The sequence below is a fragment of the Xenopus laevis genome, chromosome 3L (genome assembly GCF_017654675.1).
Source record: "Xenopus laevis strain J_2021 chromosome 3L, Xenopus_laevis_v10.1, whole genome shotgun sequence".
In the NCBI taxonomy this organism is placed as follows: domain Eukaryota; kingdom Metazoa; phylum Chordata; class Amphibia; order Anura; family Pipidae; genus Xenopus; species Xenopus laevis.
In genome coordinates, this window is record NC_054375.1 from 87,362,212 (window position 1) to 87,622,344 (window position 260,133).

The following is a 260,133-nucleotide window of genomic DNA, read 5'->3' on the forward strand; positions in this document are numbered from 1 at the left end:
ATGACCAGCTTTAGAGGGGGTAGTATTTCATAATTAAAAACTCTTATCTGTTTTGCATGACTACAGACAAGCATGTTTCTAAAGTGTAACGAGTTGTGTCAAACCTACATTACCACTTATCCAACATTAAGTTGGGCCTCTGCTACCATAAATAGGATGATCAATTATGTTTTAGATACAGTATGTACAGATGTAGTATTAGATAATGAACAGGCTTATTAACAATTAACAACAACCAGTAACTCTCTATCCCTCCTACTTGTGTCCCACAAACCCTGCATTCAACCCACCCACAATTAGATCTAGCGCAGTGAGCACTGGTATCAGGTGAGCAGGGCTAACTGCTTTGGGTAGAGGGGGGTCTCAGGAATAACAAGTTACACCACTGTTTATTAAACATATCTTCTTACAGCAACCATAATTCATACATACAAGGTCAATTAGCAAAGTGCAAAATTCTGATGCAAATCACTATGCTTTCTTATCCACAATGCAGTGCTTTCCACAGAATTCTGATGTCATTGTGGGCACTCACTCCAGGGGTGTAACTACAGAGGAAGCAGAACCTGCGGCTTTGGGGGGCCCAAGAGGTTTAGGGGCCCCATGAGTCCTTAACTCGTATACTATTTCAATAAATATTAGTAAAACAGGACATTTTGGGGGCCTAAAAATAATTTGCTGTGGGGCCCAGTAATATCTAGTTACGCCACTGACTCATTCCATAGTAGGGTTGCCACCTGTCCGGATTTCACCCGGACAGCACGGTTTTTGGAAGGGCTGTCCGGATTTCCAAATTAGGAAATACGGACAGAACATTGAACTTAATGACATGGCAATCAGCCAATCGCCTCAGCTCCATCCCAACATCATTCACCCCGCCCCTGGCATTACGGGCTTATCCCCCAATGTCACTGGCCAGCTCCCAACAACATGCACCCCGCCCCCCACCCTGTTTTCCCCCAATTGAAAAGGTGACAACCCTACTCCATAGTCTTGAAACTTGCACAACTCATTTATCTCAGGTGCACAAGTTGCTCACTTGTTTTTCTTACTGAATGTGTGTGTGAAAGGCATTACTTCCACCTTGCAGCATCAATAAAGAAACTAGCATACAATTCACGGATACAAGTGTATAGACACAAACAGCTAAAGCAAACTCTAATATTTCTGACACCTCAAGGCTGTTCTTAATTCCTGGGGTTGCTTAATTCCATTGGGCCACTACTTTTCACTTGTCTAAAAATTATCATAACCTGCCTAATGGGCTTATTGGCACTAAGGTACTCAAGTACCTCTGTGAATCAAACCTTGCACGATTTTTGGTACATTAAGGCATTTTGCAATTACAGTTGTGTTCAGAAATTAGCCCATTGGTTCCTAATTATCACACTATGGGGTCGCAGCATTACAAGTTACACACTGAATAGATGATCTGTAGATCACGGTCAGTGTCGGACTGGCCCAATGGGATACCAGGGCCCTCTTTCTTCTAACCATTTGGAATATTTCATGGTCATTACTGCCTTCTGTATGGGAACAGAGAGGCTAAATAGATATGGAAAGAGAGTGAGGTGAGGAAGAGGAGAAATAGTTTGGAGCACAGGCCCATGTGTTCTCTGGTGGGCCCCTGGCATCCCAGCCCAACACTGGTCACGGTAGTATAGTTATATAATGCCAAATTGTTGACACTGTCTGCACTCACCCTCACTGGGCTTTTAACCAAGACCATATTTGCACCCAGGACCCCATAAACATTTAGAGTGGGCTTCTATTCTCCCCATAGTGCATTGTACTATTGCACAAACATTGTCATGAAGCAGTAGAGAAGTTGATGGGTACCAGGATACAATACTGTGTGAGTGCTTCTTGCTTATAATCCAACCTGCAACTCTCTAGCATAGAGTAACAAAGCATCCCACTCCCAGAAAGTTGTGCTTGAACAAGAGCTGCAGTTAGGTCCTCGGATATTAATGAGATCACTAAGGGTTGCGACTAGGAGTCCAGGTATTTAAAGCAATGGAGAATATTTTATTTGCACTTTGAAATCAACTGTTCCTTGGTTGCCCCCTGTTACTCAGGGCCGCCATCAGGGGGGGACAGGGGGGCAAGTGTCCTGGGCCCAGGCATGAAGGGGGGCCCAGCAGTGCTGCAGTTTTGAAAAGAGCCGACCCCCCTTGAGAACGCCGAAGCCATCCGTGCGGCCATCCCGAACAGCCGAAATGTGGAAGTGCCAAGAACAGCCGAAGGACCCCGAAGCCACGAAAACAGCTGAATCCGAACTCCTGAAGCGTGAAAAGACCCAAAGTCACGAGAATAGCTGAAGCCAAAGTCCCAAAGTGGCGAAAAGACCCTAAGTCACGAAAACAGCCGAAATTGAAGCCCTGAAGCGGCGAAAAGACCCAAAGTCATGAAAGGAGGCGAAGTTGAAGTCCTGAAGCCACGAGTTCAATTCTACTGAACACCAATGTGGGTTTTTTTTAATCCCCTGGCCACCAATGTATTATTTTAATATTCTATAGGCCCCTGCCACCAACGTTTTTAAAAAAAAAATTCTCTGACCATCAATAGATTTTTATAACTTGTTTGTGGGGGAGGTTACTTTTTTAGCGCTGATGTCTGTGTGGTCTTTGGGTGGGATGGAGTGGGGCTTGGATGGAGTGGGTGGGATCTGGGGGTGGGTCTTGGGCACCGGTGTGGGTGGGGTCCAGGGGGCCCGAATATTTTGTTGTACCTGCAGTTACCCACCCTATAAAGCCAAATCTTAAAAAGACATTGTGTGTGTGGGGGGGAGAATAAAGGCTCCATGTACAGGCACCAAACATATATATATAATATGGCGCTGCACGTCAGCAGTCAGTAACAGTGAGTGCTTCATCCCCAGTGCGGGACTATGAGCGCACCTTCCGCCCCACTCCCGTGAGAGCGCATCTCGGTTGCTGGGATACCTGCCCTGTGTCACATTACGTAAGGCGGGGATGGTCTGTCAGTGGCTGTGCTGCTGGGAATGTAGAGCAGTCTGTGGGAAGCGGGGAGTGCGAAGCGAGTCGGAGAGAGGTTGTTCATTGGGAACGACTGGTTTAGCAGGTGGCTCCGTGCGCTTTGGCTTCTTGGTTTGTTACAAGCTCGGGATGACTGAATAGGGATCAAACGTTCTACGCTGAAAGGATAGGATTATTTATTTGCAACAGACCAAAATGGAAGGACTTCTGTCTCCAATGAGAGCCAAGGTAGGTTTTACGCGCTTACAAAACTGACTTCGTTTCCTCAGCTTACAATGTGCTTCTTTCTGTGCCCCAATAACAGGAGCGGGTCAGTGAGGTCATGTGACTAGGGCTAAGTTGCTGGGGTGCTGCTGAGATAGTGCCGGGGTAGCAGCTGCAATATCTCTATAGTATTCTCTATATGGGAGCATTTCCTTGTTATCAGTACTGCTCAATTGCTTCTTAGGGTTAGTGCAATATTTATATTAGTGTTCCGCTCTTTGATATTTGGCAAAATGAGCAGCAATCGGTTTAGTTAGGATTTGTACATCTCTGAAGGTACCTGAACTGTGAAGCTGCCATAACCCTTATCACCTAATGTGTCTTTCACTGATACAAGGGAATATAGTGTCACTCACTATTACTAACAGCAACATGACAATCATTGCCATACCTCATGCTTTTGCTTTTCTATCATACAAATGACATATGCCAGAAGGGGTTAGCCATTACTCTTTATGTCTAATTAGGTTAATATATGGCCTTAGGCAAAAGGTGCTTGTGTTTATGATATTGCTTTTATTACCACTATTATGTGGTTAATTGGGTTCTTGGTTATCAATATCAAATGTTTCTACTGTGCTGACAATTAACTATTATAGATCAGGGGAATCTGATTTCATCACCTAGACAACACATAAAAGCTATATGCAGCATCGCAAGAAACAGTTAAATCCCCCAGGGTGAAGGAGCACTGAAGGTTAATGGTGAAAAGCTTTAGGTTGCAGTTTTCAATGAGAGCCATTAACACGTTCTCTTCTGGATATCTCATTATATTCTCTGGAAAATAAATGCTTATTGTCAGTGTGTGGAGAGAAGTGGGTGTGCTGGGTATTTCAGAGCAGCATGTTCGGCTTTGGAAGGGACATGAAGTGCTTGGGTGGCAGATTTGAAGTGTCCATTGGTACCTTACGTGCTGGTCAATTGTGCCACACTGATGCTGTGATGGAGATGCTGCTCAGGTGCCCCAGATGTGCTTCTGGTTTATAAGTTGGAGGGTATCAAACATCAATAATTCCGCTACTCAGCGAAGTAAAATATGTGGATTTTGATTTACATTCACCACTGCAGACCTTTTGTGTTTGAGAGAGGTTTTTGTATAGGGAATTGCAAGTGGCCAGATCTTAGGAGCTTAGTTTAACACCATTGGACACCTATTATCAATTACCCCTTTAAGTTATTGCATTTTCTTGTCATCTTGCAGAACAGTTTAATATGTGTCTCTGCAGATTGGTAAGGCTATCTCCACATAACCATGGTCATAATCTAGTTAATTACAATACACATACAGTATATAGACAGAATGTCAGGAACTGGTGTTCTCTATATCCATGAGGGACCTACACTTGACAGCATATTTTGTGATTCTACATGCTATATGTGCTTATAGGTAGTCTGTACACATATGTAGTACAGGTATAGGACCAGAATGCTTAGGACCTTGGGTTGTTTCTGTAATTTGGATCTTTATACCTAAATTCTTCTAGAAAATCATGTAAATAACCCCAAAAGACTCTGCTTCCAATAAAAATGAATGTCTTAGTTTAAATTAAGTGCAAGGTACTGTTTTATGACTGAAGAGAAAAAGCAAATCATATTTAAAAATTTGCATTATTTGGCTAAAATGGAATCTATTGGGAGCCATTAAGTTATTCTGAGCTTTCTGGATAACGGGTTTCCATATAATGGATCCCATACCTGTACAGGCAAAAGTAGCACCAAGCTTATAAAATGTATTATTACAAAGCACAACATAACATTTGTTTTGTATTGGCAATTCCCATTATACTCATCCCCTCTTATACCAAAGATGTTGTGCGTATGCTCCAAGGATAGTCCTGGGGTAATAAATATACTGCCATTCCCTGACAGTCTACAAATGAATGGTAGCAGATGAAGGAATTTAGAGATGGTATGCATTTCTGTAGTAGGAAGTTATAATTTGTTCATGAAATGTTCTTACCCTTCGCACCTGTTTGGATCTGTACCTGAAAAACTGCCTTTCCATTTAGTGGCTGTGGGGGGTAGACACATGAAGGAATGCAGCCGTAATTTAAGGAACAGTTTTCTTTACATTTATAATCTAGCAACAAACACAAAATGGAATTTACATGTATTCCATGTGGGCTCCTATATAATAGGAACAATTTATAATCTCTGTTTTGTGGAGAACATATATTGTCTGCCAACAATAGAGTTTTGCATTCTTTGAAATGATGTCAGTGTCAGCAGTATGTAGTTACCTAGCAGTGGATGCACCTGTTATGAAAAATGAACCTGCCTATTCATGGGTGCAGATACTCTTATCCTTCTGATATTAATATGTGTTTTTTATTGTGTTAATAGTACAGCTGCAGGCTCCACACATTGTAATAAACCCACATTGACTGTTATTTCAACTTTTAAAGGGGTCCTCAAACCAAAAACAGTTTTTTCAATGGTTTTCATTGGTTTTAAAGTTACACGTAAATGTATTTGCAGCCAAAAGCAGTATTTGTTTATACCTTTCTGTTCTTTGGGTATGACTCTTGAAACAGTGTAACGATATTCATGTTAGCTTTGTGTGTTAATTTTCTTTGATCATTTTGCTTGCAAAATTGTTTCTGGAGTCAGGCATACCTCCCAACATTTGAAAAATTAAGGTTTTGGCGACACCCATTTTATGGCCACACACCCCTAATAACCATGTCCATTTTACAAAATTTGGCAGGTTATGAAAGTTTATACACATTTCTGGGAGTTTTAGTGCAATGTTTTAGGTGTTAACAGTTTTGCTTATGAAAGTGAATTGTCCTTTAAAGGAAAACTATACCCCCAAAATGAATATTTAAGCAACAGATCATTTAAATCAAATTAAGTGGCATACCAAAAAATCTTACGAAACTGGAATATATATTTAAGTAAATATTACACTTTTACATCTCTTGCCTTGAACCATCATTTTGTGATGATCTCTGTGCTGCCTCAGAGATCACCTGACCAAAAATTCTACAGCTCTAACTGTAACAGGAAGAAGTGTGGAAGCTTTAGGTATATTCTAAAGGCATAATTTCACATGCTTCCATTGCCCAACATACTAAACACTAAAATGAAATGCATGTATTTCTGTAAGTAGGGCCTCTAGTAACAATCACATATGTATATTTGCACATGTTTTAGAAACTTAGAACTGAATATTTCTCATAGCTGAAACTGATCATGGGTAGGTCTTAAACAAGGAGCTCAAACAGCTAGCAGGGAAATAGCCAGGCTTGTTTGTCATTGTACACATTGTTATTCTCAGGCTGTTTAGGAAACATTTTGAATGTGTTTGACTAGTGTTGTTTGTAGTGGTTCTGAAAATTGTATTTGGGGAAATGATCTAATGAATCAAATATGGGATACATGCAAATTAGTTTGCAGCAACCCTATCTGTTTTACACTGATAACTAGCACACAACTCAAATTATGGCAGTATGGGTTCGCAGCCAATTTACTGGAACATAATATAGCACATTATATGTGAAGATGGGTAATGAAATATAAAAAAATAAAATATTTGTAAGTTCTCTCTGGTAGCATGATTATGCAATAAAGGTTAGCATCTCATGGTAGAGCATCTCTACATGCATTAATATTAACCTTCTATCCTATGGGACATGTTACAGAACCAAATATTAACTCGTGGATGCAACTGGTTGGACCATGTAATTGCCACACATTTGTGTCAAAAAGAACAAGGTGCTTGGAACCCAATCATATGCTATCATAAATATTTATTGGTTTTCACCTATATTACCTAAGAGGATAGTGGTCATTAGTGAGGCTTTTTATGCTGGCCCTCATCTGAAGCTACGTCGTTTTACTAGTATTTAGTATTAGTAGTATTTTTTTTTAAGGTTGTATCTTTCATGTTGTAAAATTTTACAAATCTTCAAATAATCAGTATGCTTTAACATCAAGACATTCTATAATAAGCATCACACATCTAATTTCATGTTGATGTGTTATATATATCAAATAAGTGGTTGGTGTTTACCCTTTTCGAGTAGCCATTATGATGCATTATATACAGTATGTGGAGTGTCTTAGAGACATGAGAGTTTTTTTTATGAATTGGTGGAGTTCAGAGAAACTAAAGGGAGTGGAACCTTTTTCTGTACCTCAATATGTGTAGACACCCCCTGGGTACATATTTTAGCTCAATTAAAAGAACCTCTTGTAAATCAGGTGGATCTACTGTTTTGAATTTGAGACTAATTCCTCATTCATTTTATAGTATGGTTTTGTTCAGTGGAGTTAAACTGTCCACTAGTTCCAATAAGCCCAACTCAGGGGACATTTCCTGGAGCAGGAGAATTGTAGGTGATCATTTTGGACCAATATGCTTGCGCCATAGATCAGTCCCAGATCATGTCTAGGTTTGGCATTCAGGGCAGTTGGCATACAGAGCACATCAAATCGCTTTCAGTTTCAAGGTTATTTAGTAGGTCAGGTGTATAATTCTAAATTGGACCATTTTTTCCTTTGTGTATTTAAGAAACCTATAGAGGTCATACTTGGCATGGCCCCATTTATCTGCATTTAGTTGAAGAATTATAGCATTCTATTGGTGTCTTGTCTTTGTGCAATTTAGGAGCTCATTGATCCTTTATACATACATGAGATTTGTTTCTTGGGTACAGGGTCCCAAAGGTATGCCTCATGCAGTAGGATTATAGTTTCTATAGTTAGGGACCCAGATTAGGCACTTGTTTTTAATCACAGCAGCAGTCACAGCAGTTTTCACATTCATTAATAGCTCTTTATATTTCTTTGGGTCTCTTTACACTAGTGACTTTATTTAAGGCAGTCTAATAAAGTTGTACTGTAAAGTACTTTGCTACAATACTATGCAACTGCATGAACAATACAGAATAGTGAGGTGCCACATGTTACATGGAATCATTTATTATAAGTAAGTTGTGTCAGAATTGGAAATTATTCTGGTTTGATTTTGGCACATATAGCTAAACTTGCAGGCAGGTAGAATGACCAGCTGCTGCTAAATCTAACATTGCCAATGGGAATTACAGTATCCTGCTACAAATCATAAGTCTGTAGTTTGTTCAAGCATATTAGTCACATGCATGGCGACACTACTGCAACAGTAGTAAAAAGACACAGATCTGGATGGAGACAGCAGGCCTACTATGATGGTGCTTGACAGAAAACATGAAATAACTGTGTTGCTAGTGTCTGATATTATCTGTAGTTCCTGTAATGCAGTAAGGAGAAAGGGAGTTATCTTTTGAAATCCTCGTCTTTTATTTTCAGTTCTTGAAAGCACTTTCATTTCAGTTTTGCCAACCCCTTGTTCTGTAAAAGAGTAAGGGAAAACATTACAAATAAGTGTTTAGATATCAGCTTACTGTCCTAAAACGAATGCATGTCAATAGCACAAAAAATGATTATTACCTAATTTCATTTCATATACCTAACGCTACTAAATTGCAGCGCTAACTACCTTTCTATTATGGTATTTACATAACTGTCACATAAATATGCACAATGTCTTTACATTGTTATTGATAAAATGATCTACCTAACATGTTATATTATATTAAGCCAATTACTGAGGTAACGCTAAAAATTTCACAGAATACAGTTTCATAGTACTGGTTATTGAGTAAAATGAGCGAATTGATTACCAGTTTGAATACTGTTGTAAGGCAGTCTCTCCATTTGTAAGGAAATATCTGTTTATTTTATTTAAATTGCCTTGCTTTTGATCACCCTGCTATTATATTATTTTTATATTACTGTGTACAATGCTATTACTTCTTTTATAAATTCCAGGCAGGACATTGTCTGCATTTAGGTTTCTGCTGTGGGCTATTAACCTCTTGTCGCCGCAGCTAGTAAAAGGCAATGGAGTGAAACAGGTTGTCTGAAGAAGTCTGGTTATGTAGCCCCTTTCGGCAGTTTCCAATAACTCTACATCTTTCATGTCCAGTGTGTTTTGTTTTGGCAGAATGAAAGCACATTCATAACAAAGGCAGGTGCTGTAATGATTTGGTTACTTTCTTTTTTTTTAATTACCTCCTTAACTCCTATTTGTACTTCACCATGTTTTCTTATATTGCTGTAATCCCTGTAACAATTCCAGCACAACTCTGAGATGCAAGAGGAATTGCAGTGATTTAAACTCTCACTAACCTAATATTCTCACAGTGTAGATGACACTGCATTTTATTATCCACAGGTATTTTGGCTTGAGGGAGTGCAATTTTATTCTTTCTTTGGCAAAACAGGTGCAGTAAACTTTAATAATATATGGGATAATATGATCTTTTCTGTAAATGCTAAAGATATTTGAAGTCACCAAGGACTACTGTAAACATAATAAGGTACGAGGCTGCAGGCAAAATACTTATTAATACAGAAGTACTGGTTTGTGTTTCAAGTTTGGCAACCAGTTGGCCTTTAGCCTCATATTCCCATGCTGATCACAGGATTCCAAGGTGACTTCTAATATCAGGTGTGTTGAGCCTGCTCCTCCCTAGTTGTAGCTGTACTACAATCTTTAACACCCTATGATAAGGCATATTGTAGTTCAGTAGAAGCTGAGGTCTACATGTCATAAGCTTATAAATTTTAGGGGTACATTATATTTTTCCCTGGTTTACAGATAGTAAACCAGAAAGTAGACAGTAGAATTAATGAAAAAATATAAAGTCACATTATAAATTAGTTCTGTTTGCTGCTTTTATGATTTCAGTATTGAAGAACTACATTCTGCTTATCTACTTACAGCTAATTGCCATGTTGACAATAAATGGAAACCATTTTTATTACTGAATTTAAAACTAGAGAACAGCTGTTAACTAGTGCATAAAATGATATTCCTTTTATGAAAAAAGCAATTAAATCTTTCTGGCTGCTGCAACAGAAGATTGTGATTTTATTCCCATGTATTTTTAAGGTCAATGAGCCAGTCTAAATAGTATTTTCACAAAGGAAAGTCAATGATCTTTGTGAACATTATGCTTCTTCTGATGATTATGATGAGATATTGTACCAGACAAAGGGCAGAGAGGCAGTCCGGCAGATTATAGAACATCTCTTTTTTTCATAGAAAGAATTTTAGATCCATAGTAGCCTTTGCCAGTTTAGAAAATGACTGTAGTACTCCTTCAATATTAAGGATAGTGCTATTTTTTTTATTTGAACAAACTGCACTCTTATTCAGACAACTCACCAAATCAACTGACTGTTAATTGTAGGGTTTGTCAACATGCATCCAAATACATGTGTTAAAATAATTTTATTTCATTGCGATATTGATACCGATTAACAGTTAACTTCTTTAAGTTGTAGAGCATAGTTTTTGTAAATCAGCATATACCACTGGTAGAACTACAGCTGTAGAAAGTTGCAAGATCACTGATGTTCCTCTTGTCCGTAAAAGAAAAGAAATTAATATAGTGGAACCTTTACCAATCACCCATTACCAGTAGTGCTTCCCAGACTTTTATTGCTTTGCATGGCTGCATTATGCACATTAATGTCTCCTCTTGCAAAAATACTCACTGCTAATCTACACTACTTTGAGCATTCATATATTACTGAAATGCTGTTTACCGGTATATATTTTGAGAACTGGGATATTGTTGAAGAAGTTCTCTTTCAGGGGCTAAAGTTCTGGTGCTTTAGCACATAATGTATTTCTGTTAAACTGTAATAATCTGAAGGGTGTTCCAAAAGAACTGGTAATATCACATTTGTGTGTGCCTCTTTTCCCTTTTGGGCCTTCATTTGCTTCTAAGCATTTCAGTCTCCAGACCAACCTGCCAGGGGACATTTGCCTCGGCTCATTAATTAAAATGGTATAGATTTGCTCCAGAGTAGCAGACCTTAGCAACCAATCAGCAATTTATTAGGTCTTGTGCATTTAAAATAGGAAAAACAAGTGTCCAGCTTGTTTAGATATCTCTAGATATTTAACTGATAACAAAAACGATCTTCCTGGTATGATTATAAGCATTTAAATAAATGATCTGTAGATTCCATATACTGTATACTTTGTGCTTCTGTTTGAACTAAAAATACCTATAATTGTGTGTATATGTGACAAATAAAATAGCCTTAGCACCCTGTGTGCAAATGAAAAAGTAAAAGGACACATGGCAAATGTTAATAAAATGCAGAGCTGGCAACTGCTACCCCCAAATTCTAAAAGAAGGTTTCCCTTTTCAGAAAAAGGTGCCATCCATTGAAAGTTAAAAAAGAAATAGTGGTATTAAGTTGTGGGATTGTAAATGGAACTAAAGAACTTGCTAGACAAGTTTTTATCAACAAAGGTTGTTCACAATGTAAGACCTATTTAATATAATTATATGATAACTGATCCAGTGTCCAGTGAGAAATGGTATTGCCTAATTACTATGATTGTATTTTCTTCCCTCAAAATGGAATTGGCATACTTGCGTAAGGGTGAAGTTGGAAAATTTAAAAGGGAACTAAACCACAACCTTTCTGATTTCAATGTTTTTAGTTCCCATTTAGGTACATATATTAATTTTTTTTGCTGCAGTGTAACACATCTTGTATGTATGCGTGTATGTATAGCAATTTTAAAGTGCTGTTAAGGCGCCACATTGCTGTACAATGCATAAAAGCACATACATACAATATATACAAAAGTATACATGGGGAAGACAAATACATTTACACAGAATTCTTATCAGGACAAAGAGCTAAAGTTCTATGTGATAAGAGACACAGTGGGAAGGAGACCCCTACCCCATAGAGCTTACAGTCTAATTGGATTGGAGGCTAACATACAGGCACAAACTGGAGATGAAAAAGTGCACAAGGCACATCATATGAAATATATCAGGTATCAAGCAGGCTATAGAAGAGGGATGTAGAAAATGGAAATTTGTACAAGAGAAAAGGGAAGGAAATTTCAGAAAATGGCAATACAAAGGAATCTGAAAAAAGTGTTTAATTTCTGTATGAACAGTGGGATAATGTATAGTGTTATGTTTTGGGTAGCTGAGGATGAGTAGAGTATAACAGTGCTTTATTAGCAGAGTTATGCAGGCATTACACAACAGTAAGTTTTCACTTTTAAGCTGACAGGAAGTATGCACAGTAACTCATGTAGACAGTGACACCTGCAGGCCATTTGTATAAACATGTTTGGCATCTCACTTCAAGTGATGTAGTAAATTTAGATTGACCTTGTTTCAGTATTCCTGGTTTCTTAATTCTGACTAAAGATCCAGGCTGAAAGTGTTTTCTGTCAGTATAAGCCTTGCATTTGGCTTGTTGATGTTTCACAATGTCAGCAGTAGATGATTTTGTAGGCACAGTATTTTGTGGAAGTTTGATGTAAGCCACATGTAACTTAGTTGGCATCTGTCTGCCATGTAATAATTCAGGTGGAGATGATTGGGTTGTTGCATGGCGCGTTGCTCTGTAGTTATATAGGAACTCTGTTGTAAATATTTTCCAAGATTTCCCAGTAAGATTTGCTGTCTGTAGTGCTTCTTTCAGACTTCTGTTGAATCGCTGGATTTCTCCATTTGCTTGTGGGTAAACACTGAAGATTTCCTATGCACAATATTCCTCTCTCTCAGAAAGGATACAAACTCATATGAGACAAACTGTGGTCCATTGTCTGATATTAACCCCTTTGGATTACCTTCTCTGCTGAAGACTGTAGACAGAAATGTTATCACTGAAGCTGATGTTATATGAGAAACAAATGCAACTTCTGTCCATTTACTGTAATAGTCCATCAAGGTTATAGCAAATCTGTAGTATAGGAGCATCTGTAAAAGGACAGACAATATCAATAGCAAGTTTTTCCCATGCTGAATCAGGGAATGGTACTGGTTTTACAGCTGGTCTCAACTTAACTTTGTGTACAAAGTTCTTTGCACAACCCAATGAAGTGTTGCTTTGTGGTGAAATTTTAGACACTGGCTGTGTGGCAGGTACTGGTGATGTAGTAATGAGACCATCAACCAATTGTAGGTTTAATGCAGCAAAGAGATCCCTTCCAAGTATAGCATTACCCTTCTTCACAATGTAAAAGTCACATTTTGCAGTATTTGATTCAAATTGTACAGTCACTGGCAAGCAACCAAGCACAGGGATTGGAACCTTTAAGTAACTGACCAGTTTCAGGGCAGGAGCAACAAGCAGATCTTTTGTAAAGTATTTCAAGAAAATATCCTTTGGTAGTATAGAAACAGAAACTGTGCATTATTAGGCCACAATGCTGAATTCACAATCTGTACATTCCCAGCAGCTCCCTTACTGAGAGTATTAGCCTCTGCCACTGCTGTTTCAATTTGGCTAGCAACTATAATAGCCTTTGCAAGGGTTAAATCCTGCTCTAGGAGCAGTCTCTCTCTAATGCGAGGTGAGTTTGTTTTTTCCACTATTTGGTCACAAAGCATTTCATCTGTTAGGTTCCAAAACTCACAGGTAACAACCAGCTCTCTCAATCCTGCTACAAATTGTTCTGTGGATTCGCCATTACGTTGTCCACGTTGGCGGAATTTATCTTTCAGCAACCACATTTACTCTTGGCACGAAAAAGTTCTTTATAGCAGTAAGAGCAGTTTCATAAGTATCATCAGGTAATGGTAATGTATAGAATTCTGCTCCCAGGCAGTGAATAAGTAAAGCACTCTTTCTAGCAGCAGAAATCTCCCCTTGGTAAGCAGCAATAATGTAATTTTCAAACATACAAATCCAAGCAGTAAAAGGAATGCTAGGCTCACCAGGATTTGGGAGAAAAGGTGCAGGCTGCTGCAGAGGTAGAAGAGCCATCCTCGTCGCATTTGTTATGTTTTGGGTAGCAGAGGATAAGTAGAGTATAACAGTGCTTTATTAGCAGAGTCATGCAGGCATTACACAACAGTAAGCTTTCACTTTCACTTTTAAGCTGACAGGAAGTATGCACAGTAACTCATGTAGACAGTGACACCTGAAGGCCATTTGTATCAACACCACATATAGTATGTAAGAAAATGAGTAAAAAAAGTAATACAAAATAGTCATAAGTGAATTGATTCAGACTGATTTCATTTGGTCTGAATAATGGTGATTATTTCACTGGTGGCATATTATTCTGATGATGAGAAAGTAGAATATTGAATCAGGGGATAGAGAGATTTTTTAAAAATATATTATTTGTCAATATATTTTTTATATGCAGAATTTGCATTCACCAATTTTTCTGCCCATTTTGAATAATCTTGCACAGGGAAGTTGCTCTTTATTGGTAGATTTGGATCAGCCATCCATCCATGGGCGTAACTATAGAGGAAGCAGACCCTGCGGCTGCAGGGGGGCCCAGGAGGTATAGGGGCCCCATGGGCCCTAATTCATATAAAATTTCAATAAATATTGGAGAAACAAGTCAACCCCAAAACATTTTGGGGGCCTGAAAAATAATTTGCTGTGGGGCCCAGTAATATCTAGTTACGCCACTGCATCCATCATAGGTGTCAGAACCAAGACAGGGCAGGGGGTATGTGCCTACCACACAATTATTTATTCAGGGAGGTTTTCTGTGGTGCCTCAAATCCATAACTGCTCAGTTAAATGTGGACTGAGGTGAGGCTAGAGTTTGCTACTCATTATTACATTTACCTGTAAAAGCTGAAATTCAACTCTAAACAACTTTTCAAACATTATCCGTAGTAAATAAACAACACTGAGGCAGCTTTTTGCAATTGTGTGTGCCTGTGTGGTACATGGGAGTGAGAAGAGAACAAAAGGGAGTGGTGGATTTTGAGTGTGGTTGTGATTGTGCATTTGTCATTCATGAGGTTTCTAATGTAACAGTGGTAACCAATGATTATAATATGACATGCGGTGGGAGGAGACATTACATTGTTTCTGTCCAACTGGGAAATAAAAAGTAAAGGATAACAAAACTAATAGTAAGGTTGCAGGAAAGAGGTACAGGCAGAGGCCAGTTAGAAGTTGAACATTGCATGAAACACGTAGGGGCACATTTACTAAGGGTCGAAGTGAATTTTAGAATTTCAAAAACTTCGAATTTCAAAGTAATTTTTGGATTCTTCGACCATTGAATAGGCCAAATTCGACTTCGATTCAAAGTGAAAAACTTTGACTTGGAAAATCAAAGTACTGTCTCTTTAAAAAAGTTAGACTTCGACACTTCGCCATCTTAAACCTGCCGAATTGTTGTTTAGCCTATGGGGGACCTCCTATAACCTATCTTGAGTGTTTGGGCAAGTTGTGAGAAATCGAAGGATTTTTGGTAAAATCGTACGATTAAAATGCTCAAATCATTCGTTTCAAAGGATTTCATCTTACGATCATACGATTTTAAAAATACTTCGACTTCGAATGTCGAACTACCCTATTCGATGGTCGAAATTCGACCCTTGATAAATATGCCCTGTACTGTATTGTCAATAAGCCAAACCTTAGGATGGACAGTCTATAATGATATATCTTGCCTAATGCTAATTTCTGTACATGGTATGGTGGTTTCTTCAAGAGAGTTATTCACAAGCTAATAATGCTGGGACTTTCTGGCTACTTCTTGTATCAAGATAAGTCTTTGGAATTCTTTTTCATTTAACTTGCATTTCTGGCAATGTAACTTGTATGAATGAAGCATTAAGAATGTAATTCAAGCACATGTATCATTTTTAAATGACTTTGCTTATTTCCTTTTAGCAATTGCATCTATTCATAAATAAGAGAGGTTCCTCCTCTAATTTATTATTAATTCATTAATAGAAGTGTAGAAGTGCAGAACAGAAGTGAAATGTGCTGATTCATTTCCCATTCATGAATTATAAATTAGCCTAGCATGGCCAAGTGCATGAAATATTAGAATCTTAATCACATGGACACTTTATTTTAATGTATTGTATGTCATGCAGTTTTTCAGCAAAGATCCAAGTTCAGCATGTTTATTCTCCTATGCACCAGGACATCCTCTAAAATATGTGCAGTTAAATTAATTCTATTTCACCAGCAATTATATCTTTTTTATATCAGATGTTGGTTGTAAAGCAAGGTTTTATTCAATATACTGTTATATTGGAAATAATACGTTAGATTAAATACACAGTTTTCATGGTCATGTAGTAACAGTTGAAGGGCAGCAATACTGAGAAAATACGCACAAATATGCATTCTGTAATTTGTAAACAGTTTTTACTAAACTTTCCCACTATATATATACCAAGAATATTGTTATTATATGTAGGAAATTAAAAGTTGATTTCTAAGTAATACTTACATGGGGCATGTATAAAAAACATAGTGGTTCCATAATAATAATAATGTGTGTTCATTTTTAATAATATGTAATTTGGTGTTTTTCAGCACCAAGATTTTCTAGAAAGTAAGATTGTTACATATATTGCTCCATGAGAATAAGGGTAAACTGCATTATTGTTCTATTAGCCAGCTGTTACAATACACCTTTTATTTGAAAAAAATATTTAGTTACAATTATTCTTTATAAAATGTATACAGTCATATGAAAAAGTTTGGGAAACCCTCTTAATTCTTTGGAGTTTTGTTTATCATTGGCTGAGTGGGCTTTCAAAGTAGCAACTTCCTTTTAATATATAACATGTCTTATGAAAACAGTAGTATTTCATCAGTTTATGGGAATAACAGAAAATATGCAATATGCATCATAACAAAATTAAACAGGTCCATAAATTTGAGCACCCCCAACAGAGATATTACATTAATACTTAGTTGAGCCTCCTTTGAGCCACGTTGAGCAAATGTAACAGCCTCTAGATGCCTTTTATAGCCTTTGGTGAGTGTCTGGATTCTGGGTGGAGGTATTTTTTACCATTCGTCCATACAAAATCTCTCCAGTTCAGTTCAATTTGATAGCTGCCTAGCATGGATAGACTGCTTCAAATCATCCCATAGATTTTCGATGATATTCAAGTTGGGGGACTGTGACGGCCATTCCAGAATATTGTACTTCTCCCTCTGCATAAATGCATTTGTAGATTTTGAAGTGTGTTTAGGGTCATTGTCTTGTTGGAATATCTAACCACTGCGTAACTTCAACTTTGTGACTGAGGCTTGAACATCATCCTGAAGAATATTGGGTTGAATTCATCCGACCCTCGGCTTTAACATGGACCCCAGTCCCTAAACTAGCCACACAGCCCCTCAGCATGATGGAACCTCCACCAAATTTGACAGTAGGTAGCAGGTGTTTTTCTTGGAATGCAGTGTTCTTCTTCTGCCATGCAAAGTGCTTTTTGTTATGACCAAATGACTCAATTTATGTCTTATCAGTCCAAAGCACTTTGTTCCAAAATGACTGTGACTTGTCTAAATAAGCTTTTGCATACAACAAGAGACTCTGTTTGTGGTGTGAGTGCAGAAAGGGCTTCTTTCTCATCACCCTGCCATAAAAATGTTCTTTGTCAAATTGCGCTGAATTGTAGAACGATGTACAGATACTCCATCTGCAGCAAGATGTTCTTGCAGGTCTTTGGAGGTGATCTTTGGGTTGTCTGTAACCATTCTCACAATCCTCCGCATATGCTGCTTTTGTATTTTTCTTGGCCTGCCAGACCTGGGTTTTACAGCAACTGTGCCTGTGGCCTTCCATTTCCTGATTACATTCCTTAAAGTTGAAACTGACAGTTTAAATCTCTGCGATAGTAGTAGTATTGTAAAATGTTCTTCTCTGCCTCTGTCAGGTATCTCACAGCAATTAAATGAAAAAGCTGGCCATACATGTAAAGATCTGCTTGTCTGAGGTCACTTAACGTACAGCTCTTTTACCAATGTACCTCCGTGAGGGGGGCCCAAGTGCCAAAGGATCAGATTACAATGCAGGACAAGCAGGCCATCAGGGCATGGACCAGATATAGGTCATAGACCCCCTTGGAAGGCCCCATGCACAGGCCAATACGCTTCTGACACACTTTCCCATTCCTATATGGGTTCTTCAAGGTCCTTTCTAATGTTTATTAATCATTTTTACCTGTTTTGGTGCATCTCAGATATGTTAATCACATATCCATATATTCAAAGGATAGTCTCATATTTTCCCCTGCTGTATGTATGTCTTACAGTAGTTTGGTATTGACACAAAACCTTGATAAAGAGTTGAAAGCCCCCTGAGCACATTCTTAAAAGCTGGGCTGGCACGAAAATTGTTCCTGAGGCATTTACTTATCTAACTGTATCTGTCAATTCATCATCATCTTGAATCGGGCTTACTTTGCACAAATGACAACTCTATGCACAACCAAATTCCATTCAAATAGTAAATTACCACAAACTCACCTGTCAATGAAAACCTCTTTAATAACATGAAATGGTTATTACTCTGGGATTTTGAGTTTCCCAGTACAGTTCATTGTAAAGAGGCCAGTCCAATCAATAAATTTGCTTATACTGTCTGTAAAGCCTATGGCAAATGTTCTGATCATTAGTTGCTTCCTAACCAGGCATATTTTTCATATAAACCTTTCATTTACTTTGCCCTTATAACACCCAAAATGCTAACTCTAAAGTTTATTAGGCTTTCTAAAAAATACCAAAAACTTGCCATCAAGATAATGTATATAGCTTTATGCATAAAATCCCTGGCCTGGATTGGCCGTTATTACAGTGAAGAGAGTACATAATTCAATAATATTCTATATTCAAACTACCCTAGAGAAATTGTGCAAAGGGTGTAGTGCTTACTAACCCAGGCAGATCATTAAATAAAGAGTGAGTGACGTACATATACATTCAGGAAGGCCAGTGCATGGGACTTTTTGATTTACAACAGATATTTCTACAAAACTTTTCTGTATTACCCCATGCACAGAACATTTATATTGTGCAAACAACTTATACATTTTACATCAAAGATTACTTTTATGTAGCACCAAGGAGTTTGCACATATTTGTACACAGACAGGCCATATTATAACCAGGCAAGATACGCAAAAATGCTAATCACAACATGTTGATCAGCTAAGCTTTCACAAATAAATGGAATAATAATAGGATATAATGGAAACTTGATAAGCTTGCATTTGCCTACTAAAATAAATTAATCTCTGACCTCGCGGTTTGTCTGATAAGGGGAAACACAGGGAGAACATACAAACTTTTGCAGCGTACATGTCTATGCAGGCACTGCATGCGCTTAGGTGGATGCAGAGCCATTCTATGAGCAACAATGTCTGCCCATTGCAACTTAGTGGAAGTAGTGAATGGTATAGTACCAGTAGTGTGTTTATGTGGATTAATGTTATTTTAGCCTGCACAGTTATGGTAGGCTGTTTTACATTCCTGCACAAATATGTATGGAATTGCAAGGCTGCCATTTGTCTCCAGGTTATTTACATCATATTAGTGCAACAGATGGTACGCAGAAATAAAATGGCTTTCTATTTTTTATTGTGGGCAGTTTTTCTGAAATTGAAGAATAAACTTTAATGTTCCTCTCTTCGGTGTTTCAGTCTGGCAGCTCGATAATCCAGAGGTGGGCTCTGAACTGTTACAATTTGCTACATTAGTTGATACTTTTTTTTTAGCAGCACTGAATGTAGAATGACAATAACTATTGTATCAATTATAACAGCTGCATTTAATAAAATGTATCAACTAATGTATCAGTGACCCCCCTCCAGAGCATCTCCAGGGGGACATGAGAAGGTGAAAAATATTACTTTAATCTTCAATATTTGAAAAACTCTCAAAAATAAAAAAACAATTGAAGAGCAAGTCTGTATTTCTGGTCTACGATCTGAAAACTACTGAACTGGAGTGTTTGAAAGGTCAACAACATGGTTATATCACATATTATATACTGTATACATGTGTTATTTTTAAAGTTCATTTTTAAAGGTATCAGGAGATTTCCTGAGTAAGGGTCTGGCCACACAGGGCGTTTTGGGGCGAGCAATCTCCCCAAATGCCTTCCCTGACTCTGCGCTGGCTAAAATGAAAAAACGCTGCCGCGAATCACACGCGGCGGTTGTTTTCCGAAGTCTCCTGAAGTTGCCTCACGAGGAAACTTCGGGGCGACTTTGGAAAACGAATCGCCGCGTGTGATTAGCGCCTGCGTTTTTTTCATTTTAGCCACAAAAACGAAGCCATTAGTCGCCAGTCGACCAAATCTCCCCAAAACGCCCAGTGTGGACTTACCCTAAGTGCTGGTGTTTACACATACAGCAGAGAGCATATCAAGTTTGGCAGCCCTATATAGTTCTTTTTGATATTCCCTGTATTAGCTAATGCATTAAACAGGACCCGTTATATTATGCCTCTAGCATGCTAGGAATTATAGTAGCATGATCAAACATCCACATAGTTACAGATTTTAAATATTGTACACAAATAAAAAAATTCCAAGAACTGTTGTACTTTATTGCTGTAAAGGGTGGTATTAATTCAATAAAATATAAATATACCAAAACCCAGACTTGTAGCAGAATAAACCCCCTTAGCATTAAAATATGTAATATGTTTTTAATGGTTTAATTTGCTGTACTTGTTTGTTCATTAGAAGTTACAGCTGGGAATTCTTTTTTTACCAATGCACATTAAACATTAGCTGACATTCAAAACCTGCATGTCATTGATCGAGCTCTGTCTATTAAGGCTCAAATGATAGACAGATAAGTTATTGATTTCCTAGAAACTGCTGGTGTGATTATGGTATGGATTTCTTTGTGCACCAGAGGCAAATGGTTTCTTGTCATACAGAAACATTCATTGAAAACACTGATAGCAGAGCAATAGAAGAAGCTGCAATCCTTATAATGAATTATCCACAGAAATTGTTTTCTTTTAATCTCTTTAGGAGGAGCTGATGGTCAACATTTATATCACCCCCTATGACATTAAAGAAAAGACCCTGTTGTAAACGGGATTACATTCTTCATTGCCTTGTTTCCTCAGATATTTTGTTGTGGACAAATGAACCTACTAGGAAACAGACTAATAAGTCATTTAACTCTTGCTGCATTACTAATGCATCTAGAACAAACAGACCATTTTGATACTAAAGTGTAGCTGCACATTCAGGGGCAGATTTATTAAGCGCTGTAAAGAAACGGCAACAAAATTCAGCACAGAACACAAAAATCTGGAGTTCGCAGGGTATAAAATAAAACACACCTTGATAAATTCGCCATTTATTTCACACAATTTTACATAACATCATAAATAGGTTCCTTAGTAGAATTAACCCCCAATTTACAAAAGGGGGATGCACACTGGTCATATTCCCTAACCACTCACATAATGTTCAAAAATGTCTCTTACTCCCCCATACCCTAGCCCAAAAGGCCCCTGATTTATTGGCTACCATGTCTGGTCACTTCACAACTGCATGAGTGCACTCAAATTTTTATGGCATTTTCTCTATGCCATTCAGGAACACCGAGTTGCAGAGATCTTGCTGGTCACCACTGTTCATACATGTCAAATTACTTGTTCACCCCATTCATCCCAACCCCCTTACACCATTTAAATAATAGTTGAAGTGCACAACATTAATTAATTTTCTTTACTCTACTTGAAATAAATGCCCTGTTGGGGATAATGCCAAGCCCGAGGCCTGTATTACAAATTTACCGGCAATGTAGCTGCCGGTAAATTTGTAATACCCTTCAAAAAGAGCCCTCGGACTGCCCCCAATCCCCTGTAACTTATCTTTTCTCCTCAGTCTTCTCTTCTCCACACTGTGGCCCACCCCTTTTGACATCACAGCCCACCCCTTTTGACGTCACGGCCCGCCCCTTTTATTCCCGCCCCCACCAGCCGGTAAAAAATATAAGAAAAGGTGGCATCCCTAGCTACAAAGCAAACACATGTTGTTCACCAGAAAGGTAGAATATTCTATAACTGTAAAAAAAAAATCTGAATATACTGTAAAAAGTGGCTGTAAATGTATACTAACGGCAAAACGATACTCATGTTTTTATTTATTTAAATGGTTTTAGTAGCCTTAAGGAAACCGCCAGGTCCCTAGCATTCCAAATAACAGATCCCAGCCCTGTTATATACTCTAAACACCTACAGTGTCCCACCATAAGGGCACATGCAATATCAATGACTAATTTCAAAGTTTAATGTCTAACTAATCTTTGCAGCATAATACTGAGGTGCTGTTTGCTCCCTCCACAGTTAATGCATTTGTTTGATTGACTAGTAGTCTTAAGTTTGTCAATTTAAAGTGGCCACTTTTTATTACAAATGTCCAAGAGGTAAGGTTCAGTAAAATCCACACTTTTGTGAATTTGTGGAGCAACGACCATTTGCCAGAGCGAAAAGTCACCTGGTGATAGAGTGCGAACAAATGCTAGTGACGGTCTCTTATGCTAGCGAAATTGTCATCTGTCCCTGTTAGTGAATTGGCAATATCCCTGCGGATTGGATTTCTGACGAATATTCACTAGTGATGGCCACTTCGCCCTTTAGTGCATCTGCTCCTTTGTTTTTGTACATAAAACTTTTCAAGCAAAGTGTTTTCATAATAAAAAAATGTCACCATGGAGGAAAGCACCCTAGACAGTGTTTTCCTGGTTCTACAGTATTTCCAGGCCAAGTAGGCAACCTGGCCAACTAAGTCGCCTGCCACACCATTCACGCAGAGGAAGCGTGAGTGCGCATGTGCAGAAGAGCTGAAGAAGTGAGTGCGCATGCGCCGAAGAAACGGAAGCGAGTGCGAGTGTGCTTGCACAGAAGAGCGCACACTCTGCGTTCAGAAAGAACTGCAGCCACAGCTTAAGGACACAAGGGTCTGAACTAGGGGAAGGCATCAGAAGAGATGTGTGCCTAGCGCCTAAGCATGTGCCTCTTCTGCCTACTCCTAGTTCTGGCCCTGTATAAAGGTAATGCCTGTAAATATGTTATATTAGTACACCTGCAGTTGCTCTTTTATCTTGTCTGAAACTAGTTATTGGAAGGAAGAAACATCTGTTTGACATTACCAGTAATTGCTAAATGCTGTTATCACAATCGCATACAGCAAAAGTGCAGCAACAAGCTATCAATCAGTATAAGGAATATTCTTTTGACTGAGATCAGAGAAACTGCTTCTGACTGTCATGGCAACAGCCTCAGCAGTGACACACTTTGATGCTTGATTGCTTTACAATTCATTCTGGAAAGTAGTTTCGTCACCCCATTAATTTAATTCATTTTTTTTCTTAACAACCTCATTTAAATTTTAGGCTTGTGTATGATCTAGGATTAAAATTCTATCTTTGAATTAAAAGCTTTATTAAAAATGAAACAAAGAGATAATTATATACCATTTTGGCAGATCTTCCAGTTCATAAAACCCTCTGCAATGACAGAAAACATAAAATGTAATGTAATTATATGTTTTCACTTAACCATGTCCTATTTCTTTTGTTACATATAAACTCTCACCAGCTGACCAGCTGTTATGCACATTTGACTTTGTATATTGAATGCTGTGACCTCCTAAAATATATGCAGCAAGACCTATACAACAGAAATAAAAATGAATGTTTGTCAAGATTATGTCAGGACAAAACCGTAAAACTGACAGCATATTATTGGGAAAAATCAGCAGATTATTGGGACAAGCACTTGAATTGTATGAGCAGCCAGGTTGATGAGCATTACTGATTTGTGACCTTCACAAGGTTATTTGCAGTAAATCTTCCTTTAATTTGCAACAAAATGATTATAAAGCTGATAAAAGGCAAAGAGGAGCACACATGGACTGTGTGCTTTTCTATCCAGGAGGTAACAGGCTACAGTGCATCCCAGGAGAGATTAAAGGCTTGTCTTTTGCCGTTTAATTCCCATGATGAGTACTCATGATTTTAACTGCTTTAACATGGGTTTAACTAGACTAGACACAGAGGTAAGAATGCCTTTTATGGGGGGGACAAAGGAAATTATATGGTAAGCACATTTTAACCAAAGTGCTCACACCTTGTTAAGCATAAGTATTCACCTGATGTTTGGCTAATCATTCAATGACATAATCTGTTTATAGTTAGAGCATAACATTATAAGTCATGTAGACCTCTACCTATAGAACAGACAGGTTGCGGACTAAACCAAGAATAATGAAGGAATATTTTCTGATCAATCAACTACCATGGTCTCTGTCAAACACATCTATCTCTGTTTCGGAGTCATTAATCAGACTGAAATATAAAGGAGGTCTAGAGAGTGCCATTGTTATAAGCCAGCTAGTATAAAATGGTCTATTACAGAGCAGAAGGTGTGGTTCATTGGAATTATAAATGACATATGGGATAGTACATATTTCTGCAGATTCAGAAAAGGAAACAAGAGCACACGCAGATATTGCAGTGTTTATGCTGACTTCCTGTGGTTTTTTTTTTTCATTTAAAGAACCATTTCTTAAGGCTTTTAAAACAACTAAACATAAAAAACAATAGAATATTTTGCCCCCATCTTGGATTCATTCTAACTTTATTATTACAGACAAAAAGGAAAACAAAAGAATTCTTATCAAAAGATAAGAGTTATAATATAAATTGACCACTCTCTTCACAAATCTTTTGCCTCAAGCCCCCTTTAAAGGAAAACTATACCCCCCAAACAATGTAGGTCTCTATAAAAAGATATTGCATAAAACAGCTCATATGTAAAACCCAGCTTCATGTAAATAAACCATTTTCATAATAATACACTTTTCTAGTAGTATGTGCCATTGGGTAATCAAAAATAGAAAATTGCCATTTTAAAAAATAAGGGCCGCCCCCTGGGATCGTAGGATTCACTGTACTCACAAACAAACCATACATGTTAGGTCACATGAGCCAATTAACAGACAGAGTTGTGTCTTTTGCTTCAACACTTCTTCCTGTTACAGTTAGAGTTGAAGTATTTCTGGTCAGGTGATCTCTGAGACAGCACAGAGACCATCACGAAATGGTGGCTCAAGGCAAGAGATGTAAAAGGGCATGATTTACTTAAATATATATTCCAGTTTGGTGAGATTCTTTAATATGCCACTTAATATGATATGAACTATCTGTTGCTTAAGTGTTCATTTTGGGGGTATAGTTTTCCTTTAAGGCACTCCTCCAGAAATCTGGAGGCCCTTAATAGTTCAATTAGAAAAATATATGGTGGGGTTTTTAGTGTCAATTTATTAGAATAATATTAAGTAATTCATAAAAAATAATCCCCTGTGGTTGGCCAGTCTACAATTAAAATTAAATAAAAAAATATAGCCAATACCCTGACTTGCATAACATTTATAAACTAATATGACCTTACTAAAATACATTATCCATTAAAAACAAAAACAATCAAAATTAGTAGCAAGCAAAAATAATCAAATAATAATACCCAAAATAGAAAAGATTAAAAACAGTAGATCATCACAGTATGAAAATGTAATATTCCAAAACTTTCTGTGGCTGGATAGTTTTCATTCACCTAAGGGAGAGTCTTTGCGAATAACAAAAATGTTAGTTTTTGAGGTTATAACTTTGGGGGCTATAAAAAGCAGATAATGCACTGGTTCCCTCAATACCTGAGTTAATATTTCACTTAGCATATGCACCATTACCTCTGATACTGACTCACGATTCTAAGTAGACAAACAATCACTTCCTGTTAAGAATTGCGTTCCACCAATGATACATTCATTATACTGCTTCGATTTCTCCATTTACCACCAGTTACACTGCTGTCTCTCCGTACACGAACTCCATCTAGCTCAATTGAAAGTCTGTAACTTTATTACTTATTTAGTACTTTTCGTATAGAAAAGCTTCATCGGGCACAAAGGAGCAGAATTATCAAAATGTGAGATTAGAGCGTGCCATAGAAAAAAAATCACCACTTTCTATGCATTAATTTGGGATTTTTTTAAGTGTATTTATTAATGGGTGAAAGTTTACCATATAAATAAGTGAAAGTTAACCATTTGATAAATACACTTCTAAAATTACCATAAGAATGAATAGAAATTCTATTCTAAACTCACATTTTGATAAATCTGTTCTTTAATATTCAAAAAATAAGAAATGTTTGTTAAAGGGGATGTAAACTCACAAATAAACAGGAGGTTTTTACATGACTGAAAAACATTGCTATTTTGAACTTGCAATTAAACTGTTCCTTAGAATTGTTTACACCACTGAAACTCTGAAAAAATAATATATATATATATATATATATATATATATATATATATATATATATATATATATAAAATATTCTCTTTCTTTAGTATCCTCTCCTAAAAGTGGTAATTCAGGGTGAGGATACCAAAGATTCAAGTGAACCCCGTCTAAAGCAGTAATGGTGTCTCCCCTCTGCATATCATGGAATAGTAGTAGCAATGCAAATAGTACATGGCACCATTGTCAGCTTATTATTACCTGTGTTGATTATAATAGATAACAAGGTTAATTTACCAATATTAATAGGGGGTCCAGGTGCTCAAGCCCCAGACCTTCAGCTTGTGTAGACAATTGACATACTTATACTTAGTAGTGGGATGGCACAAACCGGACTTCACTCCAATACTTAATGCAGTTTAAAAGTAATTTAGTCCTATGTGTTTCGTGCCTTGTGGGCATCAAGTATTGGAGTGAAGTACGGTTTGTGCCAGCACACTACTAAATATAAGAATTATTATTCCCTGTGGAAAATTGTAAAGCTTTATCAGTTTTGCAGTAAACCGTAAAAGCTGGAATGACTGCAGGTAAAGTAAAGAATTCTGCATCTTGAAGAAGTATCTCAAATTATCACTGAAAATACAAATGGCTTTCTTTCCCCAAAGATGCTAAAGATCACATTTTTAATTAGCTTGACAATCCATTATGATAGTTCCATGGTGTGATAATGGTCACTGGGGCTTGTTCTTTTTAACTATTGACATTTAAAATCTATTGTCTTCCAGGCAAAGTAGATTCTTTGAAAAGCAAACAATTTGACAGCAAAATACAGGAAGACATTTCTCATACTTTTACAATGGTATCATTAAAGGTCCAGTGGCTGTTTTATATTGCAAGCTTTTTGATGCAGGGACTTGACTACTTCTGATCTTAGTTTATGTTTGTAGGAGACATATACACTAGTATTACTGCTAAATATGACCAGGTTTAATCATTTTCTAATTAATAAAACATTAGACATATTTGGCATACACTTGACTGCCCATTGTGTTCCATGAGCTACAGTAATATACAGACTGTGTATCAAGTAGAACGCATGAAAACAAAGGCTCTGTTATGTTTTCCTGTCCCAGGTTTCTTTCAATGAAAGATTGCTATGCTCACTCTATTATATCCAAATCCAAAGAATTTGTAAGCGCTGTCCCCTGTAGCCCTTGAGACACAAGCATTTGCTTGGAAAACCCAGAGGAATCCCACTAGCTAAGAGAACTTTGATGAATGTGTCATTTGTAATGGATGAACCTTGGTGTGATGAAAGCTATCTTTCTTTGTGGAAAATAACTTTTGGCTTTTTAACCCTTCTGGTGACTTTAATAAAAGAATCAATGAAGCATACTGCTGCCTTGAGTTTGAGGGAAATGACATGGGGGGGGGGATGTTTTAGATGTTCTAGTCAGTGACTGCTTCTCCTTTTCACTACACTATTAAATCAAGTCATATAAGTGTACAGGAAGATTTGTGAGTCTCACATGGTTTATTAATTCTTCAGAATGTACAAGTTTGTGTATGTGAAGCTACACAACATTTCAAGCAGAGTTTGTAAGTGACCAAAGGCCAGTTTCTTAAATGTAGATGGAGTAGATTGGTGTTTTTTGAGTTTAATAAAAATATAATAATAGGTCCCATAACTCAGGGGTGTCCAAACTTTTTTCACCTAGTGGGGAACTTCCAACCAAAACATTTTTATTCTGCAATTGTTGGATCGAAAAATGTCTTAACACCACCCAATTTGGTATTACAGTAATTATTATTCAATATCATCCTATTTACACCAACTGAGACAAAGGTTGTACTGAAATGGGGCATGTTATTGGTTAGTATGTACATAGTGGCCAAGAAGGGCCAGAACTATAGTAGTAGCCTTAAGAGAGGCAGTGGGAATTTCTGTAAAGTGCAGCCTGTTTGGTCCCCTGTTTGTTTATGACCCACATAATGAATTTTGCTTTGTGCCATTCCTTAAATGTACTTAATTTACTAAGCATATCTAATGGGAGTAAATGTCTGAATGTAGAGATATGATTCCATCTCTAATTAGTTTTTAATGCAAGTGTGATCCCTTGTTGGTAGATGAAAGATGTTTTGTCCCTGCTTGGCTTCTGATACTACATCTATCACTAGACTGTTTTTTTAAAGTGCAACTTCTAACTATATTCCCTCTATGTTTTCCCTTAAGAGATATAATAAGCCGAATTTTGCTTTTTGATATGATGTCACCAAGAGCACACCAGAGAGAATCAGACATAGCTGCAGCAGGAATAAGCCCTTAAGTTTATTCATAGCCTGTACATATAAACTATATGAGCATTGTTATTCCCATTTAGTAAGCACAATTCTAAACTGTACATATGACTGTCCTCCTTCGCCACTAATAGTACATTTATTTTCCAATAAATAATGTCTTTTGATTAAGCTGACAGGCAAACTCCATCATTCTTTTTCTATAAATGATTCTTGTAATAGTTAGTGCAGTTTTCAGCACATAACTCCAAATAAGGAGAAATCATTCATCCACCAAGAGGACAGCTGGTAATTCACTAGATACAGCAAAATGCCTCTAGCCTGTTATTTGTGTATCAGCTTCACACTGTGGAATTAACTGTGCAGAAGGTTATATGCAAATGTGCTTGGACCTTTTGTATAGACATCCAGTAATATTGTATAATTAAAAAATAAATACAGTTGAAGGGGTTCACCTTCCAAACTTTTTTTCAATTTGGTTGTTTTCAAATTGTTCACCAGAAATATTTTTTTATTTTTGAATGGTTTTCTAAAATTGAAGTTCATTCTTCCTGTCTCTGGTGTTTCAGTCTGGCAGCTCAGCAGTCCAGGTGCAGGTTGTAAACTGTTACAAATTGCTACATTAGTTGATACATTTCTCAGCAGCCTCTGTGGAGTATCAGCAACAAGTTTTAATTACAGCAGCTGCTTTTAATGATACCCAGGGATTTTGCTCAGCAGGGCTAATGATAATTAATGTATCAACTAGGTGCAGATTTATCAAAGGTCGAGGTGAATTTTCAAATGAAAAAAATTTGAATTTCAAGCTATGGGACCTCGATTAGGGAATAGTACAAATTCGATTTGAATTTGAAAAAAATTCGAAAATTCGAATACTGAAATTTGTACTGTCTCTTCAAAAATTTGACTTCAACCATTCGCCATCTAAAACCTGCCTGTTTTAGTCTATGGGGGACCTGCTAGAACCTATTTGGAGTCAATTGGTGAACTTTGAAAAATCAAAGTTTTTTTTGGGAAAAACTTCGAATTGAATTCGATCAAATGTGATATTCCTTCGATATGCACAATTTGAATTCAGTCGAATATAGACCTATTTGATCGAAAATGCACCTATTCGACCAAAATAAACTTTATTTACTAATTTTTGTTGGTCTTTTTGAATTTGAATTTCAAAGTTTTTTCAATTCGAATTTCGACCCTTGATAAATATGCCCCTTAATGTATCATTTAGAATCATTTACATAGTCAGTGACCCACCCCCAAGCTGCTTTAGATTGATATAAGAAGATGGAAAATGTAATCTTCAATATTAGAAAAACATCCACAAATTAAAATTCGAGAGTAACTGAAAACGGTCTTTATTTCTGGTGAACTATCTGAAACCAACTGAACTGAAAAAAGTTTTGGAAAGTAAACAACCCTTTTAAAGTTAAAATGTAAAGTTTTATTTTGTATCTTTGTAAGATGCTTGCTATTAAACTGGTAAAAAGTAAAAGCCACCTTCTGATTATTATTCTAGGTATTTAGACATGTAGCAAACTTTGCACCTTTTATTACATAACTCCTGTGATCTTTTCAAGAAGTACTGCACAAAACTTGTATGTATGGTGCAAATAAGTTTAGAATAAAAATATAATAAATAAAAGTTTAGTAAAAATTAAATAAAAATATTCTATATAAACAACATAATTGTTCTTTGTATGTAAGTGTATTTTATTTATAAAGCTCTACTTGAGCATGCAGCACTGTGTACATTGGTGCATCCAATATACTTTCCTGCTTTTCAAGAGATTTAGTAGCAAACATAACCCAAGTCAGTTATTTATAGGTGGCTACCAATGATCTAGAACACTGAGTGAATCATAAAAAGACACTTGTGAATAAAGCTGCCAGCTCAGTCTTTTATAGCAAAATGAAAGTTCCCATTAGAAGATCTGAATGTAGAGCAACATTTTCTAATCCCTTGGTTTGTATTTACTTTTCTTAAAACAATAGGCTGCATGGTATATAAGGGCTTGTGATTTCAGTCCAGTCAGGTGTTGTCTTTTAAAATACTCTTCTGCGTAGGCAACGGCTTCCTACCCCAGTAGCCAGGCTGATGGCTTAAATGCAGGCTGGAATTTACTCAAGCCTATGTGTGACGGTGTTATTGCCAAGTAAATTTCTGAGTAGCAGTATTGTAATAATGGATTTAACAGCACAATGTTGTTTATACTACTCTGGGGTCTATTTATTTTTATAAAGGTCTGTGTTGGTGCTTCATCAGCTTCTGATCTGCATAAATAAATTGCATAGTACACCCCATTAGCTGGTAGTTGGTTTGTGGTTTCATAGCAACTCCCTTTTAAACCCCTTTTATTTAAATGCATTGTTGCGGAGTGTCTAATTTAAACTGGTAATAAAAACTGAGGGTGTACTTTTTAAGTCATTTGGCAATGCCCTTGTACTTTACATTATGTAATTAGGCATACTTAAACAGTGCAAATATTTGATATCCTGTCTGTGATTCACTTCATTGTTATAATTATACACAGAGAGTGAGCAAGCATCCACTGAACATGGTTGGTTGTCCTTGCCATATAAAATGTAACCTTGATCATTAATTGCCTATATAATCTGACAGCATTAAACATTGCAGTAAATGTACACCTGAAATGTGGGTTATCAAAAATTGTAGTAATCTGTCTCAGAATCTGCTGGGAAATGACTTATGAGAATCCAAGATAAGCATGACGTCCATGCACAGAATGAATTAAACTGGCCCTGGAATCTTTAAAGATACAACATTAAAAGCCAGTGCATTAAATTTAATGATTTTGTGAAATTCATTCAACCTGTAGCCCACAAAAATTTTCTTGTACATGGACCAGATAGAAGTCTCAAAGCCCAGAGATAAGACACTCGCCATATGATGCCTAATCTGACTGATTTAGTAATTGGAATGACTTCTTGTGCTTTCAGTCTGTGATACAGCAATATCTGGTGAGCTAACAGTGATGTTATCTGACTGTCTGCATGTGATTTATACTGCATATGGCACAAAACATGCAACCTGTATTGAATCCCCTTCCCCTTTTCACAATGGTAGAATGTTCATTCCAAGGGCAATACATGAGTAGGAATGATATCCAATACAAGCTTTAATTACTGAAATCAAGATCAATTTAGCCAAATATTTTTTTTTTTGGGGGGGGGGTCATGGGTTTATTTAGAATTGGCTGTCCTGTACTCAGAAATAGAAAGTGGAGTTTACTGTGTATGAGTTAATGATGAATCTGCTTTGACCCTCTCTCCAATCCACACAGTAGTTTAAATGCAAACCTGAAGAAGCTTTTAACAAAAGTAAATAATTAAAACACCAATGCATGCCAACAACAATTTGATTTAGAATGCTTTAGTATACAACATATTATAGTTCATCACACTGATTTCCCCTTTTAATTAGCTCCAGCCCTCAGGCTAACCCAGCAGTGCATGTTTTCAGTGCCCATATAACCTCACAGCAGCAGTAAAGCTGGATCCGACGGATAAGGAGATTATTGTGTTTCAGTCCGCTCCTTCCATACCCAGTTTATTACTTATCTTCTGCAGGTGGAAAACTGGACAGCTATTATTGGCATTTTTATAATTGCTTAATTTAAGGAAATTTAATCATGACAAATCTATCCCAAATACTGAATTATTTTCTTCTACTTATGCAAATATTATGTATACAGTGCTCCACTTTAGGATTAAAAAAGCAACCGCAATCCCAAAGATTATCTTTCCCATCTGTATATGAATAGTAGTATTTTTATTGCTGTATCTAACTTTTAGCCAAAATATTATGTGCCAGTTATGGCTGGCACAGTCTCTGTGGGATAGAACTATAAAATGCCTTGGATAGGATTTGAACTTGTTGTCACAGCTGTGAAGAGATGGTTGTTCTATTATTGTTACTGAATCTCGCATAAAGCTTTATACGCCATGCAGTTCTGAATTTACTAACTAAAGGCTAGCATAGTTGTGATTGGTGCTATTATTAGCTTTTCAGCTTATATTAGCAATTTATTTTCGAATAATATATTTTTGTGTCTTTCTGCCTTAATTAGAATCAGTGGATTCTAACTAATGGAGATGTGACGTAATTTACTGACATCACATCTCAGTTAATTCATGAAAAAAATGTTGCCACCGGGGAGTGCTGGTAATATAATCACTGTATGTTGATGCATAAAACCCAATATTGTGTACTTGCTCATTGTACCTTGCAGATATCACTGTATGTCATTATTTTTTTTCTGCTTGTCTTTATATCAATAAAAGCAGTATTGAATTTAAAAAAAAAAAAATGTTGCCGCTTTATTAAGTCATGCCCAACAGATGTGATGTAGCACTAATTGGATAATCCACAATTAGGAAATAAGAAATAGGAAAGAACATATTTAAATATTTCACAGCCATCTTGTATTACCTACTGCCGTGAGAACTTTCTTCTGTCAAAAAATGATATGTGCTTTTTAGTTAGGATTAAAAGCTAGAACAGAACTGTTTTAATTCAGACCATTACAATCAGTTGTTTGCATTAGTTCTGTGATTAGGGCACCATCTTGTTATTGTGCCAGTGGAATGGATGAGAGCAAGTGTAATCTCAGTAATCATAAAAAAAGTGTGTGCTCCACGTGGTAATTAAATTTCAACATCTGTAACTGAGCTTTCTGAATAATTTACAGTAATAATAATGCAACAGTAATCAAACAAAATCCATGAAGATTTTGTGAGCCATCTTAACCCATATCCATAAATGGGCTGCATTTAAGTTTAAAACTGGGTATGTCAGGACCCAGAGTCAGTGACCCCTGTTTGAATGCTGAAGAGAGGCAGAAGAGGAAAAACAATATAAACTATAAAAAATAAAGACCAATTGAAAAGTTGATAAGAAAAGCACATTCATTAACATACTAAAAATTAATGTAAAGGTAAAACTATCCCTTAAATGTTACCGTTCCTTCCTAGTGTGTGATTTATATTAAAGATTAATGGTTTAATGTAATAAAAAGGTCTTAATGGGGCAGTATAACACTTTGTTAAACATGCATTCAATGAATAGGGCTTATCTTGAACATAGATAAGTTGGGTGACCTTCAAACACCACACCTGATTCTTCCAGGGAGGCTTACTCTTTCTTTTTTGTTTGAGAGCCACTTCGCCCAATAAGGTGCTTCTGCTTATCTTGAACATACCTTTTGCATATTGATTAATTCATGGACCATCTGTGGGGTATATTTATCAAAGAGTGAAGTTAGAGAGTGCCACAGTCCTCTAGAGGTAAATTCCGCCACACTCTATTCATTTCTATGGGATTTGGAAAGGCGTATTTATCAAAGGATGAACTTTCACTTTCACCCATTCATAAATACTCTTTTAAAAATCCCATAGAAATGAATGGAGAGTGGCAAATTTTCACTCTAGAGGACTGTGGCGAAATAAACCCCTATGTCTTTTGTTATTTCTTGAGCTAAACAGGGCAACAGGGAAATTGAAGCTACTCCATGTTTGATCCTTGCAAGGTAGATAGTTACAGTATATGTCCAGTATAGAACGCCTGCCTTCTCCCTTTGTTGTGACTCTTTTGGTAGCCCCCATGCAAAATGGACTCCTATTTTTGTGCTGGTAATCTAATTTCATACCTTACAAGGACCAAGCATGGAGTAATTTAAGATTTCCTGTTTGCCCAGTTTAGCCACACATTTTTTTATGACAATAAAAAACAAAATGCAAAAGTTTGTTCAGCACAAGACTTATTCACTAAAATAATTTTGAACAAGGGTATACTGCCCTTTAGGTTTGCCCACAACTAGTAAATTATAGCAACAATTAGATGTTTGTTTAGACTATTTTCCCATGCCAGAGTGTATAGTGAATAAAGAACAGCTTGGCTAGCAACTGTATCATTTTCAATAAAAACACTGGTCTATATTTTTGTGTAATCATTTCATTTTGATACAAAAAGTACAACTTGCTTACTAAGGTCTGATGTACTCATTAAATGTCTCCCTTTATTATTCAGAGAAGCCTGTTTTGTAATACAGGGATTGGGATGGGGGGTCACATTTTGGCTTGCTTGGTAAAGATTGAGTTATTCTGCAATTAAATCTCATGAGATTGCGTGTTCAAAAAATGTTAACTCGGCTGTCATTCAGTTTCAATCAAGAAGATTTTATAATGACACACTCCTATCTGAGTGTCTGCTTTGTTTCTTTCCCCGGATTGATTCCATTATGTTATGACATGCTTCAGCAAAATCATGTGTAAATGGATGGAGCTTTTTTTAAAAGTACATAGTGGACAGAAATGTAAAAAAAGTTGAATGCATTGGGGATTTTTTTACGACTTTAACAAACATATCTAAAATGGGTGTTAGATGTTCAGTGTAAAAAAATATAAAATTGATGATTTATTATTATTTTGCCTCTTACTAGCTGACAGTTGATTATCTGTTAAGAGACACTTTCTCTAGTTGATCCAAATTGCCATTGATCCTGAATTATGCATGAATCACCACTCAAACATTAGCATTCATTGATTTGTTCATCACTGTTCAAAATCCTTTAGGGAATTTAATCCCATCATGTCTATCTGAATCCTGGGATTGGTAGTTCATGGGTTTGATATCCCTGTTGTATGATTAAACTTTTATACACAAGCTCATCTCCATAAAAAAAAGGGAAATTACTTTATCTATCATAAGGAATATTGCCCTAAACATGTATGTAGACCAGACTGCAAAATTGTTGCACTTCTCCTGAATTACAGCTCATTTTGGATTTCCTGACTCATTTTTGCTCACAGTAATGGAATCAACAATGTTTGGTTTTTACCCTGTAAAAATACAGTGCATATTAGATGACTACAGCAGTATCTTGCAAGTATATCTGAGAAAGTTCTCTCAGATTAAATTGCTTTTGTAGCTATCATTAAAAAAATCATAACAAGCCAATAACATTAAAGTAACTCAAACTTAACTAAATAAGTAGTGAAAAAATGTTTTACATAATGTTTTAGGCTTTGCGTCTCCAAAGATGCCCCTATAGCTCCCCGTCTTCTTTTTTGCAGATTCATTACACATGCTCTGTGCTGCTCTCAGTTACTGAAGATAGGGATCGGCGCACAGTATATACTGTATTATTATATATAATATAAATGTTACAATATAAGGCTGTGGCTTATTAGCAAATAATGATTGGTACATGCCAGCTCAGAAACAAGCACACTTGGTATCAGAATGTAATAATCAGCCCTGTAGCATAAGCATATGTGGCAAATCTAATTTTCTGCTTGATGATTTGCGACGACCCTAAACTTAGCTTCTCCACGGCTGCTCAGAGCATGCCGAGCATGTGCAAGTCACAGACACTCCTAACAAAATCCAAGATGGGAAACTGCTTTGACAACTCTGAATCCTGGAGCATTACTTCTATAGTGATACTGAACCTTTAGGCTGGTTCAATAAATGTAGTATATAAAATATGGTATTTCCAGCCATATTTAATTTCAGAGTTTAGTTCTCCTTTAATTGATATAGCTACACTTAGGACACAATTACTTCCCATTATAATGCTAGACCTTAAAATTTATATAAGAACACTAATGCTAGGCCAAACTACTAAAATGGCTGCTATATGATCCCCATTATTCACAGACTTGCTCCTATACATCTGGAACCTATTTAGGAAATTGACTGGTTGTTGTTGTGTAGGTCCACTGCCTTGTACCTCAGCCAACATGTGTTACTTATCATGGCCTGGCAAGTTATTACTCCATACAACTTTCAGTAGAGCATACTTCACACAAAACTCTCTTTGAGGTGGACCCATTCTGTAGGATCCAAGAAAAAAGGTTCAATTCACAGGTCTTTCAATTATTTTGGTGCCACTGATTCTTAACAGTTAGCTACAGTGGCGGAACTACCAGGGGAGCAGGGGGTGCGAGCGGGCCAGGGCCGGCACCCCCTCAGGGCCCCCCAGCAGCTCACGTGCCACTGACAAATGCAGCCAAATGCGGCCGTACGGAGGTGGGCGGGGCCCGGCTGTGCGTCACGGACCAGGGCCCGCCCCCCTCTAGTGACGCTACTGGTTAGCTACTCCAATAGGTTTTATTTTTAAACATGGCAAAAATGGAAAGTGTTTGGTCCATGGCCGAGATATAACTGAAATGCAAAAGCTTTGGGTTAGGCTAGGCTATACTGTATCATGATATTAAACTATTCCTTGTGTACTTTATGGAATAGCTAGAGAAGGGTAGTGGCTACAGGATCATTATAGTCTGTTTTCCATCTCAAATCTATAGATTTATCTTAACATGTGTAAGCACAAACTCAATCTGATATCTCATTTTTACTCTTTCTTTTTTTTACTATTGAATGGTTTTCTGCAAACCTGCAGACAGATCACTTCTAAACAGTGCAATGTGGTTACACCTGACTGAACATAATCTCATTTATTGTGGAACATTCTGATTTCGATTGAATTATAGACAACATTTCCATTTATATTTCTGTACCTCCAATTACCGTTTGTCATGTGAGAGTCAGCCAGAAGGGACCCCAATTATCCCTTGAAAGAGTAATTATTTATGGTTCATGTACTTCTACATGTAATTCACTTAGTAGAAAAAATGTCCCCAGTCAAGATGATATTTTATTACTGCTGTGCATCAAAATAAGAGGAATTAACCCCTATGGATCATATAAAATGAAGTCTAATGAACATTGTATATACTACATGTATATTAAATTGCTTTGACTTTTACCATTTGAATGATAAATACAGTTCTCTGGGTGGCAGGCATTTCAGATCCAAAATGGTGGTAGTGATGTCCTTATTGCATTTTTATTAAAATAAAAAGATGCCAAAGACCAGGTTCAGTGCTCAATAGTAGGTCTCGGTTTTCTAACTTACTGGGTGCAGTATTATGTTTGACTACCAATTTGCTTCTGATTGACCCCTTCAATACTGTACCGAATAAACAAACTTTTCTAGTTACACAATCCTAATAAGGTACAAAGGGATATGTGATGAATTGTCTACATAAGTAGCAATATTTCTAACAATCTTCCATTTCTCTAAACAAGAACATAATTCATTTACATATAATAGTAGTATTTCCTGCATGCATTGTGGCTACAGCCCAATATATTTTATCAGTAACGATTTGACTCTAGCTTAGGATGCATTGTGGTGAGGTAAGGTACATTCAGTCTTTGGCATATGTTTCTTTGTAGATAAGAGTTAGGCCTTTACACTTAAATACAAGTAGCAATCACAGAGGCATGACTGTGTGTCTGCATACTGAAAATGCCAAACAACAAGCATTCTGAAAATGTAAAAGATGAAATTCCCATGAAAATGTGGTTGCTCTTTTTTTTCATAGAAACCTTGTTATTATCTGAATATCAGTCTGTTGATCACAAAAATGGTGAGATTAATATTATAATCGATGTTTATCAATGAATGGAAATATAACTACCAGAAGAAGAGCGTCAAAGAATGTGTGTGGGAGATTTGAGAATGAGAGAGGATCCTTGATAAAGTGAACATAGGAGTGGTTGCTCAATAAAAGTTTGCCTTGGCTGATTGCATCAAGTGTGTCATGCATACTTCCAACAGTAAAGGCCTGCAAGGTGCCTGTGCTCTGAGTGTACCAACCATGAGTGCCCATGTTACACGCATACAGCCAAAAAGAAGTTAAGTTCAAGTTGGGCTGGAGTATAACATAACTGCTGCTTGTCGATAACAAGCATAGCAACAGACAAGCGTTTTCTCATGATGGTTCTCTTTAAGGTATGCTTTATTCTTTCTGTGTCCAGCAGGAAATTTTTTCTTGCTGTGCCAGTTTACCATTAACATCTTTGATTAAGGAAAATTCCTAAATTGGGTTTGGAGAGGGCCCAATTCCATTTCAATTTATAATGAAGCTAAAAATAGACTTTATATCGGAAATATTTTTATAATATATTTAATGTAAGGACTTTAAATGTTAAAACATTAACTTATGATGTTTATTGGAAGGAATAATTAATTTGATTATGCCTCATATGATTTAATTGCAAATCTGGAAGCAACATGTCATCGTCTTTCATAATTAATTCATAGTGTGAAACTGTGTCAGGTTTTTTTGGTAACATTTTTCTTATTTAATAATTCCCCCAGGAGATCATTTACCTGCACTAACAATGACTTTCTAGAATTTCAATGTCCACTAATCACGGCTGACCTATTTTCATTCAGCATTTCTCATCTGCTTGTCAAAATAATGTACATCTTTGGTTTTGTCAGCATTACTTTGTTCTCTCTCCTTTAACCTCAAGCCGCTTTTGAGGGGGGAAAAAAACCACACAATACCATTTTTACATGTAGTAAACACATCACTTGTCTTTGCCTCTCTCTTAATTAAAACAAGAGTGATATACAGTTTTCCTCTACTGCCTCTTTGCCTCATTCTTTGACTAATATTTTTATATAATATCATGATTCTTACATACAAATTAGACTACAAAATGAAGCTAATGATTTTATACATGTTCTGTAGTCAGACATTTGTATTTTTTTTTCCTTAGAAAAATCCTCTAGTCTTTTCTCTTTTGCACACAGAAAGGTACAATATAAGCTTTGTTTGCAATAGGAGTATATACAACTCTTTTCCTCAAGGCATTAAAATACCTTGTTAGATAAGTCCAATCAATCCACTTAGTTTTGACCTCTCTATTCCAGTTAAAAAGTTTTTTGGGGAAATGACTGTACTTAGAGCTGCTTTACTTTGTATAGCACATTGATGTAAGAGAGTCAGCTTTGATTGAAAACCACCACATGATTGTCTTACAATTCAATTTTGCTGGTATCAATCACATGGAGTTAAGGGACCAAGATCAACTGTCATGTAAGGTTATACTTCCAATATAAATTAATTTGATTTATACAGGCTTCCTCTCACTCGGTTCACAGTGTCACTGAATATTCTCTTTGTTTTTGCTTAATCCACTTTTGCCCTTGTTATCATGACTGCCTGTATTGATCCTAACAGAGGATGTACCCTAGCAGATCCCTTGGTGCCTTAATATTTTGCCCAAGAGCAGAATTAACAATCTATGAGCGAAAGCTCAGATATAATTGCATGACCGAGGCTTGACTATTTTACTGGTTTAGTTTAAAAACACTGAAGTATATTCCATTCCAGAGAATACTGATGTACACAGGGCTGTATTTATATATAGGCACAGATGGCCTGTGCCTAGGGCAGCAGTTTTTGGGGGGGAGGGGTACGGGGTCCAGCACCGGAAGTGACATATCGCCATTCCACGCGTGGGGGGGGCGCTCTACAGTCCGGTGGCTAGGGTGCATTGGACCTAAATACATCCCTGGATATACACATGAGAAGAATTTTCTCCTTCTGGGTGCTATTCTCATACCTATCACTAGGTGGAAAATACAGAATTTTCACCAGTGGAGATTAATTCTTATATAACTTAGGCCTTGAACCTAAATTTACAATGGTGAAACCTGCTCAAGTCTTCAGGTAACCTGCTTTGTGAAAGGTTATTGTTGCAGGTAATGCAACCCAATACACTTTTTTTAGGAGATACCTAACTATGTTTCAAATATGCATAAAGGTATACATTTGGCCATTGATGTACTGCTGAGAAAACATGATGGCGATAGCAGATGATCATGGAAACATTTAATACTCCTTATAGGGACACTTGCAAAGAAGGCCTTTGATGGCAGAAATCTTTTCTTGCTCACTGTGCTTGCTATGTTGCAGTGTGGTTCCCATTCATTAGACTGTTCTCCAGTAGAGGGACACAATGATCAAAAACCTTATGTGCCATTGCCTGTAACAATATGTTTTTCAAATCTTGCTGTTTTCACAGATTTATATCAAATAAGGTTATAACAAACGAACAGAGATTTGGAGTGTGATAGTAATAGGAGATTCATTTACTCCTTTGTAAAGACAAATTAATACAACTGGAATCATCATTGTTAATTATTTGTGATTGATATAGAAACAGATAGGCGGCACTCCGGATAAAACGAATAAAGAGTATTTATTCCAACAGTAGATGGATCCATATGACCTTACGCGTTTCTGGAAAAATTAAAATAGGTTTCTATGATTAAGGAAATTTTTCCCGAAATGCGTAAGGCCATGTGGATCCATCTACTGTTGGAATAAATACTCTTTATTAATTTTATGCGGAGTGCCACCTATCTGTTTCTATATCAATAAGGCACAGCTAGGGCGCTGGTGGCTGAGCACCTGGTATTGGAGTGGAACTGAGTGGAGGAAGAAAACCCGCGAGGGGTGAGTCTGGAGCAGCTATCATTTTTGACTGTATTTATTTGTGTATGTCATATGTTTTATGAAAATGAATACAAATGAAATTGTCTTATAAAAATCAAAAGTAGCTCTGGCATCCAAAAGCCAGCGGAAAGGCAGGATAAAAATCCAGATGCTGACAGGTAAATCTACCTGACCTCTTTTTGTTAGTTTCCCTTTAGAGTAAAGCATGCAGATCATGAATATCTCCATAGCAACTTTCTCTGTAAAGCTTTGGTAAATGCACAATGAAATTCAAAACTTGTGACAATGCAGTACATTATGCCATTAGTAAAGTGAAAGACTAGATGAAAATAATTTAACATCTACTAAACCACGCAACTTTAAGTTAAAAATGTTCTTGGGAATGTTTTATATTAATAGGATGTACAGGTACTAGAACAAACAACAGCTCTCTATATTGAGATTTACCAAAATTCCTTCTCCTATACTTTATATAGGTTTATTATTCTAGCATTTACCAAACAGACATTCATATTCCAAATTAGCTGGCCCCTTACTCCCGGTGGTACATTTACCAGCAGCACACCTACCACCTACCCAGTACTACACAGTATAAATAATGTATTAGTAATTAAAACATGCAAACTACTTTTTATCCTGTTGGCCCACAAAAAACTGTTTTAGTCTCAACCCACTAAGAAATGTTATCAGTTTTTAATCCACAAATTAAAATTGGGTATCAACTCTCCAAATATTTGTAAGCCCCTGAGCAACAGCCACTGGGACTGCTGTCTCTTGAAATAATCAAGATAATGGCCAAAAAGCCCTTCAATGGTTTCCTCCTCTTGCAAAGTTTAAGTATAAATGCTGGACTGCAGGACATAATAGAATATTTTTTCAAAAAGATTTTATGGGAAATCAGTAAATGATATTTACAAGAGGGAACAAAATAATTTCATGTGTTATGCAGGCCATGCTTAAACTAGTCTTCTGGGTACTTCTATAGATTTGTTGGTAAGCAGCTTAGCTCAATGCATTTTATTGATGTTTGGTTTTTAAGCTTTGGAGGCTGATTCACCTTGGTGCAATATACACCCTGCTGAAACGATTAACTAAATGAAGAGCTGATAAAATGTTATAGGTTCTTTAAGAACTGCTTAACTTTATTTTTAAAGAACTGTTAATACAGTGAATCCACTTTCTAAAAGACAGCATTTAAGAAAGCAATAATAATTCTTAAAGCCATGTCATTTTTATACCCATATAAGTATTAACATTTTCTTAAATACTACACAAAAAAATGCAATATCCTTATCACACACTTTTCCTATTATAACAGCTATTTATCTATTTTCCAGTTTGCCATATGCTGTCTCAATTTTTTATCTAATTAAAAATGTTGACTCTTTAATTTAGGGATATTCTTTGCCAATAATATTGCAGATAAAATGTATTTAAAATGTATTTATATAGGGTGCCTTGATTTATTTTGCAAACCTGTACTGCTTGTATGTGTTAACTCCCTGGGGCATTTTGTTGGGCACTGACTTAAGGTGATAGGCAACAAAATTAAAAAAAAAAAACTGGAGCTAGCCAACAGCCAAATAGGCCTTTCCATTATCCTGTGGGAACTGAAGCAAATATGTACCATGGAGGAAATTAACCCTACTGTTGCCATCCCAAATAATATAAATACTTTTTGAGCCAACCAAATCTATCTATCTATCTATCTTTCCAGGTTTTACACACTACTGATTTCTTATTTCAGAGCAGAAAAGTGAAAAGAAAGAAGCAAATCTTGCCCACATGGTCAGTAGTGCAGACCACAACTTTCTATATCATATAGCACTGTGTCATCTTTAATAAACCCATGTCTGAATCTTTTCAGTGTCAGCTGACTGGACATTGATTGCATTTTATACGTGAGCTCCCTTGCGCCTAACTCTCGCCTTTCTGTAGTGATGTGGGTTGATGCTGTGATCCGTGAAAGAGCCTTTGGTTTTGGTTGTGTAGTAGTAATAGACATGGGCTGACCTTTAACATCACAATTCCCAGGACAGCCCAGAGACATGGCGCCCTTTCTTTCCTTAACCTTTTCATGGTATTGCTTCTATGTTCTGCTGCACAAAATTCTGTAATCAAGGAAAACATTTCCATTATCCCTAGCCTGTTTCAATAGTTCTGTTTTTCCACATAATATTCCCATACTTATTTGTCAGATACTGTTCCATTCATTTGTTTCTAATTTAATTCTTATTTGGCTGATAATTCACTTTGCTCAGATTGAACATTTGTGACCTGAATTGGAGAGCTCAGATTTGAAATGCAAACCTATGTAATTAAAATGTCACCAATACTAACAGTGTCTGCTGTAACCAAATTATGACACTAATGGCATTTTCTCATTCATTTTTCAGTAGTTTGATGGATGTTACATAATCAAGAAGACATAATTAAGTTCTTTGTTTTTGGAGGGGAATTCCCATTAATGCAATCTGCAGGGTATTATAATCCTGGGAAATGTGCATTAGTGCTGTGTTTTAAAGGATTATTTAGTGAGTACAAATGTGCAAGTCTAAAACTTGCTGTGGCCATTTCTGTAGCTCACTACAAAATGGTGGCAATATATATTTAAATATATCTGAATATTAACATGCCCAGTGTGTTAAAAGAGGTATGCAAAATAAAGACAATAAAGTATCCCTGTCTCCTTGGACACATTACAACATTATATTTCCTTTCAACTTTAATATATTGCTGCATACATTTTGAAGGTCATTCACTAAAGAGGTTGAACCACATGATCTTCAACATTTGGAAATTGTGCTAGCCCCCCGCCTTAATTTGTACAGCCTTAAGCTTGGCCTTTGAGGCCTTGCAACAAATCTGGGCCTGTTGTCCACAAAGTGCATAATTTGACAACACTGCATGAGAATATGTCTTCATACCTCTGAAACTTTCTATTTTTGACTTGGTAGTAAGAATGTTCGGAATGGCAGAAAAAAAGTTCTAGTTTGCAAATTCTACTCTGTGGTAGACCATGAACTGAATCTTATGCAAATAGAATTGAATCCAGTGACATGCATTTATACATGACTATCTATGCATATTCTTTATTACCTTAACAGATGTGAACTGGGTCGTAACAACCATTTACTGCGATTATATAGTGAATAAAGTACCTCCTATAAATAAAATATAAGGATATTATAAGAACGAGGCCAAATGCTTTCATACAGGTCATGGAACTCTGAGGTGACTTCTAATATCCTCAAATTTTGCAACAGGGGGTACTTTATTTATTATAATACACAAGTTTCAGTGAGTCATGTGACAGAAATTTCTCACAAAGCTCCAATTATAACTGATGACATCATTAAGCACCTTTTATAAGGATATAATTACAACCGGCTGCCCGCCCATCCTCTCTCTCAGCCGCCTGCCCTCACACCCAATCTTCCTCTGTCCATCCTGCCTCCCTCTTGCGTCCACAGCTTTCTGCTGTGAATGGGGATTTCTATAATGCTATAGGGAAAGCAGACATCTCTGGGGTCTGCTTCCTCTATAGTTACATCACTTAGTAGCCCCATGGGCCCTGGTTCAGATTTTGCACCCTGGCCCTTCCCAACTTTGCCTTCCCCTGCAATATTTTGTTCACCAGCAGGGTCGGACTGTGGGGCCCGGGGCCCACCGGGGCGGCTGTCTAGGGCCCCCCTCTGGCCTCCCCGTCCGGCCCCTACTTTGAAGTGCACCGGCGCGCGCGCATTCAGGTGCGCTCGGCGCGCACGCACGATGCCGTACTCACCGCATCGCGCATGCGCAGGCTGCGCGGCACCGTTTTTTCTTTCTGATTTGTGAATGGAGAGAGGGGGTCTGGCCCGGCGGGGGCCCATGTGATATGTTTTGCATGGGTCATGGTAGTTGCATTACTAATTCAGTACAGAAAACTGCAGTTTAAGTATTGTCTGAATCCTCCAGCCAACATATAGTTTTGCTTTCATTCAAAGCTCTCCCTTTCCATAAATAGTGTGAGACCACAATGAGATTGAGCCATGCAGTGCAGGTGGTTCATCTCCCATTGCCCTTTTCAGCCTTAGGCAAGATTTCCTGGAAGTTCTTCTGTGGGTCTCTGTGTGAATTCCCATCATGCCCATTTTTTTTTCTTTTTAAATGAAGCCCTTATCAGCTGTAAGAACAAACTCTGTGCACAAGGCACATACACCTGAACATTATGTTCCCAGCACTCTAAAATGTATATCACTATAACACAGAATAATAAGTGTGGATTTCTGTCTCTCCCTACATATGAATTAAGCATCTGGGAAACTGCACTTTATGCACGAAAGATTGTTTATTCTTCAAACATTTACTGTGTAATACGAACCTTTGAAAATTGTTTGCTGTTTTAGGAAATACAAATCATAAATAGAAGCTTCAATTAACATTCCTGACACTAGTCTGTGCTGTTTACAAAGCAGACATTTCTTTTTGTTAAGTACATGTATCTGTAGAAATGTACATTGTTGTTAACAATTTCCTAACACAAAAAGGGTAGGGGGTTACCAATGATTATTCAAATCCTGCACAGTGACATAAATTGGGCAGGGTGGTGATGTTAGTTTATTAAAAAAAAATTACATTTTTCAAACATTTGCAGGTACAAAGAGCAAATAGTTAATAAAACCAATAAATATGTAGCTAACTTCTGGGTCTGCTGCCACCTTATGTTTCAGATCTGATGCTCAATGCTTACTTCAATCACTCAAACATGGTTTAGGGGGATCAATAGTATAGATACAAGTGGATGTATGCGGCCCAATATATATTGCCTAATTAGTCTTGAATTTTGCCTTTAGAACTGTGCTATCAGTCAGGATTACTTTAAGTCTGCCTGCAGCCTAAGGTGACAGAGCCAGGCTACACATTGCCTCCCCCCCCCAATAAAGTAGCAGTATATCCCTATTATGTTACTGTAATTGGTTTGTGCCCCCCATTACTTTGCTGAAATGATAATTTTCTTTTTAGTGATTGACCAGCAGTAAATTGCAATTCAGTCTATTTTGATTAACCACAACACTATGGGGCTCATTTATAAACAGTGGGCAGTGGGGTTTCCCTGACCCGCCCCCGACCCTAACCCGCCCTGCTAATGCCCGCGCCCGCCCACACCCGCTTCCTGGGGTCCTTTTATAGACCCGCACAGCAGATGCGACACTATAAAACCGGAAGTCGGATGCCGGCATTTGAGGGTGGTGGGGAGAGCAGGAGAAGAGCTCAACCCACACCCGCCCGCCACCCGTGAGGAGCACAGCGAGGTCGACCTGAACCCGCCCGACCCGCGGCTAAACCAGCTGCAAGAGCAGAAAAAAGAGCCCCCTTTAACCATAACTGGGGGTTGCAGGGAGAGGTGGCTCACCAGTCCTGTAAAAGTCTGTATCCTCTGTCCAAAGGGAGTACAAATAACGTCCCAACAGCCAGGATTGCTTACAACTTCTTTCTATAACCATAATGTGAAAAGCATGGATTGTGAAAAATGCATAGTCAAGTAAACATTAATTTGGTATGCCATAAACTGCTCATTTCCCTTGGGCAATAAATGCAACCATTTATCCACAATTTAAAAAAAATTCATAGCTACAATTTTCCCCAAGAAAAACTATAAACTTATCTGTTGGTCTTTGCCCATAGTTTATGTGTTATTATCCTTTGCTATTTACAGATAAAGAGCCTTCAGCTGCTCATACTCATAGATGCCCAGCAGATATATTGCCTGCTGACCTCCACAGATTTTAAATATATCAGGTTCATTGTGAACTTCATTTCAGAATTGATTTATGTGAGAATTGACTGTTTTTATATAGCTTAAGAAATAAATACATTTTGCATTTATTTTTCTTATATACAATACAGTTCTGTTGTCTTCTGTAAATCTTTAGTGATGCAAAATTTCACCAGAAATGTATTTTCTTATTTGAGGCAACAAAGTCACTTGTTCCTGCCTGTAAATCATAATCTGTGAATATTAAAACTGACAGGTCAATCAGTAAATTTATTTTTCATTTATGAAGTGGATTTTTCACTTTGGGAATCCTCATCAATGCATGAAAAATGTAATAGATTTCTGCTGTGTGGTGTGGGAAATCTTGTACTGATGCAGGTTTGTCCATAGTTCATTCACAACGACAATATACTGTATTCCAGGGCTATCCAAATGGCGGCCCTCGGGCCGCCCCCCCTTCTGTGGCCCCCACCTACCTGCAGTGTTTGTTTACTATGTGTAAACTTTAAATGGTATAACTACAGAGATTAACTGGCCCCTGCATTGTTTAAATCTCAAATTCAAACCAATCCCCTGTATTATTCACACCTGTGATCCCCCTGCATTGTTCTCACTTGTGACACCTCTATTGTTCACACCCCTAAAGATTTGTACTGTTCACACCTGAGACCCAGACTGAAACTGCCCATTTTGTTCACCTGTTCACACTTTATACAAAATGCTAATGGGGCACCAGCACTGTGTCACTGTATGTAGTACATTTTAGAGTGGTCCTGATGGGTTTCCCTGTTGCTTGCTCTGTTCTGCCTTCCATATGCTGCCTGTGTGTGCCCTGCCAGGGTCGGACTGGGGGGCCGAGGGCCCACCGGGACTGCTGTCCAGGCCCCCCGCCCCCCTTCTCCGACGCGCCTCTCGGCATGCATGCATGAGGGCACTCATGCGTGAACGGCACTGCATGCATGCACTGACTGTGTCGCTCGTCGCGACTGCGCTGACGGCGCAGAAACTTTTTTTTCTACAGAGGGGTCTTCAGGAGAAGGGGTCTGGCCCGGCGGGGGCCCATGAGGGTCAGGGCCCACCGGGTTTTTTCCCGGTGTCCCACCAGGCCAGTCCGACGATGTGCCCTGCTCTGCCTGTGTGTGCTCTGCTCTGCTCTGCCTGTGTGTGACATACTCTGCCTGTTTGTGCCCTGCTCTGCCTGTGTGTGCACTGCCTGTGTATGCCCTACTCTGCCTGTGTGTGCCCTGCTCTGCCTGTGTGTGCCCTGCTCTGCCTGTGTGTGACATACTCTGCCTGTTTGTGCCCTGCTCTGCCTGTGCGTGCCCTGCTCTGCTTGTGTGTTCTCTGCCTGTGTGTGCCCTGCTCTGCCTGTGTGTGCCCTGCTCTGCCTGTGGAACATAAGCCTGGTATTTGTTTTGGGGGTTTGTTAGTATTTGAAAATAAATTATTGTTAGGGGCCCCTAAGGTGTTTAATCATGTGCTGGGGGTGCTGTGTTATCCAAGGGGAAGAGGAGGCAAATGGATTTAAGGGTATGTCTTAACAACTTTTTTCACATATGAGTGATAAGTGATATCCCTGCAGTGAGCACCATTTGGTTTTTTGGTGTGCTTCCATAATTAATGTGCATATGGTCTTGTGGTAACATGGGTGTGGTTTAAAGTGGGAGTGGTTTAAAAACAGGGAGTGGACAACACTCGGAAAAATTTCGGCCCTCGGTACCACAGAAGTTGGACAGCACTGTATTCTAATAGCATTGGCAGGAAAATATGAAAATAGGTAATGGTCTGTTTTGCAACTATGGTTATTTTAGAAGTGTCAAGACAAGGACAATACTACCATTTTTTATTTCAATTTGCTATTTTTTTTGCTACCCCCTGCCTTCTCCTAAAACCCTTTTTAGGAGAAAATAATTTGCTTAACACCTGCATGTGAGCCATAGAAAGACAAGATCTCCATCTTGGTCACATCCAGAAATGTGACAACCAAGATAACAAATCTGCAGATGTTTGCAGATGTCAGGAGGGGGCTGTGGAGGCAATATAATGACACACAGAATTTTAAAGAAAACACACACACAATAGATGCAGTTTGTGAGGTCGCTGGGACATAACACAATGGGCATGCAACAATGAACATGCACTATCCTATAGAGTGCAAGCTCCACAACCTGGTGTTGATCAGTAAAATGCAGAGGTGCTGAAGCAACAGAAGCAAACTGAGTTTATCTGTTTAATATTTTCCTAATTTAACAAGTACCTATGGTAGATTTCAGGGTCAAAGATCACTTTATTTGTATATATTTTTGTTAGAGAAAAAGAAAATGCACCTGTCGTTTCAAGTTACTAGCATCACTAGTGTGAAGTAAAAGAATTCATAAACATTGAGAGAAAAACAAACATTTCACAGATACCTTTTTAAACACTGACTGACACTGCAATATATGTTTTCTGTGTCACAGCAGTTGCCAGTTTAGGTACGGTTAGGTTTCCAAAACGGACAGGTGATTACCATTCAAGTGAATTGCAATTTACACAGACAGTCACGTGTGTTTATCTGCTCGTACAAATATGCATGGGGAGGATTTGTTCAATGCTACACTACCCTAAGAAGGATCAAAAGAGACAGATATTTTATATATTTTTAGGAAATGATGACTGAATGGCATGGGTCTATCCTCAGTAAGAACAAACTGTTAAATGTGAACATCCTGTTGGGTCAATGTTGTACCAGCTTCAGCCTTCATGATGTATGAGCTATTATTTAATAGTTATTTAAATGTATACACAGTAGAACCCCCATTTTACATTCTTCAGGGGACCAGGAAAAAATGGTGTAAAATGTAAAATCATAGAAATGTATTATGCATAATATATAGGTGGGACCACAAAACAACAATGTAAAACAAGGGAAAATGTAAAATCAGGGGATGTAAAATTGAGGTTCCACTGTATATATAAGATACACAAGACACATGAGTACCTGTAATCATATATACATTACTTTAAAAGTGTGCTTAATTATGTTATGAGTTGTAATCTGTGCTCAGTTATATCATTTCTGTCACATGTACATGATGGTACTATACTGTACGAGGGGCCATACACATGTAATGCCACCTTTGTATTTTCCATTTGCTTGCACCACCAGAATGATCCAGAAAACAAAAAGCAAACTCTTCACTGTCTTTGGCCCACAACTGAACCTCAATCCCCCAGGATCACAGGATATCTGGAAAGAGACCCCCCCCCCCAACTCATTCCAAATCTGGAAATGTATGGTCATCTTAAGATTTACAGTTCCATGCTATTTCAGGTGTAGCTCTTCAAGATGAGAAAAATAAATTGACCTTGTCACTACCTCAGGCAAAGAGTAAACATACACAGTTCCCATATGAACAAAAACATTGACAGACCATGGGCGACACATTCCCTTTAAAGAGGTTGCTTACCTTCACTTTTTTCAGTTCAGTTGGTTTCTGATAGGTTCACCAGAAATAAATACTTTTTCATATTACTTTCTATTTTCTATTTATGAAAAGTTTCATTTTTCACCTTCTTATGTCTTTCTAAAGCAGATTTGGGAGGGGACGGGGCGCAGTCTCTATTAACTGTTCTAAATAATACATTTATTGATACATTTCTTATCTTTGGCCCTGCTGAGCAGAATCCATGAGTTAGATTAGAGTTCCAAAGATACTACTGAGAAATGTATCAACTATTGTTTCAAATTGTAACAGTTCAGATTCTGAACCTGAATTACTGAACTGCCAGACTGAATCATTAAACTTTACACTTAAATTGTGGAAAAACAGCTAAAAAATAAAACATGAAAAGCAATTGAAAAAATTCTTTATTTCTGGTGAACAATCTGAAAACAACTGTACTGAAAAAAAGTGTTTGGAAGGTTAACAACCCCTTTAAAGAGCTGTTTACAAATCTACCAGGTTAAGGAAAAAAAACTTTATATAAGGAATAGTGTAAATTATAAGGAGGAGGAGTTTCACGACCATATAATAGCATGAGGCCAAAGGCCAATACAGGTCGTGAAACTATGGACGGACGTCTAAAATCATTATATTCTACAACTGGGTACATTATTTGTTATAATAAACATTTCAGTGAGTCATTGTAGAATATAAGAATATTGTAAGTTATAAGGTTTTCCATGATACTGTAAAGACACAAGTGTGAAGGCCTAATGCTTTTATACAGGCCGTGGAGCGCTTAGGCAACATTTAATAACCACAATATTTTTCAGTAGGGGATACTTTACTATAATATCCAAGTTTCAGTGTGTCATGTGACATCACTAACCAACAATAGTTATGGGTGACATCACTAAACACCATTTATAAGAATATAATTTACAATTTGGTGCATAGAAAAATGCAGTTAGGTTGTAAGTGAGCATTAGATCAGTAATAAAAAAAAGTTAACTTTATATATATGTATTCTTTTTCCTGTTTGAAATATATCTGTGCTTTATAAACATTTAAGGATACCACTGTTAGTAGACTGATGAATAAGTAAAGTCTAGTGTAGAAAATACCCTGGAGACAATGCCATTAACACATTTGGAAATGAATAAGCATTTGGGAGGGTTACAGGACAATACACTGAGGAAAACATTAGGATGTTGAAATGTTAACGAGCAGATATATAATCCAATGCATACTTTATAACAAACTCAATTAATGTCACTTGTGATAAATGACAAACTAGAGCAGTAATTACACACAAATGGCCGCAATGGCTATTGTAGTTTCCTGTTTGTTATACTTTGAAAAGTAATTTGTTATAGGATAAACCTTCAAAGAATACATCATTTTATGTATATTGTATATCTATATTTTCTTAAAAGATAAAATGCTAACAAAACACCTCAAATGGATTCACATGGAGGAAACAGAAACGTATCCCTTATAGTGAGACGAGAGCTTTGAATATTTCAGGGAATAATAAAACATACACAGTCTGTGAATTTGTCAAATTTGTAGGGATGCATCAAATCCATATTTTTAGATTCATCTAATGCAGGGTTGTCCAACTGGTGGCCCGCGACCCCGCTTCTGTGGCCCCCACATGCTGCGTCTGTTTACCATATGTAATCTTTAAAAGGTATCACTAAAGAGATTAACTGGCCCCTGCATTGTTTAAACCTCAAATTCAGACTAATCCCCTGTATTCAGGGCCGGAACTAGGGGTAGGCAGAAGAGGCACGTGCCTAGGGCGCAAAGGCACATACCTCTACTTATGCCTTCCCCTAGCTCGGACCACTATGCTCAGAGCCGTGACAGCAATTCTAGGTAGTTTGCCGTCTTCTGCACATGCGCACACGCACGTCTTCCGCTCTTCATTCTCGCTTCCCTGCTGCTTGCACAATTCTGCGCATGCGCGAGCGGCGGGGGGCGATGTAGTTGGCCGGGTTGCCTAGGGTTTCCGGCTGACTAGGGTCGGCACTGCCTGTATTGTTCACACCTGTGATCCCCCTGTATTGTTCACTCTTGTAACACCTCTATTGTTCAAACTCCTACAGCCCTGTGCTGTTTGAGCATGCTTGAGAAAGGGGCGTGACCCCGAAACGTTGCACTTCGCAATAAACACGCAAGGCAGCTGGGTTGCAATTATTTTGTGTGCCTTGGGATTCTTTCTGCTGGACTGTTTGTGAGGCGGCCGATCCTCTACCTTCGTGCACCAGGTGTCGTTACTTTAATTTACTAAGGGTGTGCGAGAGCCATAGTTGAACATCCATTGTAAATAAAACATTGCCATAGTTGAACATCCATTGTAAATAAAACATTAGAAACATTTCCCCAGAGCTTCAAGTCACATGAATTTAACGGAAAAGGAAAATTTTAATCACTGTGGATGTCAAATGTTAGGCATCCCTCAGCGACTATCATCATCATTTATTTATATAGCGCTGTCTAGATACGCAGTGCTTTACTATAATCACTGATACCTGGGCTGTTGCTCCTGTTGGATGCACCAAATCCAGGATTCTGTTTGGGATTTGGAATCCTTAAATCCACATGACATTACATCACGAAAGATTCAGGATTCAGCTGAATCCCAAAATAGCAGTTTCAAAGCATACCTACTGCACTGGTCCAAGCTACTTCTGTTGTAGCACCACATCACAATCTTCTTCCACTTTTTTGATCTCTTTTCTTCGGCCGGCTGGGTGCGTATGTGCAAATAGTGTGAAAAGATGGATTTTTGCAGGACGGTTTGGTCCTCTGTACTTGGAATTCCAGGCCCTATTTGGATCTCAGTCGAGACCTGGGTAATCGACCTTTGCAACCTTGCCCTCTTCCCCCATAAGTTCACTTTTCACTCCACTGTGCAGGAGCACCTGGACCGGAATGTAGAAGAAGATCCAGAAAAAGAGGAAAATGGCAGCATGGAACTCCTGCAGCAGTTCCCCCAGACTTGCACCCTTTTTGCCAAAACAGGAGCACGGGTCCAGAGTATCAGGTAAGCTATTATAATCACGGGGGGTCCCTATCATTTTAGCACCCCCCTAAGATTATCCATTTGCTTCTTTTTTAAGGGTTCAGATTCAGTGTGGCTCATCACTTATGACCTGTTTCAATCTAAATCCTTATAAAAGTGTTCTGCTTTAGCTGAATCCCAAACTGAATCCTGGATTCAGTGTTTTACAATTTAGACATTAACTATTTTCAACTAAATGATTAAAAACTTACCAAAAGAGACATACAGAATAAAAGCAGCTCATTAATATCTGGTAATTTTATTGATGTGTTTTATATTGACATTGAATGTCTCCAGTATAATTGTTAGGCCAGCATTATCATATTGCATTTAATAGCCAAATATGAAAGCATTTTTTTAGTCCAGTGAAATGAGTAAGGCAGTGGTTTTTCTAAGAAAGTATTTATTCCATTGTGTAGTGTTGTGTCCCTGACACTGTTTCACCACTTGTAGACTAGATAATACAGATGAAATTGACTGCATTGAACAGAGAAGGCAGAAAGGAACATTTGTTCTCTTATGTAAATCATAGTTCATTACAAGCTAGCAGAGTCTGTTTTGTGATGGCACCCTTACATGAATTATAGTATGCAAATAATAGGAGGTGCAATAAAATCCACCTGTTATGAAGTCTATGATTGGGCTTCAGTTCAGTTCAGTCCTTTTTTTGGGGTAGTACAAAATGTATCTTTTATGCATCCTACATGAATTGATTTCAGATCTAGAGAAATAAAGCATTCTTTACTCAGTTAGGGCTGAATAGTAAGTTGTGATTATGATTTTACACAGTGGCAGCAGTTGTGTTGTTTGTATTCCTTTTATACTGTCGCTGCCTATCTGTATTGTCAATCTTCAAAAAATGCATGTTTGGCTAGAGCACTAGCAAAAAAAATTAAGTTACTGTATATAAATGAATTTAGGCAGCATTGATGAACAAATGTTTCAACTATATTAAAGGAAAATATTGATGTGAGCAGAATGCAGAATTGCAGTGAATCAAGTTAATACTATTGCTGCATAACTAATATGTTGGGGAAAAAGCCAGTGCAAATTTGTTTCTGTAACCAATAGCAGGGGGTTGCAATAGTTTTAAGTGCTGTCATTTTTTTATTTCTTACTTTGCTTCTCCACACTTCTGCATGCATACAGATAAAGGAGGTGGAGGCATCAGAGAAGGTTATAGGAGAGAAGAATAAATTAGTGGAAACAAAAAGAGAAAATGAAGGTAGAGGACAGTAGCATATTGAGCAATGGTGAGAGAATGATATATTTGAAATAATGTGGGTTAATATAGAACAGTGATTCCCAACCAGTGGCTTGCGAGCAACAATTTGCTTACCAACCCCATGGCTGTTGCTCTCTGTGGCCTCAAAGCAGGTGCATATTTTTTAATTTCAGGCTTGGAGGCAAGTTTTGGTTGCATAAACAGAGTGTTTTGCCATATAGAACCCTGCTGTAGGCTGCCAGTAAACACATGGGCTACGGAATAGCAAATCACGGCACTTATTTGGTCTCCCCAAGACTTTTTTTCATGGTTCTGTTGCTCTCCAACTCTTTTTACATTTGAATGTGGCTCATGGGTAAAAAAGGTTGGGGACCCCTGATATAGAATATGCTGGGGTTGTGCAGTGTTATGACACACAATACACAGGCAAATTGCTGTGTTTTCACAGACTGAATTGGCAGCCAAGGAAAGTCATATGCACAATTTTATTTCTGAAGTCCCTCCAGGCCACATGCTTAGGTAAATCTATGCATTCTGGATATCAAACTGGTACTTGGAAAGAAATACCCAAATAGAAATAGCAAAATGGCTTTGCTTTAAAGAAGCTGAAACCAGAAAGTGTGGATGAGGTTTATTATCACAGTAGGTGTTGATTATAATATGAGTGTGGCTCATTTTTAGCATGCCACACTACACGCGGAGCACATATGCTTTTTTTCACACTAATTCAAGCACTTCGTAAAGGCTTCTCTGGGATTTTAGGAACTTAGGTCCCTTATTTTTATTTAGTCTATCTAGTATGAACCAATCACAAACTATATATTTCTTGTTATTTATATAGTTAGCAACTCTAATCATTGATTGACTGTTATGGGTTATTGTCCTAGTCTACATTTGCCCAGTGATAACAAATTAGCCCAACTGTTTATTAAGAAATTGAATGACATCCATGTTTTTAATAATGGAGAGTTTAATTAAATTAGGGAACAAAATCCATATAATATAGGGGATGTACACAGCATCTATTATTTTTATAAAATCTATTTTCTGCAGTAACACTTCTGCTAGGAGGCAATACTTTACCACAGACTGCAAAAAGCCATTCTTTGACTAATTATAAGAGCTGAATTTGGTGCACTCTCTGAGTTACTATAATTAAACAGAATTTTATTGAGGAGATGTGCACAGTTACTGTATTGTGCTGGTAAAACACATTCTTTATAAAAGTGTACTGTGTTTCTTCCCAAACATTCCTAGGGCATAAGACCACAGCATGCTCCTTCACACATGAACTTGGACTTACATTAACATGGAATTCACTGGCTGACTGAATCCATTCACTGCAAAGTCATAAGAGCGCTGTAGGGCAATTTATAATGGATTGCTCTTCTTATTACTCATCTGAGAACTCATTTAATTTCCTTACTTTGTCACTAGGGCTGACTTAAAGCCATACAGCCTCTAAATTAAATACTATCTGTTTATTTTCTAAAGTAACAGGTGTAAATTTACCCAATTGTCGTCTGAAGTTTCCTCGTGAGGCAACTTCGGGCGTCTTCGGAAATCGAAGCATTGCATTGGCGCTGGCGTTTTGTCATTATAGCAGGTGGCAGGCAGGGTGAAGGCAATTTGGGGAGATTGTCGCCCCACAGAAGAAGCGATAAGTCGCCAGGCGACTAAATCTCCCCAAATCTGCCCGTGTGCTTAAACCCTTACCTCATGGCAGGAGCAGCCCTGCAGACAGACTGCAGAGAATAGCAGAGAAACAATGTGTAGGCTTTGTATCCCTGTACAGTTTATTGCCCAGATTATTTGGTTGCTTTGGGTAATGAATTCATTATTGCTCTTCCATTTAAACTGTGCAAATTCTTCCTAGGAAAAGCACCCTGCCAGCACTATAAAATGAACAGCCTCTCCTGCTTATCTATGGAAATAAGTTTGGCTTCTGCCTTTTCCTTGAGCCAATTACAGTTCTACATTAAAGTGATACTGACACTAAAAATGTTCTTTTCAAAATATTAATCTACATATAGGGGCCGATTCACTAACTTCGAGTGAAGGATTCGAAGTAAAAAAACGTCGAATTTTTGTGCTCCTTGACTATCGAATTGGCGTAAATTCGCCTGAGTAGAATGATTCGAATAGATCGAGCGCAAAAACGCTGCGACTATTCGCCATTCGATAGTCGAAGTACTGGATGGAGCGCAAAAACGCTGCAACTATTCGCCCATTTCGATAGTCGAAGTACTGTCTCTTTTAAAAATACTTCGACTGCCTACTTCGCCACCTAAAACCTACCGAATTGCTTTAAAAGCCTATGGGAAAGTCCCATAGGCTTGTTTTCCAAGTTTTTGATCGAATAAAAAGGCATTCGATCGAATGAAAATCCTTCGAGCGAATATTCGATCGAGCGCCTATTCGCCAATTCGACTATTCGCCAGCGCGTAAATTCGCCCAAATTGCCTATTCGATTGGATTCGTTTCTATTCCCCAGTCGAATTTCGAGGGATTTAACTCCTCGAAATTCGACTCTTGATGAATTTGCCCCTAAAAGTTGCCTATGGAAACCTTTAAAAAAAAAAAGAAAAAAGTTGCCTATGGGTCATGTTGATCGTTTTTCTCTGATTGTGTAAGTAATTGTCACTTGAAGTTCCTAAACCTGACTGTTTTGCCAACCTGACTCAGTTGGAGTTTCTAATGCTAATGGACTATTGCTGCACAAATATGACAGCCGCCTCCTAGAGGAACACGGGGGTAAGAAATGTAATGTAAAAGCATCACACAAATACTTTTATGGCAAAATTATAAAGAGCATTCAAAAGCAATGTTATGACAAATACAAAAAAGGGTATTTTCTGATGTCAGTATCTCTTGACCTCTCTCATTTCTTTCTTACTATTGGAAATTCTTAAATGAAGACACAGGTAGAACTTAGAAAAGTAGAACATAGTTAATACTCTGAGCTGTCAGGACAGTTTGAGTGCATCTAACCATTGAACAAACATTATCAGTTTTTTTCATTATAAACCAATACTTGTAACCTCCCCATTGTTATATTGTTATAGATATAGAATCAAATATCCATACATCTAGCAAATACTGTGGTAAAGTATTGTAGCCCGTTTATATAGTCTCCTTGTATAAGCCTAATAAGAGGATAGAATTAAGAGATATGGTAGAGTAGGCTATGGAGCATAGCAGACTTTTATACATTTAATAGGGTGAAATCCTATTTTAATAATCTAATAATAACCATAGGAAAAAATGATTATGAAGTTCACTTGTTCACAACACTACAATCATCTCTGTCAGTGAATATAGAAGGAAGTTTCATCCTTTTCACAAAGGATCATTCATGCTGTCGCCATGTGAATTGGCCTACCATTGATCACAGCCAACTTCTGCCCTGTTCTACAATACTTTTCAGTGTGTGTAGATTCTAATGAAAGGTCAGGACCAAACAGAAAGGGGACAAAGTCAAAACACAAGAATCCTATAAATATCAGTGGAAGAGAAGTCTATTTCATTCTTTCCCCACAGCTGCACGACTTCCCAGCTAAATTGAATCATTGGGAACTGAACGTGCAAGTACATTATGATCTCCTCATGGAAAAATAGCTTGGAGATGCAACCATTCAGTTATTTGAAACAGTTTACTGGAGTTTTAGTGTCCATTTCTGTGTGGTTCTTATATCTATATTAGATTCTAAATTTAAAACAGATTTTTGTGGGGTTTTTTTGCATCCAATTAAACGTCACGTTCAGAGATTCCTTTGCATCACTGCCTGGATCCAGTATTTTTTATTTCATTTTTATTTTATGCTCAAAAATATGACTTTGGCAGCTAAACTAGAAGATATTGAAGTCACTCTGGAGCACCTGCTGATGGATATGTTTGTAAGTGATCTTTTTATATCATATTGAAATAAAACAGAATGTTAGATTACTCATTTGGTTAACAGATGGTTTTAATTAGTGGAACTTTTCTATGGGAGGTAAGGAAAGGGCCTGTGATGGGAAGCACTCATCAGGAGTTGTTTTTGCGTAAAAAAAAAATATATATATATATATATATATATATATATATATAATCAATGTTTTGAAAGGTGACAGACAGTTAAGCTGTATGGAATGGAATGCTTTAAATATTCTTTGGATTGGTTTACTTTACATTTTGGAAAGTTGAATAATTTGAGTATAAAATAAAGAAAAACCCGAAAGAGAAATGTCATGTGAAATTTCAGTTTTAGTACTTTTATATTAATGATTGCTAAATAAAGTGAGAATCACATTTAGTAGAGTATAAAAAAAAAAAGAAAAATTCAGCATGGAATAATGACACTAGGACTGGCATATACTGACATATGGATGTGCATACAAAATTTGGTGTGTGTATTGTATTTGTATCCTAACTTGTGTGTCTGTGTGCGTAATGTGTAATTTAGAGGGAACATTAGTTGCCGCTTTTGGAAAAAATACTGGATTTCCTATCTCAGTTATCAGTCATCCCTTGTTCGGACTGATTATATTTATATTTTACATTAATATATTTTCCTCTGGAGGACTATTAGGTGAAAAAGAGTGTTAAAAGAATTAGTTTTCTTTAGTATCATAAAGAACACATGGAATCAGTTACAGCTTCACATCACAGATGTTAACATCACACATAGAAAAATAAAAATGTCTTAAGCTTGCCATACATATGCAGATTCAAGCTTCTGTTTGGCCTCTTCAGAAAAAGTTTGTATCTTAACTGCCTATGTATGGGACATCCGCACTGCCTCTCAAACATATATTTGGTCAAAAAACAACCAGATATCTATTGGGCAGGTTTGAAAACCCCAGTGCATTATTTCGGTCCTCTACTGAAGGACCCCGTTGAATGATCCATTTACCAAATAAATGGATGTGGCTGTGTATGACCAGCTCTATACTGCCTGGCATGATATCTTATATGACGGTGATGTTCATTGGTTCCTAGGACAGCATATTTCCTTATGGTCTCTAGCCGTGCATCCTTCATATCCAGATTGTCATGCTCTCAACATCACCTTTCTCTACATCTCTTGACATTGATATCATGTAGTAGCTGTTAAAAAAATGTAAGAATCTAACATTCCTATCCAAAGCTTTCCCAGCAACACCATTTTTACCGACTGGACCATTAAAACAGCATCCAGAAGGTAACCTTAATATATTTTACCCACTCCAAAGAAGCCTTGGTAGAACATTTTCTTTCATGTTCAACCAATCAGTGATTCTTGCAATTAAAAGTAGTACTTTTGTGTACTTGAAAATACTGCAAAAAAAATATTTATATTTCCTAAAAACAATTACTGTAGCACTTAAATCTGTGTTTATATTGTATTAATCAATGCCATTAAAATGTTCAAGAAATTTCTGTTTCCCTGGCTCACTTTCCCAGAGTGACCTGGGACCTTTGGCATTTTCTTAGCTTGGAAATAAGAGTTCCCTTATGGCTCCCATTTCTATAAGAGCTTAATAGATTCAATTTGCTTCCCACATCCCAGAATCCAGTGATTTCAATAGTATCTGTTCATTAAAGAGATACTGACACCAGAAATTAAACCTTTTTTTACATCTACTATAAAATTGACTTTGCATGCTACTTATAGTTTTGCCATAAAGCATTTGCCCAATGCTGTTTCATTACCTATCTGACTCCCTGTGTTTTCGTCTATGAGGGGATTGCCATATTTGTACAGCCGGAGTCCATTAGCATTAGAAACTTTAACTGACAGGCTGAGATGGGACAGTCAGGTTGGCAAAACAGTCAGGTTTAGGAACTAACAATTACTTACAAAAACAAACCTCTCAGCAAAAAACATGACCTATAGGTAACTTTTAATGAACATTCATATTTTAAAAAGTAGTTTTTTATTGTCAGTATCACTTTAAGATGCTTGCCTGTAAGTGGCACAGTATATAGGAAATACATGCAACAGTTTATTTAATATAGGACTCTTACACGCACTAGTGCGTTTAAGATGCAGGTTGGAGTGCACCTAAACTGTCATTAGCACAGCTGTTATGCATTTAGTGAGTGTTCATAATACAATAAAATCAACAGCTACAGGTTGAACTCACAAAAACAAATTTAGGGGCTGATTTACTAAAACTCGAATTACTCTCCGTCGACCAAACTCCCTACCATGAAGCAAACTCATTTATCAATATTTTTTCTCGAAAAAATCTGTGCGACATAATGTTGCAACAAAACCTAGCATCAATTCGTATTGTACGATTAATGCTACAAAAACTTAATTTTAATGAATTGTCGCTACAAAATCTTGACTTTTTCTGATTATCGGATGAAAACCCTGACTTTATCAGATTATCCAGCGCAGATCACAATGTCAAGAAACAACTTCAGGGACATCTGCCAATGACTGCTACATGACCTCGATAGGTTTGAAATGGCATATTTTCGTAATTTTAGCAGCTTTGAGGTATGATAAATCTCAAAATAATTGGACTTTTTTTCACAAAAAAATTGAGTTTTCCTTTTTAAGACATTGACCAGAAAAAAACCTAAGGTTTAATAAATGGTCCCCTAAGTTGTGCTTAAACAAAAATAAACAAACAAAAAAACAGCACCAAGGGTCTTGATATGAAAATAGTGATATATTGTTACATGGTATGTGATGGTTTTACATACCATGTAACAATAAATCACTTTTTTCATTAATTTTTTCATGTCCTATTTTGTATACATTGGATCCCCGTGCACATGGGCAACTATAAGGTAGCTGAATGGAAGGCGGTGCTGTCAAATAACTCTTTCTATCTATATATATATATATATATATATAGACAAACGCTCGCACTCTGATCCAGTCTTGGAGTTACTGTGGGTGCTGGGTCAAAGCTTTAGCATACAGTAATTAGATAGGGACCTGCACTCCAATGTTGCGTGAAAAAAAGCTTTTTATTTCAACTTGTGCATCCAACGTTTCGGCCCATGCCTGGGCCTTTACCTTGATAAAGGCCCAGGCATGGGCCGAAATGTTGGATGCACAAGTTGAAAAAAAACCCTTTTTTTCACGCAACATTGGAGTGCGGGTCCCTATCTAATTAATATATATATATATATAGATATATATATATATATATATATATATATATATATATATATATATATATATATATGTATATGTAGATATATATTGCTCTCTGAAATGTGTGTTTATAGGTTTTTCCAAAAAAACATACATTTTCTATATTTAGACATATATAATATATATTTTTACATTTATATAACAATTAACAATGCAAAATACAATGTAAGTTTCCAACAGCTACTAGAGCTGAACATGAACATCTAGATCTAAAAACAAGCTGTTCAAATGTCTCCCAGGAACTTTTTCATAATAAAGTGTTGCAATTCTGTATCTTGGAAATTCAATGTTCCATTCCAAATGCCTTTTATGTTGAATTACCTTGTTACATTTAGATACCTTTAATAAATACACAGCACTCTATTACCTTTCATGTATTTGCTTACAGTATTCATAGTGATAGTGGTTATTGTTTCATGTTTGATTGCTTCTCTAAAACTGTGGCACAATAGAGCACCTGCTGCCATATTGATCACTGCTTCCTCATTTTGAAAGAACAATTCTGAGGATTGCCGACTGCCTTAGCTTCTCATTGGGGATTTATAAGAAATAAAAGAGTTTGGATTTCTAATTAGCTGTCATATCCTATCTTTAGAAGTGTTAATAAAAGTATTCACTGGATGTTACATGAAGGTACAAACCAAATTCAGACACATAGTTCAAACACATATTTTGTTTATATGAACAGTACTTAATTGAAAATTAGAGTTATCTTTTTCTTCTTACCAACTAGAGACCATCCTCATTACCCAACCACCATCCTCATTACCTTATCAGGAATGTGAAGGGTAGAAATAAGGGGTGACATTCTAATTATACATGATGTGAATAAAGTGCATATATTCAACATTAGCATAAACCCGGTTTAAGATTTTTTGGTTAGATGGAATTATTTTTCCAACCCATAAATGGTTTGAACCAATCCTGCAATTTATTGAATTACATTTTTTTTCTACTGAAGGAAACATTTTAACAGTAATAGGGTCCAACCTAAAATGCATGTGGATCCATCAAATTAGGTTAAGAATCCCTGATTTATTGTGTGTGGATCTGCTTAACCACAATTACTGAGAGAAGCTCAGTTTAATTTGCATGCATCTGTGGTAAGTAGTTTTTTATTTACTGTATTTGTGGATAGCACAAACTATACAGTATAAGATAGAGAAACTAAAGAAAGTGTCCCTTTGTTACCCCAATACAAGTCAAATGTCAACTGCCTCTTTGGGAATGTCTTTCTTATTGTTTTCAAAGGTATAACGTTTTATAAAGGCTACCTTTTGAACTGAAGCTGGTGCAAATGTTTATATTGCCAGGTGGGCAATTTAAGTATAAATCTTTCTAAAATGGACTAAGCATAACTTTGCCTGTTACAGTTTTTGCAGCTCAACCAACTTTACATTTTGTATTAATTTTATAATAGGCACAATTCTCTTCAGTAAAGCAAAAGTGAGACTAACCACCCTTTTTCATTTATACCATGGGATGTTAGATTTCTATTAGTGTTGGCATCAGAAATTTATGACTCATAAATAAATATTTTATCACATGTATAAAATGTGAAACAGATGTGCTTTGTGTTTATTACTTTTATAACACTATTACAAGTAACATAATCAGCTCAGAGGAACCCGGACATTCATTAGAAGATAAAATGAATATCCAGTGAGCAGTTGTGGCTTCCTAATAAGCCATGTTACTTGTAACGTGTAGTGCTGCTGGATTATAATCAGAATCCAAATAGGATTTATTTGTATTTTTTTAAGTGGGAATTCGTATAATAAAATGAAAGCAAGGTTTCCAACATTATATTGAAATTGCTGGTCTGCCATCCCTCAGGAACCAATTGCTTTCAGACCTGCAGTCTTGAAAAGTGCTAGGCCTGTGCCATTATGGAGAACTGTTAGGAGAGAAAGTTAGGAGTATAGTAGCACTTATGCATCTACCTAACCATGAGTAAGGATAGGATTTTCTGGCTGCTGTAGCCTCCAAAATGGTCAGACAGGACAAGTATAAAAACACGACCCATCCATAGGATATTTGATTATTTCTGTCCAAAGTGCATTAGCATTGTACATATAGGGAACTCTGGAATTTTGGCTGCCAGAGTGTTTTGTGATAGGACAAAACAGAAACGTGGTCTGAGAGATAACCATGACTGGAGCATTTAAGGGTCAATGGACTTTGCTTCTGCATAGCAATGTAGCTGATTTGCCTCTGATCCAATCAATCTAAACAATCCATCCACAGATTGCCAAATTCATGAGTTACAGTTTAGAGATTCTGAAAATCTTACCACCTCAACCCCATCCCCCCAGTATTAAATGCTAGCTGCAGCTTTTACATGTTTTTCTGATTATTTGCACAGAATCAATAGCAAGAGCACTGCATGTCATTGACATAGAGCATGTGATCCCCCTACTGTAAGACACCAAAATTACAACTAAATATAAATTTGGTAGTTTTCTTCCCAAGGCAACCTAACTCTTGCATATTTTTATTGCACATATATATATTCTACTTCAACTAATCCTCAATAGAAGTGCTCTATAATACAGTATTTAAAATATTTACTATATTGTTATTATTATATAATAATAAGACCTTTTAAAAAAACAGAATTAAGAGTTCATTTTTATTTCTTGGCAACATTTTCTACTTTTCCTTTAGACAATTCAAAGCAAGCCAGGCACCAGGCATACAAAGGTCATTATTACATATGGGAACACTTTCCCTTTTGCTGTAACATGCAAGATTGGTACGTTTACTCGATTCTCCCACTATACTTGTCTCTGTACAATGATTATGTTTGTGAGAAGACTGATTTGCAGCTTTGCCCTGTGTATAATAGTGTGTGAAGGTAATTTTGTCCAGCTAAAACAGTAAGCTGCCAGAATCTGGGTGTTTTGAGTTTGGAATTTCTTCCGTCTTCTATTAAAAGGGGACGGAGGGAGGCAGTTGGTAATGTATATAGAGAACTCACTCAGTAATGAGAAGCAGGTGACAGTGCTAAAATAAATAATCCACACATGCTTGCTGCTGAGTTACCATTTTTAGATTTTTGTCTTGGAAGTCTGAATATCTTGTGAGGGTAAAGAATAATTATAGGGAATATGAGATGTTGAGAGTAAAATAGATGTTTTTGAGGTTTCAACCCACAATCTTAAAATTTCCAGCATCTAAAAATCTAAATCTAAAATTTCCAGCATCATCGCCAGCCCAGGACCTGTAGTTCCCGCTAACTAGAGACCTAGTCTGACACTGTTGTATTTAGTATTTTATTTTATTAAAGTAGACAGTATGTTTATCATTTATTATGTTTATTTGCACTCTAATATACATATATAATACACAAAAGCCATGAATATCTTGTAAATTATATCCTTATAAACAGGGACTAGTGATGTCATCAGTTATAAATGGTGAGTAGTGATGTCATTTTTGGTCACATGTCCTCTCACTAAAATTTGTGTATTATAATAAATAAAGTGCCCCTTGCTGTAAAATATGAGGATATTAGAAGTAACCTCTGAGTTCCATGACCTGTATAAAAGCACTCGGCCTTCGGCCTTGTGCTTTTATATGGTCATGGAACTCCTCTGTTACTTATAATATCCTTATATTTTACAATAGGGGGTACTTTATTCACTATATAATATATATAAAAATAATTATGGTGCGGACATAATTAAAGTAACTCTAAGCTGCTCTCCAATGCTCATACATTAAACTTTTAAGTGATTTTAAAGTTATTTGTAAACATAACTGCAACTGAAAACTGCTTCTGTCTGTGCCTTTCTGTTCCCTTTAGTCAATTATATTATATCATTATATCATCATTCAGTAAGCAAATTCTAGAGGTGATAACATATGCCATTCAATCCATTTGTAAAAGTTGTTATTTTCTCATATGCTAATTTCACTTCTGACTAATGGTGTAATTACATATGGGAAATTGCACAGGTGATTAAATTGCTGTTGACACCAATAGGGATTAAAATTACATTTTAAAGGGATTTTCCCCAAATAATTTATGCAAAGTGAATATTATGTTAATATTATGTTAGTCTCAGTTTTGTTCTTTGCCAATATAAAATCTTGCAGAACTCTGGGGGAATACTTAGCTTTAGAATATGTGCAGTTTTAGGCACAAACATTTTTTTTTCTATTATAGTAGTAAAAAGCAGATGGCATTGCTTGCTTAAAATGCCATAGTATAAATCAATTGGTATCAATATCTCTCTCTCTCTCTCTCTCTCTCTATAAATATATAGCTGTACATAAAAATAAAATGGATACATATATATATATATATATATATATATATATATATATATATATATATATATATATATATAGAGAGAGAGAGAGAGAGAGAGAGAGAGAGATACAGGGCAGCTGTAATATATACAAATTGTTATGTTGAGAGCTGCAAGATTTCTGCCAGTTTATATTCCAATGTACTATCAGTTTACTGCAAGCTTTGGATTCAATGAGTTTGTGTTCCAACTTTGCCAGATCTGCTATTTCCCCTGTGAAGACAGTAATGGCATGCCATGTAGATTTATGAGCCGTAGTATAATTTCATTTAAGTTTCTGTGTGCTTGAAATTGGTTCAAGGAGCCTTTTTGGTATTGTTTTTACAAGGCAACTAGTGAGGAGGTGTTGCATACAAATAAAAATCAGGGTTCATATTTTGATCATCTTAGTCCTCCTTTCCAGGAAGAAGTTCTGTTCATGTGAGACTTCATATTTTCTTAAAGGGTTGTCGCTATGTGATCAGACAAGGTAGATATAATAACCATTGACATAAAATCTAATTGCCTGAAATGTAGGGGTTGAATTGCCTTTATGACATGAATTGGTAAGGAAGTTAAGCATTCATATTTAGGCATTTCTAACACTTTGGAACACAGCAAAGCATTTTATTTTGTTAAAGTTTTTTTTCTCAGTAAAGGGCCCTCTTAAGTTACTGACCCTTTGTGCCTATATGACCCTGCTTAGGGATATATCACTGCTATATAAATTAAGCATAGTAATGTATAGGCTGGTAGCTGGAGTAGTAGCCTGTAGAAAGCCACAGAGGCCGATTTAATTGGTGTGAGATAGATGAGGAGACAGACGAACAGGTTTATACATAAATATAAATACAAATGCTGATGTATGTGGAAGAGGGAGGGGGATACACAGAGTGTTGTATTCTGAAGGCAGAGAGAGAGAGAGAGAGAGATGTGTAGACTTATTTTTGGATGTAGGACAAAAATGGCAAAGGCTTATGAAGGGGAGAGGCACTAGAACAATGATGCAATTGGAGTGGGGGGGGTTGTGGGAGGTTAATGAACATGGAGAGAGATGCAGAGATTAATGTAATGCTACACAAGAGAAGGCAAAGTCTGATAACTGAGGCAGAGAGGTCCATAAACTCATGTAGCAGGCAGATGGTAGAAGAGAATAAATGGGGAACAGTAAAATAGTTTAGTTGTGTTCATGGGAGAAGCACTGATCTTGAGGCAGGTGCACTTCAATAAATGCTCCTGCAGCAGCAGCAGCAAAAGAAAAATGCTATTTACAGGATGGCCTGTGTAAACCATGGTAACAGATTTTTAAGTAATCAGTTAATACAGTAGCCATTTTTTGAGTGTATTTTGTAGTGTTGTTTCAAGTGGAGATCTGGGGTGACTGCAATGTGCATGTGAGGTCAAGAACAGGCCCGAGTTTGTGGAAAGGCCACAAAGGTCCGGGCCTAGGGCAGCGGAATTTTAGGGGGGCAGCATACCGCCCAACCAGACCCACATTGGTTCGGAAGCACTGGGGATTAGGAGAATACAATCGTTTTTAAAGTTTCCTGTGTACCAATCCCCAGTACTCCGAGTCCGAACCCGATTATGAAAATTTTCGCATGTGCACGAAGGAAGAGGAGGGGACAGGGGAGATGAACAGCAGCGGGCCTAGGGGCGCCTGCTATGTAAATCTGGCCCTGGTCAAGAATTATATCTGTAGATAGGCTGGTTACAGAGAGACAATATGGTTTTTATTGAAGAAACAGTAAGATCAGGATGATGGTTTTAAAGCAATTAAAATATAATGCACTATTGCCCTGGACTGGAAAAACGGGTGGTGTTTTGCTTCAGAAAGTCTACTATAGTTTAATTAAGCTGCTGTGTAGCCATGTGGGCAGCCATTCAAATTGAAATAGGGCTAAATAGCACATGTTACACAGCAGATAAGAGATAAGCTCTGTACAATGGGTTTAGTTCATAAAAAGAGTTTAAATTAGTGTCACATGGGGCTAGGTCTTGGCTCCAGTGTCCATATAAGTTATGGTCCCTTTACAAGGACATATTTCTCAAACACTCACCAGAAGGAATTAAGGATCCCAGGGAAAATTTAAACCCAAACCAAAAATGGTTGATCCCATTGTTATTAATAGGGAAAAAAAGATAACTATATAGGAAGGCCGGTATTTTTTTCCAGAAAAGGTGGCAACCCTAGTAATACTCTTATAGCCCTAGAATTATCTAAAAAGGATTAAGAATACGCCACCTAACGCGGCCTTCAGGCCGGGTCCCCTTTCACTTCCTTGAACTTCCCCCAAGGGCAAGGCAGCCCCAGACAGTAGAATGGTCTTCACTTTAAGGACTGTGTGAGGCTTATCCTTAGAGGGAAGAAACCTGTACTGAAGCCAAGTGCCCTAGCTGCCAAGCTGTATCCCTGTGGTTTTCTCCTTCCTAAACTACTTCCACCTTAGTGTTGAAATTCTCATTTTGTGTGAGGGTTTTGCTATCCTTTAAACAAACCATAACACCTTTCATATATATTAAATATTTTCCTCTCTGGCAATGTAAACAATCTTAGATCATTTTCAGATAATGACACAAGGTCAGATCTTTATAAAGAAGCATTGTGAGCTATATTTTTAAAATACTTACATTTTTTCCTGTCTTTCTTTTTTGGGGAACTACACACATATGGAAGCGATTACAAACAAAGAATGATTGTTTTATTCAAAGAGTTCCTCACATCAAACTAATGTGTTCCATAACCTTTTAACCGCCAAAGGCAGCACCAGGGTTATCTGCTGAATATAGGGACTCGGATTTTACACAATTACAGCAAAGTCTATTTACTATAAGTGTTCAGTGCTGGAGGGTCATGTGCTTTGCTTTCTGACAACTAAAGGGCTTCAATGCTAAATTTACAGACACATAACTGGAATGGAACTGGTGGGACCCAGGAGACAACTGTTTCCTATGTAAAACATTCTTGTGGGTACAGGATACGATTTATGGTGCCAGAAAACATATATAAAAAACAAGAGCTCTGTCTGTACTAAGTGCTGACATATTCAGTATTTTATGTGAGAATAGCCATAGCATCCAAACATTACCACTAGCCTGATATTAGTCTGGGTTCTCTGGCTATTTTTACACTAAAGAAAGCCTAGCCCAGTCTTAGCACATATGTTCCCTAATTGCTTTTACTGTTACAGGTGATGACCCATCGGGCCTGCAGCCTTAGGGCTCCCCATACCATATCCTGGGCCCCCGGCCTCAGTGCCCCCTCTCCCCCATCACAGCCACAACCCGCACCCTATCCTCTCGTGTTGCGAGCCTGGGGTCAGGGAGGGTGGTAAGTAACCGTTTTTTATGCTCCGGGTCCGGCCCAGTCCGACCCGAATCCAGTTGCTGCTAAAGTCAAACGTCTGGCGGGTTCTACTGCCTAACACTTCCTGACAGCAGTGCTCACTCAGTCCTGGAAATGAGTTTCGCCCACTCAGCCTTCCCCATGAGCATGGGCCCTCCCTGTATAGTATCCCCCATAGTCACTGGCAGCAATAGACAGCCCACCGCCTGCTCCTCCCCCATTGGCGGTGGCCTCCCCCAACACTAGCAGCCAAAGAAAACTCCCCATCCTGGGAATGGTCTCCTCCCCAGGCACTGGTACATTACTAGCAGCCAGAGACTGCCCCCCGGCCCCCACCAGATAGTCCCCTACCCGGACAAACTGCAAGGTACACATTTAATTATTTTATTATGCCCTTCAAAATTAACTAAACTAAGGGCCCGGAGCCCCGGCAGCCCCGTCCGACCCTGCATATCACTATTACTGCTTTGGCTGTGTGATAATGTGTGCAACAATATTTATGGTTATCTTCCTACCAGCATAAATTTTAATCGCCAGTGGGAAAACATATGAATTACATAACATAGTAACATAGTAACATAGTAAGTAAGGTTGAAAAAAGACACATGTCCATCGAGTTCAACCTTTTTTTTTATATATTAACTACCTATCTGCCAGTTGATCCAGAGGAAGGCAAAAACCCCATCTGAAGCCTCTCCAATTTGCCTTAGAGGGGGAAAAATACCTTCCTGACTCCAAAATGGCAATCAGAGTAGTCCCTGGATCAACTTGGACTATGAGCTATTACCCATAACCCTGTATTCCCTTACTTGCTAAAAAGCTATCCAACCCCTTCTTAAAGCTATCTAATGTATCAGCCTGTACAACTGATTCAGGGAGAGAATTCCACATCTTTACGGCTCTCACTGTAAAAAACCCCTTCCGAATATTTAGGCGGAACCTCTTTTCTTCTAATCGGAATGGGTGACCTTGTGTCAGCTGGAAAGACCTACTGGTAAATAAAGCATTAGAGAGATTATTATATGATCCCCTGATATATTTATACATAGTCATCATATCACCCCTTAAGCGCCTCTTTGCCAGCATGAACATCCCCAATTTGGCCAGTCTTTCCTTATAGCTAAGATTTTCAATACCTTTTACCAGCTTAGTTGCCCTTCTCTGTACCCTCTCTAATACAATAATGTCCTATTTGAGTGATGGAGGCCAAAACTGTACGGCATATTCTAGATGGGGCCTTACCAGTGCTCTATACAGTGGAAGAATGACCCCCTCCTCCCTTGACTCTATGCCCCTCTTAATACAGCTCAAGACCTTATTTGCGCTTGATGCTGCCGACTGGCATTGCTTGCTACAGCCAAGTTTATCATCTACAAGGACTCCAAGGTCCTTTTCCATAATGGATTTGCCTAGTGCAGTCCCATTAAGGGTATAAGTGGCTTGGATATTTTTACATTAATTTGTATTAAAGCTTTTTGAATCATATCCTGAGTCAGCCACTGACTAGATTGAGCTGAACCATTCGTGCAGTTATTAAGTGAGCCTGTGAACCCAGACTCCTCTATTGTATACACTGAAGAAAAGAACTGATTTAACACATTTGCCTTTTCTGTATCTGTTACAACCATACTGGTACCATTATTTAATGGAGCAACACTCTCAACCTGCATCTTTTTACTATTAATATATTTAAAAAACTTTTTAGGGTTAGTTTTCACCTCCACCGCAATTAACTCTTCATTTCTTTTCTTAGCCTTCCGGATTGCTGATTTACAACATTTATTACAGTGTTTATATTCATTAAATGCAGCTTCTGTCCCTACAGATTTGTAGTTTTTAAATGCCTATATCTTCTTTCCCATTAACTTCTTTACTTCTGTATTAAGCCACACTGGATAATTCTTAGAGCTTCTACGTTTAGTCCTTAAGGGAATAAATTGAGAACAGTAATGATTTAATATCATTTTAAAGGACAACCATTTCTGTTCTGTGTTTTTAGCCAAAAACCTAATGCCCCAATCAATGTTCTGCAGGGCAGCCCTCAAGGCACTAAAATTAGCTTTTCCAAAATTCAAGGTTTTTGTTGCCCCAGTATATTTTTGTTTTTTGCACCAGACATTAAAAGATATAACATTATGGTCTCTATTACCCAGGGGTTCAATGACTTGCACATTTGCTATAAGTTCTGTGTCATTTGAGATCACTAAATCAAGAATAGCATTTTTTCTGGTAGGCTCCTCAACAACCTGTGCTAAAAAATTGTCGTGCAATCAGGCCCGGATTTGCGGCAAGGCCGCATAGGCCCGGGCCTAGGGCGGCAAAAAATAGGGGCGGCATGCCGCCCAGACGCATTATGGGGACGTTCGTGTCAACTACACCAGCTGCGCCGGCGTTTTTTCGCCGGCGCGCTGGGAAGGCGGGCGCCAGGACCGCGCGGCCGCCTGGTCGGACCGCGCGGCCGGAGAAGAAATCCGGCGCTGCGTGCAATAAGTTTATAAACTTGTTCCCATTAACTGATCTAGCAGTACTGTTGCTCCAGTCATTATCTGGGTAATTAAAATCCCCCATTATCATTGCTTTACCCAAACTAGCAGCCTTTTCTATTTGCATTAGGAGCTTTGTTTCTTCCTCCTCACTTACATTAGGGCGTCAATAGCATACTCCTACAATTAATTTGCTGGATTCTTTACAATTGGTGAAGAACTCCACTCCACCCATATGACTTCTGCACCCTCATTTTAAATCCTGCCTAACATACAGACATACCCCTACTCCTTTTCTATTGCCTCTATCCCTCTGAAACAAAGTATAGCCACTGATATTTACTGCCCAGTCATGTGACCAGGGTCGGACTGGGGGGCCCGGGGCCCACCGGGACTCCAGTCCGGGGCCCCCCTACAAGCCCCCGTCCCCCTGCTGCAACGCGCCGTGCGGCGCCCTTCAGTGTGCATGCGCACACGATGGCCCCCTCTGTGTGCGCACCGCGCTCCGTCTGCACGGCGCTGCGTCTGCACGCATGCGCGCACGGCGCTGCGTCTGCACGCATGCGCGCACGGCGCTGCGTCTGCACGCATGCGCACACTGCGCATCCACGAAGATCCTTTTTTTTTTTCAAAAAACAAGCATCGGGGGAGGGGGCCTGGCCCGGCGGGGGCCCACGAGGGTCGGGGCCCACCGGGTTTTTTCCCGGTGTCCCGCCGGGCCAGTCCGACACTGCATGCGACTCATTCAGCCATATGTCCTTAGTTGCCTCACAAGTGCAAGTGTGGACTTTTTTGTCATGTTTTTACCCAGAAAGCAGGTTCCCCCCCCCCACACACACACACACACAATTTCAGAACAATTGTGGACACAAGGAGGGAGTTACAATTGTACATGTAAGATTGCAGTTGTTTTTTTTGTCTTGGACACAATTGTCTGAGTTGTAGTGGTGTAATTTCCAGTGCTCATCATTAACATGGAATTTGTGTGTGATCCTTTAGGCACAAGTCTGTTGCCCCTATTGACGTGGCCCACAATGGGAACCCTGCAATTAGTCAGTTTAAAGGTGGCACCAGAGTTCCTCTGCATCATTGGGTGCAGGAGGCAATATGGATGCACCAGTACCAACTATAGGGAGTGTATTTGGACTAAAGTGTCTGTAACCAACTGCTCTCTTAATGACCCTTATTATCTTCACCTGTCATGGATTCTGATAGCAATTTGATTATACTTGTAGAACAAAGGTGCACTCATATCTGAGCAATCTCCATACAATAGTTATTGTCTGCCAGCCCTTCCATCTACTGTTTTATTATATAGGAACTAGAAGCAAAAGTATCTGCTTCAATGGGTATCATTTTTCCCTCGGCAGAACAATTGGTTTGGGAGCTCCAGCACAAAGTAATGCTCACATATAACTATAGGATGGATGTATGGGGAAGCATTCACATAAACCATTGAAAACAATAATAATTGATCAGCTTTTGTTTGTCCGTGTAGTGCATTCACTCCCCAGTTAAATCTGGACATAGGATTTACTATTAATCACAGCACCAGATGGTGATATGCCAGATAGTCTTTTGAGGCAGTCACGTGACCCACTGTACTCGGCAAACCAATCAGGGAAAGGGGCTGCGATCACATGACAGATGTACAGTAAGTCAGATAGAGCTTTTGATTAGACAAGTGACCTGGTTACCATCTGTAGCTGGAAGTGAGAGTGACGTTTTTGGAAGAGGGAGAGAGAAAGCGCTGCTACTCCGCTCAGGGCGCGGGGGGAAAGTGCATCAGGGCAGAGCTTTACTACTTCAATTACTCACATGGGCAATGAGTGTCTCCCCCTCCCACCCTGCTGCACACAAACCACAGCTTGATCCTGAAAAGGTCTGTAAAGTAAATCCAGCCTCATCGTCATCTGATACATGAGAAAGCTGGAGGAGCCTGCTGCCGCCGCTGCTGCTGCTGCTGGAGATTGCGGAGGAAACCCCGCTGTGCTCCCCGTGCCCTCAGAGCCACACACTGACATGGTGCTGCACACAGCTGTGACTCCGAGCAGGGCCCGCAGACTTTTCTTTAGGATACCTTATGGATCTCTCAGGCGGAGAAGCGGGGAGAGGGTAAGCTCACTTTCTGGGAGAGGGAATTAACTGTGGTGCAGCCTGAGCTCTTGTTCTGTAGTGGATATGGGGATTTGGGCTAGGGGAAAGCTGCTACTGCCTGACTGCCTCATGGCCCTTTAACACAAAACTGACAAAAATGCCATTTAGACATTGATATTGCAGAGTAGCACAGAACTTTATATCAGCTTGTCCCAAATGTTCCCACACTGGGGGAGCAGCCTCCGAAGCAGTATATAGGCTCTATCTGGCAACCTTAGCTAAATGCTTCTCTTCTCTTCTAAAACGTTCTGCAAGTGTCTATGTTTGTATAGTGTGTATGTTTAAAGGGGTTGTTCACCTTCCAAACACTTTTTCAATTGAGTTCAAGCACCAGAAATAAAGACTTTTTTCAATTGCTTTCATTTTTTATTTTTTTTACATTTTTTTCGTGTCACTGGTGTTTGAGTCTGGCAGCTCAATAATTCAGGTGCAGACTCTAAACAGTTACAATTTTGCAACATTGAGTTGACACATTTCTCAGCAGCATCTTTAGAGTATTAGCAACTATTGTTTTTATTGTTGTTCTAACAGCTGCCTGTAATGAAATTCAGGGATTCTGCTCAGAAGGGACAAAGATAAGAAATATATAAACTAAATGTATCAATTTAGAACAGTTTAGTCGGCAACTGCACCCCCCAAGCAGCTTTAGAAAGGTGAAAAATTAGACTTACACTTAAGCAGTGTCGGACCTGGAAAAAACCCAGTGGGCCCCCACCAGACCAGACTCGGTCCTAGATTGGTCCCCGAACAAAAAGAAAAATATGTACACCAAAGTGTGCTCGCCATTAACGCAGGTGTGTGGTGGGCCTGTCGTTCATGCATGCAAGTGGTGGGCCTGCCATTCGTGCATGCGTGCGGTGTGTCTGCCATTCACACATTCACACGGCGCACCAGCATTTGCACATGCGCACGGGGGCCTCCGAGGTTAAGACTGTGCCAGTCCAACCCTGCACTTAAGTATTAGAAAAACAGTCACACATAGAAAATAGAAAGTAATTGGAAAAAATCTTAATTTCTGGTGAACTATCTGAAACCAAATGAACTGAAAAAAGTGTTGTTTTGTTATCCTGAAATCGACTACTACGGTTTATACTGAGCACTGTGCTTTAAGCCAAAAACTATTGGAGGATGCTGGTATATGCACTTTTCTATTGATTCTACTGTAAAACCAAGGACTAAACCCAGGGAAATTTCAAGTATTGGAATGAGAAATCTTATAAATCTAAAGTTTTTTGAGGTATGTTGGGAATTGTAATGTGCCTATCATATACTGAACTCACAGAAACTCCACATCTTATACAGAGAGTTTTGTTTCTACATGTATAATGTTGATGTAGTGTGCAGAAATGCAGACAGGGTTTTTATTGCTTATATAGTTGTGTAGCATTGCTAATCATAAACAGAGTTTCACTGAGGTAGTCTGGCACAGTATGGAAATTTCTATTTCTAGTACTTACAAACACAATGGCTTAGACAAAAGCACAACACCATGGATTTAACTATGCCCTTTTCTTCTGAGTTGTATGTGAACTTCACTTCATCATGTCTGCCCATCCTGCCCACTTATCACAGTTGACAGACACCAGAAAATTAATCACATCAAAGGTGTTGTAAATGGTCACAGATTTCTGTCAGTATTTCTCTTGTTGAGTAATAGATTTGGTTTCTTCTACTGCAGACATACAAGTTCCAACTTCATTTGGCAGAGAGAGGGATATTGAATGTTGTACGTGTATGGGATCCATTATGCAGAAACCCATTATCCAGAAAGCTACGAATTACCAAAATGCCATCTCCCATTGACTCCATTGTATCCAAATAATACAAAAAATCTTTTAAAAAAATACTTTTTCTCTATAATAATTGTAAAACAGTACCTTGTACTTGATCCCAACTAAAATATAACTAATCCTTACTGGAAGCAAAACCAGTCTATTGGGTTTATTTAATGTTTCTAGTTGACTTAAGTCAGGAAGGTCCAAATTACAGAAATCTGTTATCTGAAAAAACCCCAGGTCCCGAGCATTCTGGTTTACAGGTCCCGAGCATTCTGGTTTACAGGTCCCATACCTGTACTCTTTTCTCTGTTCAAGACAGAACTTTATCAAAGCTTTGCAGGGGACTTTCATTCACAAACTTTTACCTTTGCTGGTTAAACCCTATCTATGTGTATCATGTACATCGTGAGTTGATTTTTCTAATGTTACCATTATCCAGGTGTGTTCAGTTTAAAGGAAATTCAATTCTACCCATCTGTCACATCCATCTGTGATGGTCTAATGCAACCAAACCTGGAAGAAAGGCTGTTTCAGCCCCATTTCAACATAAATTAAATGTATAGGGCCTATTTTTAAAATTATATTTTTTCTAATTTTTATTTCTTTTATGAAACAAGCAATTGAAACCACTTTCACTTTTCACCTTCCTGATTCTGACGCGTCACTGTTTGAAAGAGTTTCAGGTAGTAAAACAATATATATATATATATATACAGAAGTAGTATACAGACCCGCACACCAATATTTCTTTCCAAAATATTTATTTAGTGCATTAATCCGACGTTTCGGCCCACATTAGGGCCTTGAAAAAGGCCCTAATGTGGGCCGAAACGTCGGATTAATGCACTAAATAAATATTTTGGAAAGAAATATTGGTGTGCGGGTCTGTATACTACTTCTGCATATGAAAACAATTGACCCTGCACCCGCAAACAATAACAAGAAGTCCGGTGTACAGAGTGCGGTTGCTTAGCACAGCATATATATATATATATATATATATATATATATATATATATATAGAGAAATACTTGCCGTCACTGCACTCACCACTCATTTGCGTCAAGGCTGGGTGCTAACCAAAAAATTATAAAGTCCAGTAGATGAAAGCCTGATGACGGCCCTGTGGGGGTTGAAACGCGTTGATCTGATGTGGGTTCAATAAAGAAACCTTTTAAACTTTAACTTTACAATGGAGCTGTGAGTGCTTTCATCTACTGGACTATATATATATATATATATATATATATATATATATATATATATATATATATATTATATATATATATATATATATATATATATATATGTATGGGTGTGTGTATATATCTATATCTATATATGTATATATATGTATATATATATATATATATATATATATATATATATATGTATATATGTGTATATGTGTATATATATATATATATGTTTGTATATATCTATATATATATATGTGTGTGTGTTTGTGTGTGTATATATATGTATATATAGATCAATATACATGTATATAGATATCTCAAAGCCTAACCATGGCTACATCTTAGGATAGGGAGGGTTTATTTATACAGAGTTAAGTATGTCAATTTGAACAAATTACCTTGATTATAGGGGGGGAGGGTAAGTTCAGGGAAAACACAAAAGTTTTCTGCCTTTCAGTACAAAAAAAAAAGGTAAATATGGAATTTCCAATGAAAAGAATAGACATAATACATTTTCAACATAAGTCCTAATTATTGTACTGTTGTGCAAAGGTGTAAATAAGTGTAAACTGCAAGGGCTATACGGGTAAATGAGATCTCCCAGGACTCTTTAGAGCATTTGTTTGCAGAGGATAAGTAAAGAAAATACACTGACCGCCTTAACTTAGACATTTCCATGAAAAAGGCTGCAGCTGTGACAAACTTTTACAGTAAATCTAAAACACTGTATTTCTGGAGATTACAATGAGCTGTCATTGAAATCGCCTCAGGCACAGATTTATGTTGTTACTAACATTCCCAGCATTTGTCTGGTGGCAGATGTGTCAACTGTAGTTCAGATTAGGCCACACAGATAAGTAATATCATTCATGAAATACACAGGACCTGAACAGCACTGACAAGAAACCCAATTTGTGTATGCTCCTGTTTTATTATTTACCTCTGGAAATGAGAGAGATCTAAATCAGCTAATGGCTCACGGAGGTCTGCTCCTACCATCAAAATTCTAACTGTAAACCAGAAATAAGGCTCTTCTATAGCAGAGAGTACAATGTTGCTCTTTACCCCCACAATCATTCCCCCTCTCTTATAACTGAGCACAGAAAAACGTCAGCATGGGCGATGAGGGGCTAGTGGATTTGTGAAGTCTGCCTTAGGGCACACACGGTTGTTATGCACGAGGGAGGCTAAGCAGTATTTTTCTATTGTATGTTGAGCATAAATGATTTACCTGTGGTCATTGCCATTAGGAGTGTCATGGAAGAGAATTTGTCTGTACACTGGTTGCTGTTAGGGTGACATCACAGGTGTGGATTGCTCTGTATCTTTTCAGCGTATGTTTAGGGCTCTTCCAGACGAGCGTTTGTGGCTGTATTCACACAGACACATGTAAGCGCTGAACACAGGTAAAATGCATCATGCTGCGTCCCAACCTGCGTCCTGCAGCCGAATGCATGACACCGGAATGCAGGGGAGCGCAGGTAAAAACGCTTGTCTGTTAGAGCCCTAAATGTTAAATTATGTTTTCCAGGCACAACATGACTGACTAACAAGTTTTACAGCTGCTATAGGTACCAATTAGGGATGATGCATTTTACCTGCATTCACAGCTTACATGTGTCTGTGTGAATACAGCCACACTGAAAAGAATTCAGTGCGTCTACTCCTGCGCTCCCCTGCGGCTCAACGCATGAAACCGGAACGCAGGGGAGCACAGGTAAACCGCTCATCTATAAGAGCCCAAAGATAGGCACTTAGAATTAAAGTAGATTGAACTTTCAATAAATGAGTAAGGAACAGTGTATGGAAGTGTTTTCACTGTAAGGAAGTTGTTTTATAAGTACAGGTATAGGAAGCAAACCAGGCTGTTAGGATTATTTCATGTTTAAATGATTATCTTATTCCGAAGATCCAAATAACGGAAAGATCCGTTATCTGGAAGACCCCAGATATCGCGAGCATTCTGGATAACAGGTCCCATACCTATATATATATATATATATATATATATATATATATATATATATATATATATATATATATATATATATATATATATATATACATGCCAGACATTAACTGGCCTGAACGCCTGTTAGGCAGCTTCAGTATTGCTGTATTTGTGCTGTTTTAACGTTGCATTTTTGGATACCTAAAAACATGGCTTTTAAAGCACCTGTGTTAAACACAGTTAAAATGCATTTTATTGAACCTTACCACTGGACTGTCAGCAATCAGTGTGTTACTGGATGCAGAATGTGTTTGTACTTAAACTGGGGACAGTGCGGGAGCACAACATGCAGAACAAAGCCTAAGGCACCATTCATCCATTTAGCCATGTCAGCTGTCCTATATTTCATATCAGGAGAGATTGAGATTTTACACTTCATATCTCTTTCAAATGACTATAAGGTTACTGTATCTAATTCCAAAGTTGTAGAAAAATCCATTTGATACCTCATAAAAAATGGTATTGTCTCTTTGTTAGGAGGAAGTGCATTGTTTTTAATAACACAAACTAAGTTTGGGCTCTTTACATTATGTACTGGAAGCTGCCTCTGGCCTTAAAACACCAGGCTACCTTAAAGGGATAATGTCATGGGAAAACATGTTTTCTTCAAAACGCATTATTTAATAGTGCTGCTCCAGCAGAATTCTGCAGTGAAATCCATTTCTCAAAAGAGCAAACAGATTTTTTTACATTCAATTTTGAAATCTGACATGGGGCTAGACATTTTGTCAATTTCCCAGCTGCCCCTGGTCATGTGACTTGTGCCTGCACTTTAGGAGAGAAATGCTTTCTGGCAGGCTGCTGTTTTTCCTTTTCAATGTAACTGAATGTGTCTCAGTGAGACATTGGTTTTTACTATTGAGTGTTGTTCTTAGATCTACCAGGGAGTTGTTATCTGGTTACCTTCCCATTGTTCTTTTGTTTGGCTGCTAGGGGGGGAAAAGGGAGGGGGGTGATATCACTCCAACTTGCAGTTCAGCAGTAAAGAGTGATTGAAGTTTATCAGAGCACAAGTCACATGACTTGGGGCAGCTGGGAAATTGACAATATGTCTAGCCCCATGTCAGATTTCAAAATTAAATATAAAAAAATCTGTTGGAGCAGCACTATTAACTGATTCATTTTGAAAAAAAATGTTTTTCCCATGACAGTATCCCTTTAAAGGGGAACTGTTATGACAAATCCCCTGATATGTTTAATGAATCAAATTAAATGATGAAAAAATAAATCCTATGCATACAAAACCATTATTAAGCATCCACGCCAGTTTGAGTACATGCTTTTATCAATAACAACTTCCCTTCAACTGCCTGCTGTAGATTGTGGAATCTTCAGGGTTAAAATATAGCACAAGGTAATTGATAAAGCTACCAGTATAAAAGTATAAAAGAAAACTGTTCCCACACAAATGGATGAAAATGGCACAGTCATTAATCTATAAATGAGAAAATGTATAGAGCACTATATTCATATATTTTGTGTCATGCAAATGCATAAAAAGGAAAAATTCTTGTAGGTGGAAGCAATTAAAACATTATTGCAAATGGTACCTAAAAAAGAAGCCAGCGCCACAGGCACCGGGCAAAACAAACAAATATAGGGCAATAACGTTTTGCAAATGACCCCCTTATTTCTGTGCACAGGTTTTATTGTAGCTTCACCGTGCTATGTGTAACCCCTTCTTATCCACCACCACAATTATATATAGCCTTTTAGGGAAGCCTCTGACGAAGTGATAGACGAAACGCGTAAGGCACGGAGCACGGAATAGCACGCCATAGGAGAGCGACCCGCCGATATACTGCAAGGGACCCTAAAGCCACGAGCGCTCTGGCAGCAGGATTTCCGATTGTGGATAGGCGTGGAGACAAAGCCTCCCTAGGACGATATGCTATACATGCTATTATTGCGGAATGCCATGTGAGTGCAATTTTAATGTTACTTTTTTAATTATTAAAGGCAATATTACACTATTTCGCTGCCGCATCTACTTCACATTTTTAAAGGATACGCGCTGGGACAACAAAGATTTTTTACGCCTATTTGAACCATATGTTTGTGAGTATCCACCTATAAGGCCCACGAGGCAAGAAGCAACCCCTCTTCCCTAAAAGGCTATATATAATTGTGGTGGTGGATAAGAAGGGGTTACACATAGCACGGTGAAGCTACAATAAAACCTGTGCACAGAAATAAGGGGGTCATTTGCAAAACGTTATTGCCCTATATTTGTTTGTTTTGCTCGGTGCCTATGGCGCTGGCTTCTTTTTTAGGTATTATTTTGTGGACTTGAGGGATACAAGTGAGAGCCGGCAGGGGATTGTGAACACAACCAAACCTAGGACTATAATTTGGACTGATTATTGCAAATGGTGTTTGGGAGAAAAAAAAGTGTTTTTGTTTTGGTTGCTAAGGTCAGTGAGTAGCCAAGCTCCATAACAACGAATAGCCTGGCCACTGATAACAAGGAACAGTCCTGCACAAGTACAGCTGCAATTTAAAAACCTGGAATGATTTCTTTGAACACCCCAGCTGGATCACAGGATATGCCATCAAACGCACTGAAGATATGAATCATGTGAAGCAGAAACATATTAAAGAATGAAACAAATCAATCTTCACAGAAATTTGGCCTTGCTTTCCTGCTTTACATTTGCTAGGCAGACTTCAATAAGCAGGCACCCATGTTGTGAATACTATATGGATTGCTAATTAACTCTAAAGCTACAAGCAAAGATATTACAATTATAATTGATTTGGGTCAAGAATTCCACAGCTTCACCCATCTTAGGGCAGTGGCTGACGGGGAGATTTGACTCCCGAGATTATTTATAAGCAACCGCGGGCAACAAATTCATAAAAATGCGTTTCCATTTTAAATAATTGAAATCGCTGGTGGTAAAACCAACTTATCGCAAAGTCGCTCCAAGTTTCCTCCAGAGGCAACTTTGGGCGACTTTGCAATACGTTGGTTTTACCGCCAGCGAATTCAATTATATCCAATGGAGATGCATTTTTTTCTCTCTCAGTCATGCATAAATAATCCTCCCCATCGACCACTGCCCTTACTGGTGTCAGATTGGAAATCCGTCGTTTGATCACATAAAACTTGGATAATAACGTGTGTTTGCTATTGACCCCCAAAATGAATACTTGAGCCTTTTTGCTACAAAAGACTGCAAAGAGGGAATATGAACCCTGAAACTCTGGTTTCTCTGGATACCTAGTAACTCTTAGTCAATAGGTTCCATGGACCCTTATGTTTCCATCTATGTGAAGCCCAGCAAACATAAGAAATGTATGTTTTATTTCATTGGTCCATTAACTGAGGTTGGCTAGTGATGCACAAAGAACTAATGAATTCATCACAGTCTTTTCTTCTTTGCACAGGAGCATTATATAATGGCATACTTTAGGCAAGTTGCGAATTGTGCTGTTGTGTTCTCTTAATACATCTAAGCATGTTAAGTTCATTCTCCATGCTAACAATAACATGCTTTTACTCTGATCTATTATTGGAGCTGGAACAAAAGCAGCAGCAAAGCATTCAGTTTTGAAAGTCACATTAGCTATATAAGAAAAATGGTTTGCGTGCCTGCCTAAAGGCATTTGGTGAGCACTCCTGCAGATAAGACATAGTGTTCTGCTATCCAGGCTACATGGTGTGGTAGGGGAGAGTACAAAACTAACATGCTGAAAATTCTATTCTACATACAGTATATGTAGTCGTCTATACCTGCCATTATGTTAAAGGGATGTTTGTCCTTTGGCCCTCCAGACATTGTTGAACTACAAACATCTTGAGCGAACTGACATTTCTGGATAACAGGTCCCATTTGTTTTGTATCCATGATCTTTGCTGTGGAATAGACTGATGTATATATATATATATATATATATATATATATATATATATATATATATATATATATATATATATATATATGATGTGGGTCAATTAATCTTCTAACATTCTAACACTCTAATCCTGGCTTTCTCACTTCATCCCAGTGTGACTTTGTGTATGTCTGTGAATCTCCTGGGTTCCTTTGGTATTACCGGATAAGAGCATTACTCTCTCTCCTCCTCACTGTTCCACATTCAACAGCTGCCACAAGGAAAATGCTTTATTATTTGCTTTCTCTTACAAACCCAAATGTCCCTTTAACAGCAGTGCAAACTACTTGCTTTTCGTGATATACTTGTTTTTAAATATTAAATAAAAGTGCAAGTATTATAAGCCACATATACAATAAAAGAGATATATCATACTAATGCTCTAAGTTGCCATAGACAGTCATTATTTAATGGGCTGGTGGGAGGCTGTTTGGGCCTCTGTGTGGGCTGTTTAGGCCTCTGCATACCTGAGATGTCAGGGCCTATTTTGATTCTCAGTCCAGTCCTGACTGAGAGAGGCAAGTTGCAGTGTAAATTGCTAATGTGACAATAAAGTACTCGGTTTAATACAACATAGATTCCATTCTGTATTTGGTTATTCCAAATTTTTGTCAGTAACCAAGAAACCTGCTTGCAGATAGTGCTAGGGTAGAATGAACCTTGGACCAGCAACTCTTGGTTAAAAACAGGAATACAAGAAAGAGCATTCATATTTATTGTGTGGTAAGTTTAAAAGAATGCAAACTTGTACTGTGTCTACCAGTAGTTAGTGCACTCTTTGCACAATCTCATGAACCAGACTAGTATGTTGAGACTATGTACAAAGGTCTCTCATTTTTGGCAAACTATTATGTTAGAGTTTTTCAGCCAACAAAGAAAATCAGCTATTTATAATACAGGGAAAGACAACCTTTGGTGCTTCAGCTGTTGCAAAATTACATCTCTCATTATCCCAATCACGCTGTTTGGATTAGTAGTACACTAGAAGGCAGCTGGCTCTGCTTTAAAGTATTGCGAGATTGTTAAATGAAAATAGTTGCAATTCATCTAATTTTGAAAAACTGACAAAGCCTTTTCCCCATAACAGACCTGCTATTAATAAGAAGGAAACAGATCTGAAAGAAGTTCCAATCACTGTGCTACCCCAAGCATTAAGCAGTGCAAGAGCTCCCAAGCAGTTAATTGAATTTACTGTAAACAGTACCGTGTCGTAATATAATAAATCGCTTTCTTTTTTATAGAAAGATCAGTGAGACACAGGGTATCCAGGGAACTTGATTCTGGAACTGTGAAATTGCCCATAACTTCTAGCCACTTGTGAAGTGGCTTAAGCCGACGGTGAGGTGGTTTAAGAATACTTTCACCCTTGGTTTATAGAGTTATGGAAATTATGACTTTTATATGTCACTGATGTCACTTTATAATTATGATATTTAATCTTGTATAGCTCTGCTTGTTGTATAAAGCACCCAACAAAGCACTTTAATGAGAGTGTCTTTGCCATAGAATGCACAATCTGTTAATGAAACTGGCCCTATAGATGATTATTTGGATAAAACAGGTTATAACAATGCCATATGATGCATAGTGAGGAAACTTAAGTGTGCTTGCTCATCTATTACTATGCTGTGCTCCAATCCTATGCTCTAGTTTTAAACTTGGTTTTTGTGTTGACTTTCACTTTCACCCATACCTGTAAATGTCTGCTTTTATTCTTCTCCTTGCACTGACTATTGCTGCCCAAGGGCCCATGGTTGTCTATATATAATTATGACCCTACTTGCAATAGCAGCTATAATTACAAATAACTTTAAAACCTCTGAAAATGTTTACTCAATGCCTAAAGAAAAGTTGTTCTCTTTCTTTCATTATTTAAAAAATAGATTTTATGTGTAAGACCCCTTTAGAAAGCTATGATCAAAGATCTTTGTATACCCCTGTCTTGGTCTTGCATGCACATTTTTTCCCTTTGGACACATAAATATTAAACATTGTTTTCTGGCAGAGTTATGGACACCTCTGGAAATCTGCCTTCTGCTTCTGGTCTATATGTTAAACAGATGCAACTTTGATTTAGTTAACCTCCCGGTCTGTTTAGATTCAAATTCCTAATCTTTGGATTTGCACATTTACTATTGGATAGAGTCCAATTTATTCCTATATCCACAAGAAGCTTAGAGTTACTTATTATATATGATCCAAAACCTTACATTGCACTAGAGAGCTTTCAATTTGTCAGTTATCGCTTACTAAGGAAACTTCCTTGACCCTTTTTGTGAATTCTTGGTTTCTATTCCAGTAATGGGAGTCTAACTGACTCTTATATGTCAGTGGATAATGGGGACTGTAGTTTAACAATAGTTGTTCAATACTTGTTTTGGAAAGCAATATCTGTCAGTTTATAGTCTTCTATTTTTGCCATTTTAGACTCCTAAAACAATGTAACAGAAGGCAACAGACCTGGAGGGGAACTGACTTCTGCTACATTGTTTCTTGAGTTGTTTCTTGGGAAGTTGCTCAGAAGTACACATATTTTATTACGGGCAGGGCAGTTTTTGGGTGGAAAATTAGTTTAATGGTGTCGAAATAAGTAATTTAAAAAAAGCTGAGTTCAGTGTTTGTGGCAAAGGGTCCGTATCACAGTCACCCACTATTATGATTCTTTTTGACCATTAAATTTGTTGTTCTGCTTGTGTGTGTGTGTGTGTGTGTGTATATATATATATATATATATATATATATATATATATATATACTGAACTAAACAAATTAACCCAGCACTATCATTATACAACTTTAAGGAACAATTGGATTAAAGAGAACTTATCTGAATTTGGCAAAAAGAGACACTTTTGGTTACATGGTTTGTACAAAGTATGCATAAGCTGATGCGCCCCGCCAAGGCAGTGTCCATGCATCAGTCCTACCTAAGTGAAAAAGGGTATTTTCTTTGGGAGGAGAAAGACCATACCTGCTTCTCTCTTTATTTGGCATGACCTCTTCCAAAGAAAGAGGTCATGCCAAATAAATATATATATATACACACTTTATATTCAAACTTCCTGGGAATTAGAACACATTTTACATGTTACAGAACAATCTATCCATGTGTGCTGCACATTTATTGGGTCTTCAGATCACCAGAAAGTCATGAATTTGTTATGATTTTGGAATGCTAGTTTATCATGAGTCCCAGCTGGATGGCAGGTCTTGGATTACTATATTTTATAGTATGTTTCTAACTGTGTTGCAGCTGCAGCCTATTTAATTACAACCAGGAAGCAAACCCCAAACAGTTAAACACTTGAGAAAATGTGCTTATTAAACAGACGATGAGATCCCTAATGACAGGAAGCAGGGCAGCGATAGGAATGGATATACAGTTTCTTTGTGTATAAAGATAAGAGCCATTGAATAGTGTGTCTCATAGGGTAGGAGACAGCAGCCATAGCAGAGCATGACTCATAGCTTTCTAAATCAAGTCCTTCCAGCCTCCATGTTGGCTGTTAATATAGGGTATCTGAATAGCTCAGTGTGCTTCAGCTAGACACTGTTGTAGAGTGATTCACCAACTGCTTCTTTGGGCTTTTGTCTTTCCTGTTTCTCTTGGAAATAAAACAGCGACAAACCCAACCAATAATTTTATCGTGTCTCACACAGCCCATATGCCAAGATTAAGTTGTCTTTGCTTTTGTGCTCCTTCTTAAAATAAAGCAGTTTGCAAGGCAGCAGGGATGAGTGGAATATAGAATGAGCCTTCGGTAGATTCTATTCCCATCTGCTCTTCATTTCAAAGGCCGATTTCCCATTTTTAAGATATGTGATCTGGATAACAGACATCAAAGGCGTCATTCAGAATTTTTCAAGATCAGATTTATTTGAAGTCACCAAGTTCCTTGTGTTTATAGCAGCAATAATTCCAGAGATTCATGTCCATCCAAGACAAGCCAGCCCATAAACCAAAGGGGCCTTCAAGTAAAACTGCAATAATTATAAGCTGATGGTAAAGAAACTTAATTGTAGTGTTACCTTAACTGTCTTTGCAAATGGAGCTTCATACAGTAGAACCAAATATAGGTATGGTATTTATTTGATGATTTGAGATGCACTTCAGGTAGTGAGCATGTTTTAAAAGTGTTTTGCACAGCTAAGACAGTGTCAGTTCTTTTCTGTGTATACACAGATGTTCATTCTAAGGCCTGCAGCTATAGAAGTAAAATGGACATTGGCATCTTCCTTTGCTCCATGGCACTTTTTAATAAGGGCAGGTTTCTTTTTCATTTACTGATTTTCAGTCTACCATGCATGACTGCAAGGAATCTGGGCCTCATTCCTTTCTTTATTATGCCCAGTGTGGGGGCATGAGCCTGGACCTAGGCAGAGTACTTGTAGTCTCTCTAGGTGGGTTAGCGTGAGCTTTGTTAAAGGAACAGTAACATCAAAAAATGAAAGTGTTTTAAAGTAACACAAATATAATGCAGTGTTGCCCTGCAAGGGTTAAAATTGTTTGTTTGCTTCAGAAACACTACTATTGTTTATATAAATAAGCTGCTGTGTAGCATTGGAGTCAGCCATTCAAAGCAGAAAAGGCTCAGGTTACACATAAGATAGCAGATAAGCTCTGCAGAACATAATAGTGTTATCTGTTATCCACTATTTAGCCTTTTTTCAATTTCCATCCAGGTGTGCATCCTGTGACCTTCAGCACTGGGAGAGCTTCACCAAAGATGTATAAGCACTAGGCGTTTAGCAACCTTCTGGCATGTTTTAAAGAAAAAATAAATTTAATGTAGGAAAACCTGAAAGGACAATAGTTTTGTGTTTAAATGTGCTTAGTCATGCCTGTTAGGGTGAAAGGCTTGTTTTTAGTATAGTTCCACAATAAATGGACATTTATCTAATTAACTAGAGTAGGGTTTATGATTGCATACTCCTTTTAAAAAAAATACTACATGGTTATTGCCTAATTGGATCCAGCATTCGATCTGCCTGTATATGGCCAGCGAAATGGAAAGAACCACTATCCGCATGTAAGTACAGCTGCTGAGGGTTAAAATGGAAAGGTGGACACTTAGTGGCCTGAACTTATTTCTATTTTGTGTATATTATGAAGTTAATACGAATACTCGTAATCCAATTTTCAACATGATGTTATTTACAGTTGATAGGTTGAGGGTCTATTGACTTTTTGCTTCACTTTTAAATAACTTCACAGTAGAGTAGAGTTCTGCAGTGATTCACGGAATGCTGCTATTGGCCACATTTGGGAAGTTAAGTTTGAATGTGGGAGTAAGTTGGAGTCTGTTCACAGGTCACTGCCTTCCCATGCCCTTGGATGACACCACATTTGGTTTAATATTGAGCTTTGGGTAGTCTGATTATTCATGGGTAAAGCTGTTGTGGGTTGGTTTGGGAAGGGCATTCAGATTGGTAAAAATGCAAGTTGTAGACCTGTGACCACCCAATGAATCCCATCCAGGTCTTTAATTCAGATTTTGAAAATGTGGTTACATTACTCCATACTGCCTTTTTGGTTTGGCTCTGCAACATGATGGTCTCTGCCCAACGGCTGTCAGAATGGAGACAGGGAATTTATTGTATAGGTCAGTAAATGCTGTCAGTGTTATTTAATCACAGTAAATTAACAAAATTAATTTAGTGTAAGTATGTTTTGTAAAAACAGCCCTGATATTTGATCAGTGTAGACCATATTACCCCTATTGAGCTACATATGCTAAATATAAGTTATATATGTGTATATATATATATATATATATATATGTATATATATATATATATATATATATATATATATACACACACTCAAAGAATAGCTGGAATTGTCTAGTTGGAACTATAACTGCTGCTGGAGAGCTGCAAGTTGGGCAGTGCTGTTATATGACAGTACACATTATGTTTGGGAAGGTATTGGAAATATGGAACCTGTTATGCAGAATGCTGGGGACCTGGGGGTTTCAGATTTTTCTGTAATTTGGATCTTCATACCTTACCATAGGCTATTAAATAATTTTTAAAAATTTGGTTTACTTGGGTAAAATGGAGCTTATGGGAGGCAGCTTTTCCATAATTCGGAGATTTCTAGATAACAGTTTTCCAGATAACGGATCCCATACCTGTATCTTGAAAACATGGAGTTTTTTTGCCATTGACAACTTAGAAGTATTATGAGCTTTCTGTTAGCCGGAACAGTGTCGGAGTGGGGATAAAGTATAGCTGTAGCATCTATAAACAGCGCAAACTTAAGGCCATAGGGTCACCATCATAATGACTTTCAAGATCTTGAGGAATGTTTCTAAAAATGGTTCCATTGCCTTCTACTGGAGAGATTAATCTAGAGGTCACTTGCAGACTTGCTCTTTCCCAGGCTTGGAAAGGCACGTTGCTACCCAAGCTAAGGAACCATTCCAAAACTCTGTGTCATTGTAGATATAAAGGGAAGGATTTTGCCTTTTTCCCTGGGTCACTGGGTTGATGGAAATTCAGTTAATTCTCATATTTTATTAAAAATGGTTCCCAGCTCACCAGGACATGCAGCTGTGCAATTTAGATGTTTGTGACCTAAAACTTTGCCATAAGCAAAATGCAATTGTGCTTTTCCCAGCAGTACAAACATTGCAGAGTACCTGTTTGCAATTAGTGTCTCTGTGCATTAGAATTGTGCTAACTCTTCCCAGAGCAAGGGAAAAACCCTGTATTCCCATAGGGGCTTCCTTACAGACATGGACTAACTCTGTGACTACACTAGAAATAGCCTTCATTTCTTCATACTAAAAAAAGAACATTCATTTTTCATCCCAATCATGTTTTTCAGGCAGCTATACTTTGATTTATGCAGATATACCATAGATTATGGTAAACAGTTCTTATTAGGTATTCATTCTTTTGTATAATTGAAAGGGAAGTATTGAAACCTTCTTCTCTATGGTACAGATTCTGGAACCTGAGCCTCTCCACTTATGTTGATATTTGTACATCAACTACATTAGTATGATGTTGATATGAAGATAAGCCAGCAACCAAGGTTGTATGTAATACATATTATGATTATTATATTATATTATTATTTATATCATTTATATTATACTGTAAATATTATGCTAGGGATTCAGCAACCTCAGGCTTTCTTTCTTTCTTTCTTTCTTTCTTTCTTTCTTTCTTTCTTTCTTTCTTTCTTTCTTTCAACTCTGGAAGTAAAGCCACATGCTGATGATTTTTATGTCAGTGTCTGGGTGTTGGATTGAACCAATGAAAATCAGATTTTTTGGTTTTGGTACCAACAGTTTGGGACTGGATGCAGGGAACATATGGGGAGAGGTGAATTATTATGAATAAGATTTATTACACTTTGAATACATTTCCACAACATTTATTGCCAGAGTACTTACTTGAGTAATTATATTTGTTTAACCCAGTGATTAGTAATGTGCAAGAAAGGGCCATACTTTATATTTTATGCTGGTGATAGCACAATACCCAGCTTCCTGGTGGGTCACATAGTATGGGACCTGTAGCTGAATACATTCCTGCCACTCATGTTTCATATTGTAACTGTATATATCTATTGGCAGACCTGAAATTCATGCTGTTAACTCTTCTATATCAATAAAAAGTGACTTGTGAAAATCTCTCTCTCTCTCTCTCTCTCTCTCTCTCTCTCTCTCTCTCTCTCTCTCCTATATGCTTCCTATATGCCCAATTTATATATATATATATATATATATTGCAACCTTATTTGCAGCCTGTTTGTCAGTTATTTTATATTAAACACAAGCAGTGCCACATATTTGGCAGAACATCACTGTCATGTCACTGTGAAACATTTTCTGTCCAAGTGAGCAAAAACCAAAGAATGTTGTTTAGACCCCTAGGCTTTTAGTTGAGTAACACAGCATAGATACACTTAGGTATGTACTATGCATAAATGTGTGAGCTCTCCTGAATCACATGGGAGTCACATGGTTTTGATACTGCTTTCCCAGTCTTGCAAAATCAGCTTCATCTTTTGCATCATGTAGTTTTCACCCAAGTTAAATTTAATCTTAGATTGAAATTTTCGCCTTTTGGATTGTAAACTCTCTTAACCTTTTGTATTTTTTATCGGTTGCTTTGTATGTTAATCTGTATGTTCGTTGAATACACTCGTTTATTGTAGAGAACTGAAGAGTATCTTTGCTTAGGTAAGTCTTGGAAGCAACTGCTATAGCTTGGCTATGTAACACATGGAACATCAAGAGCAAAGGCTAAAATAAAGTAGAGGTGTAAGAGAGACCAGTATTACTCATGATACAAGGGAAGTGTCTGTTAACAGTTCTGTGTGAAGAGATTATTGGCCACACGTGTTGAGAGAAGACTTTCCTTTGCACAGTAATTAAATCCACTCTTATACAAGTAATCACTCTTGCAATAGCGGCCCTGTGATCTATTATTCTTCATTTACTAAGTAAACCATGGCACTCTCTTCTTTCTGCCGAGCTCCCCCAGGGCTCCATACTGATTTGCTTACCTTGCACAGATGTTGAGCAGCATGCTGGGCATCACTTGATCCTGGTTTCATGTCCCTTACTGAGACTCATCAAAGTTAGTTATATGTATAATATATGGATTTATTTTCTTCTGAATCTAGGGGAACACATAACACAAGGATTAAGACTTGTTATATTGGTAGGTATGCCATATCTAACTGAGAAAATGGTAAAACCCATAGTTCAGGAAAATAGTTCAAAGCATAACTGGATCCTGCTGTGTAAAATAGTCAGCTGGTTTTGACCTGTGAGAAGCTCTCTGAAATTCACCCAGGGTGTCAGATCATAGAAGGAGGTCACACCCCACTCTAAAAATATTTGTGAAGAGCTAAATAAAAATAATATCATATCTAAGCCTGCTCCCCTGTTGTGAAGCCACTGCCTGGAGAAGTTCAGCAACTCTATGCGGGGGTTGCTTAGAAAAAGTAGTCATCCTTTTGTTTAGTTGTAGGTTGTAGAACCAGAAAATATGTGTAAAAAGTGGTGTGAAATTAAAGCTGTTATTAATAAATCTGTGTACTTCATTTATAACATCTTCCATCTCAACCTCAGAAATGAGCCATTCAAAAGACCTAGTGATTACAGCAGTAGGTATTTCTGTTTACGCACCTAATTTCCATAATTTATTCAGATATTTTATACCATCTCAGATATGGCATAACCCATTCAAGTTAATGGTGAAAATCCCAGCAACAAGGAAATAAAGGAGCAAGAAGTTGTATAAAAAACAAACTGCTGCTTTTCATGCTGGAATTTTCAACAAAGCTTGATACATTCTCTGGATATTATGTGGTGATCCTGGTGTTCAAATTGTGAAGTGTGTTTTATTTGATCACTGTTATAGGTGGAGGATGATTTTTCTGTGTGAGGAGGCTAATAAATGATATTTGCTACAACAATTCTTTCCTAGTAGACCAGGGATAATTTTATATTTAAGACACTGAAAACATGGCAGGATAATGCAAGACAGGAACTTTTTTATCTATTAAATCGGTTATCTACTGTATTTTTTGTGTGAATGTTGAGTGTATATACCCATTTATTGTACAGCACTTGAGAATGTGCACGTGGCACGATAAATACATTGCTAGTTTCATATATATAGTAAATACAGGATTAAAGGGGTGGTTCACGTTAAATTTAACTTTTATTATGTTATAGTATGACCATTTCAAACCAACTTTTCATTTGGTCTTCATCATTTCTTTTTTATAGTTTTTAATTATTTGCATTCTTCTTCAGACTCTTCCTAGCTTTTAAATGGGGTTCACTAGTGGCGGAACTACCGGGGGAGCAGGGGTGCAATTGTACCAGGGCACCCCCTGCGGGCCTACTGGTAGTTCATGCGCGCTTTAAAAACCTTCTTCCAGAGCGTGCATGCTTTAAAAAACTGCTTTCGGAAGGGGTTGGTGGACCCAGCTGCATGGTCTGTACCTGGGCCCGTCCCTCCGTCGTTACGTTACTGGGGGTCACTGAGCCCATCTAAAACAAAAGCTTTGTTAGGCTACACATGTATTGTCATTGCTACTTACCTACAAGGCTACGTAGCAGGATAAATAAAGTACCTGTTGTATGTATACTGTCTCTTACCTTTGTGTTTTAACACAACCATTTGTGTTTATTTGGGGACATGCAGCCTCCCCTAGTGTTCCTTAAAATCCATTTGAGATTGCTGTGTTTTATGTGTTTTCAGCTTGAAAATAGTCCTCTTAACATACTCCCAACACTAACTTTCATCTTCTCTTAATAAAATAAACTTTGTGGATATGGTAGAATAACCTTCAACTCATTCAGTTTTTTTTTACTGTGTAAGCTGTTAACCACAGCAATCATACCACAACATTTATGAGTATACATGACTCATAGGGATTTGATTTCTGTAGATCAACTTCTGTGGTACGGAGACCAGAATTTTTCAGGCCTATGTGGTGGAGGGTCAATAATGAAAGACAGTGTTGACCACTCCCTGTTTTAAACCACACCCACTTTAAACCACACCCATGTTACTAAAAGAACCATGTGCACATTAATGGTGGTAGCACACCAAGACACCAAATGGTTGGTGCTCACTGCAGAATATCACTAATCACTGATGTGAACATTTTAAGTCATATTAAAACATACACTTATATCCATATGCCTCCTCCTCCTCTGTGGATAACACACCACCACCCAGCACATGATTAAACACCTGAGGGGCTCCTACAAATAATTTTCAAATGCTTATAAACCCCCAGAATAAACCCTACCAGGCCCACGCCCCAAAAGGAGCATTCAGAAATTCAGAGCATGCCACACACAAAAACCCAGGCCTAGGGCGGCTAAATCCGAGGGGCGCTGCCCAGCCGCTTTCTGTGGAGCACTTTGATCGTGCAGCTCCCCAGTGCTCCTGCGCTTGCTCACGTGCGCTCGAGAGGAGGGGGCAGTGCAGGTACTAGGACTAGGACTAGGATGGGTACTTGGTGTGTCTGCAAAATATAAAAGTTATAAGTGGTGTGTTCTGACATCAGAGTGTGCCATTTTATAAAAAATATACCTTTGGCCCATAGGGAATTAGCCAAACTGTACATTATATAAAATAAAAAAATCCTCACTGTTGTAAAATATGACTCCTCAGTGACTTATAATATGCTCATATTTGACAAAAGGGGGTATATTATTTCTTATATATAATGCAATTTGAATCTTTGCCATGTTATGTCACAAGACAGTTTCAAGTTATGATTTCTTTGGTTCAGGAAAAGCAGATGAGCAAAATGTTAGTTTATCACCACCCCAAGCACACCATTAGGTTCCACACACTACCACAGGACTACAATTTAGAACCTTGACTCATATAACTTTTATAAATATAGCTCATTGTAGTTTAACAAAGACTTTGTGACATATTTATCAAAGAGTGAGTTTGGAGCTTTCGTTAGTCAAATTAAATTCCACCATTCTATATTTGCTTATTTTTGATTTTTAGGGTAAATACTGCAGCAATCCACATACTTTGTATCACATACTATCTGTGTGCGATGTGTATTCAGTTCCAAGAATGTAGACATGGGTGCAATATATAGAGAAGAGAAATCTACAACTAGGGGCTACATCTCAGTTTTTGCAGAGTGCAATCGCTTCCTGCCTATTACCTTAGGCCAGCTCTGCATGCTGTTGCAGTAGTGTGTAGATTGCAAGCCCATTGTCAAGCTCTTGTTTTCTTTGTAAGATGACAAACATTGATTTTGTGGCCTAGAAAATAATTTGTCTTATTAAAATGTGAGTGTATTGTAAAACCAGCCATTTGTGAACCCTAGCCAGGAATGTAGAGAATTAAAAGGATAGCAGTTATGGATTCGGAGCTGTGCTTGCTTCATTTTAAATTGAATATTGACTTTCATAATAACAAAAGTACATGGTCAATATTAGTGCAGTCTAAATGGTGTAGTGCATTTCAGTTTCTGAAAGCAGCAAAGTTATTAATAGACTTTCGGGTTATAAATTAATCTGTTTTATTATTTGAGAAACTTGTTCTCTTGCCTGCTGTTGATTTGAATGTAAATTAACAGGCACATAAATCGTCAGCTGGTTTGAGCTACACTCCCAACCTCTTGCATTTCCTTTTGGCATTAAGAAAGCTGGGAAATGTAGTCTGCAGTAGTTGAATGGCCAACAAAAATTGACATCCAAATTTTAGTCTTTGTCCTAATCCTTAGAGTGACACTATATTTGGATTTCCTGGTTCCCTTGCAATTACAGGTACAGTAAATCATTATGATTTATCACCAAAAACAACACAGAGGTCCATACAGTATGTGCTATATGCACTATGTGTAATACTTTTGTGATCTGAGCCTGGCATTGCAAATACCATCATACATCATACATATGATATCTGAAGTTTCAACATGTGCTTTCTGGGCATGAGGACACTAATGAGAAGTTAGTCTGCTTTAAAAAAAAAACATGGGCTATTTCCAGAGACAAGATGTCCTCACAGGGCCAGTCTATGAAAATTAGGGACCATTGGTAGCTTTTGAGCCTTTCTGTAAATGGTAGAGCAGCAGGAGTGGGAATAGTTAAATCAATTGTTTGGTTTTGGTTTCTACATTTAATTAGCCGTTTACTGTACATGTGCATATTTTGGGGAGTTTGTTTGAGCTATTTTATTTGTTTCAAACAGTTAAGTAGAAATGTGGACCGTCCCAGGAATGTTGGCAGTGAAACAACATTTCCTTTCCCTGGACTGAATCCCGGCACTTTGAGTATGAAGTGATGACTTTGGATGCAAGTGTATTTTTAAGTTCCATTGCAAGTGAGGAGTCACATAATTGAAGCAGAGCTCTCCATGAGAAATAGCCATCAGATCACAGAGGGATGTCATGTTCATTGTCTAGGGAACAGTGGCTATGGAATGGTTTATTTTTGTTTTAAAACACAAAGAAATCTGTTGGGACACATTTTTTTGAAAGAGCAGAAAGAGGACCAAAAATATTTGGCAGCAGTGTTTTCCTGAATATAGCATTTTACGTGGCACTTTGAAGTTGAGGAATCAAAGGAATCTGCATCAGCCACCTGCCTTGCACCGACCCCTCATTTTTATGTACTGAGGATGGCTGCCGTCCTTCTAAGCTTTGAAGATTTAATGTATACCTGGGACAGCGTGGTATGGAACCTGACTACACGGGCACTCCGTACATGTCGCTTTGGTAACCTACGAGTATTGCAGCTCCTATTTAAGCCTTGGTGCATTTCAAGAGCAGTATACCAGGTGGGAACTGAGAAGAAATGTAACGTATGTAGTTTTATGGCACATTCCTGTGTGAACGGGTATTCAAATAACTCTCTTTCCCTGGCAATGCAGTACGATTGGAGCCCTGCCTTCATGTTGGAGATGAAATTACATAAATCATAAATGTCCGAACTCTAGCCCTCCAGCTCTCTTTGTACTTGGTCTCTCAAATGTACAACGGCTGGGGCTACAGATTGGATATCTCTGATTATTGAATGTAACGCATCCTTTCTAGATTTATATTCACCCGAGCCCAGGGGTCCCCTTTAATTTTGGGTACCCACTGCAAAGGCACTATCTGCCACACACTAAAACTGCCTCCTCTTGGCATCACAAGTTATTGCTATTCTCTTAGCTATATAAACAAAATAACACTGTAGAACAAATTAAAGAACCAGGTTGCTAAAATAAATATCTTATAATAAAGTGAAGAATTATTTTTAAATTGCATTCCAACATATTTATCTACATTCAGTATTCAGGCACGTACTATAAAATGTGTATAACCTTTGGAAACAGCACTCAGCATTCATTCTGAATGAGCCATTTAATTAGATTTTTGTGTGTTTGCATAGAATTTTGCTGTGGAAATTTGCATACTGACAACTCATCTGAAGCCTTTGCATAGTAGAATAGATACCATATGGTTTATCTTTCTATGAAGTGGCTTTAGATGATCGGGTGCTTAGCTCTATCATAGAGTTGCTTGTTTTGTTATGTGATGCAGTCAGTTATTTATTTTAAGTTTTTTTTACTCGTACAAGAAATCGCCACGTGAAAATACATTTTTATTTCTTATATGAGATGTTAATATCCTATATTATACAGTAACCAGGCTAGGTTCTTTGCTTCAATATTATATGCACAAAGGGGGTACGGTATATCATATCGTATTGTATGGTATCAGGGTAAAATGTAAACCCTCCATCTGTCTCGTTGGTTCAGTTCATGTGTAATGCACCAAAGCTAAACAGAGTAATTAGACACTCACATTGTAGAGTGAGACAGGATGGACAGAACATGTAACAATGTAAACATCCTTCGGAGAGGACATTTTTCTTTTTCCATGACTCTTGCCATAGGGCTTTGGAAGTGAATAACCTTCAGTTCACATGACCTTATGTGAGCCTTTACTGATTCTTCCCACTAAAGCAAACAAGCTACTTACTCAGTTCTGCCTAAAACATAACTGTATTGGGTATACTGTCCTACATATATCATTTGCAAATGTATATGTGTGTTTGAATTACCAGCCTGTCTGATGCTTGCCAGGCTTTGCGTTAGACCATTTTGAATCACAGCAAATAAAAATAAAAGAATGAACACAATACTTACTGCAGATATATAGATAGGCTTTTATCTTTTGAAATCATCCCGAAGTGCCAGAGGATTCCATGCAGTTGTAGATTAGAGGTTACTGCACTCTAATATACTTTAGGCTCAAACTGTCACTACTTTCTCAACCACAAAGACTGGGAGATGATCTGACTGATCCTCAGCTAGCCACATTAATGCTCTGTAGCATTTAACGGAGAAAGTTGTGTAAATAATCTAAATAAATGGATTGACATAGTGACACAATGCTCACTGTCTGATCCAAATGTCTTTCTAAAGTTGCTACATATGTATTTGAAGTTCAGTAATTAACTAAATATTGTTATATTTGATTTATGGGATTGCATTAAGCAATTCTATCCAGTTAGGGTCAGTTTTCCAAGTGGAGACCCACTGGCTAATGTGGTCCCCTAAGGCATTTTAGGGGCCTATTTATCATGCTGTTTAAAACAGTGGAGACAAACATCACAGGTGATATTGCCCATAGCGACAAATCAAATCTTTGCTTTTATTTTCTGTTGCCCAGAGCAACCAATCAGCAATTCGATTTCAACAGTTACAAAACAAAAGCAAAGATCTGATTTGTTGCTGTGAGCAACATCACAGGTCATTTTTCAATCCACTTTTTACACAGCATGATAAATAGACCCATGAGTGTCATAGTTCAAGTGACTCCTCTATGTGTCATCATAGTTTTAATATTCTCTTAGACCTGTGTATAAATAAAGTGAATTTTATCTAAGTAAAGACTATTTCACTTTATTAATTTAGTTTCATCTGGGGTTTTTTCATGTTGTCTGTACGTTAGTGTGAAATATAGCTTGTACGTGTAGTATGTCACATGCATTTTCATGTTAAAGTAAAGAGTAGAAGGAAAAGTAGGATTAGGGTTCCACTGAAAGTATTAATAAAAGACTACTGGTATTTGTAATGTATTTGTTTACAGGATGTGGAGTGCTTTTATATTAAGGTCCCATTTTAAAGTAAATTTTGCTTTTCTTTTCTTAAACTGCTTTGTGGAATGTTCCGGTGACTTTCTAAAAGAGAAATGCCATCCAAAATGTAAGTTCCCGTGGATGAAAAATAAGGAAAAATAATTATCATTCTATTCCTATCCTAAAGCATTAGTAGACACTTAAGTTTTTCCTTTATGGCAGGATTTTACCTAGTTTAATTTTGGGGTTCTGTAATTAAGCTGTGAATACCAAGTAAACCTTTATACGTTTGATCTCTAAAAGAATTCTGGGAAACGCCCTATCTGCAGCAGCTCTTCATATAAGAAAATAACAGATTAGCAGATTTCAATTAACAGCAGTATATTAAAGCAAACATTAACATTTAAGCAAAAATGTGTCTATAAATGTTCTAAGAAGCAACTTTTCCCATCCAGTACATATTATAAATGGTCTACCTGTAAATATTCAATGTCACAGTCCTTTCAGGGACCAATAAAAAACTGTTGTTGCTTGTTATGGATTACAAAACCAGACACTTTCTCTTTACTACATAACCCCCTAAAGCAAACATTTTAAGAAACAGGAGTTTAACTTGAATTGGTGAAGGGCCAACCAGATAGGCAGTGGGGTCAGTTTTATTTGTTGTTCCATTAAGTGTTTTGCCTATTAGCACAAGGAGCTAATGTGGGAATAAAACTAAATACAATAGGGGGCACATTTACAATTTACATTTACTATTGGTCGAATATCGAGGGTTAATTAACCCTCAATATTCGACCCTTGAAGTAAAATCCTTTGACTTCGAATATCGAAGTCGAAGGATTTACCTCAAATGCTTCGATCAAACTATCGAAGGAATAATCGTTCGATCGAACGATTAAATCCTTCGAATCGTATGATTTGAAGGATTTTAATCCATCGATCAAAGGATTTTCCTTCGATCAAAAAAAAAATTAGAAAGCCTATGGGGAAGGTCCCCATAGGCTTATATTGGTGCTCGGTAGGTTTTAGGTGGCGAAGTAGGTAGTCAACGTTTTTTTTAAAGAGACAGTACTTCGACTTTCGAATGGTCGAATAGTCGAACGATTTTTAGTTCGAATCCTTAGATTCAAAGTCAAAGTCATAGTCGAAGTAGCCAATTCGGTGGTCGAATTAGCCAAAAAAAAAACGTCGAAATTCAAAGTATTTTTCATTCTAATCCTTCACTCGAGCTAAGTAAATGTGCCCCTAGGAGTCCTTGCCTCAAAAAAAATGTTTCATAAGAAAATAAGAAAATGTGATTTGTTAATTTGTTAAACATTTTAAATAGTTTAAAGTTATTTGCAAACAAATTGCAAATGGAAGTGGTATTTGTTTGGCTACTTACATTCACTGCACTATTGGCTCTGTCTCCTGAAACAATGTAGCTAAATAGTAGAGGAAAATTACATCTTGCTATACGGGTGCTACTGTAACAAAAGCGGGTAAAAACATACAGTAGAACTCCAATTTTACATTCTCCTGTATTATTTGCCAATTATTCGCAGTCTGGCACTCATGATGCGTTTGCTTCTTCTTCACGTTTTCCCTGGTTTTATGGTTTCCCATATATTTAGTTTGTTTTTATCGGTCCCTCTGTCCCTTGGAAAATGTAAAATCAGGGTTCTACTGTACTGCTTTCAATACAAATAACAATTACAAATAACTATTTGAGTGGAAGAGCCCTTTAATAACCACTACTGCATTTGGTACGGTTTTATTTTATTTGCTGTACAATTGTGGAGCTAAAGTAGTTGCAACTGACCTGGAAGAAACTCTGCATGAGATGCAGGCATCTCTGTCAAAACAAATATTTATTGCCAAATGAATACAACTTGAGACATTATGGGTAGAAGAAACTTAATTTAATGTTACACTTGAAGACACTATGTGAATCTTTTGCTGTTATAAAGACATCTGTAGAATGAATTATAGAGATGAATAATACAGTATTTGTACAGTAAATCGTATTAAAATATGTTTATAGTTTCTGCTAGAATGTAATCAGTTTAATTTATACTTTGGCCTCTTATTTTTGTTTAATTTACTTTCTGTCAGATCTTTTGGTGTAATTAGGCATTGTCAGTAATGGCAAGATGTTAAATAAAGATAAGATGCTTTGCTGAGCTTATCAAAGAGATGTTGGAATACAGAGATTCTCTTTGTTTTATATTCAAATATGAATATGGATGTTTTGCCACTGTGTTTAAGAAGACAGGGGTGCTTGGCTGCCAAGGACCAAATTCCTTCCACCCCCCATTCAATAACACACACAGTTGCTTTTGGGGAAATAAAGCCATAGCTTTATCAATAAATAACCAACTAAACATAACCACACGCCTTACTCCAACTGCTGCTGCAATCAGGAATTGACACCCTAAAATCCAATCCCCACCACTATACTTCACCTATATAATACTTGGCTTGTGCTCCAAAAAACCATCAAAAAAAGCTGCAACAAAGAACAAAGGAAAATTCAGTTTAGATTGAATGTCTGACCAACTTACCTCCTCTAATAGGGAGCCATTTCCTTCTTCATTTAAAAACCAACAAATCTACATGGGCCCTTCATTGGTCTGTTGCCCATAGCCCATACCAGCCAATGGGAGTTGGTTGCTAGACAGAATTATCTGCCTAGGGACTAGTGTCTACTCTAGAAGAAAGGTTCTTTGCTAAGGTAGTATATGAAATTATATCCATATTAATTAGTACATACTTTTAGTATAGAAAGTTGGTCTGGCATTGAAAGGATCCGCATGGCCTACTCTTATCTAGTAAAGAATGTGTGTTTACATGAAATATTATAATAACATAATGAAAGTCCTGTCCTTAACAGGGAAACTTCATGTTTCATAAATGGCGTATGGCTGAGCACATTTATTTGGAAAATGTCATTCTTGGAATGTAGAGCCATAAATGGCCTGTAAGAATATTAACGAGCTGTCTTTCATTTCAATAAAGAATAATGGTCTGCAGTACTTGGAGAAGAGGATCTGGAATTAGATGATAACCATCATGTGTCCATATTTGTCAAAAGCCAGAGGCAGAGACAGTCTATGGCTGTTATTGGTATGCTGACCAAAGTTTAGAGTGCAGTTTCTGAAACCATTCTTTTCCTAGTTACTGCTGTGATCTGTGCTGTATTGTGGTTACAGTTACGTTAGCTGTCCAATATAACGGACTCTTCCAAAATATATTTGTTTTGCATTTGTGGATGCAAAACAGCATTTTGTTAAGCAGAAAAACAGCCCTCATGCAACATATAGCCCAGATTCAAGTAGCAGTATACTGCTGTACATCAAATCTAGAGTAGTTTTTCACTATTTCATGCATTGTTAGATACAAAAACAACTGCAAAGGATTTTCTATGCTTTTGTTTGCATTGGCCCTTTTGTGGAAATGCCATTTCCTGCACTCCTTTTGTAGATTTAGGCCATTGTTTTTCTTTAAGCAGCTAAGAATTAAAGGTTTTCCAGCAGATTAAAATAAGTAGTCTGTGTTCGAATAAGGTTATCAGTATTGTCTATAGGCCATGGGTACATGCAGCAGATCTTCCATTTTCCTTTGCCTGCGTACAAAACACAAGCCCTTGGCCTAATATTTTGAATTTTCAGGACAGTATTATTACAGTAACTTTGCCACTTGCTATACAAGTGTTCATCCTGTAGGCACATCCTTTCCTTAGGAAGATAATGCCACAGATGTACTTTTTGTAAATAGTGATGTCTGAAATGCTGAAATTGCAGAAAGAGCTGTACACCATAATTTTTTTCTAATAAAAATGTGTAGTCTACCTATTTATGGTGGTTCGATATATCAATACATACAGTATGTTGTCCAATAACTACTTGACAATGCCTTTTATTGGCTGCTTGCATATTAAAATGGAGATGATTGCAACTGCCTCTGGGTAAGAGTAAAGGTTGCATAACAATCATTAATTTTACATAAGTTTTGTCCTCAGCTCTGTAAACTTACTTGTGATTGATTAGCTCGCTGTTTTATCCACAGTTATTACTTGGGTATATAAGAGTGTTGCATGAAGCTATAATACAACAAAGCATGTCTCTTCGGTTTTCAATTCAAATAGGATATTACATCCGCTATATTAGCACAATAGCATGACTGACGTCAGGTCTCTTCCCCATCTCGTGTTTTTCATTTTCATGGAGATTGTACTCCTTCCATCTAGCAGGGATATCACCCCCTTATCAAAATCATGTATAAAATACATCTCCATTTGCATGCTCTTCTATATCTGTAATGGTATCTGGACAGCTTGTGGTAAAAGTACACAACTCAGTTACGTGTTTACAGTGAGCATTAACTAATATGTTATTCCTTTTAATGATACTCAAGGTTGCATATCATGTTTACGTTTTTCTATAAATTACTAATAAGACTGGTCTTTAATGCTAATACTATCACTGTGAGCTTGGCAGGAAATTCTCACATTTAGTGATGTGACATCAGTCTGATTTCTGAACCACTGGTCAAATAGGGAAAACTCTTTTGAGCAATTAGCTGGACAGTGACTGAGTACTTTATGTCACAGAGTGTGTGGTGGGAAATACATTGTGAACTATCAGCACTTTTTTCTCTGGCAAGAAAAACATGGAGTATACCATTCTAAATAAAACGAAGGAATCTGTCATTTATGTGCAATGCTTTATTTGCTGTCATTTATGTGCAATGCTTTATTTGAACGAACTACATTTCATACAGGGGCATAAGGGGCAGATTCAGTTGTGTTTTCCATGAAAATTCGAGTTTTTTAGTTTAATTTTTTGCTCAAAATTATCATTTTTGGGTTAAAAAAAATGTAATTTTTCGAGATTTATTAGACCCCCAACCCTGGAGATAGCTTGAATCCAAAATAAAAAACCTGTCAAGGTCATGTAGGAGTCAATGGCAGAGGTCCCTTGAACCATTTGAAGATGTTTATAGCCTTCATGATGTTAGAATTTTTTCAGAGGGTTTGTACTGAAACCTCGAATAATTCGAGCAATCGAGTTTTCTCCTGCCAAAAATTTGATTAACTTGAGTTTTCAGGTTGTTAACCCCGATTCGCGTTTTTTTCCATTCAAGTTGTTTTGTTTTTTTTACATAAGAAACCATTCGAGTATTTTTTTTAAATAAGCAGTCATTCGAGTGTGTTTAAAAATTTGACCTTTGATAAAAAACCTCCTAATTGTTTGTTAACTTATTTCATAGATTGTGGCTCTGCCCTGATGCTGTCTGTGGAAAGCATTTGCATACCTCTTCTAAAAAAGTTTACAATAGTTTAATATTTGACCATTTCTTTTACATTCTGGAGCAATGTCCGAATCCTTTCTCCCACATGACATTTGCATTGGAGGGGGGAGGGGTGTAAGGATTCTGACCTGTTTTGGAAAAATGTAAAGATAGTGTATAAAAATGTGTTTTCTTTATCGTTTTTCTTTTAAGTAGCTGAACCATTTAATTTCTTGGCATTGGAGCATCTGCTCAGTAATTGCCACTTGGTTTCTATGTGCTTTCTTATAATTTAGAGAATGCGAACTGAGGCAGCTTTCGGTTTACAACCAGTCTATTTGCATTGTTATGTGGCACCCAGCTTTGTGCTGCCTATTGTTCTGTGTTGGGAGTGGCCAATAAGGGACTATAGAACTCTCCATTACAAAGGCCTGTTGGTTTATATTCCCTACAGTCACTGAAATTGAAGGATTTGCCTTTCACATGGCTGCACAAAAAGAAAAGCTGCCACGTTTATTCATGAAGACATTTATTGGAGGGAAAACTTACAATCCTAACCTTTCAGGCTCCGACAGCATCTGCTTTCTAATTTGATCTGGAGATGCATGGCCCTTTCTTTCTATCAACAATCCCCATGATTGTAAAATTGCTGGGGTTTCAGAGAAATTGAATAGTGTGATTCTAAAAAGTTTTACTTTTAAAAAAATAATCATTGTTTTTAATATTTGGGAGTCTTGTTAATATGGTGTTTTGTTTGTATAGCTGGAATCTTGTCCATTTGATATAATGTAGCCAGAAATTAGCTAAACATATGTATTACATAAAATGAGAATCTAACATTTACTAGTGGGGAATTGTCAAATTGTGCTGTCTAGAAGCAAATTGTTTTTTTAGTTACCTACCATTAACACAAAAAGGCTATCTATATGGCATTATACCTTCCAGCTATGGGTTATAAAAATAATATAGGTTTTATCTGAAATGGGCAAACACATTACAACAAACAAAACCAATACTGTGTATATCCTAGATATAGCATAGTCTGTAAATCACACAGATATTGGAAGTTGTCAAGGAGTTCTGTGACTATATGAAGGTAGGAGGATGAGGGTTGAGTCTCTTTATTAGGAGACAGAAATAGCTACTGGAGGGGATTCAGCTTCATGTTTTCTGTAGTGTAACAGTATTTCTTATAAAACAAAAGTTATAGTATTTGACAAAAATAACCATACTTATATTAGTATTATATATCTGTGTTAGGTGTTTTCTTGACCTGTGCCTCAGGCTTTTTGCAGGTCACTGGATTCTATTATGATTCCTAAAATCAGGAATGTTTACCCTGCAGCTCTATCACAAATCCAACTACAGCTGGCAGCATTTGACTTTTGTAGTTCCACAGCAGCTGAGGACTTCAGGTTGTCCATGTACTGTATATACAGTATATTCACTATGTGTTCTCCATATAAAATTTGGATTTTGTTAAATAAGACCCCCCCACGTAAAGTGCTGGATAAAGGATAACATAATATTCTACTTTATATCTTGCCCAGTCATTATGCAGCTGTGTAATGGACACAGTGCTGTGTTTGAGCTTATCTTTAGACTTTGGTTTGATGGATATTTGATAATCAAGCTAAGAAATTAATTTTGACTAAGGTGTATTGGGTCTCTATTTAACCTTTTCAAATCCTCCCCTGTAACATATATTATACTGCTCTCTAACCTTTTGTTTTCAAAGCTGCTGATTTATAATTACTAACCCAACCCTCAAGTGACAAGGTCATTGGTTTTAATTTGTTAGCCCTCCTGTTGGAAAAATAATTGTAAATCTGCGTGGCAGAAAATGTACTTTTGTAAAGTATATGTATACCTTAGCAGATCCACTAAAAATGTGTTCTGCTTACATTCTTTACACAGTTATTTTACTTTAATAGAAGAAGCAAGCAGGGAGCGATGAAATCTCCCAACACAGTATTACCATACATATTAATCCTGCTCCAGTCCTATATTTTCTCAAGCATGGTATATATCCAAATCCTTTGACCTGCTGACTACTGGGGTTTAATTAAAGCAGGAGGGCACAGCTTGAGTTAAAATGACAGTATTTATGAAGATTTTCATCCATCCAGGTCATGATATATAGTATTTAGTAGAATTAAGTCTAAACTTAGGAAAGTCCAGTTGATTTAGACGTTATTCTACAAGATACTGGACAGTATTTATTCAATAAAATTCTTGGTTTTTGCTAATTTTCCTTTTCTCAGCTGTACTTAAACTATACCATATACTTAATTATATTAGCTCCCTACATTAAGAGGTAGATTTATCAAAGGTCGAGGTGAATTTTCGAATGAAAAAAAATTTAATTTCAAGCTATTTTTTGTGTATTTCGACTAGGGAATAGTCCAAATTCGATTTGAATTTGAAAATAATTTGAAAATTCGAATATCGAAATTTATCATGTATTGTCTCTTTAAAAATTCGACTTTGACCATTCACCATCTAAAACCTGCCGAATTACTGTTTTACCTCCTAGAACCTATTTGGAGTCAATTGGTCGACTTTTTTGGAAAATCAAAGTTCTTTTTGGGAAAAACTTCAAATTGAATACGGACCTATTCGATCGAAAGCAGACCTATTCAACCAAAAAAAAACCTTCGACTTAATTTCGGTTGGTCTTTTTGAATTCAAATTTCAAAGTTTTTTCAGTTCGAAATCCGACCCTTGATAAATATACCCCTAAGGTTTATGGCAAAAAATTGGTTGGATTTTTATAATGTTTGAATGTTTTAGTAACTTTAAGGTCAACTTTATGGAATTATCTGAGTATCCCAAGTAATCAATTCCAAACCTGTACACAGAAGCGATCCTAGAAGGGGCGGGCCCTGGTGCGTGACGCGCAGCCGGGCCCCGCCCCCTCCGTACGGCCGCATTTGGCTGCATTTTCAGGGGTGAACGGACTGCCGGGGGGCCCTGAGGGGGTGCGGGCCCTGGCCCGCTCGAACCCCCTGCTCCCCCGGTAGCTCCGCCACTGCCTGTACAGCAACTGTATGCAGCGTCAGCAAACATTGGGGGGCAGATTTATCAAGGGTCGAATTTAGAATTCATGGGAGCTTGTAAAAACTTCCATAAACTCCATAAACTCGAAATTTCTATAAAAAATTACCAATCGAAATTTTTTCAAAAAATTCTAAATTTTCACACTCAGGTGAATGGGATCAAACTGCAAACTCAAACTGAATTAAAATAGAATTCGAATCTAATTTGATTTGAGTTTTTTCTTGAAAAAAGGAGGCGAATAGTCTAACTCAAATTCTTAAAGGGCCAGTACATGATAAATTTCTTTAAAAACTCAAATCGAATTTTAACTATTCTATAGTCGAATTTCACAAAAAAAACTCTAAAATCGGAATTCGAAAATTCCAATTTTCACTTCGACCCTTGACAAATCTGCCCCTGGATGTAGTAAACCCATTCTGCCCTCTTAAGGATATGAGAAAGATGATGCTTTGTATATTGTACACATTTGATCTAAGTTTGAACCCCAGTGGGGAATATTTGCTATTAATTTAGCAGAGTAGTCGTCAGTAGGTAGATTGTGATCTATCGTCAGACTTTCAGCTGGTTACCTTTAGACCAGTGGTTCCCAATTAGTGGCTTGTATATAGGGGCCACCAAAAAGTCAATAACATCCCTCATTTGGCACACACAGGAACTTTTTCCATGCTTGTGTTGCTCCCCAACTCTATTAATATTTGATTGTGACTCATGGGTAAAAAGGTTGGGGAACCCTGCTGTAGATAATAAGAAGAGAGTTTTGTCCAGAAACCACTCCATTACATTTTCTTTTTAATAATGACTCATGTTTATTTAACAGTGCAATTTCTCATAGTTAAATGTTACATTTTCCATGATGACACTGTTTCAGAACTCTGGGAAAGACTTTGCAGCAGTAGATCTTGATAGCGTTTCTTAAGAGGACACATCCAAGTTTAGTAAGAAAAATGCCAAATTATATTTATTTATCCACACAACACTGACTTAAAGGTTGGTGCTCCTGTTTTTGTTTTAAGTTTCTAAGATATTGGGATGATTCCATGACAAGTGATTTAAGTGTTTCAGGTTGATACATTAGATAGCTTTAAGAAGGGGTTGGATGGCTTTTTAGAAAGTGAGGGAATACAGGGTTATGGGTAATAGCTCATAGTACAAGTTGATCCAGGGACTAATCCTATTGCCATTTTGGGGTCAGGAAGGAATTTTTCCCCCTCTGAGGCAAAATTGAGAGGCTTCATATGGGGGTTTTGCCTTCCTCTGGATCAACTGGCAGATAGGCAGGTTAAAAAAAGTAAAAAGGTTGAACTTGATGGACGTGTGTCTTTTTTCAACCTAACTTACTATGTTTCTATGCAATGTCTTAAATAATCAAAACCACCCCAATGGCAAACACCCCAATGGGCCAATAAATAGCTTAGTGCATGCTCAGTGGTCAATCAGAGGTCCCTTAACACAAATATGCTGCATTTTGTAGACATTAGCACATTATGCATTTGGCAGCTGGCAGTTACAAATGTCCTCGTTGAAATGTTTCATGGAGCATTTCAATAGGTTGCCAGTTTCAGCAACCACCGAAACTTCTAAAAAAAGTGCTGTTCATTAATTCTTCCTTTGTTTGTTTGAAGGTTAACCGTCCATTGTAATGTGTGTGCACATATGAGGATATGATAGTTTATGATTATATTTAGAATTGCAATAATTAATGTCATTATAGGAATTACTCAAAACCCAATATTGATTAATTCCCCAACCAGGTATTCTTACATTAGGAATCCTAACCTCATGGTATTTATGTATTCCAGCACAGAGTCTAACTTTTTTTTATTTTTGCTTGCCTATTTATAACTTTGAAAACTACAATCATCAGGTTAAACCAGATTACTGCCAAGAATAAAAACTTTCTGTGGTCATACAAAATTCTGGTTAGAAATCACAACAGCAATTGTATTTGCTTATAAATGTACAAACCTGTGTGTCTGTGAATATCACTGTGGCAAACTGTGCATCACTCTCCCTTCTGTCATCTGATGCTGCTTACTTTTCTGTTTTTTCAACCCCTAACCCTAAATGCCTTACCCTCAACTATTTTAATCCCTAACCTCTTGGAGAATGGTGCAATGAGACAGATATATATATATATATATATATATATATATATATATATATATATATATATATATATATATATATATATATATATATATTTACATGTCAACGTTTGCAATTAGTGTACCCGGGAGGGACACTTTGTTACTGGGCTGTACCACACCTACCCTAGATGCCATGCTATTAGATTAATACTATTGTTTTCTTATCACTATTTTTAAACTCTCCGAGTAAGAGTCACAATTTGGGGCAGCCATTGAAAATCACTTACAGTTATTTAAAGTTTTGTTCACCTTCCAAATACTTTTTTTTTCAGTTTAACTGTTTTCAGGTAGTACACCAAAAACAAAAGATTTGCTTTCTATTAATTGTTTTGGGCAGTTTTTTTTTAAGTTTAATGTTTTAAGTTTAATGTTTAATCTGTCTCTAATCCAGGTGCAGACTGTTACAGTTTGCTACATTAGTTGATACATTTCTCAGCAGCAACTGTAGAATGTTAGGAACTATTGTATCGTTTAAAATAGCTGCCTTTTATAAAATGCTGGGACTTTGCTCAGCAGGGCCAAAGATATTAAATTTATCAACTAATGTATCAAATTAGTTTTCAGAGTTGTTTAACCTCTCCCCCACTCCCAGAGGGGCTCAGAGGGGCTCTAGGGAGACATGAAAAGTCAGTATAAAAAAGTTTAAAAATAAAAAAGTATTTTTCTCTTATCTATATGAATGAAACTGAACTGAGAAAGTGTATGGAAGGTAAGCAAGCTCTTTAACCATCTACATAATGTGTAACACTGAATACTTGTTTTTTTTTTTGTCATAATTAAGGCAAACTTTATTGAGTTAGCGACAATTATGAAGCACTAACCCCAATAAGCACAATCAAATGTCAATAACATACAAATACTGAGATATTTTGTTATGTTTAACATTGTGTTATATTACACTCATCGGCAATAGTAGCAAAAATTATTAAATCAATCTTTCCTTGAAAGCTTTCATTATAGATCTAAGTCACACCGGGGGAACGTATTTTATAGAATTTCATTTGGGTGCCTCTAGCTTCATGGCAGCTCAGTAGTGATGTGCGGACCTCGCACCCCCATTACACTGTCATCTTGTTTTATAGCCGCGTGCCTGCTATAAAAGGAACCAGGGAGCCGGGCTTGGGTGGGCGTGGGTGGAGGGAGGGCAGATTCGGGTTGGGTCTTACCCAACCTGCAAATGACTACAGCTCAGTAATCAGGGTGCAGATGTTGAACTGTTACAATTTGCTACATTAGTTGATTCATTTTTCAGCAGCACCTGTGGAATATTAGTAACTATTCTATCAATGATATCTGCGATCTAGAATAGTTTATAAAGTCGGTGACCTCCCCCTCCCAGAGCTGCTTCAGAAAGAAAAAATTAGAGATACCGACACGTTTCTATAAAAATTATAGTTCCCCTCAAAGCCGCCCCCAGCCCCGCGAACCTGCGTTAACCCGACCCTCCAACACTGCGAAATGATCTTCTGTGTTGTTTCAGTGACGCTGGACTGGGCTGGAGGTGGCACGATTCTTCCATAGGCTAATTACAAATGAAAACAGGACTTCAGCCCATGGAAGGAGCTCTCCCCCCCAGCCCAGCGTCACAGAAGCAACGCAGAAGATCCATTAGTAGAGTGAGAGGGTCAGCTGCAGAAAGGTTCGCGGAGCTGGGATTGGCTTTGAGGGGGGCTTTCAGGGAAAATACTCCAGGTGCAGCACCTACTTGATATTGACACGTTCCTATGATTTTTATCGAAACATGTCGGTATTGCTTTAAACTATTTAACTTATGAATCTATTTATGGCAGTATCAATTAGTTTGGGAGTCAAATTTGGACTCATCTGCAAGCCTTATGGTTTTACCCAAAATACTATAATACAAGGCATAGCTTTTATTTAGATCTGTGCAACATATGGCTTCTCACTAAAGATGTAGGAAAATGTTTATTTAAGTAAAAATATGATTATTTAAAAAAATGGTATCTTCCAAGGATTTGTATAAATTGGCAGAAGCAAAGAATGGAAACAGTCTAACATTTATTAGTCCATGCAACGGTTGGCTGTTAAGCGCAATGTGCCAGGAATGTCTGGATAGTTTAGCAGGACATAGGAGAAGCGTAATCCATGGGCCCGTAGCTGGTTCCTGCGTGTCTCATTTGTAGTTTAAGCAAGGAGTTCATGACCCCTGTTTTTAGTGAGCCTTGTCTTTCTGTGTCCCTGAAGGAATGAAAGCCATATGTGTGCCCCCAGTCTGAACACAGCAGAATTTTACTACTAAGATACTTGATCTCAGAGACATAGGTATGTGTATTTTAGTGATATTGCTGGCTGGCCATTCCGTTCTTCTGAGAAGTGGGGGGGGGGAAGAAAGACACTGAACTTTGTGTTAAATGTTTAAAATTGTGTGGTGGATTTCAGCATGTCCCCTCTCATAGCTTGGCCCAGGTCATTAATATTGCTGACAAGTTCCCTGACACAGCCTTCCAGAGTTGAAGTTTCAGAATGTTTTATTCCACTCAAACAACAGTAAGAAAAGGGGGAGATAGGAGCTGATGGATCCTCTTTGGGAAGAAGTAACAATAATATAATTTTCCTGTGTTCAAAATAGGAGCATTTTAAAGGTTGTCGGTTTAGTGTAACCCATTGTAGAAGGAAAAATACAAAGACAAATATACAAAAAACTCTATTAGCCCCTTATTTTATTAAAATGAAAAGCTCCTTTATCCATCCAGTTTCTCCCTATGGTTCATGCTATGCTTACTATAAAACGTTTAGTCCTGCTCAAGGTATCTTACTATCCAGCACTCATCCCTTCTCTGTATATTGTTGTCTGTACTAACACAACATGAGATGTCTATAGAGGATGTGACACAGAATGTCACCCCCATAAATATGTAGGCTTTATAGTAGAGGCAGCAGCTTCAAAGCCCCACATGTCTGCTGCCCTGTCAGAACTCTTGTCCTTTGCTGTGACCCATTATACATATGTCATTTCACATATCTGGACCTTGTAACTACATGGGGAATACCCTTATAATGGTGTTAAATGTCTCCCCATGACCACATGGGAGACAAATATTAGAGGTGAGAAGCTTTTCTTTTTCACACAATTGTCACATTTCAGTGTGCTCTGATGAAAAGTACAGGGCCCATTAACACAAGGGAACAATCACCTTGAGGAAATGTTTCCTCCAGATTCCCTTAGTGTGTTGCACCCTCACACACACCTGACTTCTGTTCAGTGAATGGCACATGAATATCTTTATTGACACCAAGCAGAAGTGACACCTTTTGCAGACCAAAAGAAATTTGTGCACAAATTACAAAAGTAAACACGAATTTACGGTTGTAGTGGTAAATTAAGCACAGTTTAGCATCTAAAATGATACTGAAATTCTGAAAAAATGCTGCATTGTGAGATCACAACACAACAATTTGCATGCATTTTTGCCCTTTATGTTTGAATTTGTAAATGAGCCTCTTCTACATTGGTCCAGATGTTATGATAAAGCTAAACCTGCCCCTTGTGGCATGATTTCTGTAACTTATAAATCCTCTAGAAATAATTTGCATAATGGACCAGATAATGTGTGTGGGATTCCTTTATATGTAATGGCCTTAGAAACTGAGATTTAAATTAAAAAATGAATGTATGCTCCAGCTGTAGATCTGAGAAGGCGCCACCTCTGCAATTTCTTCTCGAAAGGCACAGTTAATATGTTAAATATGTTAAATAGGTTGTTCACATTTAATCTTTAGTATGTTATAGAATGGCCAATTCTTAACAACTTCATTATTTTTTTTATAGTTCTTTAGTAATTATTTGCCCTCTTCTTCTGACTCTTTCCAGCTTTCAAATGGGGGGTCACTGACCCCATCTAAAACAACATATTCTCTGTAAGGCTACAAGTTCATTGTTATTGGTACTTTTTATTACTGATTTTTCTATTCAGTCCCTCTCCTGTTATTATTATTATTATTAATAACATGTATTTATATAGCGCCAACATATATTGCAGTGCTGTTAAGTAAATGTGTTTATACAACTTAATCACATGAATTACATACATGGAACATATGGAGTTACACACATCACACCCAATACCCAAACGCCCTGTGCAAAAGAGCTTACAATCTAAAGGGAAGGGAATAAGACACATGCTGTGTGTAACGATAAGTTACCCTGGTGGTCTAGTGGCTTACCCTCCCTGCCGCGTATTCTCCCTTCAGTGCCGGTGTCTCCCATGGCGCGGGTTTTACGTGTCGGTGTGATGACGCTGCTTGGCGCGAAATTCAAAAAGGTAGTTAAAGGATTTTTGTATGTAGCATAGTGCCCGTTGTTAGGTCTACTTAGTTAGTTCCTGGGTGCATATTCTTTGTGAATCCTGCTGTTAGACTGGTTTTGACCCTTGCCTGTTTGCCTGACTATTCTAAACTCTGTATCCTGACCATTGCTGGTTTGCCGATTATTCTGAACTCTCTAATGACTATTCTACTTTCTCCAATCCTGAACCCGTCTGTCTGACCATTCCTTGTATTCTGCCTGCACCGGCCCGGCCTGTCTGACTATTCTTGTACTCTGCGTGTGCTGGCCTGGCCTGCCTGCTTCCACGCTGTGTTGTCTTCCATTCCAGTATACCTGGTGAAATGATCATGCCACTTTGCTTGTCCAGGACCTTTTGCTTTGCTCCTCTCTTAGTAAGACATGGCTGCGTCCAATTAGCTGAGGGCTCCTCCCGAGGTGAAAGGCGGCTGTTAAAGGCAAAAGCAAGTACCGAGACCAGGGAGCCTAGCACTGGTTCTGGATTTCGGGGGCCGAACGTGACAGTGTGGGAGTGGGCAAGATCAGAATTAAGTGGGTGAGAGATGTAGTACTGTATGTGGTATTGCATTTGGTAGTTAAGCAGAGTGAGGGTAGGCTTCTCTAAATAAGTGCATTTTAAGAGATCTTTTGAAAGCAGAAAGGTTGGGAGAAAGTCGGACAGACATGGGAGAGCATTCCAGAGGGGTGCAGCCTTTGCAAAGTCTTGAATGCGAGCATGTGAGGAGGTAATGAGAGAAGAGTTGAGTAGCAGGTCAGTAGAGGAGCATAGTAAGCGGTTGGGTAAGTATATAGAAATGAGTTCAGAGATGTAGGGTGGGGCAGATTTATGAAGTGCTTTGAATGTCAGGGTCATTAATTTATTTAATTTATTCTGAAAGGTAGCGGAAGCCAGTGCAGGGATTGGCACAGTGGCATAGCAGAGGAGGAGCGGTTGCTGGGGTGTATGAGCCTTGCGGCAGTGTTCATTATGGACTGGAGAGGGGACAGTCTCTGCCAGGGAAGACCAATTAAAAGTACAGTAGTTTAGACTTGATATGACAAAAGAATGAATATGATTTTTGGCAGCATCTTGGGTGATAAATGATCGTATTTTGCATATGTTCCTTAGGTGGAAGTGACATGATTTAATAAGTGACTGCAAACTGTCTCAGAATATCACTCTCGTCACCATACTAATAGTAAATCAAATATTGAACAACCCCTTTAATGTGCAGTAGTGATGTTTCGGTCTGGTTTTTCCGACCTGCACCCACATTTTATTATCCATGACAGGGATGAATAGGAATCACTGGTTGCATCTGCCCAATAAACCTGCTTGTGTAAATAAGGCTAGGCTGTGGTACTCTTTATAATGTGCAAAACTGGGCCACATCGCTTTAAAACAAAGGGGTGATTTACTAAAGCTTGTTTTTTTTTACCGGAAACAAACTTGACCTAACTCCCATCCCCAAATGGGCTAATTTACTAATAAATAAACTGGAAAAGATTGGATTAAAAAAAATTATTATGAGTACCTCTAATTTTCAAGTTTATAAGCTTCTCGAAAATCGTTAAAGGGACCTCTGCCATTGTTTTATTTACAAGAATTCGACAGGTTTTAGCTGGAGTAGTTTTGAATTCGGATTTTTTGCGGCTTTGCGGCATAATAAATCTCTGAAAATTCAAGTTTTGTTTCTCTAAAAATTCAAGGTTTTTATGTGAAAAAAACCTGTAATTTTTAGAGAAAACAAAACTCGGACTTTAATAAATAGACCCCTAATTGTGATTCAAGGAAAAATGGTTGTGTGTGTGTCTTCCGGCACCTCCTCTTGCCGTCTCTCTGCAGGTAACCCAAGTGCTCTGCTTTTCCTACCCTGATGTTGCTATGCAGCGCCTATGCAGAGCCACTGCCTGCCTGCTGTGCACGAGGGGTGCTTGGATAGATTCTGCTGCTGTTGCTGCTTTTATTCCAGCTTTCCCTTCCCCCATGGCAAGCCAGCCTCTTTTCATTTAAAGTGTGTTTTTGTCTGCACGTGAGTCATTAAAAAAAGAATGCTCCAGCAGAAAAAGACAAGGGAAAGGCCACTGGGCTGAAGCAGCATTCTCACCCCCCCCCCCCTTTTGCAGTGGCATGTTCTGACTGTGTGTGAAATCTCCCTGTAGTGTGGTGGAGCCCTGTGCTATTTTTTTTGTAACGATGAACATTTGTATGGTGCACCCTGGATTGCAGCCAGTGCCTGTGTGAGAGAGCGTAAGCACAAGGAGATGGGATGTGGTAGTACAGTGGAGAGATAGAGAAACACAGACAAGCTCATCTAGCAAGGAGCCAGTGCAGGGGCTGTGTCTGTATCAGAGCAAAGCCACAGAGGAGGCACCGGCAGTAAAAATGGATGATGCTCGTTAGGCCCCGAGCCTGTTTAACCTGGATTTAATGGGATGCTTTTTGTGGGAAAAGCTGACATCTGAACAACGTCTGGTCCTGCCAAGGTGAAAAAAGGTACCCATGTCTAATGTGTGTCTAGCAATGTGTGCACTGAGGGCCTGAAGTTCCTTCATTTGATCTCCATATGCTCTACAGATACAGTACATGTACACTTACTCATGCATATAAATATATATATATATATATATATATATATATATATATATATATATATATATATACATGTACATATTGTGCATTCATATACACACTGAACATGCACCATGACATGAGCAAAATACACAACTATATGTAGTACAACTCTGTGGGTAGTTGGTACCTGCAAATGTATTAATATATGCACAATTCATTAGTCATTAGTGCACTGTATTGAAATGAATAAAGTCCATCAATATAAGGATATAAGATGCTGGATTTGTTGGCTGTCAGTTGTTACTCGATGGAGCTACACATATTTCATGGCTGCACTGAGTGAAGGGGATAAAATATCAGGCAATTCAGGCGGATGCTGCAAAGCCACATTATGGGTTTGGTAGAAGCATTTAGTTCACTGTCAATTGCAGGTGCTTGGATTTGGCATAGTTACAGTAAAATGCATTTGCCTTTCCTTTTCTTTGACTGAGAGGCTTGGCTGTTCCATAAACAATATTGGCAGATATAGTAATATACACAGCTCTTACGTGATGCAGGCAGGCATACCCAGACACATCATGCTGTTGGGTAACATGAGACATGCCCGTTATCATGCAGCCTGTGACAGGGAAAGGATAAGAAAAATGATTTTTCTTTTTTTGAAGAAAGAGGGGGAAGGGTAGACAAAATTATTGGTGGTAGACTCTTAATAAATCTTTAGTGGAAGCTCAGTCTGTTTAGGGATTTAGAGTATTCTACTGAGATTCATTACTGTGCAAAGCAAATGCCTGGGCAGCTTTTTGCTGATGGATGAACATACACACCTCTAGTGCTCTGATCTTGTTGAATAAGCTTTCTAATATAAAAAAAAAAACGTACAGTCCAAAGTGTTGAATTGCTATGCCGGGATATCCTAGCTAAAGGTAATGATGCAAAAGACATTTTACACAGATCTGGAATTTTACAATGGTATCATCTAGATGAAATTTTTACCTAGTTGTGATACTAAAGCCTATATACCATTTAGGGGTGTTGTTAACACTCTTTGTGCATATAATTGTACTGTTATCAGGTTAGAATTGTTTTTGGGGATGATGTGAAAAAAACAAATCACTGCACTATGTATTGTTACAGTGGTAAAAAATACATGTTTTATTTATTATTAAGGGAGCCTTTTAATAGTCACAGTGCATAGATTTGTTCAGTTACAGTAGTATACTCCACCTAATGCAGTATTTTAGTGGGGAGGAGGAAATAGTGAAGTGTACGTAGATTTGTTCTGTGACAGTGGTATAGTCCAGCTAATAGTATTCAGAGGAAACATGAAAGGCCTCTCTGTACATAGGCTTGTACTGTTACATTGCTATATCCAGCCAATAATTGTAGAGGTGACGTGAAGACTTCACTATACATAGGCTTGTGCTGTTACTATGGTGGAATCCTACTAAAGCATTTGCCTGTAGGTTCTGTGGAGGGGTACTGAGTCTTGCCATTTGTATTTTTTTTTTTTTATTAAACCAGTAACTTTTTTTTTTAAATGCAAAATATTGCCCCCCTACACATAGCTATTGAGCATGACTAGACTTTGGCTTATCTGTCCGTATATCTATGCTCACACTTGCTAGATTTATTTATGCTAGAGATAATCTTATTATGTTTTAAACACCAAACGTCATACTGGTTGCCATGGGTTACTGGGCAAATTTAGTGGCTTTTATTCCACATGGAGATTAGTCTTGGAGTAGGGCTATGCAACTTCTTCTACTGTGTTGCTGAACTACAGTTGTCAGTGTTCACCAATGCTCAGTTTATAGACAGATGCTTGGAGCTTTATTTGAGCAGCAGCTGGAGTGACCGAATGCCAGAGGTTACACTTTTGTCTTAAGAATGTTCACATTTTAGCCCATTTTACATGGTCTCAAATAGATTCAAGATTCCATCCAAGCCCTGACTTTCTTTATCTATATTATTTTATTAACATATGAAATGAGTTTTTTCCAGTGGCAAGTTGATTAGCTATTATAAAATTAGATTTCAATCAGTACCATGAGTCAGTAGATCAGTAACATAGTGAAGTACTATTTATGGGTGACTAATCACCTCCTTTTGGCATGTGCATTGGGTCAACCAGTTGGGTTTCCTGGTGTGATCCCATGGTCTGAGAGTCATCTACTTTGCTCACTGAAACTAATGATTGGTAGTGATTCAACTAAGCATCTCCTGTATTTTATATACAGTGCATTTGTTCATATAGTGCTTCATAGATTAAATAATCTCAGCAATATAGAGTGCGCACTGTATAAGAACAATATATATGGTGTTATGGATGCATTTAAAGTTCATGTTTCTGCACAGATTTGTATTCACTGAAACACATGCTGTTTGCATCACTCTTAAGAGCTATACATTTTGTGCTTATTATGAGAAAAGGAAGGATGCATCAAATGACATTCAGTTCTTAGGTCACCTAGCCTTCTTTGAGCAAATGCTTAAAGGGGTGGTTCACCTTAAATTTAACTTTACGTCTGTTCTAGAATGGCCAATACTAAGCAACATTTCAATTACTCTTAATTTTTTTTGTTATTGTTTTTTAATTATATGCTTTTTTTCTGACTCTTTCCAGCTTTCAAATGGGGGGTCACCGACCCGATCTAAAACACATTGTCTGTAAAGCTGCACATTTATTGTTATTGCTACTTGTTATACCTCATCTTTCTATTCAGGTCCTTTCCTATTCATATTCCAGTCTCTTGTTCAAATAGATGCATGGTTGCTAGGTTAATATAAACCATAGCAACCAGATTGCTGAACTTGCAAATTGGAGAGGCGCTGAATAAAAAGCTAAATAACTAAAAAACCACAAATATTAAAAAATGAAAAACAATTGCAAATATCACGCTGTACATCATATTAAAAGTTAACTCAAAGGTGAACAACCCCTTTATTCCTTGCTTATTCCTACCACTCTTAACCTTGGTACTGATGCTGCATTGTATGTGGGATTAAAGATTTAATTTGGTTTCCATGTGTTAGAAAACAGAGCCTTTCACAAGAACAGATATAATTAGGAGCATAACATATTCATTCTGCATGCATAATGGACGACAGCCCTTATTAGTTTCCCATCGGCTGAAAGTGAAATATTTGGCACAGTAACCAGACAAGCGAAAATGTTCATACAATAGGTTATTTCCTTTGAGGTGTTTCATTAAGACCTTTATAAATCTTGCAAGAAGGGGAAAACACATTCGAACCCTGTTAGTGATGTGCATTATAGCAAAGCAGCACTAAAATGTATTTTCTCCCCCTGTAGCCACACAAACTTTTATACAAATACAAATGGAGACCATGGTATCTCTCCATGGGCATTTTTTACTTTGCCTTTGCATTCTAAACATGCAGTTCTATAGTAGTATAGCAGTGTGCCTTCACCCTTCAGCTGTATTACTGCAGAATGGCAACTTAAGTGTAAAAGACATTCAGAAATATATTATATAAAGGACTGATTTATAGTGTAATGGAATTTTTGTTTTTTTTGGGTGCAACCATGTTTCTAAGATGTGTAGTTTTCCACACCCATCCATTTATGATGTGACCATGAAAACTATAGTCCTTGAGTGAAAATGATCTGTACATGCAAAATATCATCATTCTTGGTCTCCTGAATCTCCTGATATTTATCAAGGTCATAAGCTAACTTTTGGTGATCTTTCTAGAAAACTTTGAAAATATATTTTTGCTTTCGGTTTATCAAGAGTTGGCTTTCCCATTACCTATCATCTGAGTGTTTGCTATGTATAAGTCAAATGAATGATTCTGAGAACAAAAGAAACAACGCATGACAAGAGGACAGAAGCCAGTTCATGAGAGAATACAACATGGGGGACATACTAAAGGAATGTCTAACTTTATTTTATACATTCTGCCATCAAGCTGATGAGATGTTGCCCAAAAGACTGCATTACTTAGGACTGTAATTCTTCCTCTAAATATTTCCTGGTTAGATGCACTTGTTGGTTTGCCATCACTTCATACTATTGCTCACAAAGCTAACACTATTATTAATGTTACAAAACAATAACATTTTTCATGGTTGGTTTCTGTTTTTTAAATCCTTGGAGTAGTTAGATTGTTATAGTGCCTATGTTTTATAGGAGTTAGAGAAGGTGTTTGTGTAAGCAGAAATACCTGTTCCAAATTGTAAGGAACCTAGAGGGAACTAGCAGCGTCATGGTTTTCTGGCTTCTGGGACTAATCCATCGCAAGTTTATGGATATCCATTCTTATGCACGAATGGTTCAAGCAGCAGATCCGTCTTTTTGAGTGACAGTTCTGCCCAGAAGCATTATAATGCTTGAAAGCAGGACAGTAAGGGGTCTTTGGGGACCAGAGTTATATACTCCTGACACACAGAATAAACCTATCCGTGACAAATAATGCAATTTTATGGTTGGTTTTACAACAATTTGTGAGACAAACACTGCTTCAGTTGAAGGAATCCTATAGGGCATACAGCTCTGCAAATACAATATATAATTTAGTATGGCAAAGTTTCTACATTGCTTATCACAGATCACAGATAAATGCTTTCACCTTATGATACTGGGGCAGTGGGTGAAAATGCTGAAAAATAAGCGCCTTTCTGGGTCTGTTGTGGCATGATTCAATAACTGAGCAAATAGCTCTTTACTCTCGTGAAAGAGAACATTGCTTTATGTCTACTCTGAACAATATTTACCTAAGAAATATAGGTGACAGACTAAAATCTAGATGTTAAGTATATTTTTTATGGCTGCTTTATGGCTGATTTTACTTAACAAATATGCTGTGTCTTTTATTATTGATGTTTTCGTCCCCCTCAAGGATGATTCGGCTCCTTGCTGTATGAATGGAAAATTAGTTTGACCTTGCACTGGGGCATTTTTTATTATGATGCAATGGAGTGCTTCACTGTTATATATTATACGTATATATGTGCATATTTGTGTAGCTAGATAAATTAGAGCATAGTTTTAAACATAGGGGCTACATTTCACAAGTGCAGTTGCTATTAGCAACCTGTCAAGTCTTTGATTTCATTTTCTGTAGAATGTTCAAAACTATGTTCTGGTTTCTATTGGTAACTGCACTTGTGACCTACTTTCCTTCCCCATCTCAGCCTTTTCTTTTCTTACTCCATGTCCTATTCTTTTACCTCTCTTTGATATTCTCACTCTTGTTTTTTTCCAATATTTCCCACTTTAGTGGTTTCATTTCCTTCATTTACATTTTTCTTCTCTTATCTGCTTCCAGGATTATAGAGCTAATTTACTAAAGATATGCCGAGTGCAAAAAAATGCATAGTTTGCAATATTTTCTAACAACACTGAAATATTATTTCTCATAATTTGTGTATAATTGTGTTGACTACAATTAGGTGTGTATGTAAAGTTCCCTGTAAACAGTGTGCGCTCATGCACATGCACACAAATTTTGACGCCAGAGCACAAAGCATATTGTGTGAAAACACAAAATTTTGCATTTATTTTGATATGTGCGTGAAGTTCAAAATGTGCTCAATTACTATGCCCTGCTTCTGCCTCTAGTCTTTCCTTTTTACAGACTCGCACCTGCGTCCCCCGTCCCTTCCATGATATCAGAGTATTCAGTTTCTCATGTATGCAGCAATATCTGTACGTATAATGTCCTGATCTACTGGCATTGATAAATGCCAGTATGTTTGAATAACCTAATCATGAAACGACCATTTAATTGAATTGAGATGTCTAGCTGTAGTATGACCAAAGATTGTGTGTGTAGCATTACGTCATAAAATAGATGGCTCTTTTATAGTAGCTTAGTAAAGGAAAATAGCCTGACCTTGCTAATGGGACTAAAATCTAACAGATCAAAATCCATAGAACAGCACTTTTAATTTATCTCTCTAAATCCAGGCCTAACATGTACTCTGACTATGTGCTATACAGGCTGACTGCTTGCTTAGCAAAGAGCTTCATATAATTCTTTTCATCTTATTCACATGATTAGGTCTGGTCTACAGTATGATGATTAGGTCTGATATGTAATAAGTTCAATTGTTAATTCTGTGTAGTGTATATATACCTGAGAGAGTTGTGACTCATCTATAGTGAACTATACTGGTCTCTACATATGCTTCTTCTGAGCAGGTAGAATTCAGTTGACCAATAGCTGTTTTTCAAGCAAATAGAAAATGGGCTAAAGTTGCAAAATGTGTGTTCTCTTCACAGGGCCGGAACTAGGGGTAGGCAGAGTAGGCGCCCGCCTAGGGCGGAATCATGTGGGGGGGCACTTTTAAGGGGATTTTTTTTCCTTTTTTTTTTAAAACCATGGTTTGCTTGGTCCTTAATAGTTTTTCAATTTTATAAACCCTATATTCCAACCCACTCTAGCCCGTGATTCATACTGCAGGCAGAAGCATTCTCCACCTCCCTCTTGGCTGCTGCTGGCACAGGTACATATTTGTGGGCAATATCTGGGCTGCTGGTTGCACATGTAAACAGATGATTAAGGGCAATATGATGGATTTTTGCCTACTGCTGGCACAAGTACATATTTGGGGCCAATCTTTTTTGGCTGCTGCTGGCACAGGTACAGATTTAGGGCAATATGAGGAATCGGCTGCTGCTGGCTCAGGTATATGAGGCAATATGGTGTCTGCTGGCAGAGGTACACAGATGTTTGGGGCAATATGATGGATGTTTTGTCTTATGCCGGTACAGTTACAGATTGGGGGCAATCTGAGGGATTGACTGCCGTTGGCACAGGTACAAGTGGGGGCAACATGATGGCTGCTGGCACAGGTACAGGGGGCAATATGAATGGTAAGGTCAAATTATAATGCAGGACTGTGTGGGGGGGCATTAATTGAAGCCCTTGCCTAGGGTGCCAAAATACCTTGGCCCGGCCTTGTCTCTTCAAAAAAAAAAAATATTTGTTTATGCTGGTTAATATAAGGATAGTAGAAGTCAATGTTTTTATTCTGTAAACCAGAACTTTTGTCACCTTTCTATGGTAAATCAGGGAATATAGGGGCAGCAAAATACATTGCAAATGTTAACGCCTTTGCCTTCTGCATAAGATATATAAATTTACTTCCCCTTTAATTACATGGTATAACTAATCTGCCTTGTTCCATAAAATACTCTTATAATTGTGGTTTATCATGAGCAAGACTGTGATTATACAAACTAAAACACAATCGACTGGCAAAGTGCTATGATTTGTAGGGTAATTGTGAATTGCATTAAAGAGAAAGTCTGATTGATTATAATAATAGGATTTCATCTATTTAAGGAATTCCTTCATTATTGTTATCTTATTATTATCTTATAAATACTCTTAAAGAGGTTGTTCACTAAACTTTTTCAGTTTAGTTGGTTTCAGATAGTTTATCAGAAATAAAGACTTTTTCCAATTACTTTCTATTTTCTATATGTGATTGTTTTTCTATTATTGAAGTGTAAAGTTTGATTTTTAACCTTCTAAAGCATTTCTGGGAGGGGGGGTCGCCGACTCTTATACTGTTCTAAATTGATACATTTAGTTTATACAGTTGTTATCTTTAGCCCTGCTGAGCAGAATCTCTGAATTTAATTAAATCAGTTGTTAGAATTGCTACAATAGTTGCTAATATTCCACAGATACTACTGAGAAATGTAGCAAATTGTAACAGTTCAGATGTTTCTGGATCACTTAGCTGCCAGACTGAAACACGAGAGACAGGAACGCTATACTTTAAACTTTGAACTAAAAAAGTGTTTAAACTTTGAACTAAAACCCCTTTAAGCAGCAGGGAAGGCTCTTTTTTTGTGCTGCTGTTGAACTGTATCTCTCCTAGCAATTCAGGAATCCTGGGAGTTCAGAAATAGCTGAATGGGCCACAGGTTAACTTTCTTTGCTTTAGGGTCTGGGAACTGCAAATGTTTAAACAACCCATGGAGCTTGAAGGAAAGTCCTGCAAATCACCAAGGGACTACTGGGAATGAGACCTTCCAACATTAACTTTAATCCACATCCATCTTCTTGCCTGCCTGGGTTTCTCAAATAAAAACATTTTGTCTGTAGTGGGCATTAATACAGAGTATTCTGTCTCTGATATTCTCTAGTTTAAAAAATACAGGCCAGATATCAGTTGGGCAGGCTTGTCTGCGGACTCCTGGAAGGACCTTGTGTAGAAGGACCAAGTCGGCAGCTTTTTTAAATTTCTCCCTCATTCACATCCTGGAAGATTTCATGGCTCCCACAGAAATCTACTTACAAATATTAAAATCTGTCTGTAAGCTCAGCAAAAAAAAGACAGACCCTTGAAATGCACCGGAAAGAAGCACAGGAATATACTAAGGGTCAGATTTATGAAAATGTGAGATTAGAGGTCACCACAGAAAACCTCATCTATTTTTTGTTCATTCCTATGGTATTTTTAGAAGCGTATTTATCAATGGTTGAAGAAAACATTTTCATAAATCTGCCCCCAAGTGTGGCAAAATATTCTTGTATGTTGTTTCATTTCCTGGTGACCCAGTTGTGATCTGTGGAGTATAGCTTGCAACATTTAGGGGCAGAAAAACTCACCCACTTTTTATTCATTCCTGTGGGATTTTTAGAAGTCTACTTATCAATGGTGAGAGTTAGAGTTCACCTCATGATCAATACGTTTTTAAAAAGCCCATAAGGATGAATCGAAAGTGAGTGTATCTCAGTGGTGAGCTCTAATTTCACATTTTGATAAATCTGCAACTTAAGGTGGCCATAGATGTAACAATTATGATTTTTCCTGGAAAATATCTTTCTAGGAAATATCGCTCATTTCTATACACACGTGTAGAGCTGACTTGTCAGATATACAGGTAGTAAAAATAGAATTCTACCTGTATCTAATGATTCAGCACTCAACAGTGTCCAATGTTGATGCCTGGGCTCATCTGATATCCAAGTCTTCTGCCGATATAGGTCGGCTCGTCTCCTACCATACACGCATCAAAAATCGCACGCAAATACGTTTTGTATGATATTAGTGCGTGTATGGCCACCTTTAGAGTACTTAATTTCTATCAGACCTACATGCTGCTTTGGAATAGTACTTAATCTCCACTTTTACTTATGAATAGGATTAACCTGATGGACATGTGTTGGTTATTCAACCTCAGCTACCACTACGTAAAGGGGTTGTTCACTGTCCATCACTTCTTTTGGTTCAGTTTTCAGATTCACCAGAAGACTTTTTTTTTTCCAATTATGGAAATAGTAAAAAAATTAATACTTATTTCAAATTGTATCTGAATAACACTCAATCATAGTAAAATTTAATTTTAAGGTGAACAACCCCTTTAAATATATGCACTGAATGCTATTGTATAACTATTGGGGTGGCCCTATTTTTTAATATAAGTGAAAGAACAACATATATAAAATCAGAAATCAGGCTACTTGAATTGTGATTGTGGCTACAGTAATACATGAGGCCTGTGTGTGGCTGCAGCTGACTGGTGCTCTCCTGGTGTCTGTACTATATATAGCTGATTGGAAAGCTGCTCATACAGATACAGTTACACACAGCATTAAACCATTTGGGTTTTGCTGAATGAGCTAAATTTAACTGAGATAATGGAATGCAGAAGGAATTCATTACAGATTTACTTTCGGAATGTCAGGATCTAAGTATTAGAGCAAAGACTTTGTTTGCTACCGAAGCAAATTTTCTAAAGTAACCTTCTTCTTTACTATCAAATAATTGGATCCACGCAGTAAATATGATTTCTTTGTTTTATTAACTGGTCCTGGTTTATACATTTTGCGGAAAGCCAGGATTTGCTGTAGCTGTAAGGTTCACGCCATGTCTCATTACATAAGAATACAATTTTGTCACTTGACCCTCCTCTGTGCTTTTCCTTTAAGAGGTTTCAGGGAGCAGAGACTCTGTGCCGCACTCTAGAGCATTACTGAGCCATTAATCATGATTCTGTTCCATCTATAATACCTTAGGGAAATGACTTTATTTATTTCTATTTTAGGAATAAAAATTGAATTGTAACCCGTATAAGAAAGTTAATTGCGGTTTCTGAATAATTGAGTGTACAGCACCTTGTAAGAGTAGTACCATTTTGATAGGTTTTAGCTGGAGTATTTGGAATTGAAAGTCAGGATTGCCACAGTTTTGTTACATAATAAATCTCAGAAAAGTTTCACTTTTTTGCAACTTTTTGATGACTAAAAGCCTGACCTGCTTAGAAATGTGGCTTAGTAAATCAACCCCTTAGTATTAGCTGGTTTGAATAAAATCATAGCAATTTGCAATTGCCATTATAAATACAATGGCAACATATTACTAATGTGCAAATGAGATGCCTAGGATTTGGCAGGCCCCTGTGGTATTTCTTATCATTTGCCACTCTGATTTGGGTGCACAACTGTTGGTGCTCTCTTTAAGAAGCAAATTCCTGTGTACAAATTCTAAACAAATGTACTCATTGAATAGCATGTCATTTGATATATTATGGGATGCATGGTGGCTCCGGGTTCAATTCAGGCCAGGGCACAATCTGCAAATTAGTTTGTATGTACTCTATGTATCTGGATGGATTTCCTCCATGTACTCCTCCCTGTTCCCTCTTCCTACTCTAAATGGATATGGAATCTGTCATCAAAAAGCTCCAAATTATGGGTCAGTCATCTCTCATAGACTCCATTTTAAACAAATCATTTAAATGTTTTTTAAAATGATTTAAAAATATATAATGAATCATTATTGGAGACTAAATAAACCCGATAGGATTGTTTTATTTTTAAATGATTTTAAAGAGAAAAAAAGTATGGTGAATTGCAAAATTACAGAAAACTCAAGGTCCCAAGCATTCTGGATAACAGTTCCCATACCTGTACATACACATATACCTGTGTGTGTGTGTGTGTGTGTATATAAAAATATATATATATATATATATATATATATATATATATATATATATATATATATATATATATATATATATATATAAATACACAGTGATAATAATAGCATTTTGATTATATAGGTGGAGAATATATTTCTAGGCCAATGTTAAATGCTTTGATATGGCAGGATTCGTTCAGCGGCACAGTCTTTTGAGCACAAAGATAGTTGCTAGAATTCAGTTAATAACTAGCTGTTTCTCTGCTTTCAGATGACGGAGGGGCGGCGATGTCAAGTTCACCTCCTAGATGACAGGAAGCTGGAACTTCTTGTGCAGGTAAACATTATTTTATAGTTTCCTTTTCCATAAACGTCAACACAGTTCCTTTGTGTCTGTAATGGGTAATTTGTTTGCTTTAGTGAGAAATGTCTTTTCAACAACTGTGCTCTGGTCATTCTTTGCTATATATTTTGTGAGCACACAATGTTTATATTGTCGACTAACACAGCTCTCCAAAATCTGGCATGAACAAAGCATGCTTTTGTAAGTTTGTGGGAATGTCAAAAGGAAGAGTAAAAGGAAGAGTAAACCTTAGATTTTGTATTTTTATATTAATCAACATCTACTTTGAGCTTTGCAGGCTTAAATGAGAAGACAAGCTAAAACCCCAGGGAGTTGCCAGTGTTTCTAGTAACGTATTACCTTCTCAGAGCTAGCACTCCTCTTCCACAAAATTGCTCCATACCAAGATTTTTCCCTGGTCTTAAAGGCATCCCTACTCTGCCTGGGCAAGCGCATGTGCAATGCAGATTGTTTTCTGAGGTTTCATGTGCCCTACTAGAATTGGTGCAAGAGACACCTGGGAGGCTAGAAAACATGGCAGCAGGGTGCTCAGCGACAATACAATGAATTGTTTGAAGGAGAAACATAGGTACTCTTGGCAATTCAGCTGGCCATCTTGCAAGTTCACAGAATCACTGGAAGGTGCATAACAGCATGACACCCCTCTAGTGATTTTATCTTTCCTTTTTTAACTTACATGAGCAGCTGCTCCTGGTTCAGATTAGGTTATGTATTAAAAGGTGCAACGTTTTCTACTGGTCTAGCAGCCAATCAGCAGGTAGCATTCACTGGTCACCGTGAGCGCATGTGCAGTGAAGGGCGCCACACGGTGTGTTGCAGAAGGGGGACGGGGGCCTGTAGGGCCCCCCCCAGTCCGACCCTGGGTAAGCAACCTTTAGATGTAAAAATAGCTGAGGGACAACGCAAGCATAAAAAATGTACCTGGGTGGTGCCAAATAAGTGCTGTTAGCCATTCGGTAGCCACTATGTGAACTGAAAGCCAACAGGAGGCAGTACAGTTTTTATGCAACCAAACCTTGCCTCCAAAACAGGAATTCAAAAATAAGCACTGGCTTTGAGGACACTGGGACCAACATCCAAGGGAAAGGTGTGCAACATGTTGCTCACAAGCCACTGGTTGGGAATCACTGAATGAGACCGTGAACAGGCTCACCTACCTGATGCGATCTTTCAAGCAGCTGCAAAATGATCACTCTAGTGCAGTGATCCCCAACCAGTAGCTCGTGAGCAACATGTTGCTCTCCAACCCCTTGGATGTTGCTCCCAGTGGCCTCAAAGCAGGAGCTTATTTTTGAATTCCAGACTTGGAGGCAAGATTTAGTTGCATAAACACCAGGTGCACTGCAAAACAGAGACTCAGTGTAGGTTGACAATCCACATAGGGGCTACCAAATGGCCACTCACAGCACTTATTTGGCACCCCAAGAACATTTTTCATGCTAGTGTTGCTGCCCAACTCCTTTTACTTCTGAATGTTGCTCATGGGTTCAAAAGGTTGGGGATCCCTGACTAGTGCATGGTGCTACACCTAACAACCATACGCATTATTTATATAGTGCCAATGTATAATGTAGTACTTTACAGATGTTGTTTATCATTCCCTAACCCTGCTAGTTACTTCAAGAGTCATGCCAACACAGGAGAACTTACAGACTCCATGCAGATAGAACACCCATGTGGAATGTCATTCACAGAATAGCTAATTCACTTTAACTAATAACAGAAAAACAAAACCCAGTCAGTAGACATTTGGATTTAGGTTTTTTTGTGGGTATCTCCCTATTATAGAATTTGTTAAAAAATGTGGAGGGCCATGTTCTGTACTTGCAGTGATGCCCATTACCTATAGTGAGTAGTGCTCCACTACAGTTTCATGTACATAATGGGGCAGATTCATTAAGGGTCAAATTTCGAAGTTAAAAATACTTCGAAATTCGACCCTCGAATTGAAATCCTTCGACTTCGAATATCGAAGTCGAAGGATTTAGCGCTAAACGTTCGTTCGATCGATCGAAGGATTTTTCGTTCGATCGAACGATTAAATCCTTCGAATCGAACGATTCGAAGGATTTTAATCCAACGATCGAAGGAAAATCCTTCGATCAAAAAAAGGTTAGCAAACCTATGGGGACCTTCCCCATAGGCTAACATTGACTTCGGTAGGTTTTATCTGCCGAAGTAGGGGGTCGAAGTTTTTTTAAAGGGAAAGTACTTCGACTATCGAATGGTCGAATAGTCGAACGATTTTTCGTTCGAAACGTTCGAATCGAAGTCGAAGGTCGTAGTCGAAGGTCGAAGTAGCCCATTCGATGGTCGAAGTACCCAAAAAATACTTCGAAATTCGAAGTATTTTTCATTCGAATCCTTCACTCGAGCTTAGTGAATGGGCCCCTTAAAGTGAGAGACAAAGCATGCCAACCTGCCTATTATAAGAAAGCAACAGCACAATGTGGGAGTGTGTAAGGTCAGCATTTTCTTTGACATTTCATATTGATCACACATATCTGCAGATTTTTGGGAGAAAGACTCAAGGGCCCATATATAAATGCAAAGCTATAATAGTGTAATAGTACATACAAACTTGTGCATGCTTGAATGCAATTCACAAAGGTATTTGCTCCCTGGCACAATCCTTAAAATGTGCACATAGCACTAACACTGAATGGTTATGTAGTACCCATTCAACCAGTGGTCTAACTAGATGTTACTGGGCCCCACAGGAAATGTAATTTAGGGGCCCAAAATATTAAAAAGTCGACCTATTTTGCTAAGGTGTATTGAAATTGATTGTTAATTAGGGCCTTACTAGGCCCCACTGCTAGGCCCCCCTGCAATTGGGGTCTGCTTCCTCTGTAGTTATGCCCATGCATTCAGCCTTCTCTAATAGATTTTGTGCAAGTGCAAAGCAATGGTCACAGAAAGAAAATTCAATTTAAAAACAACTCCTGCTTTTAGAAAGCACCTGCAGTGATGGTGGAATTTTGTAAAAAATACTCTACGTAAAAAAAATAGTGGTGGTTTATATTAATTGTTTTCCACTTTGCATGGAGTATTGTTTTGGCAGTAAGCCCTGTGGTTTTCACTGGATTTATATACACGTGTTTTGCTGCCACAACATTCTAGGAAAAGGTTAAATCTTTATACTATAAGAAAAGAACAGCAAATACTTAGTCCACGTTGATGTTCGATGGTTCTTCAAGGAATCTTAAGAACTGCGTAGACATAAGCAGAGAATTGGTGATTCCTAAATAGTCATCTCTCTCCAGGAGAGGAAGTCACAGGGACATTCCTTAACCAGGCGTGAAATGGGTGGACAGGAAGAGATTCCTTACTATAGGAAGACTGTGCTAAAAGATGAATGGAGACTTTTGTAAGATATTTGAATACCTGGAAATGTTTGCTAATAAGGTCTAAATATTTTGGTGTCAGTTTAAATACTGACATGTGAAAGCAATGCTATTTTTGATTTAGTGGTAGTGGCCAGGGATGGCAGTGTCAGCAGATTTTTGTGAATGTTTTCTGTTTAAAATAAAACTTAAAATGAATGAATTTGTAGTGCATACATTTCAGAGGGCCTTATTTATTAACTGCAGATTGGCTCCATAGCAGTACCTTTATAACAGCATAGCAAATAATAGACACTTAATTATCATAGTTATAAAGGCAAATGTATGGTTGCAGGAGTTTACTGTACTGGGGCAAAAAATAAATGTGTTTTTGCCAATAAAACTACTTGTCTAATGCACATGTTCATGATGTGTCTGGGCAGAATTTATAATCACACACTACTAAGGGTTCAACAGGTTTACCACAAATGTCCCAAACTAACTGAAGCAAATGTTTATTGCACAATTTGTTTATGGGGTTTGCTAATCAAAAGGGTGTAATATTAAACTGAATGCAACTACATGTTGCAATTGGTAGAGTGTTACAGCTCATTTAATCATTGTGATCAGTTGTGACAAGTTTCACAGTATGGTTTTTGACATTGTTCAAGAAAAGTTTTATAGGGAATTTAAACAATATGATGTATATTCTAATCCAGCCTAGGAGATTATGTGAAACTATTATTGTTTCTTTCTTTTATGTTATAAAATCCAATTAGGAAACTCTGAACCTAGTATTAAAGTTACTGCTCTGTGATGTAAACTAGTCCAAAACAGACAGCATAAGTACATGTCTATCTTTGGAAAGCATCTTTTAATTGAAATATTCACAACATGTATTTAGAAGTAGGCAGGTGTACACTTGACTAAATTAGGTTCCGAATCTGTACCCCCCACTTTTACAATTCATGTGTGGACCTCAGCATAAGAATCATATATGGTAAAATCTTGGATTTTTACTTTTTTTGTTGTTGTATAAATTCTTTGATTTCTTAGCACGTGGATTTTGATATAGTCCTGACACATGCAATAAAAATGCTGCCGCTCTTATTCTTTAATCTTACATTTCCTATAGTAAGCAGATGTCATTTTCCTTCTCTTGCAACTTAATAAGATAAAATCTTCCACTACTCCCTGTCCCTGCAGGAAGTGCATGGGAAGCAGCTGTTGTGGATGAGAAATGGGAAGAATAATTTAGTAAACACTTAGGGGCCGATTCATCAAGAGTCGAATATCGAGGGTTAATTAACCCTCGATATTCGACTAGGAACTAAAATCGTTCGACTTCGAATATCTAAGTCAAACGATTTAGCGCAAATCCTACGATCGGACGATCAAAGGATTATTCGTTCGATCGAATGATTAAATCCTTCGAATCGAACGATTCGAAGGATTTTAATCCAACGATCGAAGGAATATCCTTCGATCAAAAAAACTCAGGCAAGCCTATGGGGACCTTCCCCATAGGCTAACATTGAGTTCGGTAGCTTCTAGCTGCCGAACTAGGGGGTCGAAGTTTTTCTTAAAGAGACAGTACTTCGACTATCGAATGGTCGAATAGTCGAACGATTTTTAGTTCGAATCGTTCAATTCGTAGTCGAAGTCGTAGTCGAAGGTCGAAGTAGCCCATTCGATGGTCGAAGTAGCCCAAAAAACACTTCGAAATTCGAAGTTTTTTTAATTCGAATCCTTCACTCGAGCTTTGTAAATGTGCCCCTAAGTACAGACAGAAACCTCAAATCCAGTTTATTCTCATTTATATTTTTCATTTGCAAAGCAAGGCAGTCACTTTAGAACAGGCTCTTCATTCCAGGAGCACTAGAAGTAATATCAGGCATATAACTGAACGGTTACTGTTGTTTGTTGCCTTTGCTTCTTTCTAGTTGACCTGCCTGTTAGAAATAAGAAGTTTACAGGTTATGGGAAAAAAGTAAGTGACAAATGGGCAAATCGTAAGAAAATGGCAAAATGTGCAACAGTGTGCCTCCCCTAATAGAGTCTATCAAGTATACATGCAAAGCTTGCCCCTGATACAAGGCAATATGGAAAAAAATAATAGATTTTTTAAATATGATAATAATAATAATACCACTGGGTGATCTAATAAATTAACAACTCCTTTCTTAAAGGGATGACAAAACATATTTTGTAGCACTTAAGTAGGCCATAGGTGTCACGTGCTCCTTAAAGGTACTAACCACATGTTTTTATTTTGGATTAATATTTGAGCAGTACATTTACTAGACAGATGTTTGTTATACTACATACCGAGCTTCTGTCTTTATGTGTTGTTATGCTTCATAAGGACTTGTGTTGACATGCTTGCAAATGTAAAACAAATTTCCATCACGTGATGACTCCTGCTAACTCTCTATTATTCTTATATAAATAAGAACTCTACAAAAAAGAATCCAACAAACAATCAGGATACCACACCAAAACAATGCTAGATATAGGTTTATGGCTTTACTCTTTTACATAGTATATGATATACTGTGAGGAGTGCACAATAAAAAAGTTAGGTTTTACTAGGAGATCTCCTATACAGTAATATTGTTATAAAAGAAGAGGGAAGAGGGTTTCTTCAATTCACAGCTGTCAGTTTGGGTTTCATCATTGTGAGGTGGCCCATACCCACCTCCAAGTCACAGGCCTTCCCCCACATGGCACAAAAACGCCCCACTTGTCATGACCCAGCACTAATACATCACTGGTCCTCTCCTGTGTCCAGTTTTTACTGCTCTTCAAAATTGGCAGCAATCATCCTATAGCTATGAGTTGCCTTAGAGTGATTTATTGCAATAAAGATGAGCCTGAACTTGTGACTTTCCCCTTAATTGCCTGGCCACACCCATGAGCTGCCTTCAGCCTGGTTCCCTTTACATTACCACTGGAAAAGAGAGCAGAGAAAAGGAAGGGCAGATGTGTCAGGAAGAGAGAAAAGCCAATCAGAGATTGAAAGGGAAATGATGCAAGCACATGAGAAGGAAGCATGTTAGGTTGTCAGAGGGGAAAATTCAGATGAGGGAGTGGAAAAAGCAGGATAAAAGGCTATTTAAAAGTAAATGCTTAAATTTAGGAGAAAGACAAAAGAATAGTGTAAAAGAAAAATAAAGAGTTTGGAATAAGACAGTAAAGTAGGTGAGCTTGGACTTGAAGGTCCTATGATATTGATACTATATATGTTTGTAGGTCTGTATTCCAGCTGTCTTGACAACCAAGCAACAAAATCTATTGGAGATTTACTATAGCAATACAAGAAAGGCACAAAAACAAGTTTTAGGTTCATTTTTAAACACTGGACAAATTTGCAATTATTCACATTTTTTAACCAGCTGATAAAAGAATAAATACAAAAGTTTGGTTGGTTGTCAGTTTACTGCCAGGTGGGCATGGTATAAAATGTGTCTGTTTTGCAACTGGGAATGTTGGAAGCGCTGAATTTCCACCAATACTTAGTCTTAACATAATTAACACTTTCTTTCAGTTGTTGGATAATTATAAAGTGCAGAACTGGGTCATTATTACCCAATGACATTGGAATTAAATCAGTCCTTCCACTGTGTTATTATTGGAAAATGTTGCTATAAATTGTGATAAACACCGTGTATCTATGAGTGAGGCCCTCTGCTTAATCTCTAGGAAATCACTGGACCAGCAAACCCCTGCATCCAGAAATAATTACACTTTTGATATACTTTAAGTATTGCCAAAATGAACATTCCTCGCTCAGTCTCACATCTGAAAGCTGTTTTGGATCAGTAAAGTAATAGCTATAACCACTGTGCTTGAATGCATACTGCAGTCTGTGTATATTACCATGAATTGTGTCTGTATAAGGTAAATATAGTCTAAAAATAGCCTCTGTCAAGTTGTACACTTTGTGTATTATTTTGTACTTCTTATCAGACTCAGTAAATTGCATTTGCCCATGGGTCCGCTGTTCTTATCTTATTTTTAGGCAGTGTCCCAATTAAATAAATGTTTTTAAATTCAATAAAAACTGAGTTAGTAGATACTTAAAGCCCTGCACATTTGATCTGTGATCCATGCTAAAATAAAGCAATGATGGCTGATATGGTTAAATATTGTGCACTTGGGGCTCAACATGCATCCATGGTGAGCGCTGCACAGGCTTTAATTACTGCAGCCCAGGGAGGAAATTAATTAAGGTTATGAAACAGTAGAAGGGGTAGAAGGATCTGAGATGTTGTAATACTTCCCCTTAAACCAGTGTTTTTGCAGATGTTTTGAATTTGTGTCTCTATTTGTGGTCAATAATTTGACCAGGGTCCCTCTAAACTCACAAGGTTACATACAGTATATGTAAATGTTTTGTTAAACTGTTCATCCTACTATGGCTCCAGTAATACAGTATCTATGTGTTAGGCAAACTTTATAGGCGCTGTATTTCACTGAAATATTTTTGTATACTGGCTCTACTTATATGTCGCTGCTTTTCGTCATTACTTTGCTGGGCTGTCCTGGGGTGTGCAGATGTTTGCTGACTGAGGTATCAATATTATAGAGTGCCAATGCCAATTGAAGTCAAATAATTGCATACCTCCCAACTGTCCCTTTTTCGGAGGGACAGTCCCTCTTTTGACAGCTCAACCCGCAGTCCCTCATTTGTAGTCCTGCTTTTCTCTGCACTGAACAGCCAGAAAAAGAAACAAAGTTTCTCACTTAATTGGCTTTTAACAGAGAGCCCAGAACAGCTAACAGCAAATAAGATACTTTGTAACAATTTTGAGACCCAAAAACACAGTTTAGATAAGAAGAAATATTTTCAAACTTTCATAACCTGCCAAATTTTGTAAAACAAACATGGTAATTAGGGGGTGTGGCCACAGAAAGGGGTATGGTCAAAACTACGTGCAGAAAAAAAATTTTTGTCCCTCTTTTTACTTTCAAAATGTTGGGAGGTATGTAATTGTTTATTTACTTTGTACATAAGGAAAAAATACTTACAGTATGTTTTGTTTCCACACAATAAATATCACAGAACTATATAGCTTTTGAAGGGATTTGACATATGTCTACCAGAGCATGTATAGATCAGTTTACTAGTGATGGACTGCAGAGCATAAAGAAAACCCTCCTATCCCATATTTACTATGGTGCCAATCTATTAAAGTGTCACAAAACCATTTTACAAACACGGCAGTTTTAGAAGGCTCATTGTGCTCCATTGTTTGTATACAGCATCATTTTCTAGACCAGTCAAATGAATTTATGGGATGTTCTACTACACAATGATCATTTAGGTGCGATTACTCACAGTTTAAAGCTGCAATGGCATACCTCCTTGTTCAACAATATTTCACTATAGCAGACATTCCTCTTGGGCTCACCTAAAAGGTGACTCATTGAATTACTCATTACTGCCATCTAATTGTGGTTTAGACAACCTAAACACCTACAGTGTTGGAAAAGCTTGACTGATTTTGCCTAGAGCTAATAGGCATAATTTACAAGCAGGATGTAGGGTGCAAAAAACCCACATTCGCCATTACTTTTTGCACTATGCTGGCTGCATCCTACACTGTATAACTTGCCTCAGGCCTCTGCAGCTTGCCATGTAGTTTGAGCACTGTCTGAGCTATCACTCAATCCAAGAGGGCTTGGCTGGGGAGGTTTATGTGCCTTTTAGTGCTCTTGCATTTGCACCCCCCCCCCCCCCCGTGTCCAGTAAGTGAGCCTTAATAACTGTCACAAGTCATCTGAACAATAATAATTCTGCTCATTATATTACCAGGAACAATTTTCTATGTATGCAACTTTCTTCTTTTTTAAAGTTTTTTTCCAGAGAAAGAGTGCATACATAACCATTGTCAGGTAGGTATGCTTATCACTATATCTTCTTAGAGACAGGCCTACTTTAAACAATCTGCATTTTCGTACATATCTAAGTTTGAATGGATTTTGATTTGTCTTGGCATTCTGCATTTCAATAGTTTTTGAACTTTATTTTTTGCCTTCCACCCTCTACCAGTTCATTTAAATGAAATCTCATATCTCGCTGGTTATACTTCATATGCATGAAGGCAGCATCACAACATACTGTATACATTATATATAGGTGTATGTGTATATATATATATATATATATATATATATATATATATATATATATATATATATATATATATTATATATATCATATAATACCTGCACTCTGTTGGCGGGGTGCACGGTCAATATCAATTCATATAGTCTGTATTGGAAAGAAATCCAAGGACCAGCACTACCCTCTGTGTAATGTTATTATTTCACATACATCTCATGCAGTTCCAACGTTTTGGTCCTCTTTGGGACCTTTTTCAAGGATTCTGTGTTATGTGCAAAAAACATTTAAATACTAACAGTGCCAAAAGGCGCCAACATGATGCTGATAGGATTCAACCAATCAGAACACCTCTGATTTACATATCTTTCACTTAGATTAACAATGATAAAAAAAATGTAAAAAGTTAAGCATGCTGTATAAATAAGTGTTCACTTATAAAGTGAACACTTATGTACACTTGTAATGCTTTATAAGTGAACAGAGGGTAGTGCTGGTCCTTGGATTTCTTTCCAATACAGACTATATATATATATATATATATATATATATATATATATATATATATATATATATATATATATATATATATATATATATATATATACGTGTGTGTGTGTATATATATGTATATATATATATATATATATATATATATATATATATATGTGTATATATATATATATATATATATATATTATGCTGTAATATGCACTTTTAAATTGCCGTAGTTGGAATCCTTTATGGCTATATTGAAAGTTTTATGTTACTCTAATAAGAGTACACAAATTTAACCTTGAGTGATTGTGTTTCAAGGCCTGTATCATTTTCAGAAGTCTGCTACAGAGTTTCATATAGATGAAGGGGTTGGTTAAGGACATGGTTTAGGACAGTTTGTGTCAGATGAGGTTTAAGTCCTAATGCTGGCATAACCATTTGGTTTACTATGTAGCTGGTGGCTACTCTAAGGATTAAAAGGTTGGTTCACCTTTAAAGGAAAAGTAACACCAAAAAATGAAAGTTTTTTAAAGTAATAAAAATATCAAGTACTGTTGCCCTGCGCTGGTAAAACTGCTGTGTTTCATTCATAAACACTACTATAGCTCATATAAACAAGCTGCTGTGTAGCAACAGTGGAAATTGAAAAAAGGCTATATGGCACAGGTTAAATAGTGGATAACACAATTATGTATTTAGTATTTTTCACCAGTGGTAGACTTTTTGTGGCTAGGATATGCTATTCTTCCCACACTCCCAACAATAACATTGTTATATTTTTGTCCATGTCCACACTCCAGTACACTACAGTAATCCTTGCTTCTTTTGTTTTCTGTAATTTGGGTTTGTTCTGGGAAAAATGAGACACTTGCCAGATACCGTGATTATCGTGGAAAGCTTGCATGGTTTTACCATACTACAGTTTATTAATGAAGTATCTCCAATGCATTGGAGCATTATTGTTTTGCTCAGCAAGAATTTTCATAACTGGATAGTAAGATGCTCTTTAAATAATTGTTTTCATACAAATGTTTATCTCATTATTTTCATATATTTTGAAATGTTTCAGCCTAGGTCTGATATGGAGCAGGTGGACTTTTTGGACCTGGAACATATGAACAATTGAGTATGAAGTAATTTTGTATATACTGGTAGCCCAACAGCCCAGAGAAGTTGCACATCAACAACAGCTGTGGGGCCAAACACAGGGCAGATTTGACATTTTCTGGAATTTCATTATATACAGTTGAAAGCACAATTTTGGGCACCCCTTCCATAGGTTGCATAGGGTGCCAGTGGAAGGGCCACACACAGTGCACTGTGGCAAAAACACATCCCATTTTAACTACAAACCTGTTAAAAAAAATCTGCCAATTTGAAAGTGTGTCCTTACCAAGTTTTAAAAGAAATATTGCAGTAGTAACAATTGTGTTACAAGTTTAATAACAAACAAAAAGACATGTTAACAGACCAATAGATGGCTGGTATAGGTTATTAGACAAGAAGAAAACTCTGCACCATCTACAAATTAGAAGATTTCTGACAATAAGTACTTTGAAGTATAAACTGTCAATCATTTAAGCTGTAGCTCAACCACCATAAAGTCATTGGTAAAATAGCCTTAAGGAGTTTTAGTTAATTTCTTTTTTACCGCAAATCTAAAAAGATCTTTAATTAGATTTAATTGGAATTAGAAGTGAACTGCAAGTAAGAGTGGGTCAAAAATCTACAAACACTTAGCTGGATACAAAAGGCTTGCAAATGCCACGATTACTATTTGCTTCGTTGTTATGTTTTCAAGTATGTGAAATAAAATGTAACTGTGAATTAACATTAGTAAACAATTTTAAACACTTGATTCCTGCAGTAGTTGTGTACTTACTTTTCACTTACAAAATTAACAACATATGTAGTTTGACCAGGGGTACCCACACTTTTTGTATTTAGCTGTATCTATAAGCCACATGGATTTGGAAGAACAAAGGCACCGAACTGCAAATCTGAAGTTGCTTTTGCTTAAAATTCCAATGGAAAGCTGCCATGTGTTTTCACTCTTCAGTGTAATTGCATAGAGTGAAGAGCGGGATTCTTTATCGCCATTTATGAGCTTAATGAAAAACTGCTGTTAAGAAATTATTGTGTTTACAATACTAAACGCCTTTCCCTCCCTAGATCATGAATATGCAAGAACCCAGAACAAAAAGACCAGGGAAATCAGTAGAATGTTTGATCTGGTTGAGCTGGCTGTATGAATTAAATAAGTATGTGCATATTACAGCAAAATTAAGTTACACTCAATAATGTGGTAACTGCATATTGGCATACAAACTGCATGTGTTGGTTTATTTTACATTTAGGATCAGGAAGCCACATTTCAATAAATTAAAATTTCAGGTAGCTGAAGGGGGAGCAGAGTACAGTAACCTTGCAGATGCAAAAGGGTTCAACACAGCACTAGGCAACATATGAGTACTGCGTGTGAAGGTAGAGAGCTCAAAGCAAAGTCTGTGCTGGAGATGAGGACTATGCAGTCTTCTGCATACCTTTCAACATTTAAATGCTCGTATGAGGGACAGTTTAGGCCATGCCCCTCTTTTACCCTAACCATGTCCAGCTATATATACTATAGATACCCCCCAGTCACCCAGTTTTTAGCAAAACCCTACCTATAGCCAGCTATATATACTTTAGATACCCCCCAGTCACCCAGTTTTTAGCGAAGCCCTACCCATATTTGGCCCAACACTGTGCAACTGTTCCATGAAATTCAGGAGCCTTGTAGCTCTACAGAGAAATATTTTATGAAGTTGCAGAGATTTGTACAAATAGCAGGAATATGTAATGAAGCTGCACTGTACATTTCAGTTTGCAGTTAGGATCATAGGAGATATATTGTGGGTCTTTTGTAGTTATAATTGCAAATGTCCACTTGAAGATGAAAAGTAGGTGCACCAAAACATACCCCTGGTAAGTACCCCATCTGAAGCCAAGCCAGTCAGAAACGTTCAAGTGCCCATAATAAACTAATGCTCACTGTTCCTGCTCTGGAAAAAAATGTAAATGCCTTTCTCACAGCTTATTGATTAAATAATGAATTGTATGATTTGTGTCTGGTTTGCTGTATTGTAAGAAGAATGCTTTGTGTGTTAATGCTGCTAATTAACCTAGGTCCTAGGCAGATACCATTCCTGTCACTGAATACGTAGTTATACACAGGACAGTACTGGGCCAAGCCATTGTTTTTTTCAGTCCTCGGTGTAAAACTAGCAGAAAAAGATGGAGTGTGTGACATTAGGGGGCCCGTTTACTAAGCTCGAGTGAAGGATTCGAAGTAAAAAAACTTTGAATTTCAAAGTTTTTTTTGGGTACTTCAACCATCGAATAGGCTACTACGACCTTCGACTATGACTTTGATTCAAACTAAAAATCGTTCGACTATTCAACCTAAAAATCGTTCAACTATTCGACCATTCGATAGTCAAAGTACTGTCTCTTTAAAAAACATTTCGACTACATACTTTGGTAGTTTAAATCTACCGAGGTACAATGTTAGCCTATGGGGACCTTCCCCATTACTTTGCTAAGGTTTTTTTTGATCGAAGGAAAAAAGGATTTCATCGTTCGGTCGAACGATTTTTCCTTCTATCGTTCGATATTCGAAGTCGAAGGATTTTACCTTGGGGGTCGAATTCGAGGGTTAATTAACCCTCGATATTCGACCCTTCGTAAATGTGCCCCTAGGTAAATTAGCACCTAGGAAGTATGACATGGCTACCAATTACATTTTCCTGCTGTTCATTTAACAAAAGCTAATTACTGGTTGGTTGCTATGGGTTATTTTGCCAGATGCAAATTCATGTCAGTAAATGGGCCTGATTGTATTAAGTTTGCAGGGTTTTGAGTTCAGTGGGATGGCAACATAATATAGGTTGCAAGTGCATTTATATCACAGGATTTAGCACATGTTTTGGCATTGAAATCTCACATATGTAGTTTCCTGGTTTGTTGTTTTGCAAATCCTCTTATGTACTCTTCTGGGTTTCCTTATGGTTTGAATTATTTATTATAAAAAGGTTTACAATGCTATAAACACTATGCGACAGATTTATCAAGGGTCGAATAGTAAATAAGAATTTTTGAGTGTCAAAATTCACATATTCGAATTTTAATCCCCCTATTCGAATGTAAATGAGAATGTGAGATTTATCACACCTCGACCATGGAAACAGTCCTAATTTGAATATGGCCTCCTAAAACCTGCTGAGTTCATGTACAAATCAGAGGTTCATTGAGCCATTTGGAGATGTGTATAACCTGTCTGACATTCGAGTTGTTTTTACGAATTTTTTATACATTTTGAATACGAATCAAATTTTTGGGTCGGAAACATTCGATCGAATATTAGCCATTCAAATTTTTTCTTAAATAGCCTTTGAATTTAAAAAAATCACATGAATTCGAAATTCTACCTTTGATAAATGTAGTGTCTCAAACTAGGGCTTTTTTAACCCACCAAGGCTGCCACCTCGGGGTCCCCCATCACCCCTTAATGTCCCCCCATCCCAGTAGCAAGCTCCAGCAGAAGTCAATTCCAACAACAATTCGCTGCAGTCCTCCCCCTCCCGCAGGCACCTTTTACCTTCTCCTTGCGTCCACTATTAAAGGTGGGCGGAGATCCCAGTACCCAGTGGGTAACGGGCCTGAGTCAGCAGAGCCCACAAAAATATAAATGAAGCCTTTAAAGTTGCAGAACAGAGCTGTATTTATGCTTATGTAATAAATTATATGGTCTTAAAAATAGAAATGTATTCATGCTACTAATATCCCAGGAATATTGAACAGAACCTTATGCTACCATTCTATGGAAACTTTGGCATACATTTCTGGGATATATATATATATATATATATACATAATCCAGAGATTATCAACACTCGCAATTAAATGCTCTACGTTGCCTGGGTACATGCCATAAATCTTTCACTTCTATTGCAATGGAGAAGCCGCACTCTCAGGTCTTACGGAAATACAAATTTTTTATTGTAGAATCACAAACGTTCCGGCTGTGTCTCAGCCTTTGTCAAAGTTACAAAACACCATACAATCCACCCTTAAATACAAACAAGTTGGGGCGAACGGGATGGATTTTTGAAGTTCGTGCCAACTTGTTTGTATTTAAGGGTGGATTGTATGGTGTAACTTTGACAAAGGCTGAGACACAGCCGAAGCGTTAGTGATTCTACAATAAAAAATTTGTATTTTCGTAAGACCTGAGAGTGCGGCTTCTCCATTGGAATATATATATATATATATATATATATATATATATATATATATATATATATATACATAGACATATATACATGAAATATATTTTATATATAAACAACTTGTATTTAGTCAACTGAACTGATCCTAGTATAATTTAATGCTGTTGGAATATGTGTTATGTTCTTCACAGACAGTTCTATGATCAAGTTAAAGCCAAGTAATATGTGTGTCCTTTGTTTTTCAGACAGAATAAGCTTTTATTAGGTAAGAGGTCCTTGGCCATGCAGTAGGTCAGAGACAGGGCCTATTGTTCTGAAACAATACATGAGTCACACAAGTGTAGTGTCACAAGTCAGTACCAGCTGCAGAGCAAAACACTTCATAGATCTTATTTACAGGCTCCACTAAGTGCACATGGAGTTTAGGCAGCTGTGTGTGTGTGCACTTTCTTGTATAGCCAATGGCTGATGGATAGATAAATAAACAGCAGTTATCTGTATCAGAAAATGAAATATATAGTCTGGAACTGAACAGGTATTTCTCATGCATTGGGATGGAATGGCACACTCAGGCTCCTGGAAGTTACTATTTCTTGCACTAAGCAAAAGTGTTGGACAAACAGCAAGATTGCATAATGTAACAGGAAAAGGCACAATATATTGTTGTTCAATTCCAAGAGACATTTTAGAGGGAACTATATCAATATGCTTAATTATATACAAAGCAAACAAAAAATGTTATTTTTCCTAGGACAGTGAAGGTGACATGAGGACATTTATTCAAAATGAGGGAAATGGTTTTACCATGATCATACAAAGGCCAGGCAGGTTACTGAATTCTCTTCTAAAAAATCTTTCATAGAATATCTTTTTCCAGTGAAGGGGGGTTCCAGATTAGTATTTACTGGTCATTTTATCAGGCCTCAATACTCATTAAACACTGGTAGAAGATAGGGCATCATATTGTTAATCTGTTGCCCTAAAAATACCTACTGTTCTGTTTTATGGGGAAAAAAGAATTAAGCAAATAATTAGAACAGAAGGAATTAAATGTTTACAAATAAATGCTAATTCTTGTGCTGCAACAAACACATTTTGAGATCTGGGTCCCTTTGCTATTGATTTCTAATGAAAATAAATACCTTTCATATGGCTTAGTTGTCAATCTCTATGCACAATATTTTTGGATACTGTAGCTCTTGCTTTCATTCAAGATACATTACAAGTGGTGATGAGACTATGAAGGCTAGAATCTACTGGTGATAAGCAGTACTTCAGTGATCTGGAAACTGGGGCCATCAAAATTCCATTATTTGCCTGTTATATCTCCCCACAGATAATATTTCCCTTAGAAATAATTGGCTTATAGCAAACGTAAGCCTGGGGCCACTCAGAAATTTCTGGTTCTGTGTTTCTGAACAGTACCTCACCAGCCATCATTATCATATGCCTAAGCAGATTTTCCCATGCTTTTTTGCTAATTACATGTATTGGTCTTTTTACAGCCAAAGCTATTGGCCAAGGAGTTGCTTGATCTCGTTGCATCCCACTTTAATCTGAAAGAAAAGGAATATTTTGGGATAGCCTTTACAGATGAAACGTAAGTGCATTATGATACAATTACAAACTGGTGTTAAACTAGGCAACAGGACATCTATGTCATTGATGTGAGCTCATACTGCATTACAATGTTTTTTTTTACTATAGAGCATCTATGTACATTCAAAGCTGCACTCCCAGAACTGATGGGCAAAATTTTGTGGTTAATGTCCAGCAACATCTGTATAATGGAATAAGTACAAATAAAATATAGAGACACACACAGCAACATGATTTAAAGCCTGATGCAAAATAATTTGTTATGTTTTTTCCATCAGGGGAGTTACATAGTTAAATCGGGTTGAAAAAAGACAAAGTCCATCAAGTTCAACCCCTCCAAATGAAACCCCAGCATCCATACATACACCCCTCTCTACTTTCACTTAAATTATATATACCCATATCTATACTAACTATAGAGATTAGTATCACAATAGCCTTTGATGTAATGTGGGTCCAAAAAATCATCCAAGCCATTCTTAAAGGCATTAACTGAATCAGCCATCACAACATCACCCGGCAGTGCATTCCACAACCTCACTGTCCTGACTGTGAAGAACCCCCTACATTGCTTCAAATGAAAGTTCTTTTCTTCTAGTCTAAAGGGGTGGCCTCTGGTACGGTAATCCACTTTATGGGTAAAAAGGTCCCCTGCTATTTGTCTATAATGTCCGCTAATGTACTTGCAAAGTGTAATCATGTCCCCTCACAAGATAATGTACATAATATATATTAATATGTATATATGTTTCATATTGTATCCTTTCACAGGGGCCATTTGAATTGGTTGCAGTTGGACCGCAGAGTACTAGAACATGACTTTCCCAAGAAGTCTGGTCCAATTGTGCTGTACTTTTGTGTCAGGTATGTTGTATATTCATGTTTTTCAGCATGAGGAGTGATTTCTTTTTGATGTGACTGCTTTTTAAAAAATATATAGACTTTTAAATAGTGCAGACATCCATCTTTATATGTTTCATTTATTGGTGTTTTTAGCCCACTGTTGAATTTCTCTCTCGTTTTTATACCATAAGGGATGTATAGTTTAGTGTTGGCATTCTGCCCTTCATACAAGTGCTTTTGCTCTTGTTTTTCAGAGCAATGTGCATTTAGATGGGAGGCAAGTATTCACAACTGACATAGGTTCATTTTGGTTAGTTGCTTGCATAAATAGATAAGAAATGAATTGCATTAAGCATAATGTGATCTGTGGCACCTTAACCTGTAGTTACATAACTTAGGAGTGCTGCTGACAAAAGATAATCAGAGTTGTTGTTATATTTGTACCTCTATGACCTCGTACGTAAAGCAAAACCACGAAATAGTGCAAGTTCAAATACAATGAGGTAGTTTATTGTGTCCAAAATACAAGACAATAGGTTTTGCCTGGGGAAGCAGTCGTGTGTCACCTGGGTGGTACCTGAATGCTTTCCAAGGATACTCCCATATAACATAAGTTTATATACCCATTTTGATGTCATAGATGGGGGTGATAACAAATGGGAGTATGCCAATACCATACATAGTCTGATTCCTCATTGTACAATTAATGTCTAAATGATTTACTTAGTCTTACATGTTATCAAAGGAATGTTGTAACATACTGTGCCTAGCTCCAACGGTCCACAACCTCGCAATCAGCTATTGGCTAACCAAGGCCATTATGGTATTTCCAGTAATTTGAGCAGCACTTCAGCAAGAAGGGGCCCCACCAGACAGGCTGGCGTTATGCTGACACTCTGGAATTTAAGTAACAGAGTGATGATCTTTTGTTTGTATGGCCTAGTATAAGCTATATGAGTGACCATTGTCCACAGTAGACCATTAGCCCTTATAGTCCATCCTGCCTTGGGCCCTATAGCGTTATGGCATCATAGAGGGCGGGGGTGACAAATATCAACCCTCTGACACTAGCCATTCGTCCGTCATAGGAATTGGACCGTTCCAGATATATTTTTTTAATTACAGAGTCAGGGTGGTATTTACATTCCTTGCACTCCAAACCCGGAAATTAGAGAATTCTAAATAAAAGTCACCACAAATATTTTAAGGTGGGGTCCTCAAACTTTTGTTTACCTCTGAGCTGCAGTCAATTATAAAAAGGATCAACACAAGCATTAATAAAAGTTCCTGGGGGTCGTCAAATATGATCTTTTTGTTAGCCGCTATATGAGCTAGCAGGAAACAGAAATCTCGGTTGGCTCTACACCTGTCTTTTATTTAACCAAAAGTTGCTTTTAAGTCGGGAATTAAAAAAGAAGCACCTGCTTTGAGGCCACTGGGCACAACATCCAAGGGGTTGGTGAGCAACGTGTTACTCATGAGCCACTAGTTGGGGATCACTTCTATAAGGAATAGCCAATGAGCTCCAGGGACTTTATAATTGTAGGTAATTTGAACTGTATTCTATAATATTGTTCACACTTTTACATGGCATGATTTAATATCTTTACTGAATGCAATAGGGGTAAATTATGTTGTATGTAACTAACTAGCTGTGACATCACACATATTTTATTATAACATTTCTTTTACCAAAGGTATGCTGTAGTATTGAATATATCCTTACATTTATATCTAAGGTCCCCAGGACTTTTAACAAATTTTAATATTAAAAATGGTGCATTCTGTTTTTATTCTAATAAAGCTTCCTTTATCCTAAGGCAATGGTTGTTGACAGTGGCTAAACTAAATATTACTGGGCCCCACAGCAAATTATTTTTCAGGCCCCAAAAATGTCTAGAGGTTTACCTATTTTGCCAATATTTATTCAAATTGTATATGAATTAGGGCCTCATGAGACCCCTATAATTCCTGGGGCCCCCTGCAGCCGCAGGGTCTGCTTCCTGTGTAGTTACACCCCTGGTTGTTAAACCTTAAAGGAACAGTAACGTCAAAAAATGAAAGTGTTTTAAAGTAATGAAAATATCATGTAGTGTTGCCCTGCACTGGTAAAACTGCTGTGTTTGCTTAAGAAACACTACTATTGTTTATATAAATAAGCTGCTGTGTAGTAATGGGGGCAGCCATTCAAAGGAGAAAAAGCTCAAGTTACACATCAGATAGCAGATAAGCTCTGTCTGTCTAATGGTGTTATCTGTTATCCATTAGTTAACCTGTGCCATATAGCCGTTTTTCAATTTCCGCCATTGCTCCACAGCAGCTTGTTTATATGAACTATAGTAGTGTTTCTGAAGCAAACACATCAGTTTTACCAGTGCAGGGCAATAGTACATGATATTTTCATTACTTTAAAACACTTTAATTTTTTGACGTTACTGTTCCTTTAAGTGAAGGGGCAGATTCACTAAAGGGTGAAGTGGCTGATGCTAGCAACATTTTGCCAGAAATCCCATCCAAAGGGACATTGTCAATGTAATAACAGGCATACGCGACAATTCGTTGCGAGTGGGACAGTCACTAGCATTTGTTCGCACTCTATCGCCAGTCGACTTTTCGCTCTAGTGAATGGTCGTAACTCTGCAAATTCAAGCATTTGCACCAACATCTGTAATAAAGACATCCATATGACTTTAATGTATCTGCCCTATTCAAATTGACCTAAGTGTAAGAGGACGAACAAAGTTTTGCTAGGCAGAAGCGATCGCTAGCTTAATTTCGCTTTGAAATGCTCGCATTGCAGAAGTAACGCTAGCGAAAAGTCGCCAGAGTTCACACCCAGGACACAACTTCGCATTTTTGGGAATTAGTGTAGTGATAACTAATTTTCCCCTGGCAAAGTGTCGTGAAGTGTAGTTTAATGTTCCTTTCTCTGGTGTTTCAGGCTGGTTGCAGATTGTGAGTTCTTAAAATGTGCTACGTTAGTTGATATGTTTCTGAATCTTATAGCAACCATTGTATCAATTCTCTGGGATTCTGCTGAGCAGGGACAAAGATAAGAGATGTATCAAATAATGTATCAATTCAGAACAGTTTACAGGGTCCTATTGGATTGTTTCAAGAGAAAATGGCATATTCAACAGAGAAGGATATATGATGGGATTTTGCTTAGAGTTACATTGTGTGCAAACGAATGTTTTTAGGTAAAGGATATTTTCTGCATTCTTTTAATAGTATGTCCAGTGAAAGGTTTTTATATGTGGTTCATTATTATAAATATATGTGTTGTACGGATTGACACATCCCTTACTATACTTTAAAAGTATATTAGAAATTGTTCTGGAATTCTGTGATATGCACAGAATGCTAATTACACTTGCCTTATTAGAAGTTGGTTAAAAAATTGCAATCTTGCAGTTGTAGTTGGTCTAAAAGCACTCAGTACTCCCTAATAGCAGCTGCTAGGGGATGTTATTAATTCAATCATATTTGGTGGGCTTGAGGTTATATACTCTAATGTGCTGTTCTGCCTAGTTTATTTGTTTAGTACTGTATGCACACAAATGTCCACATTCCCTGACTGATTCTTAACTGCACCAATGGTTCTGGAGTTCTGGTAAAATGAAGGACTCCTGCTATGTTATTCAGCTCCCAGTATTATATTATAGAGAAATCCAAGCACTCTGCTATGGTAACCCTCTCTCTCTCATTCGTTGCCTTGAGTCCTGTTTTAAAAAAAATACAAACCATCCCTGTCCACCCCACCATGAGGTACTGCCTCGATAAATTTTCTATTCTATCTTGGCTTTTTACAAACATCTCACATCCAAATTTATTACATTTCACAAATGTTAATAAAGACAGTGCTTGTGAGACCATTATTTATCTTAAAATCTAAACCAGCAGGGATACTGTAATACCTTTTTCATCCATAATTTCAGTACCTTTATCACCAGTGTACAGTAAATAAGATAATCACAGTCTTTCTTTCTTTCTTTCTTTCTTTCTTTCTTTCTTTCTTTCTTTCTTTCTTTCTTTCTTTCTTTCTTTCTTTCTTTCCTCTGTATTTTCCTTCCTTCCATTGTCCCATGGGAAACTATAATACAGCCATCCCCAAATCGGGATGTGGAGATGAGAAACAATTTTTTTTTGGTTGATTGATGTAAGATTTCTTTGCACAAAGCTGATCTATTATCTAGACATCTGGTATTGTGGAGTTTTTGCACATAATGAAAAGGTTTGGGAATTCTAAGGGTAACATTTGAGTTGTGAAATCAGGAATAACACATTGAGTTATGTGTTTTCCTTCCACAATCCGGATATTGTGTTATAGGACTGTTTAAGCAGTAACGGTCATCAGGAGGAGCCCAGTGGACTTGTGGGTGGAACAGGGTTTTTAAGTGATCCCTCTGGGAGAGACGTTAGTAGTCATTAAAATATTTGCAGCCAGAAACATCAGAAATAAACTATTATCATAGCAGTTGGAGGGTGTTTCCATGTGTTGTTCATGTCATATCATGTGTGCTATGTTATTGTAAGTGTTTTGTATGACGTATTAGAAGGGTGGGATAATTGCTAAAGTTGTTTTCATGGTTTATTATTAAATTTAGAAGTAGTATTGTAAACTTTTCTTCTACAAGTACAAAATATAGCACATTTGAGGACTGGGCAAAAATGCATTTACGGTGTTATCAAATGTGGACTACTACAAGAGGTCCTCTGCACTCAACCCATTATCAATATATTTAAGACAGAGACATTTTGTGCATACTGCTACTGAAAAATGCCTTACCCTTTAAACAACACAGGGATTGTTTGTCCATATATTGCAATATATTTAAGCTGGCCAACTACGTCAAAGTCATCCCATATGACTAGCTAGTAAGTTGCAGGTAAAACTTAGTCCCTTTGTAAAATGTATAATTAAGCAATTGAATTCTTAATGAATCAGATGAAAATTAAGCATAGGACTGGCCAGATATGGGATGACTTTGACGTAGTTGGCCAGCTTAAATATATTGCAATATATGGACAAACAATCCCTGTGTTGTTTAAAGGGTAAGGCATTTTTTAGTAGCAGTATGCACAAAATGTCTCTGTCTTAAATATATTGATAATGGGTTGAGTGCAGAGGAATCTTGTATTTGTCTATATGTATTTTGTGGTCACACCCTCATTGCACCCCCGCCTAATGGTTTTAAAAAATAGTGGTGAGCACAACTTTTCCTTGTTTGTAATAGTTATCAAATGTGGAACATTATAAAGATTTACAAGTAAAGACCGTCTTTTTCTTTATTATAAATGGCCATGTACAGGACTAATTACTTGGGAGTCCAGTCAACTGACCTGCTAGCTGATCAGTTAAGTGTATTGCAGTTTGGCAATACACAGGTACAGTGTAATGTAATAAGTCTTAGTTTTCCCACGTATAGTAACCCATAGCAACCAATCAGACGTTAGTTTTTCCTTCTGTTTTTAAAGATTTGTTATATATCTTAACTTATCTATTGTATTTATATATGTTCTATATCTTCACTTTGTCCTACAAAAAGTGTGGGACAAGTTTGATAGGGATGATGATTAGTTCTGTCTTGGCCAGACTTGGTTTGAGATGGCAAATAGTTATCTAGCATGGTCTGGGTTAAATATGGAAATGTATCATTTAAATGTGCCCTATAATGATTAAATAGCATCACTGGTTTTTTTACAGGACAGCTGTGACTATTTATTGGAGGCCACAACAGTAACACCATAACTGCCAGTTTGCTATAGCAATATAGTGGTGCTGCTTGTCATTCCTTTCACCCATGACAGAAATGGTGGTTCCTCTATTGTTGAATTCTGAATACCTTTAATAGGATATTGAAAGTAAATTCCCAGCTGGTAGATCAGTTATTAACCATATTCCAACCTATTCTAAGTCATATTTGCCATTAGCAAGTCTTTAAAGGGCAAAAAAGTCAAACCCAACAATAAACATTTTCCTAATAAAAGAAAACCCTAATTTCAGTGCTTTTAAAGTTATTTGTAAAAACAGTTGCTATTGAAAGCAGCATTTGCTTAAAGGAAAACTATACCCCCCAAACAATGTAGGTCTCTATAAAAAGATATTGCATAAAACAGCTCATATGTAAAATCCTGATTCATGTAAATAAACCATTTTCATAATACTATACTTTTCTAGTAGTATGTGCCATTGGGTAATCATAAATAGAAAACTGCCATTTTAAAAAATAAGGGCTGCCCCCTGGGATCGTAGGATTCACTGTACTCACAAACATACCAACAAACCATACATGTAAGGTCACATGAGCCAATTAACAGACAGAGTTGTGTCTTTTGCTTCCACACTTCTTCCTGTTACAGTTAGAGTTAAAGTATTTCTGGTCAGGTGATCTCTGACACAGCACAGAGACCATCACGAAATGGTGGCTCAAGGCAAGAGATGTAAAAGGGCAAGATTTACTTAAATATATATTCCAGTTTGGTAAGATTCTTTAATATGCCACTTAATATGATATGAACTATCTGTTGCTTAAGTGTTCATTTTGGGGGTATAGTTTTCCTTTAACTGGTTGTTACTTAAACAATGTTGCAAGAGTCTTAGTTCCCCAGACAGATCTGTTAATCAGCTGGTTTATATTACATTGTATCAAGTCTGAGCCACTAGGGCAGAGAATAGAAAGGGACAGACAAACACTGTTTTCAATAGCAATATATACACAAATAACGTTAAAATCATAGAAAAATTGTAATGAATGTATATTGCAATGTTTTCTTTTATTGGGCAAAAAATAATAATAATGGGTTGACATTCCATTTAAGCATCATCATAAAATTGTACAATATCGCAGTGGTTCTATGATGGCATATTTACATAGTTACATAGTTAAATTGGGTTGAAAAAAGACAAAGTCCATCAAGTTCAACCCCTCCAAATGAAAACCCAGCATCCATACACACACCCCTCCCTACTTTTAATTAAAATTCTATATACCCATACCTATATTAACTATAGAGTTTAGTATCACAATAGCCTTTAATATTATGTCTGTCCAAAAAATCATCCAAGCCATTCTTAAAGGCATTAACTGAATCAGCCATCACAACATCACCCGGCAGTGCATTCCACAACCTCACTGTCCTGACTGTGAAGAACCCTCTACGTTGCTTCAAATGAAAGTTCTTTTCTTCTAGTCTAAAGGGGTGGCCTCTGGTACGGTGATCCACTTTATGGGTAAAAAGGTCCCCTGCCATTTGTCTATAATGTCCTCTAATGTACTTGTAAAGTGTAATCATGTCCCCTCGCAAGCGCCTTTTTTCCAGAGAAAACAACCCCAACCTTGACAGTCTACCCTCATAATTTAAGTCTTCCGTCCCTCTAACCAATTTAGTTGCACGTCTCTGCACTCTCTCCAGCTCATTTATATCCCTCTTAAGGACTGGAGTCCAAAACTGAACTGCATACTCCAGATGAGGCCTTACCAGGGACCTATAAAGAGGCATAATTATGTTTTCATCCCTTGAGTTAATGCCCTTTTTTATGCAAGACAGAACTTTATTTGCTTTAGTAGCCACAGAATGACACTGCCCAGAATTAGACAACGTGTTATCTACAAAGACCCCTAGATCCTTTTCATTTAAGGAAACTCCCAACACATTGCCATTTAGTGTATAACTTGCATTTATATTATTTTTGCCAAAGTGCATAACCTTGCATTTATCAACATTGAACCTCATTTTCCAGTTTGCTGCCCAGTTTTCCAGTTTAGACAGATCACTTTGCAAAGTGGCAGCATCCTGCATGGAACCTATAGTTCTGCACAATTTAGTATCATCTGCAAAAATAGAAACAGTACTTTCAATGCCCACCTCCAGGTCATTAATAAACAAGTTGAAAAGCAAGGGACCTAGTACAGAGCCCTGCGGTACTCCACTAACAACACTGGTCCAATTAGAAAATGTTCCATTTACCACCACTCTTTGTAGTCTATCTTTTAGCCAGTTCGCTATCCAGGTACAAATACTATGTTCCAGGCCAACATTCCTTAATTTAACCAGTAACCTTTTGTGTGGCACTGTATCAAATGCTTTAGCAAAGTCTAAGTAAATCACATCCACTGCCATCCCAGAATCGAGGTCTCTACTTACATTCTCGTAAAAAGAAATTAAGTTAGTCTGGCAAGATCTATTACGCATAAAACCATGCTGGCACAAACTCATAGTATTATGATTTGCTATGAAGTCCAGTATCTTATCCTTTATTAACCCTTCGAAAAGCTTTCCTAATACTGACGTCAGACTAACTGGCCTATAGTTTTGAGGCTGAGAACGGGATCCTTTTTTGAATAGAGGCACCACATTAGCAATTCGCCAGTCTCTCGGCACAATACCAGATCTCAATGAATCCTGAAAAATTAAGTAAAGAGGTTTGGCAATCACAGAGCTAAGCTCGCTAATTACCCTGGGATGAATACCATCTGGCCCTGGACCTTTGTTAATCTTAACCTGTTCAAGTCTCTTTTGAATTTCTTCTTGTGTGAACCATGCATCATTAGTTGTATTACTAGAATTGGAGTGTTAAGAAGGAAACCTTCACTTACTGGTTCTTCATTTGTGTAAACAGATGAAAAATACGAGTTCAGAATCTGCGCTTTTATTTTGTTTTCATCAACCAGCTGATCCCCCTCTGATAGTAAGGGTCCCACCCCTTCCTGCTTCATTTTTTTACTATTGACATATTTAAAAAATAATTTGGGATTTTTTTTACTGCTTGCTGCAATATCCTTTTCTATAGCAATTTTAGCTTGCCTTATAGCTTCTTTGCATGATTTATTGGCCTCCTTGTACCTTATAAATGTTTCGGCTGTACCAGCTAACTTGAAAGCCTTAAAAGCACGTCTTTTCTTACCCACCTCAACACCAACGCTTCTATTGAACCAAAAAGGTTTTGCTTTGCAACGACGTTCCTTGCTTACAAGTGGAATATACTGACAAGTATATTTATTAAGCAGCATTTTAAAGACTTCCCATTTTTGTTCTGTGTTTAACCCTGTGAAAAGCATTTCCCACTTAATATGTTGCAGAGATGCCCTTATACTGTCAAAGTTTGCACGTCTGAAATTTAGTGTTTTAGTTACTCCCTTATAGAATTGCTTCTGCAACAGAATCTCAAAGGAGACCATGTTATGATCACTATTCCCTAAATGCTCACCCACACAAATGTTAGAGATGAGTTCAGTATTGTTAGTTATTACAAGGTCCAAAAGAGAGTTATTCCTAGTAGGTTCTTGAACGAGCTGGAATAAAAAGTTGTCATTCAGCATATTTACAAACCTACTAGCTTTTTCTGTTTTAGCAACCCCATTACCCCAGTCAATGTCTGGATAATTGAAGTCACCCATAGCAACAACTTGACCCAGCTGTGAAGCCGCTTGTATCTGCAAGAGTAGCTGGGCTTCATACTCGACACTTATACGAGGTGGTTTATAGCATACACCAATGATAATTCTTTTTGATACCTTTTGCCCAGTCGAAATCTCTACCCAGAGTGATTCTACACCCTCACCAGTGCCAGCTATTTTTATTTCTTTAGCGCATGGCTTTAATTCAGGCTTTACATACAAACCCACTCCTCCACCCTTTTTAATCCCTCTGTCCCTCCTAAAAAGGGTGTAACCATTTAAATTCACAATCCAGTCACATGTTTCATCCCACCAGGTCTCAGTGATACCAATTATATCATAATTTTTAGAGCATGCAATTAATTCTAGGTCTCCCATTTTACCTGACAAACTCCGTGCATTTGCCAGCATACAGCGGAGGTTACTACTTTTACTTTTGAAATGTGCATTACTTAGTGAAGAATTATACGTTAAGTTAGTATTATTCTGTTTTCCTTGTAACAGAGGGACCTCCTTAGCTGGTAAACTGTATGCCCCCCTCACTCCTCCCCCATGACCCCTTACTAACCCCACTACCCCATCTACACTAGCTTCCCCATAATCCTTTATCTCACCCACCCCCCTCTTGCCTAGTTTAAACACTCCTCCAACCTCTTAGCCATTCTTTCCCCTAGCACCGCGGACCCCCTTCCATTGAGGTGCAAACCGTCACGGCTATATAGGTTGTACCCCAACGAAAAGTCAGCCCAGTGCTCTAGGAACCCAAACCCTTCCTTCCTGCACCAAGACTTGAGCCACGCATTAAGCTCCCTAATCTCCCGCTGTTTTCCTAAACTTGCACGTGGCACAGGCAAAATTTCAGAAAAGATTACATTGGAAGACCTTTCCTTGATCTTAGAGCCTAGATCCCTGAAATCATTCTTTAAGGTCTTCCATCTACCATTTATTTTGTCATTAGTACCGATATGCACTAAGACAGCTGGGTCGTGCCCAGCCCCACCCAATAATTTGTCTATCCGATCAACCACATGCCGAACCCTGGCACCAGGTAGACAGCAAACTGTTCGGTTGTAGCGATCCGGACGACAAATTACCCTATCCACTTTCCTAATAATTGAGTCCCCTACAACCACAATCTGCTTAGGCCTGACTCTACTCTCCCCCCCACCACTACTAGAGAAACTGGTCTCCCGGCTGTTAGAGAGATCAGCCCCATCTAGAATTGCCAATCCAGAGTTCATACTCCCATCATCTTCACACAATCTGGCAAATTTGTTGCGATGTATAATCTCCGGATCAGCCTCCATTTTCCTTTTGCCCACCTTAGATTTTCTAACTGTCACCCAGCTAGCTGCCTCAACATCCTGCTGCTGTTCTGTTCCCCCCAAACTATCTGACCCCGCTAGGTCCTGCTCAGTGAGCAAAAGACTCCTTTCAAGATTGTCAATCGACCGCAGTGTTGCAATTTGTTGCTCTAGTGCTCTAACTTGAGCCTCCAAAGTGGCAATTTGCTCACATCCACCACAGAGGTAAGCATTTTGGATCTCTTGTTCCAAATCTGCATACATATGACAGACTGTGCACTGAGTCAGACCTTCCATCTTGCTAGCACTCATTATCCCAGTTACAGATCAAAACAGGAAAAAATATAAATAAATATATAGAAAAAAAATGAGGGTTTAGAACAAACTTTTGACCTACAGTAGTTTGAACCTCCTTTAGTTGGCATCTTAAAGGGGATCTCCGGCTTCCAAACCAAAATTTGATAAAGAGGCCCACATAACACAGAAATCCCTAATATACCCATCGCAGTTTCCTGTTTCTTCAAAAAGTATGAACAAATGCCATTTTCTATGCTGAAATCCAGCTGTTTAACAGTTCTTCTCTTTCTGCATCATTTGAAATCCTGGCAGGGAAGGAGGGACTAAACACTGATGTTACAAATTGTAACAACTTCTCCACAGCTTACAGACAGCATGCAGGAACTACATAACCCACAATGCATTGTACTGTGATGTCCCTTTCCTTATTGAAATCATGTGTGCAGGGAATTGGGACAGAAATTGGGACAGCTGGCTGTTGATACAAAGTAACAGTAGACAGCCAGCTCAGCAAAGTAGTCAGAGAGATCAGCAGGAGAGCAACGGGCTAGACTTAAGCTGGCCACAGACGCAAATATCTGATCGTACGAATCAATGTACGATCGGACTTTCCTATCTCCCGACCTGCCAATAACCATTCAGATCAAAGTCTTACCATTCCGACCAAATAAAGTAGTTAAAGAACAGATCAGCCGATGTTCTGCCCCTGACAGCAATCGTACGATAGACAAAGCTAGTGACAGTCTCCCACTGAAAATCGAGATATTACCCGCAGCCGACAGAAATTTTCCAACCTGTCCGATCGACCAAACGACCGATCTCCGCCGGACGAAAAATTTCGGGACTCTCCACACACGTTCCGAAAATCATACGAATCCTCGATTCGTACAATGAGTTATTTGCGTTTATGGCCAGCTTTAGGGACCTGTCAGAAACCATTAAGAATCATCAAAAGTCTGCACAATTTTAAAAGTTGCTTGAAACTATGTATACTTTTCAAAAAGCTTTAGTTATTTTTTTGTAGAGTTTCCCTTTAATACAAGCCATAATCAACATTGGTTCTACCATTGCGAGTGTTGCAGTATGCAATGCTATCTGAAAATCCAACATAATACATAATGAATATCAATATTATTACCATTTATTATTACCATTTATTTATATAGAGCCAGCATATTTTGCAGCGCTGTATTGGATCTCTTTGTTAGTTGCACACATTTTAATAATGTTCACAGTTCCTCTCTGTCTCTCATCCCCTACAGGCACAGGCTGTTATTTCTCTATCATTACTTTGCCCAGCCAAACCCTGAAATAACATACCCTTGTGGTATGAAACACGATCATGTATAGTACATGTTGCAATCCTGCATAATAAAACATGATCTTCTGTGTATTTTCCTTAAACCTTAACATGTGTACTTTTGAATATTTGCTTCTTTCTGTAGCACTGCCAGGTTCTCTTGGTTGCTGCAGACAAGACATGCAAATACTTGGTTTGAATCCCAAGAGCTGGCAGCAAAAGGATAACAGGAAAGGCTCTTCATTTTGCAATATCATTGGATTTTTTTTACTGTGTGTGTGTATGGGTCAATATCAAATTAGCCAAATTCTATAGTGTTATGGTTTGTCAGCTCTCCAATCTTGCTGAGCTTTTGACAAAGCCATGAAATCCTGTAATTTAGAATTCGACTCTAGCTGACAATTTTTAACACGCGCATTTCTAAAGGTTTCCAGGCCTATCTTACACTGAACATTAGTGATGTTCTTAGTTTGAGGGGAACGGACATTATCTGATCCAGTTTACATATTTGTTTAATGTGGGGTAATTCCAGGAAACCAAAAGACCACATTATAGTCAATAGGAAAGTAAACAAAAAAGCACACTGGCTGAACCATAATTAGTGTGTGGGGTTCAAGGCATAAAAAATAAAATTTAGCCTTAAAATTTAAAGAACATTTTTTTTTTAAATTAATTACATTATTTCCTTTATCTCTGCAATTGTACCTTGTACTTGATAGAAACTTAACCGATGTACAGCCATATACTGTAGGTGGCAAAATAATCATACTGTGTTTATTTAATGTTTAAACATTTTTAGGAGACTTAAGATGTAGGTCCAAATCATGGAAAAATCCCTTATCTGGAAAACCCATTGTCCTAAGCTTTTTCAAATTATGTATCACATACCTGTAGTACAAAGCTGGGCTGGGAGATATGTAAGAGACATTCAAAGAATGTACCTCACGGGTGTCTGGCATTGGGCCTTCAGTGACCCTAAGCTCCAATGACATTTTCTTATTTGATTCCCTGTTAGAGAACACCATGGAAAATGTATAATTCTTTGTAAATAAGTGATATGTGAATAAAACTTCAACAGATGAGGCCTTTTAAGGTGTAGTTGGGGATGTAGTTTGATACTGCCTGATTGAAACTCACTTTGGAATATTTTTATGGCTTTTACCAAGCATTAGTCCTTGGTAGGTAGTGGCCCTCCACAAGAAGAGCCATACAAAAAATTTGATTTATAAATCCATCCGTATTCTGTCCCTTTAAGAGTTTAATGCAGTGTACAAGTGTTTAGCACAGCAAGGGATTTGCATTTTTGAATTGAAAAGTAAAAGATCATCAAGAATGCAGGCGGGCAATTATTTTCCACATCTGTTTTCCCTCAAACTTTGCCTAATTACTCACTGTTTGAAGCCTTGCATATAAAACATTTCACATAGTACAGTGTTTCTGAGACTGATGCCATGTCTTGCTGCTGATTATAGGTACCAATTCAATGCTTTAGCGAGCATGCCAAACTGGAAGTTGTTTTTATATAAGTAGTATATTTCCTAGCTGTTGCTTTCTGTCAAGCTACTTGAGCTTTTTAATTCCCAGAACATTTGGTCCTTAGCTTGATACATTAGGTTTTGGGAAGGAAATGTCTACATTTTGCTTCTAGTGCAATAGAACTAATTTGCTGACTTGCATCATTGCAGAAAGGCAGAGCAGTTAATCGCCAATAAGCACTGGTCAGTCTAGTGCCTTTATAAAGCACAGCCAACCCAGAAAAAATCAAATAAAATGAAAATATGAAATAACAATATCTCAGTCATTGGTTTTAGCAACAACCATAGACAGTCCCCCAGCTAAAACTCACTGAGCTGGGTGCCAAAAACTATTTTTCACTACTTCCTGTTTACATGGTGTAAAATGACTGTAATGTGTTTTAATTCTCCATATTAGTACCTAGTATTTGCAGAACTGCAGTAAAATCCCATCTGTAAATGCACCATCATAACAAGCCTCTCTCTGTTCTCTTGGGAGCTCCTTATCTCCTTGACTCCCCTTTTCCCAACAGAGGCATGGTAGTCTGGTTTCCGCTCCCAACACACGATAATTGTGTCTGAATTGGGACTTTTCTCCCCTGCTGTGTCTGTATGTACCGTAAACACTGGCCGTGTTCTTCATTATCATCCGCATCCTTAATCTGCTTTCATGAAACACTAGTTATATAGTCACAATCAAATTCAGATCAGATCTTGTGTGAATGGAATATTTTTCTGAATCCTGAGAGGCTTGTACAACGGTTCATTTATGTAGCGACTGGCATAACAAAGGGTTGACATACGCTGGAAACCTTGACATATGTTCTGCATAGCTCCTGCCTAACTGATGATCACGCCACATTGTCCTGCATGTATACATATGGTTCTGTTGTACTTCTATGTAGAATTTTATCTCAAGAGTATTGCAATTGATACTATCATGTTTTTCTTTTGTGCACTTCACAGTTTGTTGTGTGTGTTGGAGCGATAACCTTTGCTGATGCATCTGAGTGCATAGGTTAGAGGGAGCATTGCTCACAAGCATAAGGAAAATGTTAGTCTATAGCTACAGGCAGCTTCAAACATCTGCCATATACACAATCCTGCTGATGTAAGGACTCATAACTCTGAGATGCTCTATAATGCAGATTACATTAAACTGCTCACACCCGGGCAGGGTTGAACAAGAAAAAAATCAGATCATTTCTAATTTATCTGTAAAACCCCAAACTCTTCTGCTGTAACATTCCATTCGGAAAACCAGGTCCCGGAGTGTATGTGGGTTTTGAATGTGGTTTAATCCTTGCTACAGTGGGAAACAAGGGTTTACTGATATACACCGACTACATGAGGAAACAAGCGACACACTTTATGATGCAAATCTTTGCCACAGTAATATCTACAGTCAATTCTAACATTAAGATAAAGATGAAGTTCTTGTGAGTGCTTTTGAGTGTGGGAAAATGGGTTGTCTAGACAATTCCAGTGACAGATTTTAGCCGTAAATGTTTGTTAGTGTTTACTATATCCTGTTTTTATCCCTTTCTAAGCAGTGCCTAATCCTTTCCAAAGTACAATGCTGCCCTCTATTGTTAAATTGTGCTACATACAAGCACTAATGTTACATTGGACTGAGACTTTTCTGTCTTTTTTTTTATAGACTTGCACCATTGTATTTGTGCTGCTTTCCATGTATTTATCCCCCAGCATTTTATGCTCAAGTGACATCTGTCTTAAGCCATTGATTCAATAGATTCCATGCTGCTGTAGGACATAAATAGTTTAATAAGCTTTCTTTTTTCCATAGTAATATATTTGTGCTTAATATAAAATTATAATTTTATATAGGATTATGTATGTATATATGTATATTTTTATTTGTAAAGCGCTCCTCAAGGGCAAAGCACTGTACAGCAAAACAATAAATTAGTAGTAACAAACAAGGGGTCATTGGAATAAAAAGTAACAATAAGTGCATTATTAGAAATACAATTCACATAAATATAGAAAATATAATTATAATACAGATTAAGTGCTCAGTGTCAAGGAAACAAAAGGCTAGAGGACCCTACCCCGTAGGGCTTAGTCTAAATGGGATGGGATTATCATGCATTTAGTGCCACACTCTGCAAACATAACATGCTAAATCGACTTAATGATTTAAATTTGTATTTTATGTTCAAGCATAACTTAAGTATCAAATATCAGAGACTTATAGGGTGAAAACAGACATTCAGCTGCTACTTTCTGAAGTATCATTGAACTTCCTCCCTGAAGTCGGTCACTTGAAATAACAAGATTCCTGTGTACTTATCAGACACATGGGCTATCATGAGTGTATTAGCCCTGAAATACAAGACAGTTTTTTTTAAATGTGTGTTTGCAAATTTTCTGCCATTTGCTTTTTTCCCTCCTGTGGGTGAATAGTTACCAGTTAAGCAATTTAACCCTGGAAGATCTAGTAATTCACTACAAAGCACATACACAGGAACAGTGTCGGACTGGGACACCAGGGGGCCGCCTAAAAACCTTTGACCAGGGGCCCACCAATTAATCTTAGGCATGTGGCCCACTCGTAATACTATTATTCTTCCACTCCTATTCTCCTAGTATCTTTTTCTTTATTATAATCTGTTATTCCATCTATCTAGCCACTTTGTTCTCATAGAAATAGGTAATGGCCATGAAATAGGCCATGAAGGCCCACTGACACCTAGGCCCACCTGGACTTTTCCTGGTATCCTGGTGGGCCAGTCCGACACTGCACAGGAACATTGGCTCAGGTCACTGGTAATACATAGTTCTATTTAATTATTCATTTATTTTGCTGCTCTGTGGTAGTTTTGGCAGATACACAAAGGACAGGTTAAATAAAGTACCATAATGTTACACTGTATGCATATGAGAGCAATGTACCTGCTTTAGAAACTACATTATTACTGAGAAACTGAGTGGCCTTTGTCATTAGGCAAGTGAATTAACTTAGTCATCACTCTCTCTGCTGTGCTTCTAGTTTCAACTCATTTGTAATGGTAATGGATAGACCTCCTCTATTATTTACATGCTATATTAATAGATTATTTATAAGATTGTGAAAACTGTGGTTTTGACAATTCCGCAAACTTCCTGAGTGGGGGCATGGTCTGTGCATTTCAGTGAGGGGGCTGGCTGAGGGGCAAACCATCAGCCTAACGTTTGAATGGTTCTACAACCCTATTCATTTCCTATCTGACCTTTCTATGCAAAACATGTTTTATAACAAGTTGTCATCTTTAGTGGAGACATTAACAGTGGTTCTTGTTTTCTAACACTGAGCTTGGGATCTCTTTGTTGTTGTCTCTCTATGATGCAGGAGCTACAGTATTAGGTGGTAGACTACACCCCTATAGTAACATCATATTATCATTATTATAATATACAAGAGCCATGAATATCCTGTAAATTATATCCTTGTAAACAGTGCTTAGTGATGTCATTGGTTATAATCAGTGATGTCATTTGACTCGCTGAAACTTGTGTATTATAATATATAAAGTACACCCTTTTGCAAAATATGAAGATATTAGAAGTCACCTAGGAGTTCCGCGACCTTTATAAAAGCACTCGGCCTTCGGCCTTTTATATGATCATGGAACTCCTCGGAAACGTATAATACCCTTATATTTTATAAGAGGGGGTACTTTATTCACTATATTATAACTAGTGTACAATTCCTTTAATAACAGTGGAACCAACTATAAACAGGAAGTCCCAATAAAAGAGTTGTGGTTTTCTTCCACTATTGCAAATCAGCTTGTCTCCATTGGGGCTATGCCTGATTTGAATGATGAAAACCATCTGTAAAGCACTATGTAATATGTTTGCCACCCTAGACCAGAAGGTTTTTGGACACGTCATGGCATGCATCAACCACACAAATTCCTTAATACAGGAGGGTTAACATGTCTACTCCCAGTATCCTTCCTAAAGGCTGTAATTCAAGAATAGCTTGAGTACATATTGTGTAATTACCTCTTCTTCTGTAATTCTCAAACACCCAACACCCAGTGTGTTGGTATGACCCTGATGAAGGTTAGAAAATGCTTATGTGAACTTGGGTTTTAGTGTGTCATGTAGGTTTTAGGTAGAGCTGTAAATAGATAAACAGTTGTACTGCAGCAATACCTGGGGCTATTTTAAAAGGCCTGCCAGTTAATATTGGCCCAGGTATTGCTGCAGTGCAACTCTCAGCATTATCAGTCAGACACTGATATTGCTCAGAGCAGGGAGATACAGATGTTTGCAGTGTTAAGTTATTGATGCTGATTTTTTTACTGAATGTTCTTTCTTTGTTTTGCAGGTTTTACATAGAAAGTATATCATACCTGAAGGACAATGCAACAATTGAGCTGTTCTTCCTTAATGCCAAGTCTTGTATATACAAGGTAATTCATTCTTTATTGTAAATAAGTTAAAAAGCAAAGCCAGCCTTCTAAGCATTGCTTTCTGGTGTGCCAGCATTTCCAAACCATTAAATAAATGACAGTAGATGATTTTTTGCATACACTTTGGTTTTAGGTATGCTGTGAATGAATAGATAAACTGTTATATATTTGTAGATCTAGATGCTGAATTGATTTATTAAGTGAGCTTCTGCTACTGTCTCTTTAATAATTTAGATAAAGCACATTCCATGCTTTGAGCATTACAGCAATGTTCATTATGTTGTTAGCTGATAATACAGTGAGTTATTTAAAACCAAAGATTGTTAGGTGTGTGTAATGTATTATTTGTATTGTAATATGTTGTGTTTGAAGTAACATGGGCATCTATTACTCTTACATATGGATTATGGTAGAAATCATTTTATGGCATTTTAGGTGCATGATGCTGAGGACCAGACAATTATTAGAAAATATTTATTATGCGTAGTTCTGATGCATTTCCACTAGATGGAAGCACTTTACATTAGTTCTTGAAGTATAGCATACAAAGTACTTTAAAGGGGTTGTTCGCCTTCCAAACACTTTTTTCAGTTCTATTGTTTTCAGATTGTTCCCCAGAAATAAAGACTTTTTTCAATTACCTTCCATTTTTTATTTTTTACAGTTTTTTAAAAAAAAAAAAGTTTAACGTTTAATATTCCTGTCTCTGGTGGTTGAGTTTGCTAGCTCAGTATTTCAGGTGCAGACTGTAAACTGTTACATTTAGTTGATACATTTTTCAGCAGTATTTCTGGAGTATTAGCAACTATTGTATCAATTTCAACAGCTTCCTTTAATGAAACCCAGAGATTCTGCTCAGCAGGGACACAGATGAGAAATGTATCAACTAAATGTATCAATTTAGAACAGTTTACAGGGTCGGTGACCTCCCCCTCCAGCTGCTTTAGAAGGTGAAAAATGACACTTTATACTTCAATATTAGAAAAATAGTCACACATACAAAATAGAAAGTAATTGGAAAAAGTCTTTATTTCTGGTGAACTATCTGAAACCAACTGAACTGAAAAAAGTGTTGGAAGGTGAACAACCACTTTAAGCATCAGATTTCAACCCCCTTTTATTTATTTGTTGTTTTTCTCTGAATAATAGTGGACACTGAAGATTTGCAGTTGCAGAGAGACAGCACTCTGACTAAAAACAGCAGATATCTGGGGGGAAGGGTTCACTGTGCAATTAATTAATTCATTAATTAATTCATTTTAGAATTCTGTAGCCAGATGGCAAGGATGCAAACCTTAGAACAGTGGTGTCCATCCTACCACCATCAAGATGCTTTTGAACTACAACTTCTAGCATTGCTCTGGGAGCATGTTGAGAGCAATAACTGGCCAACAGTTGCTGGGCTTCTCCTTAAACAGTAATACAGCAGAAATGCTAAATAAATATACAGAGACAGTAAGGTGTATCTTACAGATGATGTTTTGTATGCAGCCAACAACTTTTTCCCAGTTAACTGAATGCAGTTGTGTTAGTGCATATGTTTCCCTTGCTCGGCCTCTATTAGAGAAGATGCACATGGAATGTAAAGCAATTAGTGGGGAACAATGGGTAGGTCTCCTGGGCCTGCTGGCCAGTCCCTTTCTTCCTGCTTGGGGTTAACTATTTGCCTGAAAGTCTGTGATCTCTCTGCATTCTTTCTCACAATCACCCTCTACAAAGTGCAAGTAAGTGGAAGATGAAAGTTTTCCCCAAGTCCCTCTGATAGGAGCGTATTCAGGCCAATGTGTTCCTTGGGGAGGGTGGGCGTATATTTTAATACAAAGAGGCCAAGGTCACATTAAAACTATAGCATTCAGGGTAACAATTCTAAGTATGGTAGTGTTTGCCTGTCAGAGAGTATGTAGCAGTCTGCAGTCTATTGAAAGTGGCATTCCTGTTGACTAAACATTATGGTCTCGGAACAAAAAGTTGGTTGCTACAGATAAGCAGTTTCCTGACTGAGACTATTGGTATGAGGCTTAGCTTGAAATTTTAATTTCTTCTACTTATTCTGTATAGTTCTTATTTTCCTATGGAAATTGAAACTGATACATAAATTATGCCAGGTGCAGCTTCTGATTTTTTTAAAGATAATATTTAAGAACCTAGCTTCATTCTATGACCCTCCAACAACATTCTCTATGAATGCCAGGTGATGTAGTAGCAAGTCAGCAGTGCATCCTATCCAATAAGAGTCTAAGGTGCCCTAAATCACATATCCTGACACAAATATGCATATTTTAGTGGTGGGAGTTGGAGATTTAAATAAAAGGCTAAGAATACCTTAGAGGCAGTTAATTAAATCAGAAATGCAGAACAGTGCTTTGATTGTTATTCAATGAAAAGCAGCAACCATGACTGGAAGAGCTTTTAGGGGGGGGGGAGGCCGTGAGAAGGGAATGACGATGCCTGCCTGGTTGCCTTGGGAACATTCAGTTTTCTACCCGCATCAAAAGCTAATGTCTACCTGTGCCTAAGCTCTCTGGCCAACCTGTGCTTTTTAAAGCAAGGCTTTTGGAGAAGAAGATGGATTTTAGTATTGTATTGTTAAAAACTACTATAAACCCCAACATCCCAGGTATGAAGGCACACAGCTGAAATCATAAAATCAGGTCCAGCTGGAACATTGATGAATCAGCAGGTTTCTGTTTCAGTAAATCATTTCCCAGGTTTGATTTCATCTCTCTATAAGAACTGAAAGGCAGATGATAACTGACTCTAGCTTATGCCACTATACAGCAGAAACACTCTGTAATAAATGTCAGGAGGTGTGTGCATTGACGTAGCATTTAAACTGCTCATTGATTTCTATTAAAAAGGGGACCCAAATAAATCATTGCTACATTGTACATAGTTCCTACTTCCTTCCTGTGCTGATTTCTTCACTGAGATGTACGTCTACCTGTTTATTAAGGGTATCCCAGGCACACAGTAATTATTCTATCCTTCCAAATACAGACCCCACCTAAGTAATAGATACGTGCATGTGATCATCTTACTTACATTTGCTTCCGGACATCTTGCTATAGAGACATAGTAGATAAGGGAAAAGAAAAGGAACATGCCTATCGTGTTTATTTTTGTTGACTTTCGTTACTTTCCAACCATACACCCTCTCACTCAGCACATATAATATGAACCTGTTAGTACAGATACAGGGACAGTTACAGGAAACACTTATGTTTTTCTCGGTGGAATCAGCCTTCAGTAACTAGGTATGTATATCAAACTTATAAATAAGTATAAATATTATTTAACTGAAAAAGTTCTACTGTGTCTTTTAAGTTATTAAAAGACACAGTAGAAAGTAGTCCCTGCCCCAGAGAGATTCTCTAATTGGGTGGATAACATAAATACACAAATAAAAACTACCAATCTTACAGCACCTGTTGCTTGATTCCCCCAAATGCAATGCTCCAATCTGTACTGTTGCCCATTGTATTTATTCATCATAGCCTGCAACCTAAAGTGCCAGTATAACTTCGTCCTATGGGTTTGCCTAATGCAGCTAATAAAAACTCAGTGTGTAGTGACTTTCAAAGGGGCAAGGTGTTATGTTGTTATGTGCGTTGTCAGATGAAGGGGCCAAAAGTTGTACTAAATTGGCCAAACTTTATCAAACAAGGGGATCTTTATGTGTATGACCAGCTTTATAGATTCTACAGAGATGGAGAGGCCAGAGTTCTGGTGGAAAATGTTAGGGTATAGTGGCCCTTTTAACATGTTACGCTAATTGCATCACAATTTGAAGGTATATCATAATACAGTAAATCTAAAGCATATAGAAAAATTAGTTGATTTCTTAATTTAAAGAAAATATTGATCGGTAACAGCTAAAAAGCCAGCTGAAGATCACTTATTTAGAAGGTAAAAATGTTATATACAGTGTGTCTATAGCTTTAGGGAATTCCTGTTTTATTAATGGATCAGGAAGTTTCTCTGTTAGGGAATCGTGCGCACATCTGGCGTGTCCTATGTGGGAAGTAAACTTTTAATTGCATTTCCCCTCTCAAGCTCAGAAGCATTTGGTTTCACAAAATGATTCAGTCTTTGAAGCCACAGCAGGGAGACAGCACTATACATATCATTATGTAGTGCCATCGAGCAAATACACTCAAATCTACATAAAATCAAAGCACCACTTTCTCTCTTGCAGGAGTTAATAGATGTTGACAGCGAAGTTGTGTTTGAATTAGCTGCGTATATCCTGCAGGTAAGTGCTTTATGTGATCTACTGCCTTCTACAATAAGACTCTGCTAAGTTCTGTGTCTACACTACCATACTGCATCCATTTCTGTGGCCTAGAATGTTCTCTGCTACAACAATTGAAAAGAGACACCACTGACTGTTACCATAGTTATTTTAGCAGATAATTTGCAATGTATAATTCATTTAAAGAAGAAATAAAATCACCTATAAATTGCATTAATATTGAACTTCCTATCTTTCTGTAGAGAATACTTGCACAATGTTTCTGTAACTAGGAACAAATTTTAGCAACCAACCATATGTAAGAAAAGGCACAGAATATGCCCAGGTGCAGAAACCCTTAGCAACTGATAACGTGTTTGCTTCTAATCATGTGACTAGTAAAGGCTACCTGCTGATTGATTGCTTTGGCTAACTGCCCTGGGTAAATCCAGAGTCTTAAAATAGATATAATAGAGAAACATGCTGAATACCCTCACGAATATATTAATTTACGAATTTTTATGACTTTTTTAAGAATTTCTAAGAATTTTCTGCATTATTTAAAGAAGCTGCCAGGCTGTGGCCTCCTGTGATTCTAATAAAGCATATTCTTTATGCGCTCTCTCTCTGATTGGCCTTCAGTGGTAACACATGGAAATACATTATGCCTCCAAGCAAGGTCACAACAGCCTTTGGAAAGTTTCCTTTGGCAAAGATTGTGCTATGAAGGAAGTATTTTTAATTATTTGTAATCGCAGAATATATAACTCTGGTTTTGAAGGATTTTTATCTTTATATTCTAGAAAACTGCAGTCTTGCCATCAGACTCATTTCAGTAGCTGAATTATAGATTTGCTTACAAAATGCATTGTTACTGCTTTTCAATTTATTTACAGGTATTTTACGTAAGGATATCATATTCTCCAGCAAAGAGCTGTTTTTAGGCTGCCCCCACCCCCTAGTTTTCTTCATAGGGGCACGCTACCTTTATTAGATACACCACTGTAAGCCTTCTTAAAATGAGATGCAGTCTTGCTATTTTTTGCTTTATTTAGATAAGGGGTCATTTATGTATCCCCTGGACATTAGGGCTACAGCGCTAAGGGATGCAAGAGCTTAAAAAAATATAAAGGACCATATTTGTACAAGTGCAGTACCAGCTAATTAGCAATTAATATTGGTTTCTGCTGCCAGCAGAATAATGAAAATAGTTCTCCCAGTAGGGGACCTTTCTAATCTATTTTATCAAATACCGGATTGCTAGTTATTGGTTACTGGCCAGGTACACATTTGCCCATTGTTGATAAATGACCCAAACTGAATCTAATGGTATTCAAGGTCTTGTCAGAAATATAGACTCCACAATTATGTTTTACCTGTTTGGGAAGTAAAGATAAAGATAAATGACACAATGACATTTAAGGGCTGCTTATATTCCCCATGTTCCAACGTTTTATGGGATTTTAAGACTTAAGCCGAAGCTGTCAATGTCCATTAAAAGAGCGAGTCAAGTAGGCATGTTTTCATAAAACATTCCCTGGGGGACACTTATTCCCAAAATTTGAACTGAGGAAGAGTTGATCATGAGGCCCTTTCAATTTTTTTAAAAAAAAAAATCAGGTTCATATACCCTATGATTTGACTTTCTGCTGTCTAAGCAAATACCCCCACCCCAGAGCCTTCCATATAGGGAGAATGTAGGAGATGTATTGTACTTCCTTTACCACTATATCTCCAGCCACCACAATGCACTTTCACATCAGCATCTGTGAAAATATCATTTTATATGTATACCGAATCTGTGACTTCTCATTTGTTAGAAACCCATATATTCATATTAGTGTTCTTTTAACTAGAGCCCAACACAAACAAATGAAATCCAGTTTCTTTTTAAATATGCTGCCTCCTTTAGAAACCACAGAGCAGACAACAGACAATTATTTCCTTTTAAAAAAATGGCTGTGGCTTTGCAGCTTGCCAACAGAAATAACTACAAATATCTGTTGTACTGCTGTGGGAAAAATATGACTGTCAGAACTAGAAACAATGATATTCATTAACTCCTTTAGTGAGGGGTGTTGCATCCTGATTTGAAAACCGTATTTCAGTTTTGCTTATTTAACCAACACAATAAATTGGAGACTATTTGCTACTAAAAGTAATTATTTCTTGATAGATTATGTCTGTTTGACCTGAAATATGCTTTTTAAAGATTTGAGGTGGCATAATCTGGCTGTAAAATACTTTCTCATTGGGATTCACAGTATATTTGTATGTTATAGTGCTAACTTGATTTTTCTTTTTTTCCTTTAGGAAGCAAAGGGAGATTTTACAAGGTAGGTTTCCAGATTCAATCAAGTATATCTACTATATAAATTCAAGTATATATACATTTATATCATGTTCTTTCAGTGGCAGTCTAAATTGGTAAATATAGTAAGAGCAAAGGGCTAAAGTGGGAGGTTGAATATTTGCAGGGATCACTAACTGTTGCTGAGCTACAGATCTCAGCATCTTTAGAGTTGTGGCTAATAACAGTTCAGTGTTGCATCTCTGTGATAATCCCTGGCTTGCTATTGTGTGACTCCCAAGACCTTTGACATTGGCTCTTTTCTGTTTTCTGCATCAAGACCAGTGACTGTTCCATTGAAGCTGTGCATTCTCCCACCTAACTTTATTAACTACTACTACCAGAAATGTTACCAGTTATTTGCATTTGCTTTTACTCTGGTAGTCTAATAATCCATAATGCAGTAACTTCTTTGTAACTTTGCATTAATTATTACTGTGTTATTAACACGTAGTGATAAAGACCAATGTATTTCACAGTACCGTGTACTGGGTGTATTCATTGAATATACATATTACATACAAATATTGGCCAATATAAAAGATAATGAGGGCCCTGTTCCATATGTAAAGATATGTAAAGATAAAGAGATGCCCGAAGTACTAAATAAGTACATTGTGTGCAGTGCATTGACCTGTAAACCCTGTAAGTGCTGGTACCTTTTGACTTTGCTGCTGTACGCAATGTTGCCAGTGTACATATGACACAACATAGATTTAAAGAAAACAATAGAATATGTAGAATCTACAGTGCCTGCTAACCTACCCTAAATACACAGTGACTAGTAGTAAACTAAAACTAAAGATCAGAAGTATTAGTGCTGCAACAATTCATTCATATTATATGCAGTGGACACAATTTTGCATCAGCTTTTAGGTTAATACCACGATTAAAGATTAAGTGTAGATTGTGATTGAAAGCAGTTTCTGTCTTGCGGTTTATATTCTCTGCACTGCTGTTTTTGACTTACATGTACAATTAAAACAGGGTAGCAGGAGTCTACTCTCTCCCTCCTAAGAATATGGTTCCCACAAAGCTTTGCACACTTCTGTGAATGTCTCTTGTAGTTTGAAAGAACCAAAGAACATGCAAGTCAGTGTGGGGACATTGTCAATGGTACATGAAGTCAGAACCAGCATAGCAAGAGACAGACACATCATTTTTATAGCAATAACATTTACATATAATTTGAGGCTAACAGAACACCTGGTGGCACTACACAGTCAGGGTCACTCCCATCAGTGGGTTAACTATAGAGGAAGCAGACCCCGCAGTTGCAGGGGGACCTGGGTAAAAGTGGGACCCGGAATGCTGGGTCTGCTTCTATAGTTATAGAAACCTCCCCCCTTCCACAGCCGCTCTCTTACCTGCAGTGGGGAAGCAGAGAGTTGTCAGGGCGAGGTGCAGGGTGAGAGTGGGCGGAGTCAGGGTGGGAAGTTGGCAGAGGCGGGAAGTGGGTAGGAGGATGGGGATCGGAGTGTGCTGAGTCCCTTTTGAAGACTATTTTGCAGGGGGGCCCTGTGCACTCTAGTTATGTTAGTGACTCCCATCCACCCTTTGCTGTAACTGCACAGACAGACACAGTGTTGGCCTGTGTGCACACAACTGGTGCAGATTTTGCATCAAAAAACCTACTTTCTTATTTCTGCAGCCATCTGCTTAGAGTGTCTGCACAAATATCATGTGTAGGGAAATGAAAGGCTTGCACAGGCTGAGAAACAGGGTGGCTGCTCACCTCCAAGCACCTCCAAGCAGGCCAATGCTGTGCCTGCAGGTGCAGAAATATCATGGAGCAGAGGTGAGTGGTCAGGTATGAGTGTAGCCTTAGATGAAATGTAGTATTCCTGGACAACCCTTCTTCCCTCCTCCAAAACTGCACCGGATTGCTCCTGAGTATTTCCCCCTTTATCCTTGCATGTTGAGAAAAACCTGTAGGCCTTTTGTATGGCTACCTACGAGGATCAACTTATATTTGGCCACCTTCACATGTTCATGCTTTTAGTTGCTTCTATTTTTTTATCATGAGCATTTGCACTGAATTGTTCACCTAGCAAAGCTCAACTGTAGAGTATTGGTGGCAAGTCAATGCCTCCTTAACAGCTGAAAGCATACAACAGCTGTGGTATAACAGGGATTCAGATTTATGTTTAAGGTGTCAGATGGTGTTTGCCACATTACTTACAACAAAATCAATAAAAACAAAACATTCTGTGGAGGTTCTGAAACCCACAAAAAGGGGCTGAAGGCTCTCTTTGGCCACATCATCCTTTTGAAAACAAACCTCCAGTTAAGTAGAGGTTGACAGGAGTGGATACAGTCAGTGAGGGCTTTGATACAGAGGTAGTGCAAGGGTCCCTTGGTTATTAGAAATGCATTGAATCCAGGATTTGGTTCTAGAGTCCACCAAGATTCTGCCTTTTTCAGCAGGATTCCAAATTCAGCTGAATCCAAGTACCGAATCCACAAACAATGAATAAAATTTTTGCTCTTTTCTTACTCCCTTTTCACTTTATTTCCCTAATTTATATATTCAAATTAGGGTTCAGATCTGTTCAGTATTCGGCCGAATCTTTCAGAAAGGATTTTTTGCCGAATCGTAAAATAGTGAATTCAAGTATCCATCCAAGAGGTTTGTCTCTGGGGGTTCAGCTGTGTTGCAATGCTGGCAGGCTTTACTGAAATAACTGATGGATTCAGAAGTTGTTTTGTTTTTTTTTTAATAGGAAAATGAAAAGCATTTCAAACAGTTTCAGAAGTCACTTTGCAATCCATGGCATAATAATGACATTTAGTTCTGCCGATTTGTTTAGTTACTGCACCAGCTCATTAGGATTTATGTTCTTACCTTTCCTACTCTGGATTCCTCTGAAATGGGATGAAAGACATTCATATTATTGGAGATCACTCATTTCATAGACTCAAAGGTTCATATAACAAACTATGATTTAAGCAAGCACTGTCCTTCTGTGCCCCTGCAACATATACAAAGAAAAAAAGCGAGCATGCTCCTTATATTGATTTTATTGAAATTGTATCAAGCAATAACTGTTGGTCAGGAAATGTGTCTGCTTTAGCATAAAACATTCTTTTTTATTCTGCATTGCACTTTTAGTGTGCCTTTTTTCCTAATAAAAGCCAATAATTATTATGTTTTAGTTGGTTGCTAACATTATTCTGGCCCTTTCCAATAAATATTATTTCCCACACTGCTGTCAAACAACATATACAAAATGCTAAATATCTTATGTATCACAGTATATTATTCCTTGTCTTTTACATTTGTTTAAGTGTTACTTTCAGTTCAAGTGAGGTGGAACAAATTGCTTGAGATGGTTGTGCCTAGCAATTAGCTGCAGGCCTAACAGGAGTGAAGGAGTTAACAAGTCTAAACAGCCAAAGAAATCTAATATGGCTTTAATATTTCCGTTACATCTCATGCCATATGGGGTGGGGGGTTTTGATGTTTCCCATAAGCAGACACACAAAAAGCCTTTTAAGGAAAGCTGCAAGTGTATTTAATAAGAAGCAGAAAGAGATACCTTATTCCTGTTAATTTGCTCTCACCAATGATATGACATGAACTGTAAAGGCGCCCGCGATTATTTATGCGCAACTACGGGGCGAAGAAATCTCCCAAAAATCTGTCTCCTTTGGAAATAACTGAAATCTCTAGCAGTAATACCAACATATCCCAATATGCCTAGGAATATTTTCATTCATCCAGGTCATGGTATATCTAGTTTAAGTAATTCTAAAACAACTGGACTTGCTGGGCAATCATTGAATGATTACCCAGCAAGCCCAGTTGTTTTAGAATCACTTATACTAGATATAACATATCCTAAAGTCGCCTGAAGTTTGGCAGTTTTGGGCGACTTTGCAATATATTGGTTTTACTGGCAGCAATTTCAGTTATTTCCAGTGGAGATGCATTTTTGTCAGATTTGTCGCTCACAGTTTTGCATAAAACAAATCTTCCAGTCAGCCACTTCCCTGTTGAACAGTTCCTTCTTAATTTTGTAGCTATACTTAAATGACAGAGCATCTATTTCATTGTAAACACTGCACATACAAAGAATTTACATTTCTGTTTAAAGAGCCAAATCCAAACATTACCCAACCCCCAGTGTAGATGGTTTATGATAAAAGCCAGTTACCAGAAGTTCTGGAAGAAAAACGGCTTTCTTTACCTGATCTCTTACAAACAGGCAAGTTTAGGGAACAGCATAGAGTTCTGTAAACATACTAATCTCTGAGCAGAAATATGATCCATTTCAGTAGGTTGTTGACACAGGAAAGGTTAGTGCTGGGCCGGTGCCACTTAGTGCTACATTTGCTTGTGTTCAAAACAACATAGAAATCTTTCTTAATTGATGTTGTGGTTAACATATCATCAGCCTCCTGGCATTAACTGTGTGCACTTTAGGTGTTAAAGGGGTTGTTCACCTTTGAGTTAACTTTTAGTATGATGTAGAGAGTGATATTCTGAGACTGTTTGCAATTAGTTTTCATTTTTTATTATTTGTGGATTTTGAGTTATTTAGCTTTTTATTCAGCAGCTCTTCAATTTGCATCTTAAAGGAAAACTATACCCCCAAAATGAACAAATAAGCAACAGATAGTTCATATCATATTAAGTAGCATATTAAAGAATCTTACCAAACTGGAATATATATTTAAGTAAATATTGCCCTTTTACATCTCTTGCCTTGAACCACCATTTCGTGATGGTCTGTGTGCTGCCTCAGAGATCACCTGACCAGAAATACTACAGCTCTAATTGTAACAGGAAGAAGTGAGGAAGCAAAAGACACAACTCTGTCTGTTAATTGGCTCATGTGACCTAACATGTATGGTTTGTTGGTATGTTTCTGAGTACAGTGAATCCTACGATCCCAGGGGGCGGCCCTTATTTTTTAAAATGGCAATTTTCTAATTATGATTACCCAATGGCACATACTACTAGAAGAGTATATTATTATGAAAATGGTTTATTTACATGAAGCAGGATTTTACACATGAGCTGTTTTATGCAATATCTTTTTATAGCGACCTACATTGTTTGGGGGGTATAGTTTTCCTTTAAGCAATCTGGTAACTAGGGTCCAGTTTGCCGTTTTAGCAATCTGGTTGCTAGGGTCCAAATTACCCTATAAACCATCCATTGATTTAAATGAGAGACTGGAATATGAATAGGAGATGGACTGAATAGAAAGATAAATAATAAAAAGTAGCAATAACAATACATTTGTAGCCTTACAGAGCATTTGTTTTTCAGATGGGGTCAGTGACTAGGGTTGCCAACTGATCGGTATTTTACGGCCTGGCCGGTAAAAATGATGGTTGTTTCAATGTTATTAATAGGGAAAAAAGAAAAATATATAGGAAGGCCGGTATTTTTTTCCAGAAAAGGTGGCAACCCTATCAGTGACCCCCATTTGAAAGTTGGAAAGAGTCAGAAGAAAAAGGCAAATCATTCAAAAACTATGGAAAATAAATAATGACCAATTGGAAAATTGTTTAGAATTGGTCATTCTATAACATAAAAGTTAACTTGAAGGTGAACCACCCCTTTAAAGCCAATTGTTACCATAACTGTAGCCCCACCAACCAGGCTCCCTGAAAGCTGACTTTGTACATTTCTAGTTAATTTTATTATGTTTCTCCAAGTCTCCATTAGTGTTGATTTTTTTGCTGTGGTTTACAATAAAGAAAACATGGAAACTTAATCAAGCCAAGTGAAACACTATCTGCCACTTATATATAAATTATGCAGAAAATTAATTTTCTTTATCCGCATATTTGAGTAAAATTGTCCGCACAAACCGACCCCCAAAATGTGCAGTGTTTTTTAATTAAAATATAGTGCCTTTGTCAATTATGTTGCCAAAGTGCTACATTATGCAGCCAAGTATAGAAACCTTTTCCAACTGGATAAGTAATCTAAATTTCCAGTATGAAGCTTGGCAGCCTCTTAACTTCCATCATGTCCTAGTACTTGAACGAAACCATGCAATTTAGGGTTGGGTGAAATGTATGGTGTCCTGTGCCTAATCATTTCTTTTGTTTGCGTTTCAAGAGATGTAGTATTGGTTGATACGGTGGGGTTGGGAGGTTTATGGCCTTGTAAATACAAAATAGGCTTATGCATACCTATGGTCATACAGAAATCTGTGGAGCCATGCAATATTATTTGATGGTCTATATCCAGTCAGTTGGGAGTTATTCAGACAGCCATGGAATAAAAACAATGATAAATTAATATTTTGTACTCAATGATCGCTAGAGAACAACATAATAAACTTGTGCTTGATTTTGGGTAATTAAAATAAAATAAGCCCTATCGCTCAATGATATCCACTCTCACGCTTTTGAAATTATTTTTATGTAAATTACAATAGGGGTATTGTGCCTTTGATCCATTCAGCTCCAGGAGCTTGAGAGGCTGATTTATCTAGAGATGGTTCAGTGCCATTATGATTGTCAAATGTGAGTCAAATAACATTACACCTTCACAGGCTCCAACCTCGCAAATATGTCCCAAGTGCAAAATGTTCACTGATCCTGAAAATGTCTTAATATTAGCATGTTAAGATTAGGCCTCTGCTTGTCTCTTCCAATCTAACCAGATGTATCTTTCTATATTACTAACCATTGCTGGCAGGTGGATGCTTACTAGAGTGCAGCCAACCGGAAAGGTAATTTATATATTACCTGGAGCAAATGAGCAATGAGCAAATGAGTTTGGAAAGGAAAATAAATTATATTGTAGTTGTTTATTTTATAAAATGGGTATACTGTTATGTTTTCCTTCTTGAAATAAGTACCAGCATGTTCTATAAACAAAATTGGTTTTACTTTTATAAATAGATACCAACGAATAAGCGGAAACCCCCCCTAAGTTTACTAATAATGCAGGGTTTTGTGCTGAAAGAAAATTCTGCAATATTGCATATATTGCATATTACATATTGCATGAACAGGCTTTTGAAACAAAGAAAAACATTGTCAGCTTTTAGGTGGCCAGTCATTTTACCTAAATGGGCTTTTGAAACATAGGAAAACATTGGCAGTTTTTAGGTGGCCCCACCTATGATGCATCAGCTCTAAGCTAGAGAATGAAACCAGATATTTGTTTGGCTACTATGAGTTACTTAATGTACAAATTTGTCAATAATTGCCCTGTCTTGGTAAATGAACATGCAATCTTTAAGGGACCCTGTGCGAGTTTACTAATCATACAGGGTTTTGTGCCGAAAAAACCTCGGCAATCTTCATTACTTTACCCAAACAAAGAAAAACTTTTGTGATGCAATTTGTAATGATACATATGAAAAGAAAAGTAACAGAAAAGCTAATATCAGTAATCTGTTCCAAAATGGCTACATAGTTCCCTTGACCATGTTTAGCATACATTTCTTCACTATGCTTATAGATTCTATAGGGAATGAGTCACATAAGCAGTCTCTTTGTAGAAGACGAATATAGCAGCTTCAGTCTTATACCATAGCATACTGCAACGGTATTGTAATTCAGTATAATTCAGGCATGTCCACCTTGTGACCCTCCAGCTTTTTGCAAACTACAACTGCCACAGCATCACTATAAAAGATTCTTATTCCACCCTGCAAAAGCAATGCTGAAGCCAGATGTTCCCCCAGTGCTTTTTAGACACATTAAAGTCTGTAGAAGTGAAAAGATAAATATGAGACATTATACAGGAAGATACTTTCCAATCACCAGGCAACATTTCCCAAATGGCTAGTAAGTAACACTGATCCAGTTATAGTCCAATTCTTGACTATGACCAGCAGATCAGTACTAAATATCAAACAAAACAGTGCTGAACTGTCACAAATGATATGGTATTGCTGTTACAATAAATGGTGTGGAGGCACAGGGAGACAAGCCCATTGGCTGCTAGGATGACCAGAAGTAAAGAGAGACCTATTTGTATTTTTATTGTTAAGCAGCTGTTTTGTTGACTCTAATTCAGGTGCATGGTTAAAACCACAATTCTAGCTACTGCTCATGGGCCAACTTAAATTTGTGTTGAAACTTTAAAGCATTCATGTTCCAATATGAGTGGTTTATTGAGTCATCTAATGCACTCTTTTTCTGAGTTTGAATCTATGTCCAAGGATAGTGATACGGGCCATGGCCTAACCATGCATTGACTCTTGTTTCCTCTAGCTCTTTGTCATTCCTGCAATAGTGATTTGATTGAGTATGAGTGGCCCTTGCCAAAGTCACCAATAGTTAACATAGAATTGTCTTCCCTTACCATGTAGTATGTTTTATTTTGAATCTTTAAGCATACCAAATGGCAGTTTCTAAAACTACTGTATAATTGCCAACAAGATATACAGCGTAGTAGGAAAGGTTACACCAGCGAGTTTATAAAAACATAAGCAATTTTTTAAAGACACTGGCAGATTCTGGGAGCAAGAGGTGAAGGGCAAGATATGAAAGGGCTCTCTGCATGTGAGCAATTAAACAGGATTTACAAGCAGGGAAAGCACACAGCTTGCTTGTTTCTAAGAAACCTGTTATAAACTGAATAAACACTAGAACAGATCAGCCTACACAGATGTTTTAGCAAGGCATTCACCTGCGTGTTGGTAGGGTGCCATCCCCAAACAGTATATAAACCTATGTGAAGGCAAAGCCATTTCCCAAATAATGAAATAATTCATATCTTGCATGCATCTATTATATGTGTCTGGGAGCCTGCTGGAGCAAAAACATTCATAGTGATGGAAAACAGACACGCACAGATTTCAACAGAAAGGAATAAGCAACCTTTGAGGTTGGGGAGATGTTTAATAACCAAGCCACTTCATCTGCCTGTCAGCTAAACCGCAACTGTCTGTGAAGTCATCTGTGCTATTGGATGTAAAGTGATATTTCCTTTTAGGGGAAATTTCGTTTCACTGCTGATAAATATATTTATGTTTGATACTGAAGTGTGCAAAATATTTGTATTTTGATAATAAGCACAAAAATATAAATGTAATTATGTATGGCCCCAAAAGGGAGTAGACATGACGCTCCATATGCATAGTGCAAACATTGCTTGTCTAGAAGCATGGAAGCCTAAGTCATTAGAGGTCTATGTCTCTATATTTGACCACCTTAGCTTTATAACTTGCTTACTTAGCCTGCTTCACATGCTTATTGTATTCTAGGCTGCCTCTACTAAACAAGTCTGAGTGGCCAGTGCTGATTATCACATGACACAGGAGACAAAGGCTCAATAGAGCTTCTGTGACCAACTTAAGAGCCCTTCAGGCCTAGGCCTAGAGCTATATTTCTAAGTAGAAGAGGGGGCTCAACGTTATGAGTTTTCCATAGTGTGATTATTGGATGTGGCAGATTGAATGGGTCAGAGCTAATCTACATGTAACTGGTTTGCAGTGCTTCCTGTTTGGATGAATCATGGCTGCATAGTTTATCATGGCTGCATAGTTTACTTGACAAATAGTAATAAAAATGCCATTTGAGTAAAGATACAAGGGATGACTTTATACTGTATTACCGCATGCTGAAGACATGCAGAGTTTTGGGGCTTTGCATTCATTTTAAAACTGGAAGAGCTCTTAAGGAGGACAAGTCGGTGTTTATAAAGTTTTGTTATGTCCTTAAAGTTAGTTACGTTCCCTTCATTTCAGCACTCTAATAACAGAACTGCTTTATATAAGGAAACAATAGAGAAGGTTAAAGGAGGACTGGTTTCCTAGGGCTGCAGAGAGTGAGTCGGAGGCACCACAATGGTGTCTTTTGTCTCCACTGTTTTCTCATCCTCGTGGCTTACTTTCGGTTAAGTTTCTGTACTGTGTGTGCCCCACGTCTGTGTAACTGGGGGAATGGCATCTGTGACAAATTATCATTTTTTATTATTAACGTACAAAATGTTAGTATGTGGTGCAGAGAGAAAAGAAAACTCACCGACATTAAACATGCCATTTATTGCTTTTCTTTTTTATGATCCAGTGTTTTTTCTGGCTCTATAAATAGTTAAAAAAATAACTATGCTATTTTAAATGCTTATTCCCACTTACTCAGCAGTTTCAGCAGCAGGTTGAAGTGTACAGTTTGAGAGAAAGAACCAAGTTCTTCGTCGGCTGAGTCTACCCTGCAAAGCCTTGGAATCTACAACGTTTCACTGCCAACAAATGTGCTAGAATAAATAATGCTGCAAAGCAATGGCCAGCCAGCTGAAAGGCTGCACATGGGGCGATCAATAATTTAACATTTATGTAAACATTCTGTTTTGGTTCTTAAACTGAATGCTGTGGTGTTGTCCCGATGGCTAGATAGTTTTGTCAATAACAAGGTAAATGTAATATGGAGTCGTTTTGGAGACTTTAAATCTGTGCTGTTATAGTTCTGCTGTAATTAATGGTCCCTAAATCAATGTAGCACGGTGGCATACTGGCTAAGATCGGTGCCTTCTAGTGTCAAGGTCCTGGGGTGATTCCAAGTAGGGCTTTGTCTTCACATCACATGTCTGCATGGGTTCCACTGGATGATCTGGCTTCTTCCCACACTCCAAACATACAGGCAGGCTAACTGACCATTGCGTGTGCCTGTAGGTGACTGATTGGTGACAATTTTTGGCATTGTATGGTGATTGTTTTTAGCAAACCTTACAAAACACTTATTTAATACAGATGCAGTAATAGGTGGAAACATATTTGTGTGCAAAAAATCCCTAACATTTTTCACATATAAGTTCACTTAGTTTTCATTTTTGAAAATCTTTCCCAGTTTATTTCTGGGTGATGCTTCCATCAGACATTTGTGACCAGGTCACACTCAGAGGCCTATTTATTAGCTGTGTAAAAAGTGGAGTGAAGCATTATCGGTGATGTTGCCCAGAGCTACCAATCAGAAGTTAGATTTCAACACTTAGAAAACAAAAGCAAAGATCTGATTGGTTGCAATGAGCAACATCACCCGTAATGTTTTACTCTACTTTTTACACAGCATGATAAATAGACCCCTCAAGTCTATTTGCTCAACCTGTGAGTTGAGCCATCATTTCACACAAATGCAGTCTGTTTTACAATTCATATGAATGGTCAGGCATTTTGATCGCTGCAGTCACCACCCCCAGGAGGAGTGTGGAGGTAACAAAATCTTGTAGATGGCTTTTTGTTTTCAGGAAGTACAAATACAAATCAAATAATTACCTTTATTCTAGTTCAGTATCTGTACACATTATAACCTCTCTTGTTTTTTTCTTTATTGTCTTGCTTTAGTGATGAATTTACCAGAGCAGATTTAAAGAAGTTGCCAGCCCTTCCAACTCAGGCCCTGAAGGAGCATCCTTCTCTCGCATACTGGTAATTACTATATCATGATTGTACGTATATGTAGAAACTGTGTAGATCTCTTATTTGCCTAAATAGAACTCAACATTCTTTTAAATTAAAAAAAAAAGTTTGTTGTGATGTACATTCCAGGTTTGTTTGTGTCAGCATTGCTTTAGAAAGCCACCTTACCGCATCTTGACACCCCTTTATCTCCTGAAACCTTTTAAGCCAAGGATGCTTCAGCAGAACTCCAACAGACAGTAAACTGCCTCTCTGGTCTTTGCCCTCCCCTAAATCCAATGTCAATAGTGCAGGAGCCAGAAATGATGGGCTATGTGTAGCATGTTATTAAACTGAGAAGTGGCAGAAAGTTTTTTCAGTTGATACTGCCACATTCAGATCATACAGATCTGAAAGTGTCTATAATTTAAATGATAAAGAAATTACTACTTTTTTGTAGATCCATTTCATATTTTTTTTCCAAGTTTGTTATGATAAAGCAATACTCTAGAGATCTCCAATGCATAGTTTCTATGTGACCTGCCATCCATACTAACTCTCCCAGAACTAAAATATATGGGCCTGCATGCAAGATTTATTGATTGCTAGAAATCAATACAAAATGCATGTTTAACCATCAGTAATCTCTTAAAAGCATCTTAGCATAAGGTCTGTGGAACACCTAGAGCTTTTTTTCGAATCGTAAAGATACGCCTGCAAAAAATAGGTGGAATGCTTCTGTAGTTTAGTATTTATATTCCAAAATCCACCCTGTGTGCACACTGATGAGCCATTTCTGCACCAGTGGTGAACATTTTTTTTGTGCCACTGGCCTAAAGCTAATAGCACAGGGTTTGTTTTCTCCGATGACGTATGCATTACAGTGGAGAAAAGCTGATCTTATTCCTTCTGCACCTTGTATGTCTGTTTTATTGTTTTTCTATTTAACATTAACATACATATTTGAGCGCAGGACACAGCTGTTTCAGCTACTTTTGGACATGAAAGGATTGTCTACTATCTATGCTGCAGTGATGTGGCGAAACATTGAAGTTTTAAATGACCAAGGAGAGACAGACTATAGTCTACACAAAGCCTCGAAATTGGCAGGTGGTCTTGTGCCAGACAAGAGTATTCCACAGCTGCCAGTAGCTGTTAACAGTGCAGCACTTAGAAGGAGCACAGCTGAAATGACAGTACATGCATTTAACAGACATAGCAAATGTAAAATATTCATCCATAATTTCATTTTTTGGTTCACTGAGCTCCAATTGTGGTTTCCTTTTGTTAGCTGAAGGGCCTTTTAGCTTGGTATAGTCAGTATAAAATGTACTGTTTTCTTACAGACAGTCAGTATCCAATATTCTGTTGTGTGAGTGAGTAGTGAGAGAATGGGAATCAGAAGTATCTTTATATGCTAATTTAAAGGACCAGTAACACTAAAAAATTTTGTATTAAAAAATCCATCCCCCCCCCACGAATAATAGGTCTACCCTGCATAAAGTTTATTAAAATCCATACTTTATTGAAAAAATACTGTTTGAAAACACTACTTCCTGTGTACTGCAAAACGGCGATAAGGCGACTCACTCGGCAGCTCTGCATCTTCCCCCTAACCCGACTTCTGCCAAAACCGGAAGCCAAGCGCTACAACTGTGACAGCAGCCAATGGAAAACCTGTTTATGTTCCATATCAGGCAAATGCATATCTTTCCTTTGTATGAGAGCACTCCTAAGACGGCATGTTTATGCCTGACCTGTTGTATATGTTATATTCTAGCTAGGTTTATTAAGCCCAGAGTCCGCAGCAGCTCCGACTATTATTAATAGTGAGTAACGCCTTCCTACCTCAGCTAATTTTCACACAGTGCAACCATTTCCCGTCACAGCACAGCACACCATGTCCGACACCGAGCAGCTCTCCGTCTTCTTTCTCTCAGCCGGGTTATTACCTCCTGTCTACGCTCAGCTGACTCGCACTGACAACCACCCTTCTGAATGGCGGAACGCCGTGACGATTCCAACTACAGACGCCATGTTTGCTATGGGCAAGTCACTATCCAGGGACAACGGAAATAGTTGAATCTCGCGGAATGGAGGGAATGATGTCAGGGGCCTCTCCTGTGACGGGAAATGGTTGCACTGTGTGAAAATTAGCTGAGGTAGGAAGGCGTTACTCACTATTAATAATAGTCGGAGCTGCTGCGGACTCTGGGCTTAATAAACCTAGCTAGAATATAACATATACAACAGGTCAGGCATAAACATGCCGTCTTAGGAGTGCTCTCATACAAAGGAAAGATATGCATTTGCCTGATATGGAACATAAACAGGTTTTCCATTGGCTGCTGTCACAGTTGTAGCGCTTGGCTTCCGGTTTTGGCAGAAGTCGGGTTAGGGGGAAGATGCAGAGCGCAGAGCTGCAGAGTGAGTCGCCTTATCGCCGTTTTGCAGTACACAGGAAGTAGTGTTTTCAAACAGTATTTTTTCAATAAAGTATGGATTTTAATAAACTTTATGCAGGTTAGACCTATTATTCGTGGGGGGGGTGGATTTTTTAATACAAAATTTTTTAGTGTTACTGGTCCTTTAATAATTGGTTTGTGTGAAAACCCTTTGTTTTACTTTAATGTGTTCTTCTCAAGCCTATTTTTCCATTTGATGCAGCTACTAATTACTTTTGGATCAGCAGTGAACCTGGCCACAGCGAGCAGCCATAATCATGCAATATCTAAAATTACAAATGCGCACAATAGAGGCTGCATATTATGTAGCATGCTGTTTATATTTGAGTTACAGGCATACTTCATGCTGGAACAGTGGTTAGCACTGTTGCCTTCCATTGGTGGGTATAAAGTCTGCATAATCTCCCTCAATCTGCAGATGCAATATCTGTATGTTTGGAGTAGGTGTGTGTGTGCCAGTGGTAGGGCAATTGTAAAGTCAAACCAGATGGACTAATGAAAATTATTAACATTCTCTTAGCAAATTTGCTTATTATTTTATAAAAAAAAAAAAAGTATAAAATTAATTCTCATGTCATTTACCAATTTACTAGGTCACTTGGAAAATCTGTGTAATGCGGAGCACTCCACTTGCTTAGAACCAAATTTCCAAATCCCAGAGGACTGTTTAATGCTCACTGCATAAAATTTTAAATATATACAAATAAGTGGTATTATTGAAGGTTTTCTTTGTATTTTATATGTTGGTTGTAGAGCAGTGGTAAGTGCTAATCACATTTGCTTATTCAGGGCTGATTATGCTTTTGGTTAGAATATCTTCTGACCTTGCTTTCACCCTCTAATAAAATGGCAGCATATGCAGAGTCTACATTCACTTTTTTTTCTTGTTGGCAGTGAGGACAGAGTAATAGAATACTACAAGAAACTAAATGGGCAAACAAGAGGACAAGCAATCGTGAAGTAAGATGGTTTAATAATGTGATGTATATACTGTATCTTTCTATGTTATACATATCTTATACAGTAGCACAACTTATTTTGACAGATAGGAAATGGTTACTATAAAGCCCATGCTCTGAAGAGTAGGCTGTGCCATAACACTTTGCAATGAGAGCAGGAACTTTTAACCTTTAAGAAAACTTTTAATACAATTGTTGCCCACCTCACAATAAACTCAGAAGCAATTTTCCAATATTAAATGGTATTTTAGGAATTACAGCTCTGAATTTTAAAAGGTATATAAGGCATTTTGGAAAGTTTCCTTATTCATGTAGGCAATGATGAATTATGTATGGTGACTGGTTTCAATTAAGTAGGATCATTCCTGTTAAAAATGACATTGGAGCTTCCTGTAGATCCTCTCTGTTACCTGTGTGTGTTACAAATAAGAGCCGGGTATGTTCTAAAGGCCCACCCCAAAAGCACAGTAGGATGTGGGTAGCCAATCACAGATCTGCCTTCACTTAAGCCCTCCCCACTTTAAAAAGATTTTTATGTAGGGCAGTAATAACTACATTTTAATCTTGTGGATTTTAATTTTTTCCCCATTATCTTCCAGTTATATGAGTATTGTGGAGTCGCTTCCTACATATGGAGTGCATTATTATGCAGTAAAGGTAAGCGTTCTATTTACAGAATATGTATCAGAACTAATACAATTTACATAGAAGTATTTACCATTTCATTATCATTTGTACCAAAGAATATTTCAGTGTTTTGCTGTAGTATTTATTTGCTTCCAAAACTCACCAGTACTAGCATTGGTACAGCCATTAGAATCCTTATTGGCTTTAAAACTTCGCAAATGAATGAAAATGGCTCACACATTGCCATGTTCTTTGATATGGTTGGTGATTTTAGACCAAACTGTATGACAATCAGGCTGCCCTATAATTTAATGTATAAAAATAGGGGTGTGGAAGCACTCTAAAGGCTAAGTAATAGTATATTTAAGTATAATGGAAGTGCTAGTTTTAATGCACATTCCCTGGGCCCCTGTCTCAAAAGTAAGTTTACAAAACAGGGGTTTTTAGTTACAAAGTTATGATCATAAAGTTGAAAAGCCACCATACCTCGTCAAGGTAAACCCCACATGGCGGTCCCTAACTTGTTTGCCTTTCGGCCATAGTATAAAAAGTCTTACTGCATAGTAGCATAATTTACTTTTTCAATACAGAAAAAAATAATCTGTACTGAACACTGAGCTGCAACACTTGTTTTTTAATAAAGCTGTATTCATCTGTTTTGGTAAATACCTCTTAATTAATCATCCATTTAATACTGCTAAACACTCCTAATATACAGTAATAAAACATTAAACAACCCTGTAGTTTAGATCAGATTCCCTATCACTCAGATTTGTTTGCCCAGGGTAGACAACTTAATTTTGTCTAGTAAGTTGTGATGTATTTTAAGTTGAATTTTACCCTTTTCAGCTAGGGAATCCAATTGGTTAAATCACTAAATGACCCAGGTAACGTACTATAGAAAAGACTCCCTGTACTCACTTCCAGTGTCACACTTTTCTTGTAGTAAAAGCCTGATGCTTTGGAACACCTAACTATCTCTACTGCTCTAAAATATAAATATTGGGCTAGTGCTAAGCTTTCTTTGGAACTCTGGCTGTGGTGCCAGGGGAGAATGCATGGGCTGTTCACCTTTAAATTAACTTTTAGTATTAGTAGCAAGTGATGTTCTGAGACAATTTGCAGTTTTTTAATTTTTGTATTATTTGTGTTTTTGAGTGATGCAGCTTTTTATTTAGCAGCTATCCAGTTTGCTATTTTAGCAATCTGGTTTCCAGGGTCCAAATTACCATAGCAGCCATGCATTGATTTGAATAAGATACTTGAATATGAATAGGAATAGACCTAAATAGTATGAGAACGAGTAATAAAAAGTACCTTTAGTTTGCCTATCCCTTTGTTATTTTTCTTTTCCTGTATTAGGATTATGCAACTATCACCTTAATATGTTGGTGCTTTTTCTTAAAAGCCATGGTTCTTTGTGCCTATTTTGGTCAAGCACTGAGGACTTACAGATACACTGTATAGATTGCTTTATCTAAATACACATCTATTTTTTTATCTCTGATCTTTCTATATGTGCTGAGTGCAGTCAGACATATCAATACAGTAAATGACTAAGCAGGATATAGCTGCTAAATTATTGATAAGGGAGTAGATGCCGTAATTCAGCCATTATTTCTTGCATTATTAGTAGTGATTCAGTCATCAAATGAAGACAAGGGCAAAGCCCAGGCACCGCTGTACTGAACAAAATCTGGGATTTACTAAACTATTACAAGGGATATGCTATGTAATTTTTCGAGATCTTTCATATTTTTTGCTCACAGTAAACTTTAAATGAATCCATTCCTATGGTACCATCACATTGAGAAATGGATATGGTCTCCAGAAATAAGTTTGATTAATATGGAGGTTGGTGCTTCTATGGAACCTGTTAGCGGGCCATGCTTTTAGTGATAAATTCAGTGATTGGCTTTCTTCATCATGATCATTTATTTAAATAGCACCAACAAGTTACTTAGTGCATTACAATATTTTTTTTTTGTTTACATCCCAGAATTGGTGTGTGCTCTGTGTAAATGACTGGTTAGTTATATTTTCAAGGTTTGATAATGCAGATGCACTTAGCTTCTGATGTTTCCCTTTTAGGACAAGCAAGGAATCCCTTGGTGGTTGGGGTTAAGTTACAAAGGTATTTTCCAGTATGACCATCACGATAAAGGGAAACCACGAAAGGTATGTGCATTTTCCTTCTGATAGGTCAAAAAGTGAAAAAGTTAATGCTCATATGGATACAATTTTTCTCTCATTTTGGCAAAAAATACCAGAGTGTGCCAGGAGCAGAGAAAATATTTGGCTGAAATTTTCTTTAAAAAAGTGTTGGATTTCTGCCTGGGTACATGCTAAAGGAAGGATTGCTTAGAATTTGAGGCAGGAAGTTCATTGTGTCCCCTCTCTGAGCTAGGGGAGGGGTTTGTATATTTACACTGGGAGCAATGAACATACACTAGCTGGTGTGGGGGCTGTTTTCATACCCTCGTCAGAGTCAAGTCATACTAATGTGTGATTTTTTTTAAAAAAAAATTATTTATTTTTTTAATTAAGTTGAGAGAAATGTGGTATGGTGTGTTTTTTCAGTATTCCTGGTAAAACATTTCTACTACTAAAATACGACTTTTCAAGTTACCTACAAAAAGTAAAGGGGGCATCAGGGTATTGGCTATGGGTATTGGCCACAGTTTTAAATAGAAAGTAGAGTCAACCCGTGGGTTGTTCTTTACATGTGTACTACATTCTCTAGAGGAAACAGCCGTTCTGTTTGTCAGTAGTGAATTGCAGCTTGCTGACTCATGCTAGAATCAGACAATTACAAATCAGTCCCTGCTTGGGATTGATTTATAGGGGATTGGAAACATCACACAAATCCCACAGTGCGGCATGGTGTAAGCAGTTTAAATGTTGTTCTAGTCTCCTGCTGCTAAATTAGGTTTAGTTATCCTACCCCCACCCCTTCAATGAGAGAAAAGTTCCTGACATTTGTGCTGTGCAATAAAGTAGTAGACATAGACCACTAAACGGCATCATACAAATGCAGTGTTTGTATTCCACTGCGTATCAGCAGCTCAGTTCTTTTTTATAAAGAGCAGCTAGTTTTAATGTAAGAGGTAAAAACATGCAACTTACAGGGTTACAAGGTGTAGATAGGAACAGAGCATTCAGAGTATCAAATCATGGACCACAGCCCTCAGTAGGTGTTGCTTGGGAAGGCACATTGTTATCTGGCTCTGTTTGCATTAGTCACAGTCAGAAGAACTGCAGGAATTTAAGTAATTATAATTATTTATGTTGATTTCCCCATATAAATGAATAATGTAAGGTGTAGCAGTATGATGTTATGTACGTTTATAGACAAACATGAAATGTAAAACAATCATCTGACAACAACGACAGAAGTAACTGACATGTAGAGAAGAGGGATCTGTTCTTGCTAGCTGGTTTATTTGAAGAGAGTAATTACCACTGCAGTTGGTCTCTCTTTAACAGTTTTACTTATCTCTCTTGTTTTATTATTGGTTTAAATACCCTTGCTTTAGTAGCCCTCGCTAGTTTAACAATTCTACAATAAACCATTCTGTTACAGGATCTTAACTAGTTTCTCCTGTTCATGTTCATGATCTTGGAAGCCTGCTGTCCATCTACAAAATTATTTCTGCTGCATCTTACCACACAAGTTTCTCTTATTTACTACCCACTATAACTCTTGCTCTTCAACTAATTGGCGTTTCCTGCCCTCCAAATTATATATTTTGGTTATCCGTTGCAAAATCTTGCTTTACATCTTAAAAATATCTAGGGATGCACCGAATCCACTATTTTGAAATCGGCCGAACCCCCGAATCCTTTCGTGAAGGATTCAGCCGAAGTACCGAACTGAATCCGAAACCGAATTTGCATATGCAAATTAGGGGTGGGAATGGGAAAACATTTTGTACTTCCTTGTTTTGTGACAAAAAGTCAAGATTTCCCCCTCTGCATATGCAAATTAGGATTCGGATTCTGTTCGACCAGGCAGAAGGATTTGGCCGAATCTGAATCCTGCTGAAAAAGGCCGCATCCCGAACCAAATCCTGGATTCGGTGCATCGCTAAAAATATCAAAAGAATACCCCTTTTCTCAGTCAGAAAACAACAAAAATATTAATTCACTCACTATTGACTATTGCAACCTCCTCCTTATTGGCCTTACATTCACTCACTTATCCTCCCTACAATCCATCCAGAATAGAGCTGCAAGATTTATCCACCTCACTCACAAATCCACCTTTGTTGCATCTCTCTGCTAATCCCCTAAAAATCTCTTAAAAACAATGCTTCACTTCAAGCCTCATACATTTCAAGCCTCATCTCCAGGTATACTCCAAATCAACCACCTTTCTCCTCTAATGATTGTAAATTTCATTTTGGCCTAGTTATAACTCATCACATGTACACCTCACCAGATTTCACCACAAGTTTTAATGAGTCATGGTTTTCCTTTTTCCCCTTTATAATGAAAATTAAAAAAACTAACCCAGTACAGTCAATGAATGCTGAACTGTTTGTAGATGCTGATGCAAGTCTGTGTTGGGAAGTGTGAGTATCTCAGCATCCATCTCTAGAGAAATGCACTGAGTCAGTGGCTAGGAAGCAGGATGGATGACCACTAGACCACTAGATCTTATTGAACTGCGTTCATGTCATGCTTCCTTTCACAAGAAGCAGACAGCGGAAACAAGATTTTATAATCCAATTCCCTTTTTCTACTGCAGATTCCTTATTGAATAAATGACCCGCAAGAGCCCATTTCTAAATATATTCAAGTTAAGTGGTTTCTTTACATCTGGAAAGCAGTACTGAGATATTCTGTGTGCTGTTTGAAGTACTGTTAAAGTACCCTGAATATCTCCACGGGGTCTGGAAACAGGGTCTCCTCCACCTAATATCTCACTCCTCTTCCCTTCAGATTGTAAGCTCTTTAGATCATGCCCCTACATTCTTTTACAACAACACAGTTGTAAGAATGTGCATGTACTTCAGTGAGATGTCCCTATTTGTAGGTGTTCGAGCAGTATATAAATAATAATAACAACTGAATCTGCATTGAAGTCACCAGAAATAAGCAGTGAACTGCAGCATACTGTGAACTAAACACAATATTTATAAAACTGTATAAAATGATGAACTTAAAATGTAAATGTTAGGGGCAGATTTATCAAGGGTCGAATTTCGAAGTGAAAAAACTTTAAAATTCGACCATCAAATAGGTGTAGTACGATAGTCGAAGACAAAGGTTTTTTCCTTAAAATTAAAATTGTTTGATCGCACAATGAAATCCTTGGAATCGTTCGATTAGTACGATTTAATCGTACGGCCGTACGGTTTTACAAAAAAACTTATAGGTTATAGAAGGTTCCCCCATAGGCTAAACAGCAATTCGGCAGGTTTAAGGTGGCGAAGTGTCGAAGTACTTCGATTTTCTAGTGGTCGAATTTGTGAAGTATTTTCAATTCAAATCGAATTTTGGCCTATTCGATGGTCGAAGTACCCACAAAATATGGTTGGTTTTGCCCACTCTGACTCAAGCTGCAAATGCCTCAAAAAAAGCAAATTGACTTATTTTATATTAACTAGACTGTAGATGTGGGAGGGCACAGCAAACCATTCTGTTCCCTGTGCTAGTGATTAATAAACAAATATTTAGCCTATGTCACAGTTTGATATGGTTTACAATCTAGAAGATGGAAATGGAAATAAAAGCAACATATTATTTGAGCCATTCAAGTGTAATGCAATATCTTACCTACAATAACTTTTCTAATTTTAAGTAAAGTAGAGACAGTGTTTAGCATGGGATTGCCCTGTTGGCTGCAATAAACATTTGCTCTTAGGGACACCGTTTGCAGCTGTGGTATAACTATAGAGGAAGCAGACCCCACAGTTGCTGGGCCAGGGAACAGGGGACCCAGTCCTCAGGGTCTGCTTCCTCTAAAGTTTTATAGAAATGCCCCTTCCCCAGTCAGTCTCCTACCTGAGAGCTGGTGGGGAGAAGGGGACACGATTGGGCAGGTGGGCATGTAGCGGGGGTCAGGTCAAGGGTGGCTGTGTGAGTCAGCCCCCTCCGAAGATTTTACATCCTTATATAATTTCCATGGAGTCCAGATATCATAATAGGAATCCAACTTATCCTCCAACCAGGCCGTTAAATAATACATATTTTGTATACGCTTAAATATTTGATGAACTTGTGAAAGTGTAGTTGCAAGCCAATTGAGAGCGATCACCTGTGGAGTAGCAGCCAGTATTTCGGGCAACAACAATTTATTGGCTCGTACCACCTTTGTTCAAGGAAGACACAATAAAGCGGCTTCAGGTGAGGGGTCGATTGGAATTTTCAGTATCTTTGTGGCTAACTGGAATAACTGGTTAAGTTCTTAACAATAGGGCATAGCCACCATGTGTGTAAATAAGTACCTATATCTCCACAAACTCTGAAGCACAGCGGAGAAGTCGTAGGTACTATAGCATGTTTCCTTTGAGGAGTAATGTACCGTCTATATAAAACTGATATTTGAAGACACTTCATGCATTAACATATTTTAGGCCATAAGTCTTGGGTATCTTGTAATTGTAATGTCCATTGTGTCATATATGAGCACATAGAATCTTGAGGTTGTTCAATGAACAAATTATAAATCTATTAAATACAGTTCCTTACAGTTAACCGATGTAAACAAGCTCGCTCTATACTTCAGTGTAGTCAAATGTGGGGCTTGCAAATGATAAAAATATGAGATTTGATTGAAGTGAAAGTTTTTGGTATCTGAGCTTCATCCTCCGAATATTTTCTTATCGGGGATCGGGGGGCCCAGTGCCATGAAGTGGCTGTTAGTAAGCCCTGTCTGAGCACTCTGGGTTGTTTGTCTTTCTCTAGTCACACACTAGGGAATTGGTGTCCTGTACAATACATCCCACAAGCCTTGGTCTCACAAAATGGTTAGAATACTGACCATAGTACATTTGCTCAATGTTCCCATCATCCACTATCTCTTTATTCTCATTTATATTTTGCAACTGTCTGTTCCCTACATATAGAAATACATTTCCTTTGTCTTGTTTGTGATGGTAGCCCTTTCACTACTGAAACAAAGCATATTTGTATTATAAAGATGGGATATCTTGGCAGACTTCGGAAGCAGAAGTGTGGGTGGGTTAACCGCTGCTGACCAACCTGAACTACACAAGCTGTGCTATTGTAAACAGTTATTCTTCCAGCTGCTGGAGCATAAACAGAGCTTCATCGGCACATTTCCATGTTGGGTGTTAGCTTAGAAGAGCCAGGCTTACGTAAGGGAGTTTTGTGTTGCTGTGAAAAGGCAGAAAACTACTTTAAGGAGTAAGATTTTGATCCTTACTGGAATCATTTCCCCTTAAGATTTTCATTACCAAAGAAGTTATGTACCTTGAGCAGAGAGAGTCATCTTTGCACAGTGTATAGGAAGCACACTGTGACCTCTATTGTACTAGGTTCTATCCTGGGGTACATCTGATTATACTCCACACTGGTGCAACTGCACTATCCCTGGCTACATTTTGGACCTGTAATACGCATGTGCATTTGGGTTTGGTTTAAAATTGTAATCATTGTCTTGTCATTCTAATAATTAGTGTGGAAATGCCTTAATTTCAAAAATTTTTAGCCAGGCCACAAACATTTACAATAATCTGAGCTGGGAAAAATAGTATTTTAGAAGATTATTACAATTAAGGAAACAGGATCTCTGCTCAAAAACCCTTTATTGCTTAATAAAGAAGTAATTTTAATCAATTAAAGGAGAAGGAAAGCTACAGAAGCAGTTTATCGCCAATAGATTAGCCACAATAGTGCAAACTATAACCCTGTACTGTATTTATTCTGCAGAATGCTTTACCATACCCGAGTAAACAGCTATCTCTGTTTGTTTAGGATAGTAGCTGCCATATTAGCTTGGTGTGACATCACTTCCTGCTTTGAGACTTCCTGCTCACTCATATTTCTGAGCTCAGATTAAAGTAGGGAGGGGAGGAAGAGAGGAGCAAACTGAGCATGCTCAAGCCTTAGCCTGAAGGTTTATGCTGAAAACAGGAAGGCTGATAGAGACGCCCATGTGTACAAAATAGAAGGAATCATTTCCATTCTCTGGTTCTGACTCTTGAAATAATGTGTCAGAAGTAATTTCTCTATGGGGGGGTTGTGGATGCACACCTGAGGCCAATTTCAAAAAGTTTAAAGCCCTGTCTAAATAATTCAAGTAAATATGCAAGTGCATGTAATTTTGAAACAGGGTTTTTTTGTTACAAAGTTATGATCATAATATTGATAAGCCACCATACCACGTCAAGGTAAAACCCCACATGGTGGTCCCTAACTTATTTATCTCTAATCATAGTAAAAAAGGAATATTACCTCTCTGTATAGTACCAATTCTTAATATAAACATCTCCTGTGCTTTGGTTTCAAACTCCTCCTCCCCCGCCAACTGCTGAGCGGCTTTTAAGAGGGAGAGACTGCCTTAACCAACGCCCATTTTAGAAAAGTAGAAGTCAGGTGTTGTAATTATAAACAAAGTAGAGTGATATGTGCAGTTGCACAATAGTGTGTATACATGTATAAGTGAAATGTGAAGATGTGTATGGTAGTGGAAAGGGAAAGTGTATGTGTATTTAGGGATGTGTATGAATGTAAACATAGAATAGAAGAGTGTAAAGGAGAACTAAATGAGTGTGTGTACATAGAGAAGTGTCTAATGGGACGTTTGTTTTTTCACGGCTAGATCCTCCCATGCCGCCAGCATCTATGGCTTTTAAGAGAGAGAGATTGCACAAACCAAGGCACAACAAGTGAGGGGGACCACCAAAAATATAAAGGGGTGGGTATGAGGGTGCAATAACCACAGATGTTTATATAAAGAATTGGTACTATACAGAGAGGTAATATTCCTTTTTTACTATGATTAGAGATAAGTTAGGGACCACCATGTGGGGTTTTACCTTGACGTGGTATGGTGGCTTATCAATATTATGATCATAACTTTGTAACTAAAAACCCCTGTTTCAAAATTACATGCACTTGCATATTTACTTGAATTATTTAGACAGGGCTTTAAACTTTTTGAAATTGGCCTCAGGTGTGCATCCACAACCCCCCCCCCCCACACACACACACACACACAGAAGTAATTTATCATCTAGGTTAGCTGGCTTCCTCTTCATTGTGTAAAAGAGAACTAAATTCTAGAAATGACTATGGCTAAAAATACCATATTTTATCCACTGAACTTACTACACCAGCCTAAAGGTTCAGCATCACTATAACAGTAATGATCCAGGCCTTCACAATTATAACAGGTGCTCCCCATCTTTGATTCTGTTAGAAGTGTCTGCAAAACTCACATGCTCAGTGTGCTTTGAGCAGCTGTTAAAAAGCTAAACTTGGTGGTTTTTTATAAAATAAAATGAGGTTGGCCTGTCATAGAAGCTGATGCTACAGGGCAGATTCTTAAATTCTCATTGCTAATTGCACAGGTTTCAGAGCTGCCATGTACTAATTTGAAATAATTACTTATTGTATTATGACATTTGTATTATATATATGTAAAGTGAGTGGGTCCCTAAGCTCAGTCAGTGACAGCAGCACAGAGCATGTGCAGTGAATCAACAGAAAAGAAGATGGTGAGTTACTGGGGCATCTTTGGAGGCAGATTTTTACTGCTAAAGGGCAGTGGTTGCTTTGGGCTGATACAGAAGCCCACAGCATAATGTAAAACACTTCTGCCCTAAATCTTTAGTTAGGCTTTAGTTCTCCTTTACAATTCATAAAGAATTTAAATAGCCATAGAAACACTGTTTTAGCAATTAAATTTGCAAATTACTAAAATCATTGAAAATGTTAATTAATATATATATATATATATATATATATATATATATATATATATATATATATATATATATATTTGAAAGTTAATTAAATGCATTTCTTTGTCTAAAAACAGTTTTTTTGGGTAGTTTCCCTTTCATCAAGAGGCTGTTGTAAACAAAAAAAACCCATATGCTCTAATGCCAAGCCCATTTTACCTGCTCCTTTATTGCTCGAGCCGTGTGACTGGGGTGCAAGAACATATTGTACGCAGCTGGGTGCCAGGATTCTGCAGGAAAAGAAGGTATTCTGTGAATGAGAAGGTCACATAAATGTCACATTGTACTTCTGCCCCTGCCTCAATCAGCAAACTCTGTGTGTGAGCTCAGACAGTGTGTGGTTTGGTAGATCAGAGAGGCATCCAAGGGAACATCTTTGTTATATTAGTATGTCTTGTTGGAAAGCGAAAACGGCTTTCCTTTCCACAACTCATCAGAAAAACATTAGTCTCAAACAGATTAAGTTTATCGTATAATAGAGTGAAACAGCACTCATCTAAATTCTCGTCCAAACCTTTCTAAGACAAATACAGATGCCAGAAAGCCCTTTCTTATTTTGTATTACAGTTTGGTAGCGTTCATTTATTGTCCCTGACTGCATTCTTTAGCGGCAAAGTAGCCTGAAACTCTGCACTAGAACAACCACAGGCCTTGAGCAAAGAAATCCAATACTGCATTTATTATGTCTCTTTGTTAGAGAGTGGTTTTGCTTAAAATAGGCATTTCTCTGTAGTTTTGCTGCATACGTTGGGTTAAAGCCTATGCTCTGCAGTAAACAATGCACACACAGCTAGAATCCCAGTATTCCCAGCCAGCCAGGGCTGCTACATTCTTGCATACAGTTCTCTCAACTGTAGGGTTTCAGACCTGGGGCCTTTCACCTTGTGCACAACCCCAGCTGCCATTATCCTCAGATAGCCTGCCTCCTATTTCAGCACCAGATGTAGGGACAGATTTTCTTTTCTGACACTTTATTGCTGGCTAACAAGGTCAATCTCGAGCACCAAGAAAGTTCCCATGATATTTAACAAAGACAAGTGGCACAATTTTATATTGCAGGTTGGAGAAAGCCATCAAAGAAAGGCAAGCAATTATATATAAGATTTATATATTGCTTATTTGTGTTTTTTCAGCATGTGGTAAGAAAGAGAGGGAACAGGATAACAAAAGCAATTCTGTGGGATCCAGATTAGTTATTTAGTCATTGTAGTCCCCTTTTTTACATGCAATCAAACAAATATAGAATAGTAAACCGTTGCGTATCAAATATTATTGCCGTATAATACAAAAGAGCCACAATATCCTGTAGATGATATTATTATAAATAGCGCTTAGTGATGTCATCATTTATTGGTGCTTAGTGACTCACTAACTCCTAAGCTGTTGCTGAGTCTAAGAACTGTTGGGGGATTATTGATTTGGGACATATAAAAAGAAGAGAGATATAGTTTGATAATTAGTAGGTTTTCTTAACACTTGTTGAATTGAGGCATAGTAATGGTTATGCTCCTCAGTGAATTCGTAGGTGAACTTCTCCTTTAACAGAGATGGTAGGCACCCTTGCCATCTAAATAAACTATATTGTGTTTTGTGTTTTCTTTTAAGAAAGAAGCAGTTTGCAAATGAAAAGTAAGAGATTACATTCTATGGGATTGCTTGGCTACTAACAGCCTGTCCTCTGCCATGAGTCATATGTAGAATTAAAGCTTAATTATAGTGCAGTTCTCTAAATTATGATGACTTTCAAATCTCCTGAGCATCAGCACAGGGCTGTGACTTTGGTATGAGTCAGACTCTTAAGTCCCTATTTGATACATCTGGATTTTATCTGGGAGTTGTCGAGTATGCCACTGGCTAATGGTTGGTAATAGTTCATTCTCTAACTTCCCTCTTCCACTTACAGTTGTTTCACAGATATGGACAATTGCAGTATACTTACACAGAATAAGAAACTGCCACATGATATGGTCTGTGAACAGTGCCACAAGAAGGGGGTTGGCTATAGGTATTTAGTAGGATTCAATAGCAGTGTTGCTGCACCAAAATGTTTCTGGACAACAGCCTGCATATTGCTGCATATTATCATGGGTAATAGTAGGAGTTATAGTCCTGAAACCAAATGAAACAAAAAGTTCACAATACAACTCCAGGGCCAACAGCCTTGTTGATGCAAGAGGTTTCTCCACTAAGAATCTGCTTTCTCTGTCTGTCAACTCTTGATCAGGGCCAGGGTAAGAGGAGAAGGGGGTCAGTCAATACAGTAAGACTGAGCCCATCTCTGATTAAATGTGGGGAGGGCAGAATTATATAAACAAGTGATGAGCAGATAGTAAAGATTGCAGTGCAATTAAAGCTGGGGGGCTATAGATTGGACATGCATGAAGTATATACGGATGATGTCTGATAATTGCTACCCAGTGTTGTATACCCTCCATGGTGCTCTGTTGTTGCTAATTGCCCAAAACAAAAACAGTGTCCAGTTTCTGACCCCAACTGCATTGCTGTGCTGCTCGGGACTGTGCATCACTAGGCCAAATGTTGCTCATTTTACTGCTTATCCTCCTGGTGTGGAATGGAATACTTTGCCAAGCAAGAATTCTGCTGTTATAATTGTTCTCCTCTGATAATACAGGTTAAATGGAAAGTTGTGCTCACCACTAAATATTTTTTTATTGTGCACTGAGGGCATGACCCCATCATTCAGTAAGGCACAAGAACACATCCTCTGCACTCTCCTATATCAGTATATTGAACATTTTTTGCAAAAGCTACTATTCCCTTCTCTTTAAACAAAACAGGCATATGTATATATATATATAGTGAAGCTGACCAACTACCTTAAAGTCACCCCCAGTCTGTTAATGTTAAATAGGACATGTTATATTGTCCAGCCTCTTTACCATTCCACTTAATATGTATTTATGTGAGAGCATGCTGGGCTGAGCTTTTATGTCATTTATCCCTAGCATTTTCCCACATGCTTTATACTGTTCATAAAAGAGGATATCAAGTGTTTCTTTTCTACCCGGCTCTCATTATTCTCCCATAATGCTATGTATTGTCACTTTTCTACAAAGCCCTGCACGTTCTAACTGTGCCTTTTCATTTCAGAGCCCTCCCTTCGTAGCCTCTCATAATGTCGTTTCATATATATCTTCCCCTGGTTGCTTCCTGTTGCTTAATTCTTCATTGCTCTACTGGCGTTCCCCAAACTATTCAGCATTAAAACTCTGCCCAAAATGAGGCTGCGCCCAACTACTGAGCTCTATCCTACATCTCTGCACATCCTATTTCCTCATTTTGAAAATCAGTTTTCTCCAGCTGTATTACTACAGCTCCCAGGATTATAAGGCAGCATGTTGCTAACTTGAATTCCTATAACCTGGAAGGCTAGAATTGTTTTTTTACCTCCAGAATGATTGAAAACACTAAGTTACATTAGGTTGTGCCTTACATAGTTCACACTGAAGCTTCTATATGTTCCTTTGTTTTCCCATGTTTTGTTCATGAGCCAAATATTTGGTCAATTCTGTCCAAGTAAACTTTTCAACTGAATCAGTAAAATATTAATGTTTCTCTCTCCTTAAAGCCTGTGTATTTCTAGTACAAGTGATGTCTTTATTGACATTCAGAGGTAGATATGTTTGTTATTTCTTACTTTGTACTCGGATTCCACTAAATCATTTTGGAAGAGCGTTTGTATTTATTTAGCCTGTGCTGAAATAGAAGCCTCAGACTGGCAAGAATATATATCACTGTGAATAGTAAGCACTGTGACATTCAAAGAACACAGAGTTCATGTTTGTGTTTCCAGACAAGGCTATTGTATTGCTCATGTATAGCCTGAAAGAATCTGAAGCACTAAGGGAATTCTACACATGAGTCAGTCCTTGTCATGTCCCCATTTCCAGGATACAGGACAGTGACCAGCTGCCTTTTCCATCCTCCTCCTCGTTTTCTTTCTCTGTTTCTAGCACCTTTCCTTTTACGTTGTATTTGTTTGTCAAACATCTGTGCATCAGTGCAACAAAGTTTCATCTCTCCGTCCGTCATTAATATGTCAATATTAGCACAAACAAGACGGTTAGGATTTACAATAGATCCAAGTCATCATTTAGCCAAAGCCAAAGTAAATATATACTAATTCTTATATATCTGTTTTCAGTGGCAATCACATAATGAGGCAGGGATTCCAAAGAAATGGGCACTTGTATGTACTTCATCATTAGTATTCTTTGTGGGATATTGTGTTTGACTGCAGTTTGAAACTTTTGTTAACCACTCATTTTTTTAAAAAATAGAGAACTGCTGAGCCTTTAATACTGCATGTTTTAAACATAAATAAGTGGTTCTGTGTGTTCTTTCAAGTACCAGGTCATGTATGAAGCAATGAATTGTAATGCCAAGGCTGGAATTTCTAGGATAGATTAATACTTTGCCTTATTATATTGTGCCATTGTTATTACATATATTTATGAATTACCAATATTCCCACAGTGCTGTACATAAGGGTACACAATAACTGACATAAGGACAAACTGATACAGTAGATAATGTGGGCCCTGCCCTTAAGGGCTTACAATTTATGAGTTGCAGCTATATTGAAAAAATATAGGAAGATATGCCTTGCTGAGCTATATGGTAATTGCTGTTTTGTAAATTGTGACACTAAAAGCCCAGATATAACAGATATAAGCTGCTGACAGATCAAGTCCCTCCCACTGACTTCCCCGATTGATATATGGCTAATTGTCTGCCAGATGTTGATCGGGTAGGTTTAAAAATCCAGTTGGATCGAGGACCGTATCGGTTCATTGATGCGGTCATCAATCCCATCGCCTGTATTCTTCTCATTGTGATCCGATCATTGGGCCCACGATCAGATCAGCCCGATATTGTCCCCCGCAAGGTGGGCATATCAGGGAGACTAGTGGATCTCCCAAATTATGACCAAATTCATAATATAATTTCTAATATGCTAAATTGCACCAGTGCAGTTATTCATAGCAGCCAATCAACAATTAGATCAAGTCTGCTACAATTTACAAATGTAAGCAAAGATCTGATTGGTTGTTGTGGCAGGCTGCTCTGGTGCATTTTAGCCAATATCAATCAGCTTGTAAATCTGGTGTTGAAAACCTGCTGCTTCAGCTGTAAGGGAATGCTGGGATTTGTGAAATCTGTTGAACAGTCAGATTCTAATTGCAGTTAACGATTAGCATGCATGCACACCTATTTTTAGCTTGCTTATACAGATCTTGTATATGTATAGCAGTGTAATCACTGAAAACAAGTCTATAATAGATTGGCCTGCATGTGTGGGTTGATGTTGTTGACTAAACAGGAAGGTACTCGGAGCGCTGGATCTACTGTGCCACATGTTCTGCCATAACAATTACAGGATGAGATTGGGAGATACCAAGTGCACTTACAATTCTGTTTTGATATTGACACAATGTATCTTTTGTTCATGGATATTTAATAATATAGCAGTCAGTATTCATGCATAAAGTATTTAGTCATGTTTGTTGTACTAAATGGTTACATCACTAAAGCAGTTATTTCACTTTTTCCACTTCGCCTGCATTATGTTCAGTTTACAAACATACAGTGTATTGTGTTCCAGCATAGATTTGTGATGTACATGAGGGAGGGCTGAGCTCTGTGTCTATGTGTAGGCTCAGCTCCAGATCCAAGTCGCTATTGAAATAATGAAACAGTCGTGGCACATTTTAAGACTCTCTTTTATCATAACTTGTTATTGTTTATGTATTAAAACTAGTTATGAATTCTTCTTTAGTAAATATACAGCTATGCAGCATGGCATTGACTGCGCCCTGTACAATAATCCAGTGCAAATACCGGGCCAGATTGCATAGCAACCACGCAGCAGTTTATTCTGATTGGTCTACTAGTTTTCTCAGATTGGTCTACTTTTTTTCTCAGATTCTGAACTTTATAATGAAAGGGAAGTGACAAAGCAAAATGTATTTCTCCTTCCAGTGAATGAGGAGTTGCTTAAAGTGAAAGCTTGAGGGGCAGTGCAGCTGTTTAGTATGAACATTCTCCCATTTACTACTTTTCATTAACCTTGAACCAGATAGATTGAATAAATCATTGACATAGCTAAAGAGCAAGCACCCCATCACGTAACTCCTTTGTCACCACATACCTCTGTCTTATCCCAAACTGAAAGCATTTGCCTGTAGCTTTCTGCTGCCCCCTGATAACTGCAGGGGAAGAAAATGTGAGCTTTGTGCACACTGGGAGCTACTTTTACAAGCTCACATTGTTATCATCTCACATTGCCTTGAATTAAGGTCAGCCCTCAGCCCCCGCCCTCTCCTGGGTTTTTTTAGAAGCTGCTTCAAGCAACAGTGCTTGTCAGGGACTATTACACATTTAGTGGGCAGGAAGTGGCTGTTCCAATGGGAGGCAGGGGAATTTGAATTCCTTGCCATTTCACCACTCTGAAAGGGGGAATCTGCACTCACAGATGGCTACTGCTTGCTCCTGAGATTTCCCTTTTTAACTGCTTCATAAAAGGATTGAATTGGGAAAGAAATCAACAAATTTAGAGGAGAATCACACAAGTAATGGGAATGTCCTGCATGTTATATCACTGATCGATAACATGGAAGGCAAGTTGGATTGTTACAGAGGAACTGCCACTTATTACCTGACAATGTGTTCCTGGAAATGGTAACTGACCTCCGCTTTACTCTTGTCTAGATCTTCCAATGGCGGCAGCTGGAAAACCTTTACTTCAGAGAGAAGAAGTTTTCAGTAGAGGTGCATGACCCTCGCAGGTAAGGTGGCACTCTACTTGTTTATTATTCACTAGTCAAGAGAGAAGCTTCTGTACTATGTAGTCCTTATTAGAGAAAGGGAATGTGATTTTCTTTCATCAGAGTGAAGCCAGCATAATTGCAATCTGTTTTGTTCTAAGTATACAAAGTGTAACTAACTTGTGTGTATAAACCAGCAGTGATGCATTGTTTGTTTCCTGTGATAAAACTGTGTTTGAAGGAATAAAGCTCTTGGAAACCTTCCCTCTGCCTGTGCTAGTTATAGCAATAGTGTGATGTGCCTGATTCCTGCACACTACACCCTGCTTGCTGTAGAACTAGCATAATATATATAGCCATCCCCCTTTTAATGCCAGAAATAGTTTATATCTAGGGGTATCTTGCCTTCATCTGCTGCAGTTTCATTTAACACACAACTGATTGATGCAATCATGCTATAAACCATTACTTGTCACTTGAATGTGACAATAGGCTCAGCTCCTTCATTTGCACAGACCCAGGAAACTTTATTCAGGCAAACAATAGTTGTGGTTTGTATAGTGTCTGTATATGCTAGTTACAGAGGAATGAAAGCAGATCTGCAGATAGGGAGATACACGTGCATATGTGCCAGCTCTCCCTTTGTTTTAAACTCCTAGTAAATCTCAGCTGCAGCTTGTTTGCTAGTGCAAATGTCTTTGTGAGTGGTTTTGCTCCCAGGGTCCGACTGTATCACAGCACAGCCACGGCGGCTAGAGTTTCTAATGCACTGCTTCACTACAAAGAGAATAAATAGCAAGACAAAGTTGAGCTGGATAGAACAGAACAGGGGGAGATCAGGTTTCCTCTCCGCCTCTGCTAATTTATTTTGTTGTGAAACAGCATAATGAAAACAATTAATGTAATATAGTCAGTCTGCTCACAGACAGGAGTGCTTATCACCAGGGCTAACAGTTGCTACTTAAAAACAAATCAAATAGCACTAAAAAGCTTTTTTTTCTGTTTCTCAGGAAATAGTTCAGGGTCCTGCAACCCATGGCTCTTCAGATATTATTGAACTACATTTTTCAGAGAGTTGTAGTACAACAATATTTGGAGTGCTGAAAGCTGCCCATCCCTGTTGAAAAACTGATTGACATGAAGCAAGCTAAACTATGTGTCTGTCATTGTGTGCAGCCAAACTTTACATTTCCTGTGTTAGAAATAAAATACACAGAGGTTGTTTGAATAATTTGTTTTTTCAGATGAAACTGGCTGTAAGTTAGAACCTGATTAATGACAGATACTAAAAGGAACTCACTTCCAGATAGCTTGAATTACATGAGTAACAGGGTGGGCTTAGGAAGATCCCCCTGGTGCCCAAGTAGTGAAATGTTTTCTCTCTAAATATGACCTGATCTACCAGCTCTTTTATCCTCAGGTCAGTGTCTTGCCTAATGGCACAATGATATAGGGTTTGCTTTATCAACCACTCACATTGTTTTGTCTACATGACATACAAATTTATATTCAGTCCTTTCTAATGCCCAGGGAGAACAGACAGTGGGATTAATGAGTTTTTCCCCAACCCTTTCTTTCTCCTGCAGTACGGATGTCCTTAACATATCAATAAGACACAGTGGGAGCTGTATGTTAAGTCATGTAAGGCAGTATCTGCTTGCTTTTGTAGTTTTCTTTATACAGCAACAGTGCTATAAAAGCCACGGACCCTAACAACTGTAGTGAATTGTGCACTTAGTGCAAGCTAGTTGGTACTGTCACCTTCATGTTAGTGCTTTACTGCATCATTATATGCTTGTGCTCCAACTCATGTACCCTACAGATTATAGATATACACGGGCAGATTTAAGATGCAAAATTTCCCTGCAAAAGAAAAGTAAAACATCATCTCAGTTGATGTTATCAGAGAGAACCACAGCAATACAGTAGCATTTTGCATGTAGAACTTCAAATCTGCTATTACCCTATATCAAACTTAAGGTAAACACATTCTGTATCATTTCCCACTCCTCCCTAATGCTTCATGTAGGATTCCCACCATACAGTCACCCCGTATAGCACTACGATACAGTATTAGTGAGCCCATGTAACTGGGAGTTGGACTGTCACTGCAGTGATAGTTCCCCTACTAATAACTATTATCCATTGGGATGCACCAAATTCAACATTTTTGGATTCTGACAAATCCCAGACAAAACATTTGGCCAAATACTGAACTGAATGGAACCCTAATTATCAAAATCTGAAATAAATTGTTACCGTATTCAGCTGTCCAGAGCTTTGAAATCACACAATTCACTTGACTGAATTTGGATTCAGTTTGGTTGAGCACCAACCAATTTGACGGAGGGTGTATCCTCCTAAAGTGCTGGGATCTGGCTAAATCCAGAACCAAATCATGGATTTTTCAAACATTAAAGCTAATGTCCCTCCAGGTATTTTCTCACTGAACATGGAGTAGTGGACTGGCCTTTTCTCAATGAAGAAATTGCCATATCTCTTATCTTGCATGCTGCAGCTGGCTCTGTTTGGGTTTCCTTAGGGCAGGGGTCCCCTACGTTTTTATACTCGTGAGCCACATTCAAATGTGATGGGTGCAGCACAAGCATGACAAAAAGTACCCTAGTGCTGCATAAGGGCTGTGATTGGCTATTTGTTTGCCCCTATGTGGACTGGCAGCCTAAAAGAGGCTCTGTTTGGCAGTACACCTGCTTTTTATGCAGCCAAAACTTGCCTCCAAATCAAGAATTCAAAAATAAGCATCTGCTTTGAGGCCAATGGGAGTAACATCCAAGGGCTTGGTGAACAACATGTTTCTCATGAGCCACTGGTTGGGGATCACTGCCTTGGGTTAGGGCAATGCCAGACACCAGCCTTACTGCTTATCCCACCACTTCACAGATAGATAGACAGACAGACAGACAGATAGATATTACGCAAACTCTAAGCAGGATACAATTCATACAGTAATTCTAAATTATAGAGACAGTAAGTCCTCATAGGATGGGCCGTACACTACTGCCTTTTCAGATGCTCATTAAATTCAACAATTGTTTTGTAACTCTTTAATAACTTGAATGCTCTTCAAGAATAAAGACAAATATATAATTCAACTGTTCACATAGTGTTAGTGGTATATAATAGGTACTATTTGCCTTTGTTCTAGATAACTCAATAGATATAAACCAGTGGAAATGAACAGTTTGGCCCCCTTTGGGGCACTTATGGTTTATACCTGTTGTTATGGCACTTAGTAGGTTGAAACCACACCTTTTTCTATTGAAAATGTTTGTTTTTCTTGTGGCTTATCTTAATGGTACTTGCCCTGCTTATGTAGGCTGCCAGCCAAGCTAAGTGCCAGAAATCCCAACGCTGGTATTTGCTTTAGAGTAGAGGATGTGGATCTTGTGGTTCTCCAACTGTTTTGAACTGTAGAACTTAATGTTGGCTGAGGCTGCTGGGTATGATAATGCACACAACTGAAAAGGAGCAGGCTTCACAGATCAGTGTGGTATCTTCAAAAGTATATACTATATCTTATCCCATGCTAGTTAATGATAGAAGCTTAAGAGGATGATTAGAATTTTGCATATACTTCTATTTAATGCTTTGTATTCTTGATGTGTAGGACGTATTTTTTTTGTCATGGCTTTTTAAAGGGGAACTATCGCAAAAAACAAAAATTCAATATAAGCTTCAGCATACTGAAATAAGAAGTTATCTAAATATAATCAATAAAAAATTCTGTATTGTTTCTGAAATAATCAAGTTTATGTTCCCTCTCTCAGCACCTGTTTCTCATCATTCTCTCTTCATGCAGCAGTTGGGTGTCAGATATTCGTTGATAGTTAGATCCAATATATCTTTTAGGGGGGTTCTTTTGTCTAGAAGATGTATTAGAGCTCACTCTATTAAAATCACCAGACATCGTGTCTCGCTACGTTCAGGATTTGTGCAAAAGGCAGTTATTTTGTGTGAGCGCTAATCCAAAGGAAAGGAAAGGAAGCCCCCCCATAAGACATATTGGATCTAACTGTCAATGACTATATGATACCCAACTGCTGTATAAGGAGAGAATGAAGAGAAAAAGATGCTGAGAGAGGGATAGTGAAGATACACTTTATTATTTCAGAAACAATGCAGAATATTTCATTGATTGTATTTATAAAGTTTCTTATTTCAGTATGCTGAAGCTTATATTACATTTTCATTTAATATAAGCTTCCCCTTTAATGCAAACTATAGCACAAATGAAAAACTAAATGAAAACTCCACTGGTTCCAGAGTTGTACCACTTCACTTATAAAGACAATGTAAAGATACCAGTCCCTTTCAGTAGAAGTCTCTTCAGTGGGTTAATAGTAGCCTGTGATCCATTTGATTATCTAGCAATTCTGAACATGCAGGAAGTAAGCTATTTTGTTGAACACAGTTGTAAACTGATTTATACTTCCTCCTCACATGTCTGTCTTGTGTGTCCAGAGGAAATCACAGTTCATTTTTTTTCTTCTCTTCTGTATGTGTGTTAACAGGGCCTCTGTTACCAGAAGGACATTTGGACATGGTGGAATTGCAGTGCACACATGGTACGCCTGTCAAGCCCTTATAAAGTCCATATGGGCTATGGCCATTAGCCAACATCAATTCTATCTGGATAGGAAACAGAGCAAGGTAAGAAGCCATGGCACATTTTTTATAAATAATATATATTATGTGATATATTTACTATAAGTACACTATAATTGACTTAATCTCTGATAGTTCTGGGTTTATTTTTGGTCTCATCATATTTGGAAGCAGTTAAAGCTAGAATAGATCTAGAATAGGGTTGTATTTGTCAATATTTGAACACTTGTTAAAAAAATCAAGTTCTGTCAAGATCTTTGGGATTTTTCAACAGGCAGAAAAACTTCCCAGGTTTGGTTGGGTGCTTGAGGATATTGCTGAAAGGTGAACTGAAATCCAGTTTCCAATTACAGTCAGGTTTTACTTAGGGGCATGTCTGTTTTTTGCTGCAATTGCTTTCCCTTCCTCCTTATAGGTTCTTCCATCTTTGCCAAGATCATACAGGACAAATATTTGAAAACTTGTGATGGTTTCATATGCCTAATACAGTCTTGGCCCTAATAGTCTGTATTTCTCTTAAAGCCACTGGCAAGTCTCTCTGATGATTTGTTTGGTCAATTGTTGTTTTGCTATAACTTTGCAGCTCACAGAAACCGCTGAAGTTATTCCAGAATCACTACAATTTAACCCTGGTGGAAGCATTTTAGGATTTACCAAAGATAATTTAGCTGAAAACATGGTCATTTGTGTTCTATAGAAACACTCACTCTTGTGACTAATGAGAACAGCACTTCCCTTAAACAACAAAGGAAAGCAATGGGTGGTGTTCACTCCATCAATTAATCAATATTTGCCCTGGGGTAATATGGGTAATGGAACAGTCTGCTGTCACAGTAAGTGAATGGCCCTGTATACCGTGCCCTTAAGTGCAAACTCACACATGAGACAATGACTTTGCTAAGAGTCCATACATAAATAGGTGTATCTGATATATATATATATTTCCTTCATGCATTGTCTTGTGTGGGGAAAGTGAGATATTTACACTTAAACAGGGTGACTCTGAGAGACTGTATGTATCATGTATACACCAAGTATTTCTTCATCCAGGGTTTTCTTTCCCACAATAGGTGGAGAGGATTAAAGGCATATGGTTTCTGTAGAAGTACTTCACAGTATGTGATTACAGATGGAATGTATGTAAATGAAGGTCACACCTTTTAGTTTAGGAAATAAAGCCCTGAAGGCTGCAGTAGGGAGTAAATCTATGGTGTTTCTTGCAGTGCCAGAAGGCAGTTTTGCTGCAATGTGTTCTCAACACCCCATTTTGAGTGATCAATCGGCCTTTAGATGGAATGCACTGTGGGTGTGTAAACAGGAATGCAACACCCCTAATGTGCTCACTCATTTCCTGGAGTCCTCCTACTCTGTCTGATTTGATCATCTGCTGTCATGATTCTAGGCAGTCAGTGTATTTATATTTCCCTCAGTCAGATCTTTAGTGTATCCACTTTTGTCTTCTCTTCTCTCTAGTACACCTCCATGGGGTGATTCCCTCCTAGTGATTGTTTGGAGAGGGAAGTTGCTGAATCAAAGGCTCACAATGAGAGAAATATCATAAAACTTTATCTGTATGATGGCTGCTCTGCAATATTTTTTTTGTTACAGTCAGTAGGTGAACAGATAAATTCCGTAGGCTACCTGTAACAAATACTGTTCAATGGGTGCGGCCCATAGTGTTTCAAATGCCACTGCCAAGTAGTGTCAAAAATATGTGCCTTATCTCTATTCCCTTTGGGCTTTTGTTCCATGTGCCGGTGGACTTCAACATTATTTAATTGTTCTGTGCTCTGGGTATTATATTTAGTAAGAAGCCAAAACTGACTGGATCAGGGGCAGCTTAATTGGGATAGTGGTTCCAGACAAAAGTTATTTAAGAGCCTACTTGTATGTGAGAGATATAATCTCCCTTATGTCCCATCAGTCCAGTGTGCGTTCCAAAAATTTCAATCTCACTTTTCAACGGCTCATAAAACTACCTTATAGCACATAGAAGGGGATGGACCCCAAGGGTATGCATAGACAGGCATCCAAGGGACAATATATCCCCTTTTTTACCACAAGTTCAGTGAAAAAGTTTGGTGATGGAAATACTTTATGCCTATTCATTTAATAAAGAAATATCTGAGTTTTGCACTAAGCACTTTCACTTTCCAACTTCCTGTTCTGCTGTTCACTGTTTGCAGAAGAGAAGCTGATAAAAGTAGGGATGCACTAAATCGGTTCGAGATTCTGCCTTTTTAGCAGGATTCTGATATGCAAATTAGAGTTCGAATTTGGTTTGGTATTCGACAAATCTTTTGTGAATGATTCTGGGGTTCGGCCGAATCCAAAATAGTGGATTCGGTGCATCCCTACATAAAATAAAAGATTAGTTCACAGACAAGCCTTCTCTATAAGGGTAATGTGAAACCATTCTTGCACAGGGACAAAATGCCCCAAACTACCACTGCATTGCAGGTAATCTCTGTGTTCAAAGCAGTCTAATCAAACAGCAGGTTTAGACAGAGCAATTCCTCATTGCACATACAGCTGTGTGTACATGCCCCTAGCCTTGTACAGGGCAAATCATTTTACTTTCATGCCATCATTCTATATAATAAGCACAGCTACTAACCAGAGTGCAGGAAATTCAAAAGTGTATAGCAAAATATAGCATATTAAAGCTTTTAGGAAAAAGAATTTAGTTAAGTCTTCTATCAAAGAGTAAACGAGAGGAGTGACAATGTTGCATGTGGCTGTAACAAAACAAATCCAGTAACTGATTAATTACCAAGAGGAATAACTGCTGGTTTGTGGCTCTGGTTCATTCTGGAGGTGGGGGGGGGGGGGCAAACCTATTGCCAGTTTAGATCAGCTTTGATTCCTGAGTGTAAAACTGATGTCAGAATGATGTAACACAGCAATGAAACCTGGGAAAGCATCATTATTACTAAAACTTGGCATCAGAACTTTAATAAAAGGTCTCGGCTTTCATGTCATGTTCAGTCTATTAAATCCTGTACCTAAAATCACTAATGCAAGTCATTTTAAAGTGACTGGATTAGCTTTTATTCTGAAAGTTAAATTGTGTGTATTTTGTACTCGGTCCAGAAGCAAACTGTATTTTACTCATTACTTTCCTTTTTAAAAAGAATCTGAATCGCTGAATACACCTTCTCATTACTTCAGCCAGGTCATGCATTGCTTTTAGCAGCTTGCTTCAAGATCAGTGACTCTGTTAAGCTCCCCATAGACGCGACGATTCTTCTTGCCGAACGACCAATTTTAGGGAAGTCCAACCGATCCTTCGAAATTATCGTGCGGTTAGTGGGATTCGAACGTTCGTACATCTTACAATTTTTCGGCCGACATCTGTCAGGAAATTGATCGGCCAGGTCAAAAAATCTTTGTCGGTCCCAGTGCAATCTATCTATGTTTGCAGGGCCAAGCAGGCAGCTCCCCTTTGTTTTCCTGCCAAATTGGTCTTTTTAGTTGATGGTAAATTCGTACGATCGTTCCGAGAAGATCGTGGTCTCACGATGAGGATCTGATCTTTTAAAAATCTCAACATCTATGGCCAGCATTACATAGCCCTGAAGATCTCAATTTTACAACACTGGTTTTTACTGCAACCAGTTTTCTTGGTTACAGAGCAGATTCTACTGTGTAAAAAAAAAAAAAGAAAATACACATTTATACATCTTCCTGCTAAAGTGATCAATTATAATATTCATGCACAATGTAGCATTGTCAGTGAAAGTCCTATTGTTATTACTGTGTCAGGATTTACATCTGGTAGGCAATTTCTCCCCATAGTGTGTTTATTTGTGCAGATACAAGTTTTTTTTTATTATGTTGGATCACTGTATGTTCAACTTTGGAATCTTTCAAGTGTAAAGTAAAAGCATAAAGTTTGCTTTCACTTTCAAGCTTTCTGGGAGAAAAGACATGAAAGTATAAGAGTATAATTCAATGTATGCATGTAACATTATTTATCCGCATAGTCTCAACATTTCTTCACTAAAATGTATAAAGAATGCAATTGTCAAGCCATGTAACACAACAGCTCATGTACACAAACGCATGGAAATGTGCATAGGGATTGAGAGTGATTTATCAATGCAGTAAGTCGTATAGATATATTAAAAGCAGAATACAAAACTACTTATATATAGGTCACATCAGATCTTTAAAACTGTGCAAATGGCTTGTTCATCTAATTGTTTCTTTCTATCTGCAGTCTAAAATACATGCTGCAAGGAGCCTGAGTGAGATTGCTATTGACCTGACAGAGACCGGAACCCTAAAGACTTCAAAACTTGCCAATATGGGCAGCAAAGGAAAAATAATCAGTGGAAGCAGTGGGAGTCTGTTATCCTCTGGTAAGTATCTCAGCAAAGTTGTATGCCATGAATGTTGTCAGCATAATATATGGATATAAGGATGATAATGTTATAGTGGGGAAAGTGATGTTGAATGTCTTCAGAAGCAAGTAAGCCAGCAAACTCTTAATAAAAATAAAACATAGGTTCTGCCAAAGCTGTATACAGATATTTAAGACTTTTGAGGGTGCAGTCAAAATCTTACATACATTCATAAAAATGCATGAACCTGAACAAGTCAGACTACATATTCCTGTGGCTTCTGCTATTCTACAACAGAACAATTTCACTTGAAAGTGGTAAATATGTGTCAGTTGTGAAGTTTCCTGGAGTAGATACTTAGTGAAAATGTTACGGTCATCGCATGATTACTTCTTTGACTATTGAAGGTTAAGATGTTAACCCCAGGGTATAATATCTTTGTACTTTATCCTGATTGGTTTATTTAAGCAGAGCTGGTTGGACAAACTTTCTTCCCATGGAGACCATTTTGTAGCCTGTTTCTGCATGTGATTATTCAGCTGTAGTGTTGTACTACTAGAATAGACCATTCATATGGAAAGCATAAACTTCAGTAGTATAGGGAATGTACTTTGGCAAAAAGAACTGTAGAAAAGCACAAGGGAATGACACCTACTAAGAATTTCATTATTTATAAAAATCCCATAAAAACATAGTTCTTAAATGGATGGTTGTTATACCACATTTGGTTATATAGAAAGAAGCCTTTTAGTATATGCCCATAAAATAACTCCAGCACACGTAGCATGCTCAAGGGATTGCTCCCGTGTTTAATGTCAATCCAACAATACAACGTTTCGGGGGCGTGCCCCTTCGAAGGGGCACGCCCCCGAAACGTTGTGTTGTTGGATTGACATTAAACACGGGAGCAATCCCTTGAGCATGCTACGTGTGCTGGAGTTATTTTATGCTCATTAATGTTGAAGGGCCGTCCTCCTATACCCCAGGCACCGTACGTAATTATTGGGAGAGGCCAGGTGTGCGTGTGCGACTCCTTTGCCTTTTAGTATATGCCCAAATGTGTTCTTGCTACGTAGTTAAGTTGTGTTGAAAAAAGACCCCTCCATATGAAACCCAGTGCAAATATATAGTGAATAAAGTACCCCCTCTTGTAAATTATAAGGATATTATAAGTTACCGAGGAGTTTCATGACCATATAAAATTTATACAGGTCATGGAACTCCGAGGTAACTTCTAATATCCTCATATTTTGCAACAGGGGGTCCTTTATTTATTATAATACAGTGAGTCATGTGACAGAAATGACATCAGAACTCACCGTTTATAACTGATGACATCAGAACTCACCGTTTATAAGGATATAATTTACAGGATATTCATAGCTTTTGTGTATTATATACATATACTTATACAGACCCCCAGATATAAACTACTTATACCAATGCCTATACTAATTGTAGATTTTAGTATCACAATAGCTTTTGATATTATGTTTGTCCAAGAAATCATGCAAGCCTTCTGTCATGGACAAGTATTCAGATCCTGGAAATCTGATGCATTATTAGTGCACTGTTTGTCCTCACAAAGGTCTTCTCAGTGAACTAGTCAAATGATTACTGGAAGATTTAAGCATTTTGTGCAAACTAATGCTTTTAAATTGGGAAGTAGATGATTGTCACTATTTAGTAGACATTCTTTAGAGGTTATTGGATTTGATGTGTACCTATATTTGTATTCCTGAAAACAAAAGGTTGTTAAGAAATGGGTTCAGAATCTCAGAATTCACTTTCCTGACCTTCTCATAAACTGTATTACTTCCCGGTGAGAACACCGTTAGAACCTCATTTATGGTAACCACAACTATATCCGTAATAAAGCTGCATTTTTGCTTTGCTATCAAGAAGAAAACAACTTTCAGGGCCGGTTATGCCGATTGAGACCCATGACAATATTTTATTCTGCAGTAATCTTTCAGTCCGTGGTTACTGGTATTCTGAATGAAACATTGCTGTGCACTTAGACAAACTTAACAGCAATGCAATCAAGCTTTTGCTAATAAATAACTTGAGAAAGATAATATAAAGCATGAATGGGAGAATTGCTCAACCTGTATCTGATAATTCAGCAGTAAACATCGGCCGATATTCAAAATTCTCAGACCTGGCAGATTGACCAGCAGACTGATATCCAAGTCGATATTGGTCGGCTCGTCTCCCACCATACAGACACCAAATATGTTTGTATGATAAAATGTGTGTGTGTATGGCCACTCTTACTTGGAGAGAACAGCTGACATTGCTGTAAGCATTTAGCATGCTTTTTAAAGGAAGAACACATTTGTATTTCAAAGTTCGTATATTGTAATTTCCACAGAAAATTGCTCTTGGTTAATCTATTCCTATATTCAATGTGCACTAACGTTCATTTCCACCTTTTATAATGGTGAAATAAATAAGATTCACTTTTACAAGTCAAAAAAATGTATAAATCCCAATGAAAAAAAAATGACATTGGGATGCTTTAAGAAATCGTTTTTCTCCTGAAGAGCTGAATAAATATCGTGTGATTAATTCTGGGGGCTATTAGGAGAGGTGACTCACTTCACTGTCATGTCTTTGAGTTATACATTACTTCCAGAGTGCACCTTTCATCAAGGCCTTTAGTGCAGTTCAGTCTTTCATCCAGTCTGTTGCCTGAGGCTGTGTGACAATGGCCAATTAAAGGACTCATTATAGGCAAAACTTTTAAGTATGTAACTGTGTCATTAGATTTTTAAAGTGTCACACATAAATAGGTCATGTGGTATTGGTGGCTACATTGTGACCTGATTCCGTCCTTTTACACAGTGCTTATCCCACGACATTACTGTCAAATAGATAATGCTTGGGGGTCTAGTCTTTTCCATTGCATAGAGCTCATCTCCTTTTTACAATACAGCATGAGTAACAGTTGACCATCTTCTATAAGTATATGATTTTTACATGCGCATTTTGCCCAAAAAGGATTGGAAGCCTTAGGGAAGAGGAAGAACTATTGTTTTATTTCTTCCTGGTTTCTTCGGGCCAACTTACCCACTATGTTTTGTTTGATAGCTTGTGTTCCTCCTGTTGCACTACTTTATTCCTTTGTATTGATCACTATTACTCACATTATGTCTTCACATCTTTAACTGTGTCACTGCTCTCCATCTATAACCTGTAATTATTATGGAACACTTTAATAAACAATCCTATATGATCAAATAGGTTACCTTCTTCTTAGGGGAGAATATATTCTGAATCCAGGATTCAGTTTGGGATTCGGCCTTTTAGTCCAGAATATATTAGGGATGCCGAATCCAAAATAGTGGATTCGGTGCATCCCTAATATATTCTGAACTAATAAGGGATATATATAATATATACAGACACTAAAGTGAAATGAAAAGTTTGAACCCCCTAGCCTTCCACTACTCACCACATTACAGTCTCCTTCCACTTTTTATATAATTCCTCTACATTTTTAATCTATGAATAAGCAACATGCCATTGCAACTTGTAAGTGAAAACAAGTGGTTTCTATGGTTATGAATCCACAAATGTATTATTATTATTATTAGTAGATCCCTTGTGTTTCTGTCAGTAAAGAATGCTGATCAAGAAGCATATGAGCATGTGTGTATCCTGTGATGAGCTCCCAAAGTCCCAGCAATGAGAGAGCCCATTGTTTAGCTGAAATATAAGGATATCCTTTCTGTAAATCCATTCCAGATACTTGCCTTTCTCTCCAAAGATCTCTTCATTTTTACTTTAAATCACATGCCATGAATTTTGAAACTTTAGGAACAGCTGTTATGACCGCTTATGAGGAGACGGACGAGTGAAGGAAGCAACTTTGTAATTGCAAATAAAAAATGATGTACGTTCTTTTTTACTTCAAATATAATATGCATTTTAGCATTTATTTACTCTCTTATTCTTAATTAAATGCTTTGTCATAGAGCAAGCCATGATTGTGAGACCAGCCCCTTGGAATGAGGCATGAGTCTGATCATTGCTTTTCCCTTATGCAAATACTGCCACCCTCGTATTGCCCTCGTATTTTCCTCACCTTTATTCCTTATTAATGATATTGGCATGAAGTGGCCTTTTTAACGACCAGGTGGCAACCATACAAAGAACTAAACTGCCAACTTTCCTTTTACTGATCCAAGATTTATACAGGAATGGTGTCACCAAAAATCTATGTAATTTCTGATGGTTCTGGTTATGATTTCATTTAAGTTAGTTAAATTGTAAAGAGGCTTCTATGGGCCAAGGTGTGGGTGTAGACTTTGTTAAGCAAGCAAAAGCCTAGGGCTAATGTCAGACTTGACGTTTTCTCAGATAGTGGGATAAATGCCAATACGCCTTTGCCTATTGTCAGTGACTTCAGTGGCATCCGCCTGTCCCTACAGTCTATTAGTCGGACATTAACCATAGTAAAAGACGGCTGAGATCTACTACCCTGTAACATGCTGTTCTTGAGTGCGGTGAGTAAGAGGACAGTGTCATTGTGCGCTGCTACAGCTACTTTTGTGAATAAGGTTTTCTGATAATAGACCTAATCTAGAATTTATTCTGGATGTTTAAAAAATAATGTTTCATTTTGGTTATATTGTGTGTTTTTGACTTGGCTAAGGAAAAGTCATGGGAGCGCAAATAAAAGATGTAACATTTGCACTATAGCTAGCAGCCCATAGTATAAATAGGTTAGTAGGTTACCTACTACAAACATTGCAACTTTTATTGCATTAGCCCCATGTTGACTAAAAAGTAAAAAAAATAAGAGACTTTATCTTCTTCATAATCAATGGTACATTATTAATCAGAATAATGCATTATTGCAGAATGGAGCTTTTTCGGGCAACAGTTGCATATATACTATTATCTTGGCAAGTAGAATGGTAAAAAGTCATGACAGTTCCCTTTTTATCCCAATAAATAGCAGAAAGGTAAAATCCTGGTGGGACATTATTTAGCTGGAAGTGGTCAGAGAAGTGCAGTTCCACAGCTCTGCCCTGACTCCATGAATTCTACTACATTGCCATATGCTAGTACACTGTCAGTTTAGTGGGGTGTTGAATACTTTAAAGATTAGTCTATTAAAAGTATCCTAAATTAACACTCCCTGGATCACAAAAGAACAAACTGTTTATCGTCCAATTCCGATAAGATATATAGTGTATTGTCTCCAGTCCCTTTGTCCATATTTGAACTGGTGACAGATTACTTAACAATAAATAGCACCTCCTGGCATCAGCCTTACTTGTAACGCCTGTATATCTACTAGTGATGATTTGCTGGTGCGGATTTAACAGATGTCTGGGGAACTTGGCAGAAGTTCAGCTGATTTACACAGTTACTAAGCAGTGTGAGCGTTTCAAAATATTCTCCCAAGTTAACACTTTCATAAGTAAATAGTTGAGGATTGGCATTGTTTTCCCTTTTTCTCTTAAGTGCCTAATGCATGCAAATGAACACGCATAAAGATCTGCACGTTTTAACCTTCAAGCACATGGTTATTTTAAATGATACATTTTAATACCATGTCTTATAGCTACTATCAACATTCAAACATTTCCATTTTCCCAATGGTGCTAGTAATCCAATGAGTTTAGCAATGACTGAGGCTCATAAACATCACTACCAGTGACTTAATCAACTTTGCAGTCGTTACATTTGCCTACTACTAGATTCTGGCCTCACATTCTCATTACACTCCAAGTGATTAGCCTTGGGACCTATTGGGGTGCCACGGAAGGCACAACTCTGCCTATGAGGGCCTTCCATTCACATAACAGAAGACCAAATGGTCCCTATAACCTTACAGTTACCATAGGATGTATCAGTTGCCAAGCAATATAGATGCAAACTAAGGTTGCAATATTGTCAATAGTTTAACACTTATAACTAAGTAGTTATCATTTTTCTGCTGTTGCTACGTGGACATAGTTAACATAAAATCTATCGAAATAAGATAAAGGAGTAGTTGTGCAAACGTTTGTTATTCTTTGCATCTATATTGTAGGTAAGCTTTGACTATTGCGATATTTTAATTGCTAAATTAATGGCTACATCTGATATTACAAGTGCTATAATAACAAATGGTGGAAGAGATTGGGCTAGGTATGAGACAGGCACAGGCATGAAGACTTCCAATGTACAGTGTGTTCCGAGTGCTTCAGGCTCATGCATGTTCTGACGTTGCTGGTTTAACCAGTAAGCACGCATACTTATCAACTCGCAGCCACCTTGCTGTGAACCTTACCAGATTTACTTCTCAATAGAATTCCTCAGTGTGTGTGTGCATTGGCCGGGTGTTTCTGCTGAGTTTCAGAGCAAGGCACAGTTTGACATGGCACGCTCCCTACATATACATACTTTCATGTATAGTCCATCCTTGTTTGCATTTCATAAAATCTGAAATGACATGTAGGGATGGTATGAAGAACTACTTGCAAAATCACTCAGCAGATTTTATTTCAATGTAGAACAGAAATAATTCTGGTTTAGGGGGTTTTCCTGATGCCATGTCAACCGTGTCTGCTTGAATTATTCTGGGATTTTCCTCTTTCTACCAGGAAACTTTCATTTATGTAATGCACAATGTATCATGTTTGTAGCTTCTTTCTTGTCTTGCAAGTTTCAATCCTGTTACAGAGAAGCAATCTATTATTCAGGAGCATTTATATCAGTCTCTTTAGTCATATTGCTTACAAGGCATTTTAACACAACACACCACAATGCAGTGTCTCCCACCAGTCTGCCTACCTTATGTTAAAGCCACTCCCTCCTGTTGCGTTTTGGGCTATTGGGCGCTTCATCAGAGTAGGGTATAAAATATATAAAACAAATGGATGTATAAAACTACTTATGAGTATTTAAGGGATGTGACCAGTACTAGCCACACCTCTTCCGTTGAAGGGAGTGGCTTTAACATAAGGTAGGCAGACTGGGGGGAGACACTGCATTGTGGTGTGTTGTGTTAAAATGCCTTGTAAGGCTCCACTAATGTGAATTCTATCATGGTTGAATTGCACTAATAAATGCTTTAAGTGAGATACTGTGCATGCTTGTAATTTATAAGTAACCTGAGGTATTGGACCTGTGCACAGTTGCCATTGAAAGATAGCATACTCCCCTAAATTACATGGGATTTAGTCATACTGACTGCAGAAGGTAAGTGTGCCATAGTTGGAGAATCACTTATACAAGACACAGAACAGTTATTATATGTACTTTATAAATGATAAGATGTAAATTCCCGTTTTAAAGGGGTTATTTAGCCTAAACCTTGAGGGCTTATCTGTTCCCATACTGATTGTCACAGCGCAAGGATATTTAATGTTCCTTATGTTAGATTGGCTTATTCCATGCTATATTCCTTTCCCCTTGTGAAAGCAGTTTCTGTTTGTGTATTTGTAGGGCTAGCAGTATAACTGTAAGTTGTTGGTATTGCTAAACATGCAGAAGTAAGCAAACAGGTGCATGCAGCTTGAACCAGCATCTGATCATGCAAAGAGAATGGTGTCCCCTATGTTGGCCCCATCTTTCTCACACTTGAGAGGAGGAGGATTTCTGAATGAAAGTTCATGAATTCTCCAGATGTGCAGGCTGTTGTCAGCTGGCAGTATTGAAATCATTTATTTGTTTACAGGTTCCCAGGAGTCTGATAGTTCTCAGTCTGCCAAGAAAGACATGCTGGCTGCACTGAAATCCAGGCAGGAAGCTCTAGAGGAGACACTACGCCAGCGAATAGAAGAGCTGAAGAAACTGTGTCTGCGGGAAGCGGTATGGATTGGGCATCACTTCCTGTTTAGCATGTCATGTATACAGTAAAGAGTCCATGTATAGGGACAAAAGCCTTTCCTGCAGCTTTCTTGTCTCTCCTCGTATATTTCACAGCTGCTTTTAGATTATTTTTGTTTGCCTTTGTCTATCTTCAAGGCTTTTTCAGTCCCACTGTATGTATAGCCATGTAACTGAGTCTATGTGAGGGCAGTGTATTCATCTCCTTTATAGAAACCAGTTTGGCTCATTCCTGAACAGTTGTTCCTAGTGCTCTCACCTACACAATTGATTCAAAACAAAGTATAACAGTTCAGGGGCTATACTTGCATGTGTGACTATTTACATCTAAAATACATGCATTTCTAGTGTGTTGCAAGCCGAGAAAGTTCAATTATAGTCAAGTGAATGTGTTCTTTGGAGGTTCACGTGCACACTCAGGCCCTTCGATTAAAGGTTCCGCTTGGTGCTCAAACTATTAAGGTAGACGGCACTCCCAGTCTCAACTCTCAAGTAGCGAAAAGTACAAGCTGGCACACCGAGCGATTCAAACCGGGGTCAGACCCCTGGTGCGTTTGAGTCACAACGATTTGGGGGCGTTCCCCCTTCATTGGATCTGCCAACTGTCTTTCAGTAAATTCAGACCCTTTATTATTCCCTTTCCATAATAAATGTTGGGGTTAAAAACATAACTGCTTAGGTATTAAACATTTACAGTGTATGACAACATAGGTTATTAAACAGTTTACAGTCCTTAAATGATTGTGATGAGGTGGAGGAAACCCAATAATATGACTTTAGCTGCATTTGTGCGCAGGCCTGCCAGATAGTGACCTAATACAGCTGTTTGCAGATTGATCATTTGCTGAATGCTACTAGCGTTCCACATATACGTGTTCCTAGTTTACACAAGGACCTCTGCAGGAAACAAAAGGCTGCTAAATTACTAATTACATTTTGCTTAGAAAATCCTTTAAATCTCCCCCCACACTCCTCTTTCCCTTATGCTTTGCTAGGAATTTTAAGAATCAGAATAATTTCCTGAGAGAATTCTTTTGTGGCAGGGACTGTGTGTGGGAGAATGGCTTGGCAATCAAGAGTGACAAAACTCTGGAAAAAGGACTTGTTATCTTGCATATGTACTTGGTAAATGATTAAATGTCTCATGGCAGTCAATTCCGTGCTGTGTGAAAGGGGAATTTCATGAGAATTAAATAATTTTTCTTTTGTAATTATAAGTTGAAACGAGATGACATGCTTCAATGTTAATGATTATACCGTTGATCTAATTCCTGAACTGTGCCAATATCTTGGTTAAAGTGTTTGATTCTCTTTCTTTGTTTGGACAAGCCTAAATATTTAACTTCCTTACAGCAGTGCAGATATTAAGAGACTAAAGGCAGACATATTTCTCCCAGTGCTCACTGGCACATACTTTATGCATAGCTATAGAAGTTTTAGGAGCTCTTTGCCCCCAATGACCCCACTAATTGTAAGTAATAGCATATATATATATATATATATATATATATATATATATATATATATATATATATATATATATATATATATATATATATATATATATATATATATATATATATATATATATATGTGTATTTGTAACTCCCTTAGTCAGCACCACTGCAATTTTCTATATTTAGGCACTAAATTATTGTTGTAAACTCATTCTTTATGTCCTGTATGAGAAAGTAATATTCAAAAATAAGAGCAAACCTTTACAGGTTGGCAAATGTGCACTACTGACTGCAACCTGTTCTTTAAACATTGTATAAATACTATCACGTATTTACACTTTTGCAATTTTCTGTTACATGAAGCATCAACTTTGTATGAAATGCTCTAATACTGGTTCTGGTCTTTCATGCTAGATTGTAGCAAGGACATTATCTGTGCGCATTTCACATTGTACAATGTTTTATCAAATAAAGAATTCTAACAACTCGACATGCTCTCTCTAGGAGCTTACAGGTAAATTGCCAAGAGAGTATCCTCTAGATCCCGGGGAAGAGCCCCCTACAGTACGAAGAAGAATAGGGACGTCATTCAAGCTTGATGAGCAGAAACTTCTAGTGAAAGGAGAGGTAAGTGTTGTGTGTACTTCTACGTACCTTACATACTGCCATGACAGCATTTGTCTATTCAACTTATTTTCCAACTCAAGTATAATATTTGATAAAGCTCACTACTCATTTGGACACTCTAGCTGGAGCATATAGAGCATTCATGGCATATAGGTATAAGTGTCGCACAGGATTTATATTTAACTTAGATACAATAGGTGCTATCAGTTGAAAGGCAGATGAAACAGGGTTGGACTAGCCTACCAGAGTGTTTACTGGTGAGCCCAGCCATGAACAACTCCTTTCAATTTTCTCTTGTAGGTTTATAGAATACCTATTCACATTTAGCACTATTGACAGCCAATCTTTGTGAAATGGGCCCAGCATGTCAGGTTTTCTGGTGGCCCAGTCCAACACTGGATATCTATAATTAGGTGCTACCTACAGCCACTACTTTTGAGAATAAGCCATAGATATCAGGTTCTCTGGGGGGCCCAAACCAACACTGGATATGCTATTTACAAGCAGTTTTCTGTGGTGGTGGCTAAATATATATGACCAAGGATAGAAGCAGTCAAAGCAGGGGTGATGCTATCACGAGGTGAGTTGAGAAACTCTAATCAGGAGGCATCAGCTTGCAAGTTACCAAGGGCTGCATTATACTGTTCCTGGTAACTTAAAGAGCCAATATTTTTAAATTTTTCAGCTCTTCTAGTGTACAGAAGCACTAGCGATGCAGCCCCTACCTGCCCTATTCTGACGCAAGAAAACTGGGCAAGGGGGGGGTGGCAATTGCTGGCCCATCTCAGCAGAGCACTCAGTGCTTAATCAACATCATCAGTAAATGTAGGTGCAAGGATTCCATCACAGCACATATGTTTTGAACACATTATCTATATGGGACAAAAGCAAATGTAGAGTGTACACTTGAAAACCATTTAGGGATTTCCTTTCTGCTCAAACAAGTCATTATTTGTATATATACTTATATGGTGATCTGGTTTATTTAATGTGTCATCGGTGGTGATTGTTCTCTTTTTTTGCCCCTCATTCTGTGTGTTGAGGCATTCCATGGCTGTGAAAACAGCTTAAGCATCTTTCAGGGCAGGAACTCAGAAAACCTTTGTCTGAGGTTCCTTCTAAGCCCAAAGACATATCTCCCATTGTTTGGCCCCTGTGTCTCATACCAGTGAATCAGGTTTAGTCATGTCCTCTGTAGGCCAAATGACAAATCCTCCTCTAGTACAACAGGATAATCCTCATTTCTTAAAATCTTTCACCTAATCAACATAAATTATTGAACACCAAAGAGGACTTAAACTAAAAGTGATGTTTTTATATGCATGTTATAGAAAGCTATATTCCATATAACCCGTTGACTTGTATCTACTTACTATTCCAAAAAGAGCAGTTGCGCATTACCCCCTCAATATAAAAGTAGGGTCACATTGATGCCATCTTAACACTACAAAAAGTTTCATGGAACATGGAGACATGAGTTGATTACATAAAAATAACATTTCCTGTTTGAAGTAGTTTTTGGTGGTTCTTAGGAAAAATAGTGTTTCCAGGAAAAAGAAAGCATATTTAATTTCATTGTATTTTTCTGTTCAGAAGCACACAGAGTTGGTCGTGGCACATTTTACCACAAATATTGTAACGTGCTTGCACATTATAAACACTTTAATCGTACTGCAGGCTATGTGAGTACTTGTTCAATAATATGTTTCAACAGAGCCTTAAATTAAGGGAGTTTTCATCAAGTGTACGGTGAATCATGTTCATTTCTGAGAAAAACTCCCAAGATGAATTTGATGAGCTTTGAGATATGAATGTACATTACACAAAGTCAGCAGAATGTTGACTTTAATTGCCAGTGATAATAAATGCATTGATTTTACAAGCCCACTTTTTTGTAATTATTGTCACTTTAAGTGCATCTGTGATGTTGCATGTGCACCAGTAATAGCTTATCATGTGCTTTAAAGTATACATTTAAATGTCTGCTTTTTCCTGTACTGTAGGAAGTGGAGCTGGAACGCCTGGAGAGGGAGTTTGCAATCCAGTCACAAATCACAGAGGCAGCGCGCCGATTGGCCAGTGATCCACACGTCAGCAAGAAGCTGAAAAAACAACGAAAGACCTCATATCTTAATGCACTGAAAAAGCTGCAGGAGATTGAAAACTCCATCAATGAGTACCGCATCAAATCTGGGAAAAAGCCCACACAGAGAGCTTCCCTGATTATAGATGGTGAGTATCTGACATGCAAATCTGAAGTCATAGCACCCTGAAAAACAAAAGTTACCCCGAACACATGTTAAAAATGTACCTATGGACTAGAGTCCACCTGCACCCAAACTGTAAGACTGACACATGTTGCTAAACCTGACTAGTTTCCCACAGGTCATATAGAGAGGGCAACCCAGTCTGTGGCTTCCTCATTGAACCAGCTGATAGTAGTCACTTTTAACTGGCCCAACCAAGCAGTTTTGTGTGCCCTCTCATTTAGATTCCTCATGAGTCAGCTGTCCTTAGCCTCAATATTTAGTGAAAGCAGCAACACGCTTTGTATTAATGCTATTCTTTCCACACAGAAGCCAATCTCGGCAGTGAAGACAGCTTCCTCTCCGATGCTCTTGTGCTTGAAGATGGTAGGTATTCTTTGCTAAAGGGAAGGTAATTGGCCGGAACGGATGTTTATAAAGAGAGAGAGATGTTAGGGGAAACTCACTTAAAATGTATTTTGATGTTAGTTAGAAAGTGAGTATTATTATTGTGTGTGCAAATATAAATTTTTTGTTTTTTGGCTCTCTATTTTGCATTTAAACTATTATTGCTAAGCACATTGACCATGGCAACCAATCATTTTTCTGAATGTCAGAATAAAGGATTGATAGTAGAAAGCCTTGCAGTCTGTCTGTGCTGTCACTTACGCACTCTAGCTAACAGATCACATTTTAGACTTTTTTTCTCATGACGGGGCAGAAAACACAATGCAAACATATAACGCAACACATAACACTTATTTAGTTGCAACATGAATTATAGGTAACTTTATTTCCATGCAGACAGAACATTAAAGGAGAAGGAAAGCTACAGAGGTATTTTATTGCCAATAGATTAACCACAATAGTGCAAGTTAGAATGCTATATTATTCTGTAGAATGTTTTACCATACCTGAGTTAAGCTCTAGAAGCTCTCTGTTTGTTTAGGATGACAATATTATCTTGATGTGACATCACTTCCTGCCTGAGTCTCTCCCTGCTCACTTATAGCTCTCGGCTCAGATTACAGCAGAGAAGGGAGGTGGGGGGTAGAGTAGCAAACTGAGCATGCTCACGCCCGGGGCAAGGAGGTTTAAGCTGAAGGCAGGAAGTCGGATACAGAAGCCCATGTGTACACAATAGAAGTAAAAAAATTCAGGTTTTTTTTTTTACTCAGAGCAGCATTACAATCTGAATAACTTCTTTTGCGAATAATTTGCTGATGCTTTGTTTTTTTTCTACACATATATTTTATTTGGTGGTGGATTACTTGTTTGTATATTGTACTCATCATTGTCCCCCGTGTATTTCTGTATCATATTAAAAACAGCATTTTCATTTTCCTTCAGAAGATTCTCAGGTTCCCAGCATACTGTCTCCTATGCAGTCACCTCACAAAGGTTTACCACCAAGGCCCCCATCTCATGCCAGACCCCACCCTCCACAGTCACTGGATGGACTGAGACAGCTGCATTACCAGAGAAATGACTATGACAAGTCGCCCATAAAGCCCAAAATGTGGAGTGAATCCTCCATGGATGAACCTTATGAGAAAGTGAAAAAAAGATCTTCACACAGTCATTCCAGGTATCTATAGTCAATTGTCTGCCTTTACATTAAACTGTAACTTTTATTATTCCACCACTAATCTACAGGGAATAGTACAAGTACAATTCAGTTTTATATGAGTATCATAGACTGGGAGCATGTGACTTTTGTCCAAAAAAGGTTGTGCGTCATAAAGGCAGACGTTTCTGAGATTTATTGGTATGAATCTTGATTGGTTAGCAAACCTTCAGCATAAGCAATAACATTGCAATGAAATATAACTCCCCATTTTCCTGCTAGGCATAGTAGCCACAATATTGAATTGGTTTGGTTGTTCTATAAATGTTCCTTTATTTTGCAGTCACCACAAAAGATTTCCTAGCACAGGAAGTTGTTCTGAGGCCGGAGGAAGCAGTTCTTTACAGAATAGCCCAATCAGAACACTGGCTCACTGGAATTCACAGTCCAGCATGCCCTCCACACCAGACCTGCGCGTACGCAGCCCACACTATGTTCATTCAACCAGGTAATGTCATGGCTTTCACACCTATTTGTCATGGATGTCCTTTTGATTCCTGTGAATTAATACAAAGCTCGCATATCTTTAGGGCATATTTAGTGGATTTTTACTGTAAAAACATACAGAAAGGATTATGTGAAGACATGTCTCCAACGCTACAAATCGTTTTTGTACAAAATGCCAGGAGTACCAGATCAGACTTGCAAAAGGATTCCTTTAATATGATAGTTACTTTGTGTGTGTTCAGATCCAGTAGATATGTATATAAGCAGAGTGTGAATGCTCAGAATTCAAGGAATGCATGGAATGTATGTATTGGGTTACACTGGTGCTTTTAACCTGGTTAATAGACTCCTGCTGACCTTTACCTGTTGAGTCCACAGAGAAGAGCAAAGTGTCTGGCCTGAGGCAGGGCACATACTGCACCACTGTATATACTAGTCTTTAGCTGCCTGTCAGCCACTATTTTAATAATGAACAGCATGTGAGTAAAATGAAACGGCAACAGTTTCACGTGTGTTACATGCTTTACTTGCTTAATCTGATGTAGGTCATTGTTTTGGAACAGGTCAGTGGATATCAGTCCCACCAGGCTGCATAGCCTAGCACAGCACTTTAGACACCGGAGCTCAAGTTTGGAGTCCCAGGGAAAGCTTTTGGGCTCTGAGAATGACACTGGGAGCCAGGATTTCTACACTCCAAGGACTCGTAGTAGTAATGGCTCTGATCCCATGGATGACTGCTCCTCCTGTACAAGCCATTCCAGCTCAGAACACTACTACCCAACTCAGATGAACCCTAACTACTCCACATTGGCTGAAGATTCCCCCTCTAAGGCCAGGGAACGTCAGAGACACAAATATAAATCTAATGGCAACCTTGTATCCTCCAATTCAGGGAGTATGCCCAACTTAGCTGCCAGAAATGGTACAGGGCATCATGGAGTCTACCTTCATAGCCAGAGTCAGCCTTCATCTCAGTATAGGATCAAAGAGTATCCACTTTACATTGAAGGAAGCTCATCGCCTGTGGTTGTGCGCAGTCTAGAGAATGACCAAGAGGGACACTACAGTGTCAAAGCACAATTCAAGACATCAAACTCTTATACTGCAGGAGGGATGTACAAAGAGAACTGGCATGGTGATGATTCAGTAGATTCTGTGAGGCTTACTCCCTCCCGCTCTCAAATTGTAAGAACTCCATCACTTGGGAGAGAGGGTTCTGAGAAGGGCCCAGGCAGGACTGTGGTTTCTAATGAACTACGCCAGTGGTATCACAGGTCATCATCATCATCTCATAAAGAGCACAACAGACTTTCACATACTAGTTCTAATTCCTCTGACAGTGGCTCCCAGTACAGCAACAGTGGCTCCCAGTACAGCAACAGTGGCTCCCAGTACAGCACATCTCACAGCACCTTTGTGGCACACAGCAGGGTAACAAGAATGGCTCCAGCGTGTAAAGCAACAACAGGTAAGCAACATTATTATGCATTTTACTGCTTCCCTGTTCCCTGAACAAATGTTTAAAAAGCAGTTCTTGTTTTCAGACCTTATCAGTAGTAAAGATTGAAGAATAACCACTGCAAATATGGATTTAGATTTGTTAAATTCCAGGGGAAGAACATGTTGGTGTGATATTTTAAACCAAGCTGCCTGTTCAATTAGTTGTTTGCTACATTTCAGTATAACTGGTAAAGAAGCTCACGCTGGCACGCTTCCCTGCTAGGTTCTCCAGCAGCCAATAACCAGCCTAGTCATTAGCATGGATTCTCCAAGCACTTGTATGGCTAACTCTGCATGACTACAGTCACCTCCCTGCTCCTTACTGCTATGTGATGTGTGTACTACAATATAGATATATATATATTGGAGTAAAGGCGTGCATTTAATTGGATCTGCTTACAACTAAGCCTAGCTACAATAGCTATAGCTGGCGCTGCTATAGTCAATCTACCTTTTCCTAGAAAACAAGAGGCACCTTGTAAGCCATTTCAGTGGACCACAATTCCATTTAATACATTGCTGTGAGTCTAGTAAAAAAAAAATACAACCCATAGGGAGTGCCCAAGAAAACACACAGCATTCTAGCCTTAATGCTGCTTATACATTGATGGTAACCAAGGCCAGATTTACACAGCGTGCAACCCTAGGCCCGTACACACTTTATTAGATCATGAGCACCGGGGATTGGCCCACAGGAAATTTAAAAATCTATTATATTTCATGATCAGCCTCAGAGCTTCCTAACAAATGCGGGTCAGGTTGGGCTTCATGCTGTCCCCTAAAATCCTGCCGCCCTAGGCCCAGGTGGCCTTCCCAAAAATCCGGGCCTGATGGTAACATAAACAAAATGAGTTGTGAGGTGAAACGGGCAATGTGCTTGCTGTGATTCTTAGTTAGTGGTCCCAATTCTGGATGCAGGCTAGCCTTATATACCCATGCACGTGTATACTTAGTACTACTAACCAACCCACACTAAACTGATAGCCAGACTATTAGCCCACATTCTTATTTGAGTTATTTGCTGCTGCTCCTTCCCTTCATGTAGTATGGCCACCGTATACTCGGGCTTTTCCTAATACATGCCATAAGTTTCTACCACTTATGGCATTTAATATGGGGCTATTTCTATTGTTCATTTTTTATTGTATAACAAATGAACGAGACTGGCACTTCATCCCTGATATTACTTATTCTCTACAAAGAAAATAATCATCTTATCTTCAATATCCCCTCCAGAAGCATAACAAAGCATGTCTATGCATAGCAAAGCATTGTGGGAAATATCTTCAATGTTTCCCAGACCCTGTTTCCACCACAACCCAAAGTGGGTGGTCTGCTGATTATATGGTGGTTAACATGAGGACATTCTTCTGTGCTGAGATACTATGAGGCACTAGGGGGTTAATTACCAGTTTTAGTCCCCTGTTCTATAGCAATTGTGGAAATATAGCACCCCCTTCCTGCAGATATAGACACCAATTGTTAGGCAGGGCTTTGCAAATGTCATTAACATAGTATTTTTTAAATGTTTCCTGTGACCTACAAATAATTATCCATAAATTATATTCTAAACGTTTGACTGTTCGAGACATGGCAAGGACCAGTAAAAATACTCTCATATTTAACTTTTTTTATTACTAACTTTTTAGTAAATGCTTTATACAGGTAATGGAGTAATTTAATATGAGACTAATGTATTTGATTTGCTTTGAACATGTATACATAGAGGGGTCTGATGTACATACTGTAGTATGACAAGATGGAGTGGGTAACAGTGTCCCCATACTGTCTGTGCATGTAATGGGTCACTGCTAGTGTATTTTTGTTAGTCTAATTTAAGCTACTAGAAACAGCTCTATTATGCATAAACCAGTAGTATAAAAGGCATTTTCCTGTTAGGAAGTGATGACTGAATAATTGGTTTGGAAAAGCAGAGGAGGATATGTGTTACTACAGATATGCTGGTCATTATCCTTATTAAGGGCTATATATTCATGTGGTTGGAATGTCCAGTTGGCTGTATAGTGACATAGGAAGGAAGCTGACACTTGTCCTCATTGTATAAATTATACAAAGCAGACAAGTAAGTGAAATCTGACAATGGAGACAGAGTCTGGGCAGGCTTATTAAGAGCTCAGGGAGTAGTCATTTGGTTCCTTGGGTGGGAACACTTTTTGCTTGGAGGAGACTTGCTTTGTATTAGTATAGGGAGGCCAGTGAACTGACCCAAACATAATACACATACACTTCTCTCCACTGACTCTAAATGGATCTGACAAGCAGATTCTATGCCTTCAAATAAATCTTTTCCAGCTACCTTGGCAACATGGACCATGTTTTAGAAGAAGCATTCACAATTCCACAACTCATAGCAACAATTTTTGTAAAAAAAATGACTCCTGTACTACAGAGCGGACTTAGACTGTTGTCAAAATAATATTTATGTATTGTGTTATTGTGTTTGTGTCTGATAACATGCAAATGTAAAGTAATATAGAGTTATGGCAAGAAGGGACTTCTTGGAGATTTTTATAAATATTGAAGTCATTGTTGGTGCTCATGTGTTTCTGTTATAACAGAGCAGCAATAGTTACACCTCCTCTCTGTCAAACGTGTTTTAATTGGTTACAGTGTGTCAGACTGACCAGGAATAACGTAGAATAATCCTTAAAATAAAGTAAACATCATACAGAATGGGAGAACTTTTGTAATGGCCTGGTACATGTTCACTGCCTCTGTCTTACAAGATGGGTTGGCAAGTATTTAAATGTGAAGGGGAATCTGCAGACAATCCCATCTGAGGGGATTCTATATAAAGAGGCTGTGTGTGAAATGACAATATGCAGCTCTTTGTCTTGCTACTCTATAGAGCACGAGGCTGATGGTAGAACACAAGCATTTCACCTCCTTTCCATTAGATACTGCTCTGAAAAAATATGTTTGTTTTGTGATTTTCTATGTGATCAATAAGGCAGGTGGAATTTGCTCATTGGCTCAGTACCTGTCTCAGCAATGAGCAACAGAGATTCCTGTACTTTATTTTGGGGTGTGAATGGGATAATCCAAGCCACGGTGGGCAGCCTTTGGTTACATGTTTGCATATTTTGACATAATGATTTATTTGTTAAACAGCTGCCTTACCTCATGGTCAGAGGAGTTCAACGCCTTGTAGTGATCTCACAGCCACGCCTCCAAGTAGCCCTCACCATATTCTAACATGGCAGACTGGGTAAGTTTCAGGGTTCTGGGGGTGCTGCCATTCCTTTCATAATTACTGTGGCTTTTAGAGGTTAATGTAAACCTCCCAGCCTTCCTCTTGTGTCTGGGGATGCCCTCCATTGTAATTCAGCATCTGCTAAATAAGTTGTGTTTATGGGACACAATCATTTGAATATGACATAACCCTTTCAACATACTTTCCTATGTGCGGTAAATGATCTTTCAGACCAGAATAAAAAAAGGGGTGCATGCGGTAATCCACCAATCATAGTGTAGCTAACAAATTATTATTGGATTGTCCATCATATGAAGTCAATGATGTAGTTGCAAAAGTGACAGTTTGTGTTCTACTAACTGTGTGTGTGTGTGTGTGTGTGATTGTATGCTCTTCCGAAGCTGTACTGCTATGTCACTAAATCATGTCTGCCTCACTGTTTGTCTCTACTCTTCCTTCCTCTGCTGTCCTATCCTCAGGGAGGCAACAGAAAACTCACCCACGCTGGATGGGTCTGAGTCTTCCAGTCACCAAAGTACTGATGAATAGAGGTACTGTACTATGTGCACACAGTTAGCTTGTATGGTGCATGTGCCTCTTGTAAAATGCTGCATTTCATTCTTTCTCTACACTAACTTGCATGCATTTATACAGTATCATCTACACTGGATAACAAAATGTACCTGATGGTTGAGTGGCATTATAAAGAGGGAGGAGCACTGAACTTATGTTTCATTTTATACATGTAATATAATACAAGTCATTCTCAGCAAAGAGCCTTCATTTCCCACATCTCCCATTTATTCATATACAGTACATAGTGTGAACAGGCACATGTCTCTCATGCTCTCTGTTGGAAAATTGTGTAGTATAATCCTGAAATGACTGGTTCAGTAGCCAATGATCTATGAACTAGCCAAATCTCTAACAGATGGGGCCTTTATGTGGGATATTACATGTAAGTGATGACAAGTACACCATTACAGTGGGGTATATAGTCTGTACAAGATATAATATCTGGGCTCACGCTAGCATCTAGACCATGCAGATAATTTTTGCTGCAAGTTTTAGAGTAAAGTGGACATACAGAAAGGATTCGTATATGTGGGCTCTTTTCCATCTTTAGGTGTTTGTCTTTGGGGGGGACTGCAACTGTAAGAAAACAAAACCAGATGTTATTTTATTGAGCAAGACACACTGGGCACTTCTTTTCTCTGCTTTTTAAACCATTTTTACAGAGTTTTATAACAAAGAAACCATATTAAAAAGAAAGGATGCACATTATAACATGCTAATGTATGTTAAAATAAGTGGCAGTGTTTCTAACAAAAGCAGCAGGGATCAACTTGCTAATTAGAATGGCCTTAGGCTATGTACAAAAATCAGATTGAGGTGGAAGGAAAAAAAAAGAGAAGTAGGGGAATTAAAAGAGACAAATATGAGGAATAAACAACATCAGTTGGATTCTTATTTCTTAGACATCCTGGGCCAGGTTTTAGGTCCTGATTTTTGATATGTCAGTTGTCTATACAGCCTTTTCTGTTTATCAAGGTCTATCCTGTTATAAAGAGCTTCTGTAGATAAGAATGTATGACTCCTGGAACCTGCTATACGTATCACACAAAACTCCTGTTCCTTTATGGGCTGATTGTTCGGAATGACATGTTTGTGCACACTGGGCACCTGCAGAAATACAGACTGAAATAAACATACATTAAGGTGCTGCTGATACACAGATTTGGGGCCAGGCAAGAATGGGACAGATGTACAGGGCAGATGCAAGACTCGACGGAGGTTATGTAATAAAAAGTTGCAAAGTTTGGTACTGGTCTAAACACCTATAGCATCCAATTAGCAAATCACCATTTACTGGCCACCTGTATAAAAGCAAACATTATTAGTTACTGTGTGTCTTGTATTACATATGGGGGTACATCTTTAAAGGCAATTTTAATATGGTTTCTACCACATAACAAGCACTGCAGCCATATGAAATAAGGATATGTCCTCTACCCTCACATACATCTGGTTTGTCCCAGTCAAAGAGCTGTCACACTCATGAGGACTTGGGAAGAATTGTGGGGTCATATCTTTACTTTCACAAAGCTGCAGGGCCTGGCATGCATTACACTATCCTTACACACTTTAACAAGCGTTTGCAAAATACTTGGACTGCCATACCCGCAGGTAAGTGAAGCAGTTATATGGCTATGGCACTTTAGGCTATTATAAATGAGAAACAATTGCAGGCGAGAAAAAAACAACTGCATTCGCTGCAAATAATTGCCTTTCATTGTCTAGCGCTTTATAGTAACACGTGAAAGTAAAGGTTTGGAGCATTTGGCTGAATCTGAACCCAAATCCTGAATTAGGTGCGTTCTTAGTTTTCAGTTCTAATTTCGACTTTTGTGATGGTAACCGACTATTTGTATTGCTTTTCTTCCAGGAGCTACAACGATAGCTTCTACCTAGACTCTGCTCTGTATCAAGAATTAGCTGATGTCCAGTGGTATGGACAAGAGAAAGCCAAGCCTGGGACTCTTGTTTGAACCCCCTCATCACTATAATGCCATTTGGAGTTCACCTCACTGCCTCTCATTTGCCTTATCCAGATGCACTATCATCATCCCACACCAGCTTCAGCTAAAAGCACTTTTCATTTGGAAACATGCAAGTGAGAAAACAAGAGCAAAGCCCTGCTTCTGTGCAAACATCCATTATTGGAGATTGAGCCGCTAAGGACTATCATCATGTGCCTCCAAATTCTTATGTAATGAGAAACTGTGAAAGACTCGCATTCATATTCAGCTGGAAGCATTTTGTACAAGCCGGGAATAAAACCATCACAAATTAATCGCTATTAATATCATTGTATGGAAGTGACAATATATACCACTATTGAAGAGTCAAATATAGGCCAACAGAGCACTGGTAAATTGGACATTTCTTTCTTGCTGGGGTTGGGGAACTAATATTTTACTATTACAGGCGTCAAATGTTTATTTTACCTTCTAAGAGACATAAAGACCTGACTGTGATGTTTCAGAATTATGGTCAGTTTTATTCTAACCAAAGATGAAGATACGAAAGAACGGTTTAGACGTTAAAGGGAAACTAACATTTAGAGATTACAAAAAGGAGTCATAATTTGATGTATTGCCAGAACTTGATCAGAATTCTGTAAAGGGGATTTCTATGGTGGTAGAACTATAACTCTGACCAAAGACAAGCCATGGATATGTTTAGCAGTAAGCTTTATTTTTATACAGTCGTGTAAAATCCAATAAGGTAGCTAGCAACCCAATACAATTTAGGCCTCAGATACCAACTGCCTTCTGTGGCTACTTACCCAGGGCACAACTTACTGTTCAGACTTAATGGATCTTCCACCAGAGAGTTTTCCTTTCTCTAGTCAATTATTTGGACATGAAAGACCTTCCTTATTTTTAGATGCTAGCTTCCCTTTATATTTAATCAGGCCATTGTCAAAGTGTCTGTTTTTAAGTACTACATGTGGATTGTTTTGCTATAAGAAGTGTAACGCTACACAGTGATATGGTGACAAATAGTTGTGGCTTGGCAAAATATTTTAACAGTGTCATGGAATTGTCCTGGGTGAAATAAGGTTAAGCGGAATAAAATCCAAACAAAGAACTGTTTTATATCAGTGGCTGGACAGCTCGGCTCCTACAGATACATAAAGCTGTTCTGTTCTGTCAAAACACACAATGATACAAATGGGAACAAGTCTCACAGATGCAAAATGTTCCACTAGAAACCTGAAGCAGAGCACATTTGGCATGAGATTGCCATTGTTCTCTTTTTAGCACTTGTGAAGCAAAGGCTTATACTGAATTTACTGGTAATATTTCAGTTTTATTCACAGTATGAGGAGTTTCAGTTCTATTAATCGTCTTAGATATATAAGGCCAAGAACAGCTGCTTTTTAACGTCTTAAAGGTGGTTTGAACATAATTGCTTTTTTTTTTTTTTTTTAAGTTTGTACTGATCTTTGTAAGGTTTTTCTTAATTCCCCTTTTTAGGAATATTAACCTTCTGTCTAATTCGGGGAAGTCAAACTTGGGCTCTTCCTGCTCCCAGATACTACAACTCCCAGTATCCCTCAAGAGTTCAATTCATTTCAGCTGAAAGTTTCCTGAACTGCTTCTGAAAGATTAGCCCTGCTATAGTTCTTCTATATAAAATAAATCTTCTATATAAAAGGTTTGCTGTTTAATATATGAAATTTGAGAACTCTTGTAAGTTGCAAACACCTCATGATGCCAGAATCCTTTCATTTGTTGCCATAACAAACTTAGTACTGTACTTTTGCATTTTAAACTGCATAAAGTGTAAATAAAGTTAATAGTACCACCCACAATGCTGTTATAGACCTAGTTCACACTGTATCCTTTCCTCTTACTATGTTTGGTGTGACATGAGACTTGCAGGAGAGAATAAATGCTACAGTATGTGCAGGTCTGACTGGTCACATGAAATTAGTCTTTCATATATGTTAGAGCTGTAAATGAGACTGTTAAAGGCTGGGTAGAGCAGATTTCTGAGGCTTAAGCACAAGCATGCACCCCAAATGTACTCCTTTTCCAAAGCTAGAAGTAGTAAAGCCACAAATTAAAATTTCAGATTCACCAAACTTGCTGAACCAGGTTGATAAAGGCAGGCTTTTTAGAATCAGTTGAACTTTGTGCTAGACAGAATGCTGCTGGCTGTACATAATAAATAGTACCATCATTGTAAATCTATTCATCCATTGCCATTTTGTCATTGGTCCTATAGCATGACAACTTAAGTTGGCCATAGACGTATAGTTTTGGTTCCCACGAATGATGGATGATCGTTCATTCCAATGGATTGACCAGCTACAACTAACCATTCAGATAGTAGTAAAAATAACAGATCACACGATGCCCTGGCCATTAATTGACAGACTACAATCGTATGAAAGTTATGTCTGACAAATTTTAGTGACAGTCACCCATTGATATTGTCAGATAGGCAATACATGCAGAGATATTATCAGTAGACAGAAATCTTCTAACCTGTCCGATCGCCATGATACGAAAACAGTCAGATGATCCACACAGTCTGAAAATCGTCAGATCTTCTTTTAGTATAACTATATCATTGCGTCTATGACCAGCTTTATCCAAGTTCAGCAAGGGTATTATAAAGAACTTAGGGGACATGTACAATGAAGATGTGGGTGGAGAAAGGACCAAAACTGTCCCTCTCTGTGCCTTACCTCACTTAGGTGTGTATTTTGGAAGCAGCATGTGTGTGGCCAATGAACTCTGGGCTCACTGTGTTATGGAAATAACTGCTTATGGCAAATGCACAGGAGAACACATTGAGCTCTTCTCTGGATCTAAAGAGAAATTTTGTGTATCCGTTATTAAGGTACAAAGGCTGTGAAACTGCCTACAGTGTGTTCCATTGTGTACAGTATAGGTGGAGAACATACAGAAACACGGGATAGCAAATAATTCTCTGCAATGGCAAACGTGCAAAGCGCTGGTTAAAACTTTTTATATTAAAATGTTTCCAAGGCTGACACATGACTGCACCCTTCAATGCTGGCATCTGTGGCAAAGGAAGATTAAATGATTTAAGTTTTGCCAAATCAATCAAAATAGAATGAAATGAGCAGTTTGATAACAGCCACAGTTCCCTATCATAAAACAAATAGGGAGAAAAGACTGATATGTACAAATAGAAATCACCAAATAATTAGTTACAACAGCTTCCCTCAATGTTCTCCTGTAAGCACAAACAAAAACATATATTACAGCAATGCCATTTGCTATCTTAAAATTTGATTTTAAACAGCAGAACGAGACATCCTCAATGATTAGGAATCTCATTTTTAGACACTAACAGCTGGGCCACATTCTCATTTCCATATTTGTTCCCCATACTCAATTATTATTGCTTTTATCCCTGTATGATCAGTTATGAAAACCAAACCCTTCTGTCAGAGATACAAATGATCACATTTCCAAGTCCAGTGTTTGATTCAGTCTGCCATAGTGTCTGGTGGCTGATCAGTTTATATAGACAAGTGCTATAGATATTCCACTACTGGGGGGAAGCAGTGGTGCCATTCTAATGGCATTAGGATTCACGTGCATGTGGATTTGGTGCAACACTGTTGGCATTTAACTTTATACAAGCACCACATTTACACTGGGGGAAGAGTTTTATGACTCCACTGAATGTCTTGCTTGAATCCAATCTCTATGGATGCCAAAACTGTTCTCCCCCTGCCACGTTGACTAGACGGCTCTACTTGTACAGCCTTTCAGCTCCGAGAGACACTGACAGTATTTCCAGTGTAATAATATTTACAGTTTAATAGAGATTTTGACTGCAAGTCTGCCTCCTCCAGCTTTGACATCCCTGAGATGCACAGTATTTACAACCTTCCTTCCCAGCCAGAAAACTCAGCAGAACTGTGGGGGGTGATGAACCGCTCAATCCCACTGATTTTAACTCACAACCTTTAGGAAGGACATGCCATATGAACTACACGAAGCGGACTGAAGAAGTTTCTGTGGTGAGAGAGTTCTTAGCATCATTTAGTCAGTCTCTCCCTCTGTTCTGTATGCAATATATGCCAAGGCAAGCAAGGGACATTTGTCTTTTACCTGCAGGTTAGTGGGGATTTTCTTTTTGCTGTTTTAATCTACCCAGTATTGGTTTTAGTTGGGAAAATAGCAAACCTCTTTTTTCAGGTGCTAACAAGATGACCAGTTACTGCTTAGTTAACTAGGTGTAAAGTTTTACATATATTAATGTCAATAGTTTTAATACAAGTTGTGCAAAAATGGACTTTAGCTTCTACCCCACAAGACTTTAGCGGCCAGCGGGGTATTGCAGGAGTAATGTGCTGCTCGCCTGTGTCCATGGAGGGGTTAAATAATTTAGGTTGCTCCTAAACCAGACTATAGAGCATGTAAAATTCCTTTTTTTTTTCTGTCGATCTGTAATCAATGAATAAAATATGTATGTTGTAGAAAAGCTGCAGGGTTTTTCAAAAGAATCCTGCTATTAATTTATTCTTTTTGTATTAAGAATTTGTATAGTACCTTTACATTTTGCAAAACGGTGTTGTCGACACTTCCTTAATAAAGCATTTTTAAAATGAATAAACTCTGAATTGGTTTCCGTTATTTATCAGACTATGTTGCATTTGAGATACAATGGAGCTACTCAAGAAGAAAGCATGCCGTGAATGAATGTGTTGGCCTGCGGGTTTGGCTTCAAGTGTTGGGAAGAGTGTAAATTCACATCAGATATATAAACAGGAGTCCAGCCATAGAATTAAATCTAGTAATAAACCAAGCCTGGGACCTGCTCAGCAGGATACAAATACTCTACACAAGCATGAACCATAGGCATATGGCAATAATAGAGTCAAAACTTGTATTCAGAATGGTAAAAGTAATTTCCAGTGCCGTATTGTATGTTTTGCAATGTAAAGCAATATACACTCATGCACCATTAGAGTTAAAGGGGTTGTTCACCTTGGAATATGAATAGGCCTGAACAGAAAGATGATTAATAAAAAGTAGCAATAACAATACATTTGTAGACTTACAGAGCATTTGGTTTTATAGATGGGGTCAGTGATCCCATTTGAAAACTAGAAATATTCAGAAAAAGGCAAATAATTTGAAAACTATAAAAAAAAGAAAGAAGTTGCTTAGAATTAGCCATTCTAGAATGTACTAAAAGTTAACTTAAAGGCAAACCATTCATTTAAAGGTAACAGTAGAGCTAAATGTAAAATCGAATTGATTCACAGTAATCTTTTCAACTAAATACAAACGCTCATTCTGGGAATAAAAAGGTCACAAACATTCTAGAGCAGAGGCCTCTGGGTGTTTTGTACGGCACAAGGTGACAGGTAACTGTACTAAAAGCACCCAGTACATCTATGTAACATTCAGCTGTAATACAGCTTGTTCCCAACAACCTCCAATAGACAATGGTATGCGGAGTCACTTATAAAGAGAAGGCTACACATTATACAGTATATGTATAACTTAATGATTCTCATCTGCACCACTAGCACCTGCCCAAGCCCTGTCCCAGACTATTGTATATGAGTGGCTTTCTCAGCCAGGGAATGGAAGGGCAGGGGAGACACTAGGGAAGCCCCCCTTCACCATTGCTCTGCAGATATGCAATCTCTCCATGGCCTGTATTATCAGCTTCTCATTAGGTTTCTGGTATAGATGACGTTCCCACTGCTGTGGTACATGGTTCCATTCATGGTCTTTTATCTGATTCCCACATGCTCAATTCCCAGCTGTATTTGCTTAGCGCTGGTATGAAGAATTGAATGAATACCCTTTTTTGTTTCTCATCCATTCCTCTTACCCTGAAACATAAAACCTTCCTCAAAGTGTGACCTTTTAATCTTAAGTGCTCCCTCTTAAAAAGTTTTTTTTCCCTATTAAACTGTAATCCATTTCCAAAAATCAAATTGCGTGCGTGAGCTAGATAAGGCTATGTCCATATGTACATGTATGTGATTACCGAATTTTAAATAACAGTTGTAAACTCATTTTTGTACTTCTAGAAATACCAGGTATTGGGAAGACATAACAGAACTCTACTTGTTGTAATCGATATGAAACACGCGCAATAGATTTTTATTTTATCACTCAGGAATGCTACAGCAAAGGGAAAAATCACATCTTACACATAGATATCTATTCTCATATACAGAAATAAACCTGAAATGTATACACAAGTCTAAGAAGTCTGTAGTTCCCACTGACACAGGTACGTAGAGCAAGTACCTTACAGAATATATATTTATATATATGTAATATAGTTTTAAAAAAGTTGACTTTTACTGATCCTCACCAGCTTTTACTTGCCAAAATTTTTTGTGAAAGTCCAGGTACAAAAGACAACAAAAAAGATCCATGTCGATATTTGTGCCATTGGGCAGTGTTTCTCAGTCTTTTGTTGAAACCCAAGTGGGGGCCACCCCTCAGTTCCACAGATGTATTTAGCCAGAACTGCCTTAAAGTGATACTGACACTAAAAAAATACTTTTTAAAATATGAAAGTACATTAAAAGTTACCTATAGGTCATGCTGATCGTTTTTTGCTGAGGGGTTTGTTTTTGTAAGTTATTGTTAGTTGAAGTTCCTAAACCTGACTGTCCCATCTCAGCCTGTCAGTTAAAGTTTCTAATGATAACGGACTCCTGCTGCACAAATATGGCAGCCCCCTCATAGGTGATCACAGGGAGTCAGATATGTAATGTAAAAGCATTGGGCAAATACTTTATGGCAAAATTATAGGAAGCATGCAAAGTCAATTTTATGGTAGATGTAAAAAAAAGGTTTAATTTATTGTGTCAGTATCTCTTTAAAAATGATTGCAAATAGGTATTTGCGCCAAGTTTCACTGTACCTACCCATTAAGTTATGATCCACATTCACTGCTCTAGGCCCTGCTTTATGGGCCAGACTCACAGTTTTGGAACTAGTAACAAAACATTTAATTTTGATTACTGTGTTATATATCAGGGAGACAATGAAATTACAGGCATTATATAAGTAATTCCCTCAAAATAATTAAACATGTTTTACTCCCACACCCAATTCACCAAAAAGAATGTGATTATTATTATAATGTACATGATTACTGTTTCAAGTACATTATATTGTATATACACTGTATGTGTGTATAGATAGGTCTGTATAAGTATGTGTATATATAGTGAATAAAGTACCCCCTGTTGTAAAATATAAGGATATTATAAGTCACAGAGGAGTTCCATAACCATATAAAAGCACAAGGCTGAAGGCCGAGTGCTTTTATACAGGTCATGGAACGCCGAGACTTCTAATATGCTCATATTTTGCAACAGGGGGTACTATTTATTCTAATACACAAGTTTCAGTGAGTCATGTGACTGAGATGAGAGTGTGTGTGTGTGTGTGTGGCCCAATTGCCGTAAGATCTGGTACAATCACATTTAGAAAATCAAAGGAAAATAAGATATACTTGACCAATTACATAGCAAGGCTCCCCAAAATGCATTGTTTTGGCATTGGATACTGCCTGAATTACAGAGAGAGAATGCAGAGATATGTTGCACCCAAAATAATGGGTGTGATGAATACTGGTAGTCTTTTAAATCTCTGTCCGTGATTCAGGGACTGGAGCAGTTCAATATTTGTCCATTTATCATCCTGCAAGTCAGGAATGTGTTTTATTAAACATACACCTTTATCTAAAAAGATACCCAAGTCAGTTTGTCAATAACATTCATTTAATGTGGTGTTACTGATCAGCTCAGCAGCAGCATGGAGCACTAACACCCATCTGAGTCATTGATCCGCACAAGTTGATGAAGAGATGAATGATTCTGATATTTGTTTGTTCTGGCTCAGAAGAGAAGGATTATTAATTTTAACAAGGACAAGGATTATTAGTTTTAAAAGTGCAGTGTTTAATAGAGCAGGCATGGAAAGTCCTGAGCATAAATGCAGAAAAATATGTATACAGTTAGCATTACTACTATGCCTTTCACAGGGCTGGGCCAAGTGGTAGGCAGGGTAGGCAACCGCCTAGGGCGCAATCACTGGGGGGGGCACTTCTCAAGGGGAAACCATTTTTTTGGCGGGGGGGGGTTTTCTTTATTTTTACAGTTCAGTTCACTTGGTTCACCACAAGCCCCACCTACAGGTCCGCCCCCCCACCACACAGTAAAAAAACAAAAAAAATATTGGTGGGGGTTCCCACATGTTAATAAAAAATAATAAGATATTGGTGGTCAGGGCCCCCCATAAAAAAACATTTGTGGCCAGGGCTCCCCCCATTAAAAAATATTGGTGGCAAGGCCCCACCCCCCACATTATAAGAAAATTGGTGGCCAGTGCCCCTTAAACGTCCATGCCTTCCCGAAGTCAGCAGCTCTCAGAAAGATGGGGGCCTGGCTAATCAAGTAAGTGTGGCTGGTTCCCCCTTACCCTCGGGCCCCCTACAACTCTCCCCCCTGTCCCCCCCTGATGGCTGCCCTGTGTATGATATTTGTAAACAAGAAGCTCTTTGAAGCCTTATTAACATTTTATATATGAAAACTTGACCATTACAGACATTTCAAATAGTCCACTTGATTTCTTGAAACCTTTGCAGGTTTCTATGAAATGTGATATGGTTCCCTGTGGGAGATAACTGCACAATCTAAAGGAATATGGTCTCACAATTTCAGACAGACGTAATGGAACTAGTGCACCACATGGTTCAGTACAGACTGTATCCTGTAAGTTAAAGCTTTAAATCATAAGGCACAGTGCAAATAGCACCAGTCTCTAAAACCATCAAGCAAGAACTGCTATGTAAGTATGAAAGTCCATCATTAAAATACTTGGAAGGTAACTACAATCTACAGTAATGCTATCCATTGACGCGACGATTCTTCTTGCCGAACAACCAATTTTAGGGAAGCCCGACCAATCCTTCGAAATTATCGTGCGGTTAGTGGGATTCGAACGATCGTACATCTAACGATTTTTCGGCCGACATCTGTCGGGAAATGGATCGGCCACGTCAAAAAATCTTTGTCGGCCCCAGTGCAATCTATCTATGTTTGCCGGGCCAAGCAGGCAGCTCCCCTTTGTTTTCCTGGCAAATTGGTCTTTTTAGTTCGTACGATCGTTCTGAGAAGATCATGGTCTCACGATCAGGATCTGATCTTTTAAAAATCTCAACATCTATGGCCAGCTTTAAGGTGTGACCGTCTTATATGAGGAAAAAGTAAAAGGGGCTCTCAGTGGGTCTCTATTTAATTTCATATTTTAAAGGTGATATTTATATTAGCTTTACCGCATATTTAAAATGAGGACCATCAGTGATGGGTTTGATTAAACAAATATAAAGTATCTCAAGGAAACCGAATATTGGGGAGAGTGGTATGCTTTCCCTACCTTACAACTAAGCTTTTCCATTTTGGCCCATCTAACAACCTAAAACATTGTTTCTGTTCAGGCCAGTCTCGGGAGTGTTATTCCTATGAACCTAATAAAACTTCATTCTCCCGTCTAGCTGATAATGTTTCATCAGCTAATGTTTCTTCCCCCTCACATAACTTCAAGTGTGTATCAGAATTTAACTGTAGACTTTTGGCCATGATAAAGTTGCATCCTTTCTATAATCCTCATGGTAAACACCATCCATGTGATGTGGCAAAAGCAACAACTGCTTGGAATCAGTTGTAGGGTAGGGGGGAGTTTAAGGGCCACACCTATACAATGAGTTATATTGTATAAAGCATAAAGATATTTTGAATAGGCCTCATAAGGCCCAGCAAATGATTATTATGTGGCCAAACTGCAATGAGACCAAGTCTGATGAATAGCAGTTGCCATAACAGAGTTTCCTCTGGAGAACTGCACTGGCTCTCACACTCAGCAGCTGCTCACAATTACACACATGCGTGAGAAACGGAAAGCTTTGGCTTTTTCTTTCCAGACTCACAACATCATGTCCTTCGAAAAATCTGAATGGGGATAGGGATCATTTGTTACCAGATATAACAGGGTCTATTTTAGTAGCTGTGCGGTAAAGAAAACATTTTTTGAGCTATTCTGGTGCAAGTGACTGTGTAAAGCTGATAAATCCAAAAGATTATGTATTTATAGAACATCTGCATGAGGGGTTTCTTCTGTGTCTTCTACAGTTTTTGATTCTGATCCAAAGTTAGTTTTGCCTCTACACAGGCACATATAGATTTGAGTTATTTTTCCAGATAAAAATAACAAAAATGGCAATCTTTATCTAGTTAATGTTAACAATAATTCAGTTGCATGAAGGAAAATAAAACTCTAAATGACAGTTCAGGCATGGGATCCTTTATCTGGAAACCTGTTATCCAGAAAATTCAGAATTGCAGGAAGACCATAGACTCCATTCTAAGAAAATAATTGTTTTTATTTTCTTTTTCTCTGTATAAATAAAACAGTAGCTTGTATTTGATGGTAACTAAACTGTATGAATCCATATAGAAGGCAAAATAATCCTTTTGAGTTAACCTAATTTTTAAATACTTTTTAGCAGACATGGTTCACTTTTAAGATAACTTTTAATATGTTATAGAATGGCCAATTCTAAGCAACTTTTCAATTGGTATTTTTGTTTCTTTTTTTATAGAATAAATTCTGCACTTGACATCAACTTGGTGACTGCTTGCATGGTAGGAGGACACCTTTTAAAAACTATAGGTATAGGGGCATATTTTGAAATGTACCATGATCTCACAATCCAAAGAGCTGTAAAAATGCTCTTTTATACTTCTACAGTTTTTAATGGACACACAAGATGCAAACTAACTGGAATTCAATATTTACATGAGTCCCCAGAGCAAATATGTAACTGTTTTTTATTTTAAAAAGCCTCTATCCCTGAAAACACTCCCATAGGATAAACTTGCAACTTTGTTGAAACAGATTTAAAATCAAGTTTAGCTGCATTATGGTGTTCCATTGGTTGACAACATGCACGCAGGTATGTGAAACGTATTAACACCTACTACAGAGCTGGTAAGAGAGTAAAAAAAACTGTACTACATGAGGCTGGCAGTGTAATGTGAGACCTGTGGGCAGCACTCCCCCATGTACCAGCTCTAGATTTTAGTGCCAGAATGGGTGGTTTGGGAACAGGATTGTGGGAAGCAAGCAGGTAGTCACACGTTCTCCGTCTGAGGAACCCCTGCAGCTGCGGGTCTGCTCCCCTCTAGTTACACCACTGGCAAATTGGTATTGTCAGCTGTCAATTGAAATTGCAGATTTGCTATGCCAAAACACAATCTACTGATCAAGGAATTTTCCTTTCTCCATCAATCAAATCAGAGAATCAATGTCTAATAGACTAGTCCCCATCCAGTGCATATTTATGTTCCTAACAAACTGGAGGACATTGAAACTGTATCCTAGCAGGAATATTATTTAGTATGTATTTTATAAAGGGATGGAGGAAACTATGTTGACCCTAACAGGCCTAGATTATATGTAAAGAGCCTGCAGCAAAAGTGCTACATCTACAACAGATGCAATGTCATTTCCCTCCCCTCTTTTGGGCTTCTCAGAGGTTATATAGAGCTGATTTTTATGGGTTCACTGGTAACTATACATATCAGCCTTGTTCCATTCCATGTACATCAGGTATGGATACTGATGTTGTTTTGCTTGGGCAGATTACAATGGTCTTAGAATAAAATAAAAGTACATTTGGTTGATAAATTGTTTGGTTTCATTATATGAAAATGATTACACAGATTGATGTTATGACTTAACCAATGAGCAATATTAAAGAAATCTATAAAGCATGCCACATTTCTGCTCAGTAGGTTGAGATAGATAGGCTGTCTCACAGCTCCTCATTTTTTGCTATTCATGCTCTCATGAATAGTATAAATGAGGAAAAAAAGATGTCTTAATGCTATTCAGGATAACGTTGATATTACCTTGAGCACATTCCAGGTTATACCTAACAGGAGCTTTTCAAGGTTTGTCACCAGAAATACAGAAATACCGTATAGTGTTTTGGATAGTTTCTTTTAGTTGTGGGTGATTGGCCCTATAAAGGTTTTAGATAGATCCTTATATTTTTAATAGATCCTGTCAGCAGAGTTAATGTTATGGGTCAGTGGTCTAAATACTTCTTGTAGGTATCTCAATATCTTAAAAATGTTGTTTATTTCTTCACTTCCATTGCTAAATTAATTCTGGAAATATTCTTACTGTATGTCCCACTAAGTAACATGTACCCTGTATTGCCTTTTGCAGGAATAGCAGGCCCTCAATCAACCCACCAATCTATTTGTAAAGAACAGTACTCTGTTTTTCCAGCCTTAGCTTTGTCCTTAGCTACAGTATCTTCACAGCTGTAGAGTGTTTTGAGACTCCTGTATATTAAAAATCACAAATGTTATGATCATGCACATGTGTTTGTGTGTCAAACTGATAGTCTTAAACTAAACTCTTTCCTGGTGGTGTTGATTGAAATAAAACTACAGAATTCTGCTGTACAGCATTTGAAAGCAATAGTTAGTTGATGGATGGGTAAGTTATTGCTTTGTTAGTGTTGTGGGCTTTGTGTCTCCAAGTCGGCACAGATAATTATCCTTACTTTGATGATGTTAAATAAGTCAATAGCTACAGAGACTGCTAAAGTAAATTTTATGTACTGCCACTTTTGATACTTGTTTGCTTTGGCAAAGCAAGTTACCATATGCTTATGGTTCATTAAAGCAAGTGTATTACAGGCAGTAAAAGTTCGACAATATACGTGGTTCTATGGACAAAAATAACATAAGCGTATTTTGTCATCTATTTCATCAGTAACGTGATACGCGAGTATAATTTTCACATATGGACAAGGTAAAACCTGCCAGACGTCTCAATTAATATAGCACTAGCACATCATTATTGTAATCCTTAATGAAATAAATTGTTCATCATGGTTGCCAATTAAAAATACGATCTTCCCTTTATGGTCACATTATAAAGGTACAGCAAATACTGCTGCAAATGCAATTGATTGGTTTTGTGATGTCATTTGGAAATGAAAATGGTTCCAGTTAAGTCACTTTCTTTAAGTTCCTGTTGTTTTTATGGAATATCCATTCTCGGAAAAAAATGTGTGTGTATATATATATATATATATAACAAACAAGGGAAAGTTGTGCTCACCGCTATTTTTTAAAACCATTAGTCGGGGGGTGCAATGAGGCTGTGACCACAAAATACATATAGTCAAATACAAGAGTCCTCTGCACTCAACCCATTATCAATATATTTAAGAAAGAGACATTTTGTGCATACTGCTACTAAAAAATGCCTTACCCTTTAAACAAAACAGGGATTGTTTGTCCATATATTGCAATATATTTAAGATGGCCAACTACGTCAAAGTCATCCCATATCTGGCCAGTCCTATGCTCAATTTTCATCTGATTCATTAAGAACTCTATTGCTTCATTATACGTTTTACCAAGGGGAGGTTTGCATTTAGTGATGTGCAGGCTGGCCTGAAACCCACAGGTCAGGCAGGTTCAGACCAGCAACCGCAAAAAATCTTTAGGGTTTGGATTGAGTGCTCCCTTCCACTCTCCCTGCCAGCAACCTGACACTGCTGGCTTCCGGCCCCTAAATTTATAAACTCGCACCTGCCTGGCCCTGCCCCCTTCATGAAGTCACAGCAGGACAGGCTAGGGACAGAGTGGGCTGGGTTAGGTTCGGATTGGAAGGGGGCAGGTTAGGGTCAGGCGTGGGTCGATGGAAACATCACTACTTGCATTGTTCTTTAAGGCCCAAAACTGCACTCAATCCTTCTCAAAAAAGGAGGCCCACAACATGCTAGCATTTATAATATTTCTATTGTGCATAACCTTGCTTATAAAGTGAACCTCATTTGCCAGTTCACTGCACAGTTCTCCAGTTTTGTCAAATCTCTCTGCAAACATCAGCATCCTGCATGGAACATAATATTTTTACATTTAATTTACTCCTTCATGCAGTGACAATTTAATTCACAATTTTAGCTTTTCTGATTGCTTTTGCATGCTTTATTGCCTCTTGAATTCGTTAAATGCACATTTTTTTTCTTTCCTACCTCAATGCTAACCTTTGTTATCAAATCATAATGGTTTGGCTTGACTACATCTTTTCTTGTTTACAAGAGGAATATACTAACAGGTATATTTGTTAAGTATCATTTTAAAGACATTCAATTTTCCTTCTGTTTTTAATCTTATGAAAACGCTTTCCCCAGTAAATATATTGCAGAGCTGCTCTTATACTACATATAAAAATGAGTGTCTTAGTTCCTCCCTTACAGAGTTGACTCTGCAACATGCTTTCAAATGAGACCATAATATAATCACTGTTCCACAATTAATCTCCCATGCAAATGCTAGAGATGAATTCAATAGTTATGACCATATCCAAAAGATCTTCATTCCTATTAGGTTTCTGAACTGCCTAAAATAAAAAGTTGTCACAACTTGGACAGCCAACGTCTGGATATTTAAAGTCACCATTTATAACAGTTTCACTTAGTGGTGAATACTATCCCACTGGAAAAGTATCCAGGCTTCATTCCCCTCTCTTCAGTTCAACAATTGATCAGCAATATATACTGTAGATGAAGAAAACGCCTTGCCTTGTGAAATGACTTCTTTACATTGAGAAAAAAACATCAGCCAATACGAGTTATACTTGTGTCCAGGTCCGGACTGAGAATTAAAACAGGCCCTGCCATTTTAGGTACACAGAGGCCCAAACAGCCCCCACCAGCCCACTGAATACTGACTTTCTATGGCACCTTATAGCAGCCCCTCTGGCATTTGCCAGAACCCACAGATTGCCAGTCCGGGCCTGCTTGTGTCGAATACACAATAAGCTGGCACAGTAACTGCTGAAGTGGCCTGAACTAACAAAATGTAAAGGTTTTTCTCACAATTAATAAGCATTGGACATTTTTACCATAAGCCCATGTATGGAGTATGGATTTTGCTGATTTGAGATCCACTACACATTTCATATAAAAAATCATTGACAATTTATTACCCAGTTTCGTACGGATACATTCTATTCTGTTCTTAAAGAAGTTAAAAACAAAAATTTGCAAATGCATTAATACTCTTTTAAATATGTAAGGAATGATCTTGATTTAGTTAAAAACTCTGCAAAAACTCTACTAGTCCTGCCTATCTGTTCCACTTCCTGCTGCACTCACTGAACTGTAGAATAGGAACCAATCAGCAGCTAGGCTGACTTGATAGGGAGCTGAAGCCTGTTTTTTCTTGTGTGATTGCAGGGCTGTGATTGGCCAACCCTCTCCCCATGCTGTGCTTCTGGCAAGAAACATTAGGACACACAGACAGGGACCATAGCAGATCTATGGGGAGCTCGAATTTTTAAAGATAATGTTTAACCCAGAGTGAAACAAGCACCATACAATATTCATTATTGCCTACAAAATTAGGGGGATTTATAATTATGCTTTATATCCCCTTTAAGAAGCATTACTTCAAAATAAAAAATAATTAGCCAACTGTGCGTGTAAACTAACTAAAGCAATTAACCATGAAGGTATTATCCATATTAAAGGGGTTGTTAATGTTTAAGTTATGATGTAGATGGTGATATTCTGAGACAATTTTTCATTTTTTTGGTTTTCATTTTATTATTATTTGTGGTTTTTGAGTTATTTAGCTTTTTTTCAACAGTTCTCCAGTTTGCAATCTCGATGCTAGGGTCCAAATTACCCTTGCAAACATGCACTGATTTGAATAAAAGACTGAATACGAAGAGGAGAGGCCTGAATAGAAAGATGAGTAATACAAAGCAATAACAATAATTTTGAAGTTTTTCTGAGCATTTGTTTTTAGATGGGGTCTGTGACCCCAATTTGAAAGCCGCAAAGAGTTATAAGAAAAAGGCAAATAATTTAAAAAAATTAAAAAAAACGTAAAAAAAAATAATGAAGCCCAACTGAAAAGTTGCTTAGAATTGGCCATTCTATAACATACTAAAAGTTATCCTAGCAACCATGCACTGATTTGAATAAGAGATTGGAATATGATTAGGAGATGAAATGAATATAAAGATGAGTAAAAAAAAAAAAAAGTACCAATAACAAAACATTTTTAGATGGGGTCACTGACCCCCATTTGATAGTTGGAAAGAGTTAAAAGAAAAAGGCAAATAATTACAAAAACTCTAAAAAAGAAATAATGAAGACCAAGCAAAAAGTTGCTTAGAATTGTAATTTCTATAACATATTAACGTTAACTTAAAGCTGAACCACCCCTTCAAAGGTCAGGACACACAGGCAGATTCAGGGAGATAAGTCGCCGGCGACAAAAAAAACGAAATCGCTCCAAGTGCCACCCCGCTAGTGATTTACATTTTAGCCGGCGGGAAGGCAGGGGAGGAAGTTCGGGGAGATTAGTCATCCCGAAGAAGAGGAGATTTGTTGTTGATTCTGCCTGTGTGCCCTGACCCTAAAGGATTTTACTCAGGACTATTTCTTTTTTTATGTGTTCAGACACACAGGAATGCATTTGTTAAAAGACCGTATTTTATGCTATAGTAATAGTACTTACTGTACCACACTGACCTACTAAAAGGCAGATAAAGACACAACAAGTAACCTTGCAGCTGGTTCGGTGTGGTTCACTGGGTACTGTCATTATATGATAGAATGGGATTGGTTAACTCATGCATTCCCTATAGGGGAAGGCATAAAAAGCCACCACATAGGATTGAATGCTGAAATGCGTCTGTAAGCCAGGAGTGAGCTTGAGCGTTGGCCAAAAACATTTTGCATGTACTTTAATGGTAAAATCACACACACACACACATTCTAAACATTTGTATACATAGGGAATATACATCACTAAAGTATCCCTGTCACTTATTAAATGACTTGCATGCAGTTTTATATAAACCAAATGCATAACTGCTGAACTGTTTGAGGTGCAACACTTTTTAAAAGCAGCATTTTTTCAACAGAAGTCCGGTTTGTGCCAGTCTTTGTTCTACATGGTTGTGAGGTGCAACAATGTCACACTCCCAGGCTGCACACATACTATAGCAGATATATTACACAGCTGCACATTTACACATGTACACTACACTAGCACATGATTCTCATAGGTACACACACACCCCCAGTACAAACAGGCTCTACTTGAATAAACACAAACACTGGGCTTACCATTTCCTCTGCAGCCCCTCACTCTCTTCCCAGGTGCAACATGGTCATGTGACTTTTTTTTCTTTTTTTAGAGCTTTATTGTCAACTACAACAGGAGAACAACAGTAGTACTAGTTTAATCAAGAACAGTTTTTGTGTCTGGGTTCTTATGTCCAGTGTTGGTGTCAAATACTGTGGGCAAAGATCCAAGGCAGAATGCAATTAATTAACACTTGTGTCCCTGAAAATGTAACTCAGAAAATGGACTGACCAGTAAACACTGGAGTAAAAGTCAACGGGTGCATCCCCTTAGTCCACAGCTGGCAAGATAAGGGCTATGGCACACATAGGGTTGGCACCGGTAACGCTGTGACGAAAAAAGGGGCGGGTCACGGGTAAATGGGCGGAGTGTAAAAATGGGCGGGCCACGTGCAGCGTGATGTGAAAGGGGCGGGCCCCATCACAAGAGGGGCAGAAGACGAAGGAGGGGTAAGTTTCTGTCGGAGGGCGAAGGGCTTTTGTTATAGGTATTACAAATTACCGGTAGCTACATTGCCGGTAAATTTGTAATACCGGCCCCGGCCCTGGCAGGTATTTTACCGGCTAGGCCTGTAAAATACCGGCCGGGTGGCATCCCTAGGCACACAGGGCAATATTACCCCCTAAAATGTTGCAACAAAAACGCCGGTGTCAAATCGCATGCAAAGGAAATAAGGTAAGTGAATGCATTGTCAGATGGTGTCGCAGTTTTGATCCGACAGTTGTGTCATGTCGAATCAACAATTCAACTTGTTTGATGAGTGTTTGCAGTTGCAATTGCAGGTGGCTGCCATAGAATGAAAAGGAGGGCATTTTTTGTCAAAAGCTGCTAATCTATATAAGTTCATGGGCAATGTTTCTAATAATTGTATTTATTTATTTTCCCAGTTTATTAAAATGTTAGAGGGTTTCAGCCTCACTGAAAATTAAAGGGGTTGTTCACCTTCCAAACACTTTTTTTCCCGTTCAATTGTATTGAGATTGTTCACCAGGAATAAAGACTTTTTTCAATTATTTTCCATTTTTTCTTTTCTACCGTCCAAAATCTAAGTTTAAGGGACACATTTACTAAGCTCGAGTGAAGAATTCGAATGAAAAAAACTTAGAATTTCGAAGGTTTTTTTTGGCTACTTCGACCATCAAATTGGCTACTTCGAACTTCGACTACGACTTCGACTTTGAATCGAACGATTCGAACTAAAAATCATTCAACTATTCAATAGTCAAAGTACTGTCCGAGCACCAATGTAAGCTTTCCTAGCAATTTCTGATCGAAGTCGAAGGATTTTACTTCGATGGTCGAATATCGAGGGTTAATTAACCCTCAATATTCGACCCTTAGTAAATGTGCCCCTCAATGTCCCTGTCTCTGGTGTTTCAGTCTGGGAGCTCAGCAATTCAGGCAAAGACTCTAAACTGTTACAAGTTTGCAACATATTGTTGACACATTTCTCAGCAGCATCTCTGGAGTATTAGCAACTATAGTATCAATTATAACAAATGCCTTCAATGAAACTCATGGATTCTGGTCAGCAGGGACAAAGATAAGAAATGTATCAACTAAATGTATCAATTTAGAACAGTTAACAGAGTCGGAGACCACCCTTTCAGAGCTACTTTAGAAGGTGAAAAATGACACTTTATACTTAACTTAAGGTCACACATAAAAAAAAAAAAGTAATTGGAAAAAGCCTTTATTTCTGGTAAACTATTTGAAACCAACTGAACTGAAAAAAGTGTTGGAAGGTGAACAACCCCTTTAATGGGACAATGTGATTTCACTTTGGCTTGTGTTTTTTTAAAAGGTTGCATTATTTCTCAACCTATAAAAAATCATCAGCCTCCCTGGCTCTACGTGGAGTGCCACAAGGATCTATATTGGATTTGCTTATATTTAATCTTTGTTAATGACAAATGAGGAATGAATTGAAAGAGAGTAAAATTGTGGAATTTTCTCCCTGATGCACTTAGACAATTGCAAAAACATTTTCGATGACTTTTTAGTGAGTGACAAAATGCAATGCTATCACAACAGTATTAGTGTGAAGTTTTGGCTCTGCTGAGATAGATTGGTGCCAAGGGTGCAGGGGTGATTCGGGACAGCCTCGCCACTGCTCTTACCTTACCTTCTGTAGTAGTGGGTCCAGCGGGGGCACAGTGCAAGTGCAGAGAGCACAATCACACTCTCCTCTAGAAGAGCCAAATTTCTAGTTTAAATTTGGCTCTTAAAGGTGGTAACTTGGGGGGCAATGCCGTCTGAGACAAGGTTCTCACACTCGCAGAGTGAGAGGTCTAGTAGCAAAGAATGAAGTAGCAAGCAGAAGTAGAAAACTGTTCTGCTAGAGAAGTGCCCTGTGGGAGGCAGCTGCTCAAGTGCCAATTCTTTGACAAGAAAGCTGCTGTGTTTGTTCATACAGTTGAATATTGATTGTATTATGGCACCTATAATTAAATATATATGTGCCCCCTTTTGGTCCCTAATTTGAACATATAAATGATGCACAAATTAGGGACGGGAGGGAAGGACACCTTCGTACTTCTCCCCCGCCCATTTATAATTGGGAGTGGCCTAACAAGTCTTGTTCCCAAGTCCATTTTGGAGTGCCGAGGCCTATGGCTGTTTGCAAAATGCCCCATGCAGTGGGCAAAGTGCAATATGGCTCATTTGTACTTTGCACACTGTATGTGGCATTGTGAATGCGCCTTCTGATCAGTTATTTTTACAATTTTTCAGACATCACTTAATTCCATTTTATCAAGGAGATAATGATCTAGTCGTGGCACATTGAGTTTTCAGTTTTAATAAGAACATATACAGGTCAATGAGTATCTTTTGCAGTGTCGGACTGGGACACCAGGGGCCCACCAATTAATCTTAGACCAGGGGCCCACACTTAGTAATATTATTCTTTCTCTCCTCACTCAACCTCTATTCTCCTAGTCTCTTTTCTCTACATACTACAATCTATTTTTCCATCTATTTCTCATAAAAATAGGGAATGGCCATGAAATAGGCCAAATGTTTAGCAGCAAAAGGGCCCACTGACACCTTGGCACACCAGGACTTTTCTTGGTATCTCTGTGGGCCAGTCCGACACTGATCTTTTGCAGCTGTCACCTATCCCTGTGGGCCACTCCCTAAATATACTCCTATAAAAAGAGTTCCTCTTTAAATGAATTCTTGAAATTGTCTTTTATATATACATGAACTATTGTTCTGAACTTCTGACAATGTTATACATTTAGCAGAAATGTAGTTAAAGTGAGAACTGATGCAAACATTCTGTGCAGGTCAACTTGAGCTCAGGTCCCATTGGGTTCACTGCACAGTAAGAGGTTAGCCAGTATACACAATTGATCTTAGCGAAACAGAGGTAAGGGAAAGATCAGAAAAACACAATTCAGTTACTAGGCAAGTGCTGAAAATGTAATCACTTATTTTAACTTGTTTTTTTTTTGGCTTTTCATTAAAACCATTTTATTTGACCCCTCTCATCAGCAATGTTCTGCTCAATTAAGAGGTTTAACATACTGCATTACACATAAGTTAATGGTCTGCACATTTAAATGCAGCCAAGTTTTTTTCTGCAACACTGATTGGTTTTGTGAAATATAGAAATTCTTGTTAGAAACGTTATTTCTTTTTTCCCATTTTTGCACGCACCTGTCACACTAGCCACAATGTTATCTTTGGAAACCTACTGCTGGCGAAGTGGCAGAACCACAATCAGTAGAAACTGGCGTTCAAATGTCAGACATAGAGAGTTTAAAGCAACAATATGCAATAGTATAGCCAAACATGATTTAAGTAAGTAAGAAGATTAAATATCAAATGTTAGTTCATAGGCTGAAATATGGGGTCAAAAGAAATACACTTGCCAGATGCATCAATACTCTAAACATACAGTAATGTATATACTTCTGAAGGTTAAAATTATTTAGATCTGGCTCCTAGTATTGAAACTTTGTTAGAATCTGCATACCCAAAATGTATTACTTTTTGCTGGGTCCACATAATATTTATAGGGGCATTGTAGATAATAATCATATACACTGTATAAATATAAGGCTAGTGTGTAACAGGGACAAGGCTATGAACAAGAGTATCAGTATATAACAGAAAACAGCAGTGATACATTTACAAGTCACTAGGTTTTTTTCACAAGCACCTTTCTGACTAATAAACAGTGCGGGAGGGAGAAGAGAGGGGGGCTAATAAAAGGCAGTTAAGGGGGCTGTTGTTACTAGGGGGTTTAGTTTTCCTTTAAGGGACAACATCTGTGTTTCCAAATAGATTTTTTCCTGACACTACAGAAATCAGTTCTTATTAAATCCATAGCTCTGCTTTATGCAATTGAAACATCATATCAGGATCAGGTTCAGTGCTTGGAATAACAATTTTTAATAAACCGGCACACATAAACCTAAAGCCTCCATTATAATTTGGACCTGCATAAAGAAAAACTGCTTCATGTGAGCACTAGCTGTTTACTTATTATGCATGGTAAGTTTCATGTTAAGATTGCCCTTTCAGATCCTTTGCTCAGGCTCCTACATGAAAAGTGCTCCAATAAGCCACCTTGTGGATAAAAAGGAAAATGTGTTTCACTATATTATCAAATATCAAGTAGTACTAGGTATCCTGTGATACAAACAAGCGGAGAGAGAGAAATTATCGGCACTCACCCTTCACATAATCATTTGCTGGGTGCTAACCAAAAAATTTTTAGCAGTCCACGAAAGCACTCACAGCAGTCGCCATCCAGCGTGTATCAAAAAAATCCTTCATTGGTACATGGTGTATCAACGCGTTTCGGCTCACTTGGAGCCGTCATCAGGATAATAACAGGAAGTGTGGCACATCATTAAATAACCCCCTCAACCAATCAAAGTCAATCCCTCATTAAAACAACATATGCGTGAATCCTTAGTATACAATATATTAAAAGTGATAATGCTCTTCTCACATCTATTCTGTGAACATTATATCTTAGCCTGTGTCCAAGATATATATATACGGCCATTAGTGCCCAGAAATTGTATGTTAAAACTATATGTGAAAAGCATAAAAAATTGTGTAAAGATTAAAAACATTTGTTTAAACAATGTCTCATACCAATGTATCTAGTCTTATCTATTAAAAAATGTTGCAATACATGTAAACAAAATTACCATCTAGTTTCTTTAGAGCCTGCAACACTGTATAAAATGTTGCTAGCTAAGATGATATACCTAAATATATTGAGGAAGGAAATCTGCAACTATGGGCATTAACAAGATCAAATAAACCTCACTGCAAAGCGTGTTAATAGGTGCATGAGCTATGCTATCTAGTACTCAATCCTTATCATTATATAGCTCCACCAGCTTAAATATCCCTCGGACCAATTTTTCGCTATAGATTCTTCTTTGGCAAGCTTTATATGAAGACGAATCTATAGCGAAAAATTGGTCCGAGGGATATTTAAGCTGGTGGAGCTATATAATGATAAGGATTGAGTACTAGATAGCATAGCTCCAGTACCCTGCACTACACAAATGTTATTCATTTTTAATCATTGCCAAAAGGAAGGTAAAGTTACTAACTGCCCTCCATTGTATCCCATTTGTATTTTACTTGTATACAGTTATATATAAAAGAGGAATACTAAATGAATGACTTCAAGTCAAAGAATAATACAAGTATAATTATTTGCAATTATTTGCATATAATACACAAAAGCCATGAATATCCTGTAAATGATATCCTTATAAACGGTGAGTTCTGATGTCATCAGTTATAAACGGTGAGTAGTGATGTCATTTCTGTCACATGACTCACTGAAACTTGTGTATTATAATAAATAAAGTACCTCCAGTTGTAAAATATGAGGATATTAGAAGTTACCTCGGAGTTCCATGCCCTGTATAAAAACACTCGGCCTTCGGCCTCGTGTTTTTCTTTCAAAACTTTTTTATTTGATAACATTACAGCAATCACTTTCGTCATAGCAGATTTTTGTACATTTTTACTTTCAGATAATGAATACTCTCCTACGCAGAGGAGGACATTGCCATCAGATTCAAATACCCTAAGGGTGAAGAAAGAAAAAACTTTTGATTCCATCATGTCACAGTTATACAGCATAAATCAGAACAATCCAGTATTGGAAATTATTTATTGACAAAAATTAAACCAATAAACTTAAACAACCGTTCCCGTGTCCGTGTTTATTATGAAGTAACAGTATTGCTCCTAATGCAGTGTTTAAAACCACGCAAAGTACCATACAGTAGGTGCCAACTCCATCCAATCGTACTATTTGCTACTCTTATATAATTAAAGAAAATTAAACCAGAAAGGTTGCATCCAATATAATTATTATAACCTGGTATATGAAATCCAAGGCGTCCAGATTTTGGTGTAAACATTATATTTATCTGCAGTAATACTTAACAGTCTCTCATTTGCCATAATCCAGTTCATTTTGAGCCTGAACATAATTATAGGAATTGAGCACTTTTTCCAGGATGCAGCAATAGTCTGTTTCGCTGCTGTAAAGATAAATTGTATAAGTTTGCGATGATATTTATTCGGGGTTGGAATAGTCGTGTTAAGTAACACCATCATGGGATCTTTTCGAAGTTTGACCCCCCATAATGGAATCAATCAACGTAAATATTCTAGATCAAAATCTGAACGCCTGTCTACATTGCCACCAAATATGTAAAATAGTACCGTCCATGCCACAATTACGAAAGCAGAGCGGGCTGGAATTAGGATAAAATTTATGCAATTTCGCGGGGACCATATACCATCCAGATATTACCTTATATAACGTTTCCTGAGCCAAAACATTTGTTGAGATCTTAGACGTATTTGTCCAAGTTTGTTGCCATGTAGATTCATCTATTACAGTACCCAAGTCCCTTCCCCATTGTTTAGAATAAGTCGGAAGGGAAGAAATCATAGAATTCAAAATTAACTTATACAAAATGGATATTATTCCTCCACTACAAGGAAATTTAACACACATTTGCTCCCAGGCAGAAGAGGTCAAGATATTAGTACATCCTTTAGTCACTATATTAAGAAAATGTTCAATTTGGATATATCGAAAACATTCTGATCGTGGAGGACTATTTTGCTCAACAATAGTAGACCATTTCTTAAGGCCTTGCAAACCAAAAAAGTGAGCGACATACGTCATATTATGGGATTGCCACCAACAAAAGTCCCTGTCCTGAAGCCCTGGTTCAAAAATAGGATTACCAATTACAGGCATAGCTGGGCAATGGGGAGACATCAAAGGAGTTTGTTTGGTCCCAAACAGACAATGCCATTTTGAGCGGCCTCGTGTTTTTATATGGTCATGAAACTCCTCGGTAACTTATAATATCCTTATATTTTACAAAAGGGGGTACTTTATTCACTATATAAACCTTCTTATCTATTTTATTAGCTGTAATGTTTATCCTTAGGTATCTTTTCAGAAACTATAATGTTATCTTGTATATTTTGGGGTCATTAAATTATAATTATAAATTCTTACCCAATGAAGTACCATCCATTGTTGCATGCAGGTTTTGTTAGTTTCCAACCATTTGCCTTTCACAATCTTTTCTCCCCTCTGTGTATTGACTCTAGTCAATTTTGCACCAATATTCCTCAATTTCCAGGTTCAATACAATGGGTTAAGAGAAACCATGTGTGAGTTTAATAATCATGTCAGGTTACGTGCCAAAAAAACTCAATCTTCATTATTTTACCCAAATTAGGTTTTGAGACAAAGAAAAACTTTCAGAAAGGCACAAGCAATCTTAAATTGACCCCTAAGTGTGTGTCTCACTTAAAGACTCATTTATAAGCTCACCTAAAAAAATTTGGCAAGTTAAGTTTCAAAAGTTCTATTGTAGCTGCTATTTTACATTCTATTTTACTCAACTATTTTTCCATTTTAACCTGTAGTGTGTAAAATCTTGTGCTTCTTAAAATGAATTTGAGAAGCACAGCAATGACATATTTCATAATCAATAATTATCTTTGCCAGATTTAGTGCTTCTGTAATTAGATCTAGTATTGTTATGCTGAACGAGGTAAATGCTGAAATTACTTCCTAGTAATACACAAAGGCCAGTGTTAATATAAACTCATATTTAAAAAGTTGTCCCTTTGTAGCACCTGCTGTAACTATTTAGAAATCACAATATTGAGATGTTGGTTAGTGTGATTTGTATAAAGCTCCTGGCTATGAAGAAAATGTCACTCCTAGATTGGTTCAACCTTAGCGTTTAGCAGCAATGTTAAGTGAACACTGTGGAGCAAATAAAATAGTAAATTATATTGTCATTTGTACAAGCTTCAGCATACTGAAGTAATAAACTTTCTAAATACAATCAATTAAATATTCTGTACCATTTCTGAAATATATCAACTTTATCTTCACTATCCTTCTCTCGGCATCTGTTTCTCTTCATTTTCTCTTCATGCAGCATTTGGGTGTCAGATAATCATTGACAGTTAGTTCTAATATATCTTATGGGGGGCTCTTTTTGCATAGAAGATGTATTAGAGCTCACTCTATTAAAATCACCAGACATCATGTCTCTCTACATGCAGGATTTGTGCAAAAGGCAGTTTTTGTTAGATTTTGTTTGTAATGGAATCAATTTGAATGAGTTCGAATACATCTGCTAGGAAAGGAAGTGTCCCCTATAAGATATATTGGATCTAACTGTCTGACACCCAACTGCTGCACGAAGAGAGAATGAAGAGAAACAGATGCTGAGAGAGAAATAGTGAAGATAAACTTGATTATTTCAGAGATGTACAGAATATTTAATTGATTGTTTTTAGAAAGTTTCTTATTTCAGTATGATGCAGTGTATATTCAATTTTACTTTTCGCAATAGTTACCCTTTAAGTATTTTTTATAAAACAAAAAAAATAGTAATTCAAGATTGCACATTTCAGGAATTACTTATTGTGAAAATGAAAGTAAGTAAAGTTTTTGAAATAAGTTAATCTTCACTCTCCTGCACCTAGCATCTGTCTTTCTTCATTTGCTCTTCATGCAGCAGTTGGGAGTCAAATTTTGATTGACAGTTAGGTCTAATATATCTTTCTGGGTGGCTCTCTTTCCTAGCAGATGTATTAGAGGTCACTCAAATAACTGATTCCAGCACAAACAAAATCTAACAAAATAACTGACTTTGTCACAAATCCTGCATATAAAGAGACAAGATTTCTGGTGAGCTCCAATAAATTATCTAGGAAGCCCCCCAAAGGCTGTATTAGACCTAACAAAGTCTGACTCCCGACTCCTGCATGAAGATTGAATGAAGAGACACGGATGCCGAGAGGGTGAAGAGTACCTTGATTATTGTTGTAATGGTACAGAATTTTTAATTGATTATATTTAGAATGTAATCATATTTTGGTGATTTTGAAGCTTACTATATGGGGAGGATTATTTACTAAAATTGTATCTTATTATTTTAATTTAAAAAACCACAACCAAACTCCCATACCCCATTTTACCTTATTTATTATCTAAAAAGCTCAAATTAATCAGTTATTTTTCCCGAATCATATGTTTTTTTTCTGAATTTTGCCTGAGAAGCCAAAAATTATCATATCTTTGACTTAACCCAGCGCAGACCACGATAACTTTGAATTAAGATAGAGACCTCTGCCATAAAAAGTGTTTGTGCTTTAAATTATATTACCCCAGTCGCTTAGCTGGAACTTACATAATATGCTAACACATATTTGTTGTTTATGCAACTTTAACATCTACAGATTCATTTATTCACGCAATGGCCTCACAAAGGCAAGCACACAGGAATACTAAAGGGCAGATTTATCAAGGGTTGAATTTCGAATTGAAAAAACTTCGAAATTCGAATTCAGAAAGACCAACCAAAATCAAGTCGAAGTTTTTTTTTTGGGTTGAATAGGTGCCTTTTTGATCGAATAGGTCCGTATTCGGCTGAATTCAAATCATACGAATCCTAGGAATAGTGCATTCACCTCGACCTTTGATAAATCTGCCCCTAAGTGTGGGTCTTTGGTAATATTTTTTGAACCTGTGTTACTCCAGCTACTGCAGAGCTTGGCTATAACTCCTGCTGCATAAGCAGTCAGAAAACTGGACAAAATGGTATTTACACTGGACAATAAATATATGCAGACTCTTGGAATGGGCTCATTAGTATACATTCATTTTCCATTAAACAGGGATTTGGATTTTTTGAGTCTGCTAAAAAACACAGGATCAATGTAATGTAAAGATAATGTGACAGTTTAACACTGAGTATAACATATTGCTTGAGTTGCTCTTCAGGGCTCTCTACATACCTCACTAGACAAAAGAAAGAACAGCAACATATTTGGACACAGGTTTTTCCACATAGTCACATGCCAAATAAATAAATGATGGGTACCTTACATGTACTATGAAGGACACTGCTAACCTCTTAGAGCTCTTAAACTTCTGTTTAAACAATTCTTCTGATAACATAGGAATCATTTACATACTCATTTATAAACACCGGGCAAATTTGCACCTACACAGTAACCCATGGTAACCAATCAATCATTGTTTTTATTGTTGTACTAGCAGCTGACTTAAAAAAGCTAGTCACTGATTGGTTGCTATTGGTTATTGCCCAGATGCAAATTTAACCAGTGTTTATAAATGAGCCCCAAATTATTATTGTCCTAAAAAAAATGATAATTAAGGAGCTATATAAACAAGATGACGTCCACATATTCCAGTGGTATAGCATGTGGACCCTTTTTGGTATATCATGAGGGTGGATTTTTGTGTAAGCCTAGAAGACTGGGGCACAGCAGAGTCATGCATGTGTATACAAAAT

The 260,133-nt window shown here is 37.8% G+C and overlaps 1 protein-coding gene and 1 long non-coding RNA gene across 6 annotated transcripts; one reads left to right on the top strand and one right to left on the bottom strand.

Moving 5' to 3' along the window:
• Positions 1-3,065: 3,065 nt before the first annotated feature.
• On the top strand, positions 3,066-236,651 carry frmd4a.L (FERM domain containing 4A L homeolog). Of its 5 annotated transcripts, XM_018252719.2 has the most exons (24): positions 73,372-73,861; positions 126,897-126,962; positions 143,716-143,810; positions 144,581-144,673; positions 162,808-162,892; positions 167,088-167,144; positions 169,437-169,459; positions 180,738-180,821; positions 184,151-184,216; positions 184,815-184,872; positions 186,934-187,020; positions 201,510-201,586; positions 206,098-206,236; positions 210,414-210,555; positions 218,216-218,349; positions 220,329-220,451; positions 222,455-222,683; positions 223,028-223,084; positions 224,048-224,285; positions 224,608-224,772; positions 225,335-226,239; positions 229,404-229,500; positions 229,965-230,036; positions 231,932-236,651. In XM_018252719.2, exons 1-23 carry the CDS (start codon positions 73,667-73,669, stop codon positions 230,032-230,034), a joined length of 3,285 nt encoding a protein of 1,094 aa, XP_018108208.1. In that variant the 5' UTR covers positions 73,372-73,666; the 3' UTR covers positions 230,035-230,036; positions 231,932-236,651. The 5 variants fall into 5 exon arrangements, with proteins under 5 accessions (XP_018108209.1, XP_018108208.1, XP_018108207.1 ...); XM_018252720.2 differs by lacking the exons at positions 73,372-73,861; positions 229,965-230,036 and adding an exon at positions 3,066-3,227; XM_018252718.2 differs by lacking the exon at positions 229,965-230,036 and having other exon boundaries at positions 224,051-224,285.
• Positions 179,348-202,304, bottom strand: LOC108711218. Its single transcript, XR_001934868.2, has 3 exons — positions 200,950-202,304; positions 194,937-195,007; positions 179,348-180,062 (listed from the first exon to the last, which is right to left on the bottom strand). It is a non-coding gene; the product is annotated as an uncharacterized LOC108711218 (long non-coding RNA).
• Positions 236,652-260,133: the final 23,482 nt, after the last annotated feature.

Bases quoted from the DNA above. Each gene is read 5' to 3' on its own strand.
- frmd4a.L (XM_018252717.2), top strand. From the start codon at position 73,667: ATGAGAAAGCTGGAGGAGCCTGCTGCCGCCGCTGCTGCTGCTGCTGGA. The intron at 206,237-210,413 runs GTAAGAAGCCAT...TTCTATCTGCAG, and splicing joins TGGATAGGAAACAGAGCAAG to TCTAAAATACATGCTGCAAG. The intron at 229,501-231,931 runs GTAAGTTTCAGG...CTTTTCTTCCAG, and splicing joins ATTCTAACATGGCAGACTGG to GAGCTACAACGATAGCTTCT.